General features: G+C 38.1%; 1 protein-coding gene and 1 non-coding gene across 4 annotated transcripts; both read right to left on the bottom strand.

Moving 5' to 3' along the window:
• Positions 1–5,733: 5,733 nt before the first annotated feature.
• Positions 5,734–241,645, bottom strand: CDK6 (cyclin dependent kinase 6). 3 transcript variants are annotated; one of them, XM_055272710.2, is made up of 7 exons: positions 240,868–241,645; positions 182,137–182,272; positions 133,054–133,221; positions 72,841–72,950; positions 23,973–24,023; positions 18,765–18,900; positions 5,734–15,999 (listed from the first exon to the last, which is right to left on the bottom strand). In XM_055272710.2, exons 1-7 carry the CDS (start codon positions 241,098–241,100, stop codon positions 15,853–15,855), a joined length of 981 nt encoding a protein of 326 aa, XP_055128685.1. In that variant the 5' UTR covers positions 241,101–241,645; the 3' UTR covers positions 5,734–15,852. The 3 variants fall into 3 exon arrangements, with proteins under 3 accessions (XP_055128685.1, XP_063492415.1, XP_063492414.1); XM_063636345.1 differs by lacking the exon at positions 133,054–133,221 and having other exon boundaries at positions 240,868–241,642; XM_063636344.1 differs by lacking the exon at positions 23,973–24,023 and having other exon boundaries at positions 240,868–241,641.
• Positions 105,581–105,687, bottom strand: LOC129480039 (U6 spliceosomal RNA). The gene has a single exon (XR_008656929.1). It is a non-coding gene; the product is annotated as a U6 spliceosomal RNA (small nuclear RNA).
• Positions 241,646–242,247: the final 602 nt, after the last annotated feature.

Here is a 242,247-nt window from a genome sequence, read left to right as displayed (position 1 = left end):
GCCTGGAACAGAAGTTCATTAAGTGTTGAATGAATGAGTGTATGAGTTTCCAGTGATCTTGACTTAAAGCTAGCTGCTGACATATGCAAATAAATGCATGCGCAGTACTGCCCTTAGAAGCGCTGTTTCTTTCTTCTTCTTTTTTTTTTGAGACTGGGTCTCCCTCTGTCACCTAGGCTGGAGTGCAGTGGCACAATCATGGCTTACTACTTGGACCTTCCTGGCTCAAGCCATCCTCCCACCTCAGTCTCAGGTCCATGCCACCGTGCCTGGCTATTTTTTTGTATTTTTTGTAGAGACGGGGTTTCACCATGTTGCCCAGGCTGGTCTCAAACCCCTGGGCTTGGCCTCCCAAAGTGCTGGGATTATAGGCGTGGGCCACCGCACCCTCCTTAGAAGCATTGTTTCTAACAGTAAAAAATTGGAGATATGGTGGGGAGAAATACCTATCAATAGGGGATTGGGTAAGTAAATTATAGTACATTTTACACAATGGCACACTATTCGCTATAAGAGATGTTAATGTAGATTTATATGCATTGCAATGACGAATTGTCCAAGATCTTCTGTAAAGCAACACACAACACTCAAAACACAAGTTACTGAATGGGGTGTACAGCCAGCCCATCATCACAGAGTAAAATTTCATTCCTGTATCTTACATGTATCTATACAAAGCTAGGTACCTAGAAATTATTTATCAAAATATTAGCAGTGATTTTCTCTAGGTTATGGAGTTTCAGGTAACATTAATTTTTTTCTTAGTAGTTTTTATATTCTTTAAATATTTTATGGTTAGTATGTGATCATTTTATTTCAGCAGTTACATTTCAGTCACTTGGCCACTGGAAATTCATCACTAACCCATTCAATACTATTGAACCTCTACTCTGTTTAGGCACCACTAGACCCTAGAGCATGCACTGGTATTTCTTTCCTATGTGTTTATATACAACTTTATTTCAGAACTTTTTGGGGCTGACCACACCATCTACTTATTCTCACTTTGGAGGTAAGAATGACTTGATGAAATCAGATAGTTTGTATGGCATGTACCAAATTGGCACTTGGGGAGTTCACTGGATGTCAATTGCTTCCCTTCTCCTCCAGGGCACTATTTTTGCTGCACCCACAGTTAAATAACACTGTATCACAATGCAATCCAAGGAGCAGGAGGGAGGGTCTATTATTACAAACCATCGCTGTGGAACCAATGAACTACTGGGTGCCTCTTGATACGTCTGCCTCCTTGTATCGGATGCTCTTTGAAAGCCGAGACCAGTTGTAGACATCCAGTGAATATGGGTAAACTTGATTTTCTTTATCACAGAATAGATGTCATTTTCAAATGAAGAATCCTGGAGACCAGAGGACGTACAGCATTTAGAACAATAGACCCCATTCCAAACAAGTGTCAATGCGTTCTCTTGGCTGCTGTGGTGCGTCTCAAAATTTTCCACAGGATAGGGAATTGTATCAAGGGACATCTAGTGGTATCCTCCAATGTGGTTATTAAAGTCAAATAATATCTTTGAAGTTATCTGTATTTTTTTCATTTTTATAAAAATGGGTTTATTTAAAAATAAATCTGTAAAAGTAGAAATACATTGCCTTAAGAATCTGAATTTTGCATTCTATTCCACAGTCTCACTCTGTCACCCAGGCTGGAGTATAGTGGTGTGATCTCAGTTTACTGCAGCCTCTGCCTCCTGGGTTGAAGTGATTCTCCTGCCTCAATCTCCCAAGCAGCTGAGATTACAAACATGCACCACCACGCCTGGCTAATTTTTGTATTTTTAGTAGAGACTGGGTTTCACCACATTGCAGAGCAAACATGGCCTCCTGGGACCCATCCCTCCCATTAAGAGTGTTTCCCTAGAGAACAGGAGGTGCAAATTGGGCTGACATTCCAAAGGGCAAAATCAGCGGCAAACAGCTACTAGGTTCTTAATGTAATGTATAGTAGGTTCTGAGTGAGTAATACAGAGATAACTGAAGGAGCTGTTCATACATAGCTTCAAAAAAAAAAAAAAAAAAATGGTCCAGTAGGCCGGGTGCAGTGGCGCAAGCCTGTAATCCCAGCACTTTGGGAGGCCAAGGGGAGTGGATTACTTGAGGTTAGGAGTTTGCAACCAGCCTGACTAACATGGTGAAACCCAATCTCTACTAAATACACAAAAAATTAGCCGAGTGTGGTGGTGCATGCCTGTAATCCAAGCTACTTGGGAGGCTGAGACAGGAGAATTACTTGTACCTGGGAGGCAGAAGTTGCAGTGAGCTGGGATCACACCACTTCACTCCAGCCTAAGCAATAAGAGTGAAATTCCATCTCAAAAATAAATAAATAAATAAATAAAATAAAAAATAAAGAAAATAGTCCAATCAAACCTGGTTGTAGATGCCTATGGTTTGTGGAAACATGTATCATTATGACTGACCCCTTTATAAACCACATGTTTTTGGTATCTTAATAAAGATCAAATTCTTGACCCTTTATATTACCTCTCATGAATATTTTTTAAAGAGTTTTAAAATGTAAAATTTAAAGTTTAAAAATTTAAATGGTTATGATCCAGATATTTGAGGGCCACTGTCCCAGGCACAGTCTCACCAGCCTCCTGGGCATGGTGGCTCATGCCAGCACTTTGGGAGGCCAAGGCAGGAGGATCACCTGAGCCCAAGAGTTTGAGACCAGCCTAGGGAACATAGTGAGACCCTGTCTCTACTACTACTACTACTACTACTACTACTACTACTAATAATAATAATTAGCCAGGAGTGGTGGTGCATGCCTGTAGTCCCAGATACTTGGGGGGCGAGATTGTGCCACTGCAGTTTAGCCTATGTGCAGAGTAAGATCCTGCCTCAAAAATAAATAAATAAAATTTAAATGCAATTTAGGACCTACAAAAAAAGGCAAATCCTAATGGGAGCTTCTAGGGAATTCTGGAAGTCCAATTTAAATACGGTATACCAGATACTGTATACGAAGAGAGGAATATATGTATCAGTGACGATGATCCCCCTTTTGGTTTATTGTGTAGTATCTCACGAGCTGCTTGATCTATTCCTCCCTCTGCCTCCAGTACATACATAGTTGAAAAAAAATTAACAGAAATAATCTCCTTCTTTAAAGTCCTTCTGTGGTTCCAAGGTCCTTTACGTGGCCTATATGACCTTACCTCCTGACTCTCCTTCACATATCTGCCTCTTTTATCAATAATTTTCAAACTGTAAGTCATGGCCTATTCATGTGATTGTGAAATCAGCTTTAGTCACTAGTTATTTTCAGAGTAGTAGATAACAAAACAGAAAAGAGAATGTGTGGACCACATAGCATCATTTTGTAAAATGTAAGTTTGAACAAATATGGCCTTCTGGGAGCCATCCACATAAGGAGTTCTTCCCTAGACAACAGGAAATATAAATTGGGATGACACTCCAGAGGGTAAAATCAATGGCAAAAGGCTACTAGGCTTTTTTAATGCAATGTGGTCCTAAGTGAGCACCCAATACCAGAGATAACCAAAGGAGCTGTTTGTACACAGCTTCAAAGAAAATGATCCAGCGTATCTGTGTGTGTGTATGTGTATGCATGTGTGTACCAGCTCATGCTGGCAGATTCTATTTCTTTCTCTAGGTTATGATCCAGATATTTGAAGGCCACTGTCCCAGGCACAGTCTCACCAGCCTCCTCACCTTCCCTGCCTGCTCTTTCATAAAACTACAGGCCTCTACGCGGGCAAAATATTTCTCCTCATGTAACTGGAAATCATTGCTCTTTGTTTTTGAGTCCCCTCAAGCATGATTTCCAATGTGAAATCTTTGCTCATCTCCAGGTGATTAGCAATTAGTTACACAAACCTTTTTCACAGCCCCTTCTCTTTCCTGTAAGCTCCTGAAAGGACTGTCCATTGCCTTACTCATTTTTGTAACTTTAGTGCTTAGCATAGTCAACTAATGAGAGTTCAATAAATACAGTCATGCACTGCATAATGATGAACTGAATATATAACGGTGGTCTGGTAAGATTATAATGGAGCTGAAAAATTCCTATTGCCTAGTGATGTCACAGTGTAACACATTACTCACATTTGTGATAATGATATATGGCTGTTACCGATTTATGTATTTACTATACTATACTTTTAATCATTGCTACAGAGTGTACGCCTACTTATAAAAAAAGTTAACTGTAAAATAGCCCGAGGCAGTCCTTCAGGAAGTATTTCAGAAGGCACTATCACAGGAGATGACAGCTCCATGTGTGTTATTGCCCCTGAAGTCCTTCCCGTGGGACGAGATATGGAGGTAGAAGACAATGACATTGATAACCCTGACCCTGCGTAGGCCTAGGCTAATGTGTGTGTTTGCATGTTAGTTTTTAATGAAACAGTTTAAAAAGTAAAAAAAAAAATTAAAAATAGAAAAAATCTTATAAAGAAAATATTTTTGTATAGCTGTGCAATGTGTTTGTGTTTAAAAATAAAGTGTTATTATAAAAGAGTCAATCATGCCCCTGAAATCCCAGCTAGTTGGGGGTAGGGGACTGAAGTGGAAGGATAGGTTGAGCCTGGGAGGTGGAGGCTGCAGTGAGCCATGATTGTGCCACTGCACTCCAGCCTAGGTGACAGAGTGAGACCCTGTCTCAAAAAAAAAAAAGTCAAAAAGTTAAAAAAATTAAAGTTCATAAACTAAAAAATTTACAGTAAGCCAAGGTTAATTTATTATTGAAGAAAAAATTTAAAATAAATTTAGTGTGACCTAAGTGTACAGTAAAGTCTACAGTAGTGTAATGTCCTAGGCCTTCACATTCACTCACCACTCACTGACTTATCCTGAGAAACTTCCAGTCCTGAAAGCTCCATTCATCTTAAGTGCCCTTTGCAGGTGTACCATTTTTTATCTTTTATACCATATTTTGACTGCACCGTTTCTATGTTTAGATACACAAATACTTACCGATGTGTTACAATTGCCTAGAGTATTCAATACTATACAGGTTTGTAGCCTAGGAGGCTTAGGCTACACCATCTAGTCTAGGTGTGTATTTCCGTAAGTACACTCTATGATGTTCTCACAACGATGAAATCTCCTCACAATGCATCTCTCAGACTGTATCTCAGTCACTAAGCAACGCATGATCGTTGAATGAGTTTTTTTTTTTTTGAGACAGAGTCTTGCTCTGTTGCTTAGGCAGGAGTGCAGTGGCACGATCTCAGCTCACTGCAACCTCCACTTTCCAGGTTCAAGGCGATTCTCCTGCCTCAGCCTCCTGAGTAGCTGGGATTACAGGTGTGTGCCACCATGCCCGGCTAGTTTTCATGTATTTTTAGTAGAGACGGGGTTTCACCATGTTGGCCAGTCTGGTCTTGAACTCCTGACCTCTGGTGATCTGCCTGCCTTGGCCTCCCAAAGTACTGGGATTAAAGGCATGAGCCACCGTGCCCAGCCAATTGTTGAATGAGTTCTAAGCTCACTTAGCTGTTATTTACTTTTTAAACACTGGAAGCCTGAAAAGGAATCTCTTACAGTAAAACTTTAAAACACATTCTTTCTACCACATGGCCAGGTTGCAAATAAGAAACACCAAAAAAAAAGAAAAAAAAAAAGAAAAAAAGACATTCTGCTAAAACTTGGAACTTAATGAATTTTACTCACTACAGTTATACTCATTTTACATTAAAGTAAAAAAGAAAATAGCCAAGAGAGTAATTCATCTCCAGAAAGCAGTTTAAAGTTATTGTTTTTATTATTTTTATTTGCTACCAATATTTTTATTGTAAGAAATACAAAAGGTATGACAAATATACAAACTATTTTCTTTTTGCTTCATTCAATTTAGCTTTCACATAAGTGAACATATTGGACAGTGATATTTCAACACCAATTTTGAAAAAAACAATTAACTTCATCATCTGACAATAAATACCTACATTTTCATTCTAGCACCCAGTAAGACATCCAGTTTCCAAAGGATTATTGGTATGCAAGCCTCTGAATTTTCTGACATGTTACCTTTGCCACTGCAACAGAAACACCACTGCAGTTCTCCCTTTCCCAATAAGTTAGAGTAAGGGGCAGGCAAGAATGGCTATCTGACTTCAGAAACCCTGGGTCACAAACCATCCCTTACTTGAGCTACTTTTAAAACCAGATTAATAATAGGGTACTTAATGAAAGTTTTTGTGGTCCTTGAATGACATATTTTACATTACATATTTACCCTACTTTTCTATTCTCCTCCTCAGATGGGAAGGGTCTAGATAAACTGGCCTGTATTTTCATCTGCCTCTTGGGAAGGGAGCAAGAGCATTCAGCTCAGAGCATTCTGAAGACAGTAGCCTTATAGATAAGCTTTCTTTCTTTCTTCTTCTTTTGCTTCAAGAGGGCTTTCTGTGTGGAATGGAGGGATGGTTGCTAGAGTGAGACAGCCCTTCCCCTCTTGCTATGTCTACACCATACCTGAGGCCATTTTTCTTAGAGGGCAAAAACGTTAGAATAGGTAGGAAGGTTCTTGCTTTCAGAGAGCTGTGCTGCACCCACAGGGTGGACCCGAAAGGCCAGTGTGTTAACTCTCAATCTTGTGTACAGAGAAAAGAGAAGAAGCAACATCTGATACCAAGTCACCTGCCAACATTGTTATAAGACTGTGTCCCAGGCAGTGAATTTCCACACTGCTTCTTGGGTCTGCAGAACTCAAAGCACCAAAACAGAGCATTCTGTAGCAATATAAGCAAACGGAATGAGAATAATTATGCACCTTTAAGGAACATGCACCCTTATAAGTCTGTACCCTGATATGAAAATAGCAGAATGAATTTCAAGTATGAAGAAATACAGTAAAAGTGTGGCCTGTAGATGGAGAGAAAACAGCAGCCTGGAATGTGGTTTATATTCTTGATTAGTTTTTCTCTTGGTACCACAGCCAAAACTGAATGCTCTGTACAATGACTTGGTTTAAAAATCAAGATGCATATAAAGATGCTAGAGGCATTTCTAATGGGTGCCATGAGCACAGTCTGTGCCCAGCATCAGGAACCATCTCTAGATGAATGTGGCTAGGTCAAGTTGGGAGTGGTGGCCAGGCCCAGACAGGCACACCTGTGGTCCATGATGTGGAGGAGGATGGAGAGCACCATGTGGACAAGCCAGGATGGTAGCAGGGAACCCTTTAGTGGTAGAGAGGAAGAGATACAGGGGACAGAGATGTAGAGGTGTGGGGATGTTGGTCATCTTGGGCTGGTTCACACAGCCTAGACGAGTATCTGATATACACAATTTCTATATTTCTAGAACCATGATTTAAAACACAGAAATTAACAAGTCAAATTTCCAAATTAGATAATTTTTTTTTTTACTTTCAAAACATTTTCTATTATAAGTCAGAAGGAAAAAAGCTTACTGTGTGTGACAGTCTTCCTGAAACCTAAGAGAAAGTTTTAACCAGGCCCTATGGCTATGCAGAAACACTAATACATTTTACAGTGAAAACCTACTTTAACACATCTCAAAATGATAATCCTATAAAACTCTCTAGTTCTAATTTGCACTCTACGGGAACCAATATTTTTCTTTTCTTAACACATACTGCTCTTCTATACCAAACACTTGCCCTTTAACCTTCAGATAAAGACCTCAAACACCAAAAAATGCAACAAGCTTTTGAGGTGTTGGGAATTGTTGGTTGTTAAAATCCCTTTTATTTTATAATAAATTATACAGGCAATCCTTGCTTTTTATTACCACGCTGGATTGCTTCTGTACACAGCCAAGTTGCCTGAAGCATGGAAACTTGGACTTCTCCATCTGACACGTTCTGGAAGCCTCAAGGCACAAGCTGACAGTTCTGCTTCTACAGAAAAACTCTCACACTGCTCCCCTCTCAACAGTACTGCCTGTTCCCACTACTCCACATGACACCTACGAGGGCACTACATCACGTGAGGGAAGCTTCTTCATGAGGGCAGACAAGAGGAGGCACCACCCAGGCACCGGTCTCTGCCTGGTATCTATTCCGAGGGCCACCTGGCAGAGTTCCTAAATTAAGGCATATCTAAAATGCTTTTCTACCTTTAGTTTTTATTTTTGCTATATTTTCACACTCTACTATATGCATATTTAATAAAAACAACTACAAAGTCCTTTAATTCCTTTACATAATGATAAAACACCTAGATACCCAAAATACTACATCTATATATTCAAATCTACTAATGTTACAAATGCATGCAGCTTATTTGGGGGCTTAGTCTAATTTTTGTTTTCTTAGGTCCATCAATGCCATGATAATGAACGTTAGATGCAAAGTCCTAACACTTTCTGCCTTCAGTTGTACTTTCACAGGACTAGTGTGATTCAGAAATAAATAATATACATGAATAATAATAGAAATAATTTATGCAAATGTAGAACAACTTGAAAAAAAATTCCCCGCCTGTCAGGTGCTGTTCCTGGGGGTAGCTGATGCTATAAATTCCATGTACTAACTAATATATTTACTACAGGTAATAGGAAAACAAATGAATAAAAAGTGAGGAACTATGATATACACGTGTATATTTTTGCAAACACAGGATCAGAATGAAAAGATATATCATGCACTGGGAGGTTCAAGAAATGTATTACTGCTGGGATTTGTTTTATTATTCAGACTTTAAGCTCAAACTGAGAGTTATTGATGATCACAGGAATATTGCTAGCTGATACATATTATTGCATTTCATAAAACTTAAGATTAGAACCTTTCAAGTAAGGGTACAACGGGTATCTTCAGAACTCTAACCTAAGCACATCAACGGAATTTTTCTAGGAACCACAGAGAGTTAGAAATTAAATAATTATGTGGCTCTATGTTTGCTGATTAGTGCTACACTCATAGTTCTTGGCAGTCAATATGTAGTTATATGCCCCCTTTGAGAAAAACCTACATTTGACACTCCAAACTCCTAAAATTGAGAAAGGGTTATTTGTGTGACCAAACAACTCACACAGAAGATTCCTCTCAACATGAAAATCCCCTGCTACATGAGATAATTTGTTTACATATATTTAATTACCTAACAAAGAAAAAGAGAGAAAAGAAACTGGAAGCTAAAGACTTGGGAGCTTTTGCCAAGTGAAGACGAAACAGAAAATAAACGACTTTTCAAAACAAAACTTTTCCAGGCATATCTTTCACCATCACATATGTAGAATGATGGAAAATAAAAAAATAAAAAAGAAATATTTCCTGCAATTATACATCTTTTCTTTAAAAAAACAAAAACAAAAACTAAAACAAAAACTGAGCTTAGCGCCTGAGAGATGCGGGGTAGACAGCTTCACACAGGGCAGCTGCTACCACATCTCTTTTTACCCGAACTTTCGGAGAATTGTGTTGTACTTATTTATGCACAGAAGACACCCGTTTGCTTCTAGGGACATTTTTCTTCCTAAGATTTGCAGAACAGATGCCTCTGAGACAGCAGCGGGGCACTCTGACCTCGGAAAGCAGCCCGAGGGGCCGCACATAATTTCAGGCACCGGCAGGTGAGCGGGAGGCGGGGCCCCAGCCCGGCCACGCCCACTGCCACTCTCCTGCCAAAGGGGCGGGGCAACGAGGCAGCGCGCCCGGAAGGCTTTCAAGTGGGAGTCAAGTTTTGAGCACGAGCAAATAGGGTTCAGACTGGCCACTGTGATAACAAACCCTGGGGTGGAATTCGGCCTTTCGCATAGGGGATTTAACTGGACTCTAGTTCCTGGGAGCAGAGAGGCGAATGAGGCGGGGGATTTCTCAGCCAGTTTCTGACTGCCCCTAGTGTATGTGGCATTTTGGTTCAGTATGAATTACTGAGACTCATCTGCTTCCCACTCAGGAGGAAAGTTGGGCAGGCACCGTCGAGTGTCTGCCACTCAAAAGGAATAAGCTGCTTTCTGTGGTGCTGTGCTAAGGAAACTGAAAAATACTGCAATATCCTTCCCTACTAAATTTCAAGTGACACTGTTGTGAGGAAGGTGACCTCTAAAATTAACTTAATCATTTGGGGTATAAGAAGTCTTTAAGTAGACTTGTGAATTTAAAAAAAATATATAAAGTTGCCAAAAAACTTCAAAAGTGAAGTATGTAGACACACTCCTAAGTTGTTATGCTCATACACTTAAGACATTATTTTTTTTAATTAGAGCTTCTTATGAATTTACATTTGTGATTCCACAAATGTTAAAATTACCTGGTCTTTTGGTATTTTAGGGCTCTGTTTCAATATAGCAATTTTTCAGACAAAAGTTTTGTCTACAGAATTACTGATGTGCTACTCATTTTGCTCACCTGATCTTTAAATTAGGATTTTAAAATTTAATCAATGTTGAAAGGCCACCATGCTAGGGAATTTGAAAGCAGCAGAGAGGGTATGAGTGTTTTAACTGGGGCCACTAAAGGAGTTTTATACTTCTAACGAAACTATCCTGTTCACAGATGAGGACTGCCTTTTTAGTAAGTAAGCCTGTTTTAATCTAGAAAAGTAAGGTAATTGGGTACTTTAAAAATTTTTTCTTGACTAAATGAATGACTAGGCTTTCTTTACTTAAATGATCAAAATGGGTGTATTATCCATTCTTAAGCACAATTTATTTGCAGGCAATTGTTCAGAACCTAGGTAACAAGTAAAATATTGAAGTTACAGAACATTATAAAGACCATTAATCATCCCAAAAAACAAGTGCTAGGAAAGAGTTAAATATGCGCAGAAAAATAAAGTTAGAACGAAATCTCTTTTAGAAGTACCTCTTTAGTCTTCATCGGAATTGTTTTTCTCTAAAAGTGCCACCTTGTGGAATATACTGGAATAAAACAAGAAAGCTCATCTCAGGACAGTGTGAATGTTTAGAAAGACTTTTGCAAGAAAAGCCACCTTCCTTTCCTACCACATTAACTTCAAATTGCTGTAATAGTATTTCAGCAGATGCTTGAAAAGAGCCTATATTTATTTTCAGGTGGCTCTTGTTTTCTTCCTAAGGCTAGACAAGGTAACAATATGTTGAAGGAAGTTCACTTCTACTCATTTATCTAAACGTTATCACTTCCCGGAAATGCTAAGAAATAGGAAACATTTTGAAAAGCTGATTGGTACTTCATTAAGAAAATAAAAACCCAGAAAGGCTACTTGAGAAAAAACATGTAAAAATTGGACCCCTTCTGTTTTTACATTTCTGTTGCTTACAAAGGTCAGAAGATAGAGAAGCCAAAGGATTTTTGGTTTATATTCTGAAAAAGTACAAGATAGAAATGCTTGAGATATAGGGACGTATTAAAATTGGGTTGTGAATTGCATTGATATAGAAAGGGAGTCAATAAGAAATGAAAATGCTAGTTTCTCATGCTTTTGAGGAAAACAGCATTTCTAATTACTCTAAGGACTTACATTTCTTGGCACACTTCGGTAGCCTCAATAAGTTTTTCCACTGTGGAGAAGGAACATGTAAATATCTCCCTAATTATATACCCAAATGTACTTAATGGACATGATAAATGGTTTTGGGTAAGGTTCACAATTTTCCAAAAGTATTGGTGGCATAGGAAACACATGCCTTTTAAAAATTTATTTTTATTTTTACAATGAACATTCTTAGGCATGTGTAAGAAGTATTGCTTCATGTGGTTGCCTCTTCCTTTGAAATGAGAAAAAAAGTACAGATAATTTAGTTTGCTTGAGACAGCTTCTCCATAACATTTGTTTTTGACCTTATTAATCCCACAGTTGCCAGATGACCTTAGTATAAATTCTTACAGTATATTTGTTCATAAAGAATATATCCTTCAAAACATATATAGCTTTGAAACTACCCTTTAAATACCTTCATTGTCTCCAGAATTTCCTTTATCTATTGCCCACTGTTTTATGAATAATTTTTAAAGCCTTAGAAATCATACAACATCTTTATCTGTCACAATGTGAAACATGCATTCTTTTGAATTATATAAATATCTAAGAGTTTATAATAACATTCCAATATTTTCTTTCCAAGGTAAATATTCTGTAGTTTCTATATTAACATAATTAAGTAGTTATGGTGGCATATTAACTTTTAACATTATTTTTTCCTAGACTCAACTATGCAATTAAAGCCTGCTTTTGGAAAATGTAAGACACTCTCATGTGCTTACCATAAGAATAGTCAAATTGTCACTTAAAAGAAAAGCAATATTTTAGACAGAAGAATTTTAATATATTTATGATATTAGGAAGCTTACATAATTTAATTTCCACAATGGAACAATAATGGCCATTACTGACTTTAATAGGCACCACTTTTAAAAGACAGCTACAGTTTCTTAAACACTCACTTTAAATACATAATTTAAAGTTCAAAATGTTTGGTACTATTTAAGAGTTTTCTCATCAAGATGGATAGTACCACATTCTGGAGAGTCAAACTATACATTTCTCTATAGAAAAGAAACATACTTTATTTAAGATAGGAACATCTTGTGCCTTCTAAAGCTTTCATTTTTATTTAACACAAAGCTGAGATTCTATTCTTAGGTGAATAATTTTCAACTATTTTTAGTTAAGTCACCTGGGGCTAAATGAAAAGTCTGCCATTCACAGTGTGTGCTTCCTGAGAGAAAATCATGAGAATACAGGGGGCTGAAATGGCCCCAAGCTTTCTTCCAAAACAGGTTCTTTGCACCTTGAGTTCCCATCCACTTCAAAGGAGGGACAAAGTGGGAGGCTCCAACCCATTGGGTTCTTACAAGTGCTTAGAAATTGTATTTTTAAGATTAGGTCCTTTTTATCACCCTTTGCCATGGGACTTCTTATGAAAGCTAAATGGACAAGTTTCTCTTTTTCTCTTTTTATATGTAGGTTGTTTTGACTCCACCCTGTGCAACAGTTCCCAAAATGCCTGAGCCGCCAGAACCAAACATCAAACAGAAACTAGCAGGGACATTCTTGTACTGGTCCTACTATGAAATTCAAACATGATTTCAAATCTGTCACAATATTTTAACTTGCTATGAGCTGCTTCGGTGTAATCTTGGGGCAATATGCCCTTTTCAGTTCACCACTGCTTAGCTTTTGGCAAAGATGTTTGAAACCATATGTTACAGAAGAATAAGCTGTAGTCACTAAGTTCTTACTCTACTATCTGCTTCAAAATGCCCTAACGGCAAGACTGCTTGTGTTGGATCTGGATTTCAGAAATGGCGAATCTGGACATAAAATACATAAATCAAGAGAGTATTCACTCAAATGCAACAACTACACCGATGGAAGAACTGGGGACAGATTTTTACAAAGTTCAGACAGGCTGAGATGCCCTTTCATTCTGTGTCATCAGAAGATAATTTGCCAACGATTGAATGCCAGAATGTTTGTGCTTTAGTTTTTCTTTATAAGCACTGCCTAGAAATGAGTCAAAAGCAGATGCTAGGAATAAAAGTTGAGCTCTCTACTCATTTAAAATTCTAAAGAACGCTGAAAAATTCCAGTTCAGAACAGCTGCATTTTTCTTGAGTGAACTTATGAAAACACTTTTACAACAGCAAAAACTAAAGCTATGTTCACGCTAGCCATGAATACTAACCAAAAAGCTCATGACAAATCAGTGCAGTGAGTTTTTAAATTCAATTTCTACGCCCTAGCAAAAATGTCTTTGTATTTTGACCCTCGATCAAAGGAAAGGCGGAACTCACTTTTTCATGTGAGACTTTGAGTAGACCTGACCTTGAATGCTGTGGATTCATTATATCTCAAGCATTTATAGTACTGACAACACCTAATCAATGTTGTCACGATGAAAGTAGAAAACATTTGTATGGCCCATCTCCTTTATTATCTTGCTCTAGAAAACAATGTTCCTGTTCCTCAAGCTACTGAATTACAACAATGTTAAGTAGTATAGCAATTAAAAAAGAACAGTTCCCAACCCCAAAAGCTCTTCAGGAGAAACATCTCCTAGTTTTTTCTCTTGTTCAAGATAGTCATATATCACATTAAGCTGCAAAGAATTCAGTACAACTTAATAATGCATAAACATCATCTGAATTATTTTCTGAGTGCAGCAACCTCCATTCTTTGAAAATCCTAACTCTAAACATGATCTAACTGTTGCATGATCAAACTGTTGCATGCACTCTGAGTCAGAAAGCACAGGTGGCTAAACTTTCCAAAAGATACTTTGTGTCCTCTAGTTACTAGAGCCAACTGAGCACTAAATCTCTTATAAGGCAGAGATGGTATGAAATATAAAGGACTGTAGGGAAAACAGTAAGAGAAAAAGGAAAAGCTGTTTACAATGCCCAGGCCAGGCTGGCTCTGTAGAGAGCAGGAGTGAGCACAAGGCACTAGAAACAAGCACAGCCTGGGGGATGGAGAAAAGATCATTTGATAGAGTAAATGTATGGCCCTAAAACATATCTAAAGACATACCCTCAGGTAAAGACACTGAAAATATCTTCTACAAAAATGTAATTCACAAAGTAACAGTTTATAGCAATCTGTGTGCTGGTGATAAAACAAGATCCTACTCATTATTTAGGTAACAAAAGTGAACACCAGGTAGAAGGACTGCATTAGAGAACATATGTGACCCTGTTAGGTTTGCAGAATTGAGGCCATAAACCATAATCTGAGACTGCAAATTTATGAAAGGTTCATTGAAAGCAAGCAAACAGGTGGTGCATGGGAACAGCTTAAGCAATCTGTTATTAGTTATACAACGGTAGCAATATATTTCAGAAGTGCTGGGAGATAGACAAGATGGATATTTTGCCAACAAGGCAGTGTGTGGCAGAAAGTACAGTGTAATAGATGAGGAAAATTTCAAGGCCACTCCTGTCTCTAGTTAGAGAGAGAACTACTCTCCAAACGACAACAGGAAAGAGTTTCTGACAAATTCCTAAAAACAAAATAACAACAACAAACAACAACAATGACAACAACAACAAAAAAGTAAAGGGAAGAAAGGAATTTCAAACCAGGAAATAAAGGCTTTCTATTTTTTTTTTTTTTTAAATCTATCTGAGGTACACTCCCTAAATCTATAGCAAGTAATAAAAAGCTTACAGGCTATTTTCCAAAAGAAATGATAAAGCATGATATCATACAGAAGGTTAAAATAGACTTACAACAAGTAAATTCAGCGTTTTGAAGACTAAATAGAATGCATGCACATCTCTTAAAATATACTAGAATTTTTTCTCCTTTTTGCTGTGTGTATAAAACTTCATCGTTTACTGCTAGCAAATTTACTGCTTTTGGCCAGAAAAGAAATGCTGAGGACATGGGGTTAACTTTCTAATTTGAGAAGACTATTTTGGTGAATCACCTTCAGTGAACAAATGCCTGTTATTTACAGATCAGCTTGAGTCTTTAAAATTGAATCATTCTTGTCGTTTACAAAAAGTAACACTTTAAGAGATCACAGAATCTCTCTCTCACATACACACACACACACACACGCACACACACTCAAAAGTACCAAATCAGGCCCGGCAGCTGCAGAGAGATTACATCATAACTCAGCTGTGCCTGGATTACCCACTCCACACTGGCAGCATTCAAGGTTAGAAAAATCAAATGGCAGCACAATTGGTCAGCAGCTTCTCTTCTTCTGGAATTTTTCCAGGTTCTTGAAACAAACAGACAAACAAACAAACAAACGAACATAAAGCTGCAATCACTCTTGCATTGATTTCAAAACAGTAAACTAGGCGGTTTCCTTGGAGAAGCAGAGCCTGTCCAGAAGACAGCAGCTGGAAGGCCTCCAGATAGCAATCCTCCACAGCTCTGTAGGGCTTGCTCACGGGGACCCATAAGCCACCAAGGGTGTTCTCCACAGAATCAGCTTAAGGCAGCTGCTGAGGCCTCAGGCTGTATTCAGCTCCGAGGTGTTCTGGCTGGGCGGCAGGTGGGAATCCAGGTTTTCTCTGCACCTTTCCAGGTCCTGGAAGTATGGGTGAGACAGGGCACTGTAGGCAGATATTCTTTTGGCTGGGTTAAATGTCAAACACTTCTGTAATAAAGAAAAAAATAATTGGTTGATATACAACACATCAATGTAAATAATGTACTTACAGAGTTATCCCTTTATTCACTGTCATATGTTAAGCGCATCTGGAGTCAGAATGAGTATTTATTTAAATGGACACTAAATAATATGGAGACAGTACTCATATATATCCCTAATGTATAAAATGCCCCTCAGGAGAAGACCCTTTTGGGTGCCTATGGACTGTTTCCTGCCCAGGATTTCTCTCTAAGCCATTAAAGTATGCATATAACTTTATTTAGTAATTCTTCCAGTGCTAGCAAACTTAGCGCTACAGTCAGACGCTTCACCGTAACTTCTTATCCTGCCTCAAGGCTACACCACTCAGAGGCAGGGATATCTTCCTTCTAATTAATACCAAGGTGCCACACGGCTAGTAGTAGCTCTCTCAGGGGACCATTAGGTTCAGTTCGAGTCACTAAACTCTATTCCAGGCTGACAGCTCAAGTGTAGGGCTACCAAGGTGAATGAGCTGGTGCCTGCGCTTAAGAAGCTCCTGGTCCTAGTCAAGTGGTTTGGGCAGTTTGGCTGGGCTACCGAAGTAGAAGGTGAAAGGAGGGAAAGGGAAACCTTTGCAGTAGCAGCAATCTCTATTCCCAAACTGTCCATACCTAAATTAGTTAGAATGTGTCCCTAATTTTAGTCTCATTTCCACCCCTACCTCAGGTAATCTTGTTACTCAAATCCTCCTCCTCTCCTTCCATCAACGCCTCCTGCTGGGTGCCTAGCAGGTGGCAAGCACTAATTAGTGATGAGTAAGACCTCCTCATTGCCACAGGAGCTCATAAGTAGCAGGGAAGCCACACTGGCTTCTCCATCCTAAAGTGAACTGGGTATATGAAATGTCTATGCATTCCAGTCCTCTATGTAATTTACAGACTTTACATTATCATGGTTAATGGAAGACCTCTTCCACTTAAGAGGTCTGCATAACCATGATATTAATAGGACCCCTGCTCACAGTCCTAGTCAGGTTCCAACTGGATTAGGGACCTCTCTAATATTCTATCGAAAGCTACTGACCTAGAAAAACAAACAGAAAGTTCTATGTGTAATTTCAGGCAAATTCTTGGGTCCTCTGAAATCTGACTTATCCTGAGCTCCCCATCAGTCCATGGTTGCTAGCCTCCCTATAGGATCTTCTGAACATCAAGAGCTAAAGGGCAAGTGGAAGAAAGAGCTTGTCTGTAGAAAGGTTCCAACTGTCTCTAACAGCAAGAAACATCTCTAGAAAAGCTTTGCAAGGGCTGAATTCCCAAAGGACCGGAAAGCAGGGGCAAAATTTCTGAGCCTGAGTTCTCTTTTCCCAGAGTCCAAGAAGGAGAAAATTAGGTAGTGGCATTTAATCTCCAGGACATAGGAAAGAAGAGAAAAGAGCTGTGGGAATACACTCACAATACAGAGACATGTCTCTAGAGGATTATGTGAGAGGAAGCCCTTTCCTCACAGCTACACTGATGGCTTAAAGCTGGGAAGAGGGCGGAGAGAAGGAGAACGCCTTAGCCAAATGTGGGGGTGCGGGAGAATCTCAAGTTGGAAGTCTTAATACATTTTGTCCTATAGAAACATGGTTAAAAAAAGGTGTTTAAGTTCTATTATTGCTCTACTTCAGGAACAAGGTTGCCAGGTTGAGGGTTAATTAAAAAACCTTGTGTTAATAATATTGTTTCTGCAAGAAAATTTAATTGCCAAATAGTTTACTTATAAAATGAGCTTTTGGAATCACAACTTAGTCAAGAGTTGGATACTATGGTAGATTGGACAACTTTTAGTACATATTCCCTCTTTTCTCTCCCCTCTCACCATAGGGGGAGCATTCTTTCCTCCATTCAAGTTGGCCTTAGGCATGGAACTTGCTTTGGCCAATGGAACATGGGCAGAGTGGCGGGTACTTTTTCCAAGTATGGACCTTCAGGGGCATTGTATATTTCTGCTTGCCCTTCTGGAGCATCGATACCTTCTATCATGAGAAAAACACACCCCAGGGAGCTGCTGCCTCTCTGGCATGGGCCCCAGCATGAGACACATGGAGAAGACCTGTGCTTCACCCACAGGCAGAAGCAGATCTCAAAGGCTGTTAATTCAGGAGGTAAAGGAGACACTCATTACATTGGGTTTCAGACATTAAGAACAGCCCAGCAGGTACATTTTCTACCTATTGTTCTGGCCTCCAAGTACAGGAAATTATATATATGGTCGAGTATTATGAGTCTCAGAGCACAGAAGTCCTTATTTTCAGTGAGGTATTTTATATGTCCCTGGCACACTAAATACTTATTAAATAAATCAGCAACTAGAAGAAGTATTGCTATATAGTTCTTTTGGAAAAACATCTCCCCAAAGTTGTGGATGTTTAAGAAAAGGCACATTAAAATGACAAATTACTTAAAGTAGCATGAAACTGTAAGAAAGGAAACATAATATTTACTTCTAAAGAAATATATGTCAAAGTGAACTGAGAGGCTTCTAAAGCTGCATTGAAATAAACATTCAAAGATGGCAGATTTAAAAAAATGCGGATCAGAAAGACATTCCAGAATCAAAGCCACCAGCTGCTACAACTGTGAAAATGAAACCTCTGGAGGGACTGTTGCCTCCTGCCCCATGTGGCTGTGGCATGTGATGCCTATAGCAGCTTCTGAACTGATATTCGTGCCCGCCACCCAGTCTGGGCAGGGCAGGTGTCTCACTGGCACAGTGCAGATGAGCTTGACATCAGAAAAACTTACCAGAAGTAAGTCTTTGCCTAGTTCATCGATATCTGTTACAAACTTCTCAATTGGTTGGGCAGATTTTGAATGAAAAGCCTGCCTGGGAAGGGCAACATCTCTAGGCCAGTCATCTTCTCCTGGGAGTCCAATTACGCTACAAAAGAACCACACATGGACATAAGCATTAGCTACTATGCAGAAGCTGTTTTCTCATCAATTTCCAGAGAAAGGCAAAATCTAAGGGGGAGACATGGGGGACAGAGTCCCAGGAGACCTTCACTTTATGACTGGCAGGGTCTCTGTTTATCTCTGTCCTACTGCAATATGGTGGTCATGGGGTAGAGGGTAATCTCACAGAAGAATTGTAAAATTCAGTGGGAGGAGATAAGAGATTGCTCTGGTAGCAGACACTAAATGTAAGGGATGATGTAGAAATAGAAAATATATTACCAGGCAGTAAGCTCTGACTTAGTGACAAAGCAGGACTTACTGTATTCAGAGGAGACCCATACTGGTATATATCTTCCTTTATGTCCAAGAATGCTTTTTGTGTTTTGATCGAACACCCCAGTAATGACATGATTTTATGATGCTCATCCAACATCGTTTATTAACATATCAATTTGGTTGCATTTTTGGTTAAAGAGTAATTCCCTAAATATTAAATATATACATTAGAATCAGAAGGAAAAATGAGGCTAAAACATGCGTTAGTCCTGCATTATACAAACATGATTTTATAAAAGGGAGTCTGTGGTATTCCAAAGTGAGCAAACAGTAAATTAAAAGACTATTATTTATATTTCCCCTGAAAACCATTCTGGGATCAGAAATGTGGAAAGAACAGCAAGTGATAATAAGCACAGGCTTTGCAAATAGGCAGATTTGGGTTCAAATCCTGCACTTGCCACTTACTGGCAGGTAAGGATAAATTACTTAACATCTATGAACCTTAGTGTCTTTATGTATACAATGATAATAACTTACAGTTGTAATGAGGATCAGTTATACTTTATTTAAATTTATAGTAATATATAAATTTATAATTTATATAATTTATGTAATTTATATATCATAGCACAGCACCTGATATACATCACACACAGTCAATATCAATCAATACATTGCCGACTATTATTATAATTAGAAAATGTTATTAATCCAAGATGCATAGGAAATACATCACTACCACACTCAAAATATGAACTGCTTATATCTATGTATAACTTAAGATTCTTTAAAAAATTAATGGGTCAATGGACTTACATAACTTATACATTGTATAGATATTATTTATAGTTTACATATAGGTCGTAAGTAGGTTTGAACACAGAAAATCAGAGGATGCAGGGACTTCTTTCTCACACAGACTGTATAACTCTGAACCAAAAATAAAATCATAGTTTAGTGGACGGGGTACATAGCTATTCAAATACTGGAACAAATAATTTTAACTGCAGTTGGAAATTGTGCTGGCCCACATTAGGGTCTTCTGCTTGGCCTATACTTGTTGGGACTAAGGCCCAGGAAGAGGTGTTCTTATGAATGTACTTCCAGATTTCAGGAAGATGTGGTACAGGCCTCAATATCTGTAGCACTTTATTTCCCCTTCCCTCACCTACACAGAGCCCAAGCCATAGACTTCAGCTGGGAAGATACCCCTGTCATCACGGCTTCTCTGCCTGGGTGTCTGGGGAAGACACTGTAATTCTGCCTCTATCAGCCATACTGAGAGAGCTACATTATTGAGGCAAAGACAGATTCATGGACATATTTACTAGAAGCAATAAATAGAAATGACAACGAGCAATATATAGATTTGTTCAATAGTACAGCCTACAATAGAAGTAAAAAGAAAAAAACCAAAAATACCACTATTAATTATGAAAAGAAATGCACGTGTAAGTGTCTGGATACAATGGGACAGGGCAGAGGAGGGAATGAAGAATGCTTGTTAGAGAGCTTTAAAAATGTCCTGTCGAAGGGGAACATCACACTCTGGGGACTGTTGTGAGGTGGGGGGAGGGGGGAGGGACAGCATTAGGAGATATACCTAATGCTAAATGATGAGTTAATGGGTGCAGGAAATCAACATGGCACATGGATACATATGTAACAAACCTGCACATTGTGCACATGTACCCTAAAACCTAAAGTATAAAAAAAAAAAAAAAAAAAAAAGTCCCGTCATTCCTTTTTAGTTTTCAGGTCTATGTGTATCAATATTTTTGTGTATATTCACCAGTCAGCTAGAAATTGATTATATTAATAACTCCTAGAAATATTTAAAATCTTTTTATTTGTGGCTTTGAATGTATCTAGATCTAATTAAATCTTGCAAGTATATGATCAACTGAATGCCAAAAGCCTTCAGAGAAACAGCACATGTCTGTTTGTATGCGTGTACATATGCAAATAACTATATAATTTCATATAAAATTTTAAACAAACATATAACAATTTATGTATATAAAACTTTAAGTCTATCACCTCCTCTGATTCCTGTAACAATTTCCTAAGACATATAAGTCAGGTGTTATTAGTCTCATTTCATAGATGGGGAAATTGAGAATGAGGAATAAAATGAACTGCCAAAGTCACAGATAGCGGGCTCAGTCACAGAGTCCAGAGTGAGTTCCGTTCTCTCTGTTCCAATATTTTATTTCCATTTAGCTATGACATCATTCTTAAAAATGCTCTAAGATGTCACAGGCTAAAACTATTGTTTCACTTTTAATACTTGCTGTTACTTGAAGGCTTAAATCTTCCTAAACACAGAAATGTTTTTCCCTTTAAGAGTATGTGAACATGGGCCAGGTGGGGTGGCTGTAATCCCAGCAGTTTGGAAGGCCGAGACAAGCGGACCACTTGACCCCAGGAGTTCAAGACCAGCCTGGGCAACATGGTGAAACTCCGTCTCTATAAAAAATATAAAAATTAGCTGGTTGTGGTGTCCTGTGCCTGTAGTCCCAGCCACTTGGGAGGCTTAGATAGGAGGATTACTTGAGCTCGGGAGGCCAAGGCTTCAGAGAGCCAAGATCGCACCACTGTACTCCAGCCTGGATAACAGGGCAAGACCTTGTCTCCAAAGAAAAAAATAAAAAAGAGTATGTGAATATGGCTTTCCTTAAAAAAAATTTGGTTTCATGTCCAGAATGAACTTTTATGGCCCAAACATGTGTTGTGAAATTCTGATAGGTCCATTAAAAAAATGCTTGCATTTAATTCCACTATTTGGACAGCCGAATATAAGCCTTAAAAGTTGACATTTATACTGGCAAGCCCAACAGGGCACAAAATCTATAAATGGCAGTGATGGCGGAGACAGAAATATTTTTTCAAGTACTTCAGCAGTGACACTAGGGTGCAGCATTGTCCCTCTTCTCTGGCAAGGTAATGCATTCAGAGGAAACAGAACATAATTTTGATGAAACAATGCCAGAAACCACAAAGTAAAATCTAAAGGCACAAACCATAGAACTCTACAGCTTCTTTGCTGTTGGCAACCTACGATTGCCAGGACTTTGCCAAAAGTAGAACTGGCTTTTCTTTGGAAGCAGGTCAAACATGCCGGTCAAATATTCCTTCTGGTCCATTTCACCGGCCTCATGTACTAAGCGGGCACTAACAATGTTAACAAGATTGCAGACATCAGTGCTGGAGGTAGACACAACTGTCAGGTAGTATAAATAAGGGAAAGAAGGTGATGGCCTTCAAGTCCTGGCAAGCTGACTTCAGTCAAGATTCTCTTTCCTTTTAACAGAAGGTCATCAGTATGTCTGCTTTCCCTAGTTTCCTCTTTATGATCACATGCACACAAAATATATTCAACAGTCACGGGGAAAAATAGATGGGAGTTCATCATTGAGTGATTAAAGAACTTGCCATTCAGAAGCAGGGGTAACATGAAGGCTTTGTGTTGAATTTATCCACTGTACAGCGTGGTCAGCAGTAGGAGCAGTAGCATCAGCTGCCCTGGACTCAGGAAGCCCCCAGGCATAAAAAACTAGCAAATGTGATTCAGGCCTTAAAGCTACTATGTTCTGACTCAGCAGTAGCACTGGCATTAACAGAAGTCTGGCTGCTTCTAGTCACTAGAAGAACAAAATCAGGTTCCAGTTTTATTAACTGTTTTAAGTAGTCATGCTTGAGTAGACAGTGCTGATACGAAAATCTGTTCTTTAGGAGTGGTTTTTTTTTTTTTTTTTTTTTTGCAGTCTTACAGACTTCGAATTTCATAAAAATCACTGGGATTCCTATAAAATGTCACAGACCAAAGATCAGGGCTATTTTTGGTCTAGAACTCCCACTTTTTTCCTACTCCACTCCAATTCGGATGGGCCTTTCAAACACAAAAACCCAAAAAAGGAGGCCACACTGCATGCTTTGTGAGAAGAAGTGCCCCAGTTACATTCTAGAAACATGAATGCATACATGCATGAACATGCAGACATGAATGAAACTATGTAAATCGTCAACGAGCGATGTAACTGAAACCAAAGAATTTGAGCACAAGAAAGGATCTTATAGAGAATTTAAGTCAGAGTTTCATTTCTCAGATGAAGTTAAGGAACTAAAAGGTTAAATAATTAATGATAAACTCTAATAATAACAGTAATAGATAACTTTTTAAAGCGCTTACTATGTGCCAGGCACCGTGTAAGCCCTTCACGAGGTGTTTTAAATGACTTTCTCGAAGTTGCAGAGTTATTTTGCCAAAGACTTAGGGTTCTCATTTTCTATTTTGGTGCTCCAAAGGAAAACGAGATGCGTAGCATACCACCCTTCGCCCAGGAAAACAAAACAAAACAATGCAGAACCAACTGGGGTGACCAAGGATACTCAATGGGGACAGGAAGCTCACTGGACAAGGATGGGTACTTGATCACCAGGCGTCCCATCTCTGATGGTGGGTGCTTTTGAAATGACCACAAGCAGAAAATGTATTTGAACTAAAGAACTGGAGCTCAGCCACACGAAGAAAGAGGAGCAGCAAAAAGATCCACACAAGCAACATACAAGCTTCCAGAGCAGAGCAGTTAGGGCTCTGCATAAAATGGCACTTCTACCATGTCTCCACTCACCACACAAATAGTAACACTGTCTGCAGCAGCTGCTTGAAGTAAGAAAGACAAGAGATAAACACATGATATGCATGTCAGAAGAAAGTCACTGTAAATGTTTTAATGCTATGGACACTGGTGTAAAATTATAGTTATTACTTACTCCAAGATTTTTCCTAGTTGATCAACATCTGAACTTCCACGAAAAAGAGGCCTAAAAGAATAAAGACACATTTTAAATAAGAAATGTTCTCAGATTACATTTCAATCATATTTGCCATTATCATTGTTTCACAGGAAGCAAAATATTCTTTATAGGTTGGGAAGAAGTAAAAAAATGGAGACATTTTTCCTTTGGTAAGTGAAGGTTTTCCCTGCATTTCACGTATGGGTTAGGATCTCTCATGAATACCTGGTGGTAGATGAATTCCATGTTTTACAATCACAGGCATTCTGTTTCCAGTCATTCTAACAACAGTGCTACCGTCAAATTCAGTTCCAGGTTTCAAAGATCTGCTTAACTTCGTGATAAGGTGGAACATACCACCATCCTAGTCTCGAATCATGAATAGGTAGGATTCTTTGATATTTCTCAGAGCACTTTTTCCATACTACTCTGCTATCAGAGTACTTCCTCATGGGTCTCTCTCCTTTCATTTGTCCTCAATGCTGCAGTGAACCACCTCTGGGTCTATTTTTCTAATTATACCACTCTTCTTCCTCCCAATATTATGGCAGCTAACCATTACAAGTTCTAAATCTTAACTCTGGGCTTTAGAGGCAATTGTGTCTGCTTCGAACACACAGCCTTCCTCGTCTACGTTGAGCATTTAACTGGCAATTAAAAAAGGTCATTTTGTGACATTTCTGGCATTTCCCCAAGAAGATCAAGTAGCCCCTTGAGGGAGGAGACTTCTCTAGGTTTCCCTATAAATCCCGCCATAGAGCTTTACTCTGACAGATGCAGTTACTAAACATTTTATTTGATTTTGCATACACATATGGTACATAAATAAACATTCCCTGATTCCTTCCTCAACAAACGCCATAAACAGGTAATTTTCAACATTAATGTATTAAAATATTTGTAGTCTATTATCAGGTATCATATCTCTTTTTATATTATATATCAAATTATAGAGCCTTAAACTTGACCTCTTAAATATTTTCTGTGCACAATAAATGAACTCACTATATACGGCCATATATGGAGAATCCTGCAGTCATAGCATTTCAGTGGTTAGAACACACCTTAACGTTTCTCAACCATACTTTCTATTCATGTTACTATTCCTGAAAATAATTATTTCCAAATGCAGTGGAAAAGAATTTACTTATGGCAAGGTGATAGGCTGAATTTTTCCCCCCCAAATTCATGTTGAAGCCCAACTCCCAAGATCTCCGAATTTAACTGTATTTGGAGATAGAGCCTTTAAATAAGTAATTAAAATAAGATAGGGTGGGCCCTAATCAAATCTGACTGTTTTCCTTGTAAGAAGAAGCCATTTGGACACAAAGAGACATCAGGGGTGCACATGCACACAGAGAAATAAACATGTGAGAACCATGAGAAGGTAAGCCTAAAAGAGAGCCCTCAGAAGAAACCAAACCTGCTGACACCTTCATCTTGGACTTCCAGCCTCCAGAACTGTGAGAAAATAAGCTTCTGTTATTTAAGCAATCCAGTCTGGTATTTTGTTGTGGCAGTCCTATAAAACTAATATAAGCCACCTGCATATCACTAATGCAGCCAAATTCATAAAGAATCACGAAGTTGGGCTCTAAAAGACATCTTGACAGGTCTTAAAAGATGAGAAGGTGAGAAGTCCAAGTTTTTTTCTAAAACTTCCAAAAAAAGGCAAAAAATGGAATCTTAACAACTATAATTTATTGAGCACGAATGTTGTATCTGGCCTAGTGCCAAGTGCCCCAAACATAATCTCACTTGATTCTCACAAAAATTCCAGGAGAAATGTAGTAGTATAATCATCCCTATTTTCAGATGAGGAAACTGAGTACTGGAGATGTTACATGACTTAATTAAGGGCACAATATTCCCCTCTCCTTTTATTTCTTTTTAATTAACATGTTGATTTTTCAAGATTTTTTTTTGACTGGGGAAAGGGTCTGTTTGGCAATGGACTATCCTGGGAGTGAATCTCTATTTAGCTGTTTCTTCCTATATGATCTTAGGAAAGTCTCTTAATTTCTTTGACTTAGTTGCTTCATTTGTAAAATGGAAATAATGATACTTACCTCACAGGATCAACTAAGTGAGATTGTGAATATATCTCATCTACTAGAATGCCCAGCTTATAGCAGAGTTACAATTAAGTGGTAACTAAACACACACACACACACACACACACACACACACACACACACACACACAGAGACATCTCTCTTATTCCTGGCCAATATTATACCCAGATAATCACGTAAGGTATTTCACATAGTGAACTGGAAAGGAAGGAACCATTTGCCACCATGTGGTGAGGTCCAAGTCACATTTAAGTCTAACAGTCTTTCCTCTGGGGTCACTAAATATTGCTTACATGTTACAGCTCTTACAACTTTATCAAGAAAAGAATTTTCTAAAGGATGAATACCACATTTTTCAATAAGGATTAATTAATTCTGAATTGGCAATATCACTTCCTGTATGCAGTTTTGCAAAAAAAAAAAAAAACCTCACCAAGTATTTAAGTCTATCAGTGAGATAAATTTTCTCAGGTCAAATCACCAAGGGGACTAAGTTTCAGATTATATGCCTTTTTAAAAAAACAACTCAAAAATGCACAGATATCATTTGTAATCTCAGTAACAGTGGCAAACAACATTTAGAAGTTGGGTATGTTTTTTAACAGATGAGAAGTGTATACTGGTATGTCTGCTATAGAAAGGAAATGATTCACGCATAACAGGGGATGAAAGATTTCATTTAGTTACAATACTTTTATTGTACTCAAAAGACAAGGAAGTCATGGGTTAACCTATAGAACACCTTTGTAACCTGTATTTGACCTGCAGCTATGCTTTGACGGCTATTTTTCTTGATTAGTGGAAGAATTTTCCATGTTCATAAAGTGATCTTTCAAAAAAATATTACTGGAGAATATCTATTATTTTATACTCATTACCACATTCTATTCTAGAGTTGTTATCAGTTAAGTTAAAATTGTTAACTTATCACCTTACAATTACCACCTATTCAAATAACTGGATTAAGCAGAAAATCAATTAACTGATCTACTTAGTACACACTAATTGACTGATTACCCACTAAGTACATATGGCTGTAATTGGTGCTGGGAAATACTAAAAAATACATATATAAAAAATATAGATTATATTTTAAAGTATATAATTATAATGTATGTAATATACATATAATGTAATAGTCATATAATATACATATAATATGTATTTATACATTAATAACAGGAGACAAGGAGACAAGTTATACAAATGCAGAATCACCAAATAGAAGTTTACCTCATTTTACCAGTGGGAGACAGAAGTTGCGGTAATCATTTCATCTTAATAGAATGTTAGGAAGTGGTTTGATTAACTTACTTTTACAGATGGGAAGTAAAGTAACATCTAAGGAAACACAGATGAGTAAGTGGCTAAGCTGATCTGTCTGACTTCAATGAACAGCAATATAGAAAGAGTGTTTTAGAAAGACTAATTTGGCAGGGGTTTACTGAGTCAATAAGAAGGGATGAAAACCAAGCTAAGGAGGTCAACTGGGAAGTCAGTGTACAAGTAAGATGACAAGGGTCTCAACTAGGTGGGACAAGGAAATGGCTAGAGATGTAAAGACATTTAGAAGAAGATGATCAGAACTTGACGGAAGTCTGAACATGACTTGAAAGGAGAAGCATGATTTTAAGTTTGTATTATATTATTAGTAAAGTCTGGCAGAATGAGATAGATGGAGGTGGTGGGGAGAGGAGACTAGAAGGTAACTGATTTAGTTTTAAATATTTTCCTTGTATAATAAAATTATATAAAACATTTCACTGAAATTTGAGAATGAATAATATGCAAAAAAGGTACTTAGGCATACCTATGTATATACCCAAAAGCATTAACATACAGGTCCACATAAAAACTTGTACATGAATAATGTTCATAGCAGCATTATTCATAATAGCCAAAAAGTGGAAACAATCCTAACGTCCATCAACTGATAAATGGATAAACAGAATGTGGTATGGACTTACAATGGAATATCATTGAGTCATAAAAAGAATGATATACTGAGACAACATGGAGGACCCTTGAAACCATTATGCTCAGTAAAAGAAGCCAGTCACAAACGACCACACATAATATGATTCCATTTACATAGACAATGTAAATTTATAGGATCAGAAAGTAGACTAGTGGTTGCCTGGGACTAGGGGATTTGAGGGAACTGACTGTATACAGACTGAAGGTCTGTGCCCCTGAAAATTTCCTGTGTTGAAATCCTAATCCCTAAGGTAATGGCATTAGGAACTGGGGCCTTTGGGAGGTAATTATGTCATAAAAGGGATTAGTGCCCTCATAAGAGAGACCCTGGAAGGCTCCCTTGTCCCTTTTGCCATATGAAGACACAGCAAGATGATGATCATCAATGAATGAGGAAATGAACCCTCTCCAGATACTGGCTCTGACCTTGGACTTCCCAGCCTCCAGAACTGCGAGGAAGAACTTTTTGTTGTTTATAAGCCAATCCAGTTCATGGTATTTTGTTAGCAGCCCAAGCTGACTAAGACAGACTGCTAATGGGTATGGCGTTTCTTTTTGGGGAGATAAAAATGTTCTAAAATCGATTGTGGTGATAGTGGTACAACTCTGAATACGCTAAACTGAAAAAAACACTGAATTGTACTATTTATATTGGTGAATTGTGTGGTTATATCAATTATATTTTGATAGAGCTGTTAAAAAAGGTGGTTAGGAAATTATATTTCCAAGCAGACATTACAGATTCAGGAGGAGGGTAAAAAAACTGCTAAGAATTTGGAAGCCATCCACATACACACAAAAATAAATAAAAAAAAAAAACTGCTGGGAAAACTGTTAGGTCTACATATATGAAAGGCTTTAAGCATACGGTATTAAAGTATAGTGACAAACATTTTACCATATATTCAATCAAGTACGTGTCTGGAGACATGTGCTCCACAAGTTTTGATCATCTATTGTTATGATCTGAATCTTTCCAAACACCTGATTTATCAGATTAGGGTTAAATAATAAACCAAAAATACTTATGCATGCAAAAAAAAGGCACTGGTATGAAACTATTATCTTATGCTTCACTTTGGATGGTGAGATGATGAATGATTTGTTTTCTGCATTTTCTACTTTTCTATACTGCGTTTTATGAGTGTTAGTTTTAAAATCAGAAGGAAAAAACCCGACAACATTGCCTCTTGCCATATACTGCACGTATATGATCAGTTCACCTCACCTCTTCATTCCCTACTTTAATGCTAAGGCACTCTATTATATTCGTTTACGTGTTGATCTCTACACACAAACTGGAAGTTCTCTGAGGACAGGGCCAACCCTCACTTGATTCTGTATTCAGAGTACTTAATTTACTGCCCAGTTTGGCTTTAATTGGAACTCAATTAATACATGCTGAGTGGTTATTGCTCCCCCCTGCAAGAAGGCTTTCTGTTCCTTCTTTCCTTCAACTTCAGCTCCTCCTGTCTCAAAATTCACTTCCTTGGTTCATCTCTGGGAATTCAAGTGCAAGCAGGTGTATCTGCAGAGATATATATATATGATTAGATGTATACACACCAAGAGCCAACTCCAAATCCGATTTATACTGTTGTATCTGCTTATGCTTTAATCTGCCTGTGGCACCAGACAATATCTGCCTGCAAATAATGTGTATTTAAAAACTGGGGCTGGCTGACAATTATTCTTCTATATCCAAAACCTTGCGAAAACCTTCACAGAAGCAGCAAGAGGCAAGCAGGATAGGAACTTTGCCCTCCAGTGCTTGCTTCAGCCAGGTATGCAGGCTAGGGATGGTCTCCTTGGAAGACAAAGAAAGAGAAGTGTTGAGAAAAACTGTAGCAAAGGCAAAACAGTATAGGATTAAGGAGAGTGGGGAGGGGAAAGACGCACTTGAAGTAAAACTGGTCCAGAAAGGGAGAAGGGCTGGTGGGAAAGAGCACGGAAAAAAACAATTTAAAGCCCAAGTAATGAGAAGGAAAGACCGTGGCAAAAAGAAGAATCTGAGACGAAGTTCCGTCACAGAGACCGAGACTGATAGGAAAAAACCTCTGCCAGGGAAGGGAGGTGCCACTTACAGGAAAGACTTGTGTCTCTAACACAAGTTAGAGAGTGTGCTGGCATCACTGTCCATAGGAGGGACTATGAGTCTGGTAATTTCCTTAAAAATAAATAGCTGAATTAATTTTTCCTTGTTACCAGATGTGAATAATTTATTTATCCACAGAGGGCTCATATTTACTGGACTATGAGTAACTTCCTCTAGAGAGAGAGACAGAGAGAAAGAAAGAGAGGGAGGGCAGAGAGACAAACCCTACCATTTTTCAACTCAAAATTGAGGATTAAAATTAAACTAGAACTCACCAAACTACTACAGATGCCTGAAACATTACAAAACTCATAAATTAATATATTTACTGAGTCAATTTTACATATGACTAAAGTAAGACTAAGCGGTCATTGAGATGAAGTCATTTCTAATCACTATGACAAAAACTGAATGGGTATCTCTCATTTCCAATAAATAGTTATTTCTCTTAAATATTCAAATAATTTCATTTCTATTCTCCCAGTGTCATCTCTCCCTGCCTTAGTCTGCTCAGGCTGCAATAACAGAGTACTGCAAACTGGGTGGCTTAAACAACAGAAATTAATTTTTTTGTGGTTCTGGAGGGTAGAAAGCCTGAGATCAGGGTGCCAGCATGGTAACTCAACAATTTAGGGTTCTGGTAAGATTCCTCTTCCTGGCTTGTACCTGCCTTCTTGCTATGTACTCACGTGGCTAGAGAGAGGGTATGCTCTTTGGTGTCTCTTCTTATAATGGCACTAATCCAATCATGGGAGCCCCATCCTCATGACCTCATTTAACCCTAATAATCTCCCAAAAGCCGCATCTCCAAAGAGCATCACATTGGGGGTTAGGGCTTCAATGTAAGAATTTTGGGAGGGACACAAACATTTAGTCAGTAACACGTCCTTCCTCATATTAATGAATATAATATATCTTCCATAATTTTAAAATTAAAAAGCTGGGCTGGCACATTCTTGTCCACTATAGCAGCAACAAATGTGATTTGTCTTTCTGTGATTAGGATCCAACTCTTCATTTTATATACTTTTTGATATTTTTTTCTCGCCAAATTACATGATTTATTTATTTATTTATTTCCCTTCCAAAGCCTCCCTTATCTCTTGCTCTCCAATCACACTGTTCAGGGGGATGCTTAAGGCTGGGAAAGAAACGATGATGTATTTAGCACTTTCTAAGGGCTGGATTCCTAATGCATTATTGCATTTTAATTCTCACTCTAACCATGAAGTTAGGTGACTAGCAAGTACTGAATAACTTTGCAACTGAAAGAAAGTTTTAGAACCAGGAAAATAAATCTGAGTCAAACTTAGGAAGCTATAATTCGCAAGGGTAAAGACTTTATATTAGTATTATTAAAAAATTGGAGGCAAGTCAAGGATATGGTACCCCCATGGAATCACCCCTGTCACCATGGGCTTCTTTAATAGTCAGATATCGCAGGTTCAACACTCTGGGGAATACTGTCTTCTGTCTCTTCATATAACCACAGAGCTTGGATAACCCTTCTGCTCCCTTGTGGAAATTCTAGCTTTAATATTATAGTTTAAATTGAGCTTAGCATTGAAAAACTTTAATGACAACATGCTGGAAGGTCATTTGGAGCAAGGGTGATGGTGTGGTGTGGAGACAGAATAGATGATTAGAGACGATCAGGGACACCTGGCAAAATGAGTGCCACTGATTAATTAGTGAGGCTCTGATTATTAACTGGGCTCAGGGCTTATCAATTGCCTTCACTCTGCAGCAGAACTCTGAACTAGAGATATCACTCGACCAAATTAGAACCTCACCATACCACATAATAAACTTATTCTGTCTCACAACTCCCAGTCTTGCTTTATACTGTGCCTTCCTGGGAGAGAAGGAAAAGCTTTACCAGGGAATTCGTTCATGAGTAGGAACCTTAACGCTGTTGTTCTTCAATACCTGGTCATTTGGGTAGGAGAGGGCCCAGGAATAGGGTAACCAACGAGCCCAGTTTGCCTAAGATTGTCCCAGTTTCAGTACTGAAAATGCTGTGTCCTGGCAAACCTCTCTGTCCCAGGCAAACTGGGATGGTTGGTCACCCTATCCAGGAGACTCAGAGCAAGAGGCTGTAGAAGACAGAATTTTTTAAAAAAATTAAGTTCTTTGTTATTTCAGTGGGGCAGGCTGTTTAAAAAAAATCAAATGAGCATACCTCAAAACAATCAGAACGAAAGTGGTCCAGACAGACAGGTTTTATTCTCTTTTTTCCTAATAACTCATTGCTACTGTGTAATAAGGGACTACACCAGGGGGGAGTTCCCTCCTCATACCACAATTCAAGATGTTATTTCTCTCTTTCAGTAAATGACTTTGTAAAACTATACGCATCTTGCCTCTTTTGCAGGGAAAGAGCATTGCCTATGGTTAGGTCCACATGGTTAAATTAATAGTCTGCAGGAAGTGCTGGATCTGAGGAGGCAACCACAACTAGGGGGTCACTGGGGTGGAGCTACCTACACATACAGGATGACAAGGAGATTTCATCCAGTCCGGTTGGTAGCGATAGGCTGTAAGCTGGGTTGAGAATGATTCTGAAGTGCTATGCAGGTGGAGCAAGAGAGAGTGCTACATTAATCAGTTAACACACACCTCTGAAAATGAACTAGCTAAGTGAGTCAAGTTTTCTCTCATGATAGGCTGACTTCAAAGCAATATTGACACAAGAAATAAAAATTAGAAAATACAAAAGTAAGTCTGTCTAATAGAGACATTTCAACAGCAAATACTACATACATTACGGTAACTAAAATGTGGCTCTCAAAACCACTTCTTACTTTTAACCTCTGAATCCACTGGTTTTGTCTTCAATACAACATTTTTTTGCCAAAGGGAGTCTTATGGGCTCTGTTGTGGGTGTGTCTTTGAGTATATAATTATCATCACCTCTATGCTCACACACCTTTCTCTTGCAAAAACTCTAATATTGACATCAGCCGGATGTCAGTAAAATGACATCTTTCTGAGGCTGAAGGTTTTCATGTTGCCTTTGGGGGAAAATAATCACTAGACATTTTCTGAAATGGAAGTGTCTGTTGGCTGAAGTGGCTTCTTTAAAAAAAAAAAAAAGATTTGCTCAAAATGGAACCAAAAGTATCAGTCATAGAGCATTACAAATGATCTAAAAATATTCCCAAATTGGATTCAATCATTGGTTAAAAATAGTCCAAACACTGAAAGACTGATTTTCTCATTTTTTCCTTAAAAAATTATAATGTGCTCAACATATAAATAAGGGCTCTGGCCCTTGAATGTCAGTGATATTGTCTACCAGTGTCTAGTATTGTGAGTTTAGTGTGTTGATTAATCAACAAAAGCTAGCATTTATTTTATCAGAATAAAATTTTACTGGCCCAACAGCAAGTTTAACTTTTCCAAAAAGCTTATTTACTGAATTTATATTTTGAATGATTCATCATGGGTACTGTTAAAAATAACAAATTATTGCATGCCTATATCAAAACATCTCATGTACCCCATATATATCTATTATGTATCCACAAAAATTAAAAATAAAAAATTTAAAAAGTAACAGATTATCTTGATTATAAAATATACATGCATTGTAGAAAATTTGGAAAATAGAGTAAATAGATGAAAATAAATTACACAGCACCGCTTCCATTCTTTTCTCTTTTTATATACAAATGGATATGATGGTATCTCTAAAGATCTTCATTTTTTTTTTTTTTTTCCAAACAAGCTAAGATGGCACCAATCCCAGGGCAGGATCTCAGTCTTGACTATAGTCCTTAGTTTTGAACGAGTACAGGGTGACAAGAAAGTGCATAACAAAGCTATGACTGAAAAAAACTCAAACCTTGGTGAAGAAAAGAAATCAAGGACACATTAAAAAAACTATGGGTACACACATTTTCACCTACCTCTTAGTTTATATCTTATGGCAGAGAGCAGGAGTAATCTTTTCTTTTTCCTTTATGAATGGTAAAGACAACTGGTATCCTGTCTGAATATAATATGCCTATCCAGCACACTTTGGGTAGAATCCAATGATGTGTGATAACTCAACAATTTGGTACAGGAAACAGAGCCCACAACATTCCTCAGAAATTTCACAGACAATCTAGACAGAACAGACCTATTTGGATAGGGTTTTTTGTTCAGTAATATTTGAAGGATGCAATTTTTCACGGTGGACACATTGGGTTTGTGACAGATGCAAATTCAGATATGAATAAAACACAATTAAATGATTCAGATTCTTGAACTGTGCTTCCACAGACCTGATTTCTGCACGGGCCAAACAAAGGAAAGTTGGTGTTTGACAACTGTGGATGACTCATCAGAGGAAGTTCTTACCATGTGGATGTGCTTGTTGAAATAAAGCTGGTTAACAAAGCTAGCCTTTTTTTTTTTTCCCTCTGTGGGCCAGCAAGGGTTTCATTTTAGGAAATGGAAGTGTCAATGTGGACAAACTGTTCTGAAGTATTTATAGCATAATGTAATGTGTTAGTTGCCTTAAACTGCCTTTGGACAAAGAATATGTGAATGGAAAATAAGATCTGAACTTCTAATACTGTCTTGTGTCATCTGAACTGTATTATGAGTATAAAATGATTTAGCACTGTGATATGTACAGAGTGTGATAGGAATGTAGTGTAGCTACAGTGGGATGTGCTAGTGGCTTCCCAATTAATTTTAAGAGCTCTTTTATTCATTAAGGATATTACACCTTTGTCATATTCATTCATTTTCTCCAAGATTATCACGTGCTTTTTAACTTGGCAGTGTTTTTATTTTCTGATGAACAAAAGTTTTCAATTTTTATATAATCAAATATATTAGTATTTTTGTTTGTGACTTTTTAACGCTTTGAAAATATATCACCATCTAGGGTCACAAATACTTCTTATAGTTTATTCTTTCATGGTTTCACTTTTAATATTTAACCCTTTAAGCCATCTGTCATTTGCTCTGTGGTGAGGAACAGTGAGAATCTAATCAGGTTACCATTTTTCCCCCATGAAATTGACCAATTACCCTATTCTCATTTGTTGCATATGCCGTTCTGTCCTCCCAGATTTGTGATTTATGATAAATTGCATCACTTCCTAAATCAGGGTTTCAAGTCTCATTCTCTGTTCTGTTCCATTAATGTCTGTCACTTCTGCTGGTACCACATTATTTTTATTATTGTAGTTGCATAATATATTTTAGTGCTTGGTAGCAGGAGTTTCTCTTCATAACTTTTTTTTTTTTTTGGTAACAAAAAATTCTTGGCTATTTTCACCAGTTTAACTCTTCCAAATGCATTTCAGGAAATCCCACTGGAATTCTGACTGGAGTTGCATAAACCTATGAATTAATTTGGAAACCTTTTATATCCTTACAACTATTCAATCTTCTTGTTCAGGAAAATGGAATATTTAATAGATTTCTAATAATCAAATATTCTCTATATCTAGGAAACTCATTATTATGTATCTCAATCAAGTTTTATAGTTTTCTTGATACAGATTCCACACATTGACTTACATCCATCTACATTTTTGATTTTTATACTGGGAATGAGATGGAGCTGCTGCTAACTCTGGAGAAACTTACTGCTGATCTTTTATCTTTGGACATGATCCTGACTGTTCTCCTAAGTGATGGATTATCTTAGATTTGAAAAGTGTAGGAAGTAAAGGACAAGAGGGACATGTGGGGGGATGTAGTAGAGTCTGTTTTATATTCATAGTGAGAAGACTCTGAACCTCCCAGGAGGGCTCTAAAGGTTAAAAAACATGCAACCAAAAGCACCGAGGATCAGTAAAAAGAAATAATGTGCAGTGAGTGCTCAGAGGGATGACTCATTGCATTGGATCATCCTTGGGAAACCACCTACTAAGCAGAATTTAGCAGCTAAAGCGTTATTTTTGGTGCAGAGTTTATTGCTACTTCCTCTTGGGAAAAAAAGACTAATCCTAGCTCCCTAAAACACTTAAGAATGGTCATCCGGGCAAACCAGCCTGTCAGGTAACAATGCTGTTTCTAGATCAGGGCAGTGTTAGGTTCCCTGTAGAGATTTCTTTAGAACAAGGGAGAAGCACTTTACCACATGTTATGGAAAGGAGTAAAGACCAGGAGACAGAAGATCCAGCTCTTAGTGCTGGCTCTGTAACTGATTAACAAATAAATCCCAGAGTGCAGGCAGGCCACTTAATCTCTGCTCATCTGTAAAAAAACAGATATCACAGCTTCTGTTGTACTTCATATCATGAAAGAAAATAACAAAATAATAAACCATGTGAATGAAGCAGTTAGAACTGCTGAGAAATAAAATTAACCTGCTCAGTAAAAGTAAGGCTACCAATCAAGAACAAATAGAATGAACTCTTACTCGTTCCAAAGTTATTTATTTTTGCTTAATACTGTATTACCTTCTCCTTTTTCTCTGCCCTGTGGTTTCTTTTCCTTGTTTCATTATGACTAAATATGCAAGGAAAATTCAATGCTGTTATTTTGGTCCTATCTTTGGACCAAATCTCTAGATTTAATTTACCCATGATACCCTGCTGTGCTATTTAAAAAGATCACTAAGAAAACTTTAAAGATGATGAAGTTAGGAAAATGACAAGTAAGGGGATAAACGCATTTCCTTATTTAGGTGAGGAGTATGGCTGAGAAGATTCTGTAACTTAGACATAGGCAGGGACGTGATAAGAGCAGGAGCAGTAATCAGTTTTGCTAATCATGATTTCTAAACAATACTATTTTATCAAGTATTTAAATGCAATCTATCATAGCACATTAAAAAAAGTTATAACAAATATTTTTAAATTTGTTATTATTATTATTTTTTGAGGCAAGATCTCATTCTGTTGCCCAGGCTGGGGTGCAGTGAAGTGATCTCAGCTTGCTGAAGCCTCCATTTTCCGGGTCAATCATTCACCGACCTCAGCCTCCTGAGTAGCTGGGACCACAGGGGCGTGCCACCACACCAGGCTAATTTTTGTATTTTTTGTTTTGTAGAGACAGGGTTTTGCCATGTTGCTCAGGCTGGTTTCGAACTCCTGAGCTCAAGCGATCCGCTGCCTTAGCCTCGCAAAGTGCTGGGATTACAGGCGTGCGTCACTGTGCCCAGCCAACACAAATATTAAGGTCAACTTCTGGTTTCAGTACAAACTATTTAGTTTATTTATGAAGCAAATGAACTTACAAGAATGAGAAGGCTGAGGGGATATGATTATATATAAGATCCATTTGCATTATACATTCTCTAGAGAGGTACAACTCTGTCATATTTTTGATTTTTTAAGAGAAAAATATCACTGGCAAAGGTTTTATGTCACTCATAAGAAATGAAACGGCATCTGATAAAAAACAGCATGTACAGGAAATAATTACATTTTGGTAAAAATATATGTTAAAAAAGATAAAATATTTATGAAATATGTTTTTTTTTTTTTTTTTCCCCTGAGACGGAGTGCCCAGGCTGGAGTGCAGTGGCGCAATCTTGGCTCACTGCAACTTCTGCCTCCTGGGTTTAAGCGATTCTCCTGCCTCAGCCTCCCAAGTAGCTGAGATTACAGGCATGCACCACCATGCTGACTAATTTTTGTATTTTTAGTAGAGATGGGGTTTTGCCATCTTAGCCAGGCTGGTCTCGAACTCCTGACCTCAGGTGATCTGCCCACCTCAGCCTCCCAAAGCGCTGGGATTTAGGTGTGTGAGCCACTGTGCCCAGCCTGATTGTATTTTCCTAAATGAAAACTTCAAAAATTTTGCTAGTATATTACTTTTTAATATGAAAATACAATAACAGTTGTTAAAAATGCAGCCATATGTTGCTACACTTACGGTTTTAGAAAGAGATGAATATGTAGACATAAAACAAAAGCCTCGGGAGGTATTTCTTCTATACTGTACTTAAGACTATGTGGCCACAGAGGGCTGTCAGGTTTTACAGACCTACGGGTTAAATAGCAACTGACTGTTTTACTCAAAAACTCCGTTTGAATTTAGAAAACAATTTAGTCAGATTTTGGAATATTAAGCAAATAAATGTCTACTTCCAATATAAAGTTTAATTACTGACCAGTTAGACTTCTTGATCATCACTTGTAGTCTTGGCATTATAACTGAGGGACACAGTTTCCTTGAAAATGAAATTTAGATTCTTCCAAACTATAAAATAACTTCTGACCACTTTTGGCTAGATAAAAATCCTGAAGAATTTTAAGGAAATATGTAAGAGAATTTCACCTTAAGATCATTATTTTTAAGAAATTAAGTAGATAAAAACCAGTGTGACCTAAAAAGTGTTGAGTAAATAACTTTTCTTCAACATCAACAGCTAATAATAATAATAAATTCAATTTACTGAACACTTATTACAGGAAAGGGGCTGCTTTGCTTTGTTTTACATATGTTGTCTCATTTACTCCTAATAACACTCTGCTAGGTAAATATCATTATCCTCATTTCAAAGGGAGAAACTCAGACTTAGGTTAAGTCAAGATCAAATACCAAATTTAAAAACTCTAACATCTACTATGCAATAACAGCCAACGACAAGGCCGATGGTATACATACAAGGTGATTACCATGTTTTGGGGAAGCAGAAAAAAGAGAACGTTGAGATAAATTTCAAAATTTGACCACTTGCTGAAAGGCATTAAAAAAAAAATGAAAGTTTGTACTGTGTTCATTTATCTCATCTAATTAAGTAGGGCCCTTTAAAGCTTACAAAGCATTATGAGTAAAAGTATTTAACATATTACAAATAACATGTTGGTATCATTTGTTAATAGACATTGTATGCATTGCTCATAAAATGTACCTTCAGATGGTATAATTTTAGCTCATAACTAATGTATACTTTGGATTACTGTGGTTTTGCATGCTAAAAAATTTAAAAGACATTTTCATTTTCTTTATATGGAAATTTATAAATTTGCCAAAAGATATAGAAAATAAACTTTTAGTATATCTTTGGCATTATTTTTACTAACATCAGTGTATTTTGAAAATAAATGATATATTTCAAAAGATGAACCTGGAAGTAGGAAGGCCTTGATACCAGGGAGGAAGCTGCAGGCTGAGCATGGAGCAGAGTGACTCTGCCACGCCAATCCCATGTCCCACAATTGAACAACGTTTTACTGTCTCATGTCTTACTGACCCACTCATTTGAGGCTGAACTTTTTTGGTACCTTTACCCACTTATTTGGGAGTTCTGCCAATGCCCAGATAGAAGGATGCTTCAGAGCAAATTGGGGTCTGCTTCACTGAGTCTTGCTTTGTGCCTGCTCTGACAGGCAGCAGGACAACACACCCTGTGTTGACCCTCCAGACTGGGCAGGAACCTCAGTCCAGGTCTGCCATTGACCGGCTGTGACCCTCGTGGGCAACACTAACTGACTCAGAGTCTCTTTAGTCTATTCCAGAGTGGGTTCCTTGAATGCCTTGAAGGAACATCACTTACCTATTAAATTATAATAAAAATGTCCACAAATTAAATATGTCTTCTTCAGTAGCGCTTGAAGATGTCTTTTGACCCCCCCGCCCAGAGTTAAACAAACATTGGATGCCAATGATATGCTGAAAATTACTAACTTTTGCTCTTCCAGGAGAACCACCATATCTCATCAACTCTAAGATGTCACCAATTGACTGCAATTCACATTTTGATTTTAGAAATAAATGTGAAAAAAATGTAGATCTTAGAAACACTGCAACGTGGTAGAATAGTTGGCAAAATAGCAATTTTCTTGTCGAGGGGTGATGAAATGCTTCAGCTACACTGTATTCAGATTCTCCTGATGTTACCCTGGGACTTATATCATCTGCTTCTTTATGGATCCACTTAATATTTCATTCAATGAATACAGATTTACTGAAAATATTTTCTCAAAATATTAAAAAAAATCTTGGAGCTTTGGTGAACACACGTAGAAAAGCTGCCTCCTTAAAGTTCTTGAAATAAAAAAAGTACACGAGATAGATTCTTTGCTAAGCACTTCTCAGTTACAATGAGTTATTTCTTGATAACCAATGAACAATAGTGACATTGTTAAACGTTTGTTCTGCAAAAGGCAGTAAAAAGGACTATGGGGTAAACTCTTTTGACGTCACTTTGTGACCAGATCCTTAGGTTCTTTTGCATATTAGTGGTCTGAGGAGCATGTTAGGAGACTGACAAAAATACAATTAAACGCTATTCTCTTCCTTCAAGAAAAGCTTTCTTGCTCAGCAGTATTACCGGACAGCATGGCTTTGGTGCTTAAAGCCTTCCTGTTCTCACTGGAAAATTGGAGTCAGTGTCTTAGGCACCACCATGCTGCGGCACCCTCACGCCTAATGATCACATCAAACTGTACAGGCTTCAACCACTTTAAACAATTTCCTTTGTCTCCCCTTCCTTTTCTGTAAAATTTTTTGTTGTTTCGTTGTTATGGGTAGTGACAGTTTCTGGTTTCTTTCGTTTATCAACGGTTTCCTTTACCACAGCCCCTATTCCTCCTGCTGGAAGCCTGGCACCATTGGAAGCTGGAAGAAAAACCACAACTGAATAGCCTGGCACTTACTTTAACAGTCATTTCCAACCACAGATTAATACTGTTACTGGATTTGACTAACGGCTCTCAATCAGCCCAACTGTCATCACTTGAGAACATGCTAGCCAGTGAAAGCCCAAAAGGAAAATATAAGCAAATTCAAATTATGGTATAATTTTTCTGACTGCTCATCTTTTGAATCCAAGGTTATCTATCTCTCTAAATATCTTCTTCTGGGTTCTCCTTAATAATATATTTAATGTATAGATCAGGAGATAATACACCACCTGGCTACAACTAGGGGGGTGGTTGAAGTCAGGAGGGAAGGGTTGCCACAGGCACTGGCTAGCACAAGAGAGCACGCTGCTCAGCTGCCCATGGAACGTATATGTATCCTTCACCTTGCTCTGCCCACCTTTGGAAACGGCACTGGAAACAGCTGGTGTTAAGTGTGCTAAGTAGCCAGCATCAAAGTGCAAATGGAAGGGGGCCCTCATGGAGGTTCTATGTTGATAACAGTGATGTTCAATGCTAGCCTATCACAAACAGGAACCAGGTTTTTCTCTTTATCATTTACTTTGACATAGTAGACTTCAGGTCCAGTGTAGCTGATAGGATTTTTCAATAGATACAAAAGAAGGATGGTATAGCACATTATATGGTATATGACTGGCTTAATGAAAATAAGAGTCTATCCCAACTTGGAGCTTCCCACATCAACAAAAACTCCATTTTCTATGACTGAAGGCTTTGAAAACTCTTACTAATCCCAGCTTTTGGTCCTGACAGAATCTAACCTACAGATACAGAGAAAAGAATTTGGATGACTATTACTTTCTGGCTGACGACTTCTGGGTCTTACCCTGGGTATTTCACACACATTTAATCCCAATCTTCCTCCTTAAAAATGTATTGAATGACATTCATTTAATACACCCCTGGAGGGAAAATAAAGTAGAAAAATCTTTCTGGAGGGCAATTTGGCTCCATGTATCAACGCGCTCAGGGTTTTGAATATGCTTTGTATCACTATTCCACTTCCGGGAGTTAGTCCTAAAGGAATAATCATGAGAATGAAGAAAACTTTACTTATATGAATGTGCATCACAGCTTTCCTTAAAGTCTTGCAAATTTCATTCACCCAACCAATATTTACTACATGCCTACTATGTGCCAGGGAATATTTAAATACAAATAAATAAGATCCAGATACATTTTTATATAAGAAAAGCAGATTACAAAAAAGCATGATCTAATTTTACAAGAAAATTAAAATGTTATAATGCATAGGAAAAACAGTTGAAAGGTAACTATTAAACCATTAGTAATGATCATCTCTTGGTCACTGGTTTATGGTTTATTTTTCTTTCCTCTTTCTTTTCTTATTTTTATTTTTAAAGCAAGTATCTTGTAAAGAGCCATTTTGACACTATGTAAATCTCCTGATGAAATTTCCACTCAGTAGTTTTAGCATCATCCATTGATGATTTTCTAACTCCATCATTCACTCTGTTATTATTGATTGTCAGTCTACTGTAAGACAAAGCTCTCTTTTCTCCCACTTTATTTATATCAGCATGGACTCATGGATTTTAATTTTATTCAGGAGATTATAATCCTTTACTATAGTTATGTATTTTGATGCCCAAATTGTTTTATATTTGTCCAGTGGCTCCTTCAAGCTAAATTCTGTGCCTTCTTGGTATGTTCCCGTATTTTTTGAGCATTTTCTTACTTTCTGGTATAACAAGATACTATAGACTTATACTCTTTACTCGTATTTTAAAAGCTCTACAACAACCATGTATAGTTTTGTTAAATGAAAGAACATAATACATACTATTTAAAAAATAATCTTACATAAGATGCATACATTATACAGACTTTTATAAGATTTTTTAAAAAGAGTCCAGATTGCTGATCCTACATGGTTCAGGAATATTGAAACAAATGGGCCTTTTGAGTCCCACCTGAGATGGGAGAGGATAGCACCTGTCTTACAAACCAATATGAAAGGAAATTGTGTCTAGTGAGATCATTAAATGCATAAGTCATTGCTCTTTACTTGATTAAAACCAGTGAGCCAGCCACACAGCCTTAGATAAGAAAGGTAACAGTTAAAGTACATTCTGTTCGATTAATTAAGGTCTCACAGCCAAATGTCTCCGTCTTGCCCCTTAGAAAACTGCATAGAAGAATGGTGAGACACCGTCATTTTCATCTGAGTGATTGAGTTTCTTCCTGCTGACTGTTTGGAGTTCCCCTATGAGCTGGCGTAAGGTACTTCTTCCTGTGGCTCAGAGTAAGACTCCGAGAGCCTTGGGGACTGCCCTCTGGATTCTGTGAGGAACTATGGAAAACAAGGGAAGACCAAGTAGGAGCCCCCAACTCCTCCTTGTGGAGGAGTCAGCTGACCCCACGCCTTGACCCCAGAGCCCTGCCTAGTTTCTTTAATCTTACTAGATGGGTTTCCTTAAACTCACTTTCATGCTCAGCCTTTTGCCAGACTCTAGGACCAGCTCTGGCCTTTGTGGTGACTGTGGTGGGATATAGGGGGAGAGATATAAGGAGCACTACAATGTTTAGTCATCACTTCACTATTGAGTCATTTGGCCATGCCGCCCAGCCCGCTGTGACCTCAGTTCATGCTATGTACCCCAGGCTTCAGGCTCTGTCTAGAATCCCAGTACTCCAGGTCCTTGGCCTTTTTTGACTCTGAATTCTTCTAATGTCTTCTGTTACCTCTGACAAGAAGCCATCCTTTATCCTGTTCTAGAAAAATGATACACCAAGGTAATTTAACATTATGAACAGGAAGTTCAGTGGCTAAGTTTCACTGAACATGTACAATGCAAAAGACAAAAGTGAAGTGCTTTATATATACTTTTTAACCTCAGATCAATGCTATGTGGGGGATATATATTAATATCCTCATTTTACAGTTGAGGAAACTGAGGTTGAGGGATGGTTTAATAATAACTCATCATCATTGAGTTAAGAAGTGATAGAGACAACTAGATGCTCCAAAGCCAGCTCTTATGACCACTTCACTACATCGCATTGTTTGGCTATGACTATGGAACTGCTAGTGGACTTGAGACTCAGGCTGAAAAAAGCATTTTTTTTTTTTTTTTTTTTTTTGAGACAGGGTCTACCTCTGTCACCAAAGCTGGAATGCAGCTGTGTGATCACATCTCAATGCAGCCTTGACCTCCTGGACTCAGGTGATCCTCCCACTTCAGCCTCCAAGGTAGCTGGGACTATAGGCATGCACCACCACACCTGACTAATTTTTTGTAGAGACAGGGTTTGGCCATGTTGCCCAGGACGGTCTCGAACTCCTGGACTCAAGTGATCTGCTTGCCTTGGCCTCCCAAAGTGTTGGGATTACAGGCTTGAGCCACCACGCCCAGCCAAATCCCAGGTTTTTAAAAATACAAATGAACGAATGGGAATAACACTGGTAAGCCTGATGTTGAGACCAAGTAGTATTCTTCAGTTGGTTCTAAGAAAAGAAAGAGGTGATCCCGAGGAGGCTGTAAGTCCGTGAAGAACTTGGAACAGGTTTGCCATTATAGCACGCTTCAGCAGCTCATTCACTCACTCAGCACATTTAGAGTCTGTGATGTGCTTATCACTATGCTGAGTGTAGGGAACACAGAAATAAGACTGACGTTGTCTCTGCCCTTGTGAGGCTTACAGTTTAGGAAGAAAGAAAATCATTAAATAAGTGGTAAGTGTTGTGAAGAAAATAAGATATGCTGGTGGAGAATAATAGAAAAAGCCTCTTTAAGGAGGTGACATTTAACCTAAAGGATGAAACAGAGGAGGCAGGGCTGCTGAGGTCTATTCACTTTCTTTTCATCTTTGGTTGTAGCTAGAATTTTTGAGTACTCTTCAAGGGAGCTTTATGACTTGGGTTCTGTTAAACAAGTCAACCACGATTTTTAATCCATGTGCTTTATCACGAATGGTTTCCTTCACCCTGTTCAAAACATCACAAATGTGATATAAATGGGACACTTACTATTCAGTCTAAAACTGTTCTCATTTATTTATTTATTAAATACAGAAAAATCCCTTTAGAATCAGGGATAAGAGGAAAGGTCTTTGTGTTTTGCAGAGTTCATCCAAGTGTACTATTTGTTTCTTCCCCATGGAATTGCCATATCAGCTTTAGGAAAGATGATGAAAGAAAAAAAATGTGCCCAGAGGGACCTAAGGAAACCAGGCCAAGCTTGCTGTTCACGTGGACCCTTAGGGGGAGAATGGAAGGCAAAAGCAGAGAACTGGGTCCAATTTTCTCTCAGTGCTATCTGTGCAGTGGTCAGATGTGGCACTCACAACCAAAAGGCTTTTGAAATAGCACTGGTGAGTCCTGACCTACCTTCTTCAAATTTCTGAAAATGATACATTTTATTATCTCATGAGTAGAGATACTGGAGATTCCTCTTAAGGCAGGAGGGGGAGACCTAGGGTCCCTTTCTTTGCTATAATCTAACTGCATTTTCTCTGGGAGAACAGAAGCTCCCCATGGATATATGGCGCTGGGACAAGTGGTTATTTACAGCTAAGAAGGGAATATTTTTGAGGTTTAGAGAATTCAAATCACGATTACTATCTCCTGTTCAAAGACTGAAATAAAAATGGCTGTGTACTCTCTTCAGGGAGCAATTTGATGTTCTGAGGCCCTCTACTCCCTGGCTTTTGGAAATCTATTTTTCCCTCCATCACAATATTTCCTTTAACTACTGAATAATTAACCCTAGTGACTAACCTAGTCTCATAGGAAGAAGGCTTGTGAAATCTGCTCCTGATGCATGTAATAAGTGTAGAAGGACACATTAAGTAATGTGTACAGTCTGGGAAGGCCAAAATTCCTTTCCCAAGGCCTGGTCCACCCTGAAAAAGAGGAAGGAAAGCTCATACTTTAATTATTGGAGCAGGAATTCCACTGGTTCACACATTACCAGGACCTTAGAGGTTTCTTCTATCATACAGAAGGAACCTGGATCAGCACACTTGCCTACTCTTCTTTGTCTGCCAGTGGAACTCCACACCTACTGACTGAAGCTGTCACCACCCCAGGCTGCCAATGTGGGCCTCCAGATTGTGAGGCCACAGGGTCAGATATGGGGCCTGGCACTGCACTGACACAGTGCTGCATGTCCAAAGAGGCAAGCAGCCAGGCAGAGCCCTCTCTGTCACAGCTTGGCCACCTGTCTGAGAGGGAAGACAAATCCCATTTCATTGGGTTTAGCATGGAAAGCAAATTGTTCACCCCCACACACACGCACTTGAGTGGCAGAAGGAAAAGTACACACCCCAGGTGCGAATACAAAAGTGGGTCTCTTTGGGATGAACCTTCTGGTTAATTTGGTTTGGAGTCTATGGTGTTTTCACTCAGCTCTCATCGGTTTTTAAGCCATATTACAGCTCCCAGGCTTTTAGGATAATTCTCTTAATGAAGTAATGAAATGCCAAAGAAATGGCATCACAGGGCTTTGCCCTTTCCTGCTTTTTAAAGGCCATCAAAACCATCATTCCCTAACATACCCATACAGGAAAAAAGATGAGGCTTATCTTGTTTTTAAGCTATTGTGTTGCCAGCATTTCCATCGTACAAGAAAGATAAGTAAATGCTTGCAAAATAAAGTCTGACCCAAGCTTCACCTGACATGCAGTTTCTATCTTGCTGAGTGCACATGATAATAAGATTTCAAATCAGCATTATAAACCATAGTTCAATCCAGAAGTGTGCTCCTGCAACCCGGGGGGGGGCGGGGGGGGGCGCGGCTCCTGATGACTTCACAGTGAAGCCACTGTCACAAACAGGATTTCCTAAACAGGTCTTAGGGTGAGGAAGCTTCATTCTAACTTTGGCTCTGCCATCTGGGCAGCACTGCTGCTCCTTCCCTCCTGTAAACAGGCAGTTAAGAGGGGGCAGGGGCACTCCTTCCTATTGTTCCTCATGGCTCTCACTTCCCTTTCATCTTTGGTAATAGCTGGAATTTATGAGTATGTTGGATGACCTTCCAAGTCTTTCCTTCAGAGCTTATTTACTTCGTGGATACTCCTCAGCAAGGCTCCATCTTTTGGCGGCTCTCACCCCGGCTGTATTTGTCCAAAGGTGTGGCTTTATCTCTGTATGGTATTGAATTCAATGGAAAAGGAGTCATAAAGACTGTGTGTGATTCATATAGTCCAACAGTGATTGTGCATACACGACACTATTTCCCAACTTATACCTTCCAGTACAGCCAGGTCTTGCTTTTCTGAGAATGAATGCACTGCTATTTTTGTGGCTTGCCTAATGAAGTTCTTGTTAAATATCCAATCAAACATCTCCAAAATCCAGCTCAGGACTAACTTCAGGAAGCTCCTATTATTCTAGTTCAGGGTAATATCTAACTTTTCTAAGCTCTTAACAGTTTAAAAATCTGTACCATGTGGCTCAGCACTTACATGTGCATGGTCTGATACTGTTTGCTAATTATTACATGCTAACACATCATGCACATTTTTATTTGCTCATGTAAGTTATAACCTCCTTGAGGCTCGGTCTTCAGGTTTTTGCTATCTTCCACAGTGCCCAGAATGACTGTAAGCACCTGGTAGGTTTTCTTTTTTCTTTTTCTTTCTTTTCTTTCTTTTCTTTCTTTTCTTTCTTTTCTTTTCTTTTCTTTTCTTTTCTTTCTTTCTTTCTTTCTTTCTTTCTTTCTTTCTTTCTTTCTTTCTTTCTTTCTCTCTCTCTCTCTCTCTCTCTCTCTCTTTCTTTCTTTCTTTTTTTTTTGAGATGGAGTCTTGCTGTGTCACCTAGGCCAGAGTGCAGTGGCACAACCTTGGCTCACTGCAACCTCTGCCTCCCAGGTTCAAGCGATTCTCCTGCCTCAGCCTCCCGAGTAGCTGGGATTACAGGTGCCTGCCATCACATCTGGCAAATTTTTGTGTTTTTAGTAGAGACAGGGTTTCACCATGTTGGCCAGGCTGGTCTTAAACTCCCAATCTCAGGTAATCTGCCCACCTTGGCCTCCCAAAGTGCTAGGATTACAGGTGTGAGCCACTGCGCCTGGCCAGCACCTGGTAGGTTTTCAAAGAATATTTGCTCATTCATTAATTGAGAGAAGAATCCCATGGGATTCTTCTGTAAGTTTCATTTCCTTATTATGCAACTGAGTTAAATATATAAGTGTAAACATTGGAATTATCAAAGGAATAATGCTAGGACCAGTATTGACTTAATATGTTTATACTGTTTTGATTAGTAAAATGACATAAAACCTCTAAATTTAAAATTAAGTGCTTTCTGGGAATATAAAATAAAAAAATGACTAAACTCTACTGAAAAAAAATCTTGAGACTATGTGACTGAAGAGAAACATGGGAAAACTGGTTTGAAAAAGGCAAGAAGCAAACAATACATTTGGCCCATTTTATGCCAGAGCTACTCACAGAGTGATGGGCTCTGACCTACAGGCTGCAGTATGTTCATTCATTTATTCATTATTCATTTACTTAGTAGCCACTTTATGCCATGCTCTGTTAGGTACTAGTTATACAGTGGTGACTAAAATAGAGAGGGTCTGGTTTATAGTTTCATGAGTGATAAGGCAAATAGGTTTTAAGCCAGAAAACACTAAAATAGATATAAGTGCAAACTGTGCTAAGTGCTATGAAGGAAAAAAGCCAAGGGGTTGTGAGAGTGAATACCCGAAGGTACTGATTTTATTCTGGGTCAGGAAAGGTTTCTTTGAGGAAATAACATTTAAGATGAGATTGGAAGAATGACATGGAGCAGCCAGGAGGTGAGTTGAGGGGGTGAGTGGGCAATGCTCCAGGCAGATGACTCCAGGAATCTCTGCAGGCAGTTTCTTGAAGGCACCGATATAACTGCTGCTTCTGCACATCAAAGCCAATAAGCTTATGGATCCAAATAAGAAGAATATAGGAAATTCATATACTCATTCAATGAATCTTTATTGAATGCCGACTACGTGCTGGATATAGTTCTCTGCCTCTGGGATATCCAAGTAAACAAAGCAAAGATCCTCGCCCTGTGGAGTTTAAGTTCTATAGTAGGAAATAAATGCACCAACATATTTTCATCTAAATATTGCAGGTTTGGCTATAGACCTTGATGTGCATATAATGAAACTTGAAATGTCTCAGAGGAAGGAACAGTGGTGTAGTGGACGTAGGGGACAGCTGTTCCCTGTTGGGAGACAATTCTGCATGGGCCCTTTGTATTTCTGCACATCTTGCAAGTAGAGACACTAACTGCATTTGTGCTGGATTAGATTTTCAAGTAAACTGCTTTGGAAGATGATAGTGTCTCCCTCTATAGCATGAGCAGGTTTGTTTGCTCTTAAACATAATAATAGCTTCTGCTGGGGCAAAGGTAAGGCCGACTTACTGACCATTATAAAAGATTCATGTTGGGGATTCGTTTTTGTAACACAACCCGTGTGTGTGTGTGTGTGTGTGTGTGTGTGTCTGTGTGTGTGTGTGTGTGTGTGTGATGCTTGCAGGTGTCATCTGCCCCCCTTCTTATTTTCCTATGGGAATTGGGAATCTGGTGCAAATGCTGATACTGTAGCTACTGCTATTGCTGTGAGTAATAAACTGGCCTTTGTCTCTAACCCAAGAGTCTTGTGTCTTTTGCCAGCATTCATGAAACTGTGGTAGACTAATTTGTTAACTTGCAAATAGGGGAAAAATCTCACATCCTTCACAGGTCGTGACATGAGTCAAGTGACAAACCAAAAAATGGGGACTTTTTAGTTGAGAAAGACAAAGACCAAAGGGGTGGAGGATAAGGCTGAAGTATATAAAATCAACAAAAGTAAACTTGGTTGTATTCACCAGTCTTGAATATCAATTGAAGGGATGCATCCCCGACGTTTGAGAGAGGTAAGTTTAGGTCAATAGAAAGGAATTTCTTCATATACAGGATACTAACCTTACAGAACTTACCATCCCAATAAATGGTGCTGGCTGAAACTACAAATTATTTGATAAAAGGCCTCACTAAAGTGATGGATGACAAACCTAGAATGCCCAGTTCAATACATATTGGATGACTGAGTGTTTGCCAAGTGACCATCTACAAGATGATCTCATTATCTGTGTCAGAGAAGAACTACTGGGAAAAGTCATTAATTTGACCTAACAAGGACCATTTTTAATCTACAAAATGAGAAATAGACTCTTCACTGCTTTGTCTAATTTTAGTTTTTACTATGGATACACATACATAAACATATACATTTGGGATATGTAAGTATGAAAATCTCCTTTACAACAAGCTACAATTCATGATAATCTTATAAATGTTAAATAATAATGGTAAAATATGCTATTTTAGGGCAGTTGTTTCCCAAGCTGGATGTGAAGAACACTTCCAGGAAATTTTAAGAGGCATATCTTGAAAAAAAATGTCTCACGGTCAAATATATTTGAAGAGCTATGCACTGTATGTATATATCTTTGGAAATTCAAAATTTACATTAATAATGAGGGCTCTGATAAGTCCAGAGTCACAGAAACCTTTGTTTAAGCTAGTGTTTCCCAAATTTTTAGTATTGACCGATCATTTCACAGCATGCTCATTATTATCTCATGAAACACTATTCCATGAAATAGCAGATTGAGAAATGCGTTCGTCAATTGTTAAAAAATGAAGATTTTATGGCAAGGACTGCTATAATGCCAACATTATCTATAAAGCCTCACTAATTTGAAGTTAAAAACACCAGTGAAGGGGGGACAGAAGGGCCTGATAGGTGACTGGATGTCCTGGTTTGCTTCTCTCATACAGGTGGTTGGGCCATCTTCACTTGGGAGATCCTTGGGATTAATTGTTTCCTGTGTCCAAGGGGCCCGAATGCCCCAATTTCATGAATATTTTCATGTTTAAGGAAAGGATAACAATCATAGTTATAGCTAACATTTATTGCTTCCAATTGATGTGCTACAATGCCATTTTGAGCACTTTATATTCTAAAATTCTCACAACAAACCATGACAGAGGTAGTTTTATTATCCATTTTCACAGAAAAGGAAACTGCGGCACAGGTGGTTCCGTCACTTGGCCAAGGCTATACAGCTAGTAAGTGGAAGAGCTAGGATTTAAACCCAGACAGTCTGGTTCCAACATCAACTCCTGTGCTCAACTACCTTTCGAATTACAGCATATGTTAGCAAACTTCCACATTACCAGTGTAATTCATACCACAAAGCAATTCACTTTACCTTCTAGTTGGGTTGAGCCTAGGTAAGTAGCCTTCAGAGCTTAGGAACCACAAATAACACCCAGACCTTGTGCTAACACATCTTGAAAAGCTTGTCTAAGCCTTACAACTGTACCAGAAGAAGGAAAATACAAATAGGACAGCATGTACCATTGTCAAAACAATCTCCCCTTTGTATAGTTTCTTCTTCTCACCAATTTGTTACTATATGCAATACTGACTTTAAGTAAACAAACAAGAAGCTACAAACAATACACCCACCCTCTTTTAATTACAGCACTACAACAAGGCCACTTTGTTAAAATGGTTCATCTCTAAAATATTTTTCTTACCAAAAATGATATACAGATACATACATACTCATGTTTCCCCCTAAAACCCCAATCCTTTTTGTATGTTGTGAGTGAAGTGCAGAGAATAAAGCTCCCACTAAGTGCTTCTGGCCTTCAGATTTGGTGCTCATTACTGTGTAGACATTCTCAGCCAGAGCGCGAGAACAGGCATTCAGAACTGTGTTTTCTGCAATGTTTAGTGTTTATTCCACAACCTTTTGTTGTTTTTTTTGTTGTTGCTGTTATTTTACATGTTGGTATATTAATTTTCTATTGTTGTTGTAACAAATTACCACCAATTTAGTGGCTTAAAAAAACAACACTCACGTATCATCTCACAGTTCTGTAGGTCAAAAGTCCAAGTATGGCATGGCTCAGCTGGTTCTGTTAAGAGTTGTACAAAGCTGACATCAAGGTGTCGGCAGAGCTGTGTTCCATTCTGGAAGTTCTGGGGCTAAATCTGCTTCCAATCTCATACATGACTGTTGGCTGAATTCAGTCAGATGTGGTTGTAAGACTGAGGTCCCTGTCTCCTTGCCAGCTGACAGCTGGGGGCTGCCCATGGTTCCTAGAGGTCTCTCTGTGGTTCCTAATGTGGCTGCTACGTCTCAGAGCCAGCAAAACATGTTTGATCCTTCTCATACTTGGAGTCTCTCTCTCACATCTCTTTTGCTTCTAGCCTGAGAAAATTCTCTCTCTTTTTTTTTTTAGACAGAGTCTCGCTCTGTTGCCAGGCTGGAGTGCAATGGTGCAATCTCGGCTCACTGCAACCTCCGCCTCCCAGGTTCAAGTGATTCTCCTGCCTCAGCCTCCCGAGTGGCTGGGACTACAGGCATGCGCCACCATGCCCAGCAAATTTTTGTATTTTTAGTAGAGATGGAGTTTTACCATGTTGGCCAGGCTGGTCTCGAACTCCTGACATCAGGGGATCCTCCTGCCTCGGCTTCCCAAAGTGCTGGGATTATAGGCGTGAGCCACGGTGCCGGGCCAGTTCTCTGTTTTTAAAGGGCTCATGTGATTAGGTTGGGCCCCCTCAGATAATCCAGAATAATCTCCCTATGGTAAGGTTCATAACCTTAATTACATCTGCAAAATCCCTTCTGCTATGTAATGTAACAAATTCATAGTGTTTAGGGTGTGGATATATTAGGGGACCATTCTGGGTACCACTTCAGGTGAACATTTCTGTGCCAAGATGGCTAAGAGTGGTGAATGGTAATGCTAAATCTGCCCCAAAACAACAAACAACAACAACAACGACAAAACCAAAAGAAGAATTTCACAGACATTAAATTCTAAATTTTACCCATTTCCAGAAGCCTTTAAGGTCCAAGAAACAGGATGAAGATCAGAAGTGAGTTAGGGACTAGTAGTAGAAGGTCTTTGATATTATAAGGAGCATAATGAATTGCTCTAGACCAGCATTTGTACAAGTGGTAGCTGGAAGAAACCACTGCCAGAAACAGAGTGACTTCAGGGGGCTTAAAGAGAATACAGGAATAACAGCAAATGTCTACTCCCAGGAATGCATTTCTATAACCTGAAATAATACTAAAAAAACTTTTTTTTTTGACATGGAAGAACACTGGTGTCAGCTGTTAACTCTCTAGTGGTGGAATCTTAGGGAGGCCCTGGGATCTTGGAGAGAGGCAGGGGCATCCAGGGAGCTGGGGCACTCCAAGGAGGGGCTCTTTACCAATGGGTCTGGAAGCACATCAATATTTTAACAATGGGTAAGGGATGCAGTAATATTTATAACACTAAATATTGGAAATGTAATCCAATAACATGAATGAGAGTCAACACGCTCACTTATAGGGAGGAACACTATAGCACAAATACGTTTGAATTTCAACATTTCATAACGTATTGATAGATTGTTATTTATTAAGCAGTTCCACAAATACTGAACATTTTGATTAATTTCACTTTTTGTATTAATATAGATCATCTTCAAGTAGAGAAATGCAGTGTTAAGAAAATTGGGAAAAATGCAAGAAATGATATCAGAAGGAACACATCACCCACCTGAGAGTTTAACCCAATTTGCCTTTGCATCACTTTCTCAATTCTCCTAAAGTGTCAATTTGGTTATTTGCTGTCTGCCTTAAGGGGACTGTAATTTAGCTACTCCATTTTATGTCTTTATAATTCTTTCTTATCTCATTCATCTCCCTTTCCATTTCATCTTTGGTTTTTCACTTTGAATAGCCTTTCGTATATTTATTTTTTAGTCTTTAGAGACCATTTCTTTCTAGTCAAAGGTAGGGTAAAATGAAACATAATTTTAGTCATACTTAATTAGACTTTTAAATCTGATGGTACACTCTGCCTGAAGCTTTTCAGGGGGGAATTTCTGAGGTCCAATTACAGGGCTAGCCTCGTAATAAGAACTAATAATTCATAATGAAATTATTTGCTTTTAAATCTCATCCAGACGCTGTTGTGAAAAATATACTAACCCAACCACATTCCTATAGGGTCATTAACATGGCCAGTACAAACAGGTGAGGTCTGCTGAAGTCATAGTTCTCAGAGCTTCTGTGAAGAGTTGGATGTTGGTTCTGTGACAGTATCACTACAGAGCAACCCTTTCATACCAGTCCTTTCATAGTATGGCATCCTGTTCTTGATGTATGGACTTTGATATCCTTCTCAGCTCAGGTAAATGCCCAATGGGTATTTACCAAATATACAAATAGAAACTGAATCCTTGCATCACTAAACTGTGTTGCCTTCATACATTAAGACAACTTAGCTGAAAATAAAGTTCTTAGGTTATAGACTTAGCCCCCAACAAAGCTGTAGAATTTTCTCTATTCTCCTCTGGCTTTGGTTCAACAAGAGAGAAGTCTGAGGCCAGCTTGATTTTCTTTCCTTTGTGTATAGCTTTAAAATAAACGTATTTGATCCTTGTAGGCTCTTTTCTTTCTCCCTGCAATTCAAACATTTTTCCAAATGTGCTCCATGTCAACCTTTGGAGTGAATTCCATGGGTTGTCTCCCCTTTCACTTTGTAGCACAACACTGATGTTCTTCAATCTACCATCTATCTGATAAGCAAATTCCTTTGTTCCGGTCTCAGTCACTGGTTCCACTGTAGGCCCACATCACAAGCAGCCCTAAGAATGCATCTCAGGGCTCCTGTTTGAAATCCTGACACAGAAGAACGTACTCTTTATCTGAGTATCCTGCAGGGCAGATGTAAAACCTGGAACTACCGTAACCGCTTTGCCATGAGTGAAAACAGCCTTTGAAGATGCCAAGACATAGAAAAGGGAATCTTAGAGAAATGGAGCTGCACCTTCTGGATTAAGCCAATCCTGACGCTCACCTATCTTTGGAATCACCATTTATGTGAGTCAACAAGTTTTTAATTCTTTAGTGGATCCAGAATGAGTTTTCTGTATTCACAGCCCTGAGCATCTCGACTACTAATGTCTCTTTTTAATGATTTCCCCCAAATATTACAAGATCTTTTAATTTGTGTACTCAAGTTTTTCCTCAGTTTAGGAACATGTTTCTTTAATTATGGCTTTTATTACTGCATTTTAAGACCATCAATTTCCTTTCTCTTTTCTTATTTAGAGACAGGGTCTCACTGTGTTGTCCAGGCTGGTTTCAAACTCCTGGGCTTAAGCAATCCCCCTGCCTTGACCTCCAAAATGCTGGGATCACAGGTGTAAGCCACCGCACCCGGCCTCAAGATCATCAATTTCTTAGGCCAGATTTCTATTCTTTATCCTTCATGTTTGTCAGTTTCTCACCATTTTATAAATCTTTTGTTCTTTTTTCTCAGTATTTTGTGAGAACTTCCAATATCTTCCTTTATGTCAATGGTTCCATTTCCTACAATATTAATTCTATGTTTTACTGCTTCCTATCAGATTTTAACTGTGCTATATACTCAGTTTCCTTAAAATTCCACTTACAATTCATCTCTCTTTCCATCTCAGATTGCTGTTTTCACATTTTAGAGTGTTCAATTCTTGTGGCTTTTTCTGTTTTAGAGAGTATGTCTTCTAGCATTCTTCTCAGTCTACTGACTTTTAGAAATTTTCTTCTGATTCAGCTAGTCATTTTCAGAATTTTTACCTTTGGTTTTTTGAGTCTTTTGGATAATGTTACTTTACCCTATCTAGCAGTATTTTTTCTTTTTACAGTTACAATCATTTTTTCTTTTAGATAGTTGTTTTTCATTTTCTAAGAGGAGCAATCTAACCAGGCAATTTGTAGTCAATGCAATGTAGACGTTACTTTGAACTTATTCTGTAAATATTTAATGGTTTCTGAGTAGCTTAGATGTTAATATCTAGCATGTTTCTTCTAATATTACTCTTATATCTCTGTTCCCACTTACTAAATATCCCATTCTTCTCACCTCTAGACCCCTAGTTCCTTTTTGCATGTATGTGTTTTCTGGTATTTGAAGCCTCTTACCCGAGAGAGCAAAAGATGTAATACTGTGGAGTAGGTAAGACAACAGCACTGTTGCGCTCTCAACAGGACGGGTAGTGGGAAGAGCTGGCCATTTTCCGAACTGAAGTCAACCTTGTGTTTCTGAAACAAGGGGACTTGAGGGAGGGGAATAAAGATCTACCTATTTCCAGGTGCACATAACAAACCTGTGTCACCAAATGGATATATATATATATATATATGTATATGTTTCTGAGACAGTAAAAAGCCTGTCACCCAGGCTGGATTGCAATGGTACAATCATGGCTCACTGCAGCCTCAATCTCCCAGGCTCAAGCGATTCTCCCACCTCAGCCTCCCAAGGAGGTGGGACTACAGGCACGTGCCACCATGCCTAAATCATTTTTTTTTTTTTTTTTTGTAGAGACAGAGTCTCCCTATGTTGCCTAGGCTGGTCTCAAACTCCTGGACTCAAGCGATCTGTCCACCTTGGTCTCTCAAAGTGCTGGGATTATAGGTGTGAGCCATTGCACCTGGCCACCAAATGGATTTTTCAATCCAGTTCTGGCTAAATGAAAATTCTTCCTATAATTTTGATAATTATTTCACTGCCAGTCTTAGTTTTTTAATGCTGGATGTTTTGAGGGGCCAGTAGGTATCACTTTAAACTAAAAGCTCCCAATATTTTAAATAAATTTTGATTGATAGTTTACGAGGTAAATGCAAAAATAAGCTGTTAATATGCAATCTGTAAAAAAGGTACTAGGTTAGAGAGAAAAATGAAACATGTCTAAGTTCAGTGCTGTTTTTAATCAGGGCTGTATGCCACCTAACACAGTGCCTTTGAAAACAAGTTTATTGCATGCTGATGCCTAGAGAATTCAATATGACTCTGATAAGCAAAACAGATAAAGCAATTGGCTTCCAAATTACTTCTGAATATTGAAATATTAGCATGTCAAATTATTACAATTAAATGGTTGGGCAACACAGTGCAAACACATTTGGCATGCTCTTGTTGCCCGACTTTCAAAGTATTGGATCTCCTCCCAAGTTTTAGACTGGGAATGTCCAGCAAACTTTGTGCCAGTGATAAGAGAAGAGCTGGTAGTATCCAGTTCAGTTCATGGTAAAATCTAATCTCCACTAGAAATCTGCCATCTTGAATTGTCCCTTGCAATGTTTCAATTAGCAAGTAAGTACAATCCATATGTCTGCAGCTGTCTGTCACACCTTTCTTTTTCCTGTTATAAAAGTGCATGTATGTGCATGTGCACATACACACACGCTCCTAAGCAGCCAACAACTCTTAAACAATCCTATTTATGAGTAAATTCTAATACCTGTAAATTTAATTTGGCAAGCAAAACTGGAGCAATAAATCACAAACCCAATTCTATCATGTATTTCCAGAGAAGGTTAAAAGCGAAAGACCACACTGAATGCTTTATATTTCCTATGGTTAAAGTGGGAGGAAGAGAAGGACAAAGGGAGAGAGGGAAAGAGAATGAAGAGAAGGACAAAGGGAGACAGGGAAAGAGAAGGAAGAGAAGGAGGAGAACAGGAGTGTGGAGGGAGGGAAGAAGAGAAAGAAGATGAAGGGAGGGAATAAAAGAAGCTAGATAATATATTTTATTTGTATAAGAATATACCCGATGTTGGCCGGGCGCGGTGGCTCACGCTTGTAATCCCAGCACTTTGGGAGGCCGAGGCGGGCGGATCACGAGGTCAGGAGATTGAGACCACGGTGAAACCCCGTCTCTACTAAAAAATACAAAAAATTAGCCAGGCGTGGTGGCGGGCGCCTGTAGTCCCAGCTACTCGGAGAGGCTGAGGCAGGAGAATGGCGTGAACCTGGGAGGCGGAGCTTGCAGTGAGCCGAGATTGCGCCACTGCACTCCAGCCCGGGCGACAGAGCGAGACTCTGTCTCAAAAAAAAAAATAAAAATAAAAATAAAAAATAAAAGAATATACCCGATGTTTCTCAGTTAAACCAAGTGCTGGGTCTTATCAGACACCAGCTCCTTCAGCCACCATAGGAACACCAGATGGGAGGTAGATGCTCAGTGCAAAACAAAAGAGCAAGGGTATCAGACAGCCACAGACTACTCCACAGCCTAAGGGCCCATATGAAGTTACCTGGATTGTCACTACCACCTATCATTTTAGTACAAGATCTAGTAGAATCTTTTGATACATCTTACTATTTGTTGTAATTTAGCGCCTTGGTTGTGTTTGGTGGGAAATTATGTAGGCATACAATAAAATTCCAGCAATCTACATTTACCTGAAATTATTTACTACATTTATTATTGTCTAGTAAATTTGCATAAACACAATAAAACAAATGTAAATGTTACACCACACTTTAAAGGAGTTACCAAGGCCAGACTCAACTCAGATTGGAGGTCCAAGCCCCAGCTAGAATAATTTTGTGGAGGTGTGGTTCTTTTTATTTGTAGGGCTATGAAGTACCTCTTGCTCATGAGAAAAATGACATGGTAAGTTTGTCACTGGCTAAAGATTAGACTGGTAAGAACTGACTTTCCATCCAGGACACAAAAGGATTCTCTAATTCTCCTTTAGAGTTGGCCATAAAACTTTCATTCCAGAGGTGCCCACCCTACACCTGGAGGAAAGGAGCATTCTTATCTCTGAAGACCCAGGGACACAGAATGCACCTGAACAAGCAGCCTTGCCAGGTTTCCCCCAGTTTATTACCATTAGATCATGCCCTTGGTCTTCTGGCCATACTTCTGCATGACTGTCCATAAAAATGCACAGTTGTCTCTGTTTCTTTGGGTCTTCATTTCTGAAGGCTCCCATGTCACATAAAACATATTAAATAAATTTGTATGTTTTTCTCTTTAAAAAAAAAAGAATTGGCTTTCAATGTATAAAATAGCGACTGTCTCTGTGTTTTATAATCAAAAGTGGGTGGCTTCTGGACCTCAAGCTGAATATTTTCATCTGACTCAATGGCTGAAAGATGTGACCAGGTAGACCTGAGACTTTATGACCAGGTAGACTTGAAACAACTAGTTTGATTATTTTCCTATTGTAAGCAGCTGATGGAAAAGCTTCTAGAGTTATTCCAAGGAGTAGACCTAGAAGGCATCCAAAGTAATGATGCATGAACACTGGTGACTAAGAAGGAAAAATGACATGAAGGACCCAAATTCTGCCTGGAAGGAATATCATAACTCAATATACATTATTCTTCAAGCCTAGGCACTTATGAAATTCTGTAGAATAATCTTTGAACTGCCTGTGCACTGAAAAAAAACTGGTCTGAAAAACTGCTTGGGATGTGATCTGAGATAATTTTTTTTTAACTGACAAAATGAGGTTGATTCCTTCCCTATTGCTACCCAACTGATAAAAAGGAAACCCACAGTGAATTTTACAGTTGAAAGACGCCTCTTATGCATCAAACCAAGCTTAACAAAAGTTTTATAAAATTACCATATTCACTTATGTTTTCCACTTATTATTTTTGACACAGTCTCACTCTGTTGCCTAGCCTGGAGTGCAGTCGTGTAATCATAGCTCACTGCAGTCTCCATCTCCCAGGCTCAAGTGATCCTCCTGCTTCAGCCTCTGAGTAGTTGGGAGTACAGGAGCACATCACTATGCCCAGCTGATTTTTTTTAAATTTTATTTTTCGTACAAACAAGGTCTCACCACGTTGCCCAGACTGGTCTCGAACTCCTGAGCTCAAGTGATTCTCCTGTTTTGGCCTTCCAAACTGCTGGGATTACAGATGTAAGGCACCATGTCCAACTTCCACTTGATATTATTTTAATGTAGTGGTAGAAAAGGTAGCAAGGCTTACATAAGAGTACTTGTCTTGCTTTACTCTTGACAACCTTTCTTCATCTTTGAGAATCTCAATCCTATCTCCCACCTCAAGCTAAAAACAGAGTTTAGTTGAAACTTTTTGCAGGGTAATTTGGTTTAGCTAGCACAATTTTAAAAATTTGCATGTCATTTGACCCTGTAATTTCACTTCTGGAATTTACTGTACAGAAATACCTGGACGAATGCTCCATAAAATAAGCACAAAGATTTTACTGCAACACTGTTTGCAGTAAATATTGTTTGTATTTTTTGACCAAAAAAAAAACCCTAAATGTCCATCAAGAAGAAATTAGTTAAATTATGAAATAAATGAACTGAGTTATTAATCTGTTTTAAAATGAGTTAAATCTCTAGGTACTGACATATTATAATAAAATAAAGCGAATAAGCAATGTACAGAAGAGTATCGGGTAAGCCCATTTCTGTGAGAGAAATTTACAGATGTACATGTGTACCTATGTATTTCATGCATTTATAAACTCTCTCGCTCTCTCGAATTTGTAACAAGGAAGATCTGGAAGTATATCGAGGGGAATATCTCTGGGAGTTTTGGAGGGGAGCACAGGAAAGACAATGTTCACATTTTATACTTCTGTATTAACATTAGGTGTTTTTATAACCAGACTATGTTATTTTACTTTTTCATTTAAATTTTTTTTCAATTAAATAAAACTAACAGGCATGGAAATCTCCTACTTTGATCCTTCTTACAGCAATTTTTGTTTCTTAAAGTGTCATGTGGAGTGAAAGATCACAGAGACAATGAGGCTCCCCAGGTGCAAGCATTTTTTAAAGTAAGGACATATTGAGGATGATCCACTAGTGTCGATAAACAGTTTATACTTGCAAGTTTGAGCTCAAGCACCATTAATTCAGGAGAAGAAGGCCAGGCAGCTGCATCAGTATCAGCTTGGCTGGTTTTACATGCAAGGGCCCCGGCATCTATAGCCCCTACACAACCAGAAAAGAAGACAATGTGGGACACAGAAGAATGAGACTTCACTGAGAAGGGCACTGACTTATTTTCTCCCCTCTTCCCAATAAATGGCAAGTCATCTCTGTTTCTTCTTTAATTTATCCTTTTATTTGATGACTTAGACCTGCATTGTCCAATCAGTATATGTGGCTACTGAGCACTTGAAATGTGCTGAAAAAAAAAAAGTCTGAACTGAGATGTGCTGTAAGTGTAAAATAAACACTGGAGTTTGAACAGTTAGTAAAAAGAAAGAATGTAAAAATATCTCATTCATCCATATATTTATATTCATTACATGTTGAAATGATAATATTTTGGATGTACTATGGTAAATAAAATATATTATTAAAAGTAATTCGACTTGTTTCTTTCTACCTCTTAAAATGTGGCTACTAGAAAATTCAAAAATACATTTGTGGCTCACATTACATTTCTCCCAGACAGAGCTGGTTTATACTTTTACAGATATTCCACATGGCAATGCAAATGTTCAGAAAAAGGAACAGAAGGGTAGAGAAGTAGGCATGACACACACACACACACACACACACACACACAGAGTTTTGAATTTGTAACAAGGAAGAAGTGGAAGTATATCCAGGTGGATATCTTTGGGAGTTTGGAGGGGAGTACAGGAAAGACAATGTTCACATTTTATACTTCCATATTAACACTAGTCATATGAGACATAGTAAGAGTTTCAGAAATGACCAAGATATGGCTTTCTCAAAGAATATCAGAGTTGGAGTGAATCTTGGGCATCATCTGTTCCAGTGTTTTAGGGTCCTTTTAAATCTCAGAAGCCCAATAGAGAAAAAAGATGAAAGCAAGATACTCTGATTAAAGCTGAGTGTGGGAACAAGAAGGGCCGAGAACTCTCTGAACTATACATAGGAAGGGGATCTAAGAACTATGAAGCACAGTTTGAATTCCAGCCTCTCCATCTTACAGGTAAAGACGCTAAGCTCCAGAGGTTGATGGTTTGCCTTCAGTGGCAAAGCTGGTAGGGGTAGAGCTGGAACCCATTCTTAGATGTCCGGTTCCTAAGAAACAACACCGTGCTCTGCATTACATCATTGCTACAGCTATGGTGGACAACTTACGTGCGTGGAAAGACAGTGGCTCAGGAAAGTGCTCTGACATAGGTACAGACACAATGCTATGGGGCTACTGTAAGCACAGTACAGTGCTTCAGGCCTCTTCGTTAAAGAAGCAGCTTCTAGATTTACCTTGGAAAGATGACAGAGAAAGCTGGGCACCCAGGACAAGAGAAGAGCAAGGGTTCTAAGGAGAAAAACCTTGAGGCATGTTTTGGGGCCAAAAGGTAGGTCTCTTTCACTAATAGTGACATCTTGGAGAATAATATATGCAACAGCCAGAATAGAGTTGGAGCCTTCTTTCAAAAGGTCTTGAGAGCTAAGGATCCTACAACCAGTCTTAGCAAGGTTTTGAAAAACGGTGATAATAAGAATATTAATTTATCATAAATACACAAATGGGCAGGAAACAGGGAGACAGATTGGCAGGTTACTGGGTGACTATTAAAGGCAGCCTCCATTAGTGAGATGCAGGTCATGATGGAAACGGGCCAGATTGGAGGGGACCCATGGAGACAGAATATACAGGACTTGGATACAGAAGGATGAAGATGATTCCAGGGTGACTCTGAGGACCCAGCTCGGGGGCTGTGGGATGGGGGTTCCATTAACAGAAAAAGGGAAGGTAAGAGAAGCTGGTTTGATGGGTTCAGTGAAGAAAGGGCATCTGTGAGGTGGTTGGTGGAAGAGTCAGTTCATTAAGAAACTGCAGTTTGGCCCTGGAGCCCATCTGAGGGTCATCTATATCTTATCTAGATAGAACTCTCTGTAAACACCTAGGTTTGGGAGAAGGCAGATGAAGAGCCAGAAAAGGGGATATGGGCAGAGGCACCCAGAAGTGTGCTTTTTACCAACAGTGAGGACAGGGAGGCTTTCATGGAGTGAGTGGCGCCACCAGATTCAAATGCTGCAGACATCAAGTGAAATGAGAATGGAGAGGAGGTCCCTGGATGCAATGAGGAGGTCACCATCAACCTCTAACACAGCAGCTTAAGTGTCAGGAGGACTCTGAAGTCAAATAACCCTGGTTCAAAGCCTCTTCTTGGGCCTCAGTTTTCTTACCTGTAAAATGGGGATGACAACAGTACCTCTTATAAAGTTATTCTGAGATTAAAATGAAACTGTGTATTTTAAAGCACCAAATATAGCTGACCCTTGAACAACATGGGGGTTAAGGGTGCTGACCCCCTGTGCACTCAAAAGTCCATGTATAACTTTTGACTCCCCTAAGACTTAACTACTAATGGCCTATTATTGACTGGAAACTTTACCAATAGCAAACAGCTGATTAACACATATTTGGTATGTTATATGTATTATACCCTGTATTCTTATAATAAAGTAAGCCAGAGAAAGGAAATGTTGTTAAGAAAGGCATGAGAATGAGAAAATATATTTACTATTCATTAAGTGGAAGTGGATCATCATAAGGGTCTTTATCTTCCTCATCTTCACATTGAATAGGCTGAGGGTAAAGGGGAAGAAGAGGGGTGGGTCTTGTCTCATGGGTGGCAGAGGTGGAAGAGGTGGAAGTGGTGGAAAGGGAGATAGGAGAGGCAGGCACAAGTAAAAGTTACTTGCTGTAACTTTTACTGAAAATAATCTGTATATAAATGGACCTGTGTAGTTCCAACCTATGTTGTTCAAGGGTCAACTGTACAGAGCTTGGCTCACAGTAAGTGTGCAATAAATGTTATCTATTATTTTTATGATTGGAAGGGATGAAGAAATGAGCAAGTGAAGAAGAAGTGGAGGCTACATGTAGAGACGCTATTCTTTCAAGAAGTCTGGGCATGAAGGGAAGGAGAAAGACTGAGGGAATACAAAGGAGAATGAGAATCTTTTCCCGAATGGAGAGCCAAGGGCATGATTTGACTCTTATGAGGCAAGTCAGAAAGGGATGATGGATGAAGTGAGAACCTAGAAGCAGGGTAGGAACAAGAGCAAGGGTTAAGGGAGATTTGCCTTGTAAGCAGGGAGAATGCATCCTTCTCAGAAACTGGATGGAAGGAAGCAGAAGGTGAAGATAAAGAGAGATTTTTGAACTGAAAGAGAAAAGGAGCTCACTTTGAGGGCTTCACTCATCTTAATTAACTGGAGATGGGGCTGAATGTTGGGTTGGGAGTGTGGAAGTAGGTTGGGGCTTAAGGATCATGGGGATGGGAAGAGAAGGGAATCCTAGCATGGAAGTGGGTATCAGACCAAAGGAGGGGAGCTGGAGGGGAGGAAACATGCCCACCAAAAGCCTAGGTGCAAGTGTTAAACAAGCACGTGTGCTCTAGTTGCTCTTATTTCTGTCTCTAAGTAGAGCTTTCTTTTCAGTGGTGGAACATTTGGATGATGAAGCCCCTAATGTACAGTGCCATGACAAGGGAGAAGAAAACATTAATTCTCACGGGGGTCACTAAATGCTTGCATATAGGCTGGGGGACAGGGAGAGTGCAAGCTGAGTGATGCAGCTGCTGAGTCAATCAAGACCCTCAAACTGCTCTGTCTCCACGTATGTGCAAAACACTTCTGTCAGTAACATCTACTCTTACTCTGTAGTGACTCTTTGCTTGAAAATCATGGGTCCTGAAAATCTCCAGGTCATGCCATTAGGACTGGGGAGACAGGAGTGTAAGAGGATTGCAAAGAGAAGTTGGGAGGCTTTGGCAGAATTGTGCCCCCAAGAAGCAGATAGCTAAAGACACTGCAATTCCCTTCTTGAGGGGAAAGAGCACCTACAGAAACAGGCCTGGTTTTATTTACCTTGAAGAAGACTGTGACTAAAAGTTTGGGGAAGAAAGGAACTTCTTCCTATGTGACAAGGATTCCAAGAGTCAGATCTGAAAGGAGTAATAGAAGGAGAGAGTCGGCGAGGGGAGGTATTGGGGGCTAGGAACAGGGATGGGAACATGGGAGGAAGTAATAAACCAGCAGTTGTTAGTAAGGGGGAAGCAATGGCTTGGGAAGTAAGAGGGAAGAAGGGTAGAGTGGTATATGATATGTGATAGAATGGTTAGAAGAAAACTAAGCAGATAAAATCTGGTTTGTGGTAAAGACCACAGAACAGGCAGACCTACGATATGAGAATGGAGGTGCCCTGGAGTGGGAAGGTGGAGGACCAAGAGATGCCCCCACAGGGAAAGACCAGGTCTGGTGGTGGCTTCTCAATATATGTCATGAAAACAAATACATTTTTCAAATTCATGTTAAAATACACAACAAGAATTTAAAAAATCAGGCCAGGCACGGTGCCTCACGCCTGTAATCCTAGTACTTTGGGAGGCCAAGGTGGGCGGACTGCCTGAGCTCAGGAGTTCGAGACCAGCCTAGGCAACAACAGTGAAACCCCGTATCGACTAAAATACAAAAAATTAGCTGGGCGTGGCGGCGTGCGCCTGTAGTCCCAGCTACTCAGGAGGCTGAGGCAGGAGAATTGCTTGAACCCAGGAGGCGGAGGTTGCAGTGAGCTGAGATTGCGCCACTTCACTCCAACCTGGGCAACAGAGCAAGACTCTGTCTCCAAAAAAAAAAAAAAGAATTTAAAAAATCAGTATAAATAACATTACAAAAGTATTAATTTGTTCTTACTTAGAACTACCTTGTTTGCATTACTCAACCAAAACTGGACCTTTTCCTGGGTACCATCTTGGATATTTCCTCACTCATAAAAATGCTTTTTAGAGATTTCTTCCCAGCCAGGCGTGGTGGCTCAGGCCTGTAATCCCAACACTTTGGGAGGCTGAGGTGGGCGGATCACGAGGTCAGGAGATCAAGACCACGGTGAAACCCCGTCTCTACTAAAAATACAAAAAATTAGCCGGGTGTGGGGGCGGGCAACTGTAGTCCCAGCTACTCAGGAGGCTGAGGCAGGAGAATGGCATGAACCCGGGAGGTGGAACTTGCAGTGAGCTGAGATCGCGCCACTGCACTCCAGCCTGGGCGACACAGTGAGACTCTGTCTCAAAAAAAACCAAATAATAATAATAAAAAAGAGATCTTCCCATTTGGTTGGTTCTTTAAAGGAAGAAAAAAAAAAAAGAGAGTCTAGGAAAATATCCAAGAAAAGGTAAGAAATCTGAAAGTCTAAAGTGCTCTGGTTTCCATGTACGTGTTTTGACCTAACCTGAAATGATGGGTTTCTTCTCACAGGCTAGGGCGTGCCTTCTGGCACCTCGGTGTTCAGGTCAGCTTGTGAAGGACCTCATTTCCTGGATGTCACTAGGGTGGGTGCTCAACTATGGGGAGTCACCAACACAGTAACCAATGGGAAAATTGGCAAGGCAGTCAGTGACATTTTAAAGACATTTGCTTACTGACCACTGACCCACAAAGGACAGTTTCACTGTCAGTTTCTCAGCTACTGGTGTTTAATTCATAGAAATCAATGACGACAAGCCTAGAGACGCCACCAGACGAGAGGCAATATATGACCAATCACGAAGCCTTGTTTGTTTCCTTCTAACAGTGACTCTATTTGTTATATTCTTCCTGGTGACATTTGGCATTTCTTAGCTAGGGACTGGCAGGGCTGGCAACTCGGAACTTCTAAGAATTACTATCTGCATGCCACAATCTTCATATTCAAAGAATCATGTTTTATTTTCTTTTTTCTTTCTTTTTTTTTTTTTGAGACTGAGTCTTGCTCTGTCGCCCAGGCTGGAGTGCAGTGGCACGATCTCAGCTCACTGCAACCTCCACCTCCTGGGATCAAGCGATTCTCCTGCCTCCAAGTGATTCTCCTGCCTCAGCCTCCCGAGTAGGTGGGACTACAGGTGCATGCCACCCCGCTCAGCTAATTTTTTGTATTTTTAATACAGATGGGTTTTCACTGTATTAGCCAGGATAGTCTTGATCTCCTGACCTCGTGATCCGCCTGCCTTGGGCTCCCAAAGTGCTGGGATTACAGGCGTGAGTCACCGTGCCTGGCCACATGTTTTATTTTCTAAATGTGCATCTTATGACTTTGCTGTAACCTGGAAAACCCCATAACTTTCAAACTACAGATAATAGTTCTAACTAGGATCACAAGGCAACCAATAGATACCTGGGGAGTTAACACTGTGAATTTATTTTGCTATATAGTTAAAAATCAATCTATCACAACCATCCAATCATCCATCCATCCATCCATCCATCCATCCATCCATCCATCCATCCAATCTCATCCTTTAAGCTGACTAGTTGTCCACTAACCGAATTCATAACAATTTTTTTTTAGTATTAAAATACAATTCAATGTGGAGTAACGATGGGTTACTCTGGATGAAGAATTAAAGGAGAAAGATAAAAAATGTAGCTGTTACCCATTTTGTAGAATGCTTCTGTGGGCCAGTGTGGGCAGTTATTCAACCCAGATGACAGTGACAGATGATATTTAAACTCTCTGGCTCTTTGTCAACCATCTGCCCTATGACTCTCTTTACTGAGTTTATATTTCCTAGGTATTTCATTTTTGAATAAAAAACATGCACCTCTTAATAATATGACAGAGAATTGGACAACCTTTCCAATACAGGACAGATTCTAAATCAAAGCTATTAAATACATGTGTGATTTGCTTCTTGACCACTCTAAAATATCATTGCTGCTATATCATAGTAATACACAAATCATTCCAGAAAAAAATATGGCCTAGTAGATCAAACAACAGTAATGGCAGAAACCCAGCAGAGTAGAAAAATCAAAGGCGATGGAGTCAGGCAGACATGGGGTCTTGGCTCTGTCATCTGATTGTTGTATGCCCATGGGCAAGTTATTCACCCTCCTTGTGGAAGGCTCTAGTTCATTATCTGTAAGCTCTGGAAAGAAGTCTTCAGAATAGGGGTTTAAGCAGATAATGCACATGAAGGTGCCCCCAACCCCCAGCCGCCAAGGCATGGGCCTGTCACATGACAAACGGTAACTCCCTTTGCTTCTTCTCCCTAGGTTATGGAGGATGGTGAGCCTGGCTGACACATAAATGACTATTCCTCAAAGATTTTAAATAAACAACTAGGATGTGACCTGTAAAGAAGGTTAATCCCAACTGCTGGCCTTCCACTGAGCAATCTTCCCTCTCCAAAAACAGACTTGTCATTATACCCACTCACAGTACTCTACACTTCTTCACAGCATTTATCCCAGCTCTGGTTAATTAACTAATAGTGCAGGCAATGAATTTTTTCTCTACTAGGATTTAAGTCACCCCTCTAGAAGTGGGCCTGGCATACAACAGTCACTCCATAAGTTAATTGTAGACTGAATGGAACACTTGTTATAGGGTTTCCAACATGTGACATATTACTGTTGGTGACATGTGAGATGATTTAGGGGATGAACATGCATGAACTTTCTTAATAGTTTTAATGGTTATATATTTATTCTAATGTGTATCAGACAAATAAATAACTGGTCAAATCTCTGATTTTTATATACAGCCATGACCCTCATAATAACGCTTTGGTCAAAAATGAATGAACCACATATGTGAGGGTGGTCCTAAAAGATTATAATGAAGCTGAATGATTCCTATCTCCTAGCCATCTTAACGTTATTGCAGTGCAGCGCATTACTCACCTCACATGTCTGTGGTGATGCTGGTGTAAACAACCTACTGAGCTGCCAGTCATATTAAAGTATAGCACATATAATTATATATAGTACATAATATTTGCTAATACAAGACTATGTTACTGGTTGATGTATTTAATATATTATACTTTTATCATTATTTTAGAGCGTACTACTACTTATAAAAAGAGAGTTAACTGTACAACAGTCTCAGCCAGGCCCTTCACGAGGTATCCTAGAAGGCATTGTTATCATAGGGGATGACAGTTCCATGCATGTTATTGCCCCTGAAGCCCTCCCAGTGGGACAAGAAGTGGACGGGCAAGATAGTGATATTAACCATCCTGATTCTGTGTAGGTCTGGGGTGATCTGTGTGTTTCTTAGTTTTTAACAAAAAAGTTTAAAAAGTAAAAAAATAAAAAATTTAAAAATAAAAAAGCTTATAGAATGAGGATATAAAGAAAAGATTTTGTATAGATGTACAATGTGTTTGTGTTTATTTATTTAATTTTTTAGACACAAGGTTATCTAGGCTAGGGTGTAGTGGCATGATCCTAGCTCACTGTAATCTTGAACTCCTGGGCTCCAGTGATCCTCCCACCTCAGCCTCCTGAGTAGCTAGTACTACAGATGTGTGCTACCATGCTCAGCTAATTTTTTATTTTTTGCAGAGATGGGGGTCTCACTATGCTGCCCTGGTTGGTCTTAAACTTCTAAACTCAAGTGATCCTCCTGCCTTGGTTTCCCAAAGTGTTGGGTTACAGTGAGCCACTGCATCTGGCTTGCTTGTGTTTTAAGATGTGTTATTACAAAAGAATCAAAAAGTTAAAAAATTTAAAAAGTTTTTTTTTTTTTTTTGAGACAGGGCCTCCTTCTGTTGCCCAGGCTGGAGTGCAGTGGTGTGATCATGGCTCACTGCAACTTCTGCCTCTCATGGGCTCCAGTGATCCTCCCAACTCAGTCTTCCAAGTAACTGGAACTACAGGCACGCACCACCATGTCTGGCTAATTTTTGTCTTTTTTGTAGAGACAGGGTTTCGCCATGTTACCCAGGCTGGTCTCGAACTCCTGAGCTCAAGCAATCCATCTGCTTCAGCCTCCCAAAGTGCTGGGATTACAGGCGTGAGCCACTGCACCCGGCCAAAAAATTTAAAAAGTTTATAAAGCAAAAATGTTACAGTAAGCCAAGGTTAAGTTATTATTGAAGAAAGAAAAATATTTTTAGATAAATTTAGTGTAGCCTAAGTGTACAGTGTTTATAAAGTCTACAGTAGTGTACAGTTAACATCCTAGGCCTTCAATTCACTTACCACTAACTCACTGACTCACCCAGAGCAACTTCCAGTCCTGCAAGCCTTATTCATGATAAGCATTCTATATAGGTATATCATTTTTAATCTTTTATACCATATTTCTACTGTATCTTTTCTATGTTTAGATACACAAATACTTACCATTGTGTTACAATTGCCTACGGTAGTCAGTACAATAATATGTCATACAGATTGGCAGCCTAAGAGCAATAAGCTATACCATATAACCTAGGTGTGTAGTAGGCTATACCATCTAGGTTTATGTAAGTACATTCTACAATGTTCGCAAAATGACAAAACTGTCTAACAATGCATTTCTCAGAACATAACCCCGTCGTTAAGCAACACATGACTGTACTTTTGCTTAGGATGAGGCTAAATAAAAAAGTAAACTGATAGAGAGTAGTAAAAAAAACCTAAGTAAATAATAGTACCAGTTCCATAAGAATATGGCAAAAACAACGAAGGTGATAAAGAAAGGACAAAATTTGGTAACTACTGCCTTAGCATCAAGTGGGTACCGAGTTTAGAAGTTCAAGACCAACCAGGGCAGCATAGTGAGACCTTCATCTCTACAAAAAATAAAAAATGCTAGGATTCCCTGATTTAGGATTAGCCTAAAGCAATGAATGAGTCTGCTTTAAGAGCCTATGGCTTGTGAAGTCTCAATTGGGTCAATAGTGAATCAGGAGTCAAGTCAGAACCAGGTCAAGCTGGTGATGGACCCCAGAACTCATCTGGCATAAGAAGCAGGACACGTGGATATCTGGGGGGTATCATAGGAAATACCAAGGACACAGGGTACCCACCCTAGGAGGGATGGTATGATTGGCCTGGATTCACTATCCTTTCAGCCTTAAAGGCATATGGACCTGGTTTCTGATACTGCTTCCTCCTTCAAGCAATTATTTCTCAACTTTGTGCAAGGCTTCTGGAGAAAGGGTATTTTCTTATGTGCACATTTGAAGTGCCAAAGGATCTCTACCCAATGTGTCACTTTTCCAGCAAACTGAAGCAGACTGTTGCCACTATCATCAAAGGAGCCCTCCCCTGAGCTTCCAATGTCTGAGTCCTACTTCTCAGTCCCAATGCTGAGATGGAGAGATAAGTATTCCTCTAGTCTTGGATTGGAACATAGAATGAATTTTCCCATAGAAGAAAAAATTTTGATGAATTAGTACAACGGGTGTTTCGCATATGTTCCAGGTCATAGAGGATTCTGCAAGCTAGGCTTGGAATCCAGTGACCACTTATCACTTCAGTGGAAAATGCTTTTAACGCTTTAAAATAAAATTTGTTCCATAAATGGAGATTGCCTATACTTATACAGCAAATTCCTTAGTAGTGAAACTTAATTCTACATATATCAAATTATATCTTTCCTTTAACATCTTAAAAAAATTGACTTTTAGCATCAATCATGACTAGTATCCAAGTCTGTAATTGTTGAAGGACTCTGTCTTTACAGTTGAGACTATTCTAGACACATAAAGATAATTCCAATAAGCATTTCTGTAATCAACTCTTGGCTGTACTGAGTTATTCCTGGGATGAAGTAGAATGACTGTCTTAACTCCTACTCTGCTCTATTGACAGTAAATTATTCTTGGTTCTAACCATAAGCCTTTAACCCAATGTCTTCCACACTTGTTGGATGAAAAGAATTGCTGAAGGTACTTTTAAAAATAAGAATTCCTGGCCTCAGCCCAGTAATGAATCAGAATCTCAAGGGAGAGGCCTGGGAGCCAGACTTTTAAAGACTGCCCATCCCTGGTCATATTGTCATCCAACCCAGGGGTTCTTATCCTGGAGGCTGTATTAGGATCAGAGGACTTGTTAAAACACAGGTTGCTGGCTCCCAGCCCAAGAACTTCTGAACCAGTAGGTCTGGGGTGGGGCCTGCGAATTCGCATTTCCAGCAAGGTGCCTGGTGATGCTGAGGTTCCTGGTCCAGGGACCACACTTTCAAAATCACTAATTTAGCCTGTTTGGCAAACACTGCAGCTGATTTCAATATTACTTTTTCCCTCCCCTCCTTGGGAAAAAAGCAACGCCGGAATAGAACTTGCAAGCTTCCTTTGGACTCATACTCCTGCTACTTCTTAGCTGCCTAATGTTAGACAAATAAATGTACCATTCCATCTCAGTTTGTTCTTATTGGTAGGACTAAGAAACGTAGCATAAAAGAAGAGGTTTGACACTATGCTTGGCACATGGTACGGCTGCATTAAACATCTGTTTACTCTGATCTCCTTGCGAGGATCTCCCATCCTATGAGCCACAGATGAACTTGCTGCGTACTAGCAATAGTTCCAAAAATTTGTTACATGCACAAAACTTTGTTTGGTTAAAACCAACCAAACAACAAGCAAGCAATGGCTGACCACTTCTTTTCCTTGTGAGCTATCATGGAGCTACATTTTAAAGATACAATGGGAATATACTGTTTCCTAACTCACCTTTTCCCATGGAAATAAAAATAGAAAAGAAAAAAAGATTAGATTATGATTAGGTTCTCTGTTTAATTTAGACTAGGCTGAACTTAGTACCCACGTATGGATTATTTTCCTGGCAGATCTTTATTATACTATTTGGCTATTTCTTGTGACCTGAAAATCAAACAAACGAATCACATGCTCTCTCAGAGGGAACTTGGAGGGTATCTAGCCTACGCATCAACCCTATAAATGCTACTGAACCATCACCAGTGTGTGGAGGTCCAGCCTCTTCTTAGACACACAACGAAAACTCACTATTCTCACAAACCCCAATCCACTCTTCAGATAACTGTCTAATCATTAGATTTCTACCCCTTTTAACAAAAATCTTTCTTTTTGTAATTTCTGTATCCTTGGTCTTGTTTCTGTCCTCTATAGTACCTGAATATGTCTAATCTCTCCTGTACACGGCAGCATTTAAAGTGCTCCAAAGTAGCACTGACATCCCCATTGCCTATTCTTTTTCAGCCTAAATATTGTTTTTTTCAACTATTCTCACTATCGAAATTCCATTAAAAAAACAGCCTTGGTTCTCCTCCTACGGATAAAGTCCACTTTGAGGATATTTCTTCACTAAAAAAATGCGAAAATATGTGTTATTTTCACCATGTCCTATCATCACCAGTAAAACAATGTAAATTATAAGAACAGTGGGGTGTTCCTTCCCAGGCAGAGTTTCCAGAAGCTGCAAGCTACAGTCATATAAAACAACACTGTAAGCACTGAGAAGGCGGTTTCAGGACAGGCTTGTAAGTGGTAGCCTGGGGTAGATGGATCTGGCCATCATGACCCCTAATGACAGAAATGCCATGCTGCCACTTAAATTCACAAAGATCCACAGTCTCCTTTCAAGGAAAGCAGAGTGAAACAAAACGTATTTCTTACTTTCTACGAAACATTTCTGCAAATATGCAGCCAACACTCCAGAGATCCACGGGGGTGGCGTAGCTGGACTGGAGCAAGACTTCGGGTGCTCTGTACCACAGCGTGACGACCTGCAATGGCAAGCGGATCCAAGTGTTACTGACGAAGGTGGCTGTTGGCTTAGACTCCTCACTAAACCTGGTGGTTTAATGACAAGATGTAGTTCGGAAAGAACTCCTACAAATCATATAAGGACACTGCGCTAGAAGCAATAGGTAAATAGGACTCATCACTGACAGGCCAGGAGATTACATCAGCCCCACAAACTGGGTTCCCACCTCCGACTCTGTGTCTAAGTAGGATGGCCTAATAACATGAGTTTCAGAAAGCAAAGACCAAAAAAATTTTTTTTAAACTTAGAAACTGTTTTTTTTCCCCCCTTTAAGGGCCTTTAAAAAATAACACATAGAAAACAGGTGATGGCAACAATTACAGCTCAATCCCCAGGCCAGCATTATTGGCAAATTAGAAGATGATGGCATACAGAGTGGTGTAATGGACTTTGGAGACTCAGAAAGGGGGAGGGTAGAGAAAGGAGTGAAGGAGAAAAAACTACATACTGGGTAAAATGTACACTACTTGAGTGATGGGGGCACTAAAATCTCAGACTTCATCACTATACAATTCATCCATGTAACCCAAAACCACTTGTACCCCAAAAGCTGTATACACACACACACACACACACACACACACACATATATATATGAAGATGGTGCCAGGGCTGCTGGATGGTGTCCCTGAAGTCTACAGAACATGTCAAAACTGCTCTTAACATGACAGCTTGGGGAATCAAAGTAAAACCCCTCTCCACGCAGCTCTTTTCAGAAAAGAAGCAAAAAATGGGGAAGAACTTAAGAGAGAATGTGTAACACAATTGTTCATATCATGTGTGAAAAAGCCAGGCAGAGGAAGGGATTCCAAAAAGACAAGAAACTCATTTAATACAGAGCAGCGTATAGTAATAGATGAAACAAACACAACTGTAATTTTTCCTCCCAGGTTGAGGGCTGAAGAAAGCATACCATGTTAAGGCTGCAGATTTGAGTCACAGAGGGGGTTCAAGTGATTCCTTTTGTGGGGGAACGGGCAGATAGTCTATGGATACCTGGGAGGTGTATTCTTTATTGTCAGATAAGGAATTCAGAATATAAATCTACTACATCAGAATTTTATATTATTCAGATCCCTTTTATCCTTATTGTTTTGTCTAGTTGTATTATTATGGATGTCTGTCTAAATTTTCTAAGATACTGCTTTATATATTTTGATGCTATATTACTTGGTGCGCTAAGATTGCAGTAGCAAGTCTCAATAAATGGCGGCTGCCATCAATTTCCTTCTCTCCTTATTTGCACACACTGTTGCTCGTATCAAGGGATGGATTCTATTCATCTTCCACTGAATCTGAGTTGGCCTTAGTGACTTACTTGACCTACAGAATATGGTAGAAGTAATGTCTGAGACTACCAATGTTAGGTCATAAGAAGCCTGAGCCTAGGCCTTTTCTCTTGAGATGCTACCTCTTGGAACCCAGCTGTCATGCTGTGAGAAGCCCATGAAGATGCCCTAGTTGACAGCCCCAGTTGAGCTCTCAGCTGAAAGCCTGCGAATAAGCCATCTTGGACATTCAAGCCAACTGACCTCCCATATAACTGCAGTCCCAGACAATGTCACACAGAGCAGAACTGCCAGCTGAGTCCGGTCAACTGACAAGATTATGAGTGATAATAAAATGACCATTTTAAGTCTTTAGGTGATTATACGGCAACATCAAATTGGAAAAAGATTCTTGACAGGTTCCCCCTCTATAGCTCATCTAACATATTTTGCTTTGAATTCACACATGGGTCAAGTTTTGTATATAGGTATATAGGTCTTATCTTGTGCTAATGAATTAGACTTTCTGTGGGCTGAACTTTTTGGGTTGGAGTTTTCCTCTTTTGTTCCTTCCTTTTTTTTTTCTTTTTGAGATGGAGTCTTGCTGTGTTGCCCAGGCTGGAGTGCAGTGGCACGATCTTGGCTCACTGCAACCTCCGCCTCCCGGGTTCAAGCAATTCTCCTGCCTCAGCCTCCTGAGTAGCTGGCACTACAGGCGCACGCCACCACACCTGGCTAATTTTTTTGTATTTTAGTAGAGACGGGATTTCACCATGTGGCCCAGGCTGGTCTCGAACTCCTGAGCTCAGGCAATCTGCCTGCCTCAGCCTCCCAAAGTGATAAGATTACAGGCGTGAGCCACTGCGCCTCGCCCTTTCTTCTTTTTTTTTTTTTTTTTAAGTTCTTCAACTAATCCTCACCCTTGGCTATGATTGAACACCACTAGATGATGCAAGCATATCCTATTGCTCTTGTCTCCATGCTTTTGTTTGTATCATTTTCCTAGCCTGGGCAACTCTTCTTTCTCCTCTCCACATACATAAATTTCACCTATTCTACAAGGCCTAGCCTAGATGCCAGCACCACCCTGATGCAGCACCAGCTGCTATCTGAAAATCATACCTTGTAACATAGTTCATAATATGGTTTGTTCCTGAGGACATGGCCCTGCCTTAATCTATGTTTATATCTGTAAACGCCTATCACAGTACTGTAAACACAACAATAAGGGTTTAACACCTGTCAAATTAATCCTTTAAGGCAATCATTCCTAGAAAGATAACTGGGCAAAATTCAATGACCAGTCATTTCCAAAAGGGAAGGTATTGTTTTTGCTAAGCAGAGTGTCCAATACTGGGGTTTAGTTTTCGTTACATGACTTGTTTCTGCTTTATTAATATTTCTAGCTGGAGGAACACTTCTTTGCTTCCCTGACACACTGTAAACAAAACTGCAGGTGCAAACTGTCCGTAAGGTTCCACTTGAGTGGTTGACAGAAATACACAGATATCATGAGGGCACACACTTATCTTTCTACCTCAATTCAAAATAAAGTCTAGCAACATAAAAAGAAAAGTTTAATCTGAATACAGCCTTATTTTAAGCTGTTCTAAGGAAAATATTATTTCTTTCATTTTTCTTTTTAGACAGGGTCTTGCTCTGTTGCCCAGATTGGAATGCAATGGTGCGATCTTGGCTCACTGCAATCTCCGCCTTCCAGGCTGAAGCGAGTCTCGTGTCTCAGCCTCCCAGGTAGCTGGGACTACAGGCACACGCCACCACACTGGGCTAATATTTTTGTATTTTTTGTAGAGATAGCGTTTCACCATGTTGGCCAGGTTGGTCATGAACTCCTGGCCTCAGGTGATCTGCCCACCCCGGCCTCCCAAAATGCTGGGATTACAGGTGTGAGCCACTGTGCTCGGCAAGAAACTGGTTTCTGATTGATTACCCATCCTAAAAAACTTTAGTAAGGCTGTCTTCATTTTCAACACGTTAGTCAGTTATACCTATTATGATAAATAAATGTATAGACAGTCAAAATCATAATAACAATATTGATATGTTAGGGAAATTCCGTCTATTCCTTTTAAAATTTAGTTACCACTCAAAATGTAGAATGAATTTTTATCAAATGCTTTTTAAAATGTCTATTAATAATGACCATATAATCATTTGCCTTTATTTTATTAATGACATATTAGTTACATTAACAGATTTCCCAATATTGTAGCATCCTTGCCTTCTTGGAATAAATAATTTCTGATTGTGTATTATTCTTTTAAGACACTCTGAAATTCTATTTGCTAGTATCTATTTAGGATATTGACTTATATTCATAAATGAGGCTGATCTGTAGTTTTCTTTATTGTGTTAATTTTTCATGTTTTGTTATCAGGGATATTCAAGCTTCCAATCTTTATTATATTCTGGAATAGTACAAATAACAGAAGAATAATCAGTTCCTTGAGGGTCAAACAATCTCGCTCATAGAGCTGTCTGGATCTTTGTTAGCAGTGTGTTTTAACGGTCTTTTGAATTTCTTCTTGGTAATTAGTCTGCTCAGCTTTCAACCTCTTTAGAAACCAATTTGGGTAATGATAAAGGATTTTCCTACGAACATCCTTAATCTAGAATTAAAAATGTATTGACTTAAATTTGAACATAGCATTTCTTATAATCATTTTAATTTCATCTGTTTCCTTGGTTATACTGATTTTCTTAATGTTGTAAATTTTTGTTTTCTCTTTATATCTGTCAGGTTTGTCAGAAGTTTAGCCATATTATTTATTTAAAAAACCTGACATAATTTTATTTCCATTTTGGGAGGATTATTGTTTTATTTTATAATTTGTTGATTTCTATTTTTATCTTTTAAAATTTTCTCCTCCTAATTTCTTTGTTGTTGTTGGTTTTTTTTTGAGTTAAAATTTAGCTCATTTCTTTTCAATTTTAATTAATAATAAAATGCTAACTACATATTTGTAGATAAACTTTTCTCATTTTTGCTCATCTTTAAATACTGTGTAATTTATCTTTAATTTAGAAAAGTGTTTTAAGATGTCCATATGGTCAGGTTATTTATGGCTATCTTTAAATGGCTGAATTTCTACTTTTATTGAATTACAACCAGAGACTATAATCTGTACAATTTCTACTTGGTAGGATTTATTGTTGTTTTCTTTACAATGATGTATATACTTGGTTTCTGTTCTGGGAGTGTAATGAAAGTACTCTCTTTGTAAAGTTCTTTATTGATAAGAGTTTGTCTTACATAAATCCTTACTTATATTTTTCTATACTTCATTTGTCAAACTCTAAAAGAGAGTTAAGTTTCTGTTTTCCTTCCCCCAGTATCTCTTTGTACTTCTGAGGGTTTCTGCCTTATGCACATTGGCCTTATGTTTTTGGTAAATAAAATTTATGGTAACAAAAATATTATCAAAATAACAAAAATCGAGATTATGGTAGACATATGACATAAAATAAATACACAATTCATAGTAATTCAGTCACAAAATAAAATGGAAAAAGAAGCCCATTCATACTAGTAACAAAAAAATGTAAAACACTGAGGAATTAAAAGAAATTTACAAGATCCCTATTAAGAAAATGATATACTATTGTTGAAGAACATAAAGTAAAAATAAATAAATGGTGATACAGACATGGCTAAGATGGGAAAAGGCTATATTATAAAGATAAGAGTCATCCCTGCATTAACATAAAAATTTAGGATAGCCCGATGATTTGGGGAGAAATTTGACAATAAAGAGCCTTTGTTAGGATAATGCTTAAGAAGAGCCAAAAATAGTTTGAGAAATAGGAACAAGGGGCATTTTCTCTTTGATACCAAAATATACTCTAAGGCATGTTAAGTAGCAAATAAAATCGTAGGTGCTAACAGATGAAGAAAACAAAATGTCCAGAAAGAGACTGATATATTTATGGGGCTTAAAATCCTTATAGGTGGTCAAATTTCAACTTAGTTGAAAAAAAATATACTTCGATAATTGAAAGCAAGCCAGGTGGGTGGCCAGTGCATTTAGACCCATCTACTCAGGAGGCTGCAATGAGATCACTTGAGCCCAGGAGTTTGAGTCCAACTTGGGCAACATAGGGACACCCCGTCTCTAAAAATAAAAAATTTTTTGAAATTGAAAGCAAGACAAGTGGCCATTAATTTGGAAGACAATAAGTTTGATCTCTGCTTTATGTAGATAAAATTTCTTTTAAAATTTCATACAGATAAAATATAAAAAAAATTCATGGGACATCTAAATGTATGAAGTAGGACTAGAAAAATGTACTAAAAGAAAACAGCAGAGGACCTTGGGACGTGAAGGACTTTTTCAGCATGACTGTAAATCTAGAAACCTTAGATGCAGAGTCACAGATCCAGCTATTTAAAATTGAAACCCTCTTCAGCAAAAAACACTATATATAAAGGCTGGGAGAAAACACATATAAAGTCAAAGAATACACATCCATATTCCCTAAAGCACTTGCGCAAATCTGTAAGAAATAAAACCATACAACAGAAAAATACATGAAAGATATAAAAAGGCAATTCACAAAGAAAAAAACTATCAAAGATAACCTCATTAAAGAAAGGAGGAAAGAAGGCTGGGCACGGTGGCTGACGTATGTAATCCTAGCACTTTGGGAGGTCAAGGCAGGGGGATGACGAGAGGAGATCGAGACCATCCTGGCTAACACGGTGAAACCCTGTCTCTACTAAAAATACAAAAATTAGCCAGGCGTGGTGGCGGGCATCTGCAGTCCCAGCTACTCAGGAGGCTGAGGCAGGAGAATGGCGTGAACCTGGGAGGCGGAACTTGCAGTGAGCCAAGATCGCACCACTGCACTCCAGCCTGGGCGACAGAGTGAGACTCCGTCTCAAAATAAATAAATAAATACATAAATAAATAAATAAATAAAGGAAGGAGGGAAGGAAGGAAGGAAAGAAATAGAAAGAAACCCATTATAATAAAGAGGTATCATTTTTTGCCTGATTTGCAGGAATGAACAGAATGACACTGTTCGGGGTTGGCCATCATATCGAAAAACTGTTTTAAACTGCAATTTGGGCTGGTCTTGGTGGCTCATGCCTGTAATCCCAGCGCCTTGGGAGGCCAAGGCGGGAGAATTGCTTGAGTGGCGGAGTTGGAGACCAGCCTGGGCAACATAGTAAAACCTTGTCTCTACAAAAAAAGTTAAAAAACTAGCCAAGTGTGGTGGTGCATGCCTGAAGTCCCAGCTACTCAATATTGACATGGGAGGATCGCTTGAGCCTGGCAGTTCGAGGCTGCAGTGAGCCATGATCATGCCACTGTACTCCAGCTGGGGCGACAGAGTGAGACTCTGTCTCAAGTAAGTAAATAAACTAACAAAAAACAAAAACACAAACAAACAAACCCCAAACCCCTGCAAGTTGGCACATCCTTTTTAGAAGGCTTTTTATAGACAGTATCTATAAAATTAATAGCACACACACCCCCAACCCAGAGTTCCACTTATGGAAATTTATCTTATAGAAATATTCATACTAGTACACAAAAAGATATTCACAAGGATGTTTAGTCCACAATAATTACCCAAAGGGGAATATTATTCAGTCGTCAAAAAGAATAAGATAGTTCCCATCTTGCTCATTCCTGTTCACATAGAAAAGATGTCCATGATACAGTAATTAATAAATAAGTTTCAGAACTGTGTGAAATATATTCCAATTTCTGTTAAAAAGTTTTGTGTGGGTAGATTATATGTATGAAAAATGAAAATAGAAAAATGCCTGTAAGGACACACAGACATCAAACTTTAAATGGATAATTGCCACAAAAACATGGCAGCATGGAGGGTGGAAGGTGGAAAGGAAAAGAGATTCTGGATGGTTATTTCAGTGTCACGAGTTAGTCAGTTGCTGTCAGTAAGCATATGTTACAGCTGAGAAAATTGAATTTCAGAGAGGCTGAGTAAGCTGGGCAGAGTCATTAGCTGAGATTTTGGAAGAACTGGGATTCTTACCAGGACTGTCTGATTTCAACCCTGTGCCCCTTCTTCAATTTGCAACATAGCACCTTCAACTCAGCACTCCAAACATCCACAAAATAAGGAGCAAAGATACAGGTTGTAATTAAAAAACCAACAGGAAACAATTTTAAATTTATTTTGAAGTATCTTAATGTAAAAATTTATAACAGCTTACAAATCTCAAAAGCTCAGCTGTCCTTGAGGGTTAAGTGCTTTCCCTAAAAATTGTTTAAGAAAAGGGTTTCTGGCAGAGCGCGTTAGCTCACGCCTGTAATCCCAGCACTTTGGGAGGCCGAGGCGGGCAGATCACAAGGTCAGGCGATTGAGACCATTCTGGCTAACACGGTGAAACCCCGTCTCTACTAAAAATATAAAAAAATTAGCCACGCCTGGTGGCGGGCGCCTGTAGTCCCAGCTACTAGGGAGCCTGAGGCAGGAGAATGGCGTGAACCCAGGAGGCGGAGCTTGCAGTAAGCCGAGATCGCGCCACTGCACTCCAGCCTGGGCGACAGAGAGACTCCGTCTCAAAAAAAAAAAAGAAAAAAAGAAAAGCGTTTCCATTACTTTCCATTTCTCTATATGATATGACATCTACTCATCACTTCACATTTAATAACTTCAATGAAAGCTAAAATTTAAATATCTCGTTTTTATCCATAAGATTTTGCTCTAGTCTGTGTAAATCATTGTAACCAAGTGAGAGTGAAATTAGACTAACTTTATGCTTACACTCTATTTTAAACCATCAACATCTGTCTAAAGAGACATCATTTTTGGTTCAATCTTTGAGGAATTCAATTCCAAAAGAAAGTATAAATTGTTCAAGACTTACATTTCTAGTTAATTCTCTAATAAAAGAACCCCATCAATGACCTGGGCCTACATTTAAAAATAACAAACTACTGGGCCGGGCGTGGTGGCTCATGCCTGTAATCCCAGCACTTTGGGAGGCTGAGGCAGGCGGATCACTTGAAGTCAGGAGTTTGAGACCAGCTTGGGCAGCATGGCGAAACCCTGTCTCTACTAAAAATAAAAAAAATTAGCCAGGTGTGGTGGTGCACGCCTGTAATCCCTGCTAATAGGGAGGCTGAGGCAGGAGAATTGCTTGAACCTGGGAGGTGGAGGTTGCAGTGAGATTGTATCCCTTTAGTCTAGGTGAAAAGCAAGACTATCTCTAAAAAAAAGAAAACAAATGACTATATTTTGCAATAGATATAAAAGAATAGCATTTTCTAATAGTTATTTCCTGGTTTATGTAATATTATTCTATATATCAAGAGAGCATCCCCAGTTTTGTTAATTTACTTGGCTGTTCTATAATCTCTGAACCACAGTCTTTCAGTCCCTACATTAAGTCACTGTAATTTTAATTATCTCAAATTATGACAACTTCTGTAATTTCATAGGATTTAAAATATCTACTGCAACTAAATCTGGATCCAAGTTTTTGAGAACAAATTGCAACAAATTTTCCTGACAGTAAAATATAAATTCCCTTTGCTTAGACATTATTATACTTCTGTGCCTCTAAAAACTTCTGATGGAAGACTGCTGAACTTAAAACCAGTTTAAGTCATGCATGAGCAGAAGCTTATTTTTATTTGAAAGCTTTATAAAGAATGAATAATATCAATAAAATTGTTTCAAGGTTTTAGTGCATGAAAGTTCTCAACAATATAATCAATTCTACCAGAAGATCTCTGTTTAATAACTCTAAATATCCTTAAAAACAAAATATAATGGTAAATTTAAATTTTAAAACATGTTGAGGAAAACAATGAGTGCAATTTATAAAGATCAACATTTAGAAATCCATAACGAAAGTCGCTACTAATGGTAACAATGCAGTTGTCTAGTAAGCAAAGACAATAGGAATTATGGACAGAGTTTGGTGATTGCAGCCATCTGGAACCAAAGCAAATACGATGTTCATTACAATCATTACATGTATTAACAGCCTCTAGAGGTGCTGAATGGATGTGGCAACAGGAGGGGGAGCAGAAGGCAGGGGGGAGTTCAAGGATATTAACACAAGTGGATGCATCTGTTTAAACTGCTTTGATCTCTATTCACATTTTTTTGAACCTGTTCAATAATAGTATAAGAAAAAGTACAGCCAAGGCCAACTCTGACTTAAAATACATTTCAGAGTAAACCGCTCTCACTTGATGTTATATTTAACAATCCTTTATCATGTACCCTTTCACCAAGGTCTTGAAAAAATTAGACGTTATCTGATCCATCCTCATTATATGGCCACAATGGCAGAAAAGCATGGTATGAACACTGCGCTGGACGTCTTCTTTTTGTTGCTCCAGATAGTCTCTGCCCTAGAAATGGACCTATATCTGCCATATGCCTCCAGTTTCTTATTGGCTTTGGCCAATGGGAAGCCTCGGCAGGAATTCAGAGAGAAGGAGAAGCATGAGGTCAGGATCCTCAACTCTTTGATTTTCCTCCCAGCAAAGCTGTCTAGAACTGACTGTGTTGCCATCACAAAGTCAATGTCCATCTCAAGAAGCCTGCTCTACTTGCTTTCTTCCCCCTGGATTCCAGTAACTGCTTCCCCTCTTCTAGGGCCTGGGAATGGTAATGAACTGACTGCGAGTAAGACTCAGGTCCCAGCACCATCCCCCGAGTTCTCCTAAACCCACATCTCTGCAAATCACGCCTGTGTCAAGAAATCCTTGAACTACTTGAGTGTGCCATCTATTTCTTGTTGGGATCCTGGCTGATACATCCTGTTTACAGATGGAGAAACTAGCGTGGGTGGCAACTTCTTCTCCAAGTTTCAGTTTTCTCATCTGTTAAAGAAGATGTTTGGACTGGGTAATCGATCAGGTGTCCTCTGTCAACATTTTAAGACTCCCTAAACGATAAGGCAACGGCAATGAAGATTTAAAAAAACATATATACTTTACGGACCCAAGAACATTATCGTTAAATATCTTTGCTGTCCTTTGGTTTAGTAATTACTTATGGAGTGTTCCAGTGTGGTGATATTCTCCTTCTTGGGCCCACTTCAACAACATGTCTCAAATGCAAACATAGATAACAGTTTATAAGGAATATAAATATAATCTTTGAAATACTTCAGAATCTTTATTTTGTCAAAGTGAAGGTTTTCTAAACTGTGCTCTAATCTGTTTATTTGCATCAGAGCAATACAAAACCTTCTAATACATATGTTTTTCTACCTATAGAAAACTAGTATGGTTTTGTGAAGTGAAAATCAAAACTAGTGATAATTTTGCTGACTTTTCACAGAGTTGCAAAATTTACTTCTTTTTTTTTTTTTTTTTTTTTTTTTTTTTTGAGATAGAGTCTCGCTCTATAGCCCAGGCTGGAGTGCAGTGGTGCGATCTTGGCTCACTGCAACCTCAGTCTCCTGGGTTCAAGTGATTCTTCTGCCTCAGCTTCCCCAGTAGTTGGGATTACAGGCGTGTGCCACCATGCCCGGCTAATTTTTTGTATTTTTAGAGACAGGGTTTTGCCATGTTGCCCAGACTGGTCTCGAACTCCTGACCTCAAGTGATCCTCCCACCTTGGCCTCCTAAAGTGCTGGGATTACAGGTGTGAGCCATCGTGCCTGGCCATAATTTAGTTTTTTAAAATTATATATTTAAATGAAGAATATTATAAAGAATTGGAATTCAAATTCTGCCAAGCACAATCTTCTCATTATAACACCTTAACTGGTTATGGAAACTGTTAAGAATTAAATACTGGCCAGGTGCAGTGGCTCACACCTGTAATCCCAGCACTTTGGGAGGCTGAGGAGGGCGGATCACCTGAGGTCAGAAGTTCGAGACCAGCCTGACCAACATGGTGAAACCCCGTCTCTACTAAAAATACAAAATTAGTCGGGCATGGTGGTGCATGCCTGTAATCCCAGCTACTCAGGAGGCTGAGGCAGGAGAATCGCTGGAACTCAGGAGGCGGAGGTTGCGGTGAGCCGAGATCACACCACTGCACTCCAGCCTGGGCCAACAAGAGTGAAACTCCATCCCAAAAAAAAAAAAAAAAAAGCATTAAATACCCATAAAATAATAATGGAGTCATCTCAAATTCACCCATTTGTAATCTAAGGCCCAGAAGGAGATGTTTTGACATATGGCAAAAAAATGTCTGAGGTCAATACAAAGATGAGAGTCTCACAGCATGGAGTGCTGTGCCAATAACTTTGTCCTCACCTCTACTCTGATGCATCCATTACCAGCAGGAGGGCTGTATTTCCTCACACCTAGAGCTGCCTTGGCTCACATGGGGCCACTGGCTCCCTTTAGATATGTGGATGTCCCATCACCTGCTATTGCTGGTGTGGTTCTCTGATTCTCTCTCTGGGATTCTCTTTCTCTGAGTCTCTGCAGGTCCAAATCCTACCCATCTTTCAAGCCTTGCTCACATATTGCTTCCTCCACAAAGCCTTTCCTGATCTCCCAGCTGGAAGTAATGGCTCTTCTCTGAGCTTCCACTGCACTTCTATAGTACTTGACCCCTTCTATCTTGCATTATAGCTTTTCCATTTCTTGGCCACAATGCATTTATAGTGTCATGCATGGAAGGTGCTCAGTAATTATCTGATAGCTAGATACATGAATGAACCACAGGAAACTCCCAGTGGCAGTGCTGAAGATGGAGAGAGGCAATCCCCTAGACTGGAGAATATGAGGACAATATTGTCCCATAATAACTTAATATCTTTGAGTAATCATGTATCTTTAACAGAGGAAATGATCCTGTGGAGGGAGGAGCTGAACCTGATTAGATTCAGAGAATGTGTAAGAAGACTCACAGGGCAATGAAAGGCACAGGGAAAATGAGCTGAATGGGTGCTCCCTCCAAGTAGAGACGAAAGGCATCTTGGGGGAAGAGAGCCACTCAGTAAACAGGGGGGCTGTGTACTTGTGTCAGGGGAGGGATGAAAATGACTCACCGAAGGACCAGCAAAGGTAGAATTCAGCGATCCAGGTTTCTGACCTTTTGTGTTATCAGTAGCACTTGCCATTTCTTACTGAGTCGTATACCTCTTCCCCATTTTATCTATGTCTAAGCAGATCTACCTAAAAAAGGTCTAGACAGCAAGCCTTTAGGTCAAAGTAAGCTTCCAGTCAATTCATCATGTGAATGTCTACTCTATGAGGTACCACGTTAGTCCTGGGCAGTGTGGTCGCAAATTAGGAAAGCAATGAGTTAAATGAGTTGGCTGAAGTACAACTGGGTTGGAGGGAGGGGTGGTGTCTGTGTAGCAATTTAAGTGCAGAATGCTACAGTCCTGTCCTAGTGTTCCTCCTGCCTTTGTCTCTTTTAAATTATTGCTTAATCTAAGGCGACATCCTCAGGCAGTCAACTTTTCTTACATGAAGCACAATCCTTGCGGAGCACTCCATGTGCCTGTCCCCACCCCCGCTCCAATCCATGCTGTATTCAGAACTCTGCAGTCTCTGACCCACAAATCCAACTGTCTCCTGGACATCACCACTTAGTGCTGCTACCAGTACCTCAAATTCAAAATGCATGCATTGTCTTTCCTCTGAAACTTGCTTTTCCTATATTTCCTCTCTCTGTAAGCAAAACCACCACCTACCCAGTTTCCCTGCTTCTCTTGACTTTCAATGAAGCCACCATCAGATCCTAACAATTCCATCGAGAGCATGTCCTCTCCTGGATGGTCCAAATAGCTTCCTCTGTGGTCTTTTCCTGCCAACATGCCCCCTGCCACTCTGTCTTCTTTACTGCATCTGAAGCTGTGCTCACCACTCTCCTGCTTAAAATCCTTCATCCATTCTCCAGCGATTTCAGGGTCAAGCTCAACTCCAGTTTACCTCCAGTGCTCTCATAATCTGGTTCCCACCCACTCTCTGCCTTCATTGTCTGCTCCCCCTTCAGATGAAGGCTTTCTTTAACTTGTCAGAGACCGTGAGGTTCTTCAAACACGTGTGCTATGTCATGCCTCATATGGTCTTCCCATAGGCCCTTCTCTGGAATGCCCTCTTCACAACCCCATTCTTAATTCCTACGAACCTTGCCCTGCCTAGTCCTCCCCAAGCATAAATGATTGCAGCACTTACCACATTGCATCTCAATCATTGTATCCTTATGGTCTACTAGGCCCAAAGCCAGCCCTTTGAGGGTAGAGAGTATTTCTAAGTGGACTTTTAATCCCAGTCCCTCGCAGAGTGTTGCATAAAGCAAGCATAAAATAAACATATGTTCCAACAAATGTATGGGTAGCCAGAAGACAGCAGAATGGAGAGTTACAGGATAAGGAGGGATAACACAGGGCAGGACAGAGTGTTTCTATTATAGTATAAATTTTATAGGCCATAGTTGTGTCCCCATGTCCACACCAGGCATTCTGAGAGTCCACCAACACGATCTTTAGTCAACAGATGACTTTTTAATAAAGTGCAAGGACCATTTTATTTTTGTAAAATGAAGTTTTAAAATGCCTGAAGGGCCCATGTTTTCCTTCAGGCTGCACTGTTTAATTTCCTCTTGAACTCGTGAAACTTAAAATAGTTACCACTTATTAAACGTCTATTATGTTTCAAGTAACAAACTCATTCTCTTTGTAGAAGTACAGTATAGTATAGTTTTGATTTTGACACTAAACAATCATACATTTGATCTCCCTCTGCCTTCACCATAGAAACCAAGCAAATATTTGTAGACATTCCTTCAACCTTCACAGATAAGTAGAAATGAAAATTATTCTGAACACAGGATATGGCAGGCTGCAGGGCTCATTGTTTCCTCTTAAAAGTTGTTTTAACTCTTAAGGAAATCTATTTGCTTTGAGAGGCCACAAATTACTCAGATTTGTAAAAGAATTTAAAAACTGGGTTTTTTTTCCTTGCTATGAGAGGCCACATAATTACTCAGATTTGTAAAAGAATTTAAAAATTGGGTTTTTCCTTGCTATGGAAACAGTCAAATGCCTCTAAGGTCCATGCCTTCTTTCTCATTGGTTACTATGCTCCTTTTGACACAGGTTGCAAGCAAACCTACTAAATGAGTACTAGTAGGTTATATGGTTAGTGCAAGTGATGAGGGAAATGGAAGCATAGTTTTAAAATCCAAGTTCAGGCACACACATTCTTCAACATTTTAAAATGCTATGAGCACTGCCTTCCTTAAATGGGGAGGATTTGCAGATTGTCAGGTGGAAGCAGTCATGAAGGTATAGCTCATTCAGCTCATCCTGCAGTACGCTCTCCTCCTCAAACACCCCCATCTAAAATGGGTCATCGAGATGCATGCAGGAAAATAAAACCAGCCACAACATTTCCCAGTAATCCAGGCTACCAGAAATGAATTTAAAGTCTACAGAGGACTGTGGGCGGGGGGGTCCCACTATATTTTGTGCTTTAAGCTATTAAAGGAAAGACATAAAGAAAATATGCTTCTGAAGATTAGGGTGTTTCATGCTGTTCATTTAGCAAGATTAAAACTGCAAACAGAAAAGGAGGACACATCTGAGAGAAGGACTTAGATTGCAGCATTAGGAATTGGTGTTAGACAGAAGGAAGTATTTTCTGACAATAAGAACTGTTAAATATCAGAATGGATTACTGTGGGGCCTTGTAATGTTTTCTCTTCTCTGAAACTTTTCATTTTTATTTTGAGTGTAAATAAGTAGGGGGCTACGGAAGGAGAGAAAGGAAACATTTGTAAAGCACAGAAGATGTAATGTACTGCGCTGAATTAACTTCATCTGTTCTTTTATATAATCTTCAGTTTAATGGTGTGAGGCGAGTATCAGTGACTCTTATTTTTACAGATAAGGAAGCTGAGACTCACAGAAGAGCCAATGGCAGAACCAGGATCTGAAGCAGGTCTTATTGAACTCAGGTTCATTCTCCTCACTGTGGAGTCTAAATGACCTCAGGTCTTCTCTTTTTTGGTCTTAAGCCTAACTACAATAAAAAAGTTTGTATTCCCAGAACGGTCAACATTTCCACAGTAATGCAGTTTACCAGAAAAGCTGACAAAAACAAAACAAGTTGTTTTTCTAAGATAATGGGACCCTAAGGGATTTCACCAAGATGGCTGCCAGTTGAGGGATCAGGGTCATGGACGTGCAAATGACTGGGTCCTGGATGGAGGGCAGGGAAGGTTTGCCTACCCACAATGTTCTGCACAGGAGCCAGAAGTCGGGCACTGTGTGCACAGGCATGTTTCTGCTGTCCCCTAGAACATCCCTTCCCTGAAGACCAAGCATCACCCTTCCTCCCTAACATTTTCTCCTTTTGTATTCTATCTCTGCAAATGAGATCACCATCTCACCAACTGCCCATGTCAGACTCTTCCTCAAAATCACCCCTCACCCATTTATGCAGATGTAGTGTAAAAAGGGTGCCTTCTTGTCTACAAAAAAACAAAATGCACAGATGACTAGAGCTGTGGAAATAGGAGAGAAGGAAAATACACAATTTAGGGAACCTAAATACTATCACCCACCATTTTCTAACACAGTCACTAAGCAATATTAAAAAAAAATCATATTACTTGACATAAGAATTCTTTGGGTTTGAACACAGTGCAATTGTATGGACTCGACGACATTATCTAGATTTTACCATCTGATTTCAAAGTTGCTAAAAAAAAGGTCTAATATGTAATATGTGTCCTAGCCCTTTATTTAATTTCCTCTTTCTTTTATAACACAGTTTTGCTGTACTTACTGAATTTTAAATGTCTTCAAAATCTAAAATTCATTTCACATCTCTTCTATGAGCAGAGATGAAAGAAAGGGTCATTGAAAGGGAATATAGTTCTGTTGATTAAATAATTACAGAATAGATACATTCATTTGCTCTTAACGAGCCACAGTGCTTTTCTTAAAATTGTCTCAGTTTCTAGGAAGAACCACACTAATACCAAGGACTTACAGAGTATTTCTAGGTATATCCGCTGTCAGGAGAGATACATGTGTGAACATAAAAACCAGCGGAAGGCTTCTCACCTAGACTCAGGGACTCATGTTGCACGCGTGTTGGGGGCAGTGTGGTTGCTGCATGCAAACACTACTTGAAAGGAAAAGTAACCCTCTGAGTTTGAGTAAAACTTGGCTTCTAACTCAGAACTAATTCAAAGAAACGCTACCTTTCCATTTATAAACATTTCAAAGAATGTTACTGCTTTCTAGAAACCTGTGGCAGGTAGCTTCTTTTATCCTGGAAACTGTCAGGGCTTTCAAAATGGCCTAAGAAATATTCCACAAAAATTATAGCATACCATTATTTTGCACTAAACTCCTGCACTAGGCCCCAACAGACTGGACTAAAAGTTAAAATGGAGTCACTCATGCTCACCAAACCAAAACTGGGTAAATCAGGAGAGACAGAGAAGTCAAAAGAGAAAGATAGCCTAATTTCCCAAACAGGCCAGTTCTATCTTAAATCAGCATGATAATGAAGTTCCCTCTGTCTTAATCTTTACAACAGAGTAACTTGAAGTAACCTGATGTTAAGCAGTTATCTATTGTTCTGTCTCCCTGTCCCTTACATGGAAGTAACTTTGAAATGACCAAGCTGCTTTCTGTTCTTTTGTTTCTGCTTTCTTCTGCCCCTTTTCTGTCTATAAAGCCAGTCTCCTTTGTTTGACTAATTGGAACACTCATTCTGTTTTACAGAATGTGGCGTTGTCTATTTCTAGAATTGCAATAAAGCCAACTGAGATCCTTAAACTAAATTTGTTGGAATCACAGAAGTGATTACAATGATATCTAAGAAAAACATATAGATTACATATTTTAACTATCTTTCAGTAACTGAAAGTACTTTTTTCTCATTTATGTATTTATTTATTTTTGTACATGAGTAAGTTCTTTAGCGGTGATTTCTGATTTTGGTGCACCCATCACTTGAGTAGTGTACACTGTACCCAATGTGTAGTCTTTTATCTCTCACCCCCCTCCTGCCCTTTCCGAGTCCCCAAAGTCCATTGTATCATTCTTATGCCTTTGCATCCTCATAGCTTATCTCCCACTTATGAGTGAGAACATACCATGTTTGGTTTAACATTCCTGAGTTACTTCTCTTAGAATAATGGTCTCCAATTCCATCCGGGTTGCTGCAAATGCCATTATTTTGCTCTTTTTATGGCTGAGTAGTATTTCATTATATATATCTTCTTTATCCACTTGTTGACTGATGGGCATCTGGGCTGGTTCCATATTTTTGCAATTGTGAACTGTGCTGCTATAACATGCGTGTGCAAGTATTTTTTTTGTACAACTTATTTTCCTTTGCGTAGATACCCAGGAATGGGATTGCTGGATCCAATGATAGATCTACTTTTAGTTCTTTAAGGAATCTCCACACTGTTTTCTATAGTGATGTACTAGTTTACATTCCCACCAACAGTGTAAAAGTGTTCCCTTTTCACCCCCACGGTGCCAACATCTATTATTTTTTTTATTATGGCCATTCTTGCAGGAGTAAGGCAGTATTGCATTGTGGTTTTGATTTGTTGTTTCCCTGATAATTAGTGATGTTGGACATTTTTTCATATATTTGTTGGCCATTTGTATATCTTCTTTGGAGAATTGTCTATTCATGTCCTTAGCCCACTTTTTCAAAGGAATGTTTGTGTTTTTTTTCTTGCTGATTTTGTTTGAGTTCCTTGTAGATTCTGGATATTAGTCCTTTGTTGGAAGTATAGATTGTGAAGAAAAGTACTTTTAAATCACTATTGTAGATACTTAAGAGAGAACTCTGACATATGGCAAAAATAGAAGCAGGGCCTCGTGATACCCTCTGTGAAAGCCTTACAGAATATTCTGAGAGAGGAAGCAGATTCCTACTCCACACTCCTGCAGTACACCTCTCTTACAGCCCTTGCTGACGTCTGGTGTGACCAGAAGAATCTGCTTCCATCTCTGTTACCCCCACAAAATTGAATGCTACAATGGCAGGGACTGGGGCTTACTAGCTAATCTTTGGATCCCCAATGCTTAGTGCAATATCTGACACACAGCAAGCATTCAATGACTATTCGTTAAATGTATGACCAAGAAAAATATCTTTTCTGATAAAGAAGTTCTTCCAAATTTGCCCCCAAACTCGAAAAAATGAACTCCACCCAAAGCAACAAATCAAAACAAGGAGGAAAAAAATCCACGTTTGTGTGATTCTGAAGGTATGAAAAGTGTTCTAGATTAATAATTACGGCAATAGAATAAAATTTATACATAATAGCTTAAAAAAGATTTCTTGTAAAGAATAATTTTGGCCTCTGTTGGCATTGGCTCATATATATATATGTATAATTGCCTAAGGCATTTATTTATTTATACTGAGGTGTACACAAATCTTAACATGTTCGATGTATCTTTACACATGTATACACCTATATAAACACCACTCAGACCAACATATAGAATACTTACATCACCACAGAAGGTCCTCTTGTATTTTTCCTAGCAGTACCATTCCTGCACCCCTATTTATATAACCATAGATTAATGTTGCTGGTTCTTGAATTTCATATAAAGGAAGCATGTGTTTTGCTTCTTTTGCTCAAGATAATATGTAAAAACTGTGTATGCTGTTGTAGTTATCAGTATATAGTTTTCTCCCTTTCATTGCTGTGTAGTATTCCATTGCATCATTATGCCAGTTTGTTTAGCCATTTTTTCTGTTGATGGTTATTTCTAGTTTTTGGATATAGTAAAATAAACATTCTGCTTTGAACATTTTTGTACATGTCTTTTGTTGGATACAGGCATGCACTTCTCTTGGGTATATAGAGAGTAGGCAAACGTTTAGTAGATACTACCAGTTTTCCAAGTGGTTGAACCATTCTACACTCCCACCAGAAATGTATGAGAGTTACAGTTTCTCCATATCTTGGCCAACAGTTGATATTCCCAACCATTCAAATTAGTGTGTAGTGGTACTTTCTATACTTTTGACTGAACAATTTGTATTCTAAAAGGATAATATAATCTGGATTTATTAAAGCACTAACTAGACTTTCTTGGTAATGATAGAATAAATAGTATCTGTCATTTGTGACTAATATTTAAAATTGTCTTAAACTATTGTGTGACTCAGTAGTTCAAGACAACTGTAAAACATTAGGCTTTTTTCTCACTTTTGTCCCTTCTATGTCTGACTTAGCAAACTCCCAACTCTTTAAGCATCTGTTTGTCCTCCTCTTGAGGTGTATAGACTCTATATACATTACACACACACACACATACACACACACACATGCACACACACACAGTTCTTAGACAATTTAGGCATTGAAAAAGAACTGAACTTAGTATTCTGAAATGTTTGTTTGAACATTAATAATGTAAACATTTTAGAAGCTGTTGGATAGTAGTTTTTACTAGATTTCTTCTATGGACATAATTCTGAAACATCATTATACACTAAGCATAGAACCATATTTGTCAGTTTATAGCCCTGTAGCTTAGTTAAGGGGCAAACCACATTCCCTCTAAAGAGGTCATGCAGTCACATTTCCATTTGTTGTGAGTCTTCCCATTCACCCATGCATAGAATTTAAAAATGGGGAACCACAGCAACTATTTTGGGGGAGGGAGGCTGAAGGACAATAATCAGTGTACATATGGTGCCGTTTTTTCCTTGTAGTTTAGAAACTCTGAATTAAGTCAACAAACATTTGCAGAGGGCTACTTGGTGGCCAACACTCAGTGCCAGTGAACTCTAGGGTATGGTTCTTGCCCTTACAAGGCTCATAGGCTTTACAGGTAAACGTGCGTCACAGGGGTTTGTTGTGCTGATTATTTCATCACTCAGGTGTTAAGCTTAATATCCATTATTTTTCCTGATCCTCTCCTTCTTCGTACCCTCCACCCTCCAATAGGCCCCAGTGTATGTTGTTCCCTTCTATGTGCCCACGTGTTCTCATCGTTTAGCTCCTACTTGTAAGTGAGAACATGCAGTATTTGGTTTTCTGTTCCTGTGTTAGTTTGCTAAGGGTAATGGCCTCCAGCTCCAGCCATGTCCCTACAAAGGACATGATCTCATTTCTTTTATACCTGCATAGTATTTCATGGTGTATACGTACCACATTTTCTTTATCCAGTCTATCACTGATGGTCATTTGGGTTGATTCCAAATACCCATAAAGAAATACATGAATGATAAAGAAAATGATTCTTTGCTATTGTGAATACTGCTGCAATTAACATACACGTGCATGTGTCTTTATAATAGAATGATTTATATTCCTTTGGGTATATACCCAGTAATGGGATTGCTGGGTTGAATGGTATTTCTGTCTTTAGGTCTTTGAGGAATTGCCACACTGTCTTCTACAAAGGCTGAACTAATTTACACTCCCACCAACAATGTATAAGCATTCCTTTTTCTCCACAACCTCACCAGCATCTGTTATTTTTGACTTTTTAATAATAGCAATCTGACGGTGTGAGATAATATCTCTTGTGGTTTTGATTTGCATTTCTCTAATGATCAGTGATGTTGAGCTTTTTTTCTTGATTGTTGGCCGCATGTATGTCTTCTTTTGAAAAGTGTCTGTTCATGTCATTTGCCCACTTTTTAATGGTTTTTTCTTGTAAATTTGTATGTTTCTTATAGATGCTCCATATTAGACTTTTGTTGGATGCACAGTTTGCAAAAATTTTCTCCCATTCTGTAGGCTGTTTACTCAAAAGAAACATGATAGTTTCTTTTGCTGTGCAGAAGCTGTTTAGTTCAGTTAACTTCCGTTTATCAATTTTTGCTTCTGTTGCAATTGCTTTTGGCGTCTTTGTCATGAAATCTTTGCCTGTGCCTATGTCCTGAAAGGTATTGCCTAGGTTGTCTTCGTGGGTTTTTATAGTTTTGGGTTTTACATTTAAGTCTTTAATTCACCTTGAGATAATTTTTGTATATAAGGAAGGGGTCCAGTTTCAATCTTCTGCATATGGCTAGCCAGTTATCCCAGCACTGTTCATTGAATAGGGAATCCTTTCCTTATTGTTTGTTTTTGTTAGGTTTGTTAAAAATCAGATGGTTGTAGGTGTGCAGTTTTATTTCTGGGCTCTCTATTCTGTTCCATTGGTCTATGTGTCTGTTTTTGTACCAGTGCCATGATGTTTTGGTTATGGTAGCCCTGTAGTATAGTTTGAAGTTGGGTAGCATGATGCCTCCAGCTTTGTTCAAAAAGAAATATTTAATTCAGCATTTACCAAGCTGAATGACTTTCTCCCCCTCATATAACATCTATTAACATTCTACAGAATTAGTGATCCTTGGAAAACGAGTTGAAATGCACTACTCTATGACAACGTATAAGGTTGAGCACAATCTAAAATAAAATTTGAAATGTATGTATGCATGTAATTTAGTAAGAAAAATAAGAGCTAGTATATCTTGCTTTAAGCAAGCAAAATATATGAAAACCTGGTTTTGCATTAAAAATGAAAGTAAAAGTTAAGAACCCTTCAGGGCTTTGGTAAAACCATTATGGGAGTCAATTACCACTATATATTATTATAGATGTAGATGGTGAGGAAATCTTGCTATATATCTGTATTAACTATACTATTTCTATTAGTTCAGCTACACTCACATTCAGGTAGTGGTTTTTCTGAATAAATATCTTATTTACTTTCAACTACTTCTTCACAATAAAAGTAGAGTGCAGAACAAATTCTAATTACTTATACTTTCTGGCTGTCTGTACAGCAAATGAGAAGACATTTATTGTAGTATAATGTTGAAGTTCATCAATAATTACTGGGCAATCAACCTACCAAGACAGAAGCTGAGACTATAAAGACAAATAACATATCATGTCTGTTCTGCAAGAGTTCATAGTCAAGCTAGGGCAAATGTAAAAAGAAATAACTGTAATACTGTGTGGCTGGAAGTATAATAAGGCATTGAGAAAGTGCTACAAAAACACAGATGACTTCATTAAACAGAATGGGTGATTTATTGCTCCTACAATAAAGTACACACAATGTCTATGTACAATAAAATTATGACTGCAATCAAGAAACTAATATTTATTGAGCACCTATTATATATTGTAAATGTGCATGCCAGAATTTCTTAATTATCAAATCGCTATTAGTTTCATAGAATTTCATATTGTTCTCAAAAGGAATATAAAATATTTCTTAGATTTTTGGGCAATTTTATTATTCAGAATCGGAGTTAAACAAAAATTTAATTTTACATTTTAGAAAAAAGTCTAAGGCAAATACCATTATACGCAAGCAATCCCTCGGATTGGTAATCAGAACTATATAGATTACACGTGCTTTCATTTCACAGTTAGAGCCAGCAGAGGGAGTAAACCTCTTCAAAGAAAAGACTGAAGTATATATGGAGAAATGTAAGACTTCAGATGTAAAGAATGCCTTTGATAAAAAAGAAAATTTGAGTACTGAGACACAGATGTCAAATACAGGGAAGTACTTTTAACTGTACTTTTAAAACTCATTAAATGTAAGCGCCAAAGCAACAGCAACCACTGAGTAAACTGAAGGATGCCATCTTACTGCTTTAATGAGACCTACGGGACTGAAAAGTATTAACTTTCCCATATGAAAGCCGTGACAATAAGAAAGCTCTGTAGGCTGGGCACGGTGGCTCACGTTGGTAATCCCAGCACTTTGGGAGGCCGAGGTGGGAGGATCATCTGAAGTCAGGAGTTCGAAACCAGCCTGATCAACATGGGGAAATTCCATCTCTATTAAAATACAAAATTAGCCAGGCGTGGAGGTGCATGCCTGTAATCCCAGTTATTTGGGAGGCTGAGGCAGGAGAATTGCTTGAATCCAAGAGGCAGAGGTTGTGGTGAGTCGAGATCGCACCATTGCACTCCAGCCTGAACAACAAGAGTGAAATTCCGTCTCAAAAAAAAAAAAAAAGTTCTGTAAAACATGTTCTGCAGCAAAATCTGACTGATTGGCATTAACAGGAAGGAATTTCAATAGTCCATTTGCTAATTAGCAAGAGCTACTATCTGATGAGTGCCTGTTTTACTCCAAAGATAAGTCCATATACACCAATCACAGTACATTTCTGCCTGAATTTCTAAGGCTATGAAACTGCTATCTATGAAGAGAATGAAAATTATCTTGGGCTGGGCACAGCGGCTCATGCCTGTAATCCAGCACTTTGGGAGGCCGAGGTGGGCAGACTGCTTGAGCCCAGGAGTTCGAGATCAGCCTGGGCAACATGGCAAAACCCTGCCTCTACTAAAAGTACAAAAAATTAGCTGGGTGTGGTGGTGCGTGCCCGTGGTCCCAGCTACTCTGGAGGCTGAGGTGGGAAAATCACCTGAGCCTGTGAAGTCGAGGCTGTAGCGAGCCGTGATCATCATGCCACTGCACTCCAGCCTGAGTGATGGAGTAAGACTATGTCTCAAAAATAAAAAACCAATAACAAAAACAACTACCTTAGGAACACAAATTCCTTGTGAATATTACAATAAATTCATTTTTTAATAGAACTACACAGGACTAAGCCTTTCTTTGATTTTCCTCATGTGGAAGAAAAAATTGAGAGAGAAAAATTTTCTGAACGAAAACCAAGCATTTTTATTCACTTTCATCTCTGGTACATCCACAATATTTTTTCATCTTTGCTCTTCACAGGGTACTTCTCGTACCCTTCTTAGTTGGTATTTTTACCATATTTGGTTCACCTACCAAACTATAAACATAATCTGCATAGCGGAAAATTATTAATAAGAATGTCTGTTTTGCACAGGCCCAAACTCTCTTTTTTGCAGGATACTATTTTCCCTGTCTTTTGCTTACCTGCGAACCTATAACATGTATAAATAGGAGTTATTTGTTTTTCTTAGCTGGGTTAAGAGAAATAGATACAAGTAGAGAAAGAAATGGGGGTGCCTAGGCTTGAGAATAACTGGATATGGGCTGAGTTCACAGAGAAACCCTGATCAGCACTCCCTCCCAGCCCTATGTGATCCTGTCTCATATGCCACAAGTTCTTTCAAAAGCTCTATTACCTAGTAGCAAAGTGGGCTGGCGTGATCTAGAAGGTGACTCTCAGGACCAACTGGTAGGTTTATTTTTCCATTTTATTGTTATCTGTTTTCTAATTTATTCATTTATGCTTTAAACTTTTCCTGCATCCTAGTTTATATAGGTATATTCTAATTAATTCATCATTATATACTTTAACATGTTTTAATTTTTCATAATGAGTAATATGTAAATACAATCGATGCTTGTTGAAAAGAATTCTTTTTCTTTTGTGCTACTTGGATTGAAGGCTTTTACATTTACAGTCAATCTTTCTTTTCCAGTCATAAAAGCAGTTAGTGCTATGAATTAGCCTCTATGAATAGCTTTGGTCATATTGTCAGCTTTGATGTAGAGTTCACTGTTGTCATGTGAAGTCACTGTTACACATTAAATAGGCAAGAGAAAAGTGGGATTTTACAGATTGTGAGAAGTTTATAGTGACATTGGGGTATGGCAAGTTGATAAGCTGAATGGTTGAAATGTCAGTTACCAGGTACTCTTGGGAATAAGTAAAGACCAAGACCCCATGTTGCCTCCTGCTCAGTGTACAAAACATCTGTTCATAATCATTTATATGGTCATCTACTTGCTGAAGATGATCTAAATATCTGCCATTTATTAGTCTCATCTTTAGTCATCTGTGAACACCATACAGTATAGGGGGTATGTGACTACATGGACTAAGGGAAAGAATCCCTGACTGAGATTTTGAAACCTGAGTTTTTGTTCCAGATATACTCTGGATATTAGTTATAAATAACCTCTGTATATTTATTACATTGCAAAAAAGTAATTTTATATCGTTAGGCCCTAGTTTCTCAACTATAAAATCAAGAAGTCACATTTGATTATTTCTAAAGTCTTTCCAACTCCAGAATCCTATAATTGAGAATAAATAAATTCTACATGCTCAGTGACACCATCTGAACATTGCCATGTGTACCAATACATCCAGGTCAGTGATGCTGTTCACAGAAACTTGACATTTACAGAAATTAAACTTTAACCAAGAGGAAAACTGAAAGAACATTAATAATTACCCAATATAATTTGTGATTCCATAAAGCAAAATTGGAATTCCAGAAGAGCCTGTGAAGAACCTTTAAGAGTTATTTAGCCTGAGTGGCAAAAGGCAAAGCCACATATCACTTATCAATGTAGCTACAGGCTGGAGAACAATCATGTCTGCATGTCATGTAACATGGGAGAGGCTGTTGTCTGTCTCGTGTTCTTTTCAAAATGAAGCATCATTGTTCAAACAGAAATGTGTAGTGACTGTGCCTTCGTTAGGTAAGCATCCAAATTTATTACAAAATATGCTCAGAGTAGCCACTACAGAAGACATGTCTGTCTCTAAAATAGACAATTATATATATATAAAAAGACCACAGCAAAAAGGAATGACATGGGATATAATTTTTCTGTTCCTACCTATTGAAATGTATCTCTGGTTCGTGTCTTTAGAAATTACCAAAGAGAAAAAGATGATCTCAAATGACTGAAATTACTTATAGACAGAAGGATATTAACCTCCTACAACATATTAAAAAGTTTGGGAGGGAGAAATTTAAGCTACAGATGATACTTCTGGAAATCCCATTCTGTTTCATGCAATGATCAGTGAAAATTATAATGATACAAAGTTATGTCAATAATAGACTTTTAAAGAACCAGGTATAAATGGCAGTGTAAATATACAAATCATCTTGGTTTCTTGTAAACATTACCAAACAAATATGATCCTAGGACTAAGGTAGAAATTAGGGGAAAAAAGTCTCATAGCTTCTTTGTTGGTGATTAAGGGACTCTGAGGTAAAAACAAATAAAAAAAAAAAAGAAAAAAAAACAACAAAAATCAAGAAGCAATGCTCAAGGTAATAAGTGCTTTCATGTTTCCAGTTCTCATATCTGAGGGCACTGGATCAAGCTAAAGGACAAAGAGATAAGGACAATATTGCAAGTTATGAACAAATGGCAGATAAAAGAGCTCTTCTGGGTTCTGATTAAGTGACAGCATTCTACACATTCTTTTGACTTGAGAAGTCAGACTAAGAGCAGCAGCTAAGTTCCATGTGAAGCCCCGCTAAATAAGCGTATCTGCATGCTTTCACATTCTGGCAGGACAGGATTCCTCCCCTTTCATTGAACAGAGACATGTTCTCTGGGCTCACAGCGATAATGCGCCTCTGCTTCAACTTCCATAAAAAAGCATAAATGTATATGCTGAAAGCACAGAGAAGTTTTGTGCTTTGGGACAAGGTGGCCGGGAGCCAATGTTTACAATCCCCTGGGTGGGGAAGGCAGGCTGAAAGGCTCAGGACGGCAGGCTTTAAAAGTCTTTGCTGTTGCCGCCAGTGACCTTCGCCTCTGTTTTCAAAGCAGCTCTCACGTTAACCCCTTGGATTCTGTGTGCACTGGAGCTGCACAAAGGAAATACCTTCCTTTGAAGGACACCTCTCTCACGCACATCGGTTTCTGATTTCAGTTGGAGCAGCTCAGAAACACTGGATTAAGAAAGAAGCATGTATTCAATCTGCTGTCAGACCCACGGGCATGTCAGTGGTATTGGATCTGGGTTTCGGAGTGTGCTCTGTTCTACAAAGTGAAAGTTTCCAACTTTAGGCAATGGACTCAAGGTTATAAACCAGGGGATTGTGAAACATGAGCATATTTGGTCTCCAGGGGAGAAGGAAGCATCCAATTTATGCAGAAATGCTCTTTTCCCAGCTAGCCAATGAGAGGCGAGGCTACAAGAGTGGGCTTCCTATTGGGATCTCCTGACTAGAAGAATGGTGCTTAAAATTAAAGACAGGCTAAATTGCTAACAGGCCAACTTAAAAAGCAGCTGAAGAGAAAACACCAATTGTAGAAATGAAAAGGAAGTTTTCCTGTTATGAAATCAAAGCTGACCACATTTAGCTTATTATTATATGTTGTTGTTTCACGGGGAAAGAATTAATAATCTTTTATTCTTAATGCTAAGAAGACCCTATAAAATCTTACCATATATGTGTATTTTTTTAATAGTCTTTACTAAGTTACTCAAATGATGATATTCAAGAGTGGTATTATTTAATATTTATTTATTAAATAATATTTAATAAATATTTAATATTTAAATATTTAATATTTAAAATGTTTTCAGGACACAAGATTTACTTTGAAAAAACTGGTTCGATATGTCAGGGACCAGAACAAATGATTTACTTTGAAAAAAACTGGTTCGATATGTCAGGGACTAGAACAAATGCTTTGTTCTATGAGAAATTTTGTGGATTTAAAGATGTTTGTCATCTAAACATTGATCATCACTGTCACCCCTTTATTGAATGGACAGCGTATGGAATCCTGGGGTCATGAATTGTGCAATTCTAATATTCAGAGTCTATGAACTCCTAACACATTTCCTGTCTTCAAGAGGGTTAAGATTTCTGGAGAAGAAAATGAAAAGCAACATACACCAGAAAATTTAACCGATTTGCAAAAAAAGTCATTAAGTCTTACTAAAATCATCCAATCAAATATGAGACGGGAACGAGACAGAGAATTTTCTCTTCACATTTGGAGATGACGCCTGGCCTCTACGTTACCAGGCAGCCATCTATAATATCATAAAGTACACGTATACTGTAGCTGCAAGTCATCTTAGTAATATTTGAGAGAACTGTTTTTCAGGACTAATAACTGGCTTTTAATAAGTGCTTCTGAAAACAGTTAATAACATTTCAGCTTCTTGAAGAATGCTTAATAGTAATCGTAACTATCGGCCTGGCTTTCATTACAGACCAAACAACCTGTTCCTTGTTATCTATTGTGGAAGTCAATGGTGATTAAGTAAATATATTTTACTCTAATGCAGAAACTGACTAGAAGGAATGTTTTGAGAAGCTCAAAGAAACCCCAGAGCTGCACAACAGAGAAGACTTAGCCAAAGAAAAACAGCCGAAGTTTATCAAGGGTCTTCCATATGCCTGGCACTTCACTCAGGATTTCACATATTTTATGTTATTTAAACATAAAAACTTGTGAGACAGGCACATAATTTTTTATCCATATTTTAGATAAGATACTGATATTCAAACATGTTAATAACTACAGTAGTCCCACAACTAGCCACTTGTCAGAGATACAATCCAAACCCAGGTCTAACTCCAGAGTCTGCAAGTAACCACTGAGTATGACAACCATGCAGGCAGACAGCCCTCTACCACTGCAGAGAAGCCCCCCGGAAACATATTTCACAGCTCTAACCAATTGGTGTACATTGCAATTACTATTTTATTGGGGACTCCAAGGCATGTCAATCTTTTAAGAAGGAAGCTGTGTTCAGTTGGAAATTTTTCATGGCATTACTGAATTAAAAGTCACATATGACTTCTATCAAAGGTTGAGAGGTTGCAATACTTGGTTTCTGCAATAGATTTACTAACATTTATATATTAATTTCACATTTTAAATGGAATCTAAAAGTAGCAGATGAAATTATGCTATCACAAATTTTCATGTTTTACAAGCCAATTGGAAAACGTTTTATTCACAGGCTACAGGATCCATATTCTCATCATTCCCAGTCTGGGCCCCTCACTCCTACCCAAAGCTTTTAAGATGTTGTTTCTTATTTGTCTCCATAAATGAATCTTGTCTTAAAAAAAAAAACTGCTGTGAAATCAAAGAAAATAATTGTTGCCATCTTTTACAGTAATGACATGTCACTTAAAAAGTTTTCAACTTAGACTCCGTTTTTTGAAGCAGCTTCTATGAACTAATAACCTAACAGCTCTCCATAAACTTTAATTATTGCAATAGAATTATTAGGCACCACCAGTTACAACTGAACTCCTCCACACACAGTATAAAGTTAAAACTGTACAAATGAAGCCAAAATATGCACAGCTAAAAGGAATGTTACAGGGGGGCCTCTCTTAGCGAACAAAGCAAGCTCAGTTTGGCTCTTTTTCCCTCGCGCTACCACATCCGCACATCGTTAGTTGGAAAATTCCTGATATATGCTGTAATTTTTTGTGCTTTTTTTTCCCCCAGTACACTTGAGGCTTTAATGTCCAGATGCCATTTTCCCCCTTATCTGTCCCTGTTTGGGGCTCTGCCAGCTATGGTCAACAATTAATACAGCCGAAGAAAAAAATACAGTACGCTCCCTGGCAACTGGTACAGCCTCGCAGGAAATACCAAATAAAAACTTGATTATGTATTGTTTAACCATTTTGTTTGCCTGTAGGCCACCCTGTCGTCGGTGTAATTCAGACGAGCATGCTTCATCTGGACGGTCTGTGCACTGCACCATTGTTCCCAGAGTCTGTCACGCACAATCACTGGCTTCAGCCTGTGGCCCTCTAAATGAAAGGAGCAGATTTGTGGCAGCTTTCCAACCTGCATTCCTTTTAATTAGTCAACTTGTGGCCCAATGTTATAATAGATAAGTAACCTCTTAATATTCATGTAATTAATTTATTTTTTTCTCATTCAGTTATAAGCCTTTGCATGGTGGAAAAAAGCCTTTTTCCTATATGGGCTCTGGCTTATGAAATAAGCATGCTACTATTATAAAGAACATCAGAGACCATGTCTCAGTGATTCTCCAGGAGGACACTTCCAGAAACCACAGTATGCCCATACCTATATTTTAAACATATTATTTTTGCATTTAAAATAGTAACTGATATCTTTCTTTTGCATGAATTTGATGTATGTAAGATGAATCATCTTCTTGCCAACTTCAACTGGGCTGATAAATTTTAACTGATAAATTAGTTCACAATCAGAGAGACAGAAAGCTTTCACATTTTAGGATCCCTTTTAAAGCAAGGCTGACGTGAAAAGTGGCCAGGAGTTCCCAAAGTACTAGGAAGTCCTCTACTCTAGACCTCGATTAAGTCAATAATTAAACTGCTGATGCTGTTAGCTATTAGCACGTGATGAACCTTTAAAAAGATAGGTTGATTTCTATAAATACTAATAGTGCCCCTTGGTAACAGGAATCAGAATGGCTTTTAAAAGCTCCATATTTAAGCTCTTTCAACTATTTAAATTTTTCTACTAAACCAAATTCTCCTCAAAGGCAGTAACATCATTTTTACTTCTTTCATGACCTCATGGGCAATACACATGGTGGGTGAAATACAGATATATCTGTACTACTCTCACATATTCTTAGTAGCACTTCTCATGAGATTTATGAGACATTTACAATGTCACATCAACAATTAATTAATTCATACATATACAAATGTGCCTACTAGGTGACAAGCATTGGATCTCAGTTGCAAAGATGACACATAGATGATGAAGTCATCGTATCTGTTCTCAGAAGCTCACAGTTGAGCAGAGGAGGCAGACATGTAACTTACCAATTTCATAAGCTCTGTGCGAGGTAGACGTATATAATTTAAAAGCCTGGGTTCAAATCCTGTCTCCTCTTTTATGAGCTACATCACCTTGGCTAAATAGCTTAACCTCTCCATGCCTCTGTTTCCTCACCTGCAAGATGGAGAATCATAGTACCTGCTTAATAGGGCAACTGGAGAATTATATGGATAAGGTACATAAAGTACTCTGTAGGTGCCTGGCTCTATAAACTTTAGCTATCAGCAAATGTTATATACACATCCACTCCACAGGGGTGAGGCGGGGTGCAGGATAGGGGTATCTAGTGTTAGAGGCTTCAGCGAGGAGGGGCAAGGGCATGACTGGTACAGAGAGCAACGTGAGCAAAAGTTGAGGAGTATGAAACTGCATGGACCAGATAACAGGACCCCAAGTGTTACTCGACAGAGCTAGGACTTTATCCTGAGGAGAAGGGGAGGTACTAAAGGGTTTAATGCAGGGCATGTATGTCAGATATGCATTATTCTACATTTGCATTCTGATAACTGTGTAGGATTGAAATTGGAGATGATCCTGAAGGCAGGGATCTCAATGAAAAGGCTGCAATGATCCAGATGCTCTGGGAGGAAGATGTATAAAACCACAGCAGTAGGAGAGGAAAGGCAGGAAGAATAACTTCAAATGAGTCAAATGAGGGAGAAGGAAAGATTAACTGAATCTAGGATAAGTCCCAGGTTTCTGGCCTGGGTGGCCAGGTAGATGGTGAGGCCATCAGCCTGAATAGGGACCCAGAAGGGAATGACTGGAAGGCTTGCTACTTAGGATGATATTCAGAAAGATATTTGGGTCTGGGGCTCAAGGGAGTGGACCGAGTTGGGCATAGATGAGTTCCCTGCCTCCAGGATTACCTCCACAGCGGAGGAGACTGTTGAAGGAGATGGCATGTACAGGCTACGTGCCAAAGGGCAGAGAACCTTTGAGGAAGGCAGAGGTGGGCAATCAGCGGAGAGGAGTGAGAGACGTGGAAGGAAAAGCAGGATATCATGATGCCACAGAAGTCAAGGTGGATATTTACAAGAAATAACGAATAGAGAAGCATACATGTACCCGAAGATGCCAAACAAGGTGAGGTCTTTAAAATATCCCCTGTGGTAACACGATGGGAGCAAAAGGCTGCCTGCACAAAATTGAAGGGTTAATGACATCCAGAGTGAAGTCTTTAGTTACAGAAGAAAAGAGGCAGACGACAGAGCCAACTGAAGCTGCTCTCTCTGCCTACCATGCCTTTCCCACTTGCCTCTAACTCTGCCCAGAACCTCTGGCCCCTTTAAGGCTTCTTTGGAAAACAGCGGTTACAGATTGTGCTTGAAGGCATGGGGGCAGCAGAGACATGATGGAACCAGGATCTGGAGAGGATCAAAGTGGATGGAATCAAGCGCCCAGGTAGTGAGATTAGAAGACCACTGACTCCAAGGCTACAGACTCAGAAGTGAAGATGAGCACAGAAAAACACAGATTAATTTGCAAGTATATGTTGTAGAGATGCACTGATGGAATTCACATTCAAAGGTTTATTCACTTGATTAAAATACAAACCTAATATCATCATTAACAGGGGCAATCTCTGGTTTGTGGAGCCTAAAGCTTACACACTTTTTTTTTTTTTTTTGAGACAGAGTCTCGCTCTGTCGCCCAGGCTGGAGTGCAGTGGTGCAATCTCGGCTCACAGCAAGCTCCGCCTCCCGGGTTCAGGCCATTCTCCTGCCTCAGCCTCCCGAGTAGCTGGCACTACAGGCGCCTGCAACCACACCCGGCTAATTTTTTGTATTTTTAGTAGAGATGGGGTTTCACCGTGTTAGCCAGGATGGTCTCGATCTCCTAACCTCGTGATCTGCCCGCCTGGGCCTCCCAAAGTGCTGGGATTACAGGCGTGAGCCACCGCGCCCGGCCAAAAAAAATATGGAATGCTTCACGAATTTGCGTGTCATCCTTGCGCAGGGGCCATGCTAATCTTCCCTGTATCGTTCCAATTTTAATACATGTGCTGCCGAAGTGAGCACCTTGCACACTTCTAAAAAGCCGACAAATACCACAAAATGCAGAAATAAAATCACAATATTTTGATTAATAAACGGACACCTCCACTAGGAAACTCACTTGCCCTGTGTTATTTTTGGGCACATATTCGTTGACTGCCTTTCATCTGACAGCAATTTTTGAAATATTTTCTATAGGAAGATAACATGGTTGATCAAAAATTATTTTTATCGACAGCTGTGATGCAGAAAACATGTCACTTAACACGTGCTCACTGTTGGTGGTAGTGCTACATGTTTTAGCCATCATCAAATAGAATATTGATAAAATCTATTTTGGCTGATTCTTACAAGGCTGATTCCTTATAGAAGAAAAATTGCATGGTTATTTCTATCATTAAATATGTTGCATTATGAAGTATATTGTTTATTTTTTTATTTTATTTTTTTTTGAGACAGAGTTTCACTCTGTCGCCCAGGCTGGAGTGCAGTGGCATGATCTCGGCTCACTTCAACCTCCGCCTCCTGGGTTCAAGTGATTGTCCTGTCTTAGCCTCCCGAGTAACTGGGATTACAGGTGTGCACCACCATGCCCGGCTAATTTTTGTATTTTTGGTAGAGACAGGATTTCGCCACATTGGCCAGGCTGGTCTTGAATTCCTGACCTCAGATGATCCACCTGCCTCGGCCCCCTAATGTGCTGGGATTACAGGCATGAGCTACCATGCTCAGCCTCAAATATATTTTCTTCTTATGAAAAAACTTCCATCTTAACTAGGCATTGATGAGAATAGAAACATTTGCTATCAAGGTACATGTCTGTTGCCTTGAAGAATTCTCCTCAGACTAGCCTTTGGCTCAGTATGTTTCAAACCTTGTTTCTCCTCCACTACCCACAGACTTTGGTGTCAGAGACCATAGGACATGGTCATATTGTGAAATGACCTCTGAATCCCAGGTAAGTCAGCACAGTGCTGGTGGGAGTGAATTCCTGGAGGCAATTTCTACACTGGGGTAGCCAGGCATAACTATGTTAGGGGGTTTCTCAATCTGGGCACTTTTGGCATTTGGAGCTGGGTAATTCTCTACTGCAGGGGGCTGTCCTGTGTATTGCAGGATGTTTAATAGTATCCCTAGCCTTCCATCCACTGGATGCCAGTAGCAACATCCCTCTCCCCCATATTGTAACAACCCAAAATGTCTCCAGGCATCAATGAGTGTCCCCTGGGGGATAAAATCATCCCTAATTGAGAACCATTGATATATATGTAACCAGTGAACCCCACATAGAGCTTATAAAACCCAAATGAACTCAACATCCCCTTAGCCAGAGCTCAAAAATGCCCATGGTCACTCCATTGCCACCTGACATGAGAACTGTGATGGGTGGGGTGGAAGGTTAATCAGCTGCATTTAAAATAGCTCACTTCCACAATTAAAAAAAAAAAAGACCAGATGACCATATTGCTAGAGCCTCTCCCATAACCTTGGTATGTGATGGGGGCTGAAAGTGAGGAACTCTGAAGCTTAAAACTCACTAGACACAGGTAAATCCACTTCTGATCATAATTTTAGTCATAAGCAATGACATGTTTTTAAAAATTCTCTTTTTATACTGCATAACTAATAATATGACATGTTTCATACACATACTGCAAATCTCAATATGGGTAAAAATACATTTCAAATGACCTCATTAATCATTACAATATGACCTACGGTTAAGTAATCAAAGCACAAAACAAGTATTCTCAATTCTCTAGATAAACATCACATGTTTTATGACAGGAATGTGTTATAAAAAGAGTATCTGTGTGTTACGTATGCAAGCAACCAAAATTTTAACATTTCATTTATCTGGTAAGATGAATGAAGACTTAGATGTAACTAGATTTCTCAGATTACTTACATTTCTCTCTGTAAGCTCTGCAAGTGTATTATTTTAATCATTTAAATTTTTTCTTGCTTGTGTCTTATTATCAATTGCCTTTTTCCTGCTGTTATGATCCCTATGTTTATCAGCCTAACTCCTTTTCTAGTTTCTGCTTCTAATATGGACCTATTACACTTCAAAATGAATTCAAACAATTTACCAGGTCCCCCACAGAGGGGCCTCAGACTACCTCCCTAATCTCAGCCCTGACCTCTCTCCTTCCTACTTACTCTGCCTCAGCTGCACTGACCTTCTTGCTTTCCTTGGACAGACCAAACTCCCTCCTACCTTGGGGCCTCTGAATTTGCTGCTCCCTGTGACTAGAATGCTCTCCTGAATCTTAGCATGCTCTGTCCCTCATCTCCTGTGCAAAAGACCTTCTTTGACCACCCTCTCCCTCTAAAATAGATTCCCGGTGTATCACACTCTATTGCACTGCTGGGCCCCAGAGATTTTATCTAATATATTAATTTTTTTATCATCTGCCTTCCTGACAAGAATGAGGGGAGATTTTATATATCTCATTAATTTCTACACTCTCAGCTCGGTGCCTGGCCAGCAGAAACTATAGCAAAATTTGAAGAAATGTTAAATAAGAGTATGGATCTAAAGAAGAACTCGAGAGGTAGACGTAAGGCTTTAATGATTTGATAGCTACTTGGGTGCTCAGAGCCCTCCTCTCTCTTTTGTTCTTCTGTATTTCTATTTCTCTTCCCTTGCTTCTTTACTTCTCTTTACCCCTACAGGCAACCACTATCCTAAGTCTCATGTTTTTCATTTCCTTCCTTAAAAAATGTTAGATTTATCTATAAATACACCTAAATAATATTTAGTTTTGCTTTATACATATTCCATATGCTTTATAACTTTCATTTTGTTTTATTCCCCTCAATATTGTTGCTAATATTCATCCATGTTATTGCCTGTAGCTATAGCTCATTCATTTTTTAATTTTCACTGCTGTATAATTCTATTGTGGGAATATACCAGTGTCAATTTAATCATTCTTTTGTATATGAACATTTGGGTTGCTTGGAGTGTTGGTATTACAAACAATGCTGCAGAGTATTCCTGAATATGACTCTTGGCACACATGTGCAAGAATTTAAGGTATGTAACTAAAGGCATGGAATTGCAGGGTTTCATGGTATAAGCATGTTAAACTGTATAGTTAGTACCAAATTATTTTCTAAAGTAGAGTATCATTTTATGTTCCCTTCAACAGAGGATCAGTTTTAGGTGTTTCTTGAAAAAGCAAAGACTTGGTTTTAGAGAAATATTTAAAAAATCTAATCTAACATTTTTTGCCATTGAACTGGTGAGTTTTGTCCATTTACATTTACTGTGATTAAGAATCTATTTGGACATTTTTACCAATCTATGCACTCGACATTCTTTCTTGCATCTCAGGCATTCCTTTTGAGATTATTTTCTTTCTTTTTGAAGTACACCTTTTAGAAAATTCTTGGTGGTGGTAAACTCTCTTGGTTTTTGCTTCTATGAAAATTTCTTTACCTCATTAGTATACTGTGTACTTAGAATTCCATATATACACAAAAGAGTAACAAAATATCCAGAATATCCAAAGTATTTTTACTATGAGGTCCTTCAGGCACCAAGAGAGGAAGCATATAACAAGTAGTTGTTCACCAAGTGACCAACCTTCTCCTAGGTTTTGGGTCCATGCTAAGGCATGCTTAGCAAACACAAATCATTGTTCCTGGTCTCAAAGAGCTTTGAGCAGCATTAAAAAAAATTGGAAATCACATGAAACCTAAGTAGAGAGTGAAAGGTTTCATGTAAAGGATGAACTGGGTGGCTTAAGAAGTGCTGTGGGCGTTCAGAGCAGGAAGCATCCAAAGAAAGGTAGATCCCAGTCAGGTCATGTTGCAGAAGCTCCTGAATTACATTTCTATACAACACTACTTATGTGGCCAAACCACACCTTTACCTTGAATCTGAAAAAAGCCAGGGTACGTTTTCTTTGGAGATGGTACTGTGGCTTAACTGAATCCTGAATTGGGCACTAGATAGATAAAAGCAGTATTAAGACAAATGTTCTTATAGACTAAATTAGAGAATAAGCAACTGTACGAAATGCTAAATACAAATTTCCAGAATTGCAGGTTGAATGTGCTACTCAGTTATTAGTCTAGGTACCAACTCCTTTTCTGAATAGGGGGCATTCCTGCATGGCTTTGTAAAACAAAACAAGACAGTGCAGGTTATACAAGGGCTGGGCTGAAAGCCTCAGGAATTTCTTTTAACTTTTTTGAAAGGTTAATAGCTGAAAGAGTTCTTAGATGACACATGTTAAGTAGACTATGTGAAAGAAATGTATGTTATCTGTGACATTAATTCCTAATCCATAGTACAATGAGTCACTTATTCACTGGAGAATAATCTAACCTATTTGGGAAATGAACCTTTCTGAATATTAACTACCAACTATTCCCAAGAGAAAGTGATCGGTGGAATACAAAATGGCTCAGTACAGAAATAACATTAAAATGCTCATTTTGGCCAGAGTCGTGGCTCACACCTGTAATCCCAGAACTTTGGGAGGCCAAAGCGGGAGGATGGCCTTCAGCCCAGGAGGCTGAGACTGCACAGTGAGCTGTGTTTGTACCACTGCATTCCAGCTTGGACAAAACAGTGAGACCCTGTCTTTTTAAAAAAGCTAATTTTGACTACAGTAGGGAAAGAAATTTACTTTCATAATTAATGAGCTGTTACTTTCCAGTCATCAACCTTCCACTCTATAGAGATTAAATACACAAAATGTTCTTCATGAAGAACAATTTTCTTGTCTTTGTAGAATTTGTCCTGTGGGTGGTAAAGAAGAAAAGCACAACCATGAAGGTCTGTGCTACAGGGCCACAACTCAATTTTTCTGTGCCATCCTCAACTACTTGGCTAGTGGTTGAAAGTAAGCAAGGAACAAAGACTGAAGAAACAGCACTGGATTTCTGGGACTCTGACATGTCACACTGAGATATGGTGCCTGAAAGCAAAGCAATTAATACTGCCTATACAGTCCATTCACAATAACACACTCATCCATTCTTAGACTCTCAGTGAAAATTCTGCAACTGTCTGGATTTGTGCATTCAATTTCCTGTATTCGAAGAATAGATACGTGTGTAGCCTTGGAAAAAATATATTTTATTTTTCCCCAGACTTCAACATTGTTTAAATAACTGATAATAGAAAGATTTCTTCAATATACTCATTTCAGGAATACCAGAAACATTCTCTCTTTTGAGAAATAATAATGAAAAAAGAGAGAATGGTCTCCCTAAGATGTTAGTAATCTAAACTTTAGTAAAAGTGATTTCTAAGTAACTGATTAACAGTAATAAAATGGTTTCACTGGTTTATATTCATTTCTTTACCTGTCTTCATATTCAGGTTCAAAAATGAGTATTACTATTACATAATTTAATTATAGGACTTTACTTTTTCACATATTAACTCATTTAATTCCCACAACAATCCTATTAAGATAGGTACTGTCATTTTCTCTATTTTAGCAGAGAAGAAACCCAGGATACAGAGAGGCTAAAGAATTTATTTAAGGTCACACAGCTTGTTAAGTTGCAAAATAACTTTGTATAAAAGATCTGGTTCCAGAATATGTCCCTTTAACCACGTACTGTGGTATTATACTATGTATAATAGCTGTTATACTGCTTTTTGAAGGAAGCAACATTTTTCAAAAAAAATTATCTCTTTGTCTATATTTGAAAATGGTAGGAGAGAAAAAGTAATATTCCAGGAACACTTGAATGAATTCAAGACTTCAAAAACAATGTTGCCAAGAAGGAAGTGAGAAACGAGGGAAGAAATTCTAAAACAAGATCAATGGAGTCACTGTTTAAAGAAAAGAAAGGACTTATTCTCTTGGAAGGGTGTGAACTATTTATTCACAAATACCTGATGAGATATAGAAAACGTGCGTGCATGTGCACACACACACACTCACAGTCTCTTTCTCCCTCACACGATAAATAAATGTAGTATTAGAAAGAATGCTAGGTACATAGTGTTTTAAATTCTGCTGTCTTCCCAGATTCTTCCAACTTAACAATCTCTGGCCTCAAGAACATGACACTATTCTCTTAAGAGAAACAGCCATTATCAAGTGTATGATATTATGGGCAGCAGATGAGCAGATGGAGGAAGACACACAGTGGTGATGATGAAATTTTTAGGCATATTTAGTTGTTTAAAAAATCCTCAAACTGAACAGACTCTTACTGGATTATACCCAATATCTAATTTCTAAACTTGTTATTCTTTAGGAATAGTGAGGGAAGAAGGGTGAATGAAGGTAATTAGCCCCAAGGAGAGAAAAATCTAAAAAGGGCTGAAAAAAAATTTGATGCTTTTCTTTACTAATTTACAACTTTCTTTGAAACCCCAGTTTGATTATCTGACTTTCGAAATTGAGAAACTAATCTGTGTTACCATTTTTGAGAAATGAATGGATGAGGTGAACCAAGAATGGAGAATGGAGATAAACCAAGACCACACAAATTTGACTATAATGAGTATATATTACTTTTATAATAGACATAAACAGCTTCAAAGTGCATCATCATTACCAATTGCTATTTGGTGAGCATAATCTATGTGATGCCCGTTTCTTCCCTCAAGGTGCTTGTTGTCTAAGGAAAAGAGTAAATTATGGTATTTTGTGGCTGTTTACATTACATAACCCTCATTAGGGTTTAGTCATATAATGACCACAAGTGAGGTATACAATTTGCCAACTTTAGCAAAATCTGGATTATGTGGAGGAAAAAGGAGAATGAGAAAGATAGGTGGCTAATTAATTAAAACATAACCATGTCACTGGCACTTTAGGCCCAATAAAGTAAAACATCTATTATTTAAGTCCTGATAAAAAGAAATATATTTTTTAAAAGGCTCTGTTTGTAAAAGAAAAAAAAAGTCATTTTATGATAGATTCATCTGAATTACAATTGGGATTAACATTAAACCACTAGAAAATTTCTGATTTATACAACTACTAGTGAGATGTCGTATAGAGAATCTTCATTAAAAATTTGTTCCGTTTTGCATAAAAATGTTAATCATACCAGGAGAAATTACTATACATATTCAATACCACTGCCAGTAAAAATAGTAGTGATTACATCAGTAGTGGCTACTATGTTCTGAGCATGTGTCAGGACACATCCACAACAGTACAGTATGAAGGCAATTATGACCAGAGATACTTATTTGATTTAAATAAATATATTTTTATTTCTTATTTATCTCATAAAGTAAATTTCATATCAGATTTTGACATGAACATGTTTTCCCCGGATCTACATTTAACAGCCTCCAGTTTCTGTCCCATCTCATTCTTGCTCTCACGTAGTCCCTCGTCACACATCTTTCTTAAAACAGCCTCCACGCTGGTTTCCCTGCCATCAATTTCTTAATTCACACCAAATCCTCCCTACCAATCCACTCATCACATTGTAGTAGACTTTTTTTTTTAGGGTAAAAAAGGTTTTAAAACACCCTGCTCAACAACCCATATACTTCTTGCTGCTTTGCCATTGTGTGTGTGAACATGAGCTGATGTTTCTCAACCCCATACCTAGAACACACCTTTCCCTGTGCTTTGCCAGGCAAACTCCTCCTCACTTGTAAGCCTGCCTCAAAAATTAGCTCCTCTGAGAAGCCTTCCCTGACTCTCCTAGATCTAACAATGCTTGTCTCCTAGATTCATCAGGGTTTATCTGGCTAGGTAAGAGTTGTAGAGGCAACTTCAGATTTACATATACATATATGTAACTAAAAGAACATACACATATATACATATATGTATTTTATTTATGCATCCAAATACTGAATATTACTTTTAATCATATGAATATATTAATAATGAACATACTATTTAAGTAATATAAATTACATAAATAATATTAATGAAATTCACATCTTTTTAAAAGTTCTTAGTTTAACATAATTTTTCTTAGTGCCTCACTGTTTTTAAAAGCAATCCTTAGCTTCCTGAATTTGCATGAGAAGAATGTTACCTGCTGATTGCTGGTGGATGGCTCATACTCAAAAAGTGTTTGCTGATTGCTATTATTAAGGAATCTAAGGAATCATAGTCCTGGTGGGTGTGGTAAGCAATCATTCTTAGTCTAATCAACATTTCCATGAAACTCTAAAGCTTTCTGCTTTCAACATATGTGGAGCACGTAAGGAAAAAAGCACTGTGCTTTATAAAACATTTTATTAGAGATTGGTGAATACATCAGTGCACCTCTGAAAGAAACCAACAGCAGATGTTGCTGCCTATATGGTAGCCCTGCTGCCTTGGTGGGGGTGTATCTCTAGATTAATGAAGGGCCTGTACATTCGTTGTTCACCCAACAGCCATCTCCTGCTTTCCTGGCTAGCATAACCTGATTTTCTTTTGGGTAGCAATATGCTTATCTACAGACTGATTGGTCGATGGGTAGGTATGGGATTCAATTATGAGTGATGAAACCCAAAGCGGAAGTTTGAAAAGAGCTTTTGGAAAAGATTGTCTTCCCTGATTAAAGAGACAATAAAACCCTTTTTGGCCCCTGCTTCCTCACCTACTGCTTAGAATACTGTTGTATGTGATATAATGCTTTTGAAGTTGTGGCAGCCATCTTGAGGCCCTGAGGGATGACACAATCAACTAACCAAAGAAGAAGGAATGGAATTTTCCCAATATTTGGTTATCGGAACCAAGATGATACCAACAGCACCAATTGCAGAATTATCTATCTCCAGACTTCTTATATCAGATTTAAACATTATTATTATTCAAGACACTTTGATTGGATATTTTATATTTGTAACTAAATATATGATGTTATAAATGGGTCCAGAAAAAAATCTGAAGATTCTAGCTTTGGTGATTACCAGTAATGAAGTTAAACAAAGGAAACCAAAGCAGAATTGCCTAGGAAAGGAGAAGCTGATGAGTGATCTTTTTGTTACGATCTGTTTCTATTGCTGTGGAACACCAGATGGAGAGGTGGGGAAAAGTAGAGATGAAGGCTGATACTCAGAGGAGACCCGGGCAGATGGATGACTTGGACATCTCTGCAGGGAGATGAAAGTTACAGCCATGGACCTGACTCAGACATAGAAAGGGCTGAAGTCAGAACATGCTGGATGCTTTTTTAGAGGACAGGAAGAGCAGAAAGCGCCAGCAAAGGCAATGGCCAGAGGCACTCAGGAGAGACAAAGCAGTGAGCTCTCTCACATTCAGTTAAGGAGTGCAGGAGTGGGAGTTGAAACCCTTTTGGAGAACAATTTGGCATTATCAAATTTTTCAATGTGCATTCTTTGTCCTTTGTCCTGGTAGTACCATTTCTTAAATAATTATCCTAAAAAAAATTAGTATTTCAGTGAAAAAACATAAGCCCAAAGATGTTCACTGCAGCCAAAAAATGAGAAACTACCCAAGTGTTCATCCTGGGAGACTGGGTAAAAATATTATGTAAATTTACACAGTGAAAGTAAGAAAAAGAATAACAGGCTAATATACGTTAGATATGGACAAAATGCCTAGGATAAATTAATGGACACAAGTAAACAAGAAATCCCAAACAAACAGAAAACCTGTATGTATACTATTATAGGCACATCCACATCCACCCTCATGCACACCCATACTGAGGGTTGTATACAAGTAGAAAAAAGTATAAAAGTTCATTTAACAAACTGTTAATAGTGGCTTTTTTTCTGGAAGGAAGGATCATTGAGGATTTTCCCTTTTCATTTTTTTACCCACCTGGAATGTTCAATTTAAAAAAAATTTTTAAATTTATTTTTTATTTTTTATTTTAAGATAGAGTGTCTATCTGTCACCCAGGCTGGAGTGCAGTGGCGTGATCTCTCAGCTCACTGCAACCTCTACCTCCTGGGCTCAAGCGATCTTCCCACCTCAGCCTCCCAAGTAACTGGGACTATAGGCACATGCCACCATGCCTAGCTAATTTTTTTATTTTTTGTAGAGACAAGGTTTTATCATGTTGCCCAGGTTGTTCTCAAACTCCTGGGTGCAAGCAATCTGCCTGTCTCAGCCTCCCAAAGTGGTGGAATTACATGCGTTAACCACCACCACACTGGTGGAATGTTCAAATTTTAAAATAATTTTAGCAATGAAAGAATGCAGATAAAAAAACTGAAGAAAGAATCGTGACACTTTGGGAGGCCGAGGCAGGCAGATCACGAGGTCAGGAGATCGAGACCATCTTGGTTAACATGGTGAAACCCCGTCTCTACTAAAAATACAAAAAATTAGTCAGGCGTGGTGGTGGGCACCTGTAGTCGCAGCTACTCGGGAGGCTGAGGCAGGAGAACGGCATGAACCCAGGAGGCGGAGCTTGCAGTGAGCCGAGATAGCGCCACTGCAGTCTGGCCTGGGCGAAAGAGCAAGACTCTGTCTCAAAAAAAAAAGAACCAAAAAAAAAAAAACAAAAAAAACCGTGAGAGTTTAAGGGAGTGGGGACTTGCATATACAAATGTTACAAAGTGAATGTGGAAGAACCTGCAAAAAATGCCACTGGATTTGGTGAACGCTATCTTATAAATGGGGCTATTTCTCTCTAAAAAATTGTCTCCTGAGACCAAATTTCTAAAAACAAAATTACTGAGTAAATGCATGTGAATTAAAAATAAAGCAATTGATGAATATCTTGTTTTTCTAAAATAGTATGGGACTAACAATACTTGAGAACTATAATCAACTACTGAAAAAATTTGATGCCTTTAAAAACAGGAGTACAAAAATTACAAATGATGAAGCTGATGGAAAATACAAATTGTACTGTGCATATAGCAGCAGCAACATGACCTTTAAATGCAGTTTTTCAGCCCCACATCCTAAAACCAAGAAGTCCTTATAGAAATAAAGATAGAACAATAAATACAAAGAAAAGATAAAAACAAGATTTTATTTCAACTTGTGTAAAATTGCTGAGGTCACTCTTGAAAGCTTTTCTTACTTTAAATGGACTATTCAATCTTGTCAAAATCTTAAATATTGTGCTACATTTTTAACATATACTTGCCAATAAAAGGCATGACAGTGGACAGTTTGGGTATAAGAACATGTGAGTTTCTCTTTTCTCTAGATATTAATCCTATTTATTTATTTATTTGAGATGGAGTCTCACTCTGTCTCCCAGGCTGGAGTGCAGCGGTGTGATCTTGGCTCACTGCAACCTCCGCCTCCTGGGTTCAAGCGATTCTCCTGCCTCAGCCTCCCTGCCCCAGCCTGTAGCTGGGACTACAGGAATGCGCCACCACGCCTGGCTAATTTTTGTATTTTTTTTAGTAGAGATGGGGTTTCACCATATTGGCCAGGCTGCTCTCGAACTCCTGACCTCATGATCTGCCTGCTTCAGCCTCCCAAAGTTCTAGGATTACAGGTGTGAGCCACTGTGCCCGGTTGACATTAACACTTTACAATTCACAATGGGCTATCTGTGGCTTTTCCTAATACAATATTTTTGAATGTATATCAAGTAAAAACTACAGTGGCCAGACAGTGTAAGTAGTTTGACATAATATACATAAACCTGTAAAGTCTTTTAAAATGCATCTTAATCTAGTAAATCATATTTTAAATGCATAGGCAGCTTTTGAAAAACTTTGCCAAAGCCCATATGCAAATTACTTGATTTTACATATTTGATTTTTTAAAACATTTATGCAGTTTTATTAAAGCTATATTGGTTTTTTGAACCCAAGATTTGGTTTCTATTATAACTCCATTAAAAATGTTCCCTGACTTAAATTAATATTGATAAATTAGTCATTTAACATTAAAAGTGGTTATGATTAGAACAAGTATCACTGATTAAGCTTCCATTTACTCTGTTTCTCTGTACTGAAAGCTGAAGAAATATAACTTTAAATACCAAGTCAATTTGTTTTAAGTCCTCAAAATTCAAAAAAAGCAAAAAAAAAAAAAAAAAAAGAACTAGTATCACTGAGATCTTGTGCACTCTTGACAATATCCAACCAGCTGACTAAGTCATGTATTTGTGTAAAATGCAGTAACTGGTTTTCCAGAATATCTTCTAAATATAAACACAAGATTTTAGCAATGAAAGTGACTAACAAAATAAGTTTAATTCTTGGTGTTTAAATTTCAAGATGGATGCAGATACAAACCACAATGGCACCTTTCAGGGAAGTCGATATTTAAAGAACAGCATCCCTTCTCAACCTCAGTCCTCCTCTATCTCCTCTACTCAGAAACCTCCTATTTTACCACCACATATACTCTATAAACACTCACTAAGCAGCTACCATGTGCCTGCGTGTTGTTACCTAAAGTGCTGAAATGGCTATTTTGCAATGTTAGTCTTTTAAAAATAGAAGACAGAAGTCAAACAAATGGGGATACTACCATATGAGAACTACTATATTACAGGCAAATAAAAAGTGCACGGGAGGGTAGGTACTTAACTTTATCCTGGGGAGTTGGGCAGACTTCAGAGGTGGCATCTGAGTCTTGAAGAATGAGTAGGAGATTGTTAGGCTGGGAATGGGAAAGGCAATCTAAGCAGAGAGAATGTTTAATGACACGGAAGCATAAAATCTAATGGCATGATTTTTCAAGAAGGAGCAAAAAGGTCTGGATGGCAAGATCATAGGGTTTGTGGAGATGGGTTTGGTGTGGGTGGGAAAGCAAGAATGGAGAGAAAGGTTAGGAACAGCTGCCTGCTGCATTCCAGAGCTCAGAGTATACAGACTTGAGTGTGTGGCCAATGGGGAGTCACTGGGAATTTTTACTCCTTCACCTCCCCAAGCGGGCTTGTTTCCCACAGTGGTCCATGCTGTATCACTGTTCGCACAGCTCCCTTCTACGTGCCAGTCTTGTCTTTCCAGGAAAAAGAAAATCTGCTTTTCTGACTAACTGTAATCTTGATCTTTCATCCATTCTGCAAAAATGGGATTTTATAGACAGGTAAGGACATTCTCATGAATATATGTGAAGACCATCATTTCAGGAATTTATTTCACATTCTTGATAGTAACTTTTAAATGCTTTACTTCATAAAAGTTTCACAGTTTTTTTTTTTTTTTTTTTTCTAATCTGCTTTTTCTAAACTAGTAAAAGCTAGTTTTCTGGAACTAGGTTACAGACAGACTTTGGCCCATTTAACAAGGTCAGACTGTTTATTCTTGACAGAATTCTTTCCCACTGTAAAAAGGTACTTTTAAATGCCACATTCCAAAACCAGTGCCAGTAAGCCACTGAAGCATATTTTCCCACAAGAACTGATACCATGTGCCGTCCCTACCTCACTGAAATCATCCAGCGTTACATAAGGTGCAGATAGTATTTAACATCACCATGAAATCTATCAACTGAAATATGCCAGCCATGTATTTATAAAACACTTCCATACATTTCAAAGCACTGGTAACATTTAAAAAGGTAATTATTAAAAATAGAAATGGGAAAAAAGAAAGGGAAGGACAGCGCTAGAAATTTTTTAAAAAGAATTTAAGACAGAAGAGGAAAATAAATCTTGTAACTTTATATCAGTATCCAAACCTGAAGTAATAGAGCTTTTTCTCTCTTATTTTGGGGTTTTTATGGTTGAGCTGTTAAATTTACGGCCTCATTTTTAGATTCTGCCAGCCTTCAAAATAAATATATGAGCAGCACTAAAGTAAATTCTCCTACACTTTCCCCTTTTCTCTTTTGGATGCTTCCCTGAGATTTGAAGGTAGATTATTCCTCCACAGCCAACAGTAAAGTTCAACAATCAAATTTATGAAGGATTTAAAAATCATCAGTATCCTTGTAGATAGATGCTGGGTGCAACAATGTCACTCACCCTGGGTTTCAATCCCTAGAGAGGAGGAAAGCAGAAAGCAGGAGCAATAAGAGGAAGGGTTCAGCAGCCAAAAAGACTGTCATTTAGAAATGCACTGGGAAGATTAGCAATAAAGTCAATAAATGCATCAGAAAATCCGGCACTACAAAGTAATCATATAAAAGTCTGAGCTCAACTTTTGGAGAGACGTATACAGACAACAGGAACACAAATTTAATCTTCTCAAGGACCCAAATGGACTAGATAAAATGACTAAGGGAAACTACAATGCAGACATTTTCAACCCCTTTTTGGGACACTATGGTTTCTCCAAAGATCCCAAAGGATCTTAGTTTTAAAATAAAAGCATAACATACAGAACATCTAAGTGCACAAGTCAGGAGATCTGGCAAGGTTTGTGATCTCAAATAAAGAAGGATGAAGCACAATAATTATCTGAAGGTTATGAATGGCTGCCCAGACAGACATTCAAAGTGTAAATGTTACTCCCTCAGAGCTCAAGTTATTATCAAGGAGTGACGCAGGCAATTGGGAAGATTAGCTGAAAGTTGTGTCTAAAACAAATTAAAAAAAATTTTTTTGGATGCTTATAATTGATGATGCAATGACACAAGCAGCAACATGGAGAATGCAGAGTAGGAAATCCATTCATTGATTCATTTGTGAAAGCAGGGAGTTGTGAAAGCAATTAAGTTCAAAGAATAGTGAAAAACTGATAAAGAATATGTGCTTATGTTATATGCTTACCACTCTGGGTAGAAGTGATGGAAGGACAGAAAGGTAGGTTGGAGCTGAATTGCAAAAAACTTTGTATGTCATGCTGTAGAGTTGCAATTCATTCTCCAGGCACTAGATAATCATAAAGATTCATTCATTTATTCACCATGTACTCAAGTGCCCATCTCGTGCAAGGAAGGCACTGTGGGAAATGCTAAAATACATAACGTATTATTTGGACTGAGTGAATAAAAATGGATATGGCCAATGTTACAGAATTTGAGAAACATTATCTTGACTCAGAAACTTACACTATGATATTATCAAAGCCTAAGCAAAATAAAGATATTGTCACCTCTCCTTTCCTTACAAGGAAGCAGTGACAGCTCTAAAATACAAGCAGCTCACATGTCCAAAGAATTAAAGAGGACACAAAAATCCAAGTTATTGAAATGTTGCTTTATATTCAATTCCAAGGACCATGTCTCATACTCCTTTGAGTATGAATATAACATTTGCGTTGAGTTAAGCAAATTTAGGGGAGATGGAATTATCTCATTAAATAGAACTCTTCAGACAAGCCCCTAAACCAGCACAGGGGCATATTCCCAAAAATGTTAAATGTAGGAGGCAAAATGTTTTTTCATCTTCTGGATACCTGAGAAGCCCTTTACCTGCAAAACCTTTCTGAAGCATATGGTCTCATTAATCTTAAGACAACGCTTAGTCTTTATATCCAATTTGGCCTCAGGCTTTTGAGATTTTGAATGGCATCATATAGGGTGTCCATATGAAAAACAGGCCCAGGCATGGTAGCTCATGTCTGTAATCTCAGCACTTTGGGAGGCTGAGACAAGAGGATTGCTTGAGGTCAGGAGTTTGAGATCAGCCTGGGCAACATAATGAGACCCCCATCTCTAAAAAAAAAAAAGAAGGTAGCTGGGCATGGTGGTGTGCACCTGTAGTCCTACTACTTGGGAGGCTGAGGCAGGAGGATGGCTTGAGCCCAGGAGTTGGAGGCTGCAGTAAGCTATGACTGTGTCATTGCACTCTAGCCTGGACGACACAGCAAGACCTGGTCAAGGAAAAGAAAGGGGAAAGTAAAGGGAAAGGGGAAGGAGAAGCGGAAAGGAAAGGAAAAAGGAAGGAAGGGAGGAAGGGAGGGAGGGAGGGAGGAGGGAAGGAAGGAAGGAAAGGAAAGGAAAGAAGAAAGAAAGAAAAAGAAAGAAAAAAAGAGAAAGAAAAGAAAGAGAAAAGAAAAGAAAAAGAAAAGAAAAGAAAGGAAAAGAAAAAAAAGAAGAAAAGAAAAGAAAAGAAAAGAAAAGAAAGACAGACAACCAGACTCTCTCTGTGTCATACCCTGGTAGATGCTGGCTGAACAAATGTAGGAGGAAAGCAAGGAACTTCTGGCTCTTTCTCCGAGTAAAACATCCTCCAGGCAGTAGCATTACAGTTGAACTGTTTTTGTTCAGAACTAATTCGCAACAGTGACCACTTATGAAGGAGCTAGAATTAGGTGAGTCAAATGAATGACTATCTTTTATAAACAAGGGAATCAGTCATTTGATTCACTTCGCAAATCCACTTGGTGCAATTAGATAGCCACATGCATGCACACGCATCAACAGCAGCTTTCTGTGCAGTATGGAATACATTCTCTTTCTACGTGGCAGAAATTCTCACAGTGGTCATCGATATTTGCCTTCACCGTGGAGGCAGAGTTAACCTATCAGATGGTAACTCAAATGTGTTTTATTACCACTGAGAATGCGCAATGGAGAATCTGGATGGGTTTTCATGTTTGTTTTGGCTCTGGCATTTTCCATGTACCCAGCCCTGGGAATCCTAAAGAAAACGTGTCCTGTTCCCAGCTCTGTGCACTGCCCCCATTGTGTTCCACTTCCCTCACTGGTGAAAGTGAAAACGAAACCGGCACAAACACTCCATTGTTAACTATGAAATATGTACTGGCAACTGGATGTTTTAGCAAAACAGACCTGGTTGTGTCACGGCAAGATGTTGAGCGGGGAAGGAGTCACAGGAGCTCTTCCTGCTTCAGAGGTGTGTCCTGCACTTTCGCTGAGGTGCCGAGGCGATGGGGCTTTGGGTTTTTTCCATTATACTCATGTAATGTTCTTGGTTTGATTTATTCAGTATGCACTGGCAGCTTTTGGAGGCTTCTGTGTGAGCTACTCGGCTGCCCAAGCCGAGGCACAAACCCTGCCAGGTCTCCATAGTAAATACAACACGCACGAAGAGGAAACAAGCATAAACAATTTATTTTCTCCTGTAAAAGATGACATTGTTCTCCGATCTCTGGTCCTGCTTCACTTCGTCACTTGATGGTGCCAACTGGGTGCCGTTGAATGAGTTATTCCAAACACACACACACACACACACCCCAAGCACGAATTGCATGACGCGCACATTCACAGGGCCCACATCCAGGCGCGTTCAAGAGGAGGATGCTGGTGACCTCTTTAAGCATCCCACATTTTGACCTGGGTAAGGAGGGAGGGCTTCCCTGGCCCTTAGCCTAGGCAGGTTCTTGAGCCTTATCATATGGCCTCATAAAACCATATCCCTTTCCTTTATTGCATTTATCTCTGTTTCTAACTAGACATTTCTTTGTGTGACTATCTGATTCAGATCTATCTCTCCATCTCGCTTGTAAGCTCTCTGACTTTGTCCATTTCCATTCACCGTCATCCCTCAGCTTCACTGACAGCGTCTGCACACAGAAAGTGATCAGTAATTATTTGTTGACTGAAAGCCACAACTCCATTTCATTGATTTTCTCCCCTAGGCTTATCAAGAAGTTTCTGAATCCACGAGGTTCCGTTAGTGTTATTAAATGCTATCAACACTGAGGTCAGAATAAGGAAGGAATATCATCAGAGGTATAAGAAGGGGATGTAAGTAATTTTTTTTCTTCAACTTTAAGTTCCATGGTACATGTGCAGGATGTACAGGTTTGTTACATAGGTAAATGTGTGCCATGGTGGTCAGCTACACAGATCATCCCATCACCTGGGTATCAAGTCCAGCATTCATTAGCTATTCTTCCTCATGCTTTCCCTGGCAATTTTTGTAATACTTGTGGTATTAAATAAGTTAATGATCTCAAATAAAGCAATATTGGGAATCTTATCAGTTATAGATTTTTAAAAAATTTCCAAAATTAAGTTTTGTACTTTGTACAGCTGTCGAATAAAAGTCTTCTTATGTTTAACATTTACTTGTTGTCTTTTTGTAATTTCTATGGAATAAAAGGTGTTTTCAGAACATGTATATCTTTTATTAGTGAAGGCAATATGGAAAAAAAGATTCTTGGAGAAAGAATATAATTCACTTAGTGAGAATTTTATTAAGTCACTAAAAAGATGGGAACATATTCCCACTCTTCCATTATGCTACAAAGAGGAATTTTTCTCTAAACTATATGAGTGTGTTTGGCACACACATTTGAAGGAAAAATGCTAACTTCATGAATAGCATTAAATGATTGTAAAAAGGCCCCCAAAATACAATGACAGGCCACTCTAAGACTGTTCAGTGCAAAGAAGACATCGATTGAAGGCAGGTCAATTTTGGACTTCATCTCAGGAGGGGAAGATACTGAGGTACCAAAAAGAATGACCTCATTTTAGGGTACACTTCTCTCTACCCATGGATGGCTTTATGATGGCTGTCCTGGGGAGTAGCTGGCTCTAACTGCCTGGGTGTTGGCAATCACCTGTGGTATAAAAACATAAATACTGGCATTGCCTTGGGTGGTCCTTAAAGTATTCCCATGTACAGTGAGAGCAGCACAATGAATGTGCTGTTGTAATTATGGACTTGGGTGATTTTAAGGGAGAGGACACAGACAGGACTGAATCAAGAGAATGCTTCATTTTTCCTAAGCAATGATACCTTTATAAGACATTCAGGTGCACAGTGTGGCAAAAGTTGTATTGAGGTCTACATAAAAAAAGAAAACCAGGAGGCACCAGTTCATGACCCAGTGTTTCTCACTGTGTCAAAATGTGGCATGAGCTAGTTGTCTGTTTTTGGTTTTATTATTATTATTTTTATTATTATACTTTAAGTTTTAGGGTACATGTGCACAATGTGCAGGTTTGTTATATATGTATCCATGTGCCATGTTGTTTTGCTGCACCCATTAACTCGTCATTTAGCATTAGGTATATCTCCTCATGCTGTCCCTCCACCCTCCCCCCACCCCACAACAGTCCCCGGAGTGTGACGTTCCCCTTCCTGTGTCCATGAGTTCTCATTGTTCAATTCCCACCTATGAGTGAGAACATGCGGTGTTTTGGTGTTTTGTCCTTGCGATAGTTCACTGAGAATGATGGTTTCCAGTTTCATCCATGTCCCTACAAAGGACATGAACTCATCACTTTTTATGGCTGCATAGTATTCCATCGTGTATATGTGCCACATTTTCTTAGTCCAGTCTATTGTTGTTGGACATTTGGGTTGGTTCCAAGTCTTTGCTATTGTGAATAGTGCCGCAATAAACATACGTGTGCATGTGTCTTTATAGCAGCATGATTTATAATCCTTTGGGTATATACCCAGTAATGGGATGGCTGGGTCAAATGGTATTTCTAGTTCTAGATCCCTGAGGAATCGCCACACTGACTTCCACAATGGTTGAACTAGTTTACAGTCCCACCAACAGTGTAAAAGTGTTCCTATTTCTCCACATCCTCTCCAGCACCTGTTGTTTCCGGACTTTTTAATGATGGCCATTCTAACTGGTGTGAGATGATATCTCACTGTGGTTTTGATTTGCATTTCTCTGATGGCCAGTGATGATGAGCATTTTTTCATGTGTTTTTTGGCTGCACACATGTCTTCTTTTGAGAAGTGTCTGTTCATGTCCTTCGCCCACTTTTTGATGGGGTTGTTTTTTTCTTGTAAATTTGTTGGAGTTCACTGTAGATTCTGGATATTAGTCCTCTGTCAGATGAGTGTGTTGCAAAGATTTTCTCCCATTCTGTAGGTTGCCTGTTCACTCTGATGGTAGTTTCTTTTGCTGTGCAGAAGCTCTTTAGTTTAATTAGATCCCATTTGTCAATTTTGGCTTTTGTTGCCATTGCTTTTGGTGTTTTAGACATGAAGTCCTTGCCCATGCCTATGTCCTGAACGGTATTGCCTAGGTTTTCTTGTAGGATTTTAATGGTTTTAGGTCTAACATTTAAATCTTTAATCCATCTTGAATTAATTTTTGTATAAGGTGTAAGGAAGGGATCCAGTTTCAGCTTTCTACATATGGCTAGCCAGTTTTCCCAGCACCATTTATTAAATAGGGAATCCTTTCCCCATTTCTTGTTTTTGTCAGGTTTGTCAAAGATCAGATAGTTGTAGATATGCGGCATCATTTCTGAGGGCTCTGTTCTGTTCCATTGATCTATGTCTCTGTTGTGGTACCAGTACCATGCTGTTTTGGTTACTGTAGCCTTGTAGTATAGTTTGAAGTCAGGTAGTGTGATCCTCCAGCTTCGTTCTTTTGGCTTAGGATTGACTTGGAGATGCGGGCTCTTTTTTGGTTCCATATGAACTTTAAAGTAGTTTTTTCCAATTCTGTGAAGAAAGTCATTGGTAGCTTGATGGGGATGGCATTGAATCTATAAATTACCTTGGGCAGGATGGCCATTTTCACGATATTGATTCTTCCTACCCATGAGCATGGAATGTTCTTCCATTTGTTTGTATCCTCTTTTATTTCATTGAGCAGTGGTTTGTAGTTCTCCTTGAAGAGGTCCTTCACATCCCTTGTAAGTTGGATTCCTCGGTATTTTATTCTCTTTGAAGCAATTGCGAATGGGAGTTCACTCATGATTTGGCTCTCTGTTTGTCTGTGATTGGTGTACAAGAATGCTTGTGATTTTTGTACATTGATTTTGTATCCTGAGACTTTGCTGAAGTTGCTAATCAGCTTAAGGAGATTTTGGGCTGAGAGGATGGGGTTTTCTAGATATACAATCATGTCATCTGCAAACAGGGACAATTTGACTTCCTCTTTTCCTAATTGAATACCCTTTATTTCCTTCTCCTGCCTGATTGCCCTGGCCAGAACTTCCCACACTATGTTGAATAGGAGTGGTGAGAGAGGGCATCCCTGTCTTGTGCCAGTTTTCAAAGGGAATGCTTCCAGTTTTTGCCCATTCAGTATGATATTGGCTATGGGTTTGTCATAGATAGCTCTTATTATTTTGAGATACGTCCCATCAATACCTAATTTATTGAGAGTTTTTGGCATGAAGGGTTGTTGAATTTTGTCAAAGGCCTTTTCTGCATCTATTGAAATAATCATGTGGTTTTTGTCTTTGGTTCTGTTTATATGCTGGATTACATTTCTTGATTTGCGTATGTTGAACCAGCCTTGCATCCCAGGGATGAAGCCCACTTGATCATCGTGCATAAGCTTTTTGATGTGCTGCTGGATTCGGTTTGCCAGTATTTTATTGAGGATTTTTGCATCAATGTTCATCAAGGATATTGGTCTGAAATTCTCTTTTTTGGTTATGTCTCTGCCAGGCTTTGGTATCAGGACGATGCTGGCCTCATAAAATGTGTTAGGGAGGATTCCCTCTTTTTCTATCAATTGGAATAGTTTCAGAAGGAATGGTACCAGTTCCTCCTTGTAACTCTGGTAGAATTCGGCTGTGAATCCATCAGGTCCTGGACTCTTTTTGGTTGGTAAGCTATTGATTATTGCCACAATTTCAGAGCCTGTTATTGGTCTATTCAGAGATTCAACTTCTTCCTGGTTTAGTCTTGGGAGGGTGTATTTGTCGAGGAATTTATCCATTTCTTCTAGATTTTCTAGTTTATTTGCATAGAGGTGTTTGTAGTATTCTCTGATGGTAGTTTGTATTTCTGTGGGATCGGTGGTGATATCCCCTTTTTCATTTTTTATTGTATCTATTTGATTCTTCTCTCTTTTCTTCTTTATTAGTCTTGCTAGCGGTCTATCAATTTTGTTGATCTTTTCAAAAAACCAGCTCCAGGATTCATTAATTTTTTGAAGGGTTTTTTGTGTCTCTATTTCCTTCAGTTCTGCTCTGTTTTAGTTATTTCTAGCCTTCTGCTAGCTTTTGAATGTGTTTGCTCTTGCTTTTCTAGTTCTTTTAATTGTGATGTTAGGGTGTCAATTTTGGATCCTTCCTGCTTTCTCTTGTGGGCATTTAGTGCTATAAATTTCCCTCTACACACTGCTTTGAATGTGTCCCAGAGATTCTGGTATGTTGTGTCTTTGTTCTCATTGGTTTCAAAGAACATCTTTATTTCTGCCTTCATTTCGTTATGTACCCAGTAGTCATTCAGGAGCAGGTTGTTCAGTTTCCATGTAGTCGAGCGGTTTTGAGTGAGTTTCTTAATCCTGAGTTCTAGTTTGATTGCACTGTGGTTTTATTATTTTAACAAGACTTAAAATATATTTTTAAAAAATGGACTCCTAAACATTTGTGGAACCTCTAAATACCCTTTGTAGAATCTGAGAGTTCCACAGAATACAGTTTGATACCCTCTTGGGTACTGAATTTTTGGTATGGAGAAAAGAGGAGTGGGGATAGTGGGCCAGAGCCGGAATATAAACATTAGAATTCTCCAAGCCATTTACAATCTATTTGGTAAATTCAGACTTAAGCTGGTCACACTGCCTGTTTGAATGGCAGTTTCCTCGCTTTTCAAAATGAAATGGTTGATAAAGAGTTCCAAGAACACCAAATCCAAAGACAACGATATCCCCCTCCAAGCTGTATGATTAGGTTTAGAAAAAAAATTAAAGATTTTGCATCATAAATGGGAAGACAAGACTGCTCCCTTCCTGAGCTTGCTGGTCACAGTGCTTCACGACTGTCAGAGCCCTCACCAGGGCTGCTGGTGATGTTCCTGGCTCTGCTCTAAGACATGTCAGACCTGGTGCACAGTGAGGTAGGACTGAAATTGCTGGCTGAGTGGCTGGTCTCTATTTCCCTTATCTTCACAAAAATAAGTTGCACCATGCACTACATTTCACATGAGAAGGACTTAGAAATGTTGACTTCAGAGTGACTCTAAATATAATTTCAGCTAGTCACAACAGTCATTGTACCGAATATGTGTATATTATTGAAACACTTTTGCCACAGACATTATATAACTTCACGTGTCATGATTTTTACCTATCAGCTATGTACAACGGAAAGAACCTCCCCTGTAACCTGTTCTCACTGGTTTTCCAATGAGAACAAATGTAATAGTTCAATAGAGGTCACAGAAGTTAATTTTTCATGGTTTCAGAGAAACTTTTCTGATAAAAATAACCCATGCCAGGTGTTAAGCATAATAGGCCCCACTTCTCTTCACATTTCCAACTCCTTCTTTGAACCACAAGGGGCCTCATACACATGCTTACGGATACTCCAGTCTGCAAGTCCAAGCTCTGCGCATATGCTGCAAGCAGCTGCCTCTAGGCTTAGGAGTGAACACACAAGTGGCAACATCCCTTGTGGGGATTGGCTCATGCCATTCCCATTTAGTCAGGGAATTGCAATGTCCTGTGTGTGGTATGGGGTGGGGGTGGAGGTCTCAAGGGACATGCTTCCTTGGCACCCTGGGTTGTGTGCTCCATGAAGGGAGACAAGGCTGGAGTAGGGCCAGTGTAGGCTTCTCTAAAGCATGAGATCCAGGCCAGGGGCCCCTCTTGCCTAGGACCAAGGCAAACACTGTTACCATCCACATCTTAATTCTACAGCCTTTAAAGAAATAGGTATAATACTCTGTATGGCTACATGTGCATACAAGACACTATATTGAGCAGCAAGAACCCAATACCCCATAAAGACACCTGAATGTCATGTTGGAGGCAGCCTGGCAAAGTTAGGCAAAGGACATTTAACTCTTTGATTAGTCCTCAATTTATCAAATGAGGACAAGATAAGTCATTCGGCCCAATGTTACATACCACCTACAGCTACAACTATGGTCCAGGCTACTGTACTAAATTAATTTCTACCAAAGGCCAACATACGAAGTATACTCTACTTATGAAACTTGTGTTTCTTAACAAGAAACTTGTTTTCACTAGAAAAATAAAATAATAAAGATCACAATATAAAGGGTTATATCCTAAGATGCCTGGAAAGCTTACCTGTCTAGAACAACTAATTTCTCAATTAATCCAAAAGATGCCTTGTCTTGAATACTGGCATAGAGCATACTGGCTCAGAAATTAAGGAGAAATAGTACTTCAGGATCTGTCAGGTGATCATGGACTTAAAATGAAAATAAATACTGTTAACTGCTCCCTCAAAGTTCTATATGTAAGAACATTTTGAAGTTTTCAGAAAGAAGCTAATAATATAAGCTTTTATAATTGTTCAAATAGAAATATCATTTATTATGTAAATATATATATATATTAACATAGATAGTAAAAGTTGTCTAGTAATTCACCCATTCTTTCATTTAGAGGATGTTAATTATTTTAGAAGAATACGACTCTTCTTCTAAAACTTGCTTTAATAACAAAACACAAGGGGCTAAAGGAAGTCTTCCAATAAGTAGAATTACAATAATGCTACATTCCTCTATCTCTACAGCTTTCTGTTCAGGACAGGAAGTTCAATTCATACACGTAATTTGTTCATGAGGCAGTAGAAAGGATTATAATAAAAACAATACACAGACTGTGAACTTGGGTTTGTGTCAACTTTTCACTCCTAACTTGAGACTGAGCTACAGCATGTATTAATAGCTTTCATGATTTTGAACACAGATATGTGCTCCCAATAAATCAATCAGGACTAAGGTGCAAAATGGACTTAGCCATTTTAAGGTATATGGAGTAAGTCCTTCAGCTTAATATTACCAGGTAGCTATGAGGAATATTGACACACATCAAATGAGACCATTAAATGTATAACATAGCTCCTTCTCTATTCTTGTTATGACTCAACTGCTTATATCTGCAAGTCAGCATTTGTCAATTTATTCACTGAAAAATATTTCCTGAGTGCCTATCAAAATAAACAAGGTGCTGTGTGTTAGGGCTGAATAAGATGAGCATCTGCCTTCGAGGAACTTATGGCCCGATAAATAAAATTCCCAAATAACTAAAACCAAGACAGAAAACAGTATTATAGGCCGGGCACGGTGGCTCATGCCTGTAATCCCAGCACTTTGGGAGACTGAGGCGGACGGATTACTTGAGGTCAGGAGTTCGAAACCAGCCTGGCCAACATGGCAAAACCCTGTCTCTACTAAAAATACAAAAATTAGCCTGGGGTGGCCTGTAATCCCAGCTACTTGGGAGGCTGAGACACGAGAATTGCTTGAACCCGGCGGGCAGAGGTTGCAGTGAGCCGAGATAGGGCCACTGCACTCCAGCCTGGGCAACAGAGTGAAACTCTGTCTCAAAAACAAAAACAAACAAAAAAACTCAAAATATTACTCTGGAAACAGAGAAGAAAAAGAAATTAATTTCTGAAAAGGATACTAGAAAGGGTACCCCTGGAGTCAGGCTTTGAAAGATAAGTAAAATACTAGCATTTCTCATAGTTTTAAGATGTCAGTTTCGAATCAGTTAACTTGTAATTCCTTTAACATTCCACAAATTAAGTTGATTCTCAGTTCCTGTATGACATAACCCACTAAAAAATGTGTATTTCCAGGAAGAAGAGTGTAGTCTTTCTCTTCAAGAGACGCTAAAAATACATACCAGTTCAGTCTAAAAAACTATGATTCCAGGTTTTTATATGTCACCATGTGTATATAAATCGACATATTACTATATTAAATGAGTATTTCCTTTAAATAGAAAAATACAAAAGAGTGGGGAAATTTTAAAATGCAGTACCTTGTAGGAACATACCTTTTATTATTGCCATTAAATTCCAACTGTCACTCTTTCAAATAAAGTCTGAATTTGTTTTAGTGTCTTTCTCAGCTGCTAATATGTTTTACTTATGTCACTATAGGAAATATAAAGCATGCAGTATAAACTAGATACTGAAAAATTGTATATTTATGACTGCCTTTCTCCTTTTCCTCTAGTAAATAATTTGTCTACATTTTCCTGTTTGAACATACCAACTTTCAGCAAGAATGGAATGTTAATTGATGTTACTCACAAGCTCAAATTTAATAAGCAAAAAAAAAAAAAAAAAAAAAAAAATCAAACACAAACCAACTGGGTTTCCTGTTTTTATTTATGGTTATTAGTGCCTGAGGGGATTAAAATAAAAGCGTCCATCTCAGTTACAGCTTGTCCTTCCTTCAATTAATGTACCCAAGGAGACAAGTTCCTTCCATCTACTCCCCTGATGACTCTCTGGATCACAAAGCCTATTCAAGCTTCTCCCCAGGGCCCCAAAACAACATGCGCAACAACTTCCTAGGGAAACTTGAAGCCTACCTCACCCTTCCCACTGGGGAAATACACAGACTCAGCCCTTTCTGGTGTGATTACGTAAGAATACAAGGGCTTGCTTAACCCTGCTCAAAGCTGAGACCTATCTTTGAAACATCAACTTAGAGAAGAGCATTCTCCTCTAAAGCAATGGTGTATGCTGGGCAAAGAGGAAATGAGTAGGATTTATCTTCTAACAATGGCAACATTTTCCAAGGAATCCTCTGCACCAAAAGTTCTGATGCCCTAGGAAAAGTCTACAATGTTTGGAAAGTAACTGGTCTTATGTGTCTAGGTGGTAGCACCCCTATTTTGATTGGGAGCAGGGGGTGGGGAACACTTTTATAAATTGGATTTTTTCCTAAGGCAAGTTATCTGTCTCAGAGAATTTCCAACTCCTCTCTTGAATATCTACTTATCAGCTGCAGTATTACTGAAATTTAGGGAAACAATTTTTTGCTGTGCAGAATGACCAAAGATGCTGTCAATCATTCCTTAACAACAGGGCCATGCTGTCCCTGATGTGAGAACCACTTTGAGGCTAAAGATGGACAATATGGATGCTTTTTCTTTTTTATTTCGTTGAACATACAAAGATATTTTCTTTTTTTAAAATTCTTTTTCTTAAGACCTAATTTGCTATATATCATTTATTTAATTTACTGTATGTAAGGTATGAATTTACTGTACGCAAAACAGGTCTTTCAAAGAGAAGCGTATTAATACCTATTTCCAGGCTGCTCTGTTTGTATTCGGGGTGCAGAATTTCACAAAAATCCATCTGAGAAATAATGAACTATACGGAGAAGTAGAAGCTAACCAATGTCAATAGCTATTATGGTTTTGCATCTGAATGGCAAAAAGAAACAGGGTATCATAACTGTCATTTTTTGCCAAAACAGGGCTGTTGGGTTCGCTCTTTCTATTCAGGGTTATATGAGCCTTCACCTGGCATGGCGGTGCTCTACGTTCATGCATCATCCAAGTTCACTGTGAATTTGATTTCTTCTTTACTGCTAGCACCATAGCTTCAGATGAGTGCGTTAACACACCTGTGTAGGCACTCTGTTTCTCAAACCAGGATGCTGCAGACAGGTCAACGTTGCTCGTGCTCCTTCTTCCCTGACCTTGAGCTGTGTGTTCGCTAGGCATTGTGCATACAGCTCTGAAAACAGTGGTTATGGCAGAAAGCATTTGGAAACTTGTAACTGATTCCTGTCCAGTGGCTAAGATGCAACAGGCTATTTCTGCAATGGATCCTGTCCACAATAAGCCCAGGCTGGATGTGACTGTAGCTGTAAGCAGAATGCTTTCTGCCTACCCACTGCCATATAAACAAGGGCAAAGACATTCTATCCACCAACTAGCCATGGGCAGTAGTAACATTAGGGACATGGAAGGGGGACAGATTGTCATTCAAAAGAGGAAAAATAAGTTTAACAAAAGGACAGCACTCTCTCACTCACCACTGAGGTTAGAGCCATCTGGAAACTATAGATGCGGGCAAGGCCGAAGTCAGCGAGTTTTATTTGTCCGCTGCTGGTCACCAGAATGTTCTGTGGTTTTAGATCGCGATGCACTACTCGGTGTGAATGAAGAAAGTCCAGACCTCGGAGAAGCTGAAACATCATATCCTAATAAAATTAAAAAAAGAAAATCAATAAACACTGAAAACGGAAGTTGAGCATTTGCTATGCTGGACGCCGAATCCTTAGCATTTTGTGGCTGCTTGGCATGCAGCAGGCATTTGATAGGTATTGGCTGAGTGAGTGAATTGTCTCCCTTCCTGCCTTTCCACTCCCACACTTTCAAGAACACTGCAAAAAATTTCACTCTCAACCTGTACTTTATTAATGAAAGGACAATTTTAAAATAGTTTTTGATGGAACAGGAAATGTTCTGGAAGGATATCTGCCAAACTGGTTTCAGTGGCTCATGCTGGGGAGAGGAAGGAGGGGGTCGTGAGGGGACACTTTTTGCTTCTCTATTGTTTAATGTGTCATTTCAACAATTAAAATCCAGTGAATAATAATATTGTTATTAATGGTGATTATTATTTTATAGCACCTAGTACTAAACACTCACTATATATCAAGCACTATTCTAAGCATTGTCCACTTAGTAAATAATTTAATCCACACCACAACATTTAGGTAAATAATATCATTACACCATTTTACAGGTCAAGAAACTGATACACAGATGTAGGCTACGAATTGGCCCAAAGTCATACTAGCAAGAGAGTGCTGATTAACTTCGTTTTTTTTTTAGACAGGATCTTGCTCTGTTGCCCAGGCTGGAGTGCAGTGCTGTGATCACGGCTCCCTGCAGCTTTGACTTCCTTGGCTCAAGAGATCCTCCTGCCTCAGCCTCCCAAGCAGCTGGGACAACAGGTGCACGCCACCATGCTAGGCTAATGTTTTTAGTTTTTGTAGAGACGTGGTCTCACTATGTTGCCCAGGCTGGTCTCAAACTCTTGGCCTCAAGCTATTCTCCTGCCTCAGCCTCCCAAAGTGCTGGGATTACAGGCGTGAGTCACCATGCCCAGTCTTAATCAACTCTTTTAGAATATTAACAGAGTCTTGATTTAAACTAGGGTCTGGAAAATCTCGATTCAAATCCCCAATGTATTCCTTTATCAAATCAATGAACAAATGAATATGTAAAATAAGGTAAGCCATTTAACCTCTCTAAGCCTTAGCTTCCCTGTCTGTAAAATGGGACAGTAACAAAGCCCACTTTATCATAGGATCATTATAAAGCACTTAGTACCATAGTTAATATTCAGTAAATGGCAGCCGTTATTACTGTTATTATTAACCAGTATGGAGGAGAGGATCATTCAGGATATAAACCAATATCAGATCTTTTTCTAATTTTAGGACCAATACAAATATATACAAGATTTAATACTCAGGAACAGTGTCTGAAAGTAGGAACTAAGACATTGGCCATGATGTCATAATCCTCTGAAATGTGTGGAAATTAAGAGTGATGTACTCCCCTGACCCAAATATTCTAAGAATGGTGTATACAAGGGAGGATGGAGCTGTTTTGTTAATACAAGGGTTAGAAAAATGACTGGGCACCATCATGGATTTCAGAGCTGGAAGGGGCTGTGAGGATACACTTATCATTGGCGGGACCACTGAATCCTCTCATCGAGAACAGTATATTTGGTTACTGGTTTATGGTTTTGGTTCTTCCTTTAGAGTTCGGAGTTCTGTTTTTATATTTTAGCTTGTTCAAAACCAGAGCCTTAGTTTTTCCTTTTATAAAGTGGAGAAAGTAGCGATTACTTTTCCTACTATTAGGGGGGCTAAATGAAGTAATGTATGCCAAGTGCTTGTGCAGTTTCTGGCATATGGTAAGCATTTGACAAACAGTAATTATTAGGATGATTAGTGCCAAGATAAGTGTCCTGATTTCTGGGGGAGACTGATTCGCAAACAACTAAAAGAAAACATGACCACTGCTACAAGGTCAGTGTGAACAAAGCACTCAGAGGGGGCACGCAGTGATCTAGAATCATTTTTGAGATCCCCCTGAGTGAATATTCTGAACTGGCAGGGGTGACCTTCTAAGCTTCCCCAAACCCTGGAGAAGACTGCATTGGGGAGGAAAAGCCCTTCAAGACTTGAGAAACACTGCAGGTCCAATAAGTTGCAATGAATAAACAGGAGTGTGAAAATGTAGCACAAAATGTTCAAGGAACATTTTGGCAAATAAGTCTTTACTGGAAACACATGCACACAACTTGTAAGCACTGAATTTTAAAAAGCATGACTAACCTAAAGTAATGTCATGTTGGCTCATCATCTTTAGCCTCTATACAGTTAAGTGTCACTCATTTAAAACAGTATAAAGAATAAATCTGTTTGGTTCATGCTGCAGTGTTCAAACAACTTTAGCAGCCAATTAGCAGTATACAAATTTAAAAACAGGTACATTGCTTTTGTGTTATAACACATACTATGTTTTTCTTAATTATAAAATTGCTAAGATGTATAGATGCATGCTTAATGCAGAAACTAATAAAATGTTTTAAGAATCCAGAGAAGAAGAAAATCACTAAAAAATTCCACTACTTGGAGAACAGAGAAAACTTCACTGTTAATATCACTTTTTTTGTGTCTTTTTAGTCTTTTAAAAATTCCATATTTTATTATATTTGGATGTATATTTAAGTAAAAGTGGTTATTATTCTGTAAACATTATTTTGTAGCTCTTTTAAAAACATGTAACAATTCATTATCAACATTTTGCCACTAATAAAATTCTGCAATATGACTTTTTTTATACAATGAGATTTTTAATGGCTGCATGGTTTCTCACCCTGGGATATGCCATAATTATTATTATTCAGTTTTAGTTGTGTTACTTTGGTACTTATCCTACAGGTCTAGTTCTCCTTTGTTTAAAGGTAGTGTAGATTAAAAGGGCTTGTTAATATCATACCAAAGCATGGGTTAGGCAGTATGAATCCACATGACTGCACTAACGTTGATTCCACGTGTATGATGCCTAGAGATGTAAGTTGGTTCTACATAAGAATGACTATTCTTTAGATTTTATTAGGCTACTTACATTTTTTTTTGTTTAGCAAATGGCTTTTCTTTTAAATCTCCAATATCTAGATACAATTGGAATTCTGAACCAATGAACACTGAGTTAATGACTTAAAAAACAAAATCTTGCCAAACATCTCATGACCTTCAGTAATTCAACCACGAGTTAGGTTGTTGGGCATTATGAACGAGTTAGGTTGTTGGGCATGACTGGGGAACTCCTCTCAGTCTTTAGCCATCCTTTATTGCAATACCTAATTTCAAAGGTGAAATACATTCAGCTATGTCAGGAACTCTGGTCCCAAATAATCCTAAGATACAGTCCCAATTCCAGAGGATGACATAAATAAACAAATTACAACATTAAATGAGGTAAGAAAAAACACCTTTCCTACAGAATCACAAGTGTTTTGATCAAAGACATTTCAAAGGACTCTCTACGTAAGCCTATGATCTGTTCTATCTCAATTTACAGTATCGTGAAACATACTTTTAAATTAGCTCCTCAAGATTTTAATCTAAATTATTCTGTCCCATATATGACTCAAATATTTCACAGTAACCCTAGTGATGCAATGCAATGAAACTACAGATACCACCAATTAAGGCTCTTCCAGTTAAACGCAGGTTTAAAAGTTTCCCTTTTTATGTTATACGGCACAGTCTGGTATAAAAAGTTTGAGCATTTAGTCATACTTATGATAAACAGTCACGTGGGACCCTCACTCTGTCTTTTTAAAACATGTGACTTGCAAGCATGTTTCAACAGGACACCATTGTGGAATGAAGTCTGGCTCCGAGAGATCTTAGGAGGGGCTTTATCTTGGCAATGCCCCTAAAAAGACTCTGGACCTTTCTGAATACAAGAAATCCTTGAAGTCTTGTAATTGTTTCTCTTAGGCGTTCCAGAGCTCTAATCCTCTTATTTAAAATCAAGACAAACAAGCAAACTAAAAAACTACTTCAGGCTTTTCTAATGGGAAAAGGTTGATCACGGGGCCTTCTTTTCTTTTTCTTTTCTTTTTAGAGACAGGGTCTCGCTCTGCCACCCAGGCCAGAGTGCAGTGGTGCCATCATAGCTCACTGCAACCTCTAATTCCTAGGTTCAAACAATACTCCTGAGTAGCTGGGACTACAGGTGTGTGTTGCCATGCCTGGCTACTTTTAAACTTTTTGTAGAGACAGGGTCTTGCTATGTTGCCCAGGCTGGTCTTGAATTCCTGGCCTTGAGCCAGCAATCCTTCCGCCTTGGCCTCCCAAAGTGCTGCGATTACAGGTGTGAGCCACTGCACCTGGCCTGGGCCTTATTTTCTCATTACAAGAAAGTATGATTAGTTCCAAAAGACACTAAAAACACCCAAGTCATATCATACAATAAGTCACAGAATGACAACTTTAAATAGACAATTCTGGATATGGGGATATATCTAGTGATATAGTCACATCTTCAAAGTTTTAGCACCAAAAATGTACAATCATCAGTTTATTTAAAAATTAAAAACAGGACATATCCAACTTGTAGGCAAAGGTAATCTATTTTTCTCCTTATACTCTGTAAACCTCAGTCTTTTCAAATTTGTTATTCAAGTTTTCACAGAAATCTCTCCATAGTGGTTTGTCTGTTTCCTACCAAGGGTGTTAGAGGAGGTCACAGCCTAAAATGTATCACATATAACAAAGGTTTTTTGACACTAAACCAATGAGAACATGTTGAATTAAGGTGAGGGTTACGATTATAGCAACAGAGGGAAAGGTCACCTGAGCCTGCATATAACTTCTCTCGCATGTCTCCCCATGTACTCCTCCCCTCAGTCCCTGACAGCCACCATTCTGTTTTCTGTTTCAATGAATCTGACAACTCTACATACCTCATACATGTGGAATCACACTGGATTTGTCTTTTTGTGAGTGGCTCGCTTCGGTTAACATAGTTCCTTTAAGGTTCATTCATGTTGTGGTGTGTATCATAATTTCCTTCCCCTTTAGGGCTAAATAATATTCCACTGTATGTATATATGACATTTTGTTTATCTGGTGATCCATATAGATCGGCACCTCAGTAGTTTCCACTTTTTGGCTGCTGTGAATATTGCCGCTATGAAGACAGGTGTAGAATGATCTCTTTGTGACTCTGCTTTCAATTTTTTTGGGTATATACTCAGAAGTGGAATTGCTGGATCTATTCCCAGAATGTTTTAAAACCATAGTTCTCCCATAAAATGTGGTATAATATTGCTACCTAAGCAATGAAATAGTGACTAACAGCATCGTGTTAAGGTCCCAGAGGGTTAGCCAAGTGGCTTCATTCACTCCTTAGAGATTCCACGCACTTTTGTCTGCATTCCGGGAGAATCTACACCGCAGGTCCCCACATCAAGCTTGCTGTATGTATACAACTTCTACTCTATTTCAAAACTTGACAGGGTTCCTGTGTGCTTTCATTGATCAATTCGCAATGAGCAATGAACAATGAGCTTCAAAGGCTGTTTATAAACAGGTCTCCCCTACTTCTCACTGTGGTCCTCAGGAGGACCCAAAGAATGCTTCATCCAAAATCACAAAGAGCAAGACAAACAAATTCTGAGAAAGCAAGAGGAGGGTTCAGGAGGATTCCTTAAAACTTCCAGATCACCTGGAAAGTTGTAATGGGCGAATTCAAAGCAAGCCATTAACTGGCAAGCTAAAAGAGTCACACATGAGCTTTGTTGCACAGCAAGGCATAGTCCAGCAGTGCCATAGTGCCCATCTCTTTGCCATTGTGCATGATGAGTTAGGCACACATCACCTCGAGGCCCCTCAGGAGAAACAAAGGCATGGGCCCTAAATGGAAACACTGGCTTCTAATTTTTACTGCTTCTAAGCAACCGGATAAAAGTGTAATAAAGTGGCATTGCATGTAAATTTTAAGTCAAATATGTATTCTGAAATGAGAACAGAACCCACTTTTTATTCATTCCTGGAAGTGATGATAATGCTGAGAAGGTAAAGAATCAGTCTTAACTAACTAGAAATAAAAAAAAAAAAGATAGTAAGTCATTTCCACCAAGCCTGAAAATGTTGGTGTTTGAGGAACAATGTAATGACTTAAATGAACAATATGAAAGAATAAATCATTACCTCATCATAATGGCTATTTTTAACCCACTGTGGAAAATCATCAGGAACTGAAACTGCAAATATGCAATGCTAAACATAATTTCTTCAGAGCAGGAGATAAAAATCAGCACTGGGTAAAGAAGAAAACATGAAGCCCAAGTTCCTAGGTTGTTGGGTAATGACCCAAGTGGCTATCATTCTATACACATTGTTTTGTGAGGCTTTTAAAAACATTTTACAATGTGCTGTGAATGTTTCCCCATTTCAACACATACTTTTCTATAATGAAATTTTAGGCCAGGTGTGGTGGCCCACACCTGTAACCCTAGCACTTTGGGTGGCTGAGGTGGGAGGATCACTTGAGCCCAGGAGTTTGAGACCAGCCTGGGCAACATAGGGAGACCCTGTCTCTACAAAAAACAAAAAATTAGGCATGGTGGCTCATGCCTGTGGCCCCAGCTACTCGGGAGGCCTAGGTGGGAAGATCACTTGAGCCTGGGAGGCTGAGGCTGCAGTGAGCCGTGATTACACCACTGCACCCCAGCCTGGGCAACAGCTCTCAAAAACAGAAGAAGAAATTTTAATAAGCTTTCTAATGGCTGCAATTGGACAAAATACTTTATCTTTCCACATTCTTCCTCTCAATTCCCTCTTTTGAGAATTTTCCCCTCACTCTGTACTTCCTTCCTCTTCAAATGAGGTAATGCTTAGAGAAGCTGGTTTTCCACAAGAGTAGAACAGATAATTATTTGTGTGATATAGAAGACACTGTTGGTTGTCAGCCATGAAGACCTGGTCCAGGCCAATGAAGGCAATCACATTTCCTTTTGCTAGGAATTGATCCAGGGATGAACATGACACCCAGTCCTGTATGGGCAAATTGGCTAGAGAGTTTCAGGAAGCATTTTCCTTCTTGATAAGTGGTGCACAGTAGAATGCTCTCTGCTGTACTTCCTCATCTCCCATTCCTCACCCACGTCTTACACTTAATGCTACCACTTTGGAGGGTCAACTTGCAGCTGTAGCAACCATCTTGAAACATCATCTGTACACATAAAAGGCCAGAGTGTAAACAGGGAAAGAGTCTGGGTCTTTGATGACATCAGTGAATAGCTGCACCAACTTTAGGGCTGCCTGCCTCCAGCCTTGTAGTTATGTATATAATAATGCCTTTATCTGGATCCACTTCTCATTGAGTGTTCTGTAATTTGCAGCTGAAAATTATTCTAACAAATCCAACTTAATTAAAATTATCTTAACTTAAATATGTTATGAACATTATCTTTCATTTATAGCCACCATGATTCACCCCAGGGTGAGGTACAGACCCAATGGGGCCTGTACCAACATTCTTTTCTTGTTGGCAATTATCCCTTTCAGGTGGTTATCCTTTTCTCTTCGAGGTGTGTACCTCCTTCCATTAATGTTTATAGTATCGCCTTCGCCATCACTATCATTTACTGTCAACTCTCTATATTCCTCAGGGGCTATGGCTCATCCTATCTACCCCACACTCAACATCTTCCTGCAGGACTCCAACATCCCTAGGATGCCCAGCTAATATTAGCTTCAGAACTTTGACTTCTTTAACCTCATCCCACTTTTGCCATCTACATAATACTCATGCAGATGGCTAGTCTCTGTTTTATAAAGAATGCGAGTGCATACAATTTTGTAACTGTCTTTTTCACATCACACTGTATACTGAACTCATTTGCATGTAGATCTATTGGCAGTGTAGATCTACAGCTTAATTTTTAATGGTTCTATATTATTCTATTTCTATTTATATTCTGTGATTAACAAAAGGGTTTAAGCAGTCATTAAATTACCCACCAATTTTAAATGCCACTATTTCTCATGTTCTAAATTACTTGAAGTTATTTTCTGGACTTTCCCTCTTTTGTCTCTGGCTCTGTTTAGAGTACCTCTCTCCTTTATTTATTAAATATTTAGAGTAAATTTTAATATCTGCAGGGAAAGTTTTCTCTTTCCACTCTTTATAAAACATCCCTGAATATTTTTTGAAAATAAAAATAAGTATTTATTTATTTTTAGAGGCTGGTCTGTGTTACCCAGGTTGGCCTCAAATTCCTGGCCTCAAGTTATTTTCCCACCTCAGCCTGCCAAATAGCTGGGACTACAGGTGTGCACCATCGTGTCTGGCATTCTTGGATATTCTTATATGTTATGATTATGAACTGACTTCAGAACGTTTTATTGAGTGCCCACACCTTCCAAAAATCCTTTTAGTATTTTCAATGATTTTTAAAAATTGATAAATTGATTTGGGGATAACAGATACCTTTACAATATTGTCTTTCCTTTTCTTCATTTACTCAAGTCTTGTTCTGGGCTCCTCAGTAAAGTCGTGTCTTTTTAAATACAATTCCTACACCTCTGAGGCTCCCACTATAGCGGGTCTGGTCTGCCTTCTCCTTCCTCACATGTACCATTACCTAGCCTTTCCCCACTGATCTCAGTCCTCAAATCCATCTTGTACTCTGTCTAGACTGAACCCTTAAAAGTGTAAACCTGATCCTATCAGATAATTCTCCTGCTTCAGCCCCCTCAGCCAAAGCCCACCTAGCTCTCTGGCCCTGCCTCCTGGTACTCTGTGGATTTCTGCCATCTTTACTCATTTACTGCCCCATGGCCCCATCTCCTGGGAGGGTCCTGCTTAAATCGCTCTTCCTCTAGATTTATTGGCCTCCCACCACATTGTACTAATGGGTGTCAATAAATACTCAATGAGTTTTCATAAAGAAGTGAGGGCCCAAACAAAACTAAAAATGACCATGAAATCTATAAAGGCCATTAGCTTAAAAAGAACTCACTGACTCCTCTTAGGAGGAATGCGATAAAACTCCAGGGGAATCAGAAAGAGCAGGTTTGGATTATGGGATAGGGACAAAAGAGGCATGGCATATAAATCAGTATTCGTACCTATTAGCCATTAAAACGTGTTCATATGTGTTGAGACTTTGGGCTCATTATTTTAGAAATATAAAACTCCCATGCCTATAATGAACACTGACGCATTGAACAAAAACAATGAAGGATGTTTCCTGTCTTACCATCTCTTTCAGAAGCAACTTGCCCAGGGGTCAAGAGACATGGATTTCAGCACATTGTTCCACAGCTCGGGGTAGGACTAGCTTAAGTACCTTATCCTCTCCCATCTCTAAGAGAAGTATTCCATGGATCAAATCACTTTGCCTGAGTCTTCACTTGGATGCAGAAGTGGACTATTGGCCAAATCCACTAATACTACTTTAATTTCATATGATCATATCAGAGTTTCTCAAAGTACAGTCTCTTTCTCCAGTGTTACTAAGTTCCATTCAACTCAGCCACTAGTTAGTTGATTAAGCAAGTTCCACCTTCCTTCTTATTTTTTTTTTGTAATAGTACAGATTTTTTATTTCATTTTTTACTTTTGTCAACTTTTATTTTAGAATCAGGGGGTATATGTGCAGGTTTGTTACAAAGGTATATTACATACCTTTGTATGTCCAAGGGTGTAAATGATTCCATCACCCAGGTGGTGAGCATGGTATTCAATAGGTAGTTTTTCAGCTCTTCCCCGCTACTCTAGTAGTCCCCAGTGTCTATGAAGTCCCAAATTTTTGGAGCCTCAGTTTTTCATTTATAAAAACCAGAATAAATCCTGCCCTGCCTCTGTCATAGAACTGTGGAGAGAAGCTAGACATTTGATTATTTTATATTACATACTTGATTTGTTTTTTAAACTGCCAAGCGCTATTCAGTGAGATTGCAAATTCCTTGAGGAACAGGAATGCAATGCATCTTTATATTCTCCAAGAATCCAACAAGGTACGTTATACACAGAAATCTTTTGGTTGTACTTGATTGGATGAATCACCCAATAGTCTATAGATATGCATTAAGATGAATTATAGTGGCCTTTGCTCTTGGCTTTGTGTACAGGAGTTACAGAACATTCTCACTGATTAAACTGATTCCTGAGTCTTTCTTTAGCAAAAAGGGCATAATCCTGCATTGTGGCTTATTGGTTATTCACTAAGAATTTATTGACTGCTTGCCAAGTGGAGGCATAAAAGTATAAAAAAGGTTTCTTTTGGGTACGTATAAACCTAAGTGAGTCACTTACACATGAGATGTAAATTTCCATTTTTGAAGGCAGTATGATTTAAAAGAAAGAGCACTGGGTTTTGAGCTAAAAGCTTTGGATCCAAATTTGTACTTGCAAGTTAGATAATCTAAGACAAGTCACTTGCAACTTTTGTGGGCCTTGCTTTTCACATCTATTTTGGAGAAAATAACCCCACAAAAAGATTTAAACAAGATATCATATTATAGATTATGTAATATATATTTATATATAATTATGTGTATGATGGTTATATATATGACATAGGATATTATGCTTAAGCACTTTATTTATTGTAAAGTTCATACACATAATAAATTGCTACCACTTATTCAAAAGAACTATGAAGCCCCTACTATGTGTAAGGCATTGTGTCAGGTGATGTTACACAGAAGCACCTGAATAGAGTGTCCCAAGGAGCTCTTACTTTAGCAGGGAGAAAAGAGTATGTACCTACATACTTCATGTCAGTATGTGCCTAGGACCACAAATGGCATAAGAGCGCTAGGCACTGAGTAAGCACCAAGGAGGGAGCAGCATCTAAGCCAATCTGGGAGGAAGGCTGGTATTAGTTTTGGTGTGGGGAAGCATCTGTCATGGAGGACGCTAGTAGAGGAGTAGAGGAGGAAGTGCTTACGTGTTTGTACACCAGGTATAGCTCCAGCAGGCAGGGTCCTAAAGAGGGCACACTGCTAAATGGGACCACGCTGCAAAGGGATTTATTGCTGGTGGACACAGGAAGTCTATAGTGTTTGATCTTATATTCAGTGGGTAAGTAGTAAAAATGTGTAAAACAATGGCATGCTATTATTGACATTTTAGCATACATAATGGATGGGAGGTGGTGTAAGGAGGCTATGATACTATTCTGAACATATGATAGAGAAGGTCTAAACTAGAATATTGAAACAAAAAGCAAGGGGAAAAGCAATTCAAGAGACAAATGTGATATGTTAATATTTGTTCTCACAGTTCAATTTTAATGGCCCATCTTTGGAGAGCTCCGCTACATTTCCAGGTTGCACACTGTGTCATCTTGGGCCTGTTATTTAATCTTCCCTCCACTAGCATCTAACCTTCGTTTCTTCATCTGTAAAATGGGGACAACACTTTCTTGTAGGGTGGCTACAAGAACTAAAAATAATGTGTAAACCTCCCAGTTTGGGTAATGGGTTCAGCACTGGTGCCACTAAATGAAGATGAGGCTCTGGTAATGCTATAAGTTCAGATCCACTGAATTTTCCCCGGTTAGTATGTGGATAGCCGTCTATCTTCCCTAACACTCTATTAGGACCAACAAACACAACTTATAATATAATCCTTAAAATATCTATTGTTTTAATTAAATCAAATGTTGTGTGGTCTGTTCTTAATTTTGAAAGTCTAGGTCCTTAGAAATCATGTTATTATTCATTGAATGTATTACATGTTTCTTTTTGTAAATGACCGAACTTGCTAAAATGGTTTTAAGTTGCTTTTTCCCTATACCTGGACAGATTTTTCTGTAGGCCTCTCTGACTATTGAGATTTCCTGAAACTGTCCTTGGGTGCTTTTATAGGATAAAAACCGTATACTATAAGCATGAAATATACCATTCTACTTAATCAAAATATATATTCTGAAGCTACTACCAAAAAGGGAAAAACATTACAAATGAACTTTCTTACATAGTTAACTCTGGTTGCTTTCTCAACTTAACAAATAAGAACTAGAATTTGTGACATTATTTCCTTATGTTATCCATTAATGCTGAACTGTGTGCATTCCAATACAGAGAGGGGGAGAGGAGCAAACAAGGACTCTGAAAAGAACACTTGGCTTCATTTGGTCAAAAAATGGTCTTTACAAGGGTTTTTATTATGGGTCATAAAACACTGCTTACCACAATGTACCTCCTTGAAAAAGAAAAGAAACCCTTGCAGTGGTGAGAAACTGAAAACAACACACTGAAAGTCCTTGTGCCTCCTTCCCATAAACACATCTGTGCATATTATCTGTTTTGGGTAGAGCTGCATGCACAGCTGCTTATGGGGACTCCATAGAGGTGGGACTTCAACATTTTTTATTTTGTGTTGTTGCAAGGACTGACTTTTTAAACTAAAGTCAGTTATGATAGAGGTAGCCAATGTATCTCCAGTGGAAGGAGGACCATGTACTCCTCACTAACAACTTCTTCAATCTGCTGGAGGAAGAGGATGGGGGTGGTCACAACTAGTCAGGAAAAGCATGGAGGCGCAGAGGAAGGGGGACCTTCAGGCCAAATGGAACTGAAGAGCTACCCACCCAGGCAAAACTGAGAACTGGGTTAATGATCTAATGACTCTTACAAAGAAGAATTTATCCAGCTAATGTTAAAATTGGTATCACAGGCCAGCACAGTGGCTCACGCCTGTAATCCCAGCACTTTGGGAGGCCGTGGTAGGTAGATCATCTGAGATCAGGAGTTTGAGAATAGCCTGACCAACATGGTAAAATCCTGTCTCTACTGAAAACACAAAATTAGCTGGGCGTGGTGGTGCATGCCTGTAATCCCAGCTACTGGGGAGGCTGAGGCAGGAGAATCGCTTGAACTCTGGAGGTGGAGGTTGCGGTGAGCCAAGACCATGCCACTGCACTCCAGCCTGGGCAACAAGGGCAAAACTCCGTCTCTGAAAAAAAAAAATTGGTATCACAATAGGAATTGCCCAGGGAAACATGGGCATCCCTATAGATGGGAAACTCTTAGTGTTCAGCATAATAGAGTACAGGTACATTTATGCATTCAGTGCTACTGTGGTTTAGGGATACCCCTGTCTAAAATACAGGGTTCTGTAACTTCTTGAACTAGTTGTTTTCTTAAACATGCGCCTCTTGCCTTCAAACTTTTCCTGGCCCACCTAAAACCCCCAGTCAGCTTTTGGTATTGTTCTTTTTCCAGGCACCAAAAATTGGCTTCCACTTTTTCTTATACTGGTCCTCTAAGGCCTAATCTCAGAACAATTTGCATATCTCTACAATTAAGACTGCTGAGAGAAAATGTTCATAACAAGTCTGAAGTGGTTACACATCATGGTCTCTAACTTCATCTGGGCTTTCGGTACTGCCTTCTCTGGGTCTCTAGTAAACTCCCTTTGCTGTTGTCTATAATGGCTACCAAAAACATTCACCATTTGTTTGTGTTTCCATAATTACCTTTGCAATTATACTTCTCAAGAGTATCTTAAATTTTAAATTCTGCCGCCACCCCCTCACCTCCCACTCATTCGTGGCTTCAACATTTAGTCACATTCTGAGGCATCCCAAGTCATAAGGCAGCTGGGGCTGCTCTCCCAAGCTCCAGATGTGCAAACTTCTGCCTGTGCAAATGCACACATGCTTCCTGCTATGTTTTTTAGAATAGTCCATGGTAACTGTAATCTCCCTCTGTTCCAAAATAACAATACAGTTTCTTTACTCCCATCAAAACCTGTCCTTCCATCTGTATTTCTTACCTGGTATAACGGTACCACGATCCACCCAAATGATCAATTCAGAAATCCGACAGACATTTTAGATTCTTTCTCTCCTCCCAAACACATATCTAACGAGTCGCTAAGTCATGGTAATTATAGTTCCCACATTACCTTTCAAATAAGCCCTTTTCTCCCATCTCCATGGCCCTTGTCAAATAGTCAGTATCTCTTGCCTGGATTACTACAATGGTGTTCCGACACAAAGAACTCCTGTCTTTAGATTTTTGCATCTTTAATCTTTTCTCCAATGTACTAAGTGGTATTTATTTATATATATTTTTTGAGACAGGATCTCACTCTGTTGCCCACGCTGGATGGAGTGCAATGGTGAAGCTCACTGCAGCTTCAAACTCCTCGGCACAAGCAATGCTCCTTCCTCAGCTATAGTAGCTGGGACTATAGGCATATGCCACTATGCTCAGTTAATGTTTTATTTTTATTTTTGTAGAGACAGAGTCTTGCTATGTTGCCCAGGCTGGTCTAAACACCTGGGCTCAAGTAACTCTCCTGTCTTGGCCTCCCACAGCACTGGGATTACAGGTGTGAGCCACCATGCCTAGCCCTAAGTGATATTCCTAAAAGGTAAATCTGAGTCATGCAGAAGTCCCCCACTGTTCACTATAAGACAAAGGTAAAACTTTTATTGTTACCTGAAGCACTTTAATGTCTGCTTCCTAACTATCTCTGGATTAATTTCCAGCTGTTCCTACATCCCCCTGTTACTATGCTCTGAGGGTAACATGCTCTATTATACCTTTGTTCTGTTGCAATGCTATTCCCTTCTCCTGGAATGCTTGCTCCATTGTCCTATCCCCCGATATACACACATCTTCCAACATACACATCTTGTCTGTCTGGCTCTTTTCAACCTGTCTTTTGAGGCTTACTTTAAGTAACTTTTGGCCACGTCCTGGGAAATTCTCCTTACAGGCACAGGTTATGTGCCCGCCTCGTATAATCCCACAACGCTCTGAGCATAGTTCTGGCACAGAACTTATTCCACTTTACTCTAGCTGTAGTGTCACCCTCCCTAGATTACAGCCTCTTGATGCTAAGAAAGTAACTGGAAATGGGGGTGGGATGAGAAAAATAAAGGAGCATCCTAGGCATTTCGCTTTATTTTTTTCCCAGGTACTCTGCATATATTATTTCATTTATTTTTCTCAGCAACTCCTTGAATAAATTCATATTCACTCACTCATTCTACATTTGTATCATGAGCCAACTTGTGTGGCAGGCTGGAGAACAAGGATGCCTCATCTCATGGAGCGAACAGTGAAGGCAGGAAACCGAATTTGAGAAGCCAGAAAGGTGCCTAACACACACAAGGCTCATTCCATCAGAAGCCTAAGCTCCTCCTCACCTCGTGCCCAGGTACACCTGGCCCCTCTGCAACTCCTCAAGTCTCCAGCCTCAGGCACTAAGTATGAAAGGAACGACCAAATGCTGCTTTAAAAATATGCTACAACCTTGTAATTCAACTTCTAGGAATTCGGTCTACAAAACCAACAAGTTTACAATGAGTCAATACAAAGACATTCAGTGCTATTTTATTTGAAAGAGTAAAAAAACGAAGACAGCTAAAATATCCACAATTAAAGGAATAGTTAAATAAATGATGATGTGTCTCTCTGTATAATATCAAGCAGCAATTAGAAAGAACATGGGTAATTCTAACATGTAAACTAGATAAATCGACAGAGAAAGGAGTAAGGCTTAGAGTGATACATACAGCTTGATTCTATTTTGACAAAACAAGAGATATATGTACATGTTTATGTATGTGTGGCCATGTTTGCATCAGGATGGCCAGATAAAACATAGGACACTAAGGTAAATTTGCATTTCTGATAAACAACAAATACTTTTTTAGTTTAAGTGTGTCCCATGCAATATGTGGGACATATTTAAATAATAAATTATTTGTTGTTTCTTCGAAATTCAAATTTAACTCAATGTCCTTATTTTATTTGCTAAATCTGGCAACTTTAGTCTGAATATATATAAAAATGTTTGGAAAGAGATATAGCTACAGTTAAAGATTGTTACCTCTGTCAGGTGTTGAAAATGGTAGGATTATGGGTGATTTTTACTTTTTGGATTCTCCCGAATTTCCCAGTTAAAATTATACATATATATCAATGTTTCTTTTAATCAACTCTACTTTTTAAGTTAGTAGCCAGCAGTCTTTAGAAAATAAAAAAATGTAGTAAGTCTCTGGTAAAATTTGTGAAATAAATCCTCTAAGGACTATTTAAAAAATATTCCACAGAAACAGACGGCATAGCACTTCAGAGTTTTCTAAGTAATGGCATATAACTTTCTAAATTATAGTTAAACAGTACTGTTTTATGTCCTCAACAGACTATAGCTACTTGAAGATAGTAAGTACAAGTTATTCAGGTTTTTTTTTTGTTTTGTTTTTATTAACTGCCACTTCCTGACAGATTCTAGGGAAGAATAGGTGCTCAATAAGTTTTATGCTTTTAATATTTAAAGCATAAAATTATTGGAAAAGTAAAAGCTAGAAGTGGTGCTGACAGACAATAAAATGAACCATTTTAGAGACAAACAATGATACAAATAAGTACTGGGTTGTTTTTAAGATTTACTCAGTTTGTTTAAAATATTTTAGAATGAAAACTAAATCAATAATGTCCTCTCAGAACAACTTGAACTTTCCTTAGGTTGAGAGTGAAAAGCTTAATCAAAAGTTTAAAGGCAAAATAACCAAGGTAAATACCCTAAGCAAGAAGTTTCTTTTGAAAAAGAAATTGTACTTTCTTTCCTTGAATATTTCCAATCTCTGCTTCTGTTCTTCTGTTATGTTTGTCAGAATCAGCATACAGCACCTTTCAAAAATGTCTTCTGAAGGTTTTTATCTGCTAAGGCTATAAGCAGGCAACTTTTTAGCACAGATTTTGGGGTCATCTCGGAGTGTCAGACATGACACTTGCTGGTTTGCCAAGAGGTATCAGGCTCACCAATGCTATCTGGTGTTTCTTTAACACTTGTATTTGAATGTAGTTTGTTTTTATTTTGTACTTTAACTATATATCTAAGAGGAATACAGTGTTTACACTCATCCCAAAATACACATACACATACAACCTCTACACACAAAATTAGACTCTTCATTCAGCAATGGTAAGCTAAACAAATTGTTTTTCTTCTTTAAAGTTTGTAAACTCTTTTTTTTTTCTGAATTTACCAGTTAAAATTTTATATGTATAAAATTTATACACACACACACCCTTTTTGTACTTTTTTGGAAGATAAAATGCATGCTGGAAATTGAAAGTGTTTAACATTTAAAAGCCTAGCTATGAGGCTTCATTATCCGTAACATATATTTAGTTTGCAATTAAAAATATTTTACTGGAGACTTAAAATGTACAAGTATGGGATGTTTGAGTTCCATATTATAAATTGCTAAAATAGGCTAAAAGGCAATAGGGAAGCATTTTGTCTCTCTCTATTTTTTTAAGTGCTCAGATAGAAGAGAGGTCCAAGTGATAAGACCATTAGTTTGCTGCTCTATCTAGGTGAAGAGAGAGGGGAAGGATCCCATTCAAATCCCTACATTCTGGGAGATTTTTGCACTGCATGTATCTGCCATAGGACTTATACTCACAATATATAAAGAACTCCTGCTACTCTGAGTTCGAGACCAGTCTGGCCAACATGGTGAAACCCCATCTCTACTAAAAATACAAAAATTAGCTGGGCGTGGTGGCAGGTGCCTGTAATCTCAGCTACTCGAGAGGCTGAGGCAGGAGAATCGCTTGAACCAGGGAGGCAGAGGTTGCCATGAGCCAAGATCGCGGCATTGCACTCCAGCCTGGGCGACAAAAGCGAAATTCTGTCTCAAAATAAATAAATAAATAAATAAAATAAAAATAAATAAAAATAATAATAAAAAAAGAACTCCAGCAACTCAATTAGAAAAAGACACACAAGAGCGAAATTCTGTCTCAAAAAAGAAAGAACTCCATCAACTCAATTAGAAAAAGACATACAATCCAATATTTAAAAATGGGTTAAAGATGTGAACAGGCACTTCACAAAAGGGGAAACCCAAAGTCTAGTAGCTTGTAAAAAGGTTAACCTCATTAATCATCAGTGAATTGAAAATTAAAAGCACAATAAGTATCGGTTTAAACTGACTATATCAAGAGTTGACAAAGATGGAGAGCAGTCACATACACTGATGGTGAAACACAAATGGTCTATCCACTTGGGAAACATTTTGGCAGAGAGAGGAATAAAAATTCATCTCACAGATAAGATGCTCAGTAAAAGAAGCTATACACAAAAAGCACATACTTTTTATATGAAATAAGTCAGTGTAGTGATTACATCTAGGGGAGGGAGTTATAGACTGGGGAAGGCATGAGGAAGACTGGAATGTTCTGTATCTTGATCTGGATGGTTACACTAGTAAAACATCATCAAACTGTATGCTTGAGATTAGTGCACTCACTTTATTCTACATCTCTTATTCTGCAACTAAAAAAAAAAAATCCTTGTCTTTCCAATATTCGTCCAAATCTGGGAAGTTATTTCAGTACGGGTATGCTATTCAGGACCTCCCTGGCAGGCTAATCATTAGACGTTTCATGGACTGGCACAGAGACTGTATTAGTCTGTTCTCACACTGCTAATAAAGACATATCAGAGACTGGGTAACTTACAAAGAGTAAGAGGTTTAATGGACTCACAGTTCCACATGGCTGGGGAGGCCTCACAATCATGGCGGAAGGCAGAGGAGCAAAGTCACATGTTACATGGCAGCAGGGAAGAGAGAATGAGAGCCAAGCAAAAGGGGCTTCCTCTTATAAAATCATCAGATCTCATGAGATTTATTCATTACCACTAGAACAGTATGAGGGAAACTGCCCCCATGATTCACTTAACTCCCAACGGGTCTTTCTCACAACACATGGGAATTATAGGAGCTACAATTCAAGGTGAGGTTTGGGTGGGGACACAGCCAAACCATATCAGAGAGCTCAGTTTTCCTTTGGGATCTGCTGCTGCTTCTTAGTAGTACTTTACCTAATTTCCACTTATATCAGTTTCCTCATTGGTAAATGGGAGGATACTACGTTTCTCTCATACACTATTAATCAGGTATATGCATGTGTATAACTGCTTTGAAAAGTAAAACTATTATATGAATGTACATATTATTATTTTACAGCATTTGGAAGAATCCAAATTTCTCCAAGTAATGTTAAATATGTAACATTTTTATCACTGCCAACTCCCTGGACAGTTCTCAATTTCTTGAAACACGAAGAGTGGAAAGTTTGTAAGTAAGACAACAAGTGTATAGTCCTCTTCCTTTCACTCTATAGCACACTGCAAGAGACTCAAGGTATAGGCTTTATGGTTCTAACTTACCTTTCTCGCTGGGCGACCTTGGGTAATTTTGTGTATTTTATTTTTAATTGACAAATAATAACTATATATACATTCATGGGGTGCAATGTGATGTTTTGATAAATGTATAAATTGTGGAATGATTAAATAGAGCTAATTAACATGTCCATTTTATCGAATCTAAGTCTTAATGTACTACTAAGAAAGACAAATGACTGTCAAACTATGATATGACACAATTTCTTATCATTTAGAAGTTTTAATTATACCCATTAAAAGGGCTCTTGCAGACTTCTTCATATTTTGATTTTATCTATATCATTCTTGAACATACATTAAAAATTAAATTTGAAGTGAAATAATTTGATGAAGGTATTCCAAGAATTTCTTCACATTCAGAGTCCTGCCCTTTCACATCCTTTTCTACTCAGAGTTGTTAGATGTCTGTGTTTTCCACACAATTTTGTCTTCTGTCCCATGAAGGGCACTGATGACAGAGCAGTAGAACTCTACTATGACCTCTAGGATTTTCATGCCTGCCATTGAGTAACTCTGCAAGTTTCAGGCACGTGTGCAGGCAATCACCAATGGATCAGGACTGATGCCTGCGAACAGTGACTTCAAAATGTGTTCTCTTTTCAAAATGGGCAAAATGGGAAAAAATGGGCATCTTAGAACTGATCAAATGTGGTACTTCACTCTTTGAACCTCTAATAAAATAATATTTATCTTCACAGGATATGATAAAGATTAAATTAGATAAGGTTGAGGGTAGAGTATTTGAGTTTGAAAATAACTTTCCGTGAAAAAATTTTAAATGTAGCCACTATTTCCAGGAAACTGTGTTACTGATAAGTCTGCTGCTTTTTCACTTTGGGCCCCAAATCTGCTTCACACTATATTTATCAATCCAGCCATCCAATAAACACTGAATATACAGCAAAAGAATGAAAATTTAACTAGGCACTATCTATTTTTATTTGCTAAGTCTGGCAAACTTATCACCTATCCTAATCTTAGTCTCTTCCAAAGAGGTAGTCCCTATTATCAGTTTGTTGTATATTCTTCCAGGTTTGGTTCTGTGAATTATATGAGATATACATGTACTTCAGATAAATGGAACCAACCAGACTGTACCTACAGTCCTAAAAATGGCTTTCCCCCCCACTCAACACTGTGCCTTAAAGATAATTTCTTACAGATCTATGTCATTCTTTTTAATTGTCACATAGTATTCTATACATAGCAGTCTATTCAGCCATCCCTCTACTAATGAACTTAGATTACTTCCATTTTTTCCATTATAATTAATGCTACAGCAAATTTTCTTATTCATGCCTCCTTTTGCCCTTGTACCAGGATTTCTCTGAGAAGTGAGAAGGCTCAGTCGCTGAACATATGTATTTTTAATATTGAAGGATACTTCCAGATTACCTCCAAAATGCTTTAAAGGCAAAGCATCCCTAATCTGAAAATCCAAAATCCAAAATGCTCCAAAATCTAAAACCTCTTGAATGCCAACATGATGTCACAAGTGGAAAATTCCACGTGTAAGTACTTAACACAAACTTGGCTTCATGCACAGAATTATAAATATTGTATAAAATTACCTTCAGGCTATGTGTATAAAGCATAAATGAAAAATAATTTTGTGTTTAGACTTGGGACATATGCCAAAGATGTCTCATTATATATATGCAAATATTCCAAAATCTGAAAAAATACAAAATCCAAAACACAGTTCTGGTCCTAAGCATTTCAGATAAGAGATACTCAATCTGTTCCAATTGATAATCCCAACAGTTGGTGTATGAGACTATCCATTTCTTAACAGTCTCACCAACACCTGACATTATAAAACTTTTAATTTTTTTTGCTTGCCTCAATTTGATGGGGGAAATATTTACTATCATTTTACTTTTCATTTCTCTTATTGTAGTGAGATTTGGGCATTTTTTCATACTTCTTAACCAGTTATTTTTCTATATGCTCATAACTTACTATTTTAATAACCTAAAATCAGTATCAATTTTGCTGGATTGTATTTTGTAGAATCCATCTTTTTCCTATCTTTAAAAAAACACAGAACATTTCTCACTTCTAGTATTTTGGCACCTCTCCTAGATTCCATGACTCCTCAAAGGTTACGTGGGGCTCAGAAGTTGCAGCCGCAAGTTATTGCGGTGCCCTGAGATATAACTTCCTATTCCAGGCCAAATTCAACAAGACTAAACTATATAATCACCTTCCCCAAACTGATAATTAACTTACCTATTTCTGCTTTTCCTTTACTCCGGACAATGAGTAACCAAGTCCTGTCAAGTCTTCTCAATTTCTCATTTCCTTCCAATTAATCATCATTGCCCCACTCCAGGTATAGGCCCTGATTATTTCATTCCCAAACCACAGGACCATTCTTTTTGACTGATCTCCTGTTGTAATTTCTCCTAAACGAGCACACTGCTACCAGATTAATCAGCTGAAAACACAACGATGGTATCAGCCACTCACCCAAGAGCCGCCTAATTTGAGTTTGAAACACAGTGCCTCCACAATCAAGTCCACTTCTCTCCTGCTTAACTGGCTTCTTGCACTCATCACTCCAGACGTACCCAGCCTAATGGTGTCTTTCCCCAAGTGGAAACCAGCAAATCTTGAGCAAGACTTCAAATCCCTGGCTTCTGCTGGCTTGTGTGACTCACGCCTCAGAGTAACATCTTCAAGATTCTAAAAAAATTGCCACTTTCTTTAGGAAGCCAGTCCTTATTTTTCCCTCCTCTGAATTCCTGTGGCTTTTGTCATTTGTAACACTTACACTGTATTTGTCATAAACTGCCTTATGTGGTGGCTATTTCTCTATGTATCTCATTCTCCCTTTCTAGATTTTCAATTATCTACAAGCTGTGTGTCCACATTAACATTCTGCTGCACAAGGACTTACAGAATAAATAAGATATAAAACTAGGCTGTATTTCTTTGCTAGGTAGGCTTTCTTGTTCCCACATAAAGCAGGCCAATAAAAGGTGATGTATTTTAAATACATCAAATATTAGAACATCTTAAAAATTACCATTTCAATTTCATCAGCTACCATCAGGAAAGAATTGAGGGAAAATGCACAGATGGTAATATACTATATTATTCCCAGGGCTTTTACTTTTAAGTGTTTCAATACACAATGGAAAATTCTTAAAATTAACTCTCTAAACTTATTGTGTGTTCTAATGGCATACTGCATGTTCTATACTCAGAACTTTTACAGATAACAGGTTACAGAATTTGGCTTTGCAGAGAATCTGAAGATTTTCAATAGTATCTCAAGAAGTAACTATTATATCATCAGCAAGAAAGAGAAGGAAATGCAAAAAAGGCATTTTATAGTCAACAAAGGCCCAAACCAGAAGGAAGAAAGGCCTTTAGGGACACCAAGTAGATCAAGTGATTTTGGCGGGCCATTAAAGGCTCCATGCAAAATCTAGCTGACATCACTTTAGGCAATTTTGATATGCCAGTATTATTACTGGTCAGACCCGTGGTATAGTTCTATGACCAGTTGAAAAGTACATGGACATAACTAGAAAATACACAAGAGAAGAATCTTCATCCTTTATATCATAGAATGCTGAATTGTCTACAAAATACTTTCTACATTTTAACTCACTTGACTTGCATATTTTAATCCTTGTTTTACAGATAAGAAAACTAGGGCTCAGAGAAGTCAAGTGACTTGCTCACGTCACATGGCTAGTAACTAGGTGTCTTGTTGCCAGGGACTCTCTTTCATAACATCGAATAAATAAAATGAAATAAGCAGATGGTGTCTCTTGGCCTCAAGGCCTCTCAGTACTGCAGTACTTCCTTAAATCTAGTTGAGGCACTGCTTCCTGAGGCCCCATGGAAGGCAAATATATGACTACTCATATCCCACTCCCATTCCCCATCCACACCTATGGAATTAATGAATGTGATTTTGCAACTTAAGATCAAGTGAGCCAGGGGTGGTGGCACACGCCTGAAATCCCAGCATGGCTGGGTGCGGTGGCTCACGCCTGTAATCCCAGCATGTGGGAGGCCGAGGTGGGCGTATCACAAGGTCAGGAGTTTGAGACCAGCCTGACCAACATGAAACCCCATCTCTACTAAAAATACAAAACTTAGCCAGGCGTGGTGGTGCATGCCTGTAATCCCAGCTACTTGGGAGGCTGAGGCAGGAGAATTGCTTGAACCCGGAAGGCGGAGGTTGTGGTGAGCTGAGATCACGCCACTGCACTCCAGCCTGGGCAACAGAGCGAGACTCTGACTCAGAAAAAAAAAAAAAAAAAAAAAAGAAATCCCAGCACTTTGGGAGGCTGAGCCAGGAGAATTGCTTAGGCCCAGGAGTTTGAGATTAGCCTGGGCAACATAGCGAGACCCTGTCTCTACAAAAAAATTAAAAAGTTAGCTTGGTGTGGTAGTGTGCACCTGTAGTTTCAGCTACTTAGGAGGCTACGGCAGGAGGATTGCTTCAGCCCAGGAGTTCAGGCTGCAGTGAGCTATGATCTCACCATTGCATTCTAGCCTGAGTAATGGAAATGTCTGTCTGACAAAAACAAAAACAAACCAAAAACCAAAACCAAACAAACAAAAAATCAACTGAGAAAAAACAGATGCCAATGTCTAAAACCAAACCTGAAATTCTTCAGGGTATTCATATCAAATTCTCATTCCTGTAATCACATGTACATTTTTGATCCTTTGAACCTCTTTTCCACTTATATCTCACAGGGAACTTCTGACTGCTCTGCAGCACTTGGTGCATGTGTCCTGTAAGTTTTTGAAGGCACTCTGCTGTACTGATTTGTAGCCTTCTTTAGTCCTGTGAGGGTGTGCGATAAATGTTTACCAAATTGAATAAAAGCCATGTGCTTATTCAACATACACCCTTATTTGATAAATATGCAAGTGATTACCAGGGAAATAGGATAATAACTTTGATAGTGCATAGTGAGCACTACTGAAATTATGCGGAGACATAAATGATTACAATTCTTCATGGAGAAAAAATATATACTGTACTTGGAATGAGGCTCTAGTTGAGGAGAATAAAATGTTAAGAATGAAAGTTCTAGTGAAGAGAGCATTACTGATTCTGGGGTAGGTCAGTCAAAATGAGGGTAAAGTTTAAACTAACATTGTTTTTAGAGCAATGTACAAGCAAGTATAGTAACTCATTCAAACCAGTAATAAGATGTTTTAAGTATAGGTCTTTATTCTAGGAAATAATTCTACATGAGCGAGAAAAACACATTTATATGGCTTTTGGAAAGTCCACCGAACTAGAATAATAGGAACTTGGTTACAGTCCCAGCACAGTACTAACTGCATGACTTTGGGCAACTCACCACCCTCTTTGGGACCCACTTCCTTAAACATAAAGTGGGGAGACGCTGGGCTACATAAATTCCAAGGAATTTTCCAACTCTAAAAATGTTATAATTTCATTGATTTGTGTATAAGTGATACCTTCAGGACTCTAAAATGGCCTCCTGAGTAGGTTAAAAATGATTCCTCCAGTTTTGCTTACAATCCTAATTTGTGGATCCCACTTTGATCAACCTTGTCAGCTTCTCAAGATTTCAATTTGGGTTGCCACTATGCCATATTTTGAAAATTGCAAGAAAGAGTAAACGGGAATGGGCTGAATTTACACGATCTGAGTCACAGTGATAAAACCTTATTATAACAAGCCATTTCTAAACAAAAGTAACACAAATAAATGAATTTATGTCACAATGTGGAAGGCAAACCTTTTTCAGCATCCGAGTCATCTTTTGAGACCTGATGGAATGACCTGACAGAACAACTGGAATGCTGGTTTTGAAAATGTCTTGTAATATTCACAGTATGATTTGAATTGGTTTTTGCAAGCCCTTCTTTGGCTTAATTCAGTTTTCACAATATAAAAATTTACCTGGCATAAAGGAAGTTTTTAAAAAAAGGATTTAATGATATTTAATGATAGAGTTTTCAACAGCTAATAAGCCGTTCATTCCTAGGTTTTGAGGCAGAACATGGATTACCAGCTAAACTACTACAAGATTTATTTCCTGTACAGACGTCATATTTGATCATTACAAGAACTGATAATAAAAATTATGACTTGGGAGGTCTTCCTATTTTTTTACAAAGGAAATAGACACAGATTCTAACATATACAAAACACTAACTAGACAAATTCCTGGAGTGCTTTCTGAATTGCCGAGAGGAACAATGTCATATAAAAATTCCTTCGGAATGCTAAAATTCCATTTCTAGTGGTCTCTCATAATCTTCCTTTGTTCTCAAATAAAGGTGTAAAATATTTTGTCACACAAGAAAAACTGCTAAGAAGTCTTAAGGTGATGATGAATCTCCTACTTTGGATACTAGATTATTGCTGATATTTTAAGAAGAAAAGAAGTGTTCAAGATACATTTTTGTCTTGAACTAAGTTGGGCTCTAATTCACAGTTGTGTTAAAGTTCGTGTATCATGTGTTAAAGTTGTACATTATACCCTCAGATTTTTTTTTTAAGCAGGATTTTTTCATTGGAGAGAAGATAATTTAACTGGAGACTATCCTAATTCAATGATAACAATACAGAAAAAGTAATCATAAACAGGTAACAATGAACAGAGATCTGTGAGGAAACAGCATAAAAATTGTTATCACATAGGCAGTTTTATTAACTTTTTGCAAATAAATTAGGCTGTATCTTTGTAAAGCACACAGTATATATTCCTCAATGGTTGTAAAGTAAATATTTAGTGATAAGGGTATATTCTCCTTAACTCTGAAAATAATTTTAGGGATGTTAAGCAAAAAACAATATATTTTATGAATGGCCAAAATCTAATGAAAAAGTTTTATTTCTGAATCCTATCATTGATACCATGTGGTTTAATAATAATACAATTAAATATATGTCTTCATTTCATTTCTGAATTTATTTTATACACTTAAGAGGATTATAATAATTAAAATTATAAAAATAAATTACCTTAATGGTCCAGAGGGCATGGAAATGCTAAAACATTTATGTAAGTAGGAGTTAACTCATTAAAGAGCACTGACAAAGATATAAAAATTATATTTAATTCTGCTATGGTGACTTAGATGAAATGCAAACAGTCTAATGGGTTGTGCAAGAGTCACAAATCTAGCTCCTGGCTCTATACTTGTGCGAACTTGGGCAAATCATTAAGTAGCTATTTATGCCAGCTGCCTCCATCTGTAAAATAAGGACAGTGCTGCTTCCCAACTGCATGAGAATGTCCTAGGCTCAGCTTTGAGAAGTTTCCCTCAGAGTTTAGTCTTAAAAAAAAAGCCAAACCCAATCAAGATATAAAGGTATAGGAAATGTTAAATTTCCTTAAACTTGCAGACTAGACAATGTCTTCCAATGGCATTGCAGAGGTTGAACTATTCCACTGTTCATGAAAATAGTCATGTTATTGATTCACTACTAGGCTTGTGTCTACATGAGAGAGAACTCTGAGGGTAAACAGGGGATAAGTTCTGGTGAAAAGAATGCAGTGAGTCATTAGGACCACAAGTGAAATGAAATGCTATACCAAATGCTGTTGAAACTTTAGGACCTAAAATGAGAAACTACTTTTTCCCATGAGAACTCAGTAATTATCATTTTAATGCATGTTAGGAAAGATTTTCAAGTTCTTAGATGACATGTTTAAACATGAGTGTTTTCAGTGAAATATGCCATTTTATAAAATACAGTCACAATTAATGCCAAAACTAAGAGAATTTTTACAGAATTACATACAGACATATGACTACCAAAGCAGTTCATCATGATTGATGTTATTATTCTGAATACCACAGGAGTTAGTAATGATTCGGTGCCTTCCCATGAAGTTCAAGCCAATGTTTTTTTGTCTAATTGGCTCATCATTGTTCACTAAATTGGTATTTTCTCTGCTATTCCTATTTCCAATCCTCTGGTATTCCTCTAGAGTCTACACAATCTTCAGGTAACTGCTTCAACTGAAGCCTGACATTATACGACAGATCCTGAAATTAGGCCAAAGAAACAATTCTGAAATAATAATGCTTTTTAAACATGAAGTAAGCCTAATTTGTTTACTTTCTCCATATTTTCACATTTAACCAAAGAAACAACCTACTTTATGGTGATTAAATCTACTTCTGAACATCAAATTGTGACCTTATTAAGTTATTAAATTATATGCTTCACCTGTGAATACTGAAGCATATGATTTAATAACTTAATAAATGTCATAATTTGATGTTCAGAAGTGGATTTAATCTCAAATAGAATTCAATTACTGATTTTCCCCTAAAATCAGAGAGCAGCAACAAGAGTAGATGAAAACTCATTTACAGTCTACCCATCTATAAGACAAGAGATCCCCTATTTAGTGATTGAGCCCATACTCATGAGGGCTCGCATTTATGTGTACCTTACTGATTTTCCTTTGTGATCTAACATTTGAAAAATTATAAATACTGAATGAGACAAATTTCTCAGAATCTACACATTATTTTGAGAAATACTTTTATTTCTCAATTTTTAGATATACTTAAAATTGCATAAGAAGATTATCTTATTTATTTATTTATTTTTGAGATGGAGTCTTGCTCTGTCACCCAGGCTGGATGGAGTGCAGTGGTGCGATCTCGGCTCACTGCAACCTCTGCCTCCTGGGTTCAAGCAATTCTCTTGCCTCAGCTTCCCGAGTAGCTGGGATTACAGGTGCACACCACCATGCCCGGCTAGTAAGAAGACTCTATCTTTTGAAATTGGCATCTCTTGCTCTAAGATGGCCAACTAAAACTGGTGCCTCAAGTTTCCCGCCTGACATCATGGCAGAAGTATTGAAGAAAGCTGTCTCTACCTCAGATTTGTGGTTCGTTCCTACTTTCTGCTGTCAACGAGGTAGGGGGACCCCTTTGTTGCTGCCAGTATTGGTCATAACTCCTTCTGTGCTGAGTCAGTTCATGGAATGATATAAACAGTTCACCTGGGAATGGAAACCTTGGGTTCCACCTCTGCTTCACTGTGAGATCATAGACAAGTCCCTAACCTCTGATTTCTGTTTTCTAACATATACAATGAGGGTCTCAGACTAGATAATGTCATAGGATGGGAACATTCATCACTGACAATCTCTCCAGGCTCTCCTTGGTGATCCGGTCACTTCTTCCACACAGGAAGAGATGAAGTCTCAATAAACACAGTAACACTGTTACTTCTACTCAATTATCCTAATGGTTGCTTCTATCCCTCACCTAAATATTTTAAATGGTGCCAGCACCTTCCTCAGTAACATTCAGGAAGCATCTCAGTAAAATCAGAAAATGATTATTCCCTGCACTGCGTTGTCTTTGGTGCAATCATTTAGATGAACATCAGCTCATTTTCCTGTACTCATCAGTATTGATCATTTTCAGAACTCCTGTCATTTTTATGCCCCCAAAGCAAAATGGTCTCTTTTCAGAGGAGAAAGTTCCAGGTCCACATAAATGAACCCAAAACCTGTTGAAGTTAAAACATGGTAAGAAACCATTCTTTTCCCCCATTCTTTCTGTGAACAGTTTTAATGATTAGTTCAATTGAGTAAGTTGGAACAAACATAATTTCACACAGGACCATCTCAGTCACCCATCCCTCTGTGCTGGCAATCAGACTTTGACTAGACAAAGCCACTCCAAAGCACAGTATGTGCTTACAAAGGTTAGTCAGGACTGTATTTGGATAACAGCAGCTTAATCATTCCAATCTTTAAAAAATAAAACAACGTTTTTGGAAGCCTGTATTTTAGAGTTTCTTTTCTCATCTTGGATTGCCTTTCTCCTCTATAACTGGTTCTCATTTCCCAAAGTCTCTTCTTGTTTGTGCTCCCTAAAAGTCACCATAGCTTGTGGTAAAGAAGGATTGACAGTCAGCAAGATGGATCTTTCTGGAAATGGAAGCCGTCTGGAGCCCACCAATTTTAACTACTTCAGTTTGAGCTGAGGAGGAGTTTATTGCCGCTCTAGTCCCCTTCCCCGTGGCAGTAAATTACCAACAATTAAGAGAGTCCATTTCCTTTCACCCTCTTGGCCCTACCACTCTTCTCTGCTCTCAGCAATAACATAAAAACGATCCCCCAAAGGACAAAACCTGCCACCAAGGCAGCAGCACTGTGGTAATTTCCCAAGGCATTATGATTGATAATGATCAGCAGAGCGTGGGATAATAGCTCCCCTTAATTTACTGGTTCCTTTGAAGGGTTAAAATATGGCAGATGTTGATAGCCGACACTCCTTGCTAACAGGAAAGACACATTGCTGTGGGGCCCACTTCTAGGCTTTCCTTTCCCCGCAGCTGTCTGTGTAGGGCTAATTGTATCCACTTGTTTAACCTCGGGGAACGTCTGGAGGGGACCCAGTGCCACAAGGGTACCTTTTTTTTTTAACGGTCATTTCCTCTCTGGTGTAACTTGCATGACAGTATGTGACAAGCAGAAATTAATGGGGACACTGCTGTGCCAATTCCTCCTGAATTGCTGACACTGGCTACAGGCTGCCTGTTTGCCACCCAGCCAAGACCTCACATGAAACATGGCGAGGGGCCCACAGCTCTATTCACCAACAAGCCAGCTGGTCAGTGATGAGAGGAGCTGAAACAATGTGGTGCGCACAAACCAGGAAGAAAATGCTTTACAAACCGCTTCAAACCAAGGAGGTGGCATTTGCTGGGAGTTAATATGCTAGTTTATTTTCCTGAGTGGCAAATTGCTGCAGGACTCCAATCTCCAAAGTGCATTAGATATAAAAAGTATTTCTCTTCCAAAGCCTCCTAAGGTATAAGTTGGGGTGCGGATACCATTCAGGCAAAAGGGAACCACATGAGATTTATCTCCAAGGAGTCTTTTCCAACAGTCAGCTTCCAGGAAGGTCTGGGAGCCAACAGGGTATCTCTTGCCTCTCGCTAAGTACCACAGAGCTGCCTGGTTTAAAAATTCAATGCATGCGTATCTCTTTCACTCTTTCTTGCACATACAAGTGCACATACAAACACACACACAAAAGAACCTCATGTTCAAGCCCATTAATTGCCCACAACGTTTTGCAAGGTTGGAGAATCTGCCCCAACCTTGGCAAAGTCCACTTTCTCCCTTTAATATAATAAGGGATCAAACTCAGCTGGCGGTCACTTAAAAAGGTGGCTCTGTTATAGATTAGGCCCTGCTGATTTAGGCACAGATGAGTGAATAGAGGCATGTAAAATTGTAAAAAAAAAAAAAAAAAAAGACCCAGCAAAAAACTCACCTAACTATGATCTTGTGTACAACTCAAAAGTCAAGTTTAAGGAGAAAAGGGGGAAAGGTGTAATGGGAAAATTACATTGGTAAGAGTTTTACAACAAATTTGGGAAGCCCTAAGGCCATTTCAAAAAGGCACAACAAACAGGCTCCTCAATTTTGTGGCTGGGCATGGCATGTAGTGAAATTTTGCTGCTCTGAAGTAGTGGAGAAGCTCATAAAAACAAGAATCTATTTAATTCACTTTTTCTTCCATTCAAGGTTTTAACGTGTACCAGTTGATGTGAATCGGCTTTAACCAGTTTCTGGGAAAATAAGGAGCCCTCACAGAAGCCAGGGAATTAGTCAATGAACAATGTAGGTTTCCATCTAGGTTAGACAGGGCTCTCATTTGCTGGAGAGTAAAAGAGAATAGACTGCAATAACTTAAAGAGTTGTATCAGGTTCACTGTTGGTATTAATAGAAGGAAGATGTATGCTTCTACTTCCAGGGGAACTCTTCCAATGCAACATTAGAGTGGTGGGCTCAGGATGGTCATTCTTTGGCCATCCTGTTAAAGGGACAGGCAATCTATCTTTCCAATAACAAATAGGATTAACAAAATTCTCCATTTAAACTGGGCAAGAAGCGCAAGACTAGAGGGGGATGAAACGGAGTATGCATACCCACCTCCACTGGATAAGGGATCTGGGAATAACTTTGGAGGGGCTGCTATTTCTCTAAATATAATGTGAGAGAGCTACTGAATTTAGGAAAGGTTTAAAATGTTTCTAACCCAGAACTGAAACACAGGCCTGGAAAAACACAAAGGAAGAAGTCATGGAATTGGAAATGCTAATCTCTTAAACAAATACATTTCCAAAATATACTATATAATGCAACCTGAACCTTTTAAAAATGTTCACTGCCAATATAGTCTTTAAGGATCTGTGCTTTCTGATAACAAAGTACTGTAATACTGATTTTTAACTTTTATTTTAGGTTTGGGGGTACATGTGAAGATTTTTTATATAGGTAAACTTGTGTCACAGGAGTTTGTTGTACAGATTATTTCATCACCAAGGTATTAAGTCCAGTACTGAACAGTTATCTTTTCTGCTCCTCTCCTTCCTCCTACCTTCCACCCTCAAGTAGACTCCTGTGTCTGTTGTTCCCTTCTTTGTGTTCATAAGTTCTCATCATTTAGCTCTCGCTTACAAGTGAGGACATGCAGTATTTGGTTTTCTGTTCCTTCATTAGTTTGCTAAGGATAATGGCCTCCAGCTCAATCCATGTTCCTGCAAAACACATGATGTTGTTCATTTTTATGGCTGCATAGTATTCCACGATGTATACGTACCACATTTTCTTTATCCAGTCTGTCACCGATGGGCATTTAGGTTGATTTCATGTCTTTGTTATTATGAATAGTGCTGCAATGAACATTCACATGCATGTGTCTTTATGGTAGAATGATTCATTATTCCTCTGGGTATATACCCAGTAAAGGGATTGCTGGGTCAAATGGTAGTTCTGCTTTTAGCTCTTTGAGGAACTGCCACACTGATTTCCACAACGGTTGAACCAATTTACACTCCCACCAACACTGTATAGTGTTCCCTTTTCTCTACAACCTTGCCAGCATCTGCTATTTTGTGACTTTTTAATAATAGCCATTCTGACTGGTGTGAGATGGTATCTCATTGTGGGTTTGGTCTGCATTTCTCTAACGATCAGTGATATTAAGCTTTTTTTAAATATACTTGTTGACCACATGTATGTCATCTTTTGAAAAGTGTCTGTTCATATCCTTTGCCCACTTTTAAATTTTTTTATCTTGTAAATTTGTTTAATTTCCCTATAGATGCTGGATATTACACCTTTGTCAGATGCACAGTTTGCAAATATTTTCTCCCATTCTGTAGGGTGTTGTCTGTTTGTTGATAGTTTCTTTTGCTGTGCAGAACTCATAAACTTAATTAGATCTCACTTGTCAATTTTTGCTTTTGATATCTTTGTCGTGAAATCTTTGCCCATTCCTATGTCCAGGATGGTATTGCCTAGGTTGTCTTCCAGGGTTTTTATAGTTTTGGGTTTTACATGTAAGTCTTTAATCCCTCTTGAGTGATTTTTGTATATGATGTAAAGAAGGGGTATAGTTTCAATCTTCTGCATATGGTTGGCCAGTTATTCCAGCACCCTTTACTGAATAGGGAATCCTTTCCCCATTGCTTGTTTTTGTCAGGTTTGTGGAAGGGCAGATGGTCATATGTGTGTGGCCTCATTTCTGGGCTCTCTATCCTGTTCCATTGGTCTATATGTCTGTTTTTGTACCAGTACCATGCTGCTTTGGTTACCGCAGCCCTGTAGTATCATTTGAAGTTCGGTAGCGCGATGCCTCCAGATTTGTTCTTTTTGCTTAGGATTGTCTTGGCTATTCAGGCTCTGTTTTGATTCCATATGAATTTGAAAATAGTTTTTCTCCTAGTTCTGTGAAGAACGTCTTTGGTAGTTTAATAGGAATAGCATCGATTCTGTAAATTGTTTTCGGCAGTATGTCCATTTTAATGATATCAATTCTTCCTATCCATGAGCATGGGATGTTTTTCCATTTGTTTGTGTCATTTCTGACTTCTTTGAGCAGTGTTTTGTAACTTTCATTGTAGAGATTTTTCACCTCCCTGGTTAGCTGTATTCCTAGGTATTTTATTCTTTCTGTGGCAATCGTGAATGGGATCTGGCCTTCCTGATTTGGCTCTTGCCTTGGCTGTTGGTGGTGTATAGGAATGCTAATGATTTTGGTACACTGATTTTATATCCCAAAACTTTGCTGAAGTTGTGGTTAAAAAGCTGCATGGCTTGTCAAAGGCTAGCCAACTATCCACATGTTCTATTTGTGAGTTAGGGAACTATGAATTATATTTTAAAAGGCAATCCAGCAAGCAGCTGAATATAACACACGCCCAGGCTTCTTAGCCCTTCTTCATGCTTCCTTAGGTCTCTTATCAGAACAAGAAGAATATAGATCTCTGTTATGGCCTTCCTGTGGCAAGTAAAAGACAAGGCGATGATTTTCCAGTCGATTTCCCCTGGCAACATGCTCATCAATCACCAAAGGCTAGGACTTTGTTATTTTGGCTGGAGGCAAAAAAGCTTAGTGGTTTCTGTCTTAGTGAAATGGGACTCTCCTTTAACCTGTGTTTCAGATTAGCATCAGGGCTTGCTGCCTCCACCTTAAGTGTATCTGCTTTGATGGCATATGGGCTCACAGGACGAGTCTGGAACACAGCAATTTTAGCTACTACAGAAATGATTTGGTCTGGGATAAAAGCTATTTTTTTTTAAAAATGTGTTTGGTGGCACCAGTTTTCTAAATCCAACAGGGGCATTACCAAAACTATGGGTATTTATCTTTCTGCAAGTGATGTGTCCTCAGCAGTTTTCATTTACTGTTATCCATACTGGTCTATTTTCACCTTCATACTTTCAAAAGGCCACAGCAGGATGGAACAACAGACTTTAAGGCAAAAAAAAAAAAAAAAAAAAAAGAAAAAAAAGAAAAAAGAAAGCTTAAAAAAAAAATAAACATACACACAAATTCCCTTTGTTTGGCGTCATGTTCCCCTTTTATCCCATTTAATTTGAAAGAAATGTATATTGCCCTTGAGTGGACAGTGGAGTTATATACAAACATGTTGCTGTATGGCCATGCACATACAATGAAGATTGCTGTTAGCACTTCAAGTCTCAAACTGAATATTTTGCTTCAAGAAAAACTGAAACTGGAAAGACATCTAACACCGCTTCATTAAACCAATTCTGCATTCATAATATCTTATCTATTCATGGACAATCTCCCTGTACCTGCCAATCCAGGATTTTAAAAGTATTGAAAGCCTAGAGATTGTTACAGAAATCCCTGTACCAGTACCTGTCATTGTAGTAAAAATAGGCTTGCAACTTTACTGTATTCAATACACAGACATTAATTTAAAAATTTGCTACTCATAGCAATTGCTTCCATTTACAATCAAGTGAAATTTCTCCATAGCCCAATTATACTATTTAATGGTAAAATGTTTGTAAGATTAAAGGAGATAACAATCGTGTCAATAAATCTCATTAGAAAACTTATCATATCATTTTTCCTAGTCCCTCAATGTTTGCTATTTTATCAATATCATCATTAGTAAACATGTACTGAATGTTTTTAATGTACACACACTGATTATTTTACAAAACCTGTCCCCTTGTGTTGCCTAAGAGCAAAGGAGGTGATACCATGTTGTTAATTCTTATGTTGGGCTATAAAGAAAAGATTCAGATGTGAGAACTTCAACTTTTCTGTAACAGAGGGCATTCCCCAATAAGATGTATGTTAAAACACCCTTTTGTTGGATTATAAAAATATTGGGTTGAACTATATGAAACTGCCATTTTTGTAGGGCAAAACCAGTCAATTATTGGGAATGTCAAAGGGTTTTAATGTTGTGTGACACTAGCTCATTGTAAACAATAAATTATAAGGAACCCATAATACCTTGACAGAGATATATACTGTTAGTAATTTCATGCTAGTTTTTTAATATATGTATTTGAAATATATTCCCAAAATGGGATCATATTGTATATATGCATTTCTTTAGGCAATTATTCTTCAATAATATGAGATTTTTTGAAAAATCATCCTATGAGATGTATTCATTTCTTTAGATAAATTTTCATAATGTATTTAATCATCCCCTATGGTACATTTTTTTATTGTTCATTTCTCTAATTATTTGGGAGGTTGAGCATTTCTCATGTCTACCAGCGTTCTGTATATAGGTACATCTTTGCAAATTTGTTCATTTTCTTATCCATATCTAAATTGGGTAATCTCCTTTTTCTTAGTGGTCTGTAACAGCTTTTTATATATTAAGGATATTAAACCTTTGCCATACTTTTTGCAAATATTTTATCATTTGCTTTTTAGTTTTATTTATAATATTTTAAGTTTAAAATTTTTATAGTCTAATGCATGAATCATTTCCTTTGTGATATTTTCTACTGTTTTGCACTCAGAAAACTCTACTCCCAGATCTGATAAATATTTGTTTACATATTATTATATCATTTAAAAAATTAATAATAGCTCTCTCCTACACACATACCTTTTGAAACTATAAAGTATTTAGACTGTGTACAAAATATAAAACAGGCCACTTCCGTAGTATCCAAAGCTGAAAGTGCTGTCTTCAGCCTCCTAACCAGCACTAAATGTTACTAAATCAGGCCTGTTTCTAGCAAAATTTACAAGCAAACTCAGCTGTCTTCTTTTCTAAGGAAAATTTCCTGCTGTACAAAGGGTTACCTCTGAACAGTATCTCCATTATTTCACTCATGACTCCATTCCTAATTTTCTGTTTTCTGGCAGCTGCTCTCCAACTTACAAATAATGCGTGTCTTTGTTTAGAGTTCCTTAAAAAAACTGTATATTCTAAATGTGGAAGAAAGCTCAATTTATTTTACTTTGAAACCTGAGAAATCAATAACATGAACCATATGTTAATTATAGAACTTGGTGATAAATAAAGTAAGAAGTCCAGTGAAACTGTGGAGAAAGTGATGGTGGAGTTGAAACAGAAAAGAAGTCCTTTCTCTTGATGTGTGATGCTCTCATAAATCTCCCCACTTGGGAGGATACCAAAATGCAACTCTTTTTCTTAATTCACTGTAATGTAATTTGTGTTTTACTTCCTTCCAAGTTTCCAAGTGTTTTTATTAGGATCTTACAGCAAAGATAAGACGCATATCATGGGCTGTTAGTATAGTGGCAACATTAAGAAAAGATGATGTCAAAGACAAAACTTAACTGATATTTATGTCCTTCTGTGGTGGTTATTTCGATTTACATAGTTTTGTACTAAAGATATAAATCAACTCATCTTTAGTTTCTGGTTGAAATATTAAAGGATTTGAGGTTTACAAGATCAATTGCTATGATCAGAGTAATAATCATAATGGGGGGGACAAGAATTAGCAATGTAATGTTTCAGGCACTTACACTCAGCATAATCACATGCTTTTTAAAAAAGCACTTTTTTTTGGTTTATTTATGGTAAATAAATCTCTCCTTCTTTTTTGTGACCCATTCAACCAATTCTCTTCCTGTGATCACCAACCTATTTCTTCCCTATTCTTGAACCCCATCCTCCTGACCCGGAATATATTTTGGTAGAGGAAGGAAGCAGAGGGAAGCAGGGCCCTCACTCATAGCTTTTATACCATCTTAGTCTCAACAAACATTTCAAGTCTTCAACTATGAGTAATGGTGAATTTCTCAGTTCCAGACTTAAATATTAACATATGATATATTAGTGAAATTAAAATTTTAACAAGTGTTTATTCCATACTAACCGTCTTCACAGAACATCTTTTTTTTTTTTTTTGAGACAGAATCTTGCTCTGTCACCCAGGCTGTAGTGCAGTGTGCAGTGGCACAATCTCGGCCCACTGCAACTTCGGCCTCCTGGATTCAAGCAATTCTCCTGCCTCAGCTTCCCAAGTAGCTGAGATTACAAGCATGTGCCACCATGCCCAGCTAATTTTTTTTTTTTTTGTATTTTTAGTAGAGACGAGGTTTCACCATATTGGCCAGGCTGGTCTCGAACTCTTGACCTTGTGATCCACCCACCTCGACCTCCCAAAGTGCTGGGATTACAGGCATGAGCCACTGTGCCCGGCCTAGAATATCTTAAATTGAGGATAGCTATTTCCAGATTGATCTAAATCTAATTGCTTAATAGTAAACTTATCTTTTAATGTTGCAGTTCCTAAACATTATTTTTATGCCTTGCAGTCCCCAATCTTTGCTACATTTGGTTTAACATTCGAATCTAAAAGTGGTGTGACTATACTACAGTAGAATGATAAATATTTTCTTTGGTTTTGGCCAAGAAAGAAAAAATTAACAAGTATGGCCAGTGACAACAGTGAACACTGATAATATAAAAATCAGCAAAACTGCTAGCTTAAATTTGCTAAAGGCTTAGAATGACAATTAGAAGAAAATTAGATTCGGGGTACTCATGGCTTTCAATATATGAGCCTCAGAGTACTAGGTTTAGCCACATTGGTGTCAGCACTAAAAACCTATGACTGACTATGATCTATTTAAATTTCATATAGTTTTGGTTCCTTACCAATAAAACAGGAGTAGGAATTCTGACTCATTACACTTGCAGGTCTGGTAATGGTTTACTAATTTAAGATCCTAGAGAACTGTGAAATCGTTACTGTATATGAAACAAATAGCAACTTTCAAAGGTCAAATCATGAATGAGTAATGAACACTTCTTTAAAGGAAAGATTTCTGTGTGGCTTAAAAATTTTTAGTTGGAATTTTTAGTTGGAATTCTCCTATTCCTAAGCATCTCTTTAACTTATATCTCCTATTAATGAGTAAGTATTTTTCAACAGAACATTTTAAGGAAAAAAACAAGCTTCGTACATATCAATGACGTTAGTGAAAGCACCACACTTGACTTCACCTGGGCTTAGATTGCCTAAACCTACTGATTGGCTGGGGTTACCAATGCACAGGCAAGCAAATATTCCAGAGGTCTGAGGCATCTCAGAACGTAAGGGAGATGTTTTCCATTTCCCACTGTGTCATATGACACACTGTGGGGGGTGTGGGGGGGGGGAAATATGTCTTAAGCCGCAGTGTCTGGTGGCACCAGAGGGTACTTATTAGAAACTCCCTCCTGAGACTATGTTTGACAATGAGGAATCAGTTAGGGCAGGATTGTCATTTTAAGTGGGCACCCCAGGTGGGTGATTCACTGACCACACTTGGAGAAACAGAGCATAGTGTTTACAAAGCCTTTATCAACCCTTTATTAGATGGTTACTCATTTTTGCAAAATCTGTTGGGTTTAAAAAAACACCTGTTGGGTTTAGTCCATTTTCCAGGCATCCTAATTAATCTAACCATTACATAGTAGTAGCCAAGGTTTATTTGTCTTTTTTTTTTTTTTTTGAGGCAAGGTCTTGTGCTCTGTCACCCAGGCTGCTGTGCAGGGGTGTGATCATGGTTCACTGCAACCTGAATCTCCCAGGCCCAAGCAATCCTCCCACCTCAGTCTCCTGAGCAGCTGGGTCTATAGGTACGCACGACACCACCCGGCTAATTTTTGTATTTTTTGTCAAGACAGGGTTTCTCCATGTTTTGCCATATTGTCGAACTCCTGGGCTCAAGTGATGCGTCCTCCTTGGTCTCCTAGAGTGTTGGGATAACAGGTGTGAGCCACTGCACCTAGCCCACTTTGTCATTTCTGACATTCAAGGAATTCTCTTTTACTCCCTAAACTCAAAGTGTCACAGTGCCCAGATGCTAAGTCCTTGATTAAATATATGAATTCATATTCAGGCCAACCTCTCCTCCTCATTTGATTTACCATAAGAATCAATCTTTCAGGACAATTTTGCTCTTAGAAGGTGATGATGAGGAAGAGGAAGAACAGAATGACAGTAACTACAACATTATTCTACATGCTGAAGACACCAGATTCTCATAACTGGCACTATGGGGTTTGCAAGGCTTCATTATACAACTTTTCGTGAAAGCACATATACATTCAACAAATATTTACTAGAACCAGTAATTACTTTCTTAACTGCAATGAAAGGATTGTTTAATTTTTTCCACCTTGCTTAGGAATGAGGAATAAGATACTATCTCAGATAACTGATGGATACCTACTTTGTATGCCTTTCACTAATTTAAAACTTCGTAATGACAATACCGCAAATTGTTGGCAATTGCTCTAGTAGAAAGGTCCTTTTTTTCAACTTACAAACTCCACAATACATATGGGCATCTGAAATTTCTGGGTAAGAATGATAAAATCCAAATGAATAAATACAGTATAGTACTTTAAAGATTTTAAAAAATAACTTATTCCTTTGAAGCTTCTAGTTCTCATGATGGGAATGGGGAAGACAGCATACAATTGGGATATATGGAAAGCAATTTTAAAATGAAAAACATGTTTCAATACAAAATTATTTTTTAGATATATACTCCTGAGATACGAGGATAGGGTCTAAAATTCATGACATCCATCAGTCTCTTCATTGAGCTTAGTTCCCCATTCTTGGTATAAAACATATTTAAGCATCCCACCTTGGGGAAGAACAATTTCTGGAATTCAGTTAGTATTTTTGGAATTAGTCAGTACTATTTTAGGGAGAAAATATCTTATAGTTTTGGTAGGATCAGTTATTGGTTTTAGACTATGTCTAAACCAAGCCAAATTCTCAGCTATAACATAGATAATCTCAGAATCCCGGCCCACCACAGAGAACTGAATGCGCAAGTGCAAAGTCAATGTGCCGAGATATGACATACCTTCAGCTTATTTTTCTGTAATATAAATATTTAAAAATTTTATCCTTGAAAAAGTACCATTTCCTTGCTTGTACAATGGTGGTATTGATGCCTACATTTCTGAGTTAATTAGAAGATAAACACCTAGTACAGTTACAAACATGTGTTTACTGAGGATCCCCTATGTTCCAGGCAGTATGCTGGCCCTGGAGCTAGCACAATGGACTAGAGTCTTGACTTAAAGTCTCACCTAGTTGGGAAAGATTAAAAAACAAACATAAAAAACAAATGAGATAATTTCAGCTAAGTGCTATGAAGAAGAAGATAAAATAGGATAATGTGGTGTAATGTGATAAACTATAACTAGATGTGGAGTTGTAGCTGAGAGGGTCAGAGAAGGAATGATGAAGACATGGCACGAGCTAGAGGGTGTGGAGCATTCCAAACATATGAAAAATCAGCACAGACACATGCCGAGCTAGAAGCAAGCTGGAGGAACAGAAGGAAGGCCACTGTGGCTGGAGAACTGTGGGCCCAAGGAAGGATGGAGGCAGATCAGAAAGGCAGGGGGTGGGGAGCACTAGATCATGTAGGACTTCTGATTTTATTCTATAGGTCATGAGAAACCACTGGAGCTAAGTTTTCAGTAGGGGAGTTAGAGAATTTTATTTCTGCTTTAATAAGCTCCCTCTGGTTGTTATACAGAGGATGGTCCATAAAGCGGCAGGAGCAGAAGTGGTGTGTTGAGTTAGGAAGCTGGTTGATGGGTTAAACTAGAGCCTATAGCAATGAAGATATTGAGAAGTAGTCAGATTGGGGATATCTTTTGGGGATAACACCAAAAGCACTTACTGATGGATTGGATGAAGATTGTGAAGGAAAGCAAAAAATCAAGAATTATGCCTAAGCTTGGGGCTCAAACAACTGGCAGATAGGGAAGGCTTGAGTTGGGCAGAGGATTCTTGGTCAATGTTTTACATGGTTAGCTGACTATCTGTACTAAGGGCATGTGGGAGAGGTCAGGCTGGAGAATAGGTATTTGAAGATTCTGGACTAAATGACATCACTTGATTAGAAAGTGTAGCCAAGGAAAAGAAGAAGGCTGACAGTGAAGCCTTGGATGTTCCAATGTTTAGAGGAAGAAGAGCCGAAAAAAGAACTGCAACCAAGGAGTTTAGCACAGGTTAAATATAGATGAGAAATATCCTTCTTTCTACACAGAAGAGCACTCTGCTACCTGTTGCCATGGTGATATAAATGGGTATATACTACCTGCAAGTTTTAATGGACTTTGTAAACAGATTCAATGCTTAGGGTGAGGAAGCATTTTCTAAAGAGATTCTAACTTATCTGTTATTAGCTGAATCTAAGTGTCATTTGCCTATTTAGTGAGTCATTATTTATTTAGTGAGTCAGTCTTACAGTACCTTTAGAAAGAAACTAGCTTTTCTTAAACCCATATTTCCTATCCCCCTACCACCACTATCAACCCCCTGTACCCCACCAAAAGTTCCCTTGGCTCTGCATAGCTCTGCCCCAGCTTCCTTTTAGTCCCTGGCTTTAGGCTGTCTCCACCCTAAGTCTCAAGATTCTTTCATTTTTCGTTCTGCTGCTCTTTTATATTAATGTAGCTTTTCATAGGATTGGAGATTTTTAAAAACCCACTAAATAGCTCTGTTATATTTGTTATTAGGATATCATATACATGCATAATTCTGTCCTCTTTCTCTTCTGATATTTTCAGCTACGATAAGGGTTAGGAATTTGCAAAAGGATTTGTTTCTGAGAGTCTTCAGAATCTAGACTGCATAAAAATGTTCTCCTTTAAGAAGTTCCTTGAGTTACTGAGTTTTCCCTTGGAATGAAAGATACTTGAAAGCACAATATGTATGCTTCTGATTGGAGCAGGGGGAAACAAATGGAAATTATTAGTAAGATCACACTGAAATCTTACTAATTAGAAAGATGACACTGAAGATTTTATTTCTCTCTACACTTTAGATCTGGGCTTCTGAGTTTAGTAGTATAAACTCCCACAGTTGTTAGAGCTCACTCACTCTACATTTCCCCCTGAATTTGGAATATACTCAGTATTGACTCACTATTCTTCCATCCTTCAAATCATCTCTCCTATTCCACTCACTAGTCAGCTGCTGGCACTGCTTTGATTTATCACCGTCTACTCTCAGGCTGGCTGCTTAAGTTTTGCTTAGCAGTATAGTCTTTAAAAAAAAAAACCCAAATCTCAAAACTCTTAGTATGTGTGGGGGCAGAGGGGTGCAGAGTGGGGAGGGGCAGTAAAGTTGTGGTTTCTGTGGAGAAAATATTTCTTTGGAGTCAAAAGACTATATTAAAAGCTCGTCTTCCACAGAATATAGGTCACATTCCTGGTAAAAGTTTGGATGCCTGTTTTTTAAAAAAACAGAATGTCTGTAAACACCATAGTTAATATACTATGAGTGATATACTTTGAATAAGGCATAATAAGGGTCTACAATGTGCATAAATCAACTAGGTAAAACATTATAATAACCAATCCTGTAAAAAGCTACATTAATGGAGAAGGGCAGAACTAAAAATGAAAGAATCTTGGGACTCAGGTTGGAGAGAGCCTAAGGCCAGGGTAAGCTGGGGCAGAGTTCTGGAGAGTCAAGGGATGCTAAAGGTGGGAGGCTGATAGCGGTGGTGGGAGTTTGTAGAGGGGTAAACAGTGAAAAGAAAGGATATAGAAAACATAGGGTCTTGAGTGCCAAGAAGAAAATAAACTGGGAAACCACGTTGGCAAGTTAAAAGCCTTGAAAGATCTACTATACTGTGAGGAGTGAACTATTTTAAGTCAAATTGCTGTAGGTTAAGGCCCATCTTACAGTAAAAGATGGCATCACTGATCTATAAGGTCTTTTACACCAGAACTATGTTATTCCAACGTTCGGCTTTGCTTCTTTAAAGAGATTTTATTGAACAGTCCTCTCAGGTATCTTTCACAAATGTACTTTCTTTTTAAAATTATTTCCTGTTACTATGAAAAGTGGTTTGCATCAAATATCAGGAGAGATGTGTGTGTGTTTTTAAAAACATGGTCTATTCAATTAGTGCAGCTATGATATTAGATTGAAAAAAATTTCCTTCCAAGATCTTTATCATTATGGTAGAGTATTTGTTCTTTGAATTTCTTGCCTTGTTTTTGGGATCACCTTATTATGCAACATCTGCTCTGAATTTCAAATGTGATAAACAGAGTATGAGTGTCAGTGGCAGATGGCTAATGACCAGCAGCGACAGGGCATTCAAGCCTGCCTTGTTTTCTGGGAAGCGATATTTTCATGTTAATTTGCTCTGTGTCCTGCAAAGATGAGACAAATCACCTGCTCGTAATTCAGGCAAAATGGAGACCACCAGGAGCTGAGAGGGGCCATGGCTTGATTCCTTTAGGAGTGAGAAGAGAAGAAGATCTGAGAGACTTTCCTCATCTGCAGTATAGGGACCAGTCAGTCACTCTGCGTTATGTCAAATTGAGAAAGATGAATCAGCCCTGGGCATCCCATACTGACATCAGAGCCACTGTTTACTGCAAGCAGATATTATTCATGAAAACAGATATTTCCCAGAGGCAAAAAAACAGGTGCTATTAACAGTGTGTGTCAGTCTCTGAAGTCTGGGTTTTGTAAAATAAACCTAATAGTGTGTTTTATCTCTTACTGAAAATATTACAACCAATAGAAAACTAAGAAACATTCAATTGAAGATAAAATGAAATCTAATTCACAGAGAAAACGACCCACACAGACATGAACCCGCAGCATTTCTGGCCCTCTCAAGCTCTATAGAATTCATTCATCATAAAGATATATAAATAAAAAAAATTTTATTCCAAGATTGAATCATCAAAAGAGGCCATATGGTCTTGAGCTCAAAGAACCCTGTCCTATTTTAGAGGCTGCTGTTCTTTTGTGTGACCTTTCAGTGCCTCAAACTTGTGAAACTATATTGACAATTGCATCAAACATTTTTTTTATCAAACATGTTACATGCAGTTTCATGCACAGAATGTCCACAGAATAATTCTAGGTTTTCAAAGAGTTTATAAAATAGTTGAGAAGCCAGGTCATATCCTAGGAAAGATTAATGTATTATACAGATAAGTGTAAATACCAAATGAATGATTTAGTAAAACAGGGCATTACATTTGGAAAAGCCTGTACAGGAGAATATTTTACATAAGAGTCTCTCTCCATCTATATCTTGCTGTGTACAGTTCTTTTTCTGGGCGGCAGTTACAAATGACTATGAAGAATGGTGAGGAAATTTCTTTACAGTTCTTTCTGACCCTCTCTCATAGGATGGCAGATGAATGCATGAAAGAGAAAAATAAAAATCTGAGAGCTGTTTTATTTTTCTCATAAAGCTCCATAAATGGAAGGTGCTATATAAGCATAGATACTCTGAATTTATCATGTACCCTAAAAGAAAAAATAACACAATCATTAAGGTGTCAATTATTGCCTCATAAATCTCAGCATAGAAACCCAGGAAGGCAATATTAAATCTCAAATGAGCCAATAAAAATTTAATAAAGATGGCACTGAACTCTTCCACAAGTAAACAGACCCAAAGATAATATTCTGAATTAGAAAGAGGAAAGCCAGATATGTCAACAATAAGTCTATGAGGGAAAATTAGAATATTTGTTGACTTCACAGGACAGCAGCCAACAGGCTGCTTTATGCAAATATCATTGTCAACCAAGAACGGATGCACCTAAAGGACATCAAGAAAAGAGGTTAAATAATGTGATGAAAACCTCTAGATGAAGTATGAATGTGATTTCTATGTATGCTTATTTTTTTTTTTTAGAATAAGGTATATTTAATGATGTTGGAAAGAATCACCTATGATTTTATTTTATTCTCATGAACTTCTCAATGAAAATTTTCAGTTCAGACCTATACTCCTAATGTACTTTATTAAAGTCCCACGAGCACCGTGCAATAATTAGAGTTTCCCCAATAAGTTTACCCAACTATCAACCTTTATGAGTACTTACGGCTTATGGTGTGGTTTAATGTCTTTTTTATTTTTTGAAAACAAATGGCATTTAAGTGCACTTCAAAAATTGTTAGGTGATACAAGTAAGTTGGAAAAATAAGATCATCATGGGCTCTTTTCTAACAAACGTGTTGATGAAATGATAAGCAAAATGATGTTACTCCTATGATAGCTAGTAAGACACCATGGAGCATCCTAGTTTTATCCAAATACTGCCCAACTAATGCAATTTATGTCCTGAATGTGCATTAGAATATCCTGAGTTTCAGTGGCCTGTTAACTGGTAAACAGTGCCACAGAAAACACGGCACTGGGTAGAGGAAAGTGGGTAGAGGAAAATCCCCTGAGCTTAAATGATCTTAGATGAGGTCTTGTTTTGATTTTCTATTTTATATATATTTCATGTTAAAATATCTGGTCAGGCATGGTAGCTCATGCCTGTAATCCCAGCACTTTGGGAGGCCAAGAGGTGGGCGGATCACGAGGTCAATAGTTCGAGACCAGCCTGACCAACATGGTGAAACCCCGTCTCTATTAAAAATACAAAATTAGCCAGGCGTGGTGGCCCGTGCCTGTAATCCCAGCTACTCAGGAGGCTGAGGCAGGAGAATCGCTTGAACCCGGGAGGCGGAGGTTGCAGTGAGTTGAGATTGCGCCACTGCACTACAGCCTGGTGACTCCGTCTCAAAATAAATAAATAAATAAATAAAAATAAAATATCTTAGATATGTGACTCCATCTCAAAAAATAAATAAATAAATAAATAAAAATAAAATAGATATGTGACTTCGTCTCAAAAAAATAAATAAAATATCTTAGATATGTATAATTATTTAACAACATGATACGTTTTAATCTATGCAAGACAATGTCAATATTAATACCTATGATTTGGATCCTTTGAAAAGTAATTTAAGTACTTTAAAAAATAGTTTGGCACAATATAGATCGTGCTTACTTATACATAAGTAGTCTGTTCTTTACTTGAAAATACCCCTAAACTACTTAAATAACCATACAGAATGTGTACCACAGGCTTGTGTTTGCATTTTATCTCTTCTCTTATACTCTAAAGGTCCTTCAGAGCAGGTCCTCTCTTTCTCACGCCTAATTCAATTTTGTGTCCCTGAACTGCCTAGCACAGAACCCTCCCTGCACAGAGTGAATATTCAATAAATATCTGTACGAGTATAGTCAGAGAAGCTCTTATTGCAACAGAGCTTTCTATATAATCAATTTCTTTGTTCCCAATAGGTTGATCAGAATAACAATATTTGCTTGATCTAGTTATTAAGGCTTCCTATAAATGAGCCTATATAACAACAAAATATTTCTGTTCTCTGGCTGTGTGCTTTAAAATTTCAATTAACCAGAATTCAGATTCTGCTACTTAGCAGCTGTTTATTCTGCATTCCAATTCTTAAAAACAAGTCAATCACAGAAACAAAAGATACAAGTGTTGATTAAAAATAATTTTGTATCAGTTATATATTCAGCCTAAAACTATCCATTTGATGGTTTTATTACGCTTTTAAATGATTATTCAAGTTTTCAGCAATGAACTTAAAGCATCACAAACGCTCAAATTATTTTTTAAAAAACCTTATATTTAATAAGGAAGGAAAGTAGGTTAGTATAGCTCAGAATTTTTTTTTAAAAATTAAGAATGAAGATAAAAGAGTCTTCTAATTAGCTTTTAAGTTAGCAAAAAATGTTCAATTAACCACTAACATATAAATTAACTGCCTGAAATATTTCATTTGACTATGGTTTATTTTACTATGAAAACATCAATACACCATTAGCCACAAACCTTCAATAACTAGAGCCCCTTGCCCCCAACTCCACCTCTTATCTGCCAATTTGGATCAAGCGGTGCTGATCCTAACGGCTGAAGAAATTTAACAGCCTCCAGGACAATCCCTGTTCAACACGGAATGAAGTGACATTCCCTTTCCTGGAGATAGACAAAAACCTCAAAAAAAAAAAAAATTAACTTTTAATGTCACCTTGTTCAAGAGCTTCTGGCAACAAACACCCCCTTCCAGCAAGCCTCCAGCTCCATCCTGGCTCAGCCACTGCCCGTTGTCTTCTCCTCCCCTTTCTTACTTTGGTGACCACCCTTCTGCCTGTTCCTTTTCCTATCCTGCTTGCTCCTCCACCCTCACCCTTGAGATTCCCCCCATTCCACTTCATTTCTACTCCTGCCTGATCAAACCTGAGTCTAGTAAACTACTCTGGCTTATCAACATTTTAACTGCACAGATGTCTTTGCAAATTATTCCACTCAGTAGCCTCCAATATCCTAGGAGAATTTAATGTAATGCTCAAAAGATCTATGTAGGTGGTAATGTAAGATATAAAAGATCTATGTAGGTGGTAATGTAAAATATAAAATATATGGTTGCCTCATCTGTCCGTTTTTAAAAAAAAGATACTGCCCAAATAACTTTGAACTTCAAAATGTATCAGAAAATGTCAATGATTTTTTGATAGTCTATGTTTAAAGCCTTTGAAAGTCATTTTAAAAATAATTTTGAAAATACTTATATCTAAAGAAAGCTTGACAGCGTGTCTTATTTACTTAGTACCTATGTGTATAAATCATTGTGTAAGACACTGTCAGGACATGAGGATGATTGAATACATGAGATATGTACATTAAAAAATCCCAATTAAAGGTAGAAAAAAAGATAAAGAGGTAGAGATATGTAGAACAAGTGTTATAAGGCATGTGAGATTACATCCAGCTATAAGAGTTGATCAAATGGCATTTGAGACGGCACTTGAAAAATTTAGGTAGATAGCTTGGTGAGAAGGAGCAAAAGAAATGGCATGAGAAGGAAGGCCACCAAGGTGGAAAATCACAGATCATACTAAGAGAATGGTGAGCAGTCCAATTTGGCTAGAAAACTGTATAAGAAAAATAACTATGCCCTGCTCTGCATGCTGAACACGGGGTTTCTGACAAACTCATAAAGGAGAGAACTAAAGCTTCAGGGGTGGAATAGAATGCCAGAGGAAAGAGGGGTGCACAGACAGAAGATGGCCAAGAACAGGTAACTATCAGGCATACCTACATTTGGAGGGCCTTAATGTCCTTGAAACTGCTCAGGAAGAAATGGGACTATTATTAAGCACCAGATTCTTTAATGAGGGCCAGATGGGAAAAAACATAATATTGATCTAAAACAAAAGGAATAAATCATTGAATATGTCAAATTCTAAATGTATCAGTCAGTATCTGAGAACGTAATTTAGCTATCACTGAAGACATTTCTTACTCTGTTGAGAAGATAAACTATTTTTAGCTATTAACTTCTATCTAGAATGATGGTGAATTCTATAACTCATTTCTAAACAATGAATGATAAGGCAGGAGTCTGTTTAAGCTACCTAATTCACACAGACAAAAAGGTTTTCATGAAGACCCGCACATGATGTGTATAAATCTAAAAGATCTACCGGGAAGTTCAGTTAAGCAGAATGCAAATAACAACAAAACTTTATCAGCAGCATTTTCCATTAGACTTAAAGGTAGGAAGAACTTCCAGTCAATATACTGCATCTAGTTTACTGACCTCGAAGGGTAGAAAGCATGTCTCAATCATCTTTGAAATCCAGGAGTTTGGCATAGTATCTGGTTACTTAGGCTTCCGTATATACATTTTATGAATAAGAAAAATGAAGAAAGAAGGAGGGCCTCACAAGTAGTATTTCAGATTCACATAGCATAGGTTGTCCTAGAGTTATTATACAATCATAATATATAATGTGCTCATGAATAATGTTCAAATTATGTCCCTCATAGACAATGAACCATCAGAAAAAGACTGAGCTATACTTACTAAACTATGTTTCCTAAGGTCTAAGACAATGTACAACTAGATATTTTTAAATAATTTTAATATGCATTAGAACTAAAGGTTTTTTTTCCACTTAGTTCTAAAATTAATGGACTAGAATACATATGGCTGTACTTTGAACATCTCACTTAGTTTATGAACTGGAATACATCCCAATCTTTGAACATTTTCTTTGATTTTTTTAACTATATACCGAATTCTAAAAGTTGTAATTCTGGCAATTTTCATAAGGAAAGAAAGCCATTGCTTAACAGACTATAATAGTCGACTGCCTGATAAGACATGAAGGTGATTCTTGATACCTTTATGGTTTCAGTGGGCACTCCAGGCTCTGGAACTTTATCCAAGTAAGTGGTCAAGTCTTGATCAACATGTTCAAACACTAAAGTTAGTTTGGTTTCTCTGTCTGTTCGTGACACTGTGCACACATCAAACAACCTAGAAGAAAAAACAAAGAGGTTAAGTAGGTGGCAATAAGCAAAGAAGTAACCTGTATGTTTTATACATATTGCTCAATTTGGTCTCATAATAGAAAAAAAAGGCCAGTGTTGATCATTTCTTGTGGTCATACGTCAAGATATCAAATGAGATCTGATGCGTGAATAACAACATGAAGTTCAGGAGAGGGGCACTCAGAGCGTGTGGTTAAGCATGAGAACATCTATAGTAACAATGAGAAAGCAACGCGATTGGGGCACAAGAACGCTTGGAGAGTTTCCTTAGTTAGGACCTTAGATAGAACTTGCCAATGGGGATAATTTCAAAAACTTGATGTCTAGGCAAAATAGGTTTCTTCTTAGCTCACAGTTTGAGAATTACTAGAGATAGATTGAGCATCCTTTGGAGATGCTGAATGTTGTAATCAAGATTTTCCTGGAATTTAAGGTGTCACAACCATGTCTGTGAAAACAAATATGATGGAATATGGAGAAATTTAGTTTATTTCTAAGACAGCCCTCGTCCTGCTGAGTCAAATCATTCCCCGGAAAGGGCATACATTCTTAGCTTTTAAAATTCCAATACCATGTTAATCAACATGGTAAAATTTAAACATTTTTTTTCAGGGGTAGGGGGACCTGCATTGGTAAACTACATTGCCCTGAAATAATAAAGCAACAGATTAACAAATGAGTGGGATGGGTGAATCCAGTTTCTTCCATAAAAATCTTAAAATAAGTCAAAATTTAAGTTTTAAAAACTAAGGCTTCTGGAGTCAAAAGAATATTCAAACCAAAGGACAAAATTTCCTTTAGTTTCAACCAGAGTACACTATTTAGCACAACAGATTCTCACCGAATGTTTGAAGAATTAAACTACCCATAAACAAGCTTTAAGTACATTTCTTAACAAGAATGTAATATAAATACTAAGAAAAAGCTAATAAAATACTATTCATATTTTTAATTTTTTTAAAAAATTGAATGTCTTCTTCAAAGAAACTATAAATGTGCATAGAGTGCAGTAACTGATGCACAGGGTTGACTATCAATTATCCTGCTTATATATTACCTTCGTTAATTTTTTTTATTATATTTTAAGTTCTGGGATACATGTGCAGAATGTGCAGGTTTGTTACATAGATATACAAGTGCTATGGTGGTTTGCTGCACCCTTCAACCCACCATCTACATTAGGTATTTCTCCTAATGCTATCCCTCTCCCCTTCTCCCACCCCACAACAGGCTCCAGTGTGTGATGTTCCCCATCCTGTGTCCAAGTGTTCTCATTGTTCAATTCCCACCTATGAGTGAGAACATGCAGTGTTTGGTTTTCTGTCCTTGCGATAGTTTGCTGAGAATGATGGTTTCCAGCTTCATCCATGTCCCTACAAAGGACATGAACTCATCTTTTTATGGCAGCATAGTATTCCATGGTGTGTATGTGCCACATTTTCTTTATCCAGTCTATCATTGATGGGCATTTGGGTTGGTTCTAAGTCTTTGCTATTGTGAACAGTGCTGCAATAAACATATGTGTGCATGTGTCTTTACAGCAGAATGATTTATAATTCTTTGGGTATATACTCAGTAATGGGATTGCTGGATCAAATGGTACTTCTGGTTCCAGATCCTTAAGGAATCGCCACACTGTCTTCCACAATGGTTGAACTAATTTACAGTCCCACCAACAGTGTAAAAGCATTCCTGTTTCTCTACATTCTCTCCAGCACCTGTTGTTTCCTGTCTTTTTAATGATCACCATTCTAACTGGTGTGAGATGGTATCTCATTGTGGTTTTGATTTGCATTTCTCTAATGAACAGTGATGATGAGCTTTTTTTCACGTTTGTTGGCCACATAAACGTCTTCTTTTGAGAAATGTCTGTTCATATCCTTTGTCGACTTGTTGATGGGGTTGTTTTTTTCTTGTAAATTTGTTTTAAGTTCCCTGTAGATTCTGGATATTAGCCCTTTGTCAGATGGATAGATTGCAAAAATTTTCTCCCATTCTGTAGGTTGCCTGTTCACTGATGATAGTTTCTTTTGCTGTGCAGAAGCTCTTTAGTTTAACTCTATTCCATTTGTCAATTTTGGCTTTTGTTGCCATTGCTTTTGGTGTTTTAGTCATGAAGTCTTTGCCCATGCTTGTGTCCTGAATGGCACTGCCTAGGTTTTCTTCTAGGGTTTTTATGGTTTTAGGTCTTATGTTTAAGTCTTTAATCCAGCTTGAATTAATTTTTGTATAAGGTATAAGGGGTCCAGTTTCAGTTTTCTGCATATGGCTAGCCAGTTTTCCCAACATCATTTATTAAATAGGGTATAATTTCAGATTTGTCAAAGATCAGATGGTTGTAGATATGTGTCATTCTTTCTTGTTTTTTTTTTTTTTTTTCCTTTTTGTGATGGAGTTTCACTCTTGTTGCCCAGGCTGGAGTGCAATGGCACACCTCGGCTCACCACAACCTCCACCTCCCGGGTTCAAGTGATTCTCCTGCCTCAGCAGAGTACTACTCCCACCTGAGTGGCTGGGACTACAGGCATGGGCCACCAAGCCCGGCTAATTTTACATTTTTAGTAGAGACGGGGTTACTCCATGTTGGTCAGACTGGTCTCCAACTCCCGACCTCAGGTGATCTGCCCACCTCGGCCTCCTAAAGTGTTGGGATTACAGATGTGAGCCACTGTGCCCAGCCATGTGGCATTATTTCTGAGGCCTCTGTTCTGTTCCATTGGTCTATATATTTGTTTTGGTACCAGTACCATGTTGTTTTGGTTACTGTAGCCTTGTAGTATAGTTTAAAGTCAGGTAGCATGATGCCTCCAGCTTTGTTCTTTTTGCTTAGGATTGTCTTGGCTATACAGGCTCTTTTTTGGTTCCATATGAAATTTAAAGTAGTTTTTTCTAATTCTGTGAAGAAAGTCAATGGTAGCTTGATGGGGATAGCATTGAATATATAAATTACTTTAGGCAGTATGGCCATTTTCACAATATTGATTCTTCATGTCCATGAGCATGGAATGTTTTTCCATTTGTTTATGTCCTTTCTTATTTCCTTGAGCACTGGTTTGTAGTTCTCCTTAAAGAGGTCTTTCACATCCCTTTGAGGTTGTATTCCTAGGACCTCTGTTAAACTCTTAATGCCTTGCTGGTTCACCATGTCATCCTTCTGCACTTCTGGGCTTTATGAACCCCACATTTGGTACTTCTCTGTGAATCTATACTAAATTTTAAAGGAAACGAAAACAAAAACAAAAACAAAAAACAAAAAACATGCACATGCAACAAAAAAACCCCACCACTGTAATTAGGTTAAATCTGGCAGGTCAAAAAACAGAACACCAACAACTACACATGCTTCATAGCCAGATCCAAACTTCTTTTTAATTATGGGCAGTTTGGGGTGAATTATACAACTCCATTAAAATTAACCAGAATCCATTGAAAATTTTTTCCTCACATTTATCTACTTCTAAACATTCTGGTTTTTAAGTTTTAATATCCATTCCTAAACTTAATATTTTCCCCGATGTTACTTATTCTGGAAAGTTATTCCAATAAAGTAAGAACTCCTAACAGATTTATACCATAAATCATATTAAGTCCTACACTCTAAAAATATGATTGCTATCATGCATGGATTTAATATGTGGGAAATTTATCAAAACAGTTCTTTGGCTTGATAATTTAAGATAACTACCATTATTTACAGGCTTTTTAAAGCCAGCTTATTGCTATTAAATCCACATACTTGGACAACTTCACTCTTTTCTTCCTATTGAAAAAGAAAATGGAGTTCTACAATCCCCAACTTTCTTTATATCTGTTGCTTGTATTTTTGTAATAAAATAAAAGAGCAGTGAACCAAAAATGGCATGTCCCTAAAGTCAAATACAAACACAGAGCTGTTTCATACTATGACCATTTCAGTTGTGTTTCTGAAACATTACTTTAAAAATATTTCCCATTATAATTAATATATTTAGTGAAAAAAATTACATTGCTTACCACTACCTGGAATCAATAGTAATTTTAGTAACTCCAGTTCCTACTGCATTTATAGTTTATCAAATATATTATAGTAATTTCCAAAAGAGAAAAAATTCTAACGGGGGCATAACTGGAGAATAAAGTGATCCTAAAATACTGCTGAAACAAAAAGTCATCTGCCCCCTGAACCGTTGTCTTAGAAGTTACCTAACAACCCTGGCAGTATGCCCTGTTGCTTCATATCACTGAAACCGTTTTCAAGCACTCTTTGTACGACACGATTTAAAAATAACATCTAACCCACCCAAGTTGCTTTCCTCAGAGTTATACTGCTCTCTGCAAAATATTAAGACTCACTGATGCCACCTGCAGCAACTGGACTCCAGGCCTCAGTTTCAATGGATGCTCAAGATAGGAAAGGTGAGCTCACTGAAGCCACTACTAATTGTCCTAAATGATAAACCTTGGAGAAAAAGGACTCATTTCAATCGGTAGTTTTTAAAACATGGAATTTTAAAGAGATGTGTAATAGTCCATAGAGCAGAACATTTTCACATAAATTTTAATGTATATACTTGCATATTCTTAAAAAATGGTATTAGGTAGAAGTGACTCCTCTAGGTTCAAGGAAATAATCCTTTTTAATTTTTAAGGTGCCATTGTTATTAACTTCATTTGGGAAATGGAGCATATTAGAGACTCCTCAGACATTCACAAATGGCATCAAGGGACATCAAAGTCCTAAGGGTGCCTGTAGGATACTCTTTTTTGGCTCCAGTGCTGGCTAGCCATCCACATCCTACAGACCTAGTACTCCATGGAAGACATCTGGGGAAATATTGCTCTTCACTAAACTATGAAATTCTGTCTGACTTCAATTATGTCTGATTAATGGTTAGTAAACATTGTAGTAAAAATTAACAGTTATATTAGTCACAATGGGTAGGAAATGCATTTTGAATCAACGGTTGTAAACATTAATCTTAGAAATGTTAGAATATAATATTTATGATGCTTTTTTTTTGTCTACAATGACTCCCTCTGGAATTGCCCCAAATCAAATAATAGTCACTTTGGTGGGAAATAAAGAGAAAACAAACAGAAACTTTATTTTTATTTTTATTTTTTTTTTAAGATGGAGTCTCACTCTGTCATCCAGGCTGGAGTGCAGTGGTGCAATCTTGGCTCACTGTAACCTCCTGGGTTCAAGTGATTCTCCTGCCTCAGCCTCCTGAATAGCTGGGACTACAGGCATGCACCACCATGCCTGGCTAATTTTTGTATTTTTAGTAAGGATGGGTTTCACCATGTTGGCCAGGCTGGCCTCGAACTCCTGACCTCAAGTGATCTGCCTGCCTTGACCTCCCAAAGTGCTGGGATTACAGGTGCTCTGAGCCACTGTGCCCGGCCAGAAACTTTAATATAACAAATGAGTTTCATATAAAACAACTGAGCCAAGCATGAATTAAAGTCCCTGGTATTTGGCTAGAGGTAAACAGTCTGTAATATATTTATATAAATCAATAAAGAATGTGGCTAGGCTACCTAGAACCTTTACACTTGCAAAACAAAACAGCCAGACAGGTCTGAACATTTGAATGTAAAAACTGGAAAATAGGCTGGGTGCGGTGGCTCACGCCTGTAATCCTAGCACTTTGGGAGGCCGAGGAGGGCAGATCACGAGGTCAGGAGATCGAGACCAACCTGGTTAACACGGTGAAACCCCGTCTCTATTAAAAATACAAAAAAATTAGCCAGGCGTGGTGGCAGGCGCCTGTAGTCCCAGCTACTCGGGAGGCTGAGGCAGGAGAATGGCGTGAACCTGGGAGGCGGAGCTTGCAGTGAGCCGAGATCGTGCCACTGCACTCCAGCCTGGGCAATGAGCGAGACTCCATCTCAAAAAAAAAAAAAAAAAAAAAAAAAAACAACAAACAACAACAACAACAACAAAAACAAACAAAAAACTGGAAAATAGCTTCAACTGCATGATTCCTTATATTGACCAACATTTTAAGACTTTCTAAAACCTTTTTTTAAAAATTTTTGCTAGATAATCTGTAACCTGACAAAAATAACATTTCAAGAATTGTATGACAGCATTCCATAAGAAAAATGTAATCACAATGTATTGAATATGACCAAAATATCTCCGATGACTTTTAAAGGAAAGGAAAATTACCATTAAATATTTATCCATTAGAGCTTAGCATAATGTGATCCAAGTGAATGTTCAAAAAGTCAACGTGCAAACTGGTTATCAGCATTAACTAAGGCTATGCCTTCAGTTTAGCTGTGCAAAATGCAATCCAAAAAAGGCAGATAGGTCGTTATCATTTCACAATTAAGTTGGCCAAGCCCCTAACTCTCCCACAAAGTAAGTTCTCTTGCTGTCTCTATTGTCCTGACCCGCCAGCTGCAGGGCAGAGAACAAGGCTTGCAGTCCAGCACGGCACTCAGCTTTCCAGCTGTCCTAGTGATGTAATTATCTAATAACAAAATATCTCTGTGAATTAACTCTGCATCCTACCCATTGTAATTCTTAATGACTACTTCCTGTTCATGTTCTCAATTTAACTTGCTCTTCTGGAACTATTGCATAGGCAAGTTGCCTTCATCTAATGGATGGGATTACATCCAATAGGTTTGGGATTTCCAAAGATTACAATTTACAAAGGTCTCCCAAACAACATGCTTTGTAAACACAAGCCCTGCCTTTCTATTGTGGTTACAATAAAAGGGAAATCTGTATTATTTGCTGTGATTAAACTTTGACCCGTTCACAGGAAGTTCTATGAGGATTTTTTTCTGGTCACTTTTTTTTCCCCCCATTCTCTTCAATGTTTGGACATCAAATAGTTCAAGAGCTGAGAGATGTCTGGCACAGCTACCTAAGGGCCACAACAAAATTCTACTTGAACTAGAGCCAGTATTTGGAATCGAGAATAATTTTTTTAAATATCTAATCTCCTCCTCTTAAGTGCATGAAGCATATTCTGTGGCTATGGCTTGTATGCACCAAATTTATGTTCACACATCTCACTAGCCCTACACTACTGGATATGGGCCACTGTATTCTCTTTTTTGCTCATTAAATATGGACTCTGTGTGCATTTATTCTCAACCAGCACTGAATGGTATAGCTCCAGGAGTATTTGCCACCAACAATAATGTGCATGCTGCTAGAAGCAAATTGCGATTTCAGCAGCACCCATAAACATTTGCCAGCACCTACCATGTGCAGGTACTATACTCAGTTTTAGAGTTTCCAATAGATATGACAGGTATTGTTTTTAAAAGCTTTACTATCTAGTTGTGGGAAAGAAGACTTACAAGTAAAAATGCAGGTATTGATGTATGGCTATGTATTAGTACCAAATAAATTCTATAAACACTGTGTACAACTTTATATATCACATCAAAGTAAATTCATTCTACATCCTATTAAGTAAACCACAGATGGTCTCTGCCTTTCCATCCATTTACCTCTCCTGGAAGCCACACCCTTATTTTCTGTTGAGGAATTACTCCTGTCCTAGAATCTGGCAATCTGATGTTAACGGCAGGGGCCCACGGATGGCATGTGAACAACCCTGGATTGAGTGACCATGAACGATTCAGAGATGGACAGGAGCATAATAATCAGTCTCAGAAATTTTGCTAGGACTTCTGGGAGAGCAAAACTCTATACTGGGATTATCGAACTGGCAAAGTCTCAGCCTGCAGCTACTGATGTCTGTCTTTGCCACCGTTTTAGTGAACCTACTATGGGATGCAGAAGAGGGCCAGAACAAGGGACAGTGGGCAAGAGATTCCGGAAGACATTATTTCCATACCTGGGCCCACTGTGTTTGATCTACCCCTGGATTTATTAATTATGTGAGTCACTAGAGTCAGTGTTTTGCTTATCCAGCTTGAGTTGGGTTTTTATTACTTGCAACAAAAAATTGTCCTAAGACATCTATAAATATTTTGAAATGATTAAATGACTTAAAAACATCAATATCTGGCCTCAAATACGTCTTACAGAGTAGACATAATGAGTGAAGCTCAAGCACAAAAGAAGTAGCAGTGTCCTCAAAGTGACTGTCCCAGTTCTCTGACTTGGCTGGGAATCTATTCACCTTAAATGGCTCCTCCATTCGCAGGTCCACTGGGCAAAAGTAGCCGACAGCAGAGAACCAGATCAATTCATCCTTCCCAAGGAGCCAGGCAGCTTCCTCTTAGACCCTACTTGAGGTTCCTGGTCTGACCATAGAGACATTGGATGGAGAAAAGCACAGAAGGAAGAAGACAGACGGACAAGTTTATCACAAACAGGAATATAAAACCTAGAGTAGAAAAGAACTCAATGGTAAGAGGAAGCAAGGAGAAAAAAGAACTTAAAAATAATACAAAGATACAGGGTTCAATTAATTTAAAGGTTGAATCCAGTGTGCAAGGTGTGTTCTCCAGAAGCCTTCAATTAAACAACTCCTTTCCCACTAGCTGTTGCTGAAAAGTGGAAAAGGACAGGGATGTCAAACCAACTCTAAAGCAGAGAAATCCTTTGTATTTAAACTGTTAAGTTTATGGCTGCTATTATCTGACAAGGGAAGGCAAAGTCAACATCGCTTATTTACTAAATCATTTTATTTCTATAGCCTTTAAGAGAGTATTCATAAGAAAGTTTCACTGTTTATCTTCTTTCCACATTTAGAGTTGCTATTAATCTAGTTTCAGCTTCTATCTATATAGACCTGGCACTGTGGCTCTATGAGTTAGTATCTTCTGAATCTGTTAACCAAAAAATGTTTTACATGTGGAATGGGAATCCCCTAAACTGGGCAAGTTTACAAGATGTGACTCTTGCACTACAGTAAATTTTGAAAATAGAGCAAACAGTAAAACTATGTATATGGAAACACATTCCTACCACATGATCAGCAACAGAACTGATGTACTACTAGCTGGGCCTGAAACAAGCTATTTAGGATGGCTTAATGGGTATATGGGATGCCTATGTACCCCTCTCCTCATTCCAGATCAATTCCTGAACTGGACATTAAATAAGAGAATTCAAACTTCTTCCATAGTCCTACAGCAAGCACTACAAGCACTTCTACGTCATCAAACACAATTCTTCAAACTGCTAATGCATTTCATCTGAATGAAAGGCAGAGAGAAGAGTAAGGCTGTAGCATCACTCTGTTCTGCTAACTACATGCTATTATGGGAAAAAGAAAAATATTGCTTTAGAGCTGCCACAAAGAAGGCATATCATAAAATGCGATTTGTTGTCCTGCAGGGAAGAGAATGGTAGCAGGGGCAAAATCCTTGGTTAAGTGAACTCCAAGTCACTAACCATGTGGATCATTATCTCCCCAAAGACAAGAGAAAGAAAACAGCTAAACAATAGCTGTTTTCTGTAGGCAGCTAAACAATAATCAGTTGATACTTTTGATGAGTGCAGTTCCAATACAAAATAGTTTTGGAAGTTCAAAGAGAACACAGCCAACTCTACAAAAACAAGAAACCTGCCAATGGAGAAAATCAGGAACTATTAGGTCTAGATTAGTATAAAGAACAATTCACCAACCTCAGCTATAGGTCAGGAACGGGGGCATTGTTTACCTCTTGAGGTCTCCACCTAGACATGATGAACTTTTAGTCTTTCCTTAACAGTTACCTTCAATCAGCCACTCCAAAAACATAAATATGATGGACAAAATAAGGGCCTAACAAGAGTGAATGGACTGAGAGACCCCAAAACCTGTGGCTTTTGGTGAGAGGATGGGGTGAGGGGAACTCAAGTCCCAAGCCCTACTGGCAGGTCACAGATGACAGTGTAGCAAACTAAAGATAGCCTTAAACTACTGGTGCCTCTTTGTGTTTTGCTTATTCTTTTCTTTCAATTCTCAATGGCACCCACAGCCATGTCTGATACATAGGTGTTCAATAAATATTTATTCAATAAATGAAATTTTTCTAAATTATAACTTCGGGAAAAGTCAAAGTAAAATGAAGTAAAAGGGAGCATACTTCAAGATGTCCAGGAAAGCGTGGCATTCTGAGTAAGCCAGATTTTGTAACTGCTGTTAAATGAAGACTCAAACACTAAAATATTGTATTTACTAGTTAATTAAAAAATCTTAACAACTGTATGAGATGGTACTCATTTTAGAGACGAAGAAATAGACATAAATGTTCACTGAATGATGACGCAGTGAAGGTAAACAAACATTCACTGCGGCATCATTCACGATAGCCCAAAACTGGAAATAACCCAAATGTCCATCAACTGATGAATGCATAAACAAAGTGTGGTATATCCATACAATGGAATACTATTTAGTAATAGAAAGAAATGAAGAAGAAATACATGCTACGACATGGATAAACCTTAAAGAGATTAAGCTAAGAGAAAGAAGCCAGTCACAAAAGGCTATGTATTCCATTATTTCATTTATATGAAATATTCAGAGCAGGTAGAGCTATAGAAATTGAAAGTGGATTTGTGGTTGCCTGGGACAATGAGCGGTGGGAGAGTGTGGAGGAATGGGGACTGATAATGTGCACTGGGTTGCTTCTTGGAGTGATGAAAATTTCCTAAATTTAGATCATGGTGATAGTTGTGCAACTCAGTAAGTATACTGACCTGAAGTCTTACAAAGGTGCATTTTATGGTATGTAAATTACATCTCAATAAAGCTGTTTAAAAGCAAAAAACGGAAAGCAACAGTGGTAGAGAGGTTTAATACTTTGCCTAAAGTACAAAGACAGTAAGTGGTGGAGATGGGCTTTGAAATCAGACTGTCTGGCTCCAGAATCTGATTTTCTAACCACGCTGTTATTCTGCCTCTGAATGCAGCACACCATTTGGAGCTGCAGTAAAGCAGGGGTCAGTGATGGGAAGACTCTGTGACAAATGAGACACCCTGCTGACAGGCATTGTGGGAATGCCAAAGCCAAAATGTTTTTGGTAAATTTAGAGATCCCAATACATACTTTACATGGTGGGCTGAAAAAAAGAAGTTCAGAAAATTCACAGGAAAAATTTTAAAAAGGGAAGACTGCTGATATCCCAAACCCCCTTACATTCTTCCCTTGACTAGTTAGAAAAATGGCACACTTCAATTCACCCGACAGAGCTTGAAAAAGAGATTCTGATCTCAGAAATACGTGAGTTAAGTGTATTTTTAAAAGCAGAGCGAACAGCTCTGGCTTAAGTCAGATAGAGTGTGGAACATTCTGGACAACTTTCAACATTTAGTTCTCTGTCCATTTCTGACCTGTGAAAGCCCTGTTCTCCAGCTTTGGGCCTCTCTTGAGGAAAAATGACTAAGCAGCCAAAACTAGGCAGCCGCCTGTAATGAAGACTGTCTGCTGTGTCTTAGAAGAAAGCCAACCAAGCTTTACCTACACTGTAAGCCAAAAACCTTTCATAATCACATCCTTAATAGGTGAGTAAATTCATCCCAGCACTAATTCACTCAGGTACTTATGATTAGGTACTGATCTAATAAAACAACCACTGAAGTTAGTTCCTTTTAAGGAAAGTTTTGATCATAAACATAGGAGAAAATGTTAAACCTTAGTAACTTAAAGAAACACAAATGAAAACCTCAGTGAAACACTAAACCTTTCAAATTGGGTTAAAAACAAACTTGTTTAATGACAAAACTACACAACACTTGTTTATGAAAATGAGCCCACATCACTGTGGGAATACAAACTGATAAAAACCTTTCTGAAGAATAATCTGGCTGTGTGTGTGTGTGTGTGTGTATATATATATATATAAATAATCTGGCTCTGTGTGTGTATATATATTGTATATATATACACACATACACATTATATATGATATATAATGTATATGTATATATATATATATAAAAAATGTGGCTCTTAAAATAATGGTACTGATACATCTTTATTGAAAATGGAAAGACATTCACAATATATTTTTTTAAAAATGCAAGTTTCAAAAGTGTGTGTACAATATGATTCCACATATGTAAACATAACGGTAGAAAGATAAATCAAGAGGTGGCTGGGTGCAGTGGCTCACCCCTGTAATCCCAGCACTCTGGGAGGCTGAGGGGGGTGGATCACTTGAGGTCAGGAGTTCGAGACCAGCCTGGCCAACATGGTGAAACACTGTCTCCACAAAAAATACAAAAATTAGCCAGGTATGGTGGCGCATGTCTGTAATCTCAGCTACTCAGGAGGCTGAGGCAGGAGAATCACTTGAACCTGGGAGGCGGAGGTTGCAGTGAGCAGAGGTTGCGCCACCAGCCTGAGCAATAGAGTAAGTGAGACTCCATCTCAAAAAAAAAAAAAAAAAAAAAAAAAAAGATGTAGCCAGTGGTTATTTCTGGGTGACAAGATTTTGGAATGGTTGTTTTCTGCTATTTGCTCATCTAAACTTTCTACTGTGAGAACCTATTAATTTTTAATCAGAAAAAATCATTATTTAAAAAATAAGAATCATAAAAGCCTATTTTTCAATTCAGATTTTCTCTCCTACCATACATGTACTTTTCTTCAATCTGTTCCTCTGAATTAATGAGGAAATCCTAATCATCAATCCTGAAATGCAGTTTTAAAAATTAAACATGTAAAAAACATAAGTTCTTTCGTATTTAGAATTGTTTATGTTTGTCCTCTTAGAATATAAATTTTTTATTTATGTTTTGTTCTCTTAGAATCCTGAAATCTCTACACATCTTAAAATATTGTTCTAAGAGAAAAAAATAATATGTATGCATTACTGCCTCATTAAAGTATGTGCTTTTCAATCCCCTCCCAATATGGAGTGACTCTATAAAAAAGAATATGAGAAAAAATTGTTTTTCTGATACTTGGTGAAAAAGGTCAAAGTAACAGACTACCACAAAACAAAAGAGAAACAATGATGGCTCACAAAGTCTTCAGATTACTCTAACGTTTCTTAAATAAGCCAAGAAAAAAAATCCTGCATGGTAGAATTTAGTACCCTTTGTAATGTAACAAGGCACAAGCAACCAAAATAAAGCTTGGTCAAAAATAAAGATTCTTATAAAAATTAAAATATAACATCTTATATTTTTAAATTAGATCTACTCCAGCAAAATTTCTGGGAATTATTGTGTTGAGGACTAAGAAAAATTCTAGAAATATATTTTAAGATCACCAATGGCAAACTATATTAAAATATTAGAAAACACACTGCAGTTGGAGAAGCTGGAAGAACTGGTATTTCTACCAACTTCTAAACTTAAAGATCTAAAATTGGGTTGTTTTGTTCAGGTGCAAACACTTATAAAAATTAAATTATGATTTGCTATATTTCTATAAGTCCATTTTATTTTAGAGTTTGATCTTTGTTCTAGAAGTATCTCAGATAATAAGGAAAATGTTTCATGGTGTTAACGGTAATGAAAACTGTGGGACATAACTGGTAAATGTAACTGCAAGTTTATCTATTTCAAGGCAGACGTTTTCTTTTGCAAAGAACAGGAACACTTCATATACTAATAATCTATTAGTCATGTGGTTGTCCCATGTAAGGGAATATTTTAGATAATTGATTCTTACCCATCTTAATTCCCTAAACTATTTTTTAAAATTAAAGTTTTAGTGGAATTCTTGGTAACATGCATTGAACATTTTCTTGACTTTTTAAGCACAATATTATGTTTAACTGGTAGATGATTCATGGTCATTACTGTTACCATTAAATTATAATCATTTAATTCTGCACCATTATTATGATCACTTATTTGAGTGTTTACTAGGTACATGCAGATGAGACCAGAAGATCCACAATGAGGCACACTATAATTAAACTATGAAAACCAAAGACAAAGAGAGAATCCTGAAAGCAGCAAGAGAGAAGCAACTCATCACACACAAGGAGTCTGCAATAAGATGAACAACTACTTCTCATCAGAAACTATGGAGGGCAGAAGGCAGTGGGATGGCAATTTGAAAGTGCTGGAAGCAGCCAGGCACGGTGGCTCATGCGTGTAATCTCAACACTTTGGGAGGCCTAGGCAAGAGGACCACTTGAGTCTAGGAGTTTGAGACCTGCCTGGGTAACACAAAGAACCCCCTCATCTCTACAAAAGATTTTTTTTAAAATTAACTGGTCATGGTGGCACATGCTTGTAGTCCTAGCTACTCAGGAGGCTGAGACAGAAAGATCATTTGAGCCCAGAAGTTTGAGGCTACAGTGAACTATGACTGCACCACTGCACTCTAGCCTGGATGTAAGAGTGATACTCTGTTTCTAATAAATAAATAAAGAAGTGCTGGAAGAAAAAAGAAACCTGTTAACCAAGAATTCTATATCTGGCAGAACCATCCTTCAAAGATGAAGGCAAAATTAAGACATTCTCAGATAAACAAAAGCTGAGGGAGTTTTTTGCCAATAGATCTGCCCTACAGGAAATGCTAAAGGGAGTCCTTCAGGCCGAAATAAAAGGACACTAGACAGTAACATGGAGCCCTATGAAGAAACAAAGAACACTGGCAAAGGTAACTAACTACACAGGTAAGTGGTTTGTGACTTCTAAAATGTGATTTAAAAAACAAATGCATATGACAGTAATTATAAGTCTATGTTAATGGCCACACAATGTATGAACATGTAATTTGTGACAATAACAACATGAAGGAGAAAGGACAGAACTGTACAGAAAAAAGTTTTATATACTATTGAAGCTGAAATAGTATCAATTCAAACTGGATTGTTATAAGTTGAAGATGTTAATTGTAATCTCGGGGGTAACCACTAAAAAATTCTTTGTTTTGAAACTGCTCATATCTTGGGAACATTTTCTTGAATGTACCACTTAAAAGCCCCTGCAGTGAGCCTGGGACTGTGGCAGGGATTTAATATATGGAAACTTATTGAATCCTTTCAATATCCTTATAATGTATATACTATTACTATAAGTACATACTTATAAAGTATATACTATTACTATAAGTACATACTTATAAAGTATATACTATTACTATAAGTACATACTTATAAAGTATATACTATTACTATAAGTACATACTTATAAAGTATATACTATTACTATAAGAACATACTTATAAAGTATATACTATTACTATAAGTATATACTTATAAAGTATATACTATTACATTTTACAGATGAAGAAGCTAAGATTCATAGAATAATTTGTTCAAGCATGATAGAACAGAGACAAGAGGCAGAACCAATATTTAAATTAGAAACCTTCACAGGCCTCTCTCCTTCTTGATCTGGACCTTCAATATCAAGATCTCCTGGACCTATTCTCTTCTTACCCAATGTACCACCACCACTATGACAATCTAATCAGCAACAGATGACAGTTATCTCCTTTATGGTCACAGCTTCAAAGAGTACCTAGAGGTTGGTAAATCTCCAACTTGTCTCTCCAAAATAGTACTTTCTCCAAACTCCATACCCAGTTATCTCTTGGACAACTTCAACCAATACTCTGAATCTCAATTTCAAAATGTCTAGAACACAATTCATTCCCCTTGGTGAATCACACCCCCATCCAAATAATTTTCTAAACCCAGAAACCTTCAAATAATCGTAGATTGTTTCATTTCCCCAAATGTTCAATCAACCACCAGTTCCACCACCTAAATATTTTTCCATCCACTACCGCTTCCCTGAGCTCAGGCACTCAACACTCTTGGCTAGTTTTCTACAAAGGGCCTTTATCCTGTTTCCCAAATCCCCTGAGACTCCTTGTACTCATCCCTTACTCTGGTCAGTGAGCCTTCCACAATAAAAATCTGATCGATAGCATTGAACAAATGCATGTAACCAGCAAATGTTTATTAAATATTTGTTATTTTCTAAGCATTAGATTAGGTGCTAGGGATAGAAAAATCAAAGGGTAAAATAAAATTTCTTAAGTTGTTCAGAGTCTAGGGGGAAAAGTAGACAAAGTATCAACTATTCTGTAAATTCTGAGGTATGTATGTGTGTGGTATACATAGATACACATAAGTGTATACACATATACTTATTCACATCTGCACACGCACACATCTTTCTGTCTCTTATGTATATACCTATGGGATTTTAAGAAATGATAAAAAGAAGCAATCCATCCATACGTGGAGGAAAACTTTGTAGAAGAAATGACAATTTAACTGTCAGAGTATCAAGAGTTACCGAAGCAAGTGGCAAAGAAAGGGCACTTGAAACCAAAGAAAGTGTGAGCAGGAGCACAGCAAGAAGTCCCATTGGAGAGAAACTTTGTATGCTATAAAGAACTTTGTTCTCGGGAAAGTGGGCATCTATTTTTTATGGTTTTCAAAGAGCCCAATCTGATGGCATGGGTAAGGGGAAGTGTGATAAGACCACCTGTATGGAGACCGTTGCTGCAGTAGTACAGAGAAAGTAAAGAAGGCCTGTTCTAAGGAATTGGCAGCAAGGATGGAGAGGAGAGTACAGATTCCAGAAATATTTAGGAGGTTGAGTTGGCAGGACTTGCTAAGTGTCTAAATGTGGCGAGGGTGGAGGGATGGGGAAGGAGAAGCCAAGGATGACTCACATGCTTTTGACTTTGGGGACTTGGTGCCACCCTCATGAGATACAGCAGTGTTCCCAGATCTTTGGTTTTCAGAGGCCTGGAAACTTTCCAACAACTTTACAGCTCTGACAGAACATTGCCAACTAAAGACATTAATATACCCTACTATCTACTATCAATATCATTTCACAAATAAAGCATATTTTAATATCCCAAATGTGAATAGATTTAGCTTTCTGAAAAATTTACCACAGGGCCCTATTTTTCTAATTGCATCACAGACGATGGAAAATTGGTACCAGGCCTCAGACCAACACTGCAAAGCCCTGAGGTAGGATATAGGAGAAGTCAGTGCAGCAGTAAGATGATGAGTTGAAGTCAGAGGAATAAACAGGCTTGCCCTGGCTAACTCTCCAGCCCTAGAGGAATGTATATATATTAAGAATTATAAAAAAGTTCAAGTGGTGTTGGAGGCCCTGAAGAAGAGGCATTCAACATACCTCGAGGGGAAGTGGCTGGGGAGCTGAGTCTCATAGGACAGTCTGGAATTTGCCAGATAAACAAAGGAAGTTTGGCATGGTCCTGGCAGAAGGAACAGCATGTCCAAAGGTATGTAGGTACACAGAAAAATTCATATTTGGGGAATTGCGGATAGTCTGGCATGATTTGGTGATTATCTTGGAAAATGGCAAGAGAAGAGCTGGAAAAGTACACAGAAGTGAAATTATGAGGGTTTAGTAATCCAGGCTAAGAAGTCTGGAAATTATCTTATGGGCACTGGGAAAAAAGCAAAGGACTTTTACAATGAACAATGCTATGGTAGGATGTGTCACTTGGAAATACTACTCTGGTTGCACAATGGAAGTTGGATTATAGGAGAATAAAATTGGAGGTGAGGAAAACAAGTAGGAAGTGTTTGCAAAAGCCCAGGTAAAAAATATAGACAGACTGGTTAGAGAAATAGTAGCAGCAGAGAGAGACCAATACAACTAACAAATATTGACTGAGCACATTATACTCTTCAGCTGTCTATCAGGATCATCAGGCAAGATCCCTGCTCTCTTAGACTTATTTTCTACTGTTGTTAAACAAAGTTGAATCATGTTTTGCAATTTAAAAAGTTTAAGTGTACCAACCACTTTCACAAATCTATCTCCATTTTTAGGTTGCACTAAGTTATATTCTATATGTAATTTATTAGACCATTTCCCTGTTCTTGTAACATTGGCTCATTATTATCTTATGATAAATTCCTAGAAGTGGCATTTTAAAAATAAAATGGTATACACTTTTTCTGAATCAAAATATACACATTTTTTGAAAATTCTTGATCCAAACCACCTGACAGAAGATTGTACCAATTTATACTCCCATAGTGATATCTAGGAGGTGGAATCCAGAAGATCAGGTAACCTACCAGAATGTACAAGTTGAAAGAGAAGTTTGAAATGACATTCAGATTTTGGTTTAGACAAGGTAGATGGTAGTACTATTTCCAAAGGCCATAAGAAGAGATGAAAATAAGATGAGGGAAGTAATTAATGAGCTCAGTCTGGAAGAGACTAATTTGAGATGTCTGTGACATTCAGGGGGTAAAGTCCAATAAACAACTGTAAACATACACTTCTCGGAGCTCCAGACACAAGTCAAGCAATAGTTTGGGAAGTTATCAGCCTCCAGATGAGACGGAATCTTGGAGGCAAAACATGAAACAAGCAGAATAGCATCCCTAGATGAATCAGAGAGGTGAGCAAGAAAATAGATGAAGAAAATGATATCATAAAACATCAAGGGAATTAAAAAAAGCAATTCAATGTATGGCATCATCAAAAACAAAATACGTATAAATTTAACAAGAGTTCACTGTACAGCGAAAACTACAAAACAATATTCCAAGAAATAAAAGAGCTAAATAAATGGAAGGACATCCATATTCATGAATCACGAAGACTTGATATTGTTAAGAGGCAATACTCCCTAAATTGATCTAGAGCTTCAATGCAATCCATATCAAAATCCCATCTGGCTTTTTAGTAAAAATTGACAAGCCGATCCTAAACTTCATATGAAAATGCAAGGAACCCAGAATAGCAAAAAACAATCTTGAAAAAGAAAAACAATGTTCGAAGACTCACACTTCTCAATTTCAAAACTTACCATGAGCTGTAGTACTTAAGACAGTATAGTACTGGCATAAAGATAAACAGATCAATGAAATATAATTTAGAGTGCAGAAATTAACTTTCATATTTATGCTAAATGAATTTTCAACAAATGTGCCAAGGCCACTCACTCAGGAAAGAATCATCTTTTCAACAAATGATGCTGGGATAACTGTGTATCTACATGCAACAGAATGAAATTGGATCCTAACCTCACAATATACACAGAAATTAACTTAAAATGGATCACAAACCTAAATGTAAGATCTAAAACTATAAAACTCTTAGAAAAAAAATAGGAGTAAATCTTTGTGACCCTGGGTTAGGCAATATCTTAACTATAACACCAAAAACATTAGCAATATTAGAAAGAACAGATCACTACGGATTCATCAAAATTAAAAATGTTCATTCATTTGTAAGAAATGGACAGAGTAGGCAAATCTACTGAAACAGAAAGTAGATTAGTGGCTGCCTAAGGCCAGGGGTGTGGGGGTTGGGGAAAAGTGGGGAACGGCTGCTAATGGATATGGGGTTTCTTTGAGGGGGAATGAAAAGGTTCTAAAATCAGACTGTTTAACAATGGTTGCACAGCCCTGTAAATATAGTAAAAACACTGAATCAAGCACTTTAAATGGGTGAATTGCTTTGCATGTCAAGTATGTCTCAATAGAACAGTTGGAAAAAATCAAGGGAAGAGTCAGTTTCAAGAAGAAAGAAGTGGTCAATGGTGTATGTAAGATAAAGAAGCGTGTTCTGCTCTTTAAAATCCTTCTATTGTCATTTATCCACTGGACAAAGTAGCAGAAGAAATAGCTAACATTTATTGAGTGCTTACTGTGTGTCAGACACAATGCTAATAATTTTATTTGTTGTATGTATTTAAATCTGTTAACTCTATAATATAGGTACCATCATCTCTTTTACAGATGAGAAGAATTAAGGTATAGAAGTTTAGTAAATTGCCCAGCATCCTAAAGACTGTAAATGAGAGAGCCAGGATTTGTACTCAGATAACCAAGCAAGAGAACCCTCACTCTTAACCACTGTATACCCCCATCCCATGGCTTATTAGGTCACTCGTGATCTTGCCCCACTCACCACTCCATCCTCATCTTTTACTGGATCCTAAAAATACTTACAGTTGCTAGAATGTGCGTGGTTTTTGTGCTGTGCCTCAACACAAGCTGTTACTGCTGCCTAGAAAGCTCTCTTTTTCTCTGTCCATCTGGTGACCTCCCTACTCATCTTCAAAGATTCTGCTCACACATTCTCCATGATCCTTACTGTCTCCCCTTCCACCCTCTCTCTCCCACAGCTAGGACTCCTCTGTGCTACCACAACATACCTGACTCATTGCGGGTGCTCAGCCATGATTGCTGAATGGATATATAATATGAATTAATAAAAATATTCAATTGTCCTATAAGAGAGTGTACTGTATTTTTGGAAGAAGCCTGAACCAAGTCTGATAATTAAGTGGGGGATCAGGCTGAGTAATATTCTTTTGGGTCCAAAAAGAGGTGTGATAATAAAGTAAAGATGTTGATTCTTTGGTTTGGCCCATAAAACACTTCTGAAGATAATTCCAAAAGAGTCTGAAAATGTTTTGCTCAATTAAAGTAGGGCTAGAAAAACTGGACTGCTTCCCATGGGACCAGATTTATTTGGTCATATAAGTTCTTGTATGGAGTGTTTTCATTTTCTCTTTGTCTCATTATTTTCAAGTCACATGGGATAAGGCAATTATCCTTTTATTAAACATATTCCATTTCCTAAAGAGCAAGTCTCTGAAAAGTTATTGTCGTTTTTCCCCTCATGCTTTCTTTCCTCAGTAACTGTCTTGACATGTTCAAGAAATATTTTATTATCAGAAGGGTGATTTTGCTTATTTCCAAAGAGGGAAGCAATTTGCTACTCTTTAATTTAAACCTGCCCTTAAATCCAAGGAATGTTTGGCTCATGAAAGGGAAAACAAGGTCCAGAATCTATTAACTTGATCCACAGCCTTCAAAGCAATTTACATTCAGTATACATTTGAGTTCATTTAGCTGTCAGAGTAAAGTCTAAATCCTCTGGGTATCTTGCCAGTAAAAAAGTATACTCACACCAAAACTAGGTCACAAAATGTTTTACAATGACAATGTGTTTCACTCTTCCAACATTTTGAGAAATTTCCAAGGAATTACAAAAAAGAAAGCTTCCTGAAAGAAATAACTTCATACCTTAAATCACATCCTAGATAAGCCCTGCCCCAATACGGATTAAGGGCACCATTAAAACAATAGAAGAGAACTAACTGTGCCACAGCACACATTCAGTCATGCTGTTTCTTCCAAGTCTAAATCTTCCAAGTCTAAATCAATAAGCCTATCTGTGTTTAAATGTCCTTCAAAGATTTTAATATCCAGATAGTTTAATTTAACCAGTTTTTCTTGTGTCAGAATTTTATAGATTTTTACATTATGCGTTTTGAATCAGTTTATACAAAGGTTTGATCTAAGCATTAGCCTATTAAGTACATCTCTGTTAATGTCATTTACTAGTGTTTCTTAGCTGTTACTAGGTCATTCTACGAAAGCCACCTTCTTGTCCTACATTTAAGTGTTATTTGAGTATAAGATCACTCTCTGAAGAATATCCACTGAAACTAAGATGGAAAGTTGTAAACACAGAGCAATGCTATCTAAATGGAGGACAAAGGTAACACCACCAGCAGCTGAAATTAACTTGAAAAAAAAAAAAAAACTCATCCAAAAAAAAATTTCACTTAGCATGTATCCGTTTTTTTTTTTTCTGTAATGAGCAACAGATTTTTTGAAAAATATAACCCTAGGAATAAATATATATTTATACAATTTTTTAAAAGTTATAGACATATGGATATTTAATCACTACCCTCTTGGCTTGCATTTCTTTGTTTCAAGTAAAAGCAAAAAGCAAAATTGACAAATTAGCAGATAACAAGTAGCTCTATGAGATCATAGTTTTTGCTGACTTGTTTCAAGATACAAAAATGATAACAAACCAGATAGTTTAGACAGACTCTTCTTAGTCTTTTAAATCATTCTCATAGAATAATTTGAGAGAAAATAATATTTTACAAGTTGCTATGTGCATAAATATTGTTTATTTATCCTAAACATTGTTTCTTCAGTCTTGGATATTCCACATCTCTTTTCTACATTGTAAATATATACAGTCTATTTCCCTTTTACAATTGAAAGGGAAAACTGAGTTGGTAAGAGTAGGATATTTTCCCCTTAACTGTAAACATATTATTTTTTATTCAAAAGAAAATGATCTCTGTATCAAAATTCAAAAAAAACCCTCAAAGTGTACAATTTATATTTTAGTAACTGTTTAATCATAGAGGTAAATAAAATAACAGGGCACTTTAAAATATTCCACTTACACCAGTTAAACTTTTTTTTCAAATACCACTATCAAGTCATGTGCCAAAAATTTATCTCCAGGAGGTTAGTTCTTAGTCAGAGAAGTTATATCAATGAACAGACAGAAAAGTATCCATAAGCAGGACATGAGACGGGTAACATGGTAGCCCCTGAACCGAACTGATGGACAAACTCTAATATGGAAATAGGGAAAACCAAAATGTGGGGATGAGTATGAGCTACCAATAGAAAAGGCCCAAGAGACTACGACCACCCCAAATTGAACAGACTAGGCTGTGATGACAGCTAAAGGGTACTTTTACAAAAAGTATGTATGTTATCTACAGAAAAGCAAACTCTGGTAAGACACAACTGGCAGCATGGCTCAACCCTGTCACAGGTGAGAGTTTGTGAATGAAACTTCCTCTCCTGCAGTCAAAATGGATACAACTGGCACCAGAGCTTGAGGCTATCAGACATTAAGATCATCAGCTAACTCCCGTCTCCAGGTTCCATGTTCACAATGCAATTATCCTACTATAACCTGGCTTTCCCACAGATAAGCATGCAAGGGAGACAATGATTTGGTTGGCAGATGCAAGTATACTTGACACGTACAGTTTTTACTGGAAAAGAATGCATTAACATTTTTGTTCAAACCTCAGTTTTCTTGTGAGGTCGGGATGAGTCTGTCAACCTTGGACTCCCAAGCCCTCTATATATACTAATGAAATTGGGCTTCTAGGCATTTCGTGCCAGGTGGATACTGGAACATGGCAACCACATCACAGAATTGGCTCCCTATGTTTAGGCAGCCAGCCATCATTCTGACTGCCTCTTAAAAAGGCCCTGGCCCTCAGACATACCTTTTCTTCACACTGTAGCATAATGTTTCTGCATTTTGACATTAACTCCTACAACTTTTAACCTATAAGAATAAAGATCAGGACTACCCTGGTTTGTTAGAACTTCTAAAGAAATCATCTCTTTGGACAGCACAGATGAGCACTTTCGAAAAGGTTACTTCTTAGATTGGTTTATACTGAATTGTTTTGTTTATGAATTGCCTCATGGGATGGGAAATCCCCTGCAAGTCCTTGTCAAACACCTCCTCACCCTCCACTGAAAATCAGCCAGACAGCAATGGGATCTTGGACACCTTCGATGTGTTAACACTGGAGGTGCTCCAGTGAGCAAAACTGTCCCCTCTGGAAGTTACTGGAATCACTATCCTGGGAGCCACTATAACAGATGACTCTACTTCTTTTCTCAAGTGTGCTAGGGTGGAAATTAAATTGAAAATGACTCGTCCTGAATGATGACTTGACTTTTCAAGTGAATTTTGTCAACACTGTTAGAGAATTTTGTTTCTGGCTTTAGCCATACAAAGCCCAAATTTGTTCAATTCATCTGAAGTAAGACTAAACAAAGGCATTCATGAATAAAAAGCAGAAAAAACACAGTGCCAAAATCTTTGTATATTTTAGTGCATAATACATTTATCTTCTTCTAGGCAAATGGCATGCAACTTGTTTCTAATTCAAAGAAAGATAATGGAAAAAACCATTTACAGTAGAATAAAGTTTAATAATTCATAGCTTGATGATCTCATGAAATTACTTTAAAATGCCAAATGTCAAAATGCTGTATCAAATCTCTTCCTTTGCATTTCAACTCTAAGTTAACATTTTGATGAAAAAGGAATTCAACAAATATTAACTGTGTTTTAGGAAGGATTTGCCCAACTTCTGCTAAGCCCAGTTAGCACACTAATTTTTATAGATCTGCTACATAAAACAGTTCTTTTTATAAAATGTCACCCTAACAATTTTTTAATGCCTACATATCAGTGAATAAATCCACTCTTATTGATGAATGAGGGAGAGTCTCTCTGTGGCTAAGGGCACCCAAGTGTGCTGACCACTTTAAAGTCTTCCACAGGCTTGGGTCCCTCTTAGGACAGCCAATCCCTCTGCTTTCTCCTCTTCAACATCTAGCTCTTCCTTCTCCTGCCATCTCTCCCTAACTCCAGACACTTCCTCAGCCTTGACTTAGGGCTCCCAATTCCTCCACGCTCCACACAAATGTCCTTTTCTTGTAATAGAAGATCAAAGCTATTGTCCTCTTCTATATGGATCTTCTGTCCCTCATGATTCACAGGAAACTGTCCTCCTCTTCAAGACGAACCCTATTCCTCCTGAACTGTGCCTCTCCACAATGTGCTAAATCCGCAATTCATCAGCTTTTATTCCCTTTCATTCAATTCCCCTTTAAGTGTTCCCCTCCTGGCTCCTTCTAATACACTTCCCTATTTCCTCATAACAACAAAAATGTTTAACTGTGCCCATCTCTATCAGACTGTCATTCTGCCAGCCACATTCCATGTCCCCCAATTTACTGAATGACAGTCTACACTTTGTGCTACACTTTCTCACTCCTTAGTTATCTATTACCAGGTTTCCCCTCTTTCTCTTCCAGCGAAATCTGTCTCTCAAATGGATAGCAGTAATTCCCCACTACTGGATGCAGTCTTTAGGTTCTTCCACCTCTTGGATGCACTTCAGATACCAAAATGAGATGCCTACTCCTCCCCGAAACTCTCCCCTCCCATGGCTTCCCTGAGAGTTTTCTTTTACTTCTCCCTCTACTTCTCTTGTGTCTGCTTTTCTCTCTACCCCTTTTTTCTCCTTCAATCCTAAATGCAGAGTCTCAAGTTTCCGTAGTCTTTTTTTTTTTTTTTTTTTCACTTAAAATACAGGGTTTCTTGCTCATTCACCTATTTAATATACAGGGTCCTATTTGCCAGTGACCCTGAAGATCTACTACAGACAGCAACTGTGTCTGAGGCATTTTTGAACCGCCTGTGCTGTGAAGGTTGGCATGGGTGAGCAAGTCACTTAGCTGGTGACAGCCTAGTCACGTGCTCAGTATCCACATTGGGGCATTCGTGATTTTCCCCTTATTGTGGGACAAATTATATGCAAAAGTGATATTCCAAATGTGGGGCTCAAAAAAGATCTCTATACATCTCTTTTAAGAATGTCACAGGTTTTCCGGATTCCTCTCTGGATGGAGCTCTCAATTTCCCGAACTTTGACTACAACTCTGCCTTGGCTATTTTCTGAAAACACATGTAACTCAACATGTTCAAAACTGAATTCATCATTGTCCCTCCAAACCTGTTCCTTCTGCTGTGAATGCTATTTCTAACAGTAACATCACCATCACTATCCTCTCACTCAAGCATAAAACCATAATTCATCTTGTTGACCCTACAGCTCTGTTCACCCACACATCTAACTAGCTACCCACATTGGCCAATTCTAGGACTTAACTATCTCTCTTATGCAAACATTCCTCTCATTTCAAGGGCACTACTCTAATTTAGGCCACCATTATTTTTTTCTCTCTCCAGGGAATGGTCAATCTCCCAACCAGTTCACCTGTCTCTAGATTCCATTTCAGGCTGGTTTACCCTGTGCTATGATTCTGACCCTATCGATTGGGCATTATCTCCATTCCTCTCTTCTCCTCACACTGTGGTTAACTCAGCACCTTAGGTTCGTCTGCCATACGTCATGTCATTTATCTCCATGTATATGACGTGTCTGTTTCTTTTCACACCGTTCATCTCGTTTGGAGCCTCATTTTCTTGCTCCTGCAAATTAAACTTAATTTTGTCTTCTGAAGTGGCCTAGAATTGTGTCTGTATCTCTGAATGGTCATGATAGCTTTATTCTTTGTATTACAGTAACTGGCACAGGTACACACACGCTCTCTCTCTCTCTCTCCACTAGGTTATAAACTCACTTAAAGCAGAGATTAAGGAATACACAATCTGACCCACTGTGCAGTCCCTATAGTAGGTGCCTTGCATTCAGGAGGGGCTCAATTAACCTCTGTTAAACCAAAAGTCATCTAAGGCACTATTTATGAACATGTTCTATGCCATGTACTGCTATTCCCTGTAGGAACATTAATTCTGGGAATAAGATCTAATATGTAGCTGGATATCCTTTGCATCTCTGGACCCACCCCAAAAACATCTTCGATTCAGGCAATCTCATTATCCAAGTTCTAGAATGGACTCTGAGGAAACGTAAGAACAGAGACACCATATAGAAGCAAGCCTCATTTCTTGGGATGTATCCTCAGTCTGGTGAATATCAAGGCTCTACTTAATTTTCCATCCAGAAAATAACACTTTATCATTTTGTCCAATATCCAGTAACTTCCAAAATGATGGATTAAAAATCATTATAAAGCTTCCAAATGTGTTTTACCTCTACAAGCAAGAAATTTCTCAGATGTGGAACCATCTGAGGAATTTTAACATAAATTGTATGAGAACCTTTATAAAGCTTCCAAATGTGTTTTACCTTTACAAGCAAGAAACTTCTCAGATGTGGAACCATCTAAGAAATTCTAACATGAATTGTGTGAGAAAAGTCAGTATTATTAAAATATTTTCTTTATATTTAAATATAAACAAATAAAAGAAAATAGATAAAAATTTCAAAATTAGCTAATAATGACACTTTTGAATCAATTGTAAATTTTACTTCACTCTTTTTATTTTGTTTGGGAGCAGAGAACAACTTTTATTTCTAACAGGAATTCCCTTCTTTAAACACTGGAATTAAGCTTTTAGAGAATGGAATATTTCTGAAATTTCTAAGAAACGAAATGGAAAAATTGCCTTCAAAGTTTCTTTCTTAAATAACTGTACATACATGCTCTCTCTCTCTATCTGAAATTACAGGGACATAGAATTTTAAAGCTAGAGGTCATCAAGCCTTAGCCCTTCTTTTTGAAAATGAGGAAACAGGCAGCGAATGGTTAAGGTGCCCTGCCCAGGATCTCTCTGAACTGCTCCCTCCACCATACCACTCTTGGCCACATAAGCACCTCCCAAAATTAATTTCAAGAGAGAAAGAATATTCTCTTTCCCTCCTTCCTTCCTTCTTCCCTCCCTTCTCTCTTTCTCTCTTTCTTTCTTTTGGAGTGCAGTGGTGTGGTATCGGCTCACTGTCACCCCCACCTCCCAGGCTCAAACAATCCTCCCACCTCAGCCTCCCGAGTAGCTGGGCCCACAGGCGTGCGCCATCATGCCTGGCTAATTTTTGTATATTTGGTAGAGATGGGGTTTTGCCATGTTGCCCAGACTGGTCTCAAACTCCTGACCGCAAGTGATCCACTCGCCTCAGCCTTCCAAAAGTGCTGAGATTACAGGTTTGAGCCACCGCGCCTCCCCTCCTCTCTTTTCTTCTCCACTTCTCTCCTCCCCTCCCCTCCCATTCTCTCCCCTTCCCTTCTCCTTTCCTTCCCCTCCCTCCCTCCCTCCCTTCCTTCCTTCCTTTCCTCTCTTTCTTATTTGTATATATTCATGGGGAACAAGTGCAATTTTGCTATACTGATCTACCGCATTGTGGTGAAGTCAGGGTCTTCAGTGCATCCATCACTGGTGCAACCTATATTGCACCCATCAAACAACCTCCGATCACCCACCCCTCCATCCAGACCTCTGCCAGTCTCCACCTCTGAGTCTCCATTGTCCATCATTCTACACTGTGCTTCCGTGTGTACACATTATTTAGAGAAATAATATTATTGTTACACCTTAAAAACTATCAAGTATTCTTCAAGGAAGCTTCTAAAATATTTGAAAATATGGAAGGAGGTAGATTTCATTCAATATTCTAATATAACTATCAATCCTTGCAAACGAATTACAGTTTATTAAAAATGTGACCTGAAATTCCAATACATCCTTCTGGGTTAGCAAATGCCTCTAATTTTCTAAAATTACGGGCTATGTGCATTCAGTATTAAGAGAATTCTGTCTACTTAATAATCATTCTCTCCTCTCAAAGTCCAGGCCAAAGACATAAAGTGCTCGTTTATGGTACAAGCAGCTATCACACATCTTTTTAACTATCCGACTGTTCTGCTTTATGTACACAGCTGCAGTTCCCACCGTTTAGGAGTTTACAATGTATGATCATTTCCTCTATATAAAAATGCACTGCTTTTTGCATGCTTTCATTCCTTTAGGTGGTAAAGTATGTTAATGACGGTGCCCACTCAATGCTGTAAATTAGGGTTTCTCAACCGTGGAACTATTGATATCTGAGGCTGGATAACACTGTTATGGGGGTACTGTCTTGTGCACTGTAGAATGTTTAGCAGCTTCCCTCGCCTCTACTCACTAAATACTAATCGTATCCCTCCATTTGTGACAACCAAAAATATCTGGAAATGTTGCCAAATGTCCCCTAGGAGCAAAACCGCCTTCAGTTGAGAACTACTACTATAGAGGGCCAATTCATCACTGCGTTCTTACAGTTTTTCAAATATGCCCTTCCCATGTACACCCAATATTAAGATGACTGGCAGTAATTAATCTTTTCAAGTACTTCTTGTATAATAGTTACTGTATTTGTACATATCATTTCAATGACATTTTTAAAGAAATAGGCTATCTTGCATAATCGACCACATAATAAGCACTTATTAAGTACCTGCAATATGGTTAGCAGTATGTGAACCTTCAATACGTCATAGGTTTTGCTTACAACGAGCTTTCCCTATAGATGAGGAAAGAAGACATGCACATGTGAATAACTAAGGACATTGTAGGACAAGATATAACACAACGCTAAACCAGGTGATATAAACTTCACAAGGGAGGAGTGAACGTTAGTACTAAAGTTTTCAGAAATGCTCCCATGGAGCTGATGACAGACAGGTGCAATCTTTGAAGATGAGTGCATATCACATAGGTAACAAGGCGAAGAGCAAGTAAGCCATGGAGGGCAGCCACACGAACCAGGCTGGTTGGAGAGAGCAAGCAGGCTCCGTTTGAGAGCCATGAGGGCAGAGTCCCCATTTAGAGGACAGTGTGGGGCATGAACATGTAAAACGGATACAGATCACGAAGAGCTTTGGACCACAAATCAAAAAGTCTGGGTTTGAGATGGTAGACATTCAAGACCATTTTGGGGCACATGTGTGATGTGGGAAGAAGGCATCATATGAACTGGAAGATAACCCAAACGAGAGAGAGAAAAAAGTTACTCATACAGGTTTATATTGATTGACTCCTGGGACAGTATGAAAAGGGGAAAAAAATGGGCACCAGGAAATGTTTTAAAGGGAAAATCTATTAGACTTGGTTAATATCAAACTATGACAAGTAGGAGAAATTAATCTTCAAGGTTCAAGTCTGGATGAGTAGAAAAAGAAGTAAAGCCTCAACCTATATAAGCCATCTACCGTATTCATAGATCTCAATATTACCTACCTTAATTAATCTTGAGTCACTTCTCCACTGGTTTGTTTCATTTAATCACCTCATATAGATTAGTGACATTTTATAAATGGAGGCATGAAAAGAAAAATATAAAACATAATATACCAACCACACACACATTAGGACAACTGAGAGCAGAGATGAGGCAATGCATTCATAATTTAGAAGGAGCTCTGATTTGAGGTCTTGGTTGCCTGGAATTACCTAGACCCTTTCACTTGAGGGTATGTATCCCCTCTTATAAGAACCAGTCACTGAGCTAACCCATTCCTTAGGCCTCATTCTAGTTAGCTTCCTTTTTTAAACCCCTGATTCCCTAGCAGGGTCCAAATATAACTAATTCACAAATTTAGCCAACCAAAACAAATCAACAAAAATTTCAACAACCTTTTGCCTCTTAACCTTCACCGTGGATTCTAGTTCTGAGCCACACTCTTAAGGAAATCTCACATTTTCCAGTTGTTTTTAACTCCGTTCAGCCATCTCACCTTGCTTCCAATCAAACAATTATGGGAAAAGACTGTACTTACTCTTGGTTTTCCTCTTCTTGCCCATGGATAGTAATGAAAAATACTAATACTAGGAGTGCTAATTATATAAACGTGAGCTTGTTAATGCTAGATGGTTGGACTTACGTGTTTTTTCCAATTTATGCCGCAGACCTTTATAATTTTTTGACTTCTATAAATTGTTGTTAAATAGTGCCTTTTTGAAAAGCAGAGTTCTGAATCTCAGGACTATCAGCATTTTGAAATATGTTTTTTGTGGGGAGCCATCCTGTGCGCTGCAGGATACTTAACAACATCAGTAACCTCTACCTATTAGATGCTAGTGGCAGTAGTCGCAGCACTAGTAACATCTATAACCTCTACCGCCCCAGTTGTGATAAACAAAATGTGTCCAAAGATTGTCAAATCCCCTGGGGGACAAATTCACCCCTGTTTCAAGACCACTGCTGTAATGTGATCTTGGGGACAAATACTGGTCATGTACTGTTTGTATAATTCTAGGTTCAAAGACTGAACAAATGAGTAGAAAAATTAGATAACCTATTAACTCTGAAAGCCTATAATTTCTTAACCTCTAAATAAACATACTGCCTTCTCTCTTGATTCAAAGAGCTTGAAATCTCGACGAGGGAAAATTGGCCACATAGCCTATGCCCTTAAAGTAGGCATACTAAGAGGGGCATGGCTAGACTTGGGATGAGTCGGAGACTGAATCATGTAATCTGCCCACTCCACACCCTTCACCATTATCACGTTGCCACTTCCCTCAGCTCAAGTCATTCAGGATCAAAGAGATGCTGCTTTGGGGGTTAGTTAGTAAAAGCATCAGCTTGTGAGGTAATTATATGTAAGGTGTCTCCTAGCCATCAAAAAGTCATACAGCATTTCTTCTCAATGGTTTAAAATAAAAATCCATTTTCCATCATGCTGTTCCAACTTTTCACTCTGAAAGCATGATTTTCCCACCAAAATGAGTGAGCTCAAGATGTCACTATGGCCAAGACTGATAATGTTCATCCATGAAACCTACTCTTCATAAACTCCCTCAGTGTAATGATGATGTGCTATAGTTGAAATTAGAAAGGATGTTATGATAAAAAAAAAAACTACCGTGAAGTCTTGGCATGCAGTTTTATACCGTTCTAGTAACACCTACATGGCTTCAAAAGGCTTAGTAAAGCTTCGAAACAATTTAAGAACTATCCTAAAGCACTCCACAGAGGCTCCTGGTATCCAGAACCCCTGTTCCAGGAGATCAGAAGTGTAATTATTCTCATGAACCTTGTTCCCCCCTTACAATAAAATTTCTCTTTCTTGAGCTAGTTTCAGTGGGTCTCTATTATTTCCAATCTGAACCCTAAGGTTACTGGCTATGGCATAAACTACCTACTGGTTCTCTTCTGATTTTAAAATGTTATTTAAAAATGTATCTTCTTGTCGGGGAAGGGGAGTGAAGAGTCATTGTTTAGTGAGTACAAAATTTCAGTTTGGGATGATGAAAAAGTTCTGGAGATAGCAGTGATGGTTGCACAACAATGTGAATGTACTTAACGTCACCGCATTATACATTTAAAAATGATTAAAACTGTAAATTGTATGTTATGTATATTTTACCACAATAAAATAAGTTTTTAAAAAATCTATCTTCTTGAAAAAAGCATGATTGAAATACACTGTCTACAGAAGCTTCTAATCCTCAACGTGAGGTAAACCTAGATAGTTGGGGCTTTTCTCCCTATACCTATGAATATATATAAATGTATCTTCCCAACTCTCCCAAAATTCAGTAAAGTGTTTTGAGCCTGTATCCAGGACTATCAAAAACGCCCCTGTTAAAACATATACAATTGTAGATTCTGAAGTGATCTTTTGTTTTGTCAGTGGTTCCCCCCACCATCCCTTTACTTTTATCACCACTTACCACTTTATTAGCATCTTTATAAAATGATGTAATAAAGTGCAAAATGGATATGCACATGCCCACATGCAAAGAGGCAGACCCTGGTGGGAAGGAGTGGAGGATGTCAGGGAGGAATGAAGAATCTAATTTTGTAAATTGATAACCACTTACCTATACATTTAAAGCAGTCAGTTCATGTTATAACATGACAAAAATATCTGGGTAACCAGAAGATGGGCCCAGGATATCACGTATATTAATGCCAACAATAAAAACCAACAAAAATTTTGCAACATGTGGAACAGACCAACATCTCTTGTTAGCATGTCAAGTATAACAACTCCTTTGTTCACTTTGACATTCAGAGCACTAGACAGAAAGGCTGTGAGCCTTTACCTGCGCTTCATTGCATTTCTTCGTTTTGATAACAACTGTTTTATCCATATTTTTCTACTGTAAGACCATAACCTAGATGAATGCAAGAAAAATTTACCTTGTGTTTCCCACAAGAGACATAATACGAAGAGGACAAACAAATACACATTTATTTAGGTTTTCGGCAAGAGGTCAACGATTTAAGATAAGCCATACTGAAGTTGTAGCTTATACCAATTTTGGAGCTAAACTAGTTTTAATTCTGTATCACTCCCTTGAACTTTTTGGTTTGTTCACCACCTGTCCTCTGTTCCCCTTAACCTCATTTCTTCTTTCTACCTAATCTTGGGAGCCTCTAGATCCAGAAGTTTTTGCCATATGAATTTTTACCCTTCCATGATATTTTTAAAACTTTAAGAAATCATTTGTTTTCTTAATTTGATCTCTTCTAATTTGGTCATCTTTTACTCTATTTATCTACTTTCTGAAAGTAGATCTATATCTATATGGAGACATGTATATCTATATCTAGAGATATCTATATCTAGACAGAGAGATGTATATCTCTATCTCTAGATTTCTGTATCTGTATCTAGAGATATCTATCTAGATATAGATACAGATATACATCTCTTTAGATATAGATACACATCTACTTATAAATATATCTATATAATTATATGTGTTTATATCTATCTAAAAATAAAATGTATTTAACTCTGTCTCTATGTAGATATATATCTATATATAATAGGTATAGATATAAATACATATTATTTTTCTTCTGATTTCTCATTATTTTATTCTCCACTAAACTTCCTGCTTGCCCTTCACTAGTACTATCTCAACCTTTCCCTCCATAAATAAATTTAAAAAGTGAAATTTTATACCTAACCAAGCATAATTCAGCAATTGACTTTGTGTTTCCATTGGACATGACACAAAGCCTTCTCTTATCTATCCTGATGAATAGCCAAACGGTATAACCAAGTGAAAATTTTATTAACTATAGTTCTCTAGTAGCAAGCACAGGCAACATTCATCATAACTACCATTTTATTAGGGTACAATAAACAATATAGCTTGAAGTATCTTCTCAATGCTCGACAAAGATTAAATTATGAGTTTTAGTGTTAAGTGTATTTTATCACATTCTAATCCTTCGAAAAGGGGACTCAGAAGAGACAGAGATGGCAACTTTCTAATAACTAAGCTTTCTCATTAACTGGACTGCTCTATTCCTCAATTACGCAAGTTAACAGACGACTCTCCTGTAAATTAAAAAGAAAATAAAAACTAGAAACCTCATATGGTATTTTTCTTCTTTATGTTTAGTGATAGTTAAGTAGAACTCCTGCTATTGCTCAATACACAGAACGCTCATTAAATCAGCAGATGAGTAAAAGGCAAAATGAACCAAAATGCTGTGTTGCTGTGGGGCAGCATCAGAAGCCTGCAGTCTCAAACATATGCTCCCAATTCTCAGATTTCTATAGCAGCATCTGAGAGAACACACAAGAAAAGAGGGAGGTTTCTTTGCTTTTGCCTATATTGGCCAGTATTCTCACATTTAGAATGCTTGATATCATAAGGTATAGTTGGCCAAATAGTTTGGTAGAAATGTTACAGACAGGTCTGAAACAAATGATTCACTTAAAGTGCCTTCTATAAAGTAAATGCTGCTTAAAATAATTCACTATTAATTGGACAAATATTCTGCCTAGTAAAAACTGTGTTTGTATATTCTGTTTATCTATCTTCTTGCATTATTTGCTATTTATTTTAATCATCAATGGAGTTAAATCCAATGTTCAATTTTCCAATGTCCCAAGCCCTTCTGAAAATTGTATGCTTTGGAATGAAATTCTTCATGTGATTTCTCAAGTATTTTGAGGTAGGGTGGTTAGATGAACAACCAGAACATAACCCATTTTCAGCTGGGAGGATAGTCAAATAAACAAAAATATGTTTCTGAATGAAAGACATTCAAAGGAATACATATTACTGCATATTTTCAGTATGATTATGTAACAAGACTCCACTTCAAAGCTAACTTTTTGTTTGGATTACATGTGCAAAAAGGTCAGGGCTATGTTTTCTGTAGGAATTTTTACTTTTGCTTATTTGGAAGCAGTTAAAGGGCCAGAAATCCTGGCTATTTAGGGGCCTCTATAAAGATGAAAACACATAAACACATTTAACAATAAATATTTGTATTTTAAATATAGGCATATTTTTGCTATACTATAGCTATTTCCTTCACTGCAAACCACTGGTTTAAGATTTCCTTTAATAATAAAGATATATTTCTAAAGAAATATATTATATCTAGATAATCTATAAAATGGTTTTTAAATCATTTCATAAATTGTAAAACAAATTGGTTGTCAACATGGAGAAACTCTCAATAGCCCAGGAAAACTCAGGCTTAAAAAGTTTCAAGATTTCCTGGAACTTTCAATGTTTTCTGAAAATTTTCATCTCCAAATGTGCTCAATGTTAATAATTCTAGAGTCTAAAAATTGTGGCTGATCCTAAATATAAAACTAATTGACAACGACAGTCTGGTTTCACTCATGGTAGACCTGTTCTGGACCATTCAGAAAGTGATGAGGGACCCAAGGGGCAGATCCACAATTACCTTCCCTTACTTGGCCTCACTGGTCACTAAGCCTTTCCTAAAACCAAAGCTGCAAACACAGTGCAACTGAAGTTTGAACTCCATTTCCTTCCACTCCTGCTCTACTTATTAGGTTGCACAGAAACAATAAAAGACCAAATGAATTATAGCAGGACTGCTCTTACTTGAGAGGTAAGGGTATATTTATTTATAGTCCAGGGTCAAAGCTACTTCCTTAGATTGTGAACATCTTAAGAACAAAAAGTATCTAATCCAGTGTGAAATATAATAGTTCATATCTAGTACCATTAACTAATTAAAAACAGAAAGGAAGGAATGACTGCAAATTTTGATGATGAAGAAACCAAAGGTTCCCTGAAACTCTCAGTTTGAACCAAGGTCATTCGATATCATTAGCCAGAGTGTGGCTGAAAAGAGAAACCAGGAAGTGCTGAGTCATCGTGAGCGTATGCAACAACCTCATCAGCACTTCTGGTGCCAGATTCAAAGGTATGCGTACTTCCTTTGACCTGCTACTCTTCCATCCTTTTCTCAGTAACACAGGGTAGGTCATGGAAAGCTAACTGCCACCAAGTTGAGAAGCAGCATGAACCCTAACAAATAACACTACTTAACACTGTCAATTCTATATGCTGGTCTCTAGATATGGCTATGAAAATAGGTTGTTTAAAAATATATATGCGTGTGTATGTGTGTGTATATGTATATCATTTACTATCTGTCAGAATTAAGCCATTATACCTCTAGTTTCCAGTAAGTCAAGATAGTTTCCTCTTCAAATAATCAGCATGCCTTTGTCAGCATGCAGTTTATGTGCATTTAATTTGCCAAGCAGTTCTTACTAAAACAGTCAAATCCAAATGACCTTTGCATGACTGAAACACTTGTAGTATTAGGTAGAAAAACTATATAATAGGGGAAATAACACCCTGGAGTCAAAAGGCTTGTGGTCTAGTCCTGACTCTGCCAGCAGACAGTTGACCTTGAGCAAGTCATTTACATTCTCCATTGTCTGTTTCTTTATCTGCAAGACGGGATTAACAATCCTCCCCCAGTCTCCCTCACTGCTGCTGTGAGCGTAATTATATTAACAGCACTTAAGAAGTAGACAACTGTCATGATGAAAAGAAGTGATGAATTCGTTACGTATTTTTTAAAAAGCAAAACTTCAGTCTCAGGCTAGCTTCTACGCATTTTATTAGAAACAGACAATAATTTTACTGGAATTGAATGTTTAAGTTGTCACCCAGGTTGGAAGCGACATAAGAAGATAAACAGTAATAGTAAGCAGATGGGCAGAATTCAATAGTACATGGCTATATAAAAGTATACCTCAAAAAAGGCAATTATAGGCCGAGTGCAGTGGCTCACGCCTGTAATCCCGGCACTTTGGGGGGCTGAGGTGGGCGGATCACGAGGTCAAGAGATTGAGACCATCCTAGCGAACATGGCGAAACCCCGTCTAATAATACAACAATTAGCTGGGCGTGGTGGTGCGTGCCTATAGCCCCAGCTACTCAGGAGGCTGAGGCAGGAGAATTGCTTGAACCCAGGAGGCAGAGGTTGCGGTGAGCCGAGATTGTGCCACTGCAAACCAGCCCAGTGACAGAGTGAGAACCCCCCCAGTGCCAAAAAAAAAGGCGATTATATAGGAGAAATATCAAAATAATACTTTATTGAGAGAAAGAAAATTTGAAGTAACATAAATAATCAGTACCCAGTATTTTTTCATAGAATTTCCACAGGTCTCCAGCTTTCTGCAGTATTTTCTTCAGCTATATAAATAAGCATTGTGAACGAGCCTGGGATTCAACTACAGTTACAATGTTGTATCTACGAGAAATCCTGAGTGCTCAAACCTAAATGTAGCAGGGTACTTTGGGCAAACATCTTTTTAGTCCCGTCACCATCCTTGTACACTGAGACACATGGCTAAAAATATTTACGCCCTCCCTACTGTATGTAAAAACAAAACGAAAAGATTCTTTCTTGGCCTTTGACTCTCAGAAGGAAGAACAAACTGGGGTGGCGTCAAGTGAACAGTCTTGAGATTAAATGTGGAAATAATTCTAGCACCTGAAGATGGCAGAAGGTGGCATTCAAGATGACAGTGTAACTCCATCTAATAGCAACCATTTGTTGAACAGCTCCTATGTCCATAGTACCCATGCCTTGCCCTTGCAACTACTACCTGATATAATGTCATACTTATCCAGAGAAAAAGTAGGCAGACTTGAGAGATTCCTAATGGACTTAATCATTTTGTCCAAGAGAATGAGAGATGCACATAATATTAGAATTTGAAGAGGATTTTGTCAAGTTCTGCCAACAATCCTATTAACAAAACCACCCCCCTTCAAAATATTCTGAAGGAGACGAAGAAGTAAGGCAACTAAATATTTGACAAGTACCAAACACTTAAAAGGGCCAGGCGCAGTGGCTCATGTCTGTAATCCCAGCACTTTGGGAGGCTAAGGTGGAGGATCATGAGGTCAGGAGTTCGACATCAGCCTGACCAACATGGTGAAACCCTGTCTCTACTAAGAATACAAAAATTAGCTGTTCATGGTGGCACGTGCCTGTAATCCCAGCTACTCAGGAGGCTGAAGCAGGAGAATTGTTTGTACTCGGGAGGTGAAGATTGCAATCAGCCAAGATGGTGCCATTGCACTCTGGCCTGAGCAACAGAGTGAGACTCCGACTCAAAAAAACAAAACAAAACAAAAAACAAAACAAAACACTTAAAAGGTACCTAACTTCAGAGACATCAGTTAATATGTGTCCTAATTTTACAAATGAAGAAATTGAAGCTTAGAGGTAGGAAGCATAATGGGGTTAAGACACATAGTCATGTGGTAGAACTGGAATGTGAACCCACATTTGACCTCCTCTCTTAGATAATCAATAATATCCAATAATCAACAAGTAATGTGTTTGTTATTTCTGAGGCCCATGCGTAGCCTTAGACTTTTAATTTAAATTTTCTCACTCAATTTTTTTTTTTTTTTTTGAGACAGTGTCTTGCTCTGTCTCCCAGGTTGGAGTCAAGTGGTGTGATCATGGCTCACTGCAGCCTCAAATTCCTATGCTCAAGCCTTGATCTTCCCACCTCAGCCTCCAGAGTAGCTGGGACCACAGGTGAGTGCCACTATACCTGGCTAAATTTTTGGAAATATTTTTTGTAGAAATGAGGTCTCACTACGTTGCCCAGGCAGGTCTCAAATTCCTGGCCTCAAGCAATCCTCCCACCTCAGCCTCTCAAGGTGCTGGGATAACACACATGAGCCACTGTGCCTGGCCCACACTCAAACTTTTTAAGATGACAGCACAGTACCTTTCACAAGAATATCATATATTGAATTACTGAGCTGTGGTTCAAAAATTTGTTCATGGTTTACCCTACAGACATTAACCACTGCTCAATCATTTCTAATAACATATATATAAAGTTGATGCTAATTCACAGTCATCAGAATTTATTTTTAATTGTCATACTAACTGGGTGATCAGATCCTCTTCTATGTCAGAAACAAAGGGTATATATGTGAGTTGACTGCAGCCTTCTGACAAGGAGCAATTTTCTTCTAAGTAAGTTACAACTAAATTCCCAACCTTGGTCTGTACACCCATGATCTAACAACTTTTTTTGCCTTTCCCAACAGTGGCCAAGAAAACATATGCAATTCATAGTAATTCATGATTTGGGATTTTATTTCTATGTAAAATGGGATAATTTTTAAGGACCCTAAAGTCCTTTAAATCACAAATCACTTTAGGGTAGCAGTCTATTCCTGCCAGAATTCATTTACTGGAATTACAAAGTAAATAACCGTGAAAAGAAGATGGAGGTGAAAATCAAGGTTGTAGAAAATTTGAGAGGGAAACAGAAAGGGAATCATACTGCTTGCTTAAAAAAAAAAAATGCACCAAAGCTTTCTTCATTCAAGCAGTTGGTTTTGTTCCCTAACTGGTCCCCCACGTATCTAAGTGCAATGAGTACATTCCCAACTCCTACTGCCAAGTTAAAATGAAAACGTTCTCAGTCTAGAAATGATTGAGGTGGTTTTCTTTAATCAAATTAGAGCAGCCAAATGTTCCTTTCAAAGGTAACTGTCTACTCTGCAGCTGTATGCAAACTACCACATCAAATGTGAGGGAAAAAATAGCGATAGAATTGTGTCCTTACAGTACAGAGCTAGCTGCAGAGATGGAGAAACAAAAGCATTTGTACAGTTAAGAATTACATTCACAGTGAGCTTCCAGAAATATGCTGACTTCACAAACTGTGAACAATGTATTGAAACTTCCAGTACATAATTAGCTATTTTGGGGAGGGGAGGAACGTGGGGGGAAATGCCCCCTTAAAAACAGCTAAGCAGCAATAGATACCTTGAGTCATTTACCCTCCCAACCAAAGCTTCTCAATGAGAAACATTAAAAGACTGGCTGAGACTTCACAGGGAAAAAAAGTCTCATAGACCTTGCTTTTTCACTTCCTGTCTCCATCAAAAACACACCACAGTGAGTAAACTTGAGTATCCCGCAAGCTTCAATTAAGTTTGTAATGATTCATTTGCATGCAGAATTTATTCTTTTAAATAATCAGACATGGGAATTTCCTGCAAAGAATTAATTCATAGTGGGCTTATTTTTTCAGTTTGTTTCCCTTAAGAAAAATCAATTGGCTAACATTCCCAATATGATGTCAAATTAGCTTTTCTATGTTACAATTCATATCAGCTGTTCGTTTCAGGGACGGTATATCAACAGTATGAAAACATAGAAGATGAAAATGAATTTATAAAGCCAGGTGCAATCAGCAACAGAAGAATGAAACAATGTTCTTTCTTCAATTATGGATCCTCTCCAGATGGTTATACTGTCCTTTAAATTAAGGAATGTGGAATAAATAGGGGAAAAGTATATCTCATGTGATCCCAATATTTCTCCAGAGCAGCTGTTCTTAAACTTTTTTGCTTCTGGTGAAATTAGCAGACAACTTCCTTGGTTCACATGCCCTTTGACATTACCTAAATTTAAGAACTGCTGCATAACAAAAACTTCCTGCAGGTAATAAGCAATTCTTGGGCTGCAGCCCTTCTGCTGCCAACCAGAAAAGCAAACTGAATTGCAAAAAAAAAAAAAAAAGGCATTTTGATTATTCAAAAATTTATTTTAAGAAGTGTAATCAGACTTCCAGTTCAAAATGGTGGACCTATCACAAATATTTGCCTCCATTCTTTCTCAGTAAAAGAAATAGACCCATAATTACGAAAGGGCGTCCCACATACACAAAAAGGACAGCATTTAGTAAATTTGCTGGGTGACTGAAAATAAACAGAAATAAGGTGATGGAAGAAGTCACCAAAGAGACAGCGGTCTCCAAAGTGAAGAACATATAATTAGGAGATGTATTAAGAAAATATCTTCTATTTTTAGGTATTTTGTACCCCTTCATTTCAAAATCATTATTTTTATTAAATATACAATAATATATCTGTATATGTACATAATTTTTATAATTCAGTGAATATCAGTGACATGCTCAAATATTTTTACTAGAAGGGAGGCCACTGCCCTAGAACAAGCTATGAGGGCACTGTGGAGGAAGCAGAAGCTGGACTACAAGTCAACAGGTGCAATGGAAAAAGGGAGGAAGAAGGGCAGCCATTTTCTTCCCACATTCAGGGGAGTCAACTAAACGTCTGTATATAGGATAACTGCACCAGTTAGCATTCCCATTGCCATCCCTGTACCTAAGATCTTGGAGTAAACCCTTTCTTATTGTGACATTTGAGAGTTTTTCCACATCCTGACAGCCATTTTTCCCAGCCACCCAAAAGTAAAGCCTGTGAAGCATACTCCCATCCCAAGATTCCTATGCCAAACAAGTCTCCCAAAAATTTTACTCAGAAATGACAGCTAGCAGGGAAGAAAAGATCCTATTTAATAGTCTTACTAGCTAACCAGTCTTTACAAAAACTAATGGACATACAAGGCAGTAAGGGAGCAAGAAGGTCCAGAGTTCTCACTGCCAGAAACAACTAGAAACTAGATAAACATATGAAACAACTGCTTTCAGATATTGGACTGTAGGTAGTAGAGGACTGTGATTCCTGAGAGAGGGGAAACAAATGAGGTGAGCCCTAGATTGCCCTACCTTTCTGTTTGGAGGCAATTTCCAGACCACAGGCACAGGAAGGAGGAACCTCAAACAGAGTTCTGTAAATTCTGTAGTCTTGCCCAGCTGGGTAGGCAGAGATCAGAGTTGAGAAGACAAGGAGGACAAAGTGGCTAAAATTTGGAAGACACAATACTGAAGAAGAGCTCCAGAAATCTACATGGGGTCTATCGAGTCCCTGGCTGAATATTAAGCTACACATGTGGAACTGCATGAAGTCAAGAAAGGTCAGCTTCTAAGAAAAGATCACCAAGGAGTTGTAAGATGAATGATTCCAGAGCTCACAGAGGGCAGAAAACGTTTCAAACTCCTTACCAGCCAAAGAAGAGAGAATACAAAAGAGTAATGTCTTAGTAGGGCTAAACTAGCCTGGAAGCAAAGCCTACATATACTAGATCCTCTCCCCAACAACAACAAAAGAGACAAACTAAAAATAAGCCTTGGAAGTGTAAAACTGAGCCACACGCAACTTTACTGCCTGCCAGAACAAAATCCAATTCTCTTTAAAGGAACAGAACAAAATCCAGCAGTTGACAATGTCATATTCACAATGTTTGGCATCCAGTAACACGTTATTAGACATGCAGCCATACAGAACATGACCCATAAGCAGGAGAAAAATCAGTCAATAGAAATAGACTCAGAAATGACAGAACTTATGGAATAGCAGACAAAGAAATTAAATAAACTACTATAAACACTACCAAAATGCCCAAGGCCTTAAAGGAAAACATGGACACAGTGAGGAGAAAATTGGAAATATATAAATAAAAAATCAAATGGAACAAGTACCAAGATAAGCTATATGTTGGACCAAAGCAAGTCTTACTATCTTTAAAAAGTATTAGAATCATACAGAATTGTTCTCTGATCACAACAGAATTAGACAGAAAGAAACTGGAAAAACCCCTCACATGTCTGGAAATTTAAGAATCCATGGATTAAAGAATATATAACTAAAAATGGCTTAAAATAACCCAAATTGAATGAAAATTAAGCCATGACATATTCAAATTTGTGGGAAGATGCATATATTTGAAGATCCAAGCTTCTATTTTAAGAAGCTAAAACTAAGAACAAATTAAACCCAATGTAAGTAGGAAAAGAAGATAAAAACAAAATAAATATCAAGAGACCACAGACAAACAGAAGTGAAAGTTAATGAAACAAAAAACTGGGTTATCATCAATAAAACTGACAAAACTCCATCTGTATGTCAAGATAAAAAGAGCAAAATGCAAATTACCAATATCAGGAATAAAAGAGTGGACATCACTACAAATTCTACAGACATTAAAAAAGATAAGGAGATAAAGAATCTATACCAGTAAACTACCCCCCCCCCACAAAAACCCTAGAATAGACAAATCCCTTGAAAAATACAAAATTATAAAAGGTGATCTAACCTATAAGGTCTCATATCTATTAAGAAAATATAATTTGTAGTTAATAACCTACTCAAAAATAAATGCTAGGCCCAGATGACTTCATTAGTAAATTCTGTTAAATATTTAAGAAAGAAAGAATGCCAATCCTACACAAAATCTTTCAGAAAATAGAAGAGGAAGAAACACTTCTCAACTCATTTTATGAAGCCAGCATTACCTCAAAATAAAAATCAGAGTTATTATAAAAAAAAATTACAGACCAATATCATTCATTGAATATGCTTAACAAAATTTTAGCAATATATAAAAAGGCTATATCATGACCAAGTAGGGTTTATCCCAGGAATGTGAGCTTGGTTTAACTTTCAAAATTCAATCAGTATAATTCACAGCACAATAATAGAGTTTTAAAAAAACATATAATCAATTCAATTCTTCAGAAAAAACACTGACAAAATTCAGTACCCGATCATGAAAAACTCTCTAAGCAAACTAGGAATATAAGGGAACTTCATCAATCTGATAAAGGACACCTAGGAAAACTTACAGCTAACATTATACTTGAGGGCAAAAGTCTGAATAGTTTTCTCCTTATTATTGGGAACAAGGCAAAAACATCTGCCCTCACCACTTTTATTTGACATTACACTAGAGGTTTTAGCCAGGGCAAAAAAAAGAAAGGAAAAGAAAGAAAAGACATATATATCTACATATATATATATATATATATATATATATATACACACATATATATATACACACACATATATATACATATATATATACACACATCTATATATACACACATATATATATACATATACATATATATATATGGGGAAAGTACAACTGTCTATTCTCAGATGATGTGTCTGTGTATGTAAAAAAACTAAAATTTACAAAGAAGCTACCAAACTAATAAGGGAGTTTTTCAGATCACAAAACACAAGGTCACTATACAAAAAAGACTATAGCTCTCAATGATAAACATTTAAAAAGAAAAAACAATGCCTTTTACAATAACATCCAAAAACATTAAATGCAAAGAGATAAATTTAATAAAATGTAAGCAAGGGCATTACACTAAAAGCTACAAGACTCTGATGAGAGAAATTAAAGACCTAAATAAATGAAGAGATACACCATGTTCGTGATCAGAAGTCAGTGTCAATGTATATACCTTCGCCCTAATTAATAGAGATTAAATGCTATCCCAATAGGAGAATTTTTGTGTTAACTAACAAGCTGACTCTAAAATTTATATGAAAATACAAAAGAAGAAGGGCAACAACAATTTTGAAAAACAAGAACAAAGTTGGAAAATGTATACTACCTGATTAAGACCTATACATTATAGTAATCAAAGTATGACATTGGCAAAAGGATAGACATACAGATCAATGGAAAAGAACAAAGAGTCTAAAAATAGGCCCAAATGTATATGCTCAACTAATGTTTAGCAAACTGCCAAGGTAATTCAAAATGAAGAAAGCACAGTATTTTCAATAAATGGTGCAGAAATAGCTGGATATCCATACAGGAAAAATGAACCTGAACCCTTACTTCAAGCCACACACAAAGACTTGACTTGAATGCATCACAAATCTAAAATAAAAGCAAAAACTATAAAATTCTAGAAGAAAACATAGGAAAAATCCTATATGCCCTAGAGGTAAACAAATATTTATTAGGTAGGATACAAAAAAGCATAAGCTATCAAAGAAAAAAAAAAGATAAATTAGACTTAGGTTAAATTAAAATATTCTGTTTGACATAAAGCATTAAGGAAATGAAAAGGCAAGCCAAAGACCTGAAGAAAATATTTGCAATCCATGTAGCTGACAAAAGACTGCTCCAGAATATATAAAGAACTCTTACAATACAATAAGATAACTCAATTTTAAAAAGTGGTCAATTTGAACAGAAACTTCCCAACAGAAGGTATCAGAATGGTCAATAGCCAAATGAAAAGATATTCAACAACATTAGTCATCAAGTAAATGTAAATTAAAATCACAATGTGTTATTAGTTCACACTCACTATAGAATGACTAAAAATAAAAAGATTGACAATACCAAGTGTTCAGAAGGGTGCAAATCACATGGAACCTTTATACACTAGCACTGGAAATGGAACAACCAGTTTGGAGAAGTTTGACAATTTCTTAAAAATTAAATACACAATTGCCATACCAGTCAGCAATCTACCTGTAGGTATTTACCATACAAATGAAGCATATGTCATATCAATACAAAGACCTGTACACAAATATTCACAACAGCATTATTCATAACAGCCCTAAACTGGAAACAACAGAAATGATCATCAGCAGGTGAATGAATAAACAAATTGTGGTAAATCCATATGATGGAAAATGAACTACTCAAACAGTCAACAACATAAATGAATCTCAAAAACACTATCCATGAAAGCCAGATATAATAGAACATAATACTCTTTGATACTGTGTATATGAAACTCTAGAAAGGACAAATCTATAATGACAGAAAGAAGATTAGGTTGGCAGGGGTCCTGGTAGAGGGAGGAGATTTACTGCAAAGGGCCCCGTGGGATAATGGGAGTATTTTAGATGTTGATTGTGGTGGTGGTTAGTAGGTGAATAAATTTGTCAAAACTCGTAAAAAGCACACACTTAAAATGGGTGTATTTTACTGTACAAAAATTACACCTTTAGCTTTTTTTGACTTTAAAAAAGCCAAAGGATATTCAAAGATTACCAGACATTTAAAAAATCCAGCCACAGGAAAAACAAAAAAGTTAACCAAAAAAACTAAACACTGACAGAAACAGAGATAATGTGGAGGACTTTAAAAAAATTCACAGTAATTCAAAGAAATATTACAGAAAACCAGAGGAGGATGCTTTAAAAACCAACAACAAGTGGAGAACAAAAAATGATGTTTTGAAGTTAAAAATATTAATTACCGAGAGTAAATTCAGTAGACATTTGGAAAATAATATAGAAGTTTCTTTAGAATACAAAGCAAAAACCAGAGAAAAGAGATGAATTAGAAAACAGATTAAAAGAAGAGACACAGAGATCCCAACTGCAAGATCAAATATCTGACTAACAGAAGAACCTTGTAAAGAGAATAGAACAAATGATGAAGAAGAAGCCATTAAAAAAAAAACAAAATGAAGCAAATCTGCACTTAGAAAGATTCCACAGAATGCCCAGCAAATTAAATGGTGGCGGGAAACCGACCATATGTAGACACATAATATTTCTGGTGAACACAGATTGTGATAAAGGCAAACATGGCAAGAAAAAATAAAAAGGCAATTAGAAACTCCAGGAAAAACAAAATGATACAAGAAAGTCATGGCCTGAATAAAAAGTACACGAAAATACGGCATATTTTAAACAAGTGATGCAGAATAAGAAAAGAGAATCCAGATGTCTGTTTTTAAGAAAGAAGGACTCCATCAGCTTCATAGGGTTATAATGTTGAACCTGGAGAGAAGGAAACATAAAGGCTGAGTATTTGACCTAGCACTGAACTCTCTACATAGTTAGAAGAATGTAAGCACTGTTTACCAGTGTTCAACTTGCAAGGGTCAACCTTTAGAAAAGCAGGGAAGCCTCTGTTGCAGTGCGGAACAGAATGCAAATAAACAATTTTAGCAAAGTATCTGATAGAAATTGTGATGTTAAAGGGAGAACATAAGTGGAAGAAAGGTTAGGGGGATAAAATATTCTCTTCTTACTAAATGGAGAATCAAGAGATACTGCCCAAAGTGAAAGTACAAAAAATTGAAGTTTAGGGATATTATTTAAAATTATTATATGAAATAAAAATATCCATATCTTACAGAAAGTGAAGGAAATACACAGTAGTATTATCAAGCTAAGTCCTCATTTTTCGGAGTAGAAAGTCAATAGGTATTACTGAAGTTTAAATATCAAGAACTAGAGCAACAGCATATTATCTAAATTTATGGAGACCATAAACAGAAGCACCAAAAACAGACAGTGAAAAGAAGCTGTATCTGAGTACTGGGAATAGGAATAACTAGGGCAGGAGCTTTGCCTTTTTTATCATAAGCCCTTTCATACTACTTAGTATTAGTATTAATGTCATGATTACAAAAAAGCTGGGGGTGGGGGAGTGGAAATTCTTTAACATTCCTTCCATTAAGAGGTGGTGTATGTCTCTACCTCTTGAATCTCTGGGGCTTTGAACTCAAATATAAACAACAAAACATGGCATAATTAACACTGCTTGTTCTCAGGGACACCAACTTTTAAAGCCATGAGCCAACATGTATGTTCAACTATTCTGAAGCTTTGACGCTGAAAGGGAAGCCCAGGCCACCTGGTGTAGGTCAGTGTAGGTGCTCTGCTCAAAAACCCGAGCTCAGATCCCAGCCTTCGCCAACCAACTTGCATGAACCACCCAGGCTTGAAAGTGAAGACGCCTAGAATAATCAAACTACCAGTTTTTGAATAATTTCCAGCTGATGTCCCAGACATCTTGGAACAGAGATATGCCACTCTCACTGTGCTCTGTCTGAATTCTCCACCTGCTAAATTCATGATATAAGATAATGGTTGTTTTAAGCCCCTACATGTTGGAGTAATTTACTACATAGCAATATTAACCAGAAAAATTGCTTTAATAGAAAAATGTAATTATTTTAAACAAAAAACTGCAAATAACTCTCCTCACCTGCAAACTTTGGTACTCTATTAACAACTTCCTTGCAACATATCTGACAACTGACTGGGAACACCACAATTTTTTTTTCTTTTCTATTCTATTACTCATTCCCTCTCTTCCTTCCTTCTTTCCCTTTCTTTTCCTTAATTCTTTTATTACTATACATATTATATAAATTATGTTATATATATAATTAGTTTATTGCTACGTAATAATATATTAGTATTATCAGTGATGTCACAACCCATTACGTGATCACAATCAGCTATTCTAAGCAGAGGAGGAAGGTGCTTGGAATGGTAGCCCCAAACAGGCGTAATGGGACAAGGTTCATAATGGGACTGGCCACTTGGGCTTCACAGCTTGTAAAGGCAGCGATAGCCATTTACACAAGGCTCTTTAGGGAAATGCACGTCAATATTTTAATATGACTTACATATTACATGGGCATCCCTGCTTGTAAGGACAGCTATGGCCATTAATATAAGGCTCTTTAAGGAAATATAAAATATGACTCTTTAGAAGTCATATTTTAATATAACTAATTTTACAGTAAAACAAAAATGAGCAGTCACAGCCCAGAGAATCTTAAACCATGTTCATAAATTTCCATCAAAATATGTAAATTCAATCTGCAAAAACTGATATGACGATTTAAAATATCATTAAAATATCACTTAATATTATTGGCATAAAATTATGTTCATAATTTAATGAAAACAGTAGTGGAAGAATTAGCTTAGAAAGGGTATATCTCAGTGTCCAATCTACTTGCCAATCATTACATTATTAAATAACTCCTAATTCTTAGGTCAGAATCCAATTTACTACCTATTAGAGACTATATAATTTTGAAGAGTTTTAAATGCAATACTGAGTGAATAGAAAAATAAAATATCTAATAAATTGTAGTGTTAGTTTACATTTTCACTGTCAATAAAGTTACTGTGAAAACAGTAATCTTTAGTCATGGCTTAACTATTTATTCACTCAGTCATTTACTCAACTGATATTTACCAGGCACTGTTCTGGATGCTGGAGATAATGCAGGGAGCAAAACAAAAATTTTTGCCCTCAGGGAGCTTATATTCTAATGGGAAGCTGACATTCAACATTAATTCATACAAATATTCAACAGATAATTGAGTGCTAGGCACACTGGGCAATGCAAAAATGATTAAAATAAGGTGCCCAAGAAAAAGCAGACAGCAATGCCATTTTATTTTTGCAGAATTGTAAGAATGATAATCTGAGTTTACTCGTTCCATAAGCACTGGTTTGAGGGCTTTCTAAATATGGCAGAATTTTCATCTACTTTCAGATCACCAGGTTTCAGAGTTTGAAGTTTATCAAGAAACTTCAGATCTACTCACTATCCCAAGTTCTCTTACTGTTTTTTTATTTTCTCTCTCACTGCTACCTTAACTTAGCTTATCTTCTACCACCTTCTTCCCTTCTTTTAATGAGCATGTTGTCCTTTCAGATACATAAATACATCTCCAGACCATTTTCTATTTGCCTAATGATGGATTCACCTCTTACTTTTATCAACTAAAGTTAAAAAAAAAAAACAAACCTATACCATCTTTCCTAAACAAAGATGTTTCTCTTGACTCATCTCAAAAGTCTAGTTTTTTTAGGATTGGATTGGTAACACCGAGTCAGACACATTCATACAGCTCTCCTTGAAATCAGTTCCATCACTTTGAGTCAGTCAATACTTGAGGAGTAATGTCTGTGAAATAGACTTCTTCCCTTCACAAAACTTTAGCTGAGAACCCAAGTGGCATCAGTTCTCATCTAATCAGCTAGAAGTTAAATAGCCACTGATTAAGTTTCATGGGCTTAAAATAATTTGTAAGAATTAGCAGAATGTTACCACTCTTCTTTTGAGTCTTAATATGTAAAAAAAAAAAAAAAAAAAATGCGTCATTTCAAAGAAGCTATGTTTTCCCAGGTCAAGGGAACTTACATAATTTGAATGTATTTCATTCATGATCAGCACTGGGAGTCCCTTCTAGCCCAATCTCCAAATCTGTCTCTTGGTTTCTCATGGTTCAACAAGAAAATATCTCATTTTAACCCAAGATTATTTAATAACTTTTTAAAGTGATTCTACATGGTTGAAATGTATACTATATCAGCTAAAACTCCCAACTTGAAATGACTCAGACAGTCCCTTGGGTTCTTCTAAAAAGTTTTAAAACGTACTGGTCTGAGTAAACTAAACTTTAAAACTAAAGTTTAAAAGTCTACCCTTGAAATGCAAAGATGTCTTTTTTCAGAAAAAGTTTTTATTATTTGTGGAGACAGGGTCTCCCTATGTTGCCCAGGCTGGTCTCTAACTTCTAGGCTCAAGGAATCTTCCCGCCCTAGCCTCCCAAAGTGCTAGAATTACAGGTGTGAGCCACTGTGCCTGGCCTTCTTTTGTTTTTCTTGTTCTGCTGCTGGAAAGGTGTGAGAGTTAATGTTCCTAACTTTATACTTTGAACCTTCTAAAAATAAAAGTATTTTAGGATAAATGAATGTTTTTTTCTAATCATTAGGAACACCTACCACAGAAATTATAAGATTATTTGCAATAAAAGGAAGCAAAGGAAAAAAAAAAGCAAATTCACTAAAGATTAGTGCCCCTAAAAAAGAACTGCTTCATTGCTGTGAATAGAACTCTTAATGATTTAAACAGAGGACACAGAACAAAATTTTAAATGTCATAAGTCAGTCACGCCATAGGAACAGCCTCAGAAAATAAACAAGCAGAAATTCCAAGGTATGACAAAAATGAATAATTCTGTTTGAGATTTTGAAATTAAAAAATAAAAGAAAGAAAGAACAAGCAAAGAATCCAACTCCTCTTTGGGTTAATTTGAATAGTGAAATACAGAAGAAATCATCAAGCTCCCATCAGTTTTGACAATGTGTTCTCAGGAGCATTTGGTCCACGATACTCCCACAATAAACCCATTAATAAACAGTAAGAGCACTGGGTAAACACGACACCAATATCCAATACCCAAATGAAAGATTATATTTTACTTTAATTACTATAAACTCAATACACATCTTTTCAGAAGTACCTAGCTCCATTCATACTTTCACAATGTAGGGTGGAATGAAAGTGCTGCCAATCGGTAATACAGATATCTGTGTACATGTCAGTTTCTTCCAGGAAATTATAAACTACTTGAGAGCAGGAATTCGTTTTGTTAATAATATCTTATATTTGTATAATATTGGATCTTTGTATACATAATTTCATTTGATCAGAGTAAACCACTAAGGTCTAAAGAGCAGTATTAATTTCTATTTTATTGTGGGGATACGGCAGCCAAGAGACATGAGGAATTTACCCTAGGTCACTCAACTATTAAATAATAAGTAGAGGAATCAGGGTAAGAATCAGTTTTCTGACTCCTAGCCCACAAGCATGAACATTTAAAAAACTTATTATTATGGAAAATTTCAAACATATATAAATGCAGAGAGACTAGTACAATAAAACTCCACAGTTTCAACAGTGATCAACTCATAGTCCATTCTTATTGCATCTCTATCCCATTTTGAAACAAATTCAGAACTCATACCATTTTTTGGGTAAACATTTCAATATGCACTTTTTGTGACTACTGACTTAATCCCATTTAACAAAGCACTGAACATAACAGATGCTCATAAATACTTGCTGAATGCCAGAGACCTCACCTGTATTTTCAGACATGATTACTCATTTCTAACTAAAAAAAATTAAATTCTGAATTTCTAAATGGCGCATATTCTGTCACTTAGAAATACTTATTCAGGGTTACAAGACACCAGACATCATGCTAAATGCTTGGGATACTGCAAGGAACAAGACAACAGTCCCTTCTTTCGAGAATCTTGTACTCCACTGTTCTGCATGCACATGCGTGCACACACACACACACACACACACACCCTAACCATATGTGTCTTAAGAAACTGGAATGAGTTCAAACTGGAAGAATACTTCTTAATTAAACCTACCAGTTTGTCAAGATGGAATCCAAATTCTCTGTACACAAATTATGAAGAGGAGTAGAAGACAAGGCTCAAATGAAATTCAGAATCATCATCTTTTATAGAAATTATTAGGAAGGTTTTATCTAATTCTGCTCTAACAGGTTTTCCACTATTGAAAGCCAAAGAAATTAAAATTAATGAGAAAAATAAAAGAATTCAAGCAATTGATCAAAATGTATTTATAATACCTTACTTTCTTACATTTGAAATGTTCAAATCATTTTCAGCTTTTGCTGAATGCATGCTCATTTCCTAATGTTAATGTCTTCTTTGCAGTATATAAATTAAGTCCAAGGTTGCACAGTTAACTATAAGAATGAATCATACTTAAATTTTAAAACTCACTTTCATATAAACTATGTCGATTGGAGTAAGACAAAAATGAAACTTCCTTTTTTCAGTATTTCCTAAATTATTTCCCAGGAATTCCAATAAGTATAATCCAATATACAGATCCATTCTCCCTCCTTGACACTCCTTAGTTTAACATTATTTCACATGATAGAAATAATTCATATGGTGTCTTCCTTTATAACTGGACCCCTTTTCAATGATTTCACTCAACTTGTTACATATTCACCTTATATCCAATGGATATAGGGTATAAACAAACGTGACCACAAGACACTCTCTGCCTTAAAGAGCTTACAAATAGAGTGTGAAAGAGTAGAGAGTCAGAAGAGGGCTGTCATGAGAGTTAACATTCCATCTTACATAACAGAAATAATATAAGGGGACAGATAACAAGCTAAGTGCCATAAAGGAGGTCCAAAGTTACCAGGGCTCAAAGGAAGCAGAAATGTTATCCAAATCGAGGTATTAAGGAATACAGAACAAAGAAAGTGACATTTGAGGTTGGCCCTGAAGGATAAGCAGAATTTCAACAGGTGGAGAGTGGTGCAGGAGAGGTACCAAGTGGACATTCAGAGATCTGTTCAAATTAAAGTAACAGAGGTGGATGGCAAGAAATCTATTAGGGCAAATGGAGTAGTCCATTTGTCTGTAGGATACACGTTAACAAATACAGAGGAAGAACATGAGAATATCCTGTCAAAGCCAAAGCAAGTACAATATTGAAGATAAAAAATGGGTAGTCAGGAAACGTTTAAATATGAATAAGTATTTGAAGACTCTTACTAAATAGACTTCACATGTGTATGCCTTACAGTTAATACCCACAGATCTCCCAATGCCAATAGTCCAAGATACTTGCTAATGCAGTATACAACTCTAAAAGGATGAAAAGTGCTTATCTAAGGGGTTTAAAATTTCAATCAATCAGGAAACATATATGGGTTAACCAATGGTTATGGACACCATGTTATTTATGGATGTAAAATACACAATCCTGGTCCTCAAGTCAGCAAACATAAAGTCACTAAACTGAAAATACTTTTACATCTCAAGGGATTTTTTTCTGGTATATGCAATGACCATAAGTCATCCTGTCCTGCTAATGTTTAATATAAACCTCTGTCTGAATCTTAGCCATCCTCAATCAGTTTATATCTACAATGCATATAATCACAGAATAACACTGTTCACTAACAATGAGATAATGTTTTGCATTCATAAAACAACTCAAATTTTATTATTATAAAACAGATCAAAGGGGGTTGCACTAGGTTAAATCTAAGACTTCTTCCAATTAAAAAAATCCTTATGCTGTGATTCTAACTCTACTGAACTAAATCCTTTAGGAAGGCCAGAGAATAGGAATAATTTAAATGGCTACTTAAATTACAAAGCCAGTAGATGTCCAAATTTCGGCAAACTACTATAGACAAAGGAGATGGTCAAAAATGTTTCATAATAATCCTGACTCAAATGGACTTCCAGACTACAAATGTACACTTGCATAGATTCCTGCCACGTGCCTTGCAGTCCCTCCGGTTCACCTCTCAGGCAAGAGAAGCTACATGTGCAGCTGGTAAAATAAAAATCAGGTATGGCAGCAAACTGGTGATATTCAAGACAACTACCAAGCAGCTCTTGGAAAAGTCTTCTCTCTAATTGCTGGCCTGCCTGCTCCACCAAACCTAGCATCTATGGATCATCACTCAAATGGTGACCTTCATGTAAGAATGCTTGTTATCAACCACTGGTGCGTTTTCAGTGCTGCCTCCTGGATCTTGGACAAAGCCCAACATCACACACACTAACTTCTCCTGTTAACAATTCACTGACACCCAGATTTCATCTCTGCTGTGTTCTGTTACATCAAGAAGCTCACAATTAATTTACTTCCTATGAAGACAGAGCAACTCATCTGAACCTCATGAGAAAGAACAATAGTGTGATTAGTTCCTCAGAAGGCATAGAAAACACATATTTATGTGTCTGATGGTTGTTGTGCCATCTAATTTTTAAGTATTATGATGTTTATTTCATTAACCAGAATGTTACGTAATGTGCCAGAGCCACATTATGTAATATTTCATTCATCAGACAAGTACTGTTTCAATTTTTCCTATTCCTTTGTCTAAAATGAATTCAATATTATTAATGAATTACCTATATAATTTACCTGTATTATCATTTAACTATAGCTATTTTAAATTATTATAATTAATTTAAATTATCATAATTATAGCACAACTTCCTTAAAAGAAGAATTTACTGGAATAATACTTTTGAAGAGCTATACTTCAGTACGGTATACTGCAGAATTCAGGAATTTACTGAATTGTTATTCATTTATTGTTATGTCATTCATTCCTGGCAAATCCTGGCAAACTGTCACTGTTGTCTACATATAGTTCATTTTTTCCAAACTAGAAATGTACTCACCCGATTTAACTGCTTCCATCAAACAAACAAACAAAAATTGCTACTTAGTTTTAAGAACAAGTCAATAACTTTAAAATGGCATGACAGACAAGTAGCTTGACCTCCAGAGTGTCTTCCAACCCTAATATCCATGGTTTTACAATGATAGGCTGCATGTATGGTGTGTTTCTTTCTTAAAAAACTTTCCTAAGAAATCATTAATAGTGAGGCATTTGTTTTTTTAAAAAAGAAATAATTTATTTTTAATAGGAACCTATTTGCATAGATATTCATTTACCCACGTCTTAAACATAGGAAAATATCCCCAAAGATATTCAAGTTTATACAAGTTTTCCTCTTATAGACCTTTTTTGTCCTTGATTCCATAGAGAGATTCTAATAATTCTATGTTGATAATAGTTGTATAAAAGGGATATAACTGCAATGTCAAAAATTCAGCATTATCAAGTTCTTCTGTAGGAACAAAAAATGAGCAGAATACCATTGTGAAAATGTTTATTTACTAAACAACCTTGATAAATTAGAAACTTTTCAAGGAACTCTCAGAGACAGAAAGAACAAACATATTTTTAACATACTGATATTTAAAAGGAGAATTAAACTCCTGCTTTTCCTGCTTTTATTGAAAAAAGCCCTAGTAAATGTATTATTCAACCACACAAATAGCAATTTTATTCAGAAGGATTCTCATGAACTAATCCAGTTGAAGACCTGGCTTTACAGATCAAATACGTCATGTGTCTTTTACCCTGTTAACAATTAGATTTTCCAGAGAAAATCACATTTTTACTCACCTTTTATGCAATATATTACTAAGATCTTTAAAGAAGAGAAAATTAGAAAACTCTCCTTGAATAATCATTAAGCTTTACAGCCTTTTCTTTGGGTTTTTTGTTTTGTTTTTAAAGCAGTGACTATTCTAATTATAATATTTAAACATTGTAAGTTTATTCACTGATATGTAATGACTTTTAGTTTCCAGAGCCAATACTTGAATTTGAATTGCTTTTACTGTTACACTAATAAATACAATCCCTAGAGACAATACAGGTAAGCACTTGCTTGTATCTTTCTTACAGCACATGATCCTATCATGTATCAAGGTTATGGTGATCATCTTACTCCTTCAAACATGGGAAGAACTGCTTCAGGAGAGTAGCCAGGTATGATTTACCCAGGTATCTTTCCCAGCACCTAGCCCCATGGTTTTTAAAGCACATGCCCTTCCTAAATCCTTTTTGAATAAACGGAGCTCAAATGTTCACTTATATTAGCTATGTGTCAGTATCTCATATAGATAAATCCCTATGTCCCTAAGGTAAAATTTAATCTTCAAAAAGCACTTGATTCTGATTAGCCTTTTGGTTATGTTGCCTACTCAATCAGGAAATTCCTGGTAACCGAATTATCAGAAATCAGTTGTTCTATAAAACTGGTTAGGTTAAGTATAACAAAGCAAGGTAATTAAAATAAATATGCGTAAATTTTTAAAGAGAAGAAAGAACTGCTCATCTCGTTACAAGGCAAGTTCTACAAGTGCAGAGACTTTTCCAGGCTTGTTCATTGCTATATCCCCAACTTCTAGAAGAGTCTGGCACATAGTGGACCCTCAGTAAATATTTGGTGAATGAACAGACTGCTGACAAAACATGCTATAATTTTATCTCTTGTTTTTAGTTCAGGCTGTTAAAACAAGATCCATTTGTGCCGTGCAGAAACTCCAATACAGGTTCACAGTGAAGTCCTATTCTGGCAAAGGTTCCAGGATTTGGGATTACCAAATGTAAAAAAAGAGTAAATTTACTTCCCAGACACTGACTGGCTGATCAAGCGAGGGCCTGGGATACATCAAGTGCAGGTAAGCAAGAATTTCAAGTCATTATCCCTGTGCATGCAGGCAGTACCATTGCCAGCAATAACAAGTCAGCTTTCCTGGCAAATCCATCAAAATTAAATCTTAAACTTTTGAAAAAACTAATATGTTTATTATGCTCTGTTAGCTTAGAGGCTTAACTATCTGTGGGGAGGGACTATAATTATGATCAATTACTTATGACTTGAAGGTACTTATAAAAGCATCTGCCCTTTTAAGAAACCATTAAAGAACCAGGCTTAAGACTGTAAAACTAATCCTAGGGGCAATAATAAATCACAGGTTTGGGGACCCAACTTTGACAACTCTCCCTTGGAAAGAAAAGAATTGCTGTCAACTGTCCTTATTTCCTGACCCTGTCTGAGCAAATATTTGCGACCTCTAAAATCCAGAATTCTTAGTCTGGCCAAGCAAATCATGGGGACTAATGGTTGTTTCAAGGCAGAGGCAGAAGAGAAGAAACAGGAAGGAAACAAAAAGGGAATGAAGATCTGTAGCTCATGAGGGTGACATCATCAATAATTTCCTCAAGTATCACTGAATTTCATGGCTTGTGACTGGGAGTCTTTTCTGACATCCTACAGGCTAATTATCTTCAAGCATCTTCTTGGTTCCAGAGCCTGTAATGTCTGGGTTTGAATATGATTTGTTCTACAAAAAAGGTCAGGTGAATTGACCCCTCCCTGTGAAGCTGCTCCATGGCAAGAGACCATGAATCTGCTGAAATGCAAACAATCCTTTAGATATCTGAAGTACTTTCAAATTTACAAAGTGCTTTCACATACACCATCTCATTTTATTCTCACGACTTTAAACAGGTAGGTGCCATCATCACCACTTAACACGTAAAAATAATTTTAGAAAACAATGCCTTTGTCTTCAGTTCATAAGTATATTCTCCTGAAATTCACAGTACAGAATCCATGGGTCAGTTAGAAACGTCTAGAAACACATCAATCTCAGGAGGATAAATCAAGAGAATAGGATGGATCAGACAAAATCTACAAGCACAATGGCAGAAAGTGTGCCTCTGGTATAAGAATGGCGTGAGCTTTGTAAACAATAGTGTTATACAGGGGTGCCTCTGCAGTACCTCTACGTTTGGAAGGACATTATTCATTCATATACGTGATAATCACCCTTAATTGGATACTCCATAGGTAACAGACAAAATAAAACAAGAACTTCCGTCTTAAATTTGTAGTGGTGGAATTCATCCTTCGGGATGTATTAGGTGATTCCTCTAGGACGACAGCTGAGTTACAGGGGGCTAAATATACCCTCCCCTTTTCCCTCCAATATCACAAAGAGCCCCCAAAAGAGATTTTGTTGTTTTTAACAAAGAAAATACACAGGAAAAAAAGTCATCTATAGCTTTTTATATATAATCTCATCTTCCAAAACACTCATTCTCCTTCACTAGCTAAAGCAGAGGTATAATGCGGTCCTAACTTTATAACCATTTACTGCTTTATTTATATATTTATGATTCTTTGATGCCTTCTAGCTTGAGTCTAAACTGCGTTGGGAACAAAGCACCGCACAAATCACCAGCCTGGGATAAGAGGAGACAAGTTAAAACCTCCCAGGAAGATTCTGTAGATACTTGGTCTCTCTGAGTCTGTGGAGAGTTTGGTATTTCAAAGGTCAGTCTTGGGTCTCTCCACTTTGATGACTAATGTTAAATTGTTTGACTTTTTACAAAAATATTTAGCTGTGCTTATTTACATCATTTCATCCTCAGTGCACACAGTAGGCATGTATTTGTTGAACAGAAGCCCTAAATGGATGAGAAAAAAGATATTTCTGCTACACATTTTCTCAAGATCGAGAAAGGTAAAATCACAATCCAATTTGTAGAAGTTTCTAGGCATTCCTTTTCAATGTAAAGCTATGCATCTCTGTTTAAAAAGGAAAAGGATGACACAACCAAACAATGTCAACCACACAATGGGGAAATTCCAGGATCACTAAGAAAACACCATTATCCTAAGTCACACATTTTCATTTAATACTGGTTACCACACAGGAAAGAGTAAGAACTGCTGTCTCCCCACCCACTCGCACAACCCATCTGGGAGAAGCATGGGCAGAACATTTATGATCTAACCATACCACATCTTGGACTCACATTTAACCCTTCGGAGAAATAGTCTACAGAGTATGTCCACCCAGAGATACAAAGTAAAACAGACGCAGGGATAACAGTTTTGGAAGAAATTTTTATGACGCTGTTTGAGATTGGGCATCAGCACTCAAACTCCTTAGACCACCAGGAGTCATTCTTATTACGCAACTTTAATAAACAGAAACTGAGAATATGACTGGCAAAAATATTATGATGTTTCTGCATCTTCTTAACCTGATTTATACTAGGCTCCACCCATGAAGTTCCCACTGATTATCACACAGCATCCTCATTCTCCAGTCTCACCTACTCTGTCTTTCAAAAATTCCGTAACGCAATGGCCAGGAAAAATATGCGGGAGCTAGCGGGGCATGTCTCAGGTTGGCTTATCCTGTCCCTAAAACGCACCTACCTCCCCCGGACCCTCCTTCAGGGCGGGCAGGGAGAAAACGCTTCTAAGTTGCACAGCTGCAGGGAAGCCTGCGCAGGTCATGTTTTTTTGACTTGTCTTTCGGCTCGCTGTCTGGCAAGGTCACCGGCTCTGGCTCGCGGCTCTGTCGATAAAACTTAACTCTCACTCTGTAAGACCAACAGGTCGCGCAGGACCTCCCCAGTCGCCCTCTGCCCCGCACCTTTCTGGGCCTGAGGATTCCCGGCTCGGCCCTCCCAGCGCGCGCGCGGCCCCAGATGGCGAGAGCGCAGCTCCCTGGCTCACCTGACCACGTTGGGGTGCTCGAAGGTCTCCAGGTGCCTCAGCACCGCCACCTCGCGGATGGTGGAGAGCGGCATGCCCTCCTCGCCCGTCTGCACCCGCACGCGCTTCAATGCCACGAAACGGCCTCCGTTCTTCAAGTCGCGGGCCTTGAACACCTTCCCATAGGCGCCCTCCCCGATCTCCGCCACGCATTCGTACTGCTGGTCAGCGCGGCACAGGCCGTCCTTCTCCATGCCGCCTGGACGCCGCCCGGCGCGGCGCCGCTAGGGCGGGCGGGGGGTGCGCTCAACTAGCTGGCGGCCGCCGCTCGCCTACTCCGGGGCTCCCCAGAGATCGGTCTAGCTTTACTTGCTCCCCGCCGGCTCAGGCGCTTGGGCGCTAGGGCTTTCGCCGCTGCAGAGGCTGAATGGAGAGACCTCCCCGCGGGGCTGGCGTAACCCTGGTGCCGCCGCCGCGAAACTCCGCCTGCAGAGTCGCCGCCGCCGCCGCCGGAGGAGCGGAGCCGATCCCTCCTCTTCCCTCCCCGAAGCGAAGTCCTCAACACAGACAGAGACGATTACATAGCCTCTGCCCAAGCGCTTCTCAGTCCAGAATCATTGCACCTAAAGGAGGAGACAGGAGGTTAAGAAGAAAGTGCAATCAGACAGCCCAGAAGCCTTCCTCGGGGTTCCTCCAGACTCCCCTCCTCCTCCTTTACGAAGCCTCCATCGCTACCCTCCGCGCGCTCCTGCCCTCTCCCAAGCCGCTTAATCCTTCCTGGTTCCTCCGAGAAAAGCGAAGTTACTTTTCTTTTCCTGCAGGGCTGAAGCCGTCTTCGCGCGGAGAGGTTGCAGGGGCCCCTCGGGGATGAGCGAGCGGCGCGGGACGCAGTGGAACGGGAGGGGGCGTGCCGAGCAGCCCAGAGTGTGCCGGGAGCGCGGGGGAGGGGAGGCGCCGGGCACGTCAATGTCACGGCTTAATATTTATCCCTATATCATTGTGTTGCGCCGCTACCCTCCCCGCCTCCTGAGGCCCGGACGTGCAGGGAGACGGGGTGCAGGGGTGCCGGAGGGCGTTCAGGGGTCGCGCACAAGCTGGAGCGGAAGGACTGTTGGTCCATCCGTGTGGGGCCGCAGAATGTGGGTGGGGGCTCCCAGGACCCTGTAACCCGATGCTGGGAATGTGCGAGAAGGGGTGGTCAGACATCTGCTCAGAAATTGCTTCCTTTCTTTCTACTTTCAGTTTTTCTACGAGGAGACATTTAAAAACGACTCGCATACACAAATGGTCTTTTTGGGGTAAAGGAGTCTCGGCTGGAAACGGAATTCTCTCTCCGACTGGGAGGACCTCCCTGGTGGAAACCTTGGGAAGACCAGCCATCTGGTCGGGGAGGGTTGGGGC

The sequence above is a fragment of the Symphalangus syndactylus genome, chromosome 3, assembly GCF_028878055.3.
Source record: "Symphalangus syndactylus isolate Jambi chromosome 3, NHGRI_mSymSyn1-v2.1_pri, whole genome shotgun sequence".
Lineage (NCBI taxonomy): Eukaryota > Metazoa > Chordata > Mammalia > Primates > Hylobatidae > Symphalangus > Symphalangus syndactylus.
Note: the sequence above shows the minus strand (reverse complement) of the source record. Positions and strands in the feature narration are given on the sequence as shown.

What these genes read in the sequence shown, in the direction of transcription:
- CDK6 (XM_055272710.2), bottom strand. Translation starts at nt 241,100, where the DNA reads ATGGAGAAGGACGGCCTGTGCCGCGCTGACCAGCAGTACGAATGCGTG. An exon ending in GAGCACCCCAACGTGGTCAG is followed by an intron (nt 182,273 to 240,867) that starts GTGAGCCAGGGA and finishes TTTTTCTTCTAG; the next exon opens with GTTGTTTGATGTGTGCACAG. An exon ending in AGATGGCTCTAACCTCAGTG is followed by an intron (nt 72,951 to 133,053) that starts GTGAGTGAGAGA and finishes TTGCCATTGCAG; the next exon opens with GTCGTCACGCTGTGGTACAG.